Below are 205,043 nucleotides of genomic sequence, written 5' to 3'. Positions count from 1 at the left end.
AATTTACTGACTAATATTACAACTTACAGCACAGATTTAGGAGGGATCGGGGCATGATCATCAATTATTCACTTTTATCAACCTACTAGCATCTAGCACACGAAACGAATATCTTTCACTGGGGAATAATTAATCATCCGGAGAACGCCATTTAATCGCTTGGAATGTGCGAACGATTAACCCTCCATCAACGCGCCAGTAAATAAATGTATTCACTTGTTTTGACTAGATTGAACACACGTGTTTACCCAACCGGCAGCACGTTGGGGTGGCAAAGGAGCAATTGATAGCAACCGATGAAACCGATCAATTGAAACTAAACAATTCTGCTCAAAACTACATAACTACAAACGCAGATCACCGATCTCAACCAACCACTAACTTGATACGCCGTCAATCACCGAGATAACAACGCGAGTTCGCGAAAAACACTTCCGTCCAAGAGCGCATCCGAAACGACACTGAAAAGAAACGGCCAACAGATTCCACGCGGAGGGCCCGTTTATCTCGCTGGAACGCCAATTTTATATTTATTCATCATCAGAAGTAGAACCCGTATGCAGGACTTCACAATTGCTACCGAAACTCACTCGGTAGCATTAGATGGCAGCTTCAACGTAGTCACCATCAGTATCATTTCCATCGTCATCATCATCGCCATCATCGTCCTACCAACGCCGCCGTCAGCGCCGACAACAAAGCGAACGCTCCCAATGTTTACGTTCCGATAGTGACATTTTTCTCTCGGATTTCCTATATTTTTCTCATCAATGGCATATTTCCACTACGAAAACATACCGAAAGAAAGCCAATCTCTGGGCCAGCATCCGATCAAAGGCCCTGCCAGTGGAAAAATCTCTCATTGTTTACATTTTCACACCTTATCACGCGAGTGAGTTCCACCCCAATTCGGGAGAGAATAGAAGCCGACCGACCGGAGAGTACCAAACAATGCCGGTTGGAACCGAATTCGAGCGAACGGGGCCGAATGACGGATAGTTTTCGTGCGCGTGCTCAAAAATTTCTCCTCGTTTCTCTAAAGTTTTCCCCAAGAGAATATTTCTGCCTCCCACCAAACTGAAGCAGGCTGCTTGCTGTTGAACCACTGCACGGAACGCGCAGGTAAGGATTCTCTCGTTTTTTGTTTTCGAAAGAAAATCCCCTTCCAACATAACTCCACGCGGAATAGGCGGCTGTAACCAATCAGCGACAAGCTCAGCCAGCGCCTTATGCAGCAAGAAGTTTTCTTTTCTTTTTCCTGAAGCAGAGAAAAATGAAGCGAAACAATAATGCCGACCAGCTTTCTTACGCTCGAGCTCGTCTCCAGTCTTCAGGTATCAAACGAGCCTCCCCCGTTATGCCCTCGTAAACGGTTCGTTGTACATAAGACTTTTCAGCTGGGAAGCAAGGACAGAGCAGCGGTACTTTATCTCCATTCACTTCGTCTTCTACAAGATGAACCCTGGGAAAAATGGTAGACGCACCACAAGTTATTCTGTCTGGTCGGGCTGAAGGACACTCCCAAGGACCGTCCACCCATACACTGGCACGCATATAACGGGACAAAATTCCCATGCACTTTTACCCAATCTGCTGATTTAGATCTTGGGGGCCCAAGTCAGCTGTATCTGGCAGTAACATTGACCCCGGAACGTGCGGATTTGCTACGGTAAGTCTGCATTTGCATGCATACGGTTTTCGGTATGTACTGGAATACATTGGCCGTTGGCCTGTCGGCGGCAGCTGGGCCAAGCCGTAGCTCCAAATCGTTCGGATGGCGGCAATGCGGACAGCGTTCACCGGTGATGGCAAGGAGCGGTTAACAAAAGTGTGTCAACGGATATAAATATCAAGGAGTGCCGCTCACCAGCAGCGAAAGATAAAAATCATCTGACGTCATCAGGCGACGAAAGGCACTTCTAGCAGGTGGTGATAACATATTTCGAGCAAAGATTTACATAATAAGAGAATAGATCGATATTGATGATTCTTATGTTTTTGATGTTGATGTTTACGTTATTTTACATCACAAATGATAAATAAGAAAATACGTCGTAAATTGAAAATTATTCTACTTGATTTATAACAAAATTTTGCTAAAATAATTTAATCCGCTTACATTTCTAATTTTAAACCTTTCTCAATGACAAAGTCTAAATTGTTATTTGTTTACAACACAAAGTATTGAAAAGGGTTTTAGAGATTCAGGACTACAGTTAGTCCACAATCATGGGTCACACACAATTAAGGGTAATTTTTGCTTTTTCTGCTGATTAATGCGTGAATGTTATACGAAGTGATTGATAAAATTGTTACTCATAAGTGGCACTAATAATTTGATCAATCATTAGGTGATCATTAGGTGAAACGCTAATCAGCAGCTAAAGTTAAAAAGACCCACACCCACTTACGAAAATTTCAGACGCCTGGCAGAAATCGAACAGAACCAGTCTTTATTTTTCGCCCGATTCTCTTTATGTCAAATGTGACACTTTGAGGCAGGAGAAAAGCGGTTCATCAGTTTTGCAGTTCCGGGCAAAAGGTAAGAGAATAATATGGAACATGACAAAGCAGGTATAATTTAATTGTTAACCTGTTTATTGCACGCTTCGTGCTACTACAGTCCGCTGCAGCTACCCTCCAAAAAAGGAGGGAAAGCTGAATTGGTACAAAACCGGTTTTTATTCGAAACCTCTGGCAGAAATCGAACAGAAATCCGGCAGAAAAACCGAGGCGAAATTTCTGCCCGAATCGGATGTGTCATTTCTGCTAGTTTTCACGGGTGACGGCGGCCAGAAATCCAGCAGAATGTCTGGCAGAAAAAGTTTTTCGCTGCCAGATTTTTGTTCGATTTCTGCCGGACGCGCCTAAGTGGGCAATTGTGTGTGACCTATGATTGTGGACTGACTGTATAACCGGAGTAATTCGCGATAAGGGCGCAACTAGCAAAGTGTAAACAATGAGGAATATCACTGTGATAATTTGCCAGTACATTTTCAAGTCATAATTTAAATAAAAGTTACAAAAATCAAGTTTAAAGACATAAATTGGTGTAGAATAAATCAAACTTATAATTTCACAACAATACTGCATAAAATTTGTGCATTCAAGCTCAAAATCTAAGTTTTATAGTTGAACCCCTTGGAATGAGCCTCAATGCATTTTGACAATGAGATTCGCCCAGCCCTGTTTCGCCTTGTTTTAATTTATTTTATTTAGTTTCGCCTGTTTACAATGCGGGTATGAAATGGGGAAGGTAACTAGGAAAAAGCGCCCAACATAGCTCTAGCCATCCCAAGCCCCTACCTAGCGCCTCCACGTGGCCATACCTGGAAATACTTCAATTTGTATAATTGAGTAGCCAAGCTAGGAGGTACGGGGTCGTGCGGTTTTCAGTTCCTAACCTTACAAATGTAGTTTTAGAGAACCATTAAACCACACGACTTTATTTTCAAGTATTATATGATTTAAACTTATTTTGGCAAACTAATCTATTTTCAAAGAGGGAAATAAGGCGCTATATCCTTGGCCAATTGCAGCCTGCCTTCTGGTCTAAATGCCATTAGTTCATCCCTGAGGGTCCGGAGTATCACTTAACCTTTATTAGCAAAGATACTCCTAACGGCTGTAAATAAATCATTATCTATGTATATGGGAAGCGTTTGGTACGGGAGGTCCACGCTTTCTTCCTTCCCCTTGATTTCAAGGAGTTTAATGGAATTAGGTATTTTTTCTGGTTCCACTTGATTCCTTGGGATTCTCTCTGCGGTACATGCTGCGCAGTTGGCCTGGCCGTTGACAAGAAAAATGATTGATTGAAGTAATCTTCATTTTCCAGGATGCCTTCCAGAATTGGCTGCGTTAGTGTGAGATTAGATTAGATTAGATTAGATTAGTTTCGCCTGTTTACAATGCGCCTGTGTTTTGAAAACAACGCAGTTTCGCTCTTTACTATCGCCGGTTTATAAAACGATTTGATTTACTTCATAACAATGAAAGGGGCTAAACTGCAAATTGTCTTTTGTTTTGATTTAACACTTCTGTTGCCCATCACTAAAAACTTGTTTTAAATAATTCTAGTCTGCTAGTTTTGCTAGTTGAGCCCCAATCGTAAATCACTCCGAAATATCCTTTATTTATTTGCTATAAGTCTTCTGCCAAGGCAGTACAGACATATCTTAATTTTAAAATTTCATTCTTAAACCTAGTTTTACAAATGTTAAAATCAAACACGTCGTTTACTTCATTGAACAGCCGACAACACCAATCCAATGGATTATTCTGGCCATATTGAGTTCGATGAGCCGGAGTCCAGAGGAGAACTCGATTTCGGAGAATACGACGAGGTACATTGAAGTTAATTTCTTCCAATAGATTGCTACAGTCGATTACAGTCGATTTATTACTAAATATTTGGCGTAATGCTGCAACATGCGGATATTAAATGAGCATGACTTTTACCGAGCATGGGAGGGCTTACATTAATAAACACAATTGTGATAAAAAAATTAAAATTTGATATACGCTAAAGTCTGACAAAAAGTAAAACTGGACGCCACTCGTGCGTCACCAAAACGCCTCATGTGGTAGGAACTGGAACCATTTGACATAACTTTGTTTACATATTTATGAAAAACAATAGGTGCAAATTTCTTCAAAATATTCCACCACGTTGCGCAGCAGTACAGAAGGGAACTCGAAAATTCATAGTGGTCTGCAACAAAGTTGGTTAAAGTGCCAAAATCAAGTGTGCAATGTGCTGAAGGGATATAATAAGGATAACCTAGGTGTGGAAAGGCAGCAAAGAACTTTGAAGAAAACCTGACCGCGAGGTGAGGAAAATGATATTGAGGTGCGTTAGGGCCAATCCTGGCATCTCCATCCTGGATATGGCTAGAAGGTACGAAACCAACTATCAAACCACGCGGATTATCCAATCTCGAGAAGGCAATCGGGCTTGCAGTGCCAGGAAACTGGATTGGATTTCATGCAACTTTCCGGTTAAATATTTATTAGTTCAGGCAAGCATCATTACGCTGATAAATTCGCAAAGAAGGACATGAATTGGCAAGGAATACGTAGCTGTGAACTGAAGGCTGAGCCTCTCATTACTTTCTCGACAAAGGACATCAAGTGTATACATGGAAGAATGCTTGAAGAAATGGATTTTGCCATTCATTCGTAAACATTCGTTATATTCTAGCCTGATTCAGATAGCTGTCACTACTCTCAAGTGGTGCTAGGGCGATATGCAGCTAATAATGTCCATTTCATGCCAAAAGGAATAAACTCTCCAAATTATTCGGAGTTTCGACCCACTGAAAAATTTTAGGTAGTTGTCAAACAATGAATTGGACACCCCGTTTCGTCCAATTCATTGTTTGACAACAGTCAACAGTGCTCAGGAATGCGTTCAAAGTGGAAGAAACACGCAGATTCAGTCGCATCTTCAACTGTGCAGGGTATAATGAGCTCTATTAAGAACAAGTTCGAAATTTTATCATAACCAAAGAAATGCAATGATGTGATGTAATACTGTGAAACTCAAAGCTGAATACAAATACTGCAATCCAGTCATTTATGGTTTTTAGTCACATTTCAGTCCCGAATTATAGGTTGTTCTATGATTCCCGATTAACTTTTAGCCAGGCTTTACCTCCGAAAAATTTCTACTACTTACTTACTTTACCAGCCGAGAGCTCCAGCCTCTCCATTGTACTCGGTCGTGGGCTACTTGTCGATAACAGCGCTGCCACAAATACAGATATTCCGTGTGTCGACACACACAAGTCGGCTTCAACCTAGTCGAGCCATCTAGCACATTGGGCCCCTCTTTTTCTGGTGCCAGTGGAGTTCTTGAAGAGAATGGGTTTCACTGCACAGTCGTCCGGCATTCTTGTGACGTGGTCGGCCCACCGTAGTCTCCCAGCTTTCGTGGCTCATACGCCTACGCCATTCTCCACTATCCGTTTGTAATCCGCCAAAAATAGTTCGCAACACCTTTCGTTCAAATACGGCAAGTGCATTTTTACTAAAATCTATTGAAATTGCTGACAGCTACCGTACGCACACTATGCCGCGTATACGTAGAGGAAGACTGTCCAGAACGCACTGGGGGGTGGTAGAATGGCCCATGCTATTAACGGAAACTATTTGGTAAAATTATGAATGCGCATTTTATTTTGGTGTAAAACAAACTAATTCATAATTGTGTACCATGTAAAAGCATCAAACATACCCATATCCAATAAAATCAACCGATTGTCCGCGATCTCATTCCACATGTAAGAAATCGGCGTCAACTAGGCATGTTTTTCACATAAATTGCAAAAAAAACTTCAAAATACAAAACAGGGGTAGAATGCATCACAGCGGGATCGAACAGTTATAAAATATTTTAAATTTGCAGTTCATCTTTTGTTTCGGATTATTTCTTAAAAATGTAGCAATATTATGTATTGTATAGGACGTAGAATTTGCCTTAAATCTAATTGTACATTGTTTAACTTACAATATTTCATTACACATCAATTAGAGAAAAGTAGATGATTAAATTTTACTGCCAATTATGTTCAGATATGAATCCTTTATATTCCAGCAAACAAGCGTATGTAACAAACGCTATAACGAACGCTTCCGCCATTTCGGCAGCCTAGTTTTTTTCCAAAGTCTTCTAGAAGTTGAAAAACGTGGAACAAACTCTGCATGTGCTCTGCAAAATTATGTTTTGCTTAAGCGGTGCGTTCTGCACCACTTTACCCTATACGCTGCTGTTGTTGTTCAACAGCAAATTGTTCAAGTTTGGCAAGAAACTGGCCGTGACGGACAATTCCGGAGTGATTCGCGATTAGGGCGATTAGCGTTAAAAATGAAAGCCAATGGATGGTTTTCGTTACATTTTTTGTGAATCATCAGCGTCTTGCTTTACTTAGAACACAAAGTGAAAAAAATTGTGTTGATTGATTCATAATTGTGGGACATTACGTCCTACAATTTTGGAGCAAATATATTTCGCTTAAACTTTTATAACGGTAGGTTTTACAACTTATGGAGGGAACGGTAAAAGAAAGTAATGAAACACGGAGTCGAAAGGATATAACAGATTGAGAGTAGAAGTGAAGAGGAAAGAGTGGAAAATGCAGGGCGCTGAAATAGTCAAAATTTTACGGACTAAACAACCATGGATGGCAACAATTTTAAAGTAGCCTACATATCGAAAATAACAGCTAATATTAGTTAAATTATACCTTAAAGGCTGTGTTTAACTGCTTTCTGCTTAATTTCATTAGTTAAATAAAATGAATCAACCAGTAAGGAAGTACCAGAACCAAAGATACCAAAAAGGTACCAAAACCAATGAGTGGGACATGGGCAATGTATATTGAATGACAAGGGCAAGTATGACAGCCGAGCAATTCCAGCTCAAAACGCTAAGAAAAAGGCCATTTTTGACTCGACTATTTTTGATTGGAATGAAATTTTCCTGATGTGTTGGATACCACACAAGAATTAATTTTCCACTAGACTTGATTTTTTTCGTCAAGAGTAACTTTTCAAAAGGGTGTATTTAGAAATAACTAAATAAGATTACATTATTAGAACTTGTTGATTCTTTTCGGTGCAAATCAAAACTATTGATTTGGTGTGACGTTTCTGCCTACTGTTTTCCTTCGGTCATCATCAGACGTCTACAAAACAATTATAAAATTTATTTATTATTACATTTTACATACAACATAGAATTTTCAGTTAATTTTTTTTAATTACAGTACATATACTTTGTTTAATTTATCACTTACAATAACGCGTCAATTTTGCATCATCACTCACAACCAATTATGTAACCCCGTCGGTTCGTATTCGGGTTGAGCTCCTACGATTTGCTTCCCTTGTTTGTATGTGGCGGAGTTTGAACACTAACCCATCGTATGCCGTATTGAATTTTCCACATTCTCGCTGAAAATTCACCGTTTTTTCCTCACCCAGTACTTTGATGTGGAATAGTCTGGTCTCCTGGTCCTCTATCCGTGCAACTATTCGTGCATCATCAAAGTTGAACAGGTGTCCTTCTTGGATAGTGTGCTGCGATAGTCCAGTCCTAGCCTCCTTCTTCTTGGCGTCATTCTTGTGTTCCGCCAGCCTCACCGCCAGTTTCCTCCCTGTTTGACCAATGTAGACCTTCTCATCGTCCGTACCGCACGGAACTGAGTATATTGCGTTCGTCTGCTTGCCTGCTGGAATCGTTCAGTTTGCTGTAGATGTTGTTTACTAACTTATTTTTTGGCTTAAACGCAAGCGCAATGTTGTTTGCGCATGATTTTGTTAAGTTTTTCACTCAGTCCCGGGATGTATGTTGTCGCAGAATATTTTAGTTGTGGTTTTTGTGGTTCACTTAGGGTGTTGTAGTGTTTGTGAACTCGCTCTTTTGTTGTTTTATTGATAAACCATGTTGGATAGTTGTTTAACTCTAGCATATTTGTCGCAGTTTTTATTGCTTCCGAACGGTTTTCACCATCCGAAAGTTTAACAGCACGATCAATCAACGCAATAGCTGTATTGGATTTATGCATGAATGAAGATTCCGACGAAAAATCCAAATATCTTCCATCCACGTGTTTTGGCAACCATGATTTTTCCATCCTATCATTTTTTTTAGTAAGCATCATATCCAAGAATTTCAATTTTCCGTCTTTCTCATTTTCTAGAGTAAAACATAATCTATCATGAAACTCGTTAAACGTTTGCAGGACTTCTGCAACTTCATCACAGCGAGCAATACAGAAACAATCGTCAACATACTTACGATAGCATTTCATGTGTATGTGTTTAGCGTCCAATGCACAGTGGTCCAGCAGCGAAAATTAAGTGGAAAGGTTTTTGTGGTTCAAAATAGCTCCCCACAATGTTCAGTAAAGTTGTACAACTCTAAAAGATAATTAATGCGAAATCAACGACTAAGTTCCAGTTTGGCTTGTGAACACATAATCCATAATAACTTTTTATAAGAAAGAGATAGAAGGATAACTTCTTCGATAAAGTTGTAGCTAAAGATTATATAAGTAACTTTGCCAAAGACATAGTAGGCGTATTTTTAGGCGTTTCTAACTTACTTGGTGTTTTATAAAAAGACCTCTCAAAAATCACTTTTTCACTGATTTCTTCAAATGCAGTGGTTTTATTGCATCATAATGTTTTACAAAGTAGGTTATCTTATCAAAAGACATATTTTTGTAGAACATTGTATGTTGAAAACTCATTCGTATAACGAGTTCTAACGTTTTTCCTGTGTTTTTTAGTCTTTTTTGGAATAGAATATCTCAAAAAGGGGCAAACGAAAAAAAATCAAACTTGGCCGTTTCTGAAAGCTTGGAGTTTTATCTCAAGCATAAGCGAAAATAAAAAACTGGTTTTTTCTCTAACTCGAGTAATTTCAATTTAATTATTTCATGTTTGACCATTTTCTTTTATGCAGTATTTTCCAATATCTTCTTGAAGACGATTAAAGTCAACATGTCAATAGTAAAAAAGAAATTTGTCGTATCTTGACACAATTTCTTCTTTTTGTCACGTAAAATAGTCTTCGAACTCCGGATAAGTTAAGAGATCTAGTTTTTTGACCTTGTGCTAGTTTTCGAACCACTGCTGAAATATTCATCAAATAAGTTTTTATAACGGTAGTTTTTACAATTGTTTATTGTCAAGATATATGGACTTCGCCCGTCATCCAATCCATACATATAAATATAAATTATAATACCAAATACAAAATAATATAAAATGCAGTGGTACTAGTGCACATGTAATTGACCTCTCAGAAATAGTCAGAAAGTTTTTTCTTAATAGTATCAGTCGATTCTTGTTGTAAAACACCCTGTAAGTTAGAAACGCCTAAAAATACGTCTACTATGTCTTTGGCAAAGTTACTTATATAATCTTTAGCTACAACTTTATCGAAGAAATTATCCTTCTATCTCTTTCTTATAAAAAGCTATTATGGATTATGTGTTTACAAGCCAAACTGGAACTTAGTCGTTGATTTCGCATTAATTGTCTTTTAGAGTTGAACAACTTTGCTAAACATTATAGGGAGCTATTATAAAACGCTTAGCCGCAAAAGTAAGTTTCCACTTAACTTTCGTTTCTGGCCCACTGTGCAATGTAGCAATGCATGTTTGCTCTAGCTTTTCCATCACCAAGTCCGCAATTGCTGGCGAAATCGGCGATCCGATTGGCAACCCGAATGTTTGACTAAGAATTTCAGCTTTGTACGAGAAAAAAGTGGATTCTAACACAAGTTTGACCACTGCTAGAAAGCTATTTTTATCGATGGTTGTGTGTTTTGCTATTTCATTCCACCGTTCTTCTAAGCATATCATGGCGTAGGCAGAAACGTCACACCAAATCAATAGTTTTTGATTTTCACCGAAAAGAATCAACAAGTTCTAATAATATTAGTGTCACGGTGATCTAAATAAGCAAATAAATAAGATTACTCTTTTTCAAAATATCATATCTTGAAAACTACTTATTTGATCAAAATGACGCCAAAAGAAAATTTGCTGGAAATAGAGTGTATTTTCAGAAAAAATTACACTGAAAGAAAAAACTTTTCAGGATCATGATAAAAATCATGAAATGTCAATTATCTCAAAATCTTCCTCCCGGTTTGCCTAATTTTTTTAAAGATAGCTCAAATTATCCCCTAACAGCTGAACAGCTATCGATGACATTTTATGATTTTTATTATGGGTTTTCAAAAAAATTCTGAAAGAGTGTCTAACGATAGTTCTTCACCAGATTTTAGGGCATAATTTAAGCTACCTTTAAAAAAAATTGGCAAATCAGAGAGGATGGTTTAGAGATAATTGACATTTTAGGATTTTTATCATGGTTCTGAAAAGTTTTTTCTTTCAGTGTAACTTTTTTTCTGAAAATATACTTAATTTTCTGCAACTTTACCTTTGATGTCATTTTAATCAAATAAGTAGTTTTAAAGATATGATTTTTTTGAAAAAAGTAATCTCATTTCTAAATACGCCCTTTTGAAATGTTACTCTTGACGAAAAAAATCAAGTTTAGGGGAAAATCGGATGCCCAGAAGAAAATTGGGTCGGCATTTTCAAGCTTGAAATTACACAGCCAGCTACTTAGAGCACAGGACAATTTACGGGTCTGGTTGTATGATCCTCCTCGTCGTCATCAACAGCTTAGAGCCGGAATGATTCGTACTGTTCATATTTCCCAGACTTCTCTAGGGTCGCAGTTTTTTTTATTTAAAATTAAAAAAAATGTTTCTTTAGACCTGGACACAACGCTGGAACGATATGCACAGCGAGTTAGATGACCGCTCCGACAGCTCCCAGGTAGCAGGTCTCACAGTTAATGTAGCAAAAACTAAGTCTATGGTAGTGAACACTGACAATCCCACCAACTTTACAGTAACAGGACAACAAGTTAAGCATATGGACACCTTTCATTATCTTGGTAGCCAGATAACGCCTTGGTGGTACCAAGACTGATATACCCATACGGCTCGGCTTGGTTCGACCCATGCACCTTTCAGCATTGAACAAAAGGTAGAAGTCACAACGATTACTTGTTAAGCGTAACTACCAAGCCCTCACTCACCTTCCGCTCTTTCCCCACCATTCTAAAAAAAAATTCATTACTTTCCCCTACCATCCCTTCATCAATTGTAGAACCACTGTTTCAAAAAATATTACTTCAAAAAATATTAACTTTTAACTGACCGCAGCCCGCTTAGTTAGCTTCGGGGTACGATGCTGGTCTGACAAGTTAGTCGTCGTATATTCGAATCGAGGCTAGGCGCTGCTGCTATAGATCGTTGCACTAGCCCCGTAGTTGTTCCCTAATCTAATAACCAGCTGCGAAGTCTGCCGATAAAGAAGGGTCAAGTTTTACGGACGGTTCTACCCTTGGATCTGCTGTTATAGCTTTTAACTGAAAATAATTTTCCATTTCCCGATTAAATTTCTTAAGGTTTTTTTTTTTCCATGTGTGGACTCATTACTGCGACCAGTATAGTTGATCTATTGTAATATCGCCCGGGTGTTTGCTGTATGACCTGCACTGCATTTCTTTTTGCTATAATCGCTATTGAGTGAGCGAAATGCTTATTAAATTTTATGCGTGCTTGCGTGTATTGGAGTTTACCCTTTCTTCAAAGCTTAATCTACTTTACCCACTTATTCCTCGCTGCCAGCACTATCCCATGTTATAGCCGTCCCTGGCGAGGACTCATTCGTACCTCTGACCAGTACACTTAACTATAGGAGGGACATTTGCACTGTCAAGAGGCTTCAGAGGGTAAATATAGAATTCAGCACGAAGGAAGGGTGGAGGGGCCTGAGAATAAACCCATGCTAAAGTCACTTGACATCGAATGGCTTGATTCTACTAAGATTCGAACCCACGACCACTCGCTTGTCAAAGCAGACTCGGTAACCTTGCGGCTACGGAGCCCCCCTTCTTAAGGTTAGGCTGTGTCAGTTTTTTGTATGTAAAACCCTACACTCCCCGCAGAAAATATTTCTGGCTACGCCCGTGTTATAAACACTATTCGTATTACATTTTGTTCGGAAGTTAATAATTAGAAAAGCTCCTCTTTCACATGCAATCAATTTTGTTAAAATCGCTTAAGGAACATAACATAACTTTTGAGCTAGAAGTCCGATCAATAAGAAATTCAATAGCAGCCCACGTGGCAATCAGACCAATCATTTGATACTAAGATTATCAAAATCGGTCTAACCATCTGCGAGAAAAGTGAGCGAGGTTGCAAAGTATCGCATACGCACACACATACACACATACAGAAAATGCTCAGTTTGTGCAACTGAATCAAATGGCACCCGACACTCGGCCTACTGGGCCTTCTTTCGAAATTCAGGTTTGAGAGTGATTCCTATGGCTTTATACTATATTTTTATGTATTAGAAAGGCAAAAAGGTTTATAAAAATCATGCAACCAAGTGTTATATTGACAAAGAAGTTAAATTCGATGTTTATAAATGATTTATAAACGAAGTTTTACGATGAATGAGATGTAAAATTCATAAAAATGAACCTACAATTTTTTAAATATTTCTGAAATAGCTATCAAAGCAGCATGCAATCTCTATCAAACTTAGGTACTTATATTCGCACGAAATAAGCCTTCATAAAACAAAAGACAAATATTACACCGTCTCTACCAACAACTAAGAGCCAAGCTAAGAGCTTTCTTATGAACACGAAAGCTGTTTCTGCTTTCGTTGAATATCATCTGTTGTCTTACAACATAAAGGAGTGAACGAATAACTGGCAGCACTAAAATGTTGCGTAGTGTAGCAATGCAGGCGTTAATGAAACTCACCATTAATTTTTATGTAAAGCATAAATCATAAATACCGGTATTGGGAGCCACAGTCTCTAAGTGAGATTTTTATCAAAATTTCTTTAACTCTTGAATCGTTTCACACGCAAATACTTTCATACGTAAATAAAAAATTTTCTTGTTCGCTGTCACCGCAGGTAAAAACTGAAGTTAAGCATAGTGTTGATTTCATATTCGTTAAAATCCTTAGGATATTTCCCTACCGGCAAGGTGTTTGAAAATGAGAATTTTAGTTACTGTATATTTCAGTTTTGTTTATGCTCTATTTATAAACAAGCCATAACATAAAATAATTAACTGATTTGTCTTTGGGAAAAAATGGTGAAATTTTCAGCCGGGGAGTTCAATCCGCATCGACTCGCCCGTTTAATCGAAACGCTACCATAGCCTGTATAACTGCAATTGCAACGTTTATTTCAAACCGACAACATTGGGCTAACGTCACGCAAAAGAAAACTCGTGGAAACTTCGTTCGTCTTTTCTTCATTTTCGTAACACAAACAAAGAATTGCACATGCGTACCACGCCATCCGTTAATCAGCTGTTGCCTGTCAGTTTCCTTAATCAATTTCTTCATAGCTTCTCTTGCTGCTCCCATCCCACGTGTTGGCCGTACGCTTCGTTTCGTAGCAACACTTCTATCGGCCCCGTCCGTCGTAGGTGTGAAGCATAGAGCCTGAGCCAAAGGGAGCAGCTGGCTAGTAGGCAGCGGTGTGGTCGCTAAGAGAAGCAATATCAAAAGTCAAAACTTTTCCTTTATTGATTCAGGGCAGAAGTTTTCGTTAGCATTGCTGTTGTGATTTTACTTCAATTTAGCATACAAAGAAATAGGACAGCGTTGAATACGTTGAACGTGTGTTTTTTAAATTAGTCAGTGTTCGAATTCGCGGTAATAAATGAATTTGAAAAGCGTTTTAAGCTCTTTATTACGGGTCATGTTTTTACGACAATAAGCTGTGTACAGGTGAATGAAGACGGAAATCGCAACCATGGTGAATGGTGCTGAATCATTGGCAGTACAACAACTGCGAATGGTTTTCAGCGTAAGAAACCACTTCATGTCTACAACAGCAATGATCACAGGATCAGTGTAGTAAGAATTCGTCGTCGTACTCCACTGGTCGGCACAAGTAATGGGGAATTGCTTTAAAGGATGCCTTTCGGAAGAGAATCAATTGCGGTAAGGCTCTGCCCTGGTGAAGTAGTGTTGAACGCTGGCAATGCCTAGTGCCGAGAAAGAAGTGTAAAATCGATAATTTATTTACGTTGTGTTTTTTTCGCTTTTCTTGGTCGGCTTTGGCGATTTCTTCATGCACGCAAACCTTGTTGCGGGCATTCGGGTGTCACTGGATCGCCAACAGAAGTCGTACGCTAAACACCAGCGATAGCCAGTATGAGGTAATTAAGATTGAATTTAGCCACTTTATTGAGTCATCCGTGACAGGTTTCCCTCTAAAATGCATTAAACATCAGATCGAACGTGTGCAACGTTCACTGGTTACGATGATTGAAAAGCTGCAAACTACCTATTTATTGATGCTACTTTTTGGGTTCTTCATTTAAAAATCAATTAACCTTCAATACAGTAAATAATAAAAAATACCTAATACATATGGAACTGTGGAGTCCAAGTTAAAATTTTATGAAAGTGTTGATAATTGTCAACGATTAAAACCTGCTTTAATTTATAGAAGCTTCAAAAATTATATCTCGAAAACGTCTAGACGGATTTAGACACAATCATTATTAAAAGTATAGACTAACATCACGCCTTTTTCCAAAATATAGATTTTTTGTTCAACATTGTTTCGAGTACTAAACTCAATTAGCATAAAACAGGTTTTCCGCACTTTCAAACTTTCAAACCAAAGAACTAATAATATACATACTCGAAATTGAATATTTCAGAAAATGTATAAAAAGCTTATTAAATTTTAGAATTTTAATGGTATATTTATGCATAAATGTTACATCCATGTTATATGTCGGGAGAACAACGAGCCCACACATTATATTTTCGTAGATTTCAGGACAATATACGATATAGTCAAGCGTCAACAGTTATGGCAGATGATGCACGAGAACGTTTGTCGGACAAATTGATGTAGCTGATCAAAACTATCCTAGAGCAAGTGATGTTATTAGGTGCGTATTCCGAGGGTGGCAGGGGGATGAACTGCCTTGTACCAGTTATTTAACATCGCTATTGAAGGTGTTATCCGGCTAGCGGACATAGAAACGACAGGAACGTTCTTTGGGCTCTAACCTTCGTTGACTACCTTGACATCATTACTAGAAACCTTTGTACGGTGGAGGCAATCTACACTAGAAGGATTGGGTTACAAATCAATGCGTTAAAAATCAAATATATCGCAGGAAGAGGCTCCAAAGAAAACAGCGTTTGCCTCTCACGGACAGTGACTATTGACGGCGACGAACTGGAAGTGGTTGATGAGTTCGTATATTTGGGATCTCTGGTCACCGCCGACAATACTACGGGTAAGAAGATTCAATAACTCATTCAAGCTGAAAGTCGAGCTTACCTTTCCTTGCGCAAAACGCTTCGATTAAGGAGCAAACATCACAAAGCAGACGATGTACAACACGCTAATTAGACCGGAAGCCCCCTACGGACTTGGGACTATAACTTTGCTTACGGAAGATATACGTACGCTTGCCGTATTCGAACGAAACATGTTGCGAACTATTTGTGAAGGTGTACAAATGGAAACGTGACGCATGAGCCCCTAGCTGCAGTCTCTATTTGGAGAAATTCTCATTATACACCTGGTGAAATTCAGGAGGCTAACGTGAGCCGGCCACGTCGTTCTAAGGCTTCTAGTTCTAGTGTCGATTGGTACTAGTAAAGAAATAAGAAATTCGCCGCACAATGAAGTTGACATCTACAAAACATGAGCAGGACCAGTAGCCCGCACATGTTTTTGCATACCATTGACGGTGGAGCGCAGGTAAATGACGGAACATGGACATGGCGAACAATGTTAAAATTGCACCAGCTGCTGGGAAAACCACCCATCGCCAATACTGCGAGAATAGCCCGCATGAGGTTGGCCGGACTTCCGAGATGAATCGGAAGTGGAAGTCAACTTGCGTTAATCCTAGATAAACTGAGAAGCTGGCGATAAGCAGCCACGAGCTGAGTGCTCAACAACTTCTATATACAGGGCCTTTGCCTGCTTTACAAACAATAGAAGTTTCACCGATGTCCCACAGGCTTGTCAGCAAAACATAAAATGTTACAATTTTGAGCGCTCTATCACTACTTACTTTCTTTTTAGATAGCGGGCCGTTACCGAACCTACGCCCGGCTAAAAACGGAGTCTAGGAGGATAGGGTTGCAAATCAATGCATCGAAAACCAAATATGTGGTAGGATGGGGCTCCAGAGAAAGCAACGTTTGCCTCCCACGGACAGTGACTATTGACGGCGATGAACTGGAAGTGGTTGATGAGATCGTATATTTGGGATCTCTGGTTACCGCCGACGTTAATACGAGTAAGGAGATCCAACGACGCATTCAAGCTGGAAGTCGTGCCTACTTTTCCTTCCGCGAGACGCTTCCATTAAGGAGCATACGCCGCCGCACAACGCTGACGATGTACAAAACGCTAATCAGACCGGTAGTCCTATACGGACTTGAGACAGTAGCTTTGCTTACGGAAGACATACGTGCATTAGCCGTCTTCGAACGAAAGATGTTGCGAACTATTTTTGAAGGAGTACAAATGGAAAGCAGAGAGTGGTGCAACCTACCACGTTGTGTATAGCATTGGGAAAAATTTCGGAAAGTATCGATAATTGAATATCGATACTGAATCTGCAGCATCACTGATACCCTCGATATATCGCTCGTGAAGTATCGATATTAGCTTTACCGATACTATTTAAGGGGGCATTCTGGAAATGCTAAATAGAAAAAGGGAATTCACTGGCTTCAGCCCGTAGAGGACTACCGGTCTGATTAGCGACTTGTATATCTTTAGCTTTGTGCAGCAGCGTATGCTTCTTGATCGAAGCGTCTTGCGGAGGGAAAGTAGGCTCGACTTCCAGCTTCAATGCGTCATTGAATCTAATCACCCAGTTAGCTTCGAGGTACGATGCTGGTCTAACAAGTCAGTCGTCGCATGTTCAAATCTCGGCTAGGCGGTGCTGCTAGGTAGAATCAGTAGGATTTTGGCACCAGCCCCGTAGCTGTCCTGTACTCTACCAGCCGGCTGTGAAGGCTATTGATAAAGGATCAAGTGTTATAGACGTTTAAGCCCAAGGCTATGCTAGGCTAGGCGTCGTTGAATCTCCTTACTGCTGTTATAATCCGCGGTGACCAGAGATTCAAAATATACGAGCTCATGAATCACTTCCAGCTTGTCGCCGTCAATAGTCACTGACCGTGGAAGGCCTCCGTCTTGAGCCTGGCGTAAATTGCCTCCGCCATCTTAAGGTTTCTATTAATGATGTCGAGGTCGTCTGCGAAGGCTAGGAGTTGGCTATGCTTGCTGAAGATCGTTCCTCTCGTTTCGTTGCCCGCTCGCCGGATCACACCTTCAAAAGCGATGTTGAATAACATACAGCACAATCCAGCTCCTTACCGAAACTCTCTGTGCGATTCGAAAGGACTCGACAGTGTCCCAAAACACACACGTAACACATCACTCGTTCCAGGGTAGCTTTGTTTCAGCCACGTCAGTTTGTCCCGGAAACCCGTACTCGTCCATTATCTGCCATAGCAGATCACGCTCGACTGAATCGTATGCTGCCCTGCAATCCATGAATATATGATGCATGGGCACGTTATAATGCCGACATTTCTGGAGGATATATCAGAGAATAAAAGCTAGCCGATCGCCCTTTTGTAGTTGGGAAAAACCACTTCTTCCATCCACTCTTCCAGTAGTTTATCCTCTCAAATCCTTGAGATTAACCGGGAAAGTGCTGAGCCTACCGGTTCTTGGCCATTTTTGTAGAGTTCTGCCGGGATTCGGTTCATTCCGATTCTAACTCTTCACGATCTTTGTCCTCTTGCTGGCACTTTTTTCTCCTCAGGGTCGTGGTGAAATCATTCCGCGCTCATCGATACTTGGCCCAATTCATCTTCGCGGTAATGCTTAGATTGACGAAAACAGAGATGTCAGAAATGATAATATCGAAAATGAGTCAATTACAATAAATTAAATTTGAGAATCAAGCTTAGTACATACCAGAAAAAAAAGCAGCGCAAGAAAAAATCCTCAAAAATTGCTTTCTTGAGCATTTTTTTAGCATCATCAACGTGCACAACCCTCATCCCACAAGTAGCGATGATGACAGGGATGAATTTTACGCCCAGCAAGAGTGTGAATACGGCCATTGCCCAAAACATCAAGTTCATTATCGGGGATTTCGGCCAAGTGGAGCGATGCAAAGTAAACTGGTGATTGTAGGGTTTAGCGCACACCCGCTAACCAACGAAATGGACCTAAGACTTATCTGAAGTCTAACAACATGGCCGTACGTAGTATACCTTCTTCCAGTATAGATTCCTGCACAAGTATATCTAGAGGACACCAAAATAGACAGAAACCCAGATCGTTTTAATTGTCAAACATCATCCTTTCGAAGCGCTAACGTTGACTTAAAACACTATCTAGTGATGATTAAGACGCGTCCAGAGCTCTCCGTTGTGAAAAACATTTGCTACAGACACCACCTCGGTTAAATTGCGCGCAGCTGAAGCAACTAGACGTCGCCATAAAATACGCGCATTCACTCGAAGCTGCGCTGCCGGAAGAGGACCCTCTCGATGGCTGTTGGAATACCATCAAAACAGTGTAGTGGAGGGTTTCATCGGGCACGTGGCCCGGAATCAGTAGAACGACTGATATGACAATAAATTTAGGTGAGCGATGAATAAGGAGAACGCTGCGCAGGCAGCAAAGCGACGCAATGCCACACATCAGAAAGTGGAAAGACACAAACAGAAGAAGATGCAGCGAAACCAAATCTTCCGGGGGGATAAAAAAGCGCTACCTGGAAGAGCAGGAATATGCAGAGTTGGAACGGCTGTATCATTCTCAGGAAACGAGAAAGTTCTACCAGAGACTGAATGTATCTCTCAAAGGCTTTGTTACGTGACCCAAAATATGTCAGGATAAGAATGGGAGTATTTTGATGAACGATTGTGAGGTGACCGAAAGGCGGAAGAAACCTTCGATTCGATGCACATCGAATGGCGCCCAGGTAAAGAACCATGGCGGCGGGAAAAGTAACGAAGACAGTGCTACAAACGGGGACGAGGTGCTAGCCGCAACGACAGCCGAAGTTAGTGAGGCTATCAAGCAGCTAACGAACAGCATTTCTGCTTGGAAAGGTGGCATCGGAGCGAAGTTTATTATAAAATGGTTTATTAAAACCAGATAAGCTGACCACTTGTCTATATAGACTACTAGCTGACCCGACAAACTTCGTGATGCCACAAATTAAACTGTGTTATACATAAATCCTGAATCTCGGATGACCTTTATCACAATCTCGAGTTTTGCAAGTTTCTGAGGAGTTCATGGGTGTTTTAATATACAAATTTTCCTCACAGTAAAATAGAAAACAACTCCCGCGGAAAGCGGATAGCATTTAAATATTCGTCATCATTACAAACCATCTCGCCATTTTGCGGAACACCAATTGTCGGTTGACCATTACGCGGAATATAGAGTTTCACAGAATACCATTTCGCGAAAAACCTTACGCGGGATGTACCATTTCACGAAAAATCTTTTCGTAGACAGTACTATTTCGCAGAAGTGATCTAACTGAAGGAAAGTAATAGTGGTCAGTAGATCTAGGAAATTAAATAAACCTAGATAGAGGTGATTTCTACGGGGGGCTGCCCGCAGTGGCCGGTGCATCCAACAGCAGGTCGCCGGCAACACTCGCGGCCTGTGTTCGTCTCGCCCTGAATCATTTAATGTTACTATTGAAAGTTTCTGGTGGTCTTGTTATTGACTAATGTTCTATGAAAGAGTCTAAAATTTCTCGAGTTCGACTAGATTTTGAGGTGCGCAAAAGTTTCTGTTTTATTTGTATGAGAGTCCTTATCCCTCTACCACAGGCGTGAGGGGTCTCAAACCATCTTTAAAAAAAATCCTGCCTCCAAAACCCCCCACATGCCAAATTAGGTTCCATTTGCTTGATTAGTTCTCTAGTTATGAGGATATTTGTATTTCATTTGTATAGGTGCGGGGGGGAGGGCACTATTGAAGGAGGGAGGGGTCATAATTCCCCTCCTAAAGAAGGGAGGGGTCTCAATTCACCATAGAAAAAAAATTGCCTACAAAAACACCCACATGCTAAATTGTGTTCCATTTGCTTGATTAGTTTGCGAGTTATGCAGAAATTTGTGTTTCATTTGTATAGGAGTCCCCCTCTTAGGGGGGGGAGGGGTCTCTAACCATCATAAGAACCTTCCCTGGCCCCAAAAGCCTCTACACGCCGATTGGTTCTGTAGTTTTCTATAAGGAACATCCCGACAGATAGACAGAAATCCATTTTTATAAATATAGATTTGATAGAATTTGGTATTTAGAGCAGTTACCGGAGGAGTGGAGAGATGGGATTATTTGCGTAATCTAAAAGAAGAACAAATTGCACTGTGAGAACTACTATGCGATCATTGATCTCAATGCCGTCTACAAAGTTCTGACCTAAATCATGTTCCGCTGACTGTCACCAATTGTGAACAGATTTGTGGTAATTTAACAAACCGGCTTCCTTGAAGGACGGTCAACAACGGATCAAGTATTTATACTACAGCAGATCCTCCAAAACAGCCGTGAGTACAGAATTCCCACGCACTATTTGTTCATTGACTTCGAAGCTGCATATGATACCATCGACGAAAAAAGCTATGGAAAATCATGGACGAGAACCGATTCCACACCGATCAAACCAGAGCCGATCAAACTGTTTCAATCTGCGATAAATGGCATACAGCGCTGTGTTCAGATTTCGGGTTGATTGTCGAGTTCAAGCGAGAGTACTTCGTCAAGGTGATGGTCTCGCATGAGTGCTGTTCAACATACTACAAGGTGTTATGTACTGAGCGGATATCAACACGCGGGGAACGATCTTCAATAAAACTACCCAAGCAGCAATTAAATTTTTATAGGTTCCTCTAGTGGTTTTCATGACCAATTTCATTAAACTATGAGCTCCATTATAACCTTTAGATGACCGCTATAAAACTTCCTTCCGAATAAGAGGGCCACTCTTAAGAAGGTTTTTATTATTCTTGAAGTGTTAGGCCATAAGCTTAAGTAGGTTTAATATGCTCTGCTGAAAGCAGCAACCCCGATCTATTTGATTTACAGCGTCCATAATAAAATATACGATAGAATAAAGAGTAAATTTTTAGCAGTTTCCGCAGCTGCGCAGCATATGCGCATTAAATTTATCGTGCATGTTGGAATGATAAGTAACTAATTTAACACGCCATCACAATTTTGTTTGGCGACCAAAAAAAAAAACACTACAAAACGTGAATATGGCTTCGCATAAAAAAATAATTTCGGTGCTGAACTCCAAATACTTCAAAATAGTAATAATAATGTGTCGCAGCCAAGCAGTTTTATCGTGGTAATATAAGCAACTACAATCAATTTGCTTTATTAACTGTTTTATGACTGTTTTATAACTAGTTATAAGTAGTTTTTCACTTGCGTCATCCTTTAATTGCGCAACACCATGATGAAACCAGATGAATTATTATCATGCCGCAATTAAACCTTTATAAAATTCATATAAAACAAAGCGGCTTCAGATTTGTTACTTGGATATTATCGACAGAGCAAGATAAAACTATACTTCCTTCAACAATATTGTAGATAATGATCAACTCTCCAATTGCTCCATATATCACTTTTTGAAATTCTGTTCGGCTGAAGCACTGGATCGATCGTCTCAAAAATCAACTTGGTAGTAGCCAGCAAACAAGATTCAATGAGTTTTAATGATAGACACTAGAGAAACTTGCATGACGAATAGAATTATAAGCTACAAACTCTGTGCAGTTGTGCATTAATGCTAACTTTTTCCAGATGCTGGTCGAGGGAACTTTACAACGGGAGACGCAAAACAAACAGCAAACTGTTAAGGTAGTTGTTTTAATTCCAATTACTGATTTAAGTTTGAATGCTTTAAGTTTTAAGATACGCTTTTACCAAATTCAACTTTTTAAATATCCTACAGAAGCCCAAGCTTTTCGGAAAGTTCTGGAAACGAAAGGACGTGGAGTACTCAAGACTGAACAAATCAAACAATAATTTTGTAGACAGATGTAACAGTAGCAACAATCAGACATCAGGGTATGTATTTAACAACCAACCGTATCGTTTAAAATTTATTCTGTTAGTTGAAACTTTGAGTATTATCCTGGCGAATTGCAAACCTTGGTATGTTAAGTAGATCTATCTACTATCTAGTAGATAGTTAGTAGATAGTAGATAGTAGAGGAGAAGAACTACTTTACCATAGTTACAGCTAAAATTACATTGTTTTCAATCTGCAAGCTATGCGATTGAACATCTACCAAAATTTTCAAATCACAATTCGATGAAGATTTTAAATATGTTATCGTGTTCCCATTCATTTTCACGATGAATATCGTTTAAAAATAATTCTTTTTTTTTTTAACTAATTTAATTAAAATTTTTAGCAGATCTGAAATACAACTGCAGTGCCTCGACGCACACTCACTCCTGTTGGTGTCCAAGGATAGTAATGCTCGGAGAAATGGCTACCACGATCTTAACACTGACATGACGTCGACACCAGGTAGTTCGCTGGATCTAGAATGGGAGAACGATTATGGCTACCAGCACAATCCATGGTATACTGACCACTCTTCATTGTACAACTTTAATTCCTAGTTATTTTTTTTTACAGGGCTCTTCGGCCTAACGATGATCAACAGCAGTTGGCCTACCCAAATCGAACAGATTCCGTGTTCAAAGTGGAAGAGTGGTCCACCCTGAAGAAAAGTAAAGACCGAATAAACTCCATCAGACGACTGGACCGAAATGGGACCAATCGCTCCGGTCCGGACTTTCCGTTGGCCAGTGCTGCAGCCAACGATTCCGGTGCACTTGGGACGCCCTCGATCTGCGGTTCCTATGCCTCTTCGTCACACATATCAACGCCGGAGGATTCACTGGAATGGGACGTCGATCAGGACCGGCAACTCAAATCGGAAAATGAATCACTCGATTTGGAAACAAAGGAACTGCTACTCGAAATCGAACAACTTAAGAATCGGGTACTTAACGAGACTGGTGCTAATATACGAGATCTGAAGTTCGATGAATCGATAAGTTGATTCCGTTAATAGTTCGATTAGCTGACCAAAAATCAAACACGTATCTTTATATGATTGATAGAACAAATCTATTAGAACAGTATAGTGACGTTGAATCCCTTTTAGAGAACAAGCGAGTTCCATAGTGACAGATATAGCGAAATTCGATTGAACTCCACAGCGTTTGAATCGGAGAGAAACATTATACCAACAATATAATCTATACCACTTACATTCATTGTGACTTCTATCTATTACATAATTCATAGGAGATTTCTCAGCAAGATTTGAGCAAACACCTTAAGGACAAATGAGGAAAAACAAACTGTGAATGATCTAACAAAGAGAAAAAAAAAAACAGGAAGGCATTTATTTTTCAAGTGCTAGCAAATATAAACTATCGTAGGTGCGTAACATTGTAAAAACCCCAAAAAAAGAGCCGAATCAATAATAAAAGGCACTCCCGTTTCCCGTTGACCTTTGTTTAAAACAAGCTGGTTGTTGTTTAGTTTTCCTTTTTTCCGAAACAGTTATATTCAACGGATACAGGGTCTGGCATTTTTGCTACATGACCAGCACACTGTAATGTGCTGCCGTGTTTTATTTGTTTCACAATATTCGCATCTTAACGTGGCACATTCCAACGTTAAGGAACCTTTGGCGACCAATTTTACTATAGAAATGAGTTTCTATTTCGGCCAATTATAAGCATATAACTACAAAAAGCTGACTAAAGCTGACGAAAGGTTCAGAGATTTCTTGACGCAATATTGATGTTCAGCAGACATAGGATAGCAGGAGTATGGATTTCTACCTTCAATAGCTTGGCAGCGATAATAGCTCGAGAAACTTCTCTTCTTTTAAACAAGGTGTTGATGTTCAGCAGTTTACATCTGTTCTCATGCGGTGGATGATTTATTGGATCATTCTAGGGGAGGAATGCGTGCCTAATGAATCTCCGTTACACGGCTTCGGTTCTACTGAGAAGTAAACGGGGCGCTGACAGTACGGATCACGAAACTCCTTAGCTGAACGCATAATAAATTCCAAATTGCGATTTGCTTTTGAGATAATGTTGGAATGATGGTTGTAAATCAGCTTCGAATCCAGCTCCACTCCCAAATCTTTCTATCCAAATATCATGTTTCTCATAGGCCATATGGGGCCGATTCCAGGTCCCGGACAAGTTCCTCCGAAATCCGTTCCGTACTTGAATCAGAAAAGAACCCCTCCCCGGGCCCGGAACCGGTCATACGGCTTCTGAGAGACATGAGATGATCACCAATCGCTATTTTGTCGAATGCTGATGTTTTTTGATATGCGACACGACATACTTTACTGATGCTGAAATGTTCCTATATTGGAGCCGGTTCCGAATTTATAGTGTCCCCCCGGATCCGGATGGTGCGCGCCATGGCTCGTAACTGCGACAAAGTAACTGATATGTCCACAGTCTATGATATGTTTACAAAAATCTACAGATTTCATACAAATTCTAGATATTTGGCAACTTTGTCTAAAAAAGCCATGCCACGGTCCCCCAAGGAACCCCGGAATAACTCCGGGACCATTTGTCATTTGGCCATTATCTATAGATATTATGAAAATAGAAAATATTTTCGGCAAAACTCCTAAATTTGGTGAAAAAATATTGAAAGATAAAAAAGTTATGGCCATTTTAGTCGATTTTGCGATGCTAAAAATGATGTAGACCTTAGAGGGGTTAACATTAGGAAACGCTTATAGTCGGATTGTGCAGACTGCAGCTATCTGCAAATCGGTTAACTATAAGTTTTAGTCTAAAACTTGTGGCTCTTTGCAATCCTCAACTGAGCTTACAGTAAAGAAGATTTTCAAGTCGTGCACATACAATAACTTGCTTCCAGGTGATATCACAAAACAAACATCGATGAAGTATACGAGGAATAGTAATTGGCCCAAATTACTTCCTTCTGGAACGGCGGACTGGCTGTTGAATATGATTGGAGTTAGTGGACAAATTCGTTAGAAGCTCCAAGTCGATTCTGCTTATGTAACATTCTAAGCGAGGCTGGAGGCAATGTACGACAGCTGCTTGCCTCGGAACATCAAGATCGTCATCGGGGATATGAATGTTCTGATCGGTAGGGAGGAAATGTATAGACCGATGACAGGACCCCATAGCCTGCACACCGACACGAACAATAACGGCCAATGATGTATAAACTTTACAGCTTCCTGAGGCTTGGTGATCAGAAACACCTTTTTTCCACATAAAGATATCCACAAAGCCGCCTGGAGATCACCTGACCAGATTGACCACGTTCTCATAGATGGCCGGTTCTTCTCTAGCATCACGAACATACGTTCCCCATGAAGGGCGCATATTGACTCTGACTATCATCTAGTAGCAGTATATGTGCGCTCAAAACTGTTAACCGTAAACCAGACACGTCAAGGCCGTCGTTCTTGGCTGAACACCAGACAGCTAGATAACTCGCAATCTTCCGAGAACTGCGCGCGTATGGATGGATGAGGATCTAGTTTTTTCCGAGCAGTTAACCCCGTGTCACCGAGTTAATGGCACGCTAATGAAGGTGAACCAAACTCGTAAGGGCTACACACCAAAGCCTCACACGGAAATCATAAACGCGCGCGAGGTGGTTGACAAGTGGAAGCAGTTCTTCAATGATGAACGTCTCAATGGCGAAGTTGCAGAAGGAGGTAGAACGGAAGTAACCCTGGAAGGCTGAGAAGTAACCCAGTCTACGAAAAATAGTAATGTCTTATCAGGAAGTCAAACGAGTAATAGGGTTGCTGAAGACTAACAAAACCACTAGTAAGAACCAATTGACAGAGCTTTATAAACATGGTCAAGAGATGCTGGCAAGGGCTCTACACTGGGTTGTTTCCAAGATTTGCAAGGAGGAGAGGCTACCAGAGGAAAGGATGGACGGAGTGGTGCCACGAAATGCCACCTACAAGATACTCTCCCAGATCCTGTTACGCCGGCTGTCACCGATAGTACAAGGTTTTATAGAGCATTAACAGGCAGGCTTCATGAGGGTTCGCGCAACTGCGAACCAAATTTTTACCATTCGACAGATCTTGCCGAAATGTGGGGAGTACAGCGTACCCACTCATCACACCGTTCTTGATTTCATCGAGACCAGCTATGGCAGATAATACACGTACAGGGTTTCCAGACAAACTGATGCGACTGATTGGAGTTACAGTGCATCGAGTGATGTGTTTCGCGCGCATCTCGGAAACACTTTCGAGTCCCTTCGAGATGCGTCGAGGGTTGAGACAAAATGATGGCTTTTCTTGCATGCTAACATCGGTTTTGAGGGGGTGATGCGACGAGCGGGCCTCGAAACGAGAGGCACGATTTTTACCAAGGATAGCGAACTCTTAGGCTTTGCAGATGACTTTGATATCATAGCTAGAAGATTTGCGAAGACAGCGACGAACTAGATGTGGTAGATGAGGTCGTGTATTTGGGATCACTGGTGACCGCGGACAATTACAGTAGTAAGGAGATCCAGCGGCGCATTCAAGCAGGAAGTCGGGCCTACTTTGCTCTTCGCAAAAAGCTGCGATCAAGAAGCATACGCCGTCGTACGAAGCTGACAATGATACAAAACCCTTATTAGACCATTAGTTCGTTATAGACTTCGTTATAGGACGCAGCTCGCGGACTCTTGCAGTGTTCGGGCAGATGGTGCTGCGGACGACATTTGGTGAAGGACAAACTGAAAGCGGAGTGTGGAGGATGCTAAGAGCTCCGAGCTACAGGCACTGCTTGGAGAGATTCCCATCGTATATCTGGCGACAGTCGATAGGCTCCAGTAAGCCGGACACGTCGTATACAATTCTTTTTAATAACCCTACCGGTACCAGGAACAGAGGGGTTCAACGTGTCAGATAGCTCGACCAAGTCGAAAGTGATTTGCGACTTCTTAGACGACAGGGAAATTGGCGATCGAGTTGAATGGAGACGACTGTTCCCGAAAAAGTTCGTCCTATCAAGTGAAATACTGCTTTGGAGGCGTTTGCTGCTTTTCGTAGTTGAAGAATGCCGATCGGTAAGCTCTTAGCGTCCGTAAGTGTAGCATCCTATCCGATCGGATCTATTCTGAACAGGGGTGTGGAACGCAAACGATGAAGTTTATCATGCATACAAATCTTGCAGGCTAGTCTAGCGTCGCCGTCATTTCAGCAAGGACTATGATTGATACCTGATAAATCCCATGTAATGATAAATACTTTCACCGCCATAATGGACGATTCCGGATATGTTTAGCCTTCAAGCAAACGACTGAATCTAACAATACTTCCTTGACGGATGATTTTATTGTTCTTCCCTCTTATTTAGCACGGCCCAGTAATCTGTGTTACTGAGCTCTCGGGGAACTACTTTACTTATTTGGAGCGGTTTTGATTAGAAACCAACTAACACGTCTTGAAACAACATTCTCGTTTCATTTCTCTCTTTATAGCTTCCCGGAGGGTTAGCATGTCACATTACTTTATACATGATTCACTTGTGACAACGTGTGTGTGTTAACAAGAGTTTTAGATTATTTGTTGCAATATCTATCCCAGCGCTACTGTGGTTTTTTGAAGTCTATTGATTTTTTTTGTTTAATTTACGACTGCATTAGCAGTACTTGAAATTGTTAGTTTTTGACGTTTCCTGGAATACATAATTTTATTGGTTTTGCCAAATTTTAAAAGGAATCGCTTGCTTCGTATTCAAAATGTGAATTTTTATTTCAATATACCTAGTTAAATTAGTATTATGCATCAGTTAAACACTACATATCTTCCTTCCACTTCAGTGTGCGAAAAGCTCCCTCCGTTCAGGTATGCTTAATGTTCACTGTGTCCTCTACACCACATAGTTTACAGTCATAGTTACATACCGACGATTTACTTTCGCTAAAATTATTTAAACATACTTGCTAACTCGCTGGAATTGTCCCATTCGGTCAGACTACACCTGCTACATTTTTTAATCTTGTTTTTTTTCGACGGTCGAATTCGCGTGATGCGGGGTAAAAGGAATTCGAGCCAAACTGCTTGGACGCGTGACTCGTCAAACCAAAAATTGACTGAGATTTCGCTTTCTTCCACGATTAAACAATGGGAGAACCATTTTTGATCAACAAAAATACAAAGCGTAATACAACAAACAGGAAAACAATCTCGTATAAGCAATAAACAATAAAAACATGACTCGTGACGTGCGTATGAAGAATTAAAAAAAAAACATCAACTAACCAAAGCGTACTGAAAATGTGAGAGCGTAATGATCGTCAATTTTAGAGATAACAGATGGATCTATAAAACACTCAGGAGGTAAGCAGTGGCCGCGTTCTAGTAAAGCACGGTCATCTTTGACGATGAAGCGGAAGTTCGTCTAGATAGGAAGAAATGTAAAACGATGAGTCAATTGAATTTTCTGTGTAGTTAGCTTTGATAATTTTCCCTCTACTTGGCAAATCAGATATGATTAAAAGTTAAAGAAAACAAAATCAATTTTACGGTTAGACAGCTATGGAAGAACGTCATTTGCATGCTATCGCAGATTTTCGAAAAGAGTTAAAACCTAGAAACAGAGATTTTGTACATAATATATACAGAAGGTAGCAATATAGTTTTCGTTTTTTAGTCGTTTCTACAGCAAGACGAAGAGTTGAATTATTTGCTAGGGAAAGCGTGTTCGAAGATTGTTTTTTGCATGTTTTCGCAATAATGAAACATTTCATGAATTTTTGTATCAATAATATCTACTGTTGTATTGAAAATAAAAAAGACATATTGTCCTCAGTTTTCAGTGCTATCAGTTGATTTTAAACTTTTGACTGCGTGGTGTACTAAGAAGCGATTTCTCCTTAGAATGTTGTAACCGAAAGATAGAAGGCAGTAATAATACAGAAACTAATATATTAATCATAGCTAACAGTCGAAGAAGTTGGAAAATAAATATCTTCAAACATTTTCAAACAAAATATATACATTATCAGCATTCTCTGTCCTCGTTTGTTATGCCCTCTAACATGAATTGATTTGTTACCGCTATTGCTTGGTGGTACACTTGTTTACAAGATGTCTATCGAATGAGCTCAGCTCAGCTGATTGAAGTTTTTTTTTCGTAATTTTCGAATTTCCCTTTTTTCTTTAGATTCGAGAGGTGAAGTGAAATGGGAAGGGGCGCAATAACAACAGTTCATACTTTTTACCAAACACCGTTCGAATGCATAATTTATCGCTTCACTTTGGATTCTCTGCAAAAAAATTGAACAAAAACAAGAAAAACAAATGCCACATTGGAAAGGAGTACAACACAACAATTTTTGTTACAAAATATGTATGAAACTCAGCCTTCACCGAAAAGAAATAGTGTTAGCTAACTACAGTTTTACATTGATAGATAATGTTTAAAGTTTAGTGTCAAATATTATAATTATTTTAAGAAAATGTTAGAAAATAAATGTCCAGTTAATACCAGTGTATCTCTTAAATTATCCAAATTGAATATCGACGTCATCGAATATTCGACAAAAACGGATTCTAATACAATACAACGTTGTCTCGATATATCAATCAATGATATGGTACAAATCAGGCGAGGGTCAACATGCAGCGTGTCGTTGCACGGTTACTGTAAGTATTTTATTCAAGACGTGTGAAGGCACAATAAATTCAAAAAAAGAGCAAATTGACAAAGTATAGAGAGATAAATAGTAACTATCAGTAATAAAGCCGTGGAAATAGAAAAAGCATCAAATATGCGAAACGTATTCATTGCATCCAAGATTTTAAACAGTGCTCCTGGAAATGGTTTTTTGATAAAAGCTAAAATAATAATTTGATATATTTTACGAACGATCATTGATAAACATGAAGCAGGATGAAAGTGAATTCAAAGCAGTGAAATTTGGTTAGTTCCGTCCATTATTGCGGCATATCTCGAAGTGTACCACCTTGCCCAGACGTGCAAAAGATGGAATTTTATCGATCACGAAACGTTAGTAATAGGGACAGTAGGAACAAATATAGTAATAGTATCAAGAATAGTAAAAACAATAGAATTAATGTTAATAATTGTAAGCTAATAGCCTTCGTTCCCTTTTTCTCTAGCCTGCACCACGTAAGTGCATCGTCATCACCACCGCCAATAACAAACAACAAAAACAATATAATATTCATCGTTAACAACCGGATGAATCACTGCCATCACCGCTCTCATTTGCAATTAACCGAGCAGCACCTACCGCGTTACTTTGTCTATAAGCGTATTGATCCGGGTTTCGGAGAATCCGGGTACGAGTTTGTGAATAATTTCCTTTACAAACAGATCGTTCACCCCGGGGCATGTCAGCTCGGCCTTTTCAAACGCTAGCCGCAGGTCGCTAATCTCGACGTTACTCGAGCTGGAATAACTTCGCTGCATCTGAAAAGTATCAATCTGCTAGTATCATTCATAATGCCAAAAAAGAGGTGATCGTTACCTCTGAAAGTAAGGGGAATATTATCGACTTCAAACAACCGCTGTTCGTTCGACTCTTGGAGTTGTTGTTTACATTCGTAATACTGTTACTTCTGGGATTACCGTTACTGTGACTGGTTTCACGTTCTCGTTCTCGTCGCAAACTGCTGACCTTCTCCTCGCCGTCACCTCGATGGTTGGAAACCTAGAAGAAGAAATCATCTGTGACCTGCGATATTCCTACGAAAATATCTTTTATAGAGACGAACCTCCTTTGATCCTCTCCTTTCCTTATTCTCACGTTCCGATTCCTTCTCCCGTTCTCGTTCCCTCTCTCGTTCTCGTTCTCGTTCCCGTTCACGCTGCTCTATTCGGTCCCGTTCCCGTTCCTTTTCGCTGTCCCTCTGCCGCTCCAGGCTAGCCCGTTCGTTCGGATAGTGACTGATCTCCTTTTGGGGGGACACAGGCTCCCGGTCTGACGAACTCGTCTGCTGTTGCTGTTGCTTTCGGCTGTTACTGTTGGAATTGCTGTTGGAAGAAATCAGTGCCGACGAACTGGTCTGCGACTGATGTGATGGCGACGTTGGCGTTCGTGTCTGAAAAAGAAGAAACAAAATCGCTAAGTAATTCCCGCGATTAACAGTTTAAGTATTTTCCTAACAAACTAATAGAAGGTCTATTATACTATTTCAAAATTCTTGTCTTGTCGGTTCTTGAATTGTCGGTCTCTGAAGGGGAGTAGTGCTCTCCGAAAAAATGAACAACTGCAATGGTCTACCAAAGCTGCGCCAACACACGCTGAGGGAATTCGTTGGTTTGGCGTTCGCTACCGTTGAAGAAACCCGATGTTTCCGCAAGTCATGCGTTATCTCTCGGAGTTGCGTTGTCGGAAGAGGCTGCATGGAGCCCTTCTTGATGCATTCTAGAGCGCCGTCACTATGATTAGTACTTATTCCTAGCAATCTAACAATGAAACACCCTTACTATGGACACACTGTCAAGAACTGTCAAGCGCTGAGCGGACCGGCGAGCAATACAACGCCCGCAAGCACAGCGGGTCACGGAAGTCTTCGGAAATTTTGAATATTGTCTATTGGCTTTCGTCAGAATATCGTTCTAGTGAGGTTTGAATGTCAGCTCGCAGTCAAGTGTAACTACTGTTAAATTTCTAATCTGGTAAACCCGCTCAAGCATGTATCCAGAAATTGCAAACACGATCGGTTTCTGTCTGCGATCATTCCATTAGTGTTAACATTGCGTTAGTGATGCTAAGTGTCAAACATTACCGGGAGCACCAAGTTTGATCGTTCAGGCTTGGCATACACTTTTCGCTTCGATTTTGCTCTTTTGATTACTGCATCTCAGCCAAGCAAAATTTGAAAAAGTGATGTATGGGGCGTTTGTAGAATTTATTATTATCTACAATATTGCAGAAGTAAGCATTACTGTGCATTTTGTATTTATGGCGCTATAAGGCTGCTACCCTCTTGGTAGCAAAAAGAGCGCTCTTTTTGCTACCAACGGCATTGCTGCCCTACAGCGCCGTAAATACTAAAGATAAAACTTCACTTTCTTCAACAATATTATAGATAATTACTAGCTCTACAAATGCCCCATAGACCACTTTTTCAAATTCTGCTTGGCTGAGGAGCAGTAATCAAAAGAGCAAAATCAAAGCGAAAAGTGTATGCCAAGCCTGCATACGATGTATTATTTAGTTGCAAGTAATCTCAATCATTAGTACTATTGACGATGTTATATATTTTGACGTCGTCGGCGTAAAACAGGCGACATTGGGATGGCAGAATGAGAGAAAGCTCGTTGATAAATAGCGAAATAATAGGGGTCGGAATAGACCCACGCGACGAAAAAGGTCTATGGATTGGAAACTCGGGTCGTGAAACTGCCGGTCTCTTAACTTCCAAGGGAGCACTCGAGTGCTTTCCGACGTATTGAAAAGCCGCAAGTTCGACGTCGTAGCGCTGCAGGAGGTGTGCTGGAAGAGCTCGACGGTACGTACGTTCAGAGATGGACATACCGTCTACCAGAGTTGCGGCAACACGCACGAGCTGGGTACAGCTTTTATAGTGATAGGCGAGATGCGGAAACGGGTGATTGGGTGGTGGCCAATCAATCCTCGAATGTGCAGGTTGAGAATCAAGGGCCGATTCTTCAATATAAGCATCATGAACGTGCACAGCCCTTACCTCAGAAGTACCGATGACGACAAGGATGAATTCTACGCGCAGTTGGAGAATGAATACGACCGCTGCCCAAAACATGATATCAAGATCGTCATCGGGGATTTCAATGCTCAGGTCCGCCAGGAGGAGGAATACAAACCGGTGATTGGAAGGTTTAGTGCACACCAGCGGACTAATGAAATGGGCCTAAGACTTATCGACTTTGTCGCTTCCGAGAACATGGCCGTACGTAGTACCTTTTTCCAGCACAGAATCCATCACAAATACACCTGGAGGTCACCAAATCAGACAGAATCATAGATCGATCACGTTTTGAACGACAGTCGGCACTTCTCAGACATTATCGACGTCAGATCCTATCGAAGCGCTAACGTTGACGTTAAGTTAAGATGCGCCCAAGACTCTCCGTTGTGAACAACATTCGGTACTGACGCCAGCCTCGGTTAGATCTCGCGCGGCTGCTGGACGAGCTGGACGAAACCCCTCTCGAAGACTATTGGAACACTATCAAAACAGCCACCAGCAGTGTAGCGGAGAGCTCCATCGGGCATGTGGCCCGGAATTAGCGGAACGATTGGTTTAACGATGAATGTAGGAGGGTAATGGATGGGGAGAACGATGCGCGGGCGGCCAAGATGCGCAGTGCCACACGTCAGAACGTGGAAAGACACAAACAGAAGAAGATGCAGCGAAACCAAATCTTTCGGGAGAAAAGCGCTACCTGGAAGAGCAGAAATATGCAGAATTGGAGCCTGCAACGTTCTCAGGAAACGCGAAAGTTCTACCAGAAACTGAATGGATCCCGCAAAGGCTTTGTGCCGCGAGCCGAAATGTGTCGGGATAAGACTGGTAGCATTCTGACGGACGATCGTGAGGTGACCGATAGGTGGAAGCAGTACTTCGACGAACACCTGAATGGCACCCAGGCAGAGAACCATGGCGGCGGGGAAAGCGATTTCGACGGTGCAACAAACGGGGAAGAGGTGCCAGCCCCAACGATAGGCGAAGTTAAGGAGGCCATCATGCAGCTAAAGAACAACAATTCAGCTGGAAAAGATGGCATCGGAGCGGAGCTTATTAAAATGGGACCAGAAAAGCTGGCCGTTTGTATACATCGACTAATTGTTAGAATTTGGGATACGGAACAGCTACCGGAGGAGTGGAAAGATGGGGTTATCTGCCCGATCTATAAAAAGGGCGACAAGTTGGACTGTGAGAACTATCGAGCGATAACCGTTCTCAATGCCGCCTATAGAGTGCTGTCCCAAATCATTTTCCGCCGACTATCACCAATTGCGAACAGATTTTTGGGAACTTATCAAGCCGGCTTCGTCGAAGGTCGGTCTACAACGGATCAAATTTTTACACTGTGGCAAATCTTCCAAAAGGGCCGTGAATACAGAGTTCCCACGCATCATTTATTCGTTGACGTCAAAGCCGCATATGATACCATCGACCGGAAAGAGCTATGGAAAATCATCGACGAGAACAGCTTCCCCAGGAAGCTCATCAAACTGATTAAATCTACGATGGATGGTACACAGCGCTATGTTCGAACTTCGGGTGGATTGTCAAGTTCATTCGAATCACACAGAGGGCTTCGTCAAGGTGATGGTCTTTCATGCCTGCTGTTCAGCACAGTGCTACAAGGTGTTATGAACCGAGCGGATATCAACACGCGGGGCACGATTTTCAACAAATCTAGTCAATTCGTTTGCTTTGCCGATGACATGGATATTATCGGCAGAATATCTGTGGCGGTGGCTGAACAGTACACCAGACTAAAGCGCGAAACAGAAAAGATTGGGTCAGAGGTAAATTCTGCTAAAACAAAGTACATGCTGGCCAGCGGAACCAAGACCGAACGACACCGTTTGGGCAGTAGTATATTGATCGACGGCGATGAGTTTGAGGTAGTCGATGAATTTGTCTACCTTGGCTCACTGGTAACGGCGGGCAATGATACCAGCCGTGAGATTCGGAGACGTATTATCAGCGGAAGTCGTGCTTACTACGGGCTCCACTCTCCACAAGGAATTGCGGTCGAGCAGAGTAAGTCCCCGTACAAAGTGCACCCTGTACAAGACGCTTATTAGACCGGTTGTTCTCTACGGGCATGGAACATGGACAATGCTCGAGGAGGACCTGCGAGTGCTCAGAGTTTTCGAACGACGAGTACTAAGAACGATCTTCAGCGGCGTACAGGAGAACGGAGTATGGAGGCGGAGGATGAACTCGCACAGCTCTATGGCGAACCCAGTATCCAGAAGGTGGCTAAAGCTGGACGGATACGATGGGCAGGGCATGTTGCAAGAATGCCGGACAACTACCCTGCAAAGATGGTGTTCGCTTCAAATCCGGTAGGAACAATACGACCAGGAGCGCAGCGAGCAAGATGGTTAGACCAGGTGGAGCGTGATCTGGCGGAGAGTACTCGGCGTCCGAGGAATTGGAGAGCCCTCAACCGAGTTACATGGAGAAACTTTGTTCAACAGGCTTGGTCTTAGGATGGCAAGCCATCTAAGTAAGTAAGTAAGCTAATATGGATGAGCTGTAAATTCGGATGCAATGTCGCAAGGCACTTCGACAACGTGATGGTCTTTAACATTGTGCTGGAAGGTAGCAGTTTTAAAATCTGCTCCAGCTACAAAACGTTGTTTTTGCATCGAATTGTTACTGGGGACTAAAAATTAGTCTATTACTACAGTCCAAAACGCAACAAGCGTATGTGAAACCGGTCTAAGAAGGTACGTTGACGGCAAAGTCGAGTAAATACGCTTCGAAGGTACTGCTCTGAATTTGTTGGAATCAAAATAGCATTGAAACGTGCTTCCATTGTAAGCAAGGGGAAGCTGCAAGAACACTGGCTACAGTCTTAATGATTGCCTTTCGTAGCAACGCCACTATCATCCAAAAAGTTCGATTTTCTTAAAGGGACCAGGATACTGCCTTGAGGTACTCCAGAATAAATGCAAATTAAGCAAATTATAAGCTTATTTTTGTCAAATAAATTATCAATACTTGAACACAATACAAATTAACACCTATGTTGGATTGAGGAGCACAATATGGTTTTTTTACAGGATGAACTATAATGTGATTGAGACGAAGTAACGTTGAGCGCCTTAGTGGAAGAGGGAAGGGGAAGCTTTTCCTTTCAATTCTGTTATTTATTTTTAGTGTTTGTTTGAAACTTTTGTCAAAATAATCAATAAACAGTAACATTGTTGCCTAAAATATTCACCGCATTTGAATGTTGGCTTATTGCAATAGACGGTTTTTAGCGACATACCTACAACACAGATTTCAATACCACAGTACGGAGGATTCGAACTGCTCCTAACTTTAATTTATCTTAAACTATGTGTCTTTTGTTTTACACTTTGTCTATCTTTTAGATTAGCGTTTCCTAAATGCAAATTTGCCTAAAATTGAGTTTGCAGCAAAATAGCAATCGGAACTCCATCAAGTGGTATTAAAATTCTCTAATAACTTCTTGTCTCTTCGTAACAGGTTGAGTAGAGGTGCGACCACTTACCTGACTTGATTTCTGCTGATTGAGATTATAATCCCGATCTCGATCTCTCGCGTTACCCATGCTCATCATATTATTGCTGGTTCCGTTGTGCTTGACTGGTGATCCTAGCTGTTCCTCCATAGCGTTGCTTTTGTTGAAATTGTTGAAGTGCATCCCCTTGACTGTCATGATCCATGGTTCATCCAGATCACTGTCCGGTTTGGATTCCTCACTGAAACGCGATCAAATTGGTTACTATCTGTCACTTATGAATCTGTGGTTAATCTGTCACTTACGAATCTGAATTCTCTGACTCCGTTTCGCTTTCTTCACCTTTCTGCGATTTCCACTTCTTGTACCGATCTATCAAATCGATCAGGTATGCGTTCTTTTTCGCCTTTTTAATGAAAGGAAATTTCAACAGTTCCTTTGCCGTTGGTCTCTACAAAAGTTCAACATTGATTATCATTTAATTTTCCTTCACAGATAAAATACTTACGTTTTCAGGGTCTTTATTTAGGCACGCTTCAACAAAATCTTTGAATGGCTTGGTATAGCTACCAGTCAGCTGCGGGGGATTATTTTTCGGAATTAGAAACAGCACCCTCATCGGGTGCAGTTCCGAGTTGGGCGGTTCCCCTTTGGCTAGTTCGATTGCAGTTATCCCCAGGGACCAGATGTCTGCTTTGCTGTCGTACATGGACTGTTTGATGACCTCCGGTGCCATCCAGAAAGGCGTACCTACGAAAGTATTTCGCTTCGAGGTGGTATTAGTGAGCTGCCCTGCCACGCCGAAATCGGCCAGCTTTACGTCGCCGAGCTCGCTTAGAAGTACGTTGGCCGCTTTGATATCACGGTGCAGCTTTCGCTCCGAGTGCAAGTAGTCTAGACCTTTCAGGACTTCCCGCAGGATGATGGCAATGTGCATTTCCTCGAACAGGCCAGCCTTCATCAGGTCCAAGGCTGACCCACCGCCGAGGTATTCCATGATAATCCATAGCTTTGTACCCTGCATTGAAAGAGAAGGAAGAAAACACATCATCCATGAATAAATATGCACATTGTTTTTCTCTAAGTAGTAATGCACATTGAGTCAGCGACAATGAGATCATCGAAAGCAATCTAAATTCTGTTCGTCACTCAAGGGCGCAATATCGAAGAAAGGATGCACTTCTCTTCTTACATCCGGCTTGTGATGAAAACACTCTATTCAATATTCCTTGAGATAGCATAGAAGACACGATGAGTGGAAGGAAAAAAGAAGCAAATCATCATCCTTAGAGTGGCGTCATCGCATAGATGACAAACCCACCAGCATATCAATATGAGACGGAAGCCGACTAGGATGTTATATGGCTTGCTGGTTTACTTCTTCGTTGAAAATGGGCATACTGTGGCAAGCAAAATCTTAAAGAGTTCTTTGGGTCATTTTGATTTGCATTTAAAACAGGAAGTTTTGCGATTTGAAACAGGAAAATAAAATAAAGAACGACCAATATCAGCATTTAACTATTATTTTCCTGTTAAATTACCTTAAGACACAGGCTTCAGTGGGTATTTTGACATTTTTAAAGTGTAGCGATTGTCTTTACGATTATAAAAATATGGAAAGCTTACAAATGATAATTTACTGCCATTCATTTTCACTCTATAATTGCTCTTTGAGCTATATCCTTTACGCCAGCATTTTTGTCGTCTGTCATGGAATGGTACGCGAAGGTAAATTAAAATTAAGGTAATTGTTCGTAAAGTTGGTTTAATTGCTGCATACTGTATTGAATATGTCGTAACTCACAAAAAATGTGGTTGTTTGGTTATTAAGTTTACGACTCTGACTATTAAACTTGTATGCTACCGTAGTTACAAATAACTGCTTGATATATATGCAGAGTGTAATACATGTCGTAAGACCATTGACTCTTGGTTCATTAGACGTAAAAAGATTTACGTAATGATAGACTTACATTGGTAAGATCACCGGTTGTTTTAATTTTTATTACTCATATTAAAAATAGGTTTATTTAGATGAACACAAGGGGAATTTAAAACACAAGTCTTTGTGACATATTTGGTGACTTTTACTATCTTTAAAAAATAACTTACTCTTAACTTAATTTAGTTTTCACTTTTATTACAAGCAGAAAAGTAAGTTGTCAAATGACCTAGTTTTACCATCTACGCTAGTCCAAAACCTCAACTAAATTTCAGTGTCGTGAAAAAATATATGTGAAGTGGAAAGTTTGACATAACGTAACTGAATTTGAGTAACGGTCTACGTGGTATATTCACCCAATCAAGACACTTGACTAACTGTTTTTCTATTCTTTGGAACAGCGATTGAACTGCAGAACGAAAGCTGAAGGAAATGCGACAATAAAAACAATCGCTGCCGATTAGGGAATCAATAAAAATTTATTTACTCTTCCCGATTTGAATCAGCGCTTTGAAATAAACGGCTCAAATAAACTGCTTTCGAAACAAAACGGGAACTGGAACTGATTACCACCCAATCAGGTGGAGTGAGGTGAAAAGCAAACACTTCCACCGACCGGCGTGTACGGCGTTGTTGGGGCGGTTTTAAATGTAGAACCTGCGTGATAGTCGGTGCCATTCAATTGAAACAGTTGTGCTCGGGAGCTAAATAAACAACCCAAACTGGGTCAACTCAAAGCGGTGTGACTGTCTTTTTTTCCCTCCTATAACTGACTGTCGCCAGCAACGAACAATCCTCACAGTTAGTTGACAATTGTCGATCGTGGTGATGACGTTGCTGTGGTGTCAGTCATGCTGCACCCGCTTGAGAGGAAGAAAAATAAGGGGAAACCAACGGTTAGCTTCGTACCTAAATTATCGTGTACCATGTTTCATGTACCTTGCAAATTAAGACAGTATATTTCCATATATAAATGGTTAAAAGACTCAAAGAGCTTTGCAAGTCAAATTGCATTGCAAATTGCAAGTCAATCGCAAAGCGTTGCGTTGGTAAAAATTTCAATGTAAACATTCGAACTATGGTGAAGTATGTGTTTGATCAAAATAATTCTAAGGAGATTTATTCTAAATTTTGAGAATGAATAATACAAACATAGTAGAGATAGTTTTAGCCATAAAACCTTGAATAAGAAAACTTATTCACGTCTTTGTCCGATGTAAAACCAACATAGCGTGAAAATAAATATTTGTGACCCGTTCACCAGTTCCAGCTACCTGGCAATCCAAGTAACAATTTGGGTTTTATTATACTCTTATGATGCCATTTAAGACCAAAATTAGTCTTGAAGACCACCATAAGAGTACAATAAAACTCACATTGTTGCTTGGGAATCCATTATCAGCCTGAACCTGACTTCTTGTTACCGGGACGTAAGCAAAGCAATGGGTTCTTGAAAGTTCTTGAGAGCTTGACCATTCTTTATCGACAGACTTCGCAGCCGGTTATTAGAGCACAGGACAATTACGGGCTAGTGCAACGATTCTACCGACTATATAGAAGCACCGCCCAGCCGAGTTTCGAACATGCGACGACTGGCTTGTCAGGCCAGCATCGTACACCGATGCTAACTGGGGGAGGGCGCAACAATGTTGGCACCACGGAAACCGCGAGCCCTACCCCCCGTCTGCCACAGTCTTTACCCCTCGCGTTTCCCTTTATCCAAGGCAAATTCGATCAAACCTTGAGCCATTCTTACCCTGATTTATTTCATGGTTCTCGCAGCGTATAGCCTGAATAGCGGTGACGACATGTTGGCCCCATCGGCAGTTGCTGACATTGCGATGGAGGAATACTGCTACTGAGGACATACCAAAATCTGACTGCATTCGCTTATACTACCAGAATGTTAGAGGACTTCGCACTAAAGTCGGTTACTTCTTTATCTCAGTTAGCGGCGCTAACATTGACTTGGTTATTCGCAGTGAGGCCTGGCTCGAAGACTTCCTCATATAGATTCTTCGTTCACGATATCCGAGTAACTAGCATCATTAGACTTTCACGTGATATTTGGTGATTACCACTAAACAGGCCTTCGTTGGGATTGCTCTACCTCTGAAAAAGTTGTTCAAATCGGTCATAATAGCTCTTTAATCACTGCTGCAAACACTGCACTTGTGGATGGTATTGCATTACTTGACATGCAGCAGATAAATTCATTCACGAATAACCGGGACTTGGATTTGGTGTTTGCTAATGTCAATGCAGTCAATCAGTGCGATGTGATCCAATCACCTGGAGTTGTTATCAGAGTCGATGCGATACATCCTCAAGTAGTTGTCACTTTTAGTTGTCTACCTCTCGTCCGTTTGACTAAATGTGTCCCACATCAAATTGCACCAAGCAAGAAACGCTAAAGAAAATTACCCATTGGGTATTTTCTCTTGAAAAATTGGGTAGAAGGAGTTTAGAGTGTAGCCAAGGAACGAGAGAGACTGCATACGTACAAAGTGCAGAAGCGCAAGGAAACCGGACGTCCTACTCAAATGTCACTTGGTGATCAATTGCCAGCAATACCGAAGACATCTGTAATCTTTATTGACGACGGTCCATTATCAATACTGCGCCGAACGAATTACGGTTCTCCGGTACTGTCGATCTTAGGCTACCGGTTTCTATTCTTTTCAGACACCAGCTGAACGTGCATCGTCCTCGACAGCGCAAATCTATCGGGTGCGGGGTCTTACCCAAAGTCTACGACTTCTTTCTGGGTGTCTGCTGAAAATAGTTTTAACTATCCTTCCGTCGGGCATTCTGGTCACGTGTCCAGCCCACCGCAGGCAGCCACATTGCATATTTGCATATTCTATATGCATCTGCACCATACTCCATTTTCCAACCTATCTTTGCTATTAACTATTGATTGCAGATTTTTACGCTCAAAAACCCCATGCACTCGTCGTTCAGCGGCCATGATTCGTGTCCGTAACGGGTAACCGGGAGGATTAGTGTTTTTTTAAAGTGCCAGTTTTGTGTCAATTTGCAAACTACAAGACTTCAACCGGCTATATAATCCGTAGAAAGCCCGGTTCGCGGCTGCAATTCGTCGTTCTACTTCGTGGGTTGCATCGTTGTCACATGTCACGAGCGTAGCAAGGTATATGAGTCCCTCCGCTACTTCATATCGTTCTCCAGCCAGCTCCACCTCGGCACCAATACCATTTGGGCTCCCACGTTCTATGCAAGCAACCTTGAACTTCGTTCTGGTGGTGTCAATGGTAAGTAACAATCTCATTGCTTCCAGTTTAAAACTCTTCCACCGCTCTATGGTGCCGATGATATCGACAGGATCCGCAAAACAAAAAACCATGTGAGATTTCGTGATGATAGTTCCATTCTTTTCTACGTTTGCTCTTCGTATTGCTCCTTCCAAGGTAATGTTGAATAGCTGGTTAGAGAATGCATCCCTTTGCTTCAGTCCATCCAACGTCACGAAAGCGGCTGAGATCTCGCCTGCTATTCTGACGCGTAATTAGTTTTGTCGGAAAACCATGTTCTAGCATTATCTGTCACAGCTCATTTTGTTTGACTGAACCGTACGCCGCCTTAAGGTCCATAAACAGATCATGAGTCTGCAAGTTGTACTTCTGGAACTAGTCTAGTAACCGACGCAGGGTAAACATCTGATGCGTCGTGGAGCGACCTACGCGAAAACCTGCTTGGTACTCGCCCAAAAAGGACTCCGATAATGGTCCCAGTTTACAGCACAGGAAACGGGTAAGTACCTTCTAGGCAGAATTGAGCAATGTAATGACTCGATGGTTTTTACGCTCGTGTCGATGTCCGTTTTTGAAAAAAAGGAAAATGGGGCCATTCAACCACTCTTCCGGCATTTGTTCTTCCTCCCAGATCCTGAAAATGATCCGGTGGATTGCTTCGTACAGCCGCTCGTTCGCGGCTCTTAGAAGTTCAGCCGGGATACTATTCTTCCCAGCAGCCTTACCGTTTTTCAGCTCACTGATTGCCTTTTGACCCTTGCTGCGTAGGCGGTACACCAGCTTGGCCATCGCTCACAATTCTTATCCTGTTCCTACTGATCTTCGTATTTTCGTCTCCATTCAACAACATCTGGAAGTGCTCCTTCAACCTGGCTGCTACCCCCGTTTTGTCAGTAAGCAGGTTGCCAGCACCATCATCGCACACCATAGGCAAGGCAAAATTCCTGCACCTCACTTTTTTGTGAAAACTCTTACAAAACTCTGTTTGTTGTTGCTGGGGAATCTCTCCTCTACGCCGGCGAGCACGTGCTCCTCGTACTTACTTTTTTCGGCGACAATCCGCTTATCGAATCCATGCCGAATTCAGGAGCCGTCTCCACATTACTCGGTCTTGAGCTGCCACTCTCCAGTCACCCCTAACACCCGCTGTTCTAGCATCCTCGTCAACAGCGCTCATCCAACGGGTACGGGGTCTGCCACGAAGTCGCTGGCCTCTGTCGGGTTCTCTGCTAAATACTCTTTTCGCTAGTCTCTCATCCGGCATCCTTGCTACGTGGCCAGCCCACTGTAGCCTGCCGTATTTTAGTCGCTTTACAATATCCGCATCTTTGTACACTTCGTATATTTCATAATTCATGCGCCTGCGCCACACTCCTTCGTCTAATATGCCACCAAGAATTGATCGCAGGATCTTACGCTCGAAAACGCCAAGAGCCCGTCGGTCGCTCTCTTTCAACGTCCACGCTTCGAGGCCGTAGAGTACCACCGGGAGACTAAACGTCTTATAGAGCGCGAGTTTTGTACGGAGTTGTAGGCTACGGGACCTCAGCTGGCTGGATTTCGTAATGATGGTACCGCTTCTCTGCACGCCGACCCTTCGAATAGCAACTTCCAATGCAATGTTGAACAACAAGTTCGATAGTCCGTGACCTTGCTTCAAACCATCTAACTTCACAAACGAGTCCGATGTCACACCCGCTATCCTGACGCTTGATTTTGAACCATCGAGGGTAGCACGTATCAGCCTAATCAGTTTTGTTGGAAGTTCAAGCATAATCTGCCACAGCTCGTTTCGTTTAACTGAATCGTACGCCGCCGTATATAGACTTCAATATAAACAGATGATGAGTCTGCAAGTTGAATTCCGAGAATTTATCGAGGATCTGTCGCAAGGTGAACATTTGGTCCGTCGTGGAGCGTCCCTCTCGAAAACCGCACTGGTATTCACCAACAAATGTTTCCTGTAACGGCCTCAGTCTGAGAAGCACGATGCGGGAGAGAATTTTGTATGCAGAATTGAGGAGAGTAATACCTCGATAATTGCTGCATTCGAGTCGATGGCCCTTTTTTTAAATTGGGCATATGAGACCTTCCAACCAGTCCGTAGGTAATTCCTCCTCAGTCCATACTTTTAGTATAACCTGATGGATTGCACAATACAGCCGTTCGCTCCCGACTTTCAAAAGTTCGGTGAGGATGCCGTCCTTCCCAGCTCCTCGTACTCAAGTTTTTTAGACGGTGGGTTCTTTAGATGTTTTTTAAACCTTGGGTTCTTTTTTCCGCAGCTCTAATCTCGCTACACCTTTTTCTGTTCTGACGTGTAGCCGCACTGAGCACGCGACCAGGCCAGGTTCTTCTCATCTGTCACTCTTCTGCATTTGGCATCAAACCAACTGTTACACCGTCTTCCACGCGGTAGGCACGACGCAACCTCTCTCGCAATTATGTAAGATTCGCGCAAGGTTGTCGAACGCGTCTTCTCAGTGCGAGCTTTGGTCGCGTTCGACAACCTTGCGCGAATCGTGCACACGACGAGATACTCAGAGTCGATATTTTGTCACCGAAAAGACTGTTCATCGATGACATCCGAAATGTGTCGACCCCGTCAATCAATAGATGATCGATCTGAGACCTAAAGTCTCTATTTGGATGCCTCCAGATGTGTTTCCAAATATTTAGATGTTGAAAGTAGGTGCTACAGAATCTACAGATGGTTATTCCTCTGGCTACGGCGAAATTTATGATCCTCCGACCGTTATCATTGGTCGGCAGATGAAGGCTATATCTTCCAATGACCGAATAGTTCATCCCTCCCAAAAAATTGTACGTCTTCGTACGTTTCGAAACCTCTACAGTTTAACTATCATCCAATCGCTTCTTCAAGAAATATTTCATCAACGTTGTCACGTGCTCCGTAATCACCCAGGCAATAAGCATTACAATAGCAGTAAATCAGCTGCTTATTGGCATATCTGGCATTTTATACTGCACGTTGTTATTTATTAGCTTCTGGACAGCCTATTCGTATTAATTTGGCATCCACAAATCTTTTCAAATTTTCAAATCATCTGCAGTTCCTCGGTTCCTTGCTTTCTAGCAAAGATCAGTTTGAACGTGCCCTCGAGAATTATTCGCTCAACTGGCTTCCTTAGACTTTCGTATCATCGGGCAATATATGGTCAAAACGAACCTGTTACCGCTATGTGTGCAGTTTCAACTCTGTATTCTACGTGTTTGATTTTAATATTACCTGTGGAACGCTCAATTGTCGTTCACGCAAACGCCTAAATCATTTTAATTTGTTAATTCTTTTATGTTTCTATACAGAGATGCCAGAAGTGAAGACATGTCTTCATTTTGAAGACATTCTGGTTACAAAAAAGTGAAATGTCTTCGCTTGAAGACATGTGAAGACATGTCTTCACCATGCAATTTAAATGAGCGGAAAGCCGAAAGAAGACAAATGAAGACATTTTTCCTTGATTCGTGAAGACTTTTCAAAAAATCACCTGGCATCCCTGTTTCTATATCAAATGGTCAGATGATGCAAAGAAAATAAATATAAATATGAAATAAATATTTCTCTGTATTGTAAATATTATTATTACATGAATTGCTTCTCTTTATCAAAAATCGTATAAGCGCCACTGCTCAACACAATGAAGTTTACTAATTTGTATTACTCCGAAAATCAGTCATGGGATGACAAGTAGAACAGTGTTGTTTGAGATGTGCAAGCCTCCGGCCTATCTACAATCCATAACGCTACAAACGTGAAACAGACGGTGTTGATGGTACGAGACAAACAACTAACGTACAACGTACGTAGGCATGCCAACGCAGAAGTGTTGTTTCGGCCAAGAAGACACCGCACCGGGAAGGTGAAAGACAATGAGTGTTTAGAGTGACGACGTGATTTGAACGTGATTGATGGTGACATTCTCTTTATCGCTAAATTCCACAAAACGTAGGCGTTTACGTACAATACTAGCAAAGAATCAGCCGGTCGATGTACGGTGACGCCGCCGTACAACTCGGCAAACATGTTTTGCTTCTGTCCGCAGTTGGAAAATAATATATGACATTTGGAAACATTCGAGCACAGGTCACACATTTCATTCAACAGTTCACTCTAACTATCCTAAGATTTTTATGACAATTTGGCAGACAGTTTAGAAACAAAACTAGAACAGACTCGGAAGTTGGCTTACCTTAAGATATGATCCAAAGTATTTCGTGACAAAGGGGGAGTCACACTGTGATAGCACCATAATTTCCTGCTGTATGTCTTCGATTTCATCTTCTGCTTCCTCTAAGTCAATTATTTTGATTGCTACAACCTGCAAACGGAAAAGTCGAATGTCAAAAGAATTCAATCATAATTAAAGATAAAATCAAATTATTTTCAGTGGCTTCGTAAACCGTAACCTACGTTACGATCAAACTCTTGCTTATAGAAAACAACTATTAAAAATATCGTAGCTTTTCAGTGCATTAATCTTTCAATCTTCAATAATCGTATTCACTATTCCTATGACAAATATTTAAACTAGTATGGTTTGCATTACAGTCGTTAAAAGCAAAAAGTTACGATCAAACGTAGTTACGTATCTAACTATTATTTGTTTATGGCGTCTGAAATGTGTATGAAAAACTGCGAAAAAACGAATTTTATGACTGTCATACTGCACTTTGGAGCTTGTGTAATGTAATTGGAATATTTTACTACTTCAATTGAACAAATAAATCATTCGCGGATTGAATGCTCGATAAATGTTGGTTTTCTGCAATAAATTCTACAGAAACAGTTGTAACCCATCATTTACGGTGTAGGTAATCTTCCAACCGATACTTTGTGACTCTTTGCAACGATGTGGGTAAGAGGGCCGGATCAGGTATTATGTTCATTTCAAAGTAAACAAGAGAGCTGGTAGACATTTGAGAATATGTATACTTTAAATAAACAACGAAACGATGCATAGTAGGTATTTGATGCTACACGAAAAGAAAGTTTTGAGTACCAGAGCACGCACATGGATTTCAGTGAAATGCGTCTATTTTTACTTGTACAAAATAGGCCAAAAGGAATTAAAATCTGTAACTTTTTTTCGCGTACACTATATTAAACGACATAAAAATGGTCACAAATCTCGCTGTGAAACAATCATTGAATACATTTTACGATTTTCTTTGTAGACGTCTATTTGAAAAATTCACTGAGGTAAATAGTAGCAATGACAGAAATTTAATGAAAACAATTACAAAACTTCAATACTGCCATTAATCCAATTAACGTAATAACTTTCAACTATTAAAACAAAATTAATGGTTATATTTTATGTTTGTTGATTTTTAATGCCTGTTTACAATTACAACAGCTTATAGGTATTTTTGCGGTTATAGGATTTTTTGCATAGTGCAATCAAGCCCTAATCTAAGAGGAAAATAGTAATTACGCTGAAACTGTTACTCTTAGGTATGTATATAGTGGCTTCGATGTTATTGAAAAATGTTATTTCAACTTCTACACTTTTTAGAGTAATAGAGTAAGGAGGGATAAAAGTGCGAGGCGGGTAAAAGTGCGATTTAATGATTTATCGCTGCAGATTCCGAGTAAATTGACTACAATAGCATGGATGGGTGACTACTTTGACAGCTTGAATCTAACGTAAACTTTGGTTGTTTACGAAGCATATTTGCTGATTTATGTGCAAATGTTATTTTAGGGCGATTTTGATGTAATTTTTCGTTATACGGCAAATGTGATATCAACAGGAGGATATTACTTGTTGAAAATTTGTCGCAGCGTTTTACATCACTCACATATCTGTTTTGAAAATACGGTGAAAAGAATTTACAAAATATATTTCGCTTTTCCGCAATTTAATCTAACCCCGTCAAGCGCCTTGCGGGGTAAAAGTGCGATTCACGGACGGGGCAAAAATGTATAGCTAATTATACCAAACCTTTTGACCATAGTGCACCATAGTGCAGTTTAGGTGTGTACATTATTTTGTCACTAAACCAATGCATTTGGAGCTGTTAAAATTTGAACTTCCTTCCGTTGGTAATCAACGATTAGACAAGAAAACGTAACCATATTACCTTTGAAAAAGGCCAAAATCAAAGGCCGAAACGTCAGGCAATATAAAAAAGCCGTTTTCAATATAAAACTGACTAGAAAGCCGAAAATCTGAAATACAATTGTGAATAACTTTTTCCGAAAAATATTCTTTGAATTCCTGAGAAATTTTACTTTCAAACAAAAATATTTTCCGTGTGCCTTCGCTTCCCATTCCTACCCCACCTCCTTGTGGTGTGTCAGCTGGGATACAAGCAGCTTTAGATGACTGATCCCGGTGTAAATCATGAGAGTATGCTGACAGGGAACGGAGCAATCGAGCGACTGCTGAGCGTTTTGGCACCAAAAAAAGTCTTGCCAGCCCTTTATTAGGGCGGTTCTTGACAGTGATTTCACTGCAATGGAGGAACACCATATCCTCAACCTAGTTTGACTCTCCATGATAGGAGCAGCTCACGACAGCGTCTGACCTTGAAGAGGTGGTTGAATAAAGAAACGTTGTTTCAAATGGTAAAGCCAAGGAGGCAAACCCATCACGACACTAGGTAGCATGACCCTAGTAAGACAACCTACTTAAATACCATGACTATGGACAATCATGAAAATTCGAATTGGAGCATTCGCCATGGACCCATGTACCGAAATAAGGGCATCAAAAAGAAGCTTGTTAGGTGGAATTGCAGATCGTTAATTTTCGCCGGTGACCACAGTTCGGCATCGTGGGACTGCGGGAGATCTGTTGGAAAGTTAAGAAAGTGTAGAAGGTCTAGTGCAACAATACTTTATTTTACCACAATTGTGGCGCCTCCAAAAGCTGAGAACGAGCATTGCAATGTCAATACAATGCAATGAGATTATGCGGCATTGCATGTTGGACAAGAAGTCGATTAACGAAAGGACGGATGGAAAGTCCTTTCTTCAATTTCAGCGTCGACAACGTAACCTGCTTGCGTGAAGATGAGCTGGCGATGGCAAGAAGAAAGCATTCTACGCGGATATATAGCGTCCACAGCTGTTCACCATATGACATCAAGATCAGCATCGGAGATTTGAATGTCCAGGTCGGTAGGGTAGGCACGGATAGACCGCTAATAGGGCACCATTGCCTACACAGTGATACGAACGATAACTGTCAGCGGCAGGGATGGCACAATCACTTTGACTCAATTCACATTCATTTGACAGTACCGTCTCAGTCATGCAGAATTTGAAAATGTTAGATATGGGACGATTGAAGAACTAGTTATTATCTACAACTTTTCTGAATAAAATATTACTGTATATATTGTATTTACGGTGCTACAATGCTAGTGCCTCTTTAGTGACTTTAGTAATTTAGTCATTAACGTGTTACTAGCATTGTAGCGCCGTAACTACAAAAGATACAGCAAAACTGTATTCAGCAAAATTGTAGATAATAACTAGTACTACAAATGTCCCATATAAAATTTTGTCAAATTTTGCTTGGTTGACACGGTACTGTCAAATGAATGTGAATTGAGTCAAAGTGATCGTGCCATCCATGGTCAGCGGTACATCACCTCCGCGGCTTCCCAAGGCCTGGTGATCAGAAACACTTTTTCTCCGCATACAAGACCACTTGAAGATCACCTGACCAACGAACAATGAACTAAACGTTCTTGTCGACGGCCGGGTTTTCTCTAACATACGCTCCCTTGGGGCTGCGGATATTGACTCGGACTATTACTTGAGCAACACTATGTCACCATTCGATTCTCAACACACAATATGATTCGCGACAAAACTATCCTCCTCTTAGAAACACTCGGCGATCGAAGAACTCACTGTTGAGAGCTACGAGATGGCCACGATTCTGAGAACGAAAAAGCGTCAGGATGACGTGAATAGAAGATCGCGAAGAAATGGAACAACTATTCCGGGGTAATGACACGCACAAAATTTACAAGAAGGTGAACCAATCTCGTAAGGGCTAACGAAGCGAAATCTGACACATGTAGAAACGAGTAGTTAAACCTAACGAGCGCGAGGTAGTCGACGGGTTGAAGCAGTTCTTCGATGAGCATTGTGATGCTTATATATCAGAAGTAGGTGAAGCGAACGTTAACTTTGGAGGGCACACAAACGAAAATAGCGTACACATTCCCGTCCTCGAAGAGATTCGACAAGAACTCGGACAACTAAAGACTAAAGAACCAGTAAGCTGACTTTCGACAAAACTCTACAAAAATAATAAAATTAAAATAAATAAATTTGAGAGGAGGAGAAACTATCAAAACAGTTGATAGAAGGTATGGTTTGTCCCATTTACATTAAAGGCGTTTGTTGTAATTACTACGGCATTACGCTAGCCAACACCGTGTACAACATGATTTCCCAACTCTTGTTTTGTCGTCTACTGTCAAAAGAAAGAGATCTCGTAGACGGGTTTTTTCTCTATCCCACGCTACTATGGATCCAATTTTTACACTTAGATCAATTTTCTACAAATGTCGGGAGAACAATGTACCCACGCAACATATTTTCGTGGATTTCAAGGCAGTACATGATACAGTCGAACGGGAACATCTACGACAGATAATCAAAAGAACATTTTTCCGGACAAACCGACGAGGCTAATCATAGCTACCCTGGAGCGGCAGGGGATGGACTCTTCTGTATGTTATTTAGCATCACCAACGAAGGTGTGATCCGGCGAGCGGAACGCAAGAATAGCAAGCACCTAGCCTGTAGCCACAAGGTTACCGAATCGGCCATGACAAGTGGATTGGAATCATATTTCCTTCCAACTGAATTTTGTATTTCCTAATACAGGTCGGATTCGATTATCTGGGAGGAAAAAAAATTAAGTAGGGTTTTTGAAATTTGTTAACGTTCAAAACGAATTTAACATTATAAAAAAAATTTTCACCCGGATAATCGAGACCGACCTGTAATAAAACCTCTTACCAGAGCAAGTTATAAGAAAGATACTTGCTTCAGGCGCGTAATAAAACCTGTTCTGATGTCCATGGGTAAATTATACCTCCGCTTTTCCGCTCTCTGCAGATCGAGATTGGTTAAAAAACAGTAAAAACATAAAAACGTGAAAACACCAAAACATGAGCACGAATAATAAACAGCAGTTCGTTCACTCTATAGTAAAACTCTATAGTATACTCAAAAAGAACGAAGTGGGGAATACAACTCCTGGACGGTATCACAATAGATCAAAATACTGGTCGCAGTGATAATGTCTATACAAAAAAAATCCTAGCTTTCGCACTTTGACATCAGAAATCTGTACCAAACTAAAAATGGAGGCTAGGATGATTGAGCTGCAAATCAATACGTCAAAAATATAAGACACAGGGGTTAAAGAAAATGACCGGGAAAGACAAAATTTTGATGAAATTCAAACGATTAATTTCTTCTAAATAAAACATTTTTAGATGAAACCAACTGAATTTGAAAGGGGAAATTTTACTAGTTTTTCTAAAATATTTCAAGATTCGTAGAGGCAAAGCGTGTAGGGCGCTATATCTCTGCATATTAGCGTTGATAGGAGGAAATGCTTATCAACTTAGGAACTATATTGGCTTGTTTCATTATGCCTGATTTTTGTTTTCAGGTATAATAAATTCAAATTTGTCACGAGGTTTTCGAGTCACTTTAAATCTCGCATGTGCATAATATTTTTAGATATAAATTATTAAATTATGGTTGTATATGAGCACCAATGGCGTTATATTAAATTTATTAAAAGGTATTTTTTAAAGGTATCTTAATTTTCGTAATTACTGGCTTTACCAGAAAATTTTTGAATAGTCAGGTTAGTCTCATATAACTCCCCCCATCTACTAACAACAATTCCTTTCCCGAAATACTTGTGAAGATGCAGAGGATTCCCTGGTCTTTAGTAGCAACAAGTATTGGACTAACATTCCTTCCCATCCCACCAGGACCCGCATTCGGACGTGGCCGGCGTCGGTATTGATCAGCATGCAGGGACCTGATAAGGTTGCACAATGAGGAATAGCGTGCTGTCCCAAGTATGCTCTTTCCAGCCATCATTTTGGAATTTTCATCGGTCCTGGTCAATAACGGAGTAGCAGCACACGGGCGGTATCCTATGCTTATGCTTATGCTAATATTTCAAGATTCGTAGAGGCAAGTGGACACCGGAGATATTCCTGGTTCTCCGTGGTATGTCAGTAACTGATTTTTTCATCGCTTGTATCTGCTTGAAATCTGTCTGAGAAACAATCAAGTTACGACCATTTCCGTGAAATCAGTACTAGTAATATTTATTGTTCTGACCATTTCGGGACATGACATGATAAATCATATCAATATGAGCATCAAACTTTAAGGTCTTATGAACCACTGACACTAGAAGCATTTCCAAGTTTTGCATTTTGCCATGGCAACCCTGTAGAAGTTCTAGGTAGAGCGGCGTAAGTCGGGAATATCCGAAACCATATCAATATGGGTGTCAAGCTTCAGGATTTTCCACACTCGTAAATTCTTGAAGTTTGACATCCATATTGGTATGGTTTCGGTCATGTTTTAAAATGGCCATAAAAGTAAGACGTTACTGGTAACATTTCCAGAATTGATTTCACCGAAATGGCCATATCTCGGTTATTTCACGACGGATCTCCATTCTCTTATTACCAATCGACTGGAAATGAAATCTGGTTTTGTGATAAAATATGAATATTAATAAATTTCCATGACAGAAAAAGATTCAACCGATGAAAAAATCAGTTTTTGACTTACGCGCAGACAACCCGGAATATCTCCGGTTTCCACTGATTATAGTCGGTACAGTATACTGCAAATGTTGAAATATTATCGAAAAACTAGAAAAATTTCCGCGTCGAATGCAATTGGTTTCATCTAGAAATATCTTATTGAGTAGAAGTTACAGCCGTTTGAGTTTCATCAAAATTTTGCCTGTCCCGATCATTTAGTCTAACGTTTATATGTATATATGATGGAATAGGCTCTAGAGGAAGCAACGCTCGCCTCCCACGGACAGTTTTTATTGACGGCGATGAACTCTAGGTCATTTATGAATTTACTTACTTACTTTACTTTTTCGGCGACAATCCGCTTATCGAATCCATGCCGAATTCAGGAGCCGTCTCCACATTACTCGGTCTTGAGCTGCCACTCTTCAGTCGCCCCTAACACCCGCTGTTCTAGCATCCCCGTCAACAGCGCTCATCCAACGGGTACGGGGTCTGCCTCGAAGTCGTCGGTCTCTGTCGGGTTCTCTGCCAAATATTGTTTTCGCTGGTCTCTCATCCGGCATCCTGGCCAGCCCATTGTAGCCTGCCGTGTTTTAGTCGCTTCATAATATCCGCATCTTTGTGCACTTGGTATATTTCATGATTCATGCGCCTGCGCCACACTCTTTCGTCTAATATGCCACCAAGAATTGATCGCAGGACCTTACACTCGAAAACGCCAAGAGCTCGTCGGTCGCTCTCTTTCATTAGCCACGCTTCGTGGCCGTAGAGTACTTCCGGAAGAATTAGCGTCTTATAGAGCGCGAGTTTTGTACGGAGTTGTAGGCTACGGGACCTCAGCTGACTACGTAATCCGTAGAGGGCCCTGTAGGCAGCCGCTATCCGCCTTTTTACTTCACGGCTCACATCGTTGTCCTATGTCACTAACGTACCAAGGTAAACAAACTCGTCGACCACTTCAAAAGTATCTCCTATCACCACCGCAATCCCAACACCCGAGGGGCTACCACGCTCTCTACCAGCCACCATCTACTTTGTTTTGATAGAATTTATGATAAGCCCTATCCTCGCAGCTTCCTTCTTCAGATGCGCGTACGCTTCTTCCACAGCTCTACGGTTAACATCGTCCGCGAACCCTAGGAGCATATGAGATTTCGTGATGATGGTACCGCTTCTCTGCACGCCGGCGCTTCGAAAGGCACCTTCCAATGCAATGTTGAACAGCAAGTTCGATAGTCCGTCGCCTTGCTTCAAACCTTCTATCGTCACAAACGAGTCCGATGTCTCACCCGCTATCCTGACGCTTGATTTTGAACCATCAAGGGTAGCACGTATCAGTCTAATCAGTTTTGTTGGAAAACCATGTTCAAATCTGCCACAGTTCGTTTCGTTTAACTGAATCGTACGCCGCCTTGAAATCTATAAACAAATGATGAGTCTGCAAGTTGTACTCCCGGAATTTATCGAGGATCTGTCAAAAGGTGAACATTTGGTCCGTCGTGGAGCGTCCCTCTCGAAAACCGCACTGGTATTCGCCAACAAAGGTTTCCTGCAACGGCCTCAGTCTGAGAAGCAGGATGCGGGAGAGAATTTTGTATGCAGAATTGAGGAGAGTAATACCTCGATAATTGCTGCATTCGAGTCGATGGCCCTTTTTGTAAATTGGATATATTAGACCTTCCAACCAGTCCATAAGTAATTCCTCCTCAGTCCATACTTTTAGTATAACCTGATGATGGATTATGAATTTATAGATTCGTAATCTCTGACCACCGCCGACAATAATACGAGTAAGGAGATTCAACGACGCATTCAATGTGGAATTCAGGCCTAGTTTTCTCTCCGAAAGATCCAGGAATATACGAAGTTGCACAAAGCTGACAATGTGCAAAGTGCTAATAAGACTGAACTTGTCTATTACGGACACTAGCACTGAATTTGTAGTCGACACTAGCAGAGTACAAAATGAGAGCAATGACGGGCGTGGGCGTATGAACCACGAGCTGCAACCACTGTTTGGAGAAATTCCCATTGTACACCTGGTGAAAGTCAGGAAGCCTTTTTCACTCAACCGGCCATGTCGCAAAGATGCCAAACGAATTTTTCAAACGTACACCGCTGAATCGGTATTATAAAAAATTTCTAAAAAATATACCGATACAGCCTTATTTGCCTTATTTGCAAAACGGGAACGCATGGTTATTCAACTTTTACTTCAAAGCGCCAAAAACGTATAAAAATCATAAACTTTCATTTCTCTAAATTTGATCAAAACGACAAAGAAAAAATTTCCATTTATCCGCTAGTGTAATTTATCCTGTTTTAATATTCCAGCAACAGCCAGTCGTTATCCAACCCACTCACCTGCTGTGTCCTATTGTCAACGCCTTTGAATACTTCACCGAAAGATCCCTTGCCGATTCGTTCCTGTTTGGTGAAAATTAGTTCCGGGTCGACTTTCTGAAATGAGACGAGAGGCAAAATAAATAATGAGTGATGATGGTTTGCAAACGCTTTGGGTATAGGGTACTATAAAGTACACACACGGGCGGAAGATCATCCGACCGTCCGACATATCCAGCCAGCAGACAGACTCCGCAATAATTTAATTAAAAAGTTTTCAATTAAAATTTAATTCGTTTAGTAACATTGTGGAGCGATTCGTTCGTGAAAGGCAAACAAATGAGGAATGGTTTGGGCTGTGGAGCGCACACCACGAGGACGATGATTTCGTTTTTCACCACCAATTGCACCCGGGAGTGAAATCAAATGTTCGTGCTTATGGAAGCGTGTTGATTCGGTACCGACTGTGACATGCACAGATTGAAAGTAATTCTCAATCGTCGGTCGGTCCGAATTCTAATCCCATGTGGGTTGGGAACAATATCCCATTATCAATTCTCGATTGACAGGAGGTGTATGTGTGAAGCTGAAATGACTTTATAATTAAATTTTTCTTCTCATTGAACTTACTCTGCGACTATAAAGACGTACGATAATTGACGAGCGCTTGTCTAACGTGTTTAACCTCAAGGGGAACTTTCGCAGACTTGGAAAACGAGATGATTTTAAATTAAAGTCTAACCATAGTACATGACTAGTGAACACGCACATACAATGCTATGCAAGTAATAAGCTGCGAACGGCGGAGCCGACATAAAAATGAAAGTTAAATTATAGCGTTTACGATCCCAGGTCTGCGTGGCCGACCCGGTGTTATAATTTCTGTCCTATTGTAATCATGCAGAGCGTTTGCATTTGTTTTCAAAAAGACGGAATTCGCGGAACTGTCCTAGTTGTAGTTTAGCTTGAGCAACTTACCTGTGTTTAATGATACTGAACGTTTGAATGGAAAAATTGATCGTCAATTATAATACACATATAAAAAAGGACTTTTGAGAAAAGTACCATAAATGGAATAATTATTTAAACAGAATAAAACGCGATAAAACACATAAAAATTTTATTTACGCTATTCCACATTCAATTGCGAACCTCAAATAATGATTGAGGGTAGCCTACCCATTCACAATCGATTTCGTGCAGTTAAAGGTACAGTTTGCGCGATTTCTTAAATCACGCTCTGCGGCGCAGAAAGAATGCTCGTCATTATGGTTAGAATGGATCCAACCTTCACTTTCGCTCCACTTTAAAAATGTAAATGGAGTAGGTATCTGAAATGCTTAGCTGTCGTTCATGCTTCACTCTGTTCTGTCGCGTGCTGTTATTTAGGAAACCGCGGAACAAGAAACCTTGAAGTCGAAACTGACCGTCCGTCGGTCGCTACTATTGCGTGAACAATAGGTCAATGGAAACTATTTTATTGGTTTCCTGGTCTGCGCCAACTTACAGCAGAGCAACCACAAGCACAACGGTACCTCCAATGACCAGCACCGTAGTACAGCATGATGTAATGAAAAATAATGAACACAGCCGATTTTATCGCAGCCAACGCCTCACCAGGCCAGTATCGCCAAGAAGAATGACTTCGGGCATTGACAAGTAATTCCGAAAGTCACTGCAACCGCAATATTGTGCAGCGACTTGACCTCATTAGTCTAGAGTACTCAGTATTCTAGGGGGAGTGTGGTGTGTTGCATGCAATTGTTGTCGCCGAATTATGAGTCATTCCAAAACCACCACCTTGGCTCAGACCGGGGAGTGTTGCATTGCAACGGTTCCAAATCCTTCGTTTCGTTGGAACCAACAACGATAGCGAACACTCCCTCCTGGCTCGAATGCGGTTGCAGCTTCATATAATGTGCCATTGTTCTGCTGCAGGTAATGGCAGCAAACCGCTGCTGCATCCGTTAGCTGTATGTTTAACCCTCTAACGGGTAAATTTGTCTCTAGGCGGTTCTGATTTTTAGGGCCTCTGAGCTACTTATGATACTTTTTTGCTCAAGAATATTTAAAATACGTCAAAATAAAATGATTGACTTCACAATTTTACTGTAAGTAGTTTACATGCGTTGTTTGAAAAATATTCCAAAAAAGATGATGAAAAGATGATTAGCTTGATCCGATTATTTTTCAACTACCCATTAAAGGGATAGAATACTAATACAAGGCAGACTATAGAACTGTATATGAAATGATTCTGTTTATGACAACGACAAAGTGTTCTTATTCTATTAGGAATGTTTAAAACTGACGGTTTTAACGATAGTGAAAGCAAGATAGAAAAAGTTATGCTTATTCGACGTGTGTCATCATAAACGAGCTTGTTTTTTAAGATATTGTGTTTGAACATACGTATGACTATTTAACCTCCCTTATCATAAATATTTAAAATAGATTCAAGATAGATTTTAAAATAGAATAGATAATACACCAAAACCGACGTTAAACGCTGAAAAGTTTTGTTTGACTGATCGAGAAAAAGCTGAACGTTTATTGGACCTCCTCGAAATCGAACCAAGCTTTGGGAGATTGTCGATTTTAGGGCAAATATTAAAAATCCCAAGTTTTGTGGCGATATAATCTCCTCTCGATCAAAGGGACCATCCACATTTTTGTCAAATCTTCTTATTCTTATTTGCTTATATCTCTGTAAATATTGGGTTTAGAAATACAGTGGTTTACCGATTTTATCTACCCATCCGAAAATTTTTGGTAGATATATTTGGAAAGTAGACAAATTTGGGAAAAAATAAATTGCTCCAAAATAATTTAAATGAACAAAAAATATTGTTAATATTGATCATTTTCTTCAATTATGTATTATTCAGCGTAATTTTACGCATAGGGCTCATTTTATTCATTTCAACCATTAGTCATAATGCATGTCAACTCAGCAATATTATGAAAGAAGACATATCGAAATTCAAAATTGCTCCGATTTTAGTTTAAATTTATGTACTTATTCCTTTGCAGTAAATTTTAGATGCGTATTTTTATTTGGTCCTTAGGATTCTCTTTTCTGAGTCAGTGTGGTCCTAAAAGTTGCCATTTGTTCTATTTTTCTTTCTTTAAAAATTCATAACTTTTGATCCATTGAACCAATTTAAATGATGTTAAAATCAAATGGAAAGTATATTAATAAGCTTGCTTTTCAAAAAAAAATTGGACTGAAGCCCAAACTTTTTTTTATTATTACAAAAACATTGAAAACATTCTCTTTTTATGTTTCCATGGTGTGTAGACCAAAGAAATTTTTCATTAATTGTCGAGAAAACAATGGAGACGCATGGTTTTGGTTTTTACTTATAATAAAAGGGGATTTTGATAAAGAAATGCGTCTTTAAAAAATGTCATGCGCGTCAATTTTTTCCTTTTTCTTTGAAGAAAAGAATATCTCAAAAACAGAAAATGTCACATATCTATTTTTTGATATCGCATGTAAATAACTAGCCTTTTTTCTGAAAAGCTCATTAAAATACCTTTTGTTTGGTAAGAAAATTATTGAAATCGGAAAGATTGAAATGAAAGATTAGAATTTTTTAGGAAAGAAAGGTGATAACCGCAGTTCCTAGCGGAGACAGGGTGTCCCCGTTAGCGTTACGGTATAGAAAAATCTCACAAAGAATCATTATGACATGTTAAAAATATGCGTTACAAAGTAAATGAAAGTAACTTTGCGTATTTGACTTCAGCATTATTACCCATATCTGTGTCCCATTCTCTGTATAATTACATACCACAGATGCCACATAGTAAACTATAAAATACAAATAAATATTCTTTGTTATGCATGAATTCATGAAATCTTCCAAATTTTCATGTCGCATGGTTGAAATGACAATTTAAAGAGAGGTAGATAAAACCGGGTGCAAAAGGTAGACAAAATCGGGGGTACCTAAAATCGGGTGTAGATTAAACCAGGTGTAGATATAATCGGAATACCACTGTAAACTCTTTTTTACATTCTTGAACGAATGTTTTCAAGGAGTCAAAAAACATCTTTTGCGGCAATATTTTTTAAAGTTTCTCTGAAAATTTCGTGTAAAAATATAAAACAGAGTTGGTTTCGATTTTAATATTTCCTCAGATAAAAAGATAAATGGGGTTTTATTTTAATCATAATGAGGTGATCCCATTGATCGAGGGGAGTTCCAATCGGCGATAAAATTGTGATCTTTACTTTTTAACTTAATATGAAAAAAATTATTCAAATCCAAAAAGGTCCATTACACAGTGATTCAGATTTTGTGCATGGTTATGTCCAGGATGTCAGCGTTGAGCGATGAAGCGTTCAAATTAAGGGGTCACAACAGTGTTTTATCCTGAAAAGATGGTTTATCCAAGTTAAACTTAAATAGGAGAAAGGTTATAGAAGCATGTTCGAACTAACTTGAAAGTGTCCCAAGGCTCACAATTAGACTCTCTATCTATCTATCTATACCTATAAAAAAGGATTTCTGTCTGTCTGTCCCTATGTTCCTTTTAGAATCGAAAACTACTGAACCGATCGGCGTGAAAATTTGCATGTAGGGATTTTTGGGGCTAGGGAAGGTTCTCTCGATGGCAAAAGGCTCCTATACAAATCTATGCCTATAAAAATTGATTTCTGTCTGCTCTAAGTTCCTTATAGAATCGAAAACTACTAAACCGATCGGCGCGAAAACTTGCATATAGGGGTTTTTGGGGCCAGGGAAGTTTCTTATGATGGTTAGAGACCCCTCTCCCCACTAAGAGGGGGGGGGGCTCCCATACAAATGAAACACAAATTTACTCATAACTCGAGAATTAATCAAGCAAATGGAACGAAATTTTACATGTGGCTGTTTTTGGAGACAAGAATTTTTTCTATGGTGAATTGAGACCCCTCCCCACTTTAGGAGGGAGGGGGCTCCTATACAAATGAAATACAAATTTCCTCATAACTCGAAAACTAATTAATCAAATGGAACCATATTTGGCATGTGGGTGTTTTTGGAGGCATGAAATTTTTCTATGATGAATTGAGACCCCTTACCTTTTTAGGACGGGGGGGCTCTCATTGAAATGAAATACAAATTTCCTTATAACTCGAGAACTAATCAAGCAAATGGAACCAAATTTAGCATGCGGGTGTTTTTGTAAGCAATTTTTTTTTCTGTGGTGAGTTGAGACCCCTGCCCTCTTTAGGAGGGGCATAATGACCCCTTTTCCTTTTAAAAGGGGGGTTTCCATACACATGAAAAACAAATTTCCTCATAACCTGAGAACTAATCAAGCAAATGGAACAAAATTTGACATGTGGGTGTTTTTGGAGACAAGTATTTTTTCTATGGTGAATTGAAACCGCTCCCCACTTTAGGAGGGGGGCTCCTATACAAATGAAATACCAATTTCCTCATAACTCGAGAACTAATTAATCAAATGGAACCATCTTTGGCATGTAGGTGTTTTTGGAGGCATGAATTTTTTCTATGATGAATTGAGACCCCTTACCTTTCTAGGAGGGGGGGGGGGCTCCCATTCAAATGAAATACAAATTTCCTTATAACTCGAGAACTAATCAAGCAAATGGAACAAAATTTAACATGTGGGGGGTTTTGGAGGCAGGATTTTTTTTTAATGATGGTTTGAGACCCCTCCCCCCTGTGGTAGGGGGATAAAGACTATCATACAAATAAAATAGAAGATTTGGCGTAACCCAAAAACTAATCGAACTCGAGAAATTTTAGACTCTTTCATAAAACATTAATCAATAACAAGACCACCAAAAACTATCAATAGTAACATTAGATAATTTAGCGCGAGACGGCTACAGGCCGTGAGTGATGCCGGCGACCTGCCGTCGGAAGCGCCGGTCACTGCGGGGGGCAACCTCCGAAGAGTTCACCTCTATCTAGATTTATTTATTTGCCTAGATCTACTGACCTCTATTACTTTCCTTCAGTTGGATCACCCCTGCGAAATGGTACTTTGGAAAATTGGTGTTCCGCAAAATGGTATTCGGCGAAATAGTTTGTAATGATGGCGAATATTTAAATGCTATCCGCTTTATTTTATCAGGCTAAGCAATGGGGGGAGTTGTTTTCTTCTTTATTGTGAGCATAATTTGAATATTAAAACACCCATGAACTCCCCAGAAACTTGCAAAACTCGAAACAAAGGTCATCCGAGATTCACGACTTATGTACAACACAGTTTAATTTGTGTTGATTTGGGTCGAAACAGGAGGCGAGGGCCATAACTCCGACATGCCTGCACGGTTCTTCACCAAACTTGGCATACATGTTCCTAGATATAAGGAAATCAGCACTGAAGGGTTGACAAGAAGAGAAGGGGGGGGGGGGGGTTGATAGCAAGGGTGGGGGTTCATAACAGGGGGGAAACCATAACTGCGAAACACCTGGACGGTTCTTCATCAAACTTGGCAAACATGTTCCTTGGCATGAAGGAATCAGAACTCAGGGGGTTGACAAGAGAGAGGAGGGAGGGTCATAACAGAGGGGGGGGAGGGTTCATAACAGAGGGAGGCCATAACTCCGAAATACCTGGACAATTCTTCATCAAACTTGGTACAAATGTTCCTTGACAATAGGGAATCAGCACTGCAAAGTTGACAAAAGGGGGTAATCCCTAACAAAGGGTTGGAGAGATCTAAATAAGCAAAAGGGGTTGCATTTCTCTTGCATGTAAACCGATTGCAGTTGTGCAGCTAATTTTGAGAAATGAGCGGGGTTCCACCGAGGAGGAATATATGGTAAATAAAGCTTTGTTTCGTTTCCATAGCTCCGGAACTTCTGGACTGTTCTTCATCAAACGTCATTTGTCAGACACATGTTTTTTGGCATAAAAGAATCAGCACCGGGGGGTTGCCAAAAGCGGGAGACGGTCTCTTACCAGGGGAGAGAAAGGTTCAAATGGTTCAAGATGTGCGTTTCTCTTGCATTTGGAACGATAGCAGTTGTAAAAGTTGTTCTATTTCTGAAAAGGGGAATAGGATGGCCATTAAAAAGGGAGAGGTTAAAAAAAGTAAAAATGGTTTTATATCGATTTATAGGGATTACCGAGAAGAAGACAGATTTACAAGTGGTTGGGGGCAACGTGAGAGGAGCTGGCAAAGGGAGTAGACATATTCAAATGAAAGAAAGGGTTCTGTTTCTTGTATTATGAGAATTTTCGTTTGATTGAGTGACAAAGGGGCCCCGAGTGAGATCGGGCAATCAACTAGTAATTTATAAAGCAAAGCCAAGGACATAGGTTGGAAAACGCGCAAAATGAATATAGGTATATGGCGAGCATCGGCAAACAATTTTATCATGAGAATACACTGACGCGAGCGGTTCAATTCGCCTATAACAATCAGCCACATACATTCATGGTTCACAGTATTGCTGAATAAAGGAATATCGTGTGCAACGCAAAAGTGCAAAATAACACCTTCTGCTGGTTGTAAAGCCATTAACACTACTTTAAACTATTCCCTTTTTGTGGTAATATCATTTTGAATACTTTCCGGCATCCCCGGACATTCCATATCCGCTAAATCGAACACACTCAATGTTCAATATTCAATTTTTGAACGAATTCTGATGTTCACAATGAGGTCCTGTTCTTGATAAAACTCAAAGCTGAAGCGTGCATTATCGGTGAGCCAGACGAATAGTGTATGTTCATTAGGGATGTTCATCGATTCAAATAATCACTTTTTTGCGAATTCTCCAACCATTGCTATATGACGATTAGCATCCCCAAATGTTCTGTTATTAGTTTCTCCCGCAAAAAGCGGACATTGATTCATGTTGACTACATCGGCGGCCAGCATCTGAATCGTAGTAATGTTGCAACTGATCACGGCGTCGTGCTAGATGATCTATTAAATTTTTGACAGCATTATGATATATTTAACAAGGCTAATCACCAATTTAGACTTATCATACGAATTGGAAAAGAGTTTCGGGATCCATCGGGGTACATTTCGTACACTTTACTGCTCACTGGTACGATCAATACTTGAAACAAGCTGTGGTGTATGGAATCCGCAATTTGAGTTTTGATTCAGGCGGATTGGGAGGATCCAAAAATGCTTCGTCCGGAGTGTATGTCGCTCATTACCCCGAAGAAATTCGGACAATCTTCCACCTTCCCAAGCAGCACACATTAGGCACTTTTAGCTGCAGCAACTCATTTATGACTAAAATTAGTCACAAATCGGTTGCCACAACCAGTTTGTAACAACTGTGCTACTAGGGTTATGACTATGAGGACCTTTGATCGGTGTCACTTCGCTGGAACAACGACAAAAAGACATAAAATTCCAGTACGAGTGTATGACTGGCCAGCTATACTTTTTTCGCTTCAGCTGCATTGCCCTTTCCGACCTGAACGACTCCAAGAGCTTCTGCGAGACTGCGAGTAGGAACACGGCATTCAAATTATGAACTAAAGCTGCTTGGTTTTATTAAATCAGGTAATCTGGTTACCTGGCAGCAAACGACTATCGTCGATTCGCGATTGCAATCGTAGCGAATTGAAGTTTTCCCTATCAATTAAATTGAACATTCTAGGATGATTTGGCAGACAGAATCAAATATCTCTCCAAATAACTACTCGGGCAAAAAGTTAAAGGTTTAGGTGCATCAAGTTAACTTTCGTAAGTGCTTCGTCGAGTGGAAAGGTTGAAAAAAAAATTGAAAAATCAACGGCAAAAAAGTGAAAATATAATGGTGAATTTTAATTGTGAACAAATCTCAGAGCTTAGTGAAATTTATGACCCTAGCTTTACAACCGGTAGAATGCAAAGTTTAGTGCTTCGAGTTGCAACACCTCCTTACTGCTAGCAGGTTAGCGGAACCAATTTTTATTTTTCTGTGATGGTTTTCTGAGGCTATGGGAGTATGTTGGTAAGCGGAAAAAGGGAAGCGGATGGCGATACTGACGCCCATAAATGTACGCTGATGACCTTGTCGTTAAATTTTATTTCTTGCGCATAGTATAAATTTAAAAATTAACGAAGTAGACCTGCTTGCTGTTTTCGCTTTTTAGTGCAGCAGGTGTTCCTGTGGCTGGTAAACGGCTAGATAATGCGGAATATAGACCCCATAGTGGTCGTTAGCCTCTTATCCAGCAACTCCGATCCCGACCTCCTCGTGGTACCAGCCGGAATACGAGCAACCTTAGCGGAGATCGGGTAACCAACCCCGGTGGAAACTAAGGTCGTATACTAACCGGGAAGGAGGTAGTGAGTCTCGGCACTATAAGATGGCAGCCCCATCACGAGACTCGGTTGTGTTGCCCCAGTACGGCTACACACCTAAACAACACAAACTAACAACATTCAAGCATATTCGGAGCGGAATATTCGGCATCGACCTAGGCGACGAAATAAGGACGACGAATGGAGACTCGGGACTTGGAACTGCAGATCGCTAAATTTCGCAGGTTGCGAGCGGGTGCTGATTGAACAGCTGGAACCCCGCAAACTCGGCATCGTAGCTCTGCAGGAAATCTGTCGCAAAGGAGAAAAGGTATGGAAGATACGTGGCGGAAAGGCCCAGTTTTACCAGAGCGGTGGCGCTACCAACGAACTGGGAACGGGCTTTGTAGTGCTGGGCGGAATGCAGGATCGCGTGATAGATTGGAAGGCGATCAACGAGAGAATGTGTGTATTGAGGATAAAGGGCCGTTTCTTCAATTATAGCATCATTAACGTGCACTGCCCGCACGAAGGTAGACCCGACGATGAGAAAGAAGCGTTCTACGCGAGGCTGGAGGCTACGTACGACAGCTGCTCGACACGGGACATCAAGATCGTCATCGGGGATATGAACGCCCAGGTCGGTAGGGAAGAAATGTATAGACCGGTGATAGGACCCCATAGCCTGCACACCGACACAAACGATAACGGCCAACGATGTATAAACTTCGCAGCTTCCCGAGGCCTGGTGATCCGAAGTACCTTTTTCCCGCGCAAGGATATCCACAAAGCCACCTGGAGATCACCTGACCAACGTACAATGAACCAAATTGACCACGTTCTCATAGAGGGCCGGTTCTTCTCTAACATCACGAACGTACGCTCCCGTCGGGGTGCGGATATTGATGCTGACCATTACCTAGTAGCAGTACATGTGCGCTCAAAGCTGTCCACCGTATACCGGACACGTCAAAGCCGCCCTCCTCGGCTGAACATCAGGCAGCTAGATAACCCACAAGCTGCCGAGAACTACGCGCGAGTACTGAATGAGGCACTGCCTTCTTCCGAGGAGTTAGGTGCTTCAAACCTCGAAGACGGTTGGGGCAGAATACGCTCGGCCATCGGAGAGGCCGCAACCGCGGCACTAGGTATTGAGCCTCGGAGTACACAAAATGATTGGTTTGATGGGGAATGCCAACAAGCGGTGGAGGAGAAAAAAAACGCTTGGAAAGATTATCTAAGTATTGCCACTAGAGAGAACCTGGCCAAGTACCGACGAGCTAGGAACCAGTTGACCACGATCCTGAGGAGAAAAAAGCGCCAAAAGGAGGACAGAGATCGTGAAGAATTAGAACAACTATTCCGAGCTAATGACACGCGCAAGTTTTACGAGAAGGTGAACCAAACTCGGAAGGGCTACACACCGAAACCTGACATGTGTAGGGACGAGGGAGGGAATCTAATTACAAACGAGCGCGAGGTGGTCGACAGGTGGAAGCAGTTCTTCGATGAACACCTCAATGGCGAAGTCGCAGAAGGAGGCGGAACGGAAATTAACCTAGGAGCGCCCATGGAAGATAGTGATGTCCTAGCACCTGATCTCCAAGAAGTCAAACGAGAAATCAGGTTGCTGAAGACCAATAAAGCCGCTGGGAAGGACCGCCTACCGGCAGAGCTTTATAAACATGGCGGGGAAACGCTAGCAAAGGCTCTACACTGGGTTATTTCGAGGATTTGGGAGGAGGAAAAGCTACCGGAGGAATGGATGGAAGGAGTGGTTTGTCCCATCTACAAAAAGGGTGATCGGCTAGACTGCTGCAACTATCGTGGTATTACGTTGGTAAACGCCGCCTACAAGGTACTCTCCCAGATCCTGTTACGCCGGCTGTCACCGATAGCACAAGGTTTCGTAGGGAATTATCAGGCGGGTTTCATGGGGGCCCGCGCAACTACGGACCAAATGTTTACTATCCGACAGATCTTGCAGAAATGTCGGGAGTACAACGTGCCCACGCATCACATCTTTATCGATTTCAAAGCAGCATACGATACAGTCGATCGAGACAAGCTATGGCAGATAATGCACGAATACGGTTTTCCGGACAAACTGACGCGACTGATCAGAGCTACATTGGATCGAGTGATGTGTTTCGTACGCATCTCTGGGACACTCTCGAGTCCCTTCGAGACGCGACGAGGGTTGAGACAAGGTGACGGTCTATCCTGCATGCTGTTCAACATCGCTCTTGAGGGGGTGATCCGACGAGCGGGCATTGAAACGAGAGGCACGATTTTTACCAAGAGTAGCCAACTTCTAGGCTTTGCAGATGACTTCGATATCATAGCCAGGAACTTTGCGACGGCGGAGGCTATCTACGCCAGACTGAAAGCGGAGTCTAGGAGAATTGGGCTAAAAATAAATGCGTCGAAGACCAAATACATGAAAGGAAGAGGCTCAAAGGAAACAAATGCGCGCCTCCCACGGACGGTAACCGTTGACGGCGACGAACTAGAAGTGGTAGAAGAGTTCGTGTATTTGGGATCGCTGGTGACCGCGGACAACAACACTAGTAAGGAGATCCAGCGGCGCATCCAAGCGGGAAATCGGGCCTACTTTGCCCTTCGTAAAACGCTACGATCAGGAAGCATACGCCGCCGCACGAAGCTAACAATGTACAAAACCATTATTAGACCGGTAGTTCTTTATGGACTTGAAGCCGTGACGCTGCTTACGGAGGACATACGCGCCCTTGCCGTGTTTGAGCGGAAAGTGCTGCGGACGATATTTGGCGGAGTACAAACTGAAAGCGGAGAGTGGCGGAGGCGTATGAATCACGAGCTACAGGCACTGCTTGGGGAGATTCCCATCGTACATCTAGCGAAAGTTAGCAGGCTACGGTGGGCCGGACACGTCGTAAGGATGCCGGACGACAGTGCGACGAAAACGGTCCTCTTCAACAACCCCACCGGCACCAGGAACAGGGGGGCCCAACGTGCACGATGGCTCGACCAGGTCGAAAGCGATTTGCGACTTCTGAGACGACTAGGAAATTGGCGACGAGTGGCCCAAGACCGAGTTGAATGGAGACGAGTGCTTGAAACAGCACGAGCCACCCCGGCTCTATGCTGCTGAAGAAGAAGAAGAAGAAGGTTTCCTGTGAAGCTTTGTGGAATAGAACAAAAAAGCTTCACATATATATATCAGTCACAGGTAGGTCTAGCATAAAACTCGAATAAAATCTTTACTCTAAGGATGGTTAGTATATCAAGTTTGATTGGCTGCTTTAAAACTGTGCTATATTATTATAACGTGATATATGGTTCCCAGATGGTTGTTAAAAAAGCTTGATCGTCTTAATGAGTTTCAAAATTTGATTCTGAAGTCTACTTTATAATTAAAATAAAACTGAAATTGTCACTAGAGAAATCTTTAGAACATACCCAAAAAATTATTACCAAACTCAGGAAAACTCACATAGCAAACACCTGGTAATTTTGAAATTGTTACTTGTTCAACAACAGAATTTAACAGAATTCAAAATTGATTTTCACTCAGAGTAGGGTAACCAACGTATTTTGGACCCCATCAGCAGCTGTACATAATTTGGACACTTCCAGCAAAATCAAATGGAAGTGTCCAAATTATGTACAGTTGCTGAAAGGGTCCAAAATAGGTTGGTTACCCTAGCTTAGTGTTCTATGTAATAAGGTGGTTCATATGCGATGCATATTCAACTTAATCTTCTCATTTTCTTATAATAACTTTCGGTATATTAATATGACATTTGGAGTACCTCAGGGCTCCACATTGGGTCCATTACTATTTTCATTATATATCAACGATTTACTGGTTATGCAAAAATTTTGCTACAAAAGCTTTTTATGCAACGAAACCAGTAAAAAAATTTTTATGCAACGTAGCCAGTGAAAGAGAATGTCAAAAGAATCAGCATGCCGTTCTATCCCAAAGCCACCAACCCGATTAAAAACATTTTGAAACGACATGGCTATCGCGTGGTTTACAAAAGTAACACATCCATACGCGATGCACTTCGCAACGCGAAGGATAAGATTCCTACCAAAGATAGGTCAGGAATCTAGCAAATTAACTGCAAAGACTGCCTGTCAATATATACTGGCCAAACTCGCCGTAAAATCCAAGCCAGGATAAAGGAACATAAAAATGCAACAGAGAATAAACGCATAATCACCTCCAGTGTGGCGATGCTTGCCATCAGTCTTCAACATCAAATAGACTGGGACAGTGCAAAAATGTTGAAAAACGTGCGAAAGTCATCACATTTAAACGCCTGGGAGTCAGATGCAGATATCTACAGCTGAGCAACCGGTAATGAATGAGGACGATGCTCCAATAAAATAGCCGCTCTTCAGTTTGACTAAGTTAAGGATGTAAACGCCTTTGGACATCACCCCGTTGGTGGGAAACATATTTCCCGAAACCGGTCGGTTTAGAGGTAAACTATCCGTTTTGTAAAAACTATTAGTGTTGTGTCCCGTTCACTAAATATTGGGGTAAAATATTGGTTTAAAAATTACCGGTTTCGACTGTTTCAGTCAAGTATATATTAATATTCTCAACGTGAATTAGCTATTGAAGTTCAAATGGCTTTAAAACATACTAATACCATTTAAAACACCTAAGAAGCACAGTCCTGATCGAATTCTATTTGATCCATGGCTGGAATCTGCAGGAAAATAGAAGAAAAATCATCCAGTGCTGTAGTCCTCTTTTTAAACTATGGAATGAACTCCTCTATCAGAAAAAAGCGGTGTCTTTTATTTTTTATTAAAAAACTGTGAAAAATCTAATTTGTAAGCTTGTCGAATATGAGAAGGGTATGAAATAATCGATAGCAGCAGCCATTGAAACCAATTGTGCCACGCTTGATGACAACAACGTTCGCTCTTTGACTGAAACGAGAGCTGTAATATACAACTTACGGACGCCAGACGATCGTGATTTATGAAACACAGCATTTTGTCTAGATCAAAGCATTACGAATTCACGTAGCAATTCAACGCTCCATTTGTCTGCCGCTAGATGTGCCCGTTCCAGTTGCATTATATTCGGCAGAAGTTAATGATATTGTATAGTGAATGTTGGGGCACACCACGGTGGTCTTAGCATGTGTATAATTATGAATATTGAAACTATGAAGTTTGTAAATAATCACAAAGATTTTGTCCAAGTAATTACATGTATTTTCAGGCATAAAAAGGTCGCTTTTACATTCACTAAAATTTAACGAGCGAGTTTGTACCACAGTTAGTAAACAGCTGATACTTGAGACCTTGGCAAACTGGTAGTACTACGCGACGTGACAGTACAATTGATCGCTCTTGAAGCGAATAGCTAGAAAAAAGAAACACCAGTTGGCCTCCACCTCCTAGGGTTTATTGCAAAGCGGGGTGTGCGGAAAATTAGTTCAGCAGAAAATAACAACAATGAGACGGCAGTTTTTCGCCGGAATCGGTATTCAAAGATAGCTTTATATATAGCCTCTGCAGCTAGAATTAGGTTGTGCATAATTTTACTGCGAATTAATAATCTACTGCCTTAGCTGCGCTGCTGGTCTGTTGAATACATAGCTCGAGCAAGAAAGAGATCGTCTATAGTTCGTTGAGACTGCAAGCTTAGGCGAGAATTGACGTTTTTTGTTTACAAACAGATCCGCTTTCGAGGCAGCCAGCGAGCGGAACAGCTCGGGAAGATCGTATTTCACTGCAGAGGTCTTAGAACACGATAATTGACGCTGCGATTAGAACTGCGCGCGCATTCTTGCACCTTTGCATGTAGGAGTTGTTTGTCGGATGACTTCACTAACCACCAAACGAGAAACAGTTCATAATGCAGCAGAAAATCTTTCAACGTCGGTATATTTGCTAGCTGGTTTGATTATTGATATAATATAATTACTATCTTATCGGGGTAGCTCAGGCGATAAACTTTTGTTTAGAGAGTCCACTTGAAGGTCGACGAAAATCAGGTTTACAAACCTGAAACTACCTTCACTAGACATAACAAAAAGATAACGATGGAATGTGATGAAATTATCGCGTCCAATGAATTGATTTGCAGACCACCATCGATAATGACCTTACCTATAAGTGTTCGCAATCAGTGAACTGAGTAATGTTTTCAAATAAAGAAAATAGATTGCATGACAGCAGGCTTAAGTAGCAGGTCATGTCAACTCGTTCTCAACAACGTGAAAGTGTACGTCAACATATCCTGTTCGGAACAACAATTTTCACTAATTGATGACGATAAAATCTCAAAGTGAAAAACTTATGATCAATCTACGTTTGTTACAAGCATGTCTATCTTTTCCGGCAGTCAACTGAAGCCGGAACATTGGCTATTTTTATCACGCAAAAACTGCAGAACAACGGACTGTACATGACTTGGGAAATTGTTAGAAAAATGCAATGTAGCGGCGAAGGAAAATTTTCTACTTCTTGCACATAAAAAAAAGAAAAGAGCTTATCGATTTGACTGTCTGCTTTCCCGGCCATTGCACAGGTGCAGACCAGGTGGCGATACAGTCAGCTATCGTTTAAAGGGAGCATACACTTTTAAATCTGACTCGATACGTTGACTACCGGAAACCAATTTCCATAAGATTTCGACGAACGTTTCTGTGATTGGCCTGCATTGCTAGACTAGATTGGCCAGGTTTTTAAGGTAAAATAAAATCCAGAAATCAGAATTTGTTTTGAAACGAATATCGTCCAGTTCGGTAAGCACTGAGTAGAGTTACAATTGTTCATTTATAGCATTACAATTTCGTTAGCTCAGTTTAGAATTGTAACAAATCAATAAACGATTACTAAATTGAAATTGCTCAATCGGAAGCTTCGGCGATTGGAATTAGATTGAAATCGGAAGCTGACTGCAGCAGCGTGGGCATAACCGGGGAAACATTTGAATCAGCCAACGTACATAGTGCGAACAAGCAGGGGGCGAACGATACTCGTATTGCTGTATTGCTACATATTTATGTGTGCATACTGTATGAATGGAGCAATCTGCGAACACACCCAATCGATCAATCTCGAACTTTTTTAGCTTAATCTGCTTCCACACAGATGCTCTACTCTTGCTGCACGATAGCAGCTGGCATGTAACTAACAAACCCACTATCGGATGCGAATATTGACCTATGAAGAGGATTGGAATGGTTTGAAGTAATCGAAATATAATATTAAAGGCTCAAGTAAAGAATCACTACGTGCAAGTTTATCAATCGCGGCAGACTATTAAACTGAGAAAAATCGATATCAATTCGTAAAATGTGATGCGTTCATCTCCTAACCACTTAATTGTACTTAATATTCGTGCATTCCAAATAAAAGTGTTATTTTAATTCTTGAGGCTTTCTTCAGCTAGTGACACACTTATTAACTATAATCGAAAATCCTAAGCAACAAATCCAAAGCCGCTTGGTTCTATTTGAATTTTATAAAGGTTTTATTGTGGTTTTATTATGGTATTACGCATTATCAAGATGATACGAGTCAAAAATACTTATAGCTAGTTACAAAACCACTAAAACTGTTAATAAAGTACATTTATCGTGGTTACTTATATTACTACGAAAAAAATTTACCAGGGCGTAGCAATACAATATGACGTATCGTTACAAAATTAATTTTATTGCGGTTGCTTATCAGATCCCAATAAATCTAGTAGTTTTATAGTGCTGATAACATGCTATTATGAAAAATAATATAGTTTAACACCGAAAACAGTGATTAATGTTTTTTCGACCCGCTAAAATTCACCAAAGCAAGGTGTGAGTTGTAGAAAGTTGTTATAAATCGGTTTTCATGTCATAGGAACTATGCTTTGCATTTGCAATGATTGTACTACAAGTTAAGACTGGGTAATTGAATATATTTATTTTGTTTTGCTGGTTTTCGAAAATTGCAAAATTTTTATGGCGCGTTGATTTTCGTAACCCACTATTCCAATATGCCCGATAAAATTTAATGCGCATATGCTGCACAACTACGGAAACTGTTAAAAATTTATTATTTATTTTTTAGGATATTTTATTATGGTCGCTCTAAACCAAATCGATCAGGATGATCTGACTGTAAACCTTTTGCTTTTCTTCCCACGGTTACATATTTTCAAGTTAAGAAAGCTAGCCAACTGATTTATCTTTTTTACCATAGCAATCTTTATACTTTATAGCTTTGTAGAACAAAGCAAAGGGCTTTATTAACTTATAGCGGTTGCCGTTGCAGCAGTGAAAAACATTATCGGTTCAGCAGAGCTTGACAAGACTACTTAAACTTAAAATCTGCCTATTAAAACGTTTATAATAACCTTCTGAACAATACACTATGGGCTATAAGGTAAAATTTCGCGACAAGATTTGTAGTTAAACAAGATGTCTCATCCTCAATGTGGTCTTCGACAACTTTTTGAATGAAAAAATGATGCATCTTTTGAAGGGTTCGTTCAATGCTACCATGAGAACAATTCAACTAATATTTTTTGAGTAAATTTGTTTTCGGTTGCAAAACATTAAAGATAAGTCAGTTTCAAGTAACTTTGTTGAATATTTCTAATTTCTATCCCTTAATTTATGGACAGCAGATCTTAGTTTATGGACAACCCATTAAATCTTGTTTCTTCTCAAAGCACTTTTATCTCAACAGATAGCTCAATATGATATTCTAGAAAGTATTTTTCACATAAATGAAGAATATTTTTGCTGAAAACTGTTTTGTTTTATCTGTGTGAGTTAGTAAGAGATAACTGATTTTAGGTTAACCCATTATGACCCGGGTACAGCTAAATTTAGATCAAATGAAGAAAAACTTTGTATTTCATATGACACGAATGTGTCGGGAAACTCAAAATCTTGATTTGGAATGGTTTCAAGGTCAACTTATCTTATGTTTAGTATTTCACACGCTCGGATTCAAACAAACAAATTACAAAGTTGTTTACATATTTTTTGTCGGATTTTGTGATAGACTTTACATATTTCGGCACCAACTTTTAAAAACGGCCAATCTGCAAAATGTAAACAAACCGAGTGAGGGTTATTTTCTGCTGGACTAGCATCGGGAAAGAACCCCTCACTCGGTTTGTTTACATTTTGCAGATTGGTCCTTTTGAAAAGTTGGTGCCGATTTATACTACAATTTACACTTCAGGTAATGTTTCGTCACAAAATGCAAGACATTTTCATACATTTGAGAGATACATTGTTTTTCGACATTGTTTTTAACTTTTTTTCCATCATTTATCACAACTTTGCACTGTATAAAATACAGATGAAATGACAAAAACTGATAAATTATCTCACACACAAACATCAGATCTTATCTCTCTTGTAGTGATATCACAGACAAACAGACATAACTCTTGGAACAAAAATCAACAAAAATTATCGTACCTCACATTTAGCCTGAACACTAGACACCATCTATGATCGACATTTCCAAATATCAAATAGCAATATGGGTATCCCTCGAAGTAGCAAGTATTTTTTTATGGGGAATTCCCCTTCTTTCGTCAAAAAGCGCCACTTTGATCGAAACGGAGACATTCCCAACTAAGCAGAAATTTAAAATGACGGTTTAATCGGTACGAAGAATGGAAAACGAGTGTTATGTCTGTTTGTCTGTGGCACAGACAAACAGACATAACTCTTGAAAGAAAAATCAACAAAAATTATCGTACTTCACATTTAGCCTGAACACTAGCATCATTTATGATCGACATTCCCAAACATCAAATAGCAACATGGGTATCCCTCGAAGTAAACACGACACGACTTCGCTCACATTCGTTTAAATACACAGCCCTGCTTTCGGCGAAAAAGTGCTGTGTATTTAAACGAATGTGAGCGAAGTCGCGTCGCTGTCGCGTTTACTCTGGCGGTACCCTTAGCCTGAACACTAGCACCATCTATGATCGCCATTCCCAAATATCAAATAGCAACATAGGTATGCCTCGAAGTAGTAAGTATTTTTTATGGGTAATTTCCCTTCTTTCGTCAAAAAGCGCCAATTTGACCAAAACGGAGACATTCCCAACTAAGCACAAATTTGAAATGACGTTAATCGGTACCATGAATGGAAAACGAGTGTTATGTCTGTTTGTCTGTGGTGATATATTAATAATGCTTACTATTGAAATTCAGCAGTAAATATGTTTTGAAAACGGGGTAATATATTTCATACGCTAAGACATAATGGGTTAAAAACAGCCAGATGAAAAAACCGAATATTTCAGCCATTTGCAAGTATGCAGTTAGTTTGCACATCAATTAGTGAGGAATTGTTCAAGCTATCTACCCAAATGTTATGTGCATTTTAGAGAATACCTGGGAATACCATTACTTTTACCTACACACAGTAACAAAGTAGTATTTTTAACAGTAAATTATGAAAATAATCAATATTTACACTATTTTCATAATGTCATTATAGCAAAAGAAAGGTAAAAGTCCACTAACTACCCAAGTAGCACACTACAGATCCATTTAGTTGAAGCCACCCAATTACAACTGGAATTAGTCATATTTCGGTTTTCACAACAACTTTATAACAACCGTGCTGGTAGGGTATAATGGAATCAAGGTTAGATTCAATTGAAACTAAACAAATCAATTGAAACTTGATGGATGAATGTGAAAATGTGCTTAAAAATAGTAACACTACCAGATCAGATGGTACTAACAAAAATATTACAGAATTGTAGCTCCTGGTAATATTTCTCTCAAAGTGTGTTATAAACGTGATAGCAAAACTTGCGACAGAGGATATGTTTTACAAAGAATCTACCTCGTTCTACTACTTATAACACGGTTTGTTACATTTTGGTTATAAAGCAGAGCGGAATGCTGGTTTTTATAACTCATCTTGAAATAAACTTGATCAAATTATATCATAATTTGATATTATTGTGATATGCCTAGGTCGGATTTTGTTACAATTTACAATTACTAACGAGAACGAGGCCAAGTTTATAACAAAACGCAAAGCAGATTTTGTTGAAAAAAAAAACTTGTTAGGGTATGTTGCTGCTTCGTCGTAATTGCCTATTCCCGTCCTGTTCAGCACAAATTATTAAAAATATCAGCATTTTTATGACACACAATGCAAAACTAGTTATTTCCTAATATTTTAGTTTGTTGTCTATTATACGCGATCAATCAAAGTGAGCTGAGATCTATTTAAATGCTTTTTATCATTAAAGACGTCCTAATAGCCCAATTTCCTACGTTTTTTCGTACGACGAAGAAGACAATGTCGACTAATCGTTTTAATTTCCGTCATTCATAAATGAAAATAACTCACGCAAGGCATTGTCGTTATTCTACAGCCAGAAAAACTTGCCTGACCTGCAGAAATTTTGTAGAATAACATTTGTCATGCCGTCCTACACAAATACATGCGCGTTAGCTTCGTAAACATTGTTGTGATTTTTAGTTCGGACGATGAAAAATTTTGATAGACGGATTTTAAAACGGTACGACGAATTTAAGAAATAAGGTCAGTTACGTAATTTCAATAATATGCTTTAATAATCGGTGATTTCAAAGTTCACGGATCGGAAGGTCAGTGTGTTTTAGTCAAATCAGCACAAGAACTTTTGGAGTATTCATTAAATCCTTCCAACAAATGACGAAAATTAGAATGGCTTTATACTTACTACGACGGGAATTAGAAATAAACCCTATTTAGAAGTAATCCTGTTATATAAATTTGTTGTTTTCATTTGATCGGATAGGAATTTCTACATAAAACGCATATTAATGCATTTGCCCTGATAACTATAAATCTGGGGTGACATTGCGCATCTCGTTTCGAGCGATTTTGGTTCGTTTCGACTACGTTAAACAAATGGGCGTCTCGAACCAAAATCACTCGAAACGAGAATCGCAATGTCACCCCTGCTTAGTTATAACTAAAATGACCTCAGAAATTATTTTTAAGGATAGCACTTGAAAAACACCAACACATGAACCATTTGACTCCGTTATACACGTTGTTTCCCTGCCTTATAGACGCCGAAACTACTCAACCGATCAACGTGAAAATTTGTATGCAAGGGTTTTTGAAGCCGGGGAAGGTTCTTATGATGGTTTGAGACCCCCCTCTCTTGTCTGGAAGGAGGCTTCCATACAAATGAAACTCAAATTTCCGCATAACTCGAGAGCTAATCAAGCAAATGGAACCAAATTCGGGATGTGGAGGTTTTTGAAGGCAAAAAATTTTTCTAGAAGAGGGAGATCTCATATAAATAAAACACAAATATCAACCGAACATGGTTCCATTTAAATTTGGACAACCAAAGCAAAAATAACCCAACCCATTATGCTCATCTAAACTCTCCTTAGAATGAGGAAAACCTTCGTAATATTGATTGAGTTTAGTCAAACCATCAATCAGTTATCGTCCAAGGAGTGTCAAAACTCAGTAGGACCTAAAACACTGCCGATGCATCATTAGCAGTCCCAATCAATCATTGGTTCCACCCACCCAGCCACCTGGAAAGACGATACCATGGCATAAACTTACCAACTCTTCCGGTTGTTGACGCAAACTATTCACGTTCTGTTGCTGCTGCGACGCTTGTTGCTGCTGTTGTCTGGAGAACGGAGGAGGACCCGCCGTCGAGGGTCGTCCATTGGATCTGTTCTGATGTGGCACGAAATTGGGCGGCAGCGAATGCAACTGCTGCTGGCCAGGTGACCCATTTCCGATCTCGTACATCGACATGGGTCGCGGCTTGATGGGGTACGGCGAGCTTCCGTTATAGTTCCCACTTGAAATCTCTTGAAACGAAGGTGATTGCGATAGGGGTTTGATTTCGTAGTGCGGCTGATAGCGACTAGCACCGTTCTGGTGGTGGGCGGGGCTTTGCTGGCTCGGGTGAGGCAAGCTGTACGAGTTCCGGTAGCCAGGCTGGTTCCAATGCGAATTGTTAGCCGGCCCCGTGCCCGCTCCATTGCCATTGTAGTGTGGATGATGATGGTGCAGAGAGTTTGGACCGTGCTGCTGCTGCTGTTGCTGCATTGCAGCCACTCCGATATCTCTCCACATCTTACGAGCACGTTCCTCGTCTCGCTTCATGCAACTTTTGTTACACGTGAATCGTCGAGGGAAGCACTGGGTTCACTTTCCACTGGGCAACTAGTGTCGCATGATCCCCTTTGCTACGGCTCAGGTGAAACCAATGGAACCTTACTCACATCACTTCACACACAGCACACAGCGCTGTCTAATTTGGTATTTTACTTCGGTTGCTATTTTCACACAGCACCAGGCGAAGATATCGGAACAAACACACAATGGCACTTTGATAGCAAAAAAGCAAATATATATTTTCCTTTTTCTTTCGATGCAAGATTTATCAAACTCACTTCAACAATTGCAGCAACATTAACAACTTTTCTTTGACTTCGTGTCCGATGAAAACCCGGTAGCCGCTCTCTGCTCGCTGGCTGCCAATCGACGACGTTCGGTTGGACGGCGGTGAAAATGCCTAAATTTCACGCATCGTATCACACCTGATGATAGTGTACGCTAGTGGAAGAAAAAGTGACAATAACGTAAAAACTGGTCAACGCAAATGCAATGCTCGCTCGCGTTTTGCTCCAATATCATACACTGACAGCGAAGGTACGGCCGGGAGGTTGCTTCAACTAAATTTGGATTGTAAAGATAATAACGAATCGCGCGCCCATTTTGTCGGCACGATTGTAAACCTTAATTATAGGTTTTATCAGGTGCCGAACAACGCTGGCTCCGACTTAAGCTGCCGTCGCCAAGTATGGTAAAATGCGTTTTCCGTATTTCGGATCATCTGAGGTTTACTCAAGCGATAATCGGAAGTTATATGGACAAGTGAGTTAACCAGATATATCGGGCTAACAGCGTGTGACCAACCTCAAGGTTGAATGTTTCGAATAATTTGTGTAAGGTGAGCTGGAGAAACGCAAACAGAAGACTTGTTTATGTAGTAGTTTTAACACATCAAAATTTTTTTTTTGTGATTCGTTAGATTTTTTTAAAGAAATATTTTCTGTAAAGAACTACTAGAAATATACGTTTTCTAGTTATTCATTTTCTTACACGGTGAAAACAAAACCCTACGCGTTTCCATTACGTTATAGCATTTTTTTAAATTATTATTTCAAAGATAAAAACGGAATGTACATCTGATCTACAAATTTTTGAAATGTTATGGTAAAAAGATCAATTTTCAAGAAAAAACTATAACAAATATCGGGGTTTTCAATCCTTAAACTACGAAAATTCGAAAAAACGAATATGTTTGATGTTGCTTATAAATATTATAAAAAGATGGGCTTATGAAGCTAATATTTTTCCAAGCGCATTCAAATACCTTTCATATTATATTCATGTAGTTTAGAATGGTTTAATGGTTTGAAAGTTAGGATTTTTCAAAAGAGGTTCAAAGTGAAATATGGGAATCATTGGGACCACTATAGCTCAGAAAAGAGCACCCTAACCGCCAAAAAATGCGGTTCTAAAACTTTCTAAAAAAAAATATGAAGATCTGTACCTAGGGGCGTGAACGAAGAGCTCACGTAGGACTACGAACACAGGTAGAATTCAGCAAAGCTTGATATTTTGTCAATGTTTTTCACGCAAATTTTTAATTTGCTGTATTGTTATTGATGCTCTGAAACATTCCTATAAATTTCATACAAGAAGACATACAAATACAAATACATACAAATAAGGTCATTTCAAATCATTTTGAAAGTTTTTGTCACTCCCCCCCCTCCTTGGAAATTGGCTTGAAAAATCGGGGGGGCTGTGGGCTCTACAGCCTGAAAAACTTGAAAAATGAGTGTACGAGTTGAGTTAACGCTTCTAGCATGAAATAGAAATGGAAATTCACAGCGGAATTTCCGAAAATCGGCCAAAAAAATTATCTCTCGTTTTTGTCTTTTTTCGTAGATTTTTGCATGAAAATACACGTTGTTGTATCTTAAAAGCAAGAATAGATTTGGTTTTCACGTTTAAACTTAAAATAAAAATGCCTAAAATCTATATTTTTTTTGCTCGATTAAAAAATTCTCTTTGTTTTTTTTACCCCCCCTTCACTGGAGGGACAAAAACTTTAATTTTAATTTTAAAATAATTGCCTCTCAACTAACATACGAACAACGAGTTAAAATTCTGACAGTAAAAATCATCAATTAGCTGACGTCCTCTGCACATTATTTGTTCTCTATTTATCAGTTACTAGCTGACCCGACAAACTTCGAATTGCCACAAATTAAACTGTGTTGTCACAATCTTGAGTTTTGCAAGTTTCTGGGGAGTTCATGGGTGTTTTAATATACAAATTTTCCTCACAGTAAAGTAGAAAACAACTCCCCCCATTGCTTAGCCTGATAAAATAAAGAGGATAGCATTTAAATATTCGCCATCATTACAAACCATTTCGCCGAATACCATTTTGCGGAACACCAATTGTCGGTTGACCATAACGCGGAATATAGAGTTTCGCAGAATACCATTTCGCGAAAAGCCTTACGCGGGATGTACCATTTTACGGAAAATCTTTTCGTAGAAAGTACCAGTTCACAAGGGTGACCCAACTGAAGGAAAGTAATAGAGGTCAGTAGATCTAGGAAAATAAATAAACCTAGATAGAGGTGATCTCTACGGGGGGCAGTGGCCGGCGCTTTCGACGGCAGGTGCCCGCAGTGGCCGGCGCTTTCGGCGGTAGGTCGGCGGCAATACTCACGGCCTGTGGCCGTCTCGCGCTGAATTATCTAATGTTACTAATGATAGTTTTTGGTGGTCTTGTTATTGATTAATGTTTTATGAAAGAGTCTAAAATTTCTCGAGTTCGATTAGTTTTTGAGTTACGCAAAAATTTCTGTTTTATTTGTATGTGAGTCCTTATCCCCCTACCACAGGGGTGAGGGGTCTCAAACCATCATTAAAAAAAATCCTGTGTCCAAAACCCCCTACATGCCAAAATTGGTTCCATTGGCTTGATTAGTTCTCGAGTTATAAGGAAATTTGTATTTCATTTGTATGGGAGCCCCCCTCCTAAAGTGGGGATGGGTCTCAATTCACCATAGAAAAAATTTTTGTCTCCAAAAACACCCACATGTAAAATTTTGGTCAATTTGCTTGATTAGTTCTCGAGTTATGCAGAAATTTGTGTTTCATTTGTATGGGATCCACCCCTCTTAATGGGGGGAGCGGTCTCTAACCATCATAAGAACCTTCTCTGGCCCGAAAAACCGCTATATGCAAATTTTCACGCCGATCGGTTTAGTAGTTTTCGATTCTATTAGGAACATTCGGGCAGACAGACAGAAATCCATTTTTATAGGTATAGGTTTGTAGGGGAGGGATCTCTAACCATCATAAGAACCTTCCCTGGCACCAAAACCTCCTACATGCAAATTTTCACTCCGATCGGTTCAGTAATTTTCGATTCTACAAGGAACATAGGGCAGTCAGAAATCCATTTTTATAGGCATAGATTTTGTATGGGAGCCCCCCCCCCCCCCTCTTAGTGGGGGGAGGGGTCTTTTGCCATCGAGAGAACCTTCCCTGATCCCAAAAACCCCTACATGCAAATTTTCACGCCGATCGGTTCAGTAGTTTTCGATTCTATAAGGAACAAACGGACAGGCAGACAGACAGACAGAAATCCATTTTTATAGGTATAGATTTTACAGTCGACAGCAATACAATCGCATTCATACTTTCACAGGCAGGAACGACAGTTAAATACACCATTTGTTTACTGTGATTTCGATTACTTTATTATTAGAAAAAGTGACTAAACCCCTCGTCCCAACAGGTCGAAGATTCTTTATGACGTTCAGAATTATACTAATTTGATATCTGTGCTTGGGAGGCACGTCAGAAAAAGTGATAAAGTCCTCTCGTTCTAACAAAATTTCGTAGGACCGCGATAAACCTGGTCCAATTTGATATCCTGAAAGTGAACAGATATAAAAATATGAGCAACCAATCCTATCTTTCGCTCGATTGTATCCACATACCGCAAGAATTTATTTAGAACTGATGTCTAATATGAAAAAGGGTCTGTTAGTCCCTTTCTAAGCATGTGATGTAATGCAGCAAGTATGATATGAAGTAGTAGAGGAACTCATGTATCTTGGTATGTTCGTGAAATGTCATGGGACAATGATGTAAACCGCGAAGTGCGAATTTCTATGCATTACGTAGTCAGCTGAAGTCTCGTTGCTTGCAAATTCGCACAAACTGGCGCTTTACAGAACAATAATCCTCCCGGTGACCCTTTACGGACATGAATCATGGACGCTAAAGGGAGCTGATTGACGAGTACTTGGAGTTTTTGAGCGTAATATTCTGCGCTCTATACTTTGTGGCGAAATGCAAAATGCAGTGTGACACAGACGTATGAGCCACGAGCTGCATCAAGTACACATATATGCTGATACAAGTAGTACAATGTGGCAGGCTGCGGTGGGCTAGGCACGTGGCCAGAATGCCCAACGAAATAGTAGCCAAGGGGCAGATCCTACACCCGATGAAAATGCGCTGTCGAGGACGATGCACGTTCAGCTGGTGTTCGAGAGGATTGGAGAATGGCAGTCCAGGACCGACAGTAGGATCAATAACGGACCATCGCCACTAAAGTAAAAAATAAGTAATCAATGTTTTGTAAATATTGAGACAAAGCTATTGAACGTTTCAATTTTTTTGTTTTCTCGGTAGATATATTTCAGACCGTTTTTTAAAGATGGCTTTTTACAGTACAGAAACACGAAGTATAAAAATTTTATTAATTTTTTTTTATGCGCACGTAAGCAATGTTGATGACTTTTTTGGTTATTAAGAATATCGATACAGCTACGATTGCATTTTAACGACATGGTCTTTACTAAGCCATAAACAATCGTTACTAGAAACTTGTTTTTTCTCAATTGAAACGTTTGAACAATAAATTCATTATTCTGAAAACAGATCTTTACACCGAATCGAAGCATCACTTGTAGCGTAAGTCTAGTCGTTAGTTAATTGCTAATTTTGACCTGATCATCCGTAAAGTATACGACTTTTCTGTCGTCGTCAGAAAGCGTTCGAGAGCGTCCTCGTAACTCTGAACCGAACTACGTAAATTTCAATAAACTTTTGATAGGTTCCATTGATGGCAAAGACTGCTCGTAATAATAACTGAATGTCTTTATCAGAGCATGTTTAAATGGCTTTATTACGAAAGAAATCATTCATGCAGCCATAATGCTCTATTTTAAAACAACCATTGTCATTATCAGCGCATACTAAGCTGCAGCACAAAACATCCATTCTACCACGATGCCACACACCGGTCGGTGCATGGAGGTACGAAATGCCAACACAATCCAGGTCTGACATTTAGAAGCCGCAGCAGTATATTGCCTTTTCCATGGCTGCACCAGCAATAGCGTCGGCAATGATTCACAGACATGGCCGCTGAATGGAGAGGCGTTATTTAATGCTACCTCAAACCATCAGTTAGCAGTAGGAGCACAACAAAACACTGGGACAAAATGTTTTCTGATTTCACAAATGCTCAATTGACTGTTTGTATTTAGTACAGCCAAGACAGAAACCCTAAATTTTGTTTTCTCAAAAAACAATAACTACAGTATTTGAAAAACAGTTATTGTTTTGGTGCCTTTCGAAGAAAACAAAACAACTTTTGCGCACAGTTAAATTTATGTGACCCGGATAAGAAAAGCACAGATGCTATATAGCATACTGTTGAAAGCAAATGTCCTATTCATTTCCATATTTTATCAATTCAGAAAAGGGCACACCGCAAATTTGCAGAGGCAGTAGCATTAACAACAGAAGAAGATCCTGCTCTTTTGCTCTTTTGGCACCTTCTAGTGGTGCATGTCGACCACCAAAAGTGGCACTAGGAAATTGATTTGAAATTCTTGGATACTAAAATAACTGCTGACGACATAGCTATAGAAGTTTAGTTAATTCTTAGCATCACAAAGTGGGCGAGCCTTTAAACTTTTTTTTAACTTATAGCGATGCTTGGCTAATCCCACTTGACTGCGCATACATTGGAAATTTATTTAGGTTATACCACTTACGTCCGGGTACTGGTTTCTGTACTGGAGTTTCAAACCACTTTTTGTTGATGCAAAAATAATGAAATGTAGTTTTTGGAACCGTGACGTCGCCATAAAAGAAGCATAAGTGGTAGTGGTGATGTTAGAGTGATACCAGAATGGCTGAAGAAAATTTCGTTTGCTAGATTGGGAACTCAAACATTCTCCCCTTGCTTGACAAGCCTTTGATCCACAGCGCGAGTCAACTTGAAAACATTGCGATGTCTTTGATCATCTTTTCTATGTCTGGGCAGGCTTCTATTTAGCTATATACTAGTAACAAAACCGGGAAAATAATAATATACGGTTCACTGGAGCAGCTCGAAATGCGGGACAAGCTAAAACGAATACCACCCCATTCAGAATGAAGTGAATTTTTGCAACCATCGTTTTTTGTAGCATGTTTGTCTAAACAAACCCACCCGACTGTCCCCAACAGCTTAAAATTCACCATTAAGCACACCTGAAAGCTTCGTCTATTTTATGTCTGACACAAATTCAAACTCAATATTTTATTAGCACTCTTCGTTCCGCTCATTTTAAATTCAAATATTTCATTTATTATTGCGCTACACAATCCACCCGGGTGGCTTCGAGGTACCGGTACCGATTCAAGCATGGAACATTGGAATGAAAATCTTGTTAATGGAATTGAAATATTTCATTATTATGCATCGCCCCGGCAACACCCGTTCAAGTATGCACGATGATTTATCATAATAATAATCATTAAGCATTGCAATACAAGTACTCGGAGAGACTGTTCGACATTTGAATCCGAACGGTACGATGTTGCCAAGGCGTTCCACAAATGATAATAAAAACAAATTAAATTCGGCCTTTTTCGATTTGGTTAGAAATTTAACCTAAATTGTTAATTACGACCAAATATGTCATTTTATTTTTTCGGTGTTATTTGTTAACTGAAATAGAAGTATAAAAATTCACGAAAACCGTGTCAAATGTTTCGTAAAATTTTCTTTTGAACATTTTTAAGATTAATGTCAAAAAAAAAAAAATATAAATATAAATGAGCACTGCAAAAAAATTCTAGAGAATTAAAATTTCGGAATTTGAAAATAAATAAAATAATAGTAATAATGAGTAGTCAGACCGTGTACGATTGTATCGTTTGTGCTTGGAGATTGAGAAATCGTGGCGAAAAGGACTCCAGGTTTTAATTTTCAAAAGCAAGTTTTCTGAGCTGAGTTGCAACCAGAGCCTGGCATCGTCGAAACAAATAAATGAAGCTGACTTTCTTTTACCTTCGCATCATATATGAAGCGACTGGCTTCGTTTGTTGAACAGAACGATTCAAGCAAGCGTCACCTGAAATTGGTGACTGTTTCATTTGACGACAACCAGTGATGGTACGAACTCAAAATCTCAAAACTCATCAAAATCAAGTGTGAATCATGTCAGCTTGATCCTATGCAGAAAAAAATCACGCGTTGGTTTTTCTGTTTTCATAGCAAGAAGCACAAAACTCACACATATTTCTTCCCGCTTGATCACATTCTGCTTTGCTTCAACTTCTACCCGGAGCTATGCACATATACATGCATACAGGCTTGTCCTGCACTCAGTGAACTTATTTTGCTTTTTTAACTGTAACACCTCCGCCGAGTAAAATTCCAAAATATTATATTTGGGGCACTTATAGAGTAATTATTACTCTGGTGGGCAAAATGGCTCTTTTGTGTGAGCGGCTCCGAACCGTTCATTTGCTGCTGCGAACCGATTCAAATGAGCGGCTCATGGCTCACAGTTCGTTGTTCGGCAGGTTGACAGTTCGGTAAACTACGATTCCCAAACCAACCTTCGTGTCGCCTTCGGGTGCGTTTGAGGCACCGTGGTTCTTTTTCAAGAGACGTTCATTAGAACGTTCTTTTTTGTGAACCGGTTCATTTGAACGGCTCGTGAGCCGTTCGCCCATCTCTTACTCAGTAATATAGTAAAGTAAATGGATAATGCATGAGATTGTTGAACTAAGTATTGCTCTATCTTTAGTATTTACGGCGCACTCCCCGCACTCCATCCTCGTGATCACGAGCTCACCGGCGCTGAGGAGAGATTTGTCAGCAATGACGCTCAGAGTTTCTATAAAACTGTGAGAACTGCAATTTTGCCATGTAAGTGACGTACACTTCCACACGCGAATTGTGAGCGATTGCCAAGCTGTGAAACTCCCAGTTGGTCTCGAGGTACGATTGTGGTCTAACAAGCCATTCGTCGTATGTTCGAATGTCGACTGGGAGAGGTAGTCAGAGTCAATAGGACCGTAGCACTAGCCCTGTAATTATGCTCCACTCTAACAGCTGACTGCGAAGTCTGTTGTATAAAAACAGAAGGTCAAGTTTCGACACCGGAATGTAGCACCGAGGCTAGGCTTTGCTTTGATTTTTTTGGCCAAGCTGTGGAGCCATCAACACAGGAGGAGGTTAAGAAGGCAATCAGTGAGCTGAAAAACGGTAAGACTACTAGGAAGGACGGTATTCCGACTGACCTTTAAAAGCGGCGAGCGAGCGGCTGTACGGAGCAATGTACCGGATCATTGTCGGCATTTGGGATAAACTCGTATGTCCTATTTTTTAAAAAGGATATCGACTCGAGAGTAAAAACTATCAAGGCATTACATTGCTCAATTCTGTCTATAAGGTGCTCTCCCGTATCCCGCTCTGAAGGCAGAGACTGTTAGCGGAGTTCTTCGTCGGCGAGTACCAGGTACAAGTGTAGGCTCGCTCCAGGACGGACCAGATGCTTACCCCGCATAAGTTACTAGACAAGTTCCGGGAATACAATTTGCAGACTCATCATCTGTTTGGGGACTTTAGGGCGGCGTATGATTTAATTAAGCGAAAGGAGCTGTGACAGATAATGCAAGTTCATGGTTTCCCGGCGAAGCTAGTTACGCTGATTCGTGCGACACTGGATGGGTCAAAACCAAGCTTCAGTAGAGCGGATCTCAGTTGCTTTCGTGACGTTGAATGGACTGAAGCATGGGGATGCACTCTCTAACCTGCTATTCATCATTGCCTTGGAAGGTGCAATACGAAGAGTAAACGTGGAAAGGAACGAGACTATCATCACTAAACCTCACACCTAAACCTCGTATAATAAAAATTTATCTAGTCAATATTGATATAATATAATAATATAATATAATTCGACCTTCTGTTTTTTGTCCAACAGACTTCGCAGCAAGCTGTTCAACCCATACATTTTGTATCCAGCATGTCGAGAACGGACCCCAGGTGGACACTATTTACACCGATATTAAAACTGCGTTCGATCGTGTCAATCATTGTCTGCTTTTAACGCAATTAAAGCGACTGTTAGCTAACATCATTTCTCTCCAACCGCCTCCTTTCAGTAAAACAAGGAAACTGCATGTCTCAAGAGTTCCAGATTACGTCAGGCGTGCCGCAAAGCCGTAATTTAGGACCGCAATTATTTTCGCTTTACTTCAAAGACGTCTGCTTAGCGCTACCAACTGGTTGTCGGATTATGTATGCTGGCGATCTAAAAATCTTTCGCGTCGTACGGTCGAAGAAGGACTGCTGGTGGTGGTTTCAGCAGTTAAGCAATTTGTTTTTTAAATGGTTCTCGTGCAACCGACCTACAGTGTAGCAAATAGCATAGGAATTTCGGTTTGCAGAAAAAAATCCCCTTTAGACTACTGCTACACCATTAACTGCCAGCCAATTCAACGTGAAACAGTACTGAGAGATCTTTCTTTGTTGAAGTTTACAGTACTGAGAGTTTTGTTGAAAACCGAATTTATTTTCCAATGCGACTATAGCCACATCGTTGCCAAAACAAATAAAAGCTAAGGGTTCATCATGAGAATTGGAAAGGATTTTCATGACTCTTACTTATTGAAGTCTCTCTACTACTCGCTAGTTCGATCTATCCTTGAAACAGAAGCAGTAGTTTGGAGCAGGGCTTCGACAGATCCTTTTTTTCTACCGCAGTCACACCAACGCGCATTCAAGTTCACACCGTCCGTTTAGTGGTGGAATACGAACGCTATGCATAACACAACTGGCAATTTGCTCAGTCAAACGCCGATTGCACGCAGTAGAACGAATGCGTTCTAAAGCTTTTTAACATTTTCGTTTCGATCAAGTTGCCTTTACCGTTTGGAGCAGCGAATGACTGCAAAACAGTCAAATGATTAGCAGTCACCATACTAACGAAAAGCAACCGCACAATCGTATGATTCAATACTACAAAAAAAAACAGCCACTACATGTGCATGGAAGAAGTCGGTCGGAGTCCATCCAATACAAACGAATATTTTGCTTGCGTCGGACCGACGTCCGGGTGACAAACTATTACTGTGAGCAACCGATTTGGAGACAAAAAGAGGAACGAAAAAATACGTCACCGTATGCTTCCAGTCAGTTTGCAGTTTATATTCTCAAAGCGCAAAGCAAAACGGGAGATCGACTGTTTGCTTTTTCCGAGATGCCGCTTGAATTGTAAGAGGGCTCAAAAAACAGTCAAATGATCGTTCAAAAAGCGGAGTTTGAATGCGAAAAGTTCGCATGAAATCTTGGTTGAAGTAACGTAGCATTCTTAAGGGACCGCGATAAGGAGGAAGGTTCAGAGGGTCACGCCATGGCAAATAACGCAGGGTAACGCGAAGAAACCGTTTTTGTACTCTATCTATACGTATGTCCCATGTTATTTGATGAGGTAGCCATATAAGCGCTGCATTCTCCAAAATGGGACGAACCAATGAGCAATATAAAGCTTTAAGGCTGTAAGGATCGTTGAAATCTTTCGCTATTTTCGTAATGAAGCCTGACTGTCGGTTAGCTTTAGCGATGATACCTCCTCGATGATTGGCAAAGGAAAGTTTCTCATCCATCCGAACTCCAAGATCACTAATCTCTTCGACTCTGTTGAGCTTAATGCCTTCTATGTGATAGTCGAAAATAATTGGCTGTGCAATGCGATGAAATGTCATGACGGAGCATTTAGGGACGCTGACAATCAGTTTGTTGCGTTGACACCAATCAACAAAAGTATTTAGCAATCATTGTAAACGATAACAGTCGTCGATACATCTCACTACAGAGCATAGTTTTAAATCGTCACCATAAACCAGTTTACAGTCACCATCGAGCAAAGATGCAACATCGTTGCAAAATATCGTGAACAGCAAAGGCCCCAGGTTGCTCCCCTGAGGTACTCCACTCAAGTTACCAAACGGTGTCGAAATACATGTTCCATGTTCGTAGTGTTCTATGGCTAAGGTAAGAGCTAAGCCATTCGGTCAAATTATCTGAGGCTCCCAGATGACGCAGCTTATGCAAAAGTATGCGATGGTCAATTCTATCAACGGCTGCTTTGAGGTCAGTTTAAACCACGTCAACCTGAGCTTTGGATTCGATTTGTGTGAAACAAGTGAACGTCAAATCTACATTCTTAGTTCTACGTCAGTCCAGCTTTCGTACCCCCAGGGCACAGAACTTCATACTTTTTCTGTGACATCAATGCGACATGTGTTTACACAAGGCTTCAGATTTGATTAAACTCTATCAGTACCTGTAGCTTGAGCAGCACGTTCTTCTAATGGATAGGGAGGTTCGTGCCTAACAGCTGTTAAACTTTAACAGCATGTCGATACTTTTACATGTTTGTGCATGTTTTACTTTTAGAACATCCGTCTAGAACAGTTGGTCTAGATATAGAGACTTCGGTCGGCTAAATCTCACGGTTGTGGCATTGCGTTCGATTCCTAACCATGTCGAGAAATTTTTCGATCAGGATTTTTTACGACTACCACTGTGGCATGCTATGCCGTTGTGCTTATCTTATGAAATACAAAAAAAATGCTGCTATATTGAAACTCTTTCATCGCACGATATTATTATAGCCCAATATGTTGAGGCAAGGAGATGCTGTCACGGGTCTCTGAAACGGAAATAAACGAAATTGCATGAAGATAAGTGGTGTAGTTGTCGTTAAAAGTATTCAGTCCCAGTATAGGAAACAAAAATGCAATCCTACGACAAAAACCGGTGAGGTTGTACGAGCAATGTACTCCAACAAATTGATCCGATACCATAATTTTTAAGTACATTTGTTCGTTATTATCGCATAAACTATCGGGTATTAAAAAGTTCGGCTATTTTTATGTTTTATTTCCAAAGGAAAATAAGCATAATCAAAAGACGTACATTTAGACTGTAACGGGTGCTTCAAGCGCACATGACGGACGTGATTATTTTTTACTGCACGCTGATCGCGCGGTAGCAGTCCGCTTGGTTCCCCAGATATGGTCATTCGGAGCAGCACCCGTCTCCCTAAAGAGGTTGCAATTATTTGTGATCGGTGATTTACGATGAAAGCTGCCAGTTGTGGCTTGTCAGACTGTCGCAATCCGCGTGCCAACAAAACTACATATTGGAATGCGAACAAAAATTGCTACTGGCGTACAGAGCACTCGCGGCGAGTGCTTGAACTAATCCGCTACCGTTACAATACGTTGCTTTATGAACGATGATTAGTGATTTGTGCCTATTATGAAGTAAGTATTCTGTAAGTTAACCTTTGTTTACCTTCAACGGTCTAATGTCGCCATCGATGCAAACTTGTGGATAATTATCCTCCATTGATGGAAAACGGTTGGCAAAGAGATCATCATCAACGGTGCCTGCTGTGGCGTGGGTTTTTTTTAGATCCTACAGCTTATTTCAAGGTGGAGCAGCATAATTAAAGCCTTACATCAAATTGCATTTTGTGAAACCCAACTCTGAAGCCAATTTCACAGATCATTGGCTACCGACTGGCAAAGTCGTAAAGAAGCTTTTCACGGCTGCACTCAAATGATTGGTAATAGCTGCTGTATAGAAAGGAAATTTATTGATTTCTGGCAATCCCGTAAACTCCGTTCGTTGAATATCGCTCATTTCACCTCAGCGTAGGACCGCCTGTTTCAATGTGCAATCATTGGCCTAATGGACGAAGCACTTGTTACTTACACATCTGCGGTATGACGTCGGACTAACATTCACCTTCGCCGACAGTATGCATTGCCTTTAGCCGAAAGAATTTTTCTCTTTCCCAAGTGTCTTATGCAAGCAGCTGACGTCCGAAGCTAAGTATGCAGAGGCACAATATGAATACCATGCATGTTCGTTCGGTGCAGTAATAGAATCGATAATGCACCATCGCCTTCCACCACAGTCCCACATGTCATTGGAAATTGCACAGTGCTCGAAGGCTTCCATACCAATCCAGCAACCGACTGTTGCGATACAATACACGTGGCTCGCTTTGGAGTGCTCAAAATAGGAAAATAAAATCCAATATTGAACACGACACCAGCAACAACAATACATAGTTTGGTTCAAACGGGCTAGTCACGAAGAAACGACACACGAAAAAAAAATCAGCATACCAAAGGCAGAGTGGAGCTCGCACACTTTGTCCGCGTACAGAGCTACAGAGCTGAACAGCACTGCGGTCCAAGAGTTCCACATTCGTCAGTTCAAGGTGAGCAACCTTGAATATGTAGGACTGTCTGAGCATCACGGGGATCGCTGTCGCTGTGATGTAGGTATTCAGTTGTCCTGCCCACCCCGCGCTGTTATGCTGTGAGATGCAGACCGCCGGCCGTTGTTGATGGCTGTGCTGTGGCGTAGTTTTTTTTGGTACAGCTCTCCTAGGTGAAACTGCTCACAACAGGTCAGATGCAAACATTGGTAGATATCAGCAGATCAATTGGGTTTACGAGGTGCGATTTGTGTCAGTAGAGCCGAACTTGTTGAACACTTTGCGGCAAATTTTTGAAAATTTATGCTGAATAACCTTAATACATTCGATAATTTCCTTAGTTAGGTATCATGTAAATAACTAGAGCGTCTGGGAGTAATCGTTTGCAGTTAAACCTGTACTTTATTAGATACATAATTATAATTTTATCAATTTTCAAAGACTATTGCCTTTTCTAGTGTGAATATCACAATAAAAGTTGCACAACTATGCAAGACGATTCAATCTAAATTAAATGTTTAGCGGTTTCTAATAGTCACTTTATCTACAAACTTATCAGTGGCATATTAGAACCTCAACGCAAGTTTTTATGAATTCATAGACCCTGCTGTGAATGTTTGCTATCGAACCAGACAGACGGTGCGGCACGGCGAAATTCTTCGCGGTAACGCAAAAACTTACACCTTACTCGCTAGCTAGGCAAAACAACATTCGTGCCTATATGGAAAACCAGTTTAATGCACACGAATAAACCACTTTAGATAAATAGTTCGCACAGCAAAACAGGTAGCTGTGCCTGGCCAGTATATGGAACTGGAGTAATATTCAAAGCAGATTTTCGCTCTGCATGCGATTCGAGCACCGCGCGCCAAACGAGCTCCATTCAGTCAACCGAGCGGAACACCCCATACACCGAGACCCGTCCCCGTCCTAGGTAGGCAGGCAGGCAGGCAGCAGGGGAGCAAACACCACCTTTGACTGGCTGACTGACTGACTGACTTTCCCGGCAGGGCCGCACTGCTGCGTCACATTTTTCTACCCAGCAGCAGCGGCGGAGGCAAAAAAATAACAAAACAGGTTGCAATCGTTTACCGACTTTCATCTCCCACAACCCGCTGCGTGCTGTCATACTGCGAACCCCGGCAGAAGCACAGTACGGTAGGAATTTAACCTGTTGCTATCGGAACGCGAAACCGTCGAATGGGGGACGTGGAAATTGTTGTTTACGCGGTTGAAAAACAGCTCAGTGGCAAATTCATAATTCGTTTCCACAATTGGGATTTCGGTGAATCGTGTTTACGCTTTGCAGCGGTATATGTGAGCTTTTTAAGTAGGTACACAAACCGTGCGTAGGAAATTTTTCACCGATATTATTAACCGGCACGGGAATTGAAATTGCAGGTTTGACGTAAAGCAATTGCATGTTATGTGCGCTGCGCTGTGATTGGAGCAGTCGGGCATTCGTGCACCGATTGCGAATGAACGATTTCAGTATGCAAAAATATAAGTATGGTGCGATGCTTCAATTAGTCTCATTGAACATTGAGCTATTGTCGGTCAAATATTTTGACGAAAAAGGAAATGCAGGGGTGTTAAACCGTAAAGCCTCTACACTGCCTATTATAAAACAAGAAGAAGGAAGAAAATAAAATGCGGCGTCTGGAAAATACACACACTTGTAGTTTTGTAAACATTTTTTATGAGACAGACATGCATTCATCTTGGAAATACGAAAAATTGATAATGACAGCTTTCCCGCGATACGATTTTGGCACAGTATCAATCGGTCGAAAACAAGTGATCATACAAAAAAAACCATGGACTAAATACTAATCAGGAGTAGTGGTCCAAAACGGAAAATTAAGTGGAAAGTAGATATACGATAAACGGTTCCTACATCAACATCCTGCGGCAAAACCTAGAAGTTTCGCTGATCCAGAAGACGCATACTGCCAAAAAACAAGTCTTTCTTCCGGTCTTGTTGGATCAAATCACTGGATTGCCTCCGCAAATCCCGGATCTCAACCACTTGTGGGCAGTGTTGCTATTGATCGATAAAAGTAAAGCTTGCTTCATTTAGAATTGTAACAAACTTTTGCTCATATTGTGGCGGTCTTGCTGGACGGATTTGGAAGTTCTTGGCGCCCACGTGTCGGAAATTTTGTTAGTTTCACCTATGTATTTTTAATATTCCGCAAAACGATTGTATTTTGTAAACAAACAACATGGAAACCGAAAGAAGGGAAAAAATATGCACAGTTATTTAGAAAATCCATTGTGGTCTGCATCTAGGCTAGCTAAACAGCTGAGATTGCCCAGAAATACTGTATGGCGCGTTATCAAACGATATAAGGAAACATTGACGACAATTCGGAAGCCTCAAGCTAATCATCGGAGTGGAATTGTCCACCGGAAACTGCGTGGTAAGACTTTGAAGACCATCAAGAGGAATTCCAATCTGTTAGACCGTCATTTTACCAGAAAAGTAGGTGCAGCCCAGGAGAATTATATTCCGAGAAGGAATCAAGTCGCATCGAGCTAGTAAATAGCCAAACCGAACCACAAAACAGTATAGCGTGGCCAAAATCCGTGCTTGAAAGCTATACGACCGGGTGCTAAACAAGTTCGACTGGTGTCTGCTGATGGACGATGAAACCTATGTCAAGGCTGACTTCGGGCAAATGCCAGGTCAACAATTTTACTTGGCAACGGCTCGGGGGATGTTTCAAGCAAATTTAAATTTGTTTTTGCCGACAAATTTGCTCGAAAATTTATGATTTGGCAGGGTATTCGCTGCTGTGGCAGAAAAACGAAAGTTTTCGTTGCAAATAGGACAATGACGTCGGAACTGTACCAAAATGAGTGTCTCCAAAAGCGAGTTTTGACGTTCATTCGATACCACCACCATCCCGTGATGTTTTGGCCAAATTTGGCAAGCTGCTTTACAGCAAAGTCGTTCAAGAATGGTATGCAGAGAGAGGGGTCCAGTTTGTTCCGAAAGACCTTAACCCACCCAATTGCCCCCAGTTCCACCCTATTAAGAAATACTGGGCAATCATGAAGAGGAGACTCAAGGCAAAGGGAAAAGTTGTTAAAGACATCAATCAGATGAAGACCTGGTGGAATAAGATAACCAAAACGATGGACGAAGAAAGCGTGCGGTGTGCGCCGCCTAATGAGCCATATTACAGGAAAAGATCGAGAATTCCTTCGAAACCGCGACGAATAATTTTATCCGTATTTTTTCTTAAAAGTATGAAGAAAATGCTGCATTTGTGTAAGAAAAGATGTTGAATTGAATAATAAATAACTGAAATACCGTGAACGTACCATATTCTTCATATTCAGTTAAGACATTTTTATGATTCTTCCGCTATTCTAAGTATTCTAGATTTAAATTACCAACGTGGATAGCAGCAACGTGTAGTGCTTCGGTCTATAATATGTGGTAAAAAATATGCCTATCCACGGTGCCTAATTCTGCGCCCTTTCTTGGTCATGTTCCTAATTCTGCGCATGTTTGCTCTCAATTCTGCGCACCCAAAAAGTGAAAATAAATACTCCTGCCATGCTGTTTATACCTTTATACGCTGAAAGCACACCAAAAAATCCGGTATTAGCCATTACCATAATTATATCCATGATCCGGCCTTCTTGTGCTGTTCGGGTGGCAAGGAATATTGTTATCATTTTGATGGCCTTATTTTAAATATTTTATTCTCGATAACATGAAGAGTGAATTGATTCGGATTTTCTGCATACTGAACATTACACTTTAGACTAATACTAAAAATTGTGTTTTCATATAGAAACTACTTCCTTACTTTCTAACAACCACATGAGGTTGGACATTTAAAAAAAAATAGAAGACATGGTTTCATGAATTGGCGCTCGTAGGTAGGTCCCCGAGACACAGCACAGGATTCCAATCAATGCAAATTAAAGATTCTACTTGAATTTTCATGCGTCTATACCTCAGCCATTTGGGTTAGGTTGCATATTCTTTCGCGATTTCTTAGTAGGATACATTACTGCGCAGAATTTGGAACATGAATAAAAAATCTGTGACTAAATCTGCGCATTGTTGCATCGCATTTTTCTAAGGAAAGATATGCTTGCAATCACTCTTTTCGTCTAAAACATGACTAAAACTAATTATTCTTTCTAATTATACTGGGTAATTTGATCATTGCAAAGAATTTCGATCATAAATTTATTAATTTTCTAGAAGGACAATCTTAGAGTTGGTGCTAACGACGATGTATTCTGCAATATAAAATACTTTCAGTTTCACGTTAAATTATTTCGCTCTCAAATATTATGGCCCGTTTGTGAATAATGGCGAAATATTCCATAGACATCTATAAAAAAAATAACGCAATGATCATAGCGTTGCACAATGTTAAAAAATACTTATATAAAGAAAAATGCGCAGCATTAGGAGCGGTCACGGTACACGCAATTGTTTTTTTTTTTCAATACTATCGGAAGCAAGCTTTACTGATTCGGTTCAAAACACTGGTAACGGTGATCCCAAAACGTCAAGTTCGCTGGTAATTCTTTTCTAGCTGAGAATTCTTTTATGAATGTGAGAGAACAGTAAATTAAAACTGACGCTATTTCATGCATGAATTAACAATTTTGAGAAATATTTAACCAAATGCGCTAAGTTCATTACATAGAACCGTGAAAACTTGTAACTTGTAACACTTATGTTACTTTTTCAGTTCGATTGTTAAGCCTAGTACGCAGCAGAAAAGAAAATAGCTCAAGAAAAAAATCAGAGGGGTTGTGTACAAGACACGACCGCATATATAGGTGACGCAGGACTACGTAAGTCTCTTTGTAGTGATAGTAGCATGTATTCATGCTTGTAATCATTCGATTCTTCATGTATACATGCTATATGCAACATATAAATATGCTACATGCGTTGTATGTAACATTTATCAAAGTAGTAACATTGCATACGTTCAATTCTCAAAAGATTGTGCATTTGAAAACAATTTAACAAAATCAAGAACACAAACTATTGCTTTCCTGCTACCTTACTGAAATTAAAGATTGTTTTTATTACCCATGGTTCCCCACGTTGAAGGGATTTTACCAATTCAATTATTTTATCAACAGCACATCTTTTCACTACACTTCTAATGAAACGGCAAGCATGCGTATTCATACAGAGTCGTATTGTAACCGAACACTACAGCTGTAGCACATTTTTCCAACACAGATATCAAATTCGCCTAGGTTTAATCGTCTCGCAGTAAAGAATTTGCAATCTGTTGGGACCAGGGTTTAAAAAGGGATCGCAAGTTGAATGTGACTGCCGTGAATGCGAACTTTCCGCATTCAAACTCCGATTTTTGAACGATCATTTGACCGTTTTTTTAATCCAGTCAATATGCCGCTTGCGCTGCTGCCGTCGTACAATTCATGCGGCATCTCAGCAAAAGCAAACAGTCGATCTCCCGTTTTGCTTTGCGCTTTGAGAATATAAACTGCAAACTGACTGGAAGCATACGGTGACGTATTTTTTCGTTTCTCTTTTTGTCTCCAAATCGGCTGCTCACAGTAAAAGTTTGTCACCCAGACGTCGGTCCGACGCAAGCAAAATATTCGTTTGTATTGGACGGAGTCCGACCGACTTCTTCCATGCACATGTAGTGGTTGTTTTTTTTTGTAGTATTGAATCATACGATTGTGCGGTTGCTTTTCGTAGCGTGGTGATTGCCAGTCATTTGACTGTTTTGCAGTCATTCGCTGCTCCAAACGGTAAAGGCAACTTGATCGAAACGAAAATGTCAAAAAGTTTTAGAAGCCGTTCGTTCTGTAGCGTGCAGTCGGCGTTTGACTGAGCAAAATGCCAGTTGTGTTATGCATAGCATTCGTATTCCACCTCTAAACGGACGGCGTGAACTTGAATGCGCGTTGGTGTGACTGCGGTAGAAAAAAAGGATCGGTCGAAGCCCTGGTTGGGACAACGAACTTGTGTCATTTTTTCTGGCATACTTCCCTAACACAGACATCAAATTGGACTAGGTTTAATCGCGTTCGTAAGAAATCTGTTGGCACGAGGGGGCTTTAACACTCTTTCTGGCGTACTTCCCAAGCAAGGACATCAAAATGGTCTAGGTTTAACCGCGGTGATAAGAAATCTTGTTGAAATGAGGAAACTTCGTCACTTGTTTTGGCTTACTTCCCAAGCACAATTATCAAATTGGTATAGGTTTAGATCATCGTAAAGAATCTTCCAACCAATCACGAAGCGAGAATTCTGGTAAAACATAGGTTCATTATTTTCAATTTTTCAATAGTTCAATATCAAGAAACAATACTTTCTTCATTTGGGTCAATTCTTAGAAGATTTTTCGATCGATTGGTGTAAGAATATTGAAAATCGATCGGAAACCCGCTGAGCTATTAGCGCTCAAAACCTTTCATTTTTCGTGACGCTCGCATTTTTCGATTTTTTGGAATGACATCCTATCTCGAAACTTGCCGTAAGACGTAGTCCTACGTCAAAATCCTTTTGTTTACCAAAGAAATTTTGACAACTGCAAAGCAAGCAACTACCTATCATTAATTGCGTCGGATATTATTCCGTACAGAAAATTGACGTTTTAATTCATTTGCGTGTAAAACTGCGCCATCTGAACGTGAAAAAATATTACTTGTGAGGTGCGTACTGGCCTAGATTATTAAAGGAACTAGATACGCCAGTCTTTGATTTCCTCAAACAACAGTGAAAAGTATGCCATCAGCACTATCTACTGGCGGTAGGGTGAACTAGACTATCACAGTCTTTGCATCGCCTTCTCATTTTGCACAAGTGTTGGTGATAGATGATATAGTCAAACGTGTGCTTATGAAAACACTTTACGAATACTATGTACACCCTGTTACAGTCAGGAGCCACTTTACTGACCATTGAATCTGCGAAGAGTGGTTTATCTATGTTTTTAATAATCTAAGGTCATCATTAGAGAAATCGATTTCTTGAGCATTTCGTGTTCTAATTCTATCTTTTTACCGATTTCTTTTTAGCATCGTACCTCGCTTTAGCACCTGAACTACTTGAATTATGCATTCTTGAGGAATAATATATAAATCGCTTCACAACATCTAAATTCTTTTACATCCTGAAGAAAATTATGTTAAGATATAATTCATAATTTCAACCACATAATTATGGTATTGCACTAGGTTTGCATTTCATTGAAACTTAATCTTGAAATCATTTTGCTTGTCCATTGGCCGCTTGTAGTTACTGGTGGTGATTGGCGTTGCAATTTTATGTTGACAACTTCATAATTATCATATGTGGCTCGAATAACGTTTTATCTTTGATCGAGCAATGATTTTTTTTTGTATGTTTGCAAAAAAAGCTTGTTTACGTTTGATCGCAAAATACATTTTCGGTTTGATGACAATCGCTATGAGGTAGGCACACCGAGTGAGTATTTGCGAACGTGATCGACAAAGTAAATTGATATATACCAGGTATGTGACCATCGAGGGTTGCATTAGTGTGTGTAGAAAGAAGAAGAAATAATTCTGAAATATGGTGGAACTTGCATGAAAATTAAAACTAAATTAATTGTAATTAATGAATGCAGCTATATTATTCCAGAGAAATATTTGAACATTTACAATGAAATGTAAGGAATATATTTTAAAGTCATTTGCACTTGTAGCCTTCTTTAATATGCGTAAAAAATTTGAGAACATGGGTGACTAACTATTTCGATGTGCAATTGAAAAATGAATTAATGTTTTTAATACTTCACGATCAATACGGTATACGGTTGCTTAAATTAAAACACGTTCCATCCAACATTTTGCTTGCATGATGCTCTTGAATATCTGCCTTTGATGTCTTCTTTTAAAAAATAGTTTTATTCGAATAGATTTTTTCAGTTAATCGATTAGTTAACAATCGATTACTTTTAGGTAGCCAATAATCGACATCGATTAATCGGCGCTGCATAATCGATTAATCGAAATAATCGATTGGCTATAACCTTTACGTCCTGTAACGGGGCGGGATGGGTTTTGGGGCAGGGAGCAGTGACAACCTTTACTTAAGCGCCAGGCAAGGATTAACTTGCCGTGAAGGAGCGTATTTAGCGATACAATCCCGGTCCGGCTAGAATACCTCAGGGTAGGTCCATCAAACGCTCAACTATAAACTTACGAATGAAATGCCGACTAACCTAACATCGGTTGAATCCGTTCGGCCGACTCAAGAGGGAGACAAGAGCAACCATCGGCTAGTGCAGTGTCCCCTAGGCATCCTACACTAACCTACCGGAGGCTAACTCGCGAACCGGTCTGGGGGGGGGGTTTACATTCGGGGACTCACACTTTCCGCGGACACATATCGTAGCAAACACCATTTCGAGGGTTAACAGATCTTCATTTACACGTTTCGCTTAATCTAGTGGTTAGTTTTCTTCAGTTTTTCTTACGGCCTGCTGCTTCTTGTCGACGAAGGGTCTCTGATGTTCCGATGAACAGGTGACTGTGCTAGACAAGCGGTTTCGTAGACCGCTTACAGATAGCCCGTACCAAATACGTGGTGGATGGCAAATGGTGAATCGAATGTTTGTGAAGCCGGTACGAACGGTGATGAATCCACGGACAGTAACAATTGGTTATGTGGTGGGTATAGCATACGGTTGGCTCTTCGGCGATCGGTTCTTACGATCGATGGTGTATAGGGCCACGGATGGTAGCAACTGCCTGCTCGCTCGGTGTGTTACTCGGAGAATCGGATCACCCACTCATGTTCGACACGTGTTGAGGCCGACTGACGACGGTCGCGCTCTCAAAATCTAAGGGAAGACCTCCATTTGAAGGAGGGTGCTGGTGGTCTTTTGCATCGTTCGACTAGGTAATCTAACCTCGCTTTAGCGCCTATATTTTCTACCCGTGTTTTTTTCCACTTTACTTCTACTTATTGTATCTTTTCCGAATACTAATTTACTTCACTTTTCGTCTTCTCATGTATCACTTTGCGTCTTCTAACTTCTAGCCCTTTCCAATCTTGCGTGTCGTCTCTTAAGTGGTTATCTTTAAAATCGCTCATTCCCCAGACTGATTTGCCTGTCCTGTCAAGCACAGGACTTTACGACGGGACCGATGATTCCGCTTCGGCTAGTTCCGGGGTCCATCCGGTGAACATTAGCAGGGTTTGTTTACTGTCGCGGTACCCTAACCTTTTTTCGGGGATAACGGCAGGGAACGCGAACAGGCTTTTAGTGACGGTTGTGTGTGGGATTGGACAACAGGGTTTGTTGCCTTATTTATTTTGTAACCTCGTTACAATCCCCGACACCAAAAAATAGTTTTGCGTCCCGTAGAACTGTTCACGAGTGTTTCGGAATGTGCAGTCAGACTTAGGCTGGTTACATAGAAATCGAGGAGACCGCATTTTTTGGTTTTTGTATCGAAAAAGACGAAGGGTATTACCAAGTTTTCTAAAAATTCCTTACAAAATTCCGTGTCTGACAGACTGACAAATTTTCGAATTATCTTTTGACGGTGGCACAGTTAGTATCTAGATAAAGTTTAGTTTGGTTTTTAGGCTTCAGCGTGGTATTTAAACCGGCCTACTGCGTGCAAACTGGATGATTAAAAGCAAACCCTTGGGGTTAAACATCCTTTCTAAGATTTGACCCATCTTTATCTACAGACTTCACAGCCAGATATTAGAGTACAAGACAGTTATGGGGCTATTGCAACAATCCTACTGACTCTATCTAGGAGCACTGCCTAGCTGAGATTTGAACATACGACTACTGGTTTCTTAGATCAGCATCGTATCTCGAAACCAACGAACTGGCTGATTGCGTGTGGTTAATTTAGAAAGTAAGCGCCTGCCACTGTAATAATAAAATTTGTTAGAAATTGTCAAAGAATAAAATTTTAAATAATCCGGCATAATCGATCGGCCAGTTAATCGATTATCTAATAATCGGAACATAAGGCAATCGAATTAAAATTAATCGATTATTTTAGCGGATAATCGATTAGTTCGATTAATCGAGAAGTAATCGGACATCACTAGACGCAAACCTCAAAGGCAATGGAAATCGTTCATTCACCTCAAGGTATTGTTTTTTTTCTAGCTCATTTAGACAGACGTTTTCAAATACTGCGCAGATAAATTACTACGAATGTCCAGTATTACAATTAATTATGTAAAAGTATTTAATCATTCCTGCCTCGTTTCAGAATTTTAAAAATTTAATTTCAGAAAAACAAAAAACTAACAAAAAAAATTAGCGTATTGGCTACCACCAAATGTTTGATAACACGCATCTGTGTTTCAAAACAAAATTTCTTATATCTCATTTTGTGCAACTTTCAAAATACTACCAACTTTTCTATTTTGGAGTGCAATCTAATTCATTCGTTCGCATAAATATTCATCGCCGCATTAATGTGTGACAATCGCTTTCGTGGGCCGTTCGAAGCACGCGTTCGAAAAGCACCGAAACTTTACCAGCAGCGCAACGCAACGCAGCGTCGAACCGCGAGTGGAATTCAACTGATGACTGACTGCAGCAGCGCCGCGCCATAGTGGACTGGGCCGTGGTGTGGAGACGAAAAATAGATAACACCGGTGTAGAAAGAGAAAAGGCCCCTGCCCGGGTGGATACGAAATTTATAACCTACTTTCTCTCTCGCTCTGCGCTCGACGCTGGTTGGTGGTGGTGGTGGGTATATTAACCATTTTATGCAGCGGCAGAAGACCTTGGCTTTCGTCGAAGTCGAATTGTGAAGAAATCGGCACGCGATCAACGACTTTTGGCTTTTTTTTTCATTGAGGATGTTGTTAGTGAAGGGTTTGACGAAGAACAAGTTGTCTTATGAGCTAGTTATTCGATTTTCAGTTCTAATTGATGGCAATGATTGTTGGTAAACTTTTCGTTGATCTGTCTTAGCCGGCTAAACTAGACGATTCGAATTAAAATTGCATAATTAATAGCGTTGTTATCAAAAACAGGCCCGATCATCACTACAGAACAATGGGTATCTAAAATAAATTATAGGTCTCAATCGTCGTCAAACCGTAACCAGTTGTTGTGACATCTCCCTGAACTTTAAGGTCGGTACCAACTCTCAAACAGCAGTTAGTGCGGCAAACAGACTAGCAAGGTGCCACTGATCACCCTATGGCATTCAAAAATACTTGAAAGATAAGTTTCGAAAGATTGTTTCTATATCGATGCAATGGTGCTAGAGTAAGATTATGCAATACTTGGAGTCTTGCGAGTGATATCTTCAGCACTTGTAGCGACGTTTTGCTTCAAAGGTTTACACCGCGGCGCAACCTCGAGCAGTCGCACTTGTAGTGGCATGCTTGCTGCCATCTGAGTTCCAATATTAGACCTTCCAATGCATGGAACAAACTGTGTTTCTACATAGAGACTGGTTGACAAATTCCATTCGTTTGCACTTTGATTTTAAGTCAGATGTACGATGAGGTAAATTCTGATACGAATGTTAGATTCAGTTGTGAAACTAATGACTTCCGAATGGTGGGAGTTTTTAAAACGTAATGGTGGTACTCAAATATTTCAATTTAATTCAATTTTTAGTATATTTTTGTAGTTGTTATGACTAATTATGGTAAATATAACCGCTAGAAGTGCGTAATAAAACCCATGTTATTACTCAAGAAAGGCAAAAGTAACCCATGTGCTGTCGAGTTATTCAAAACATTTGTCCAAGGCAAGATTTTACTATGATTATTGGGAAAGTCGATTACCAATAAGTACTAATAAGTTTGAATCCCTGTCCAGTGAGAATTGTCAATCAGGTCAGCCATTGTTCGTTCGACTTAAGCAAAAGACTCGCTGGCATCATTCAGACGTCTGATGGACAATTTTTCTATTTAGAGTTGTCTACTCAAAATTCACAAGAAGCTTCTCCGTACACTAAACTGCAGACTGGTACCTTTTAAAGTTAGAAAATCAGTAAAAAAAAGTTTAACCTCTTCAGAGAGTTGGCGGAAAAATTTGCTCTGCAACTCAAGAACTTGCAGTAGATTTCCTTTTTTTAATAGTGGTCTCATAGTGATCAGTTTTGAAATCATAATTAAACTAACGGCGGATTAACACAGTCTAGATGTGACCGGCGTAGCTCTTGACCCTAAAATTTAATTGGAAACAGTTGAAGAATGCACAATGAGAAGGTCACGCTCGTCGTTAGCGGTGTTCAGTTGGTTCATCGCGTGATTTTCGTATGTCTGATTAGTAAGTTAATTCAACCAGGCGCAACTGTACTAATATACGTGCCATCATTATTTAGAAATTTGCGATGGTTATTAGCTTGTAATTTTTATAGCTTATATCATTTGGAAGTGGGGTATTTTCAAATGCGTGTATTTTCTACAACCATTCTGTTTCAATCGAAATACTTTCTAACGATGAAACAAAGGTAATAACATGATTATATATTTATATTTCATCGTTATTTCGTTCATAACTTCTCTCACTTTACCGTTTTATCTGTGTTTATTAATAAATCTTTTGTTCTCCAAGGAAGTAACATGGGACCTTTATTCTTCATACTATTTTTCAACACTGACTATCTCAAATTGTGTCCTAACGTGCGCTCTATTGAGGATTGTTATCGGCGGTAAGATTTTGCTAGATGTTTTTGTGAACTGGTGTAAGTTAAGCTACTTGAGTGTGAGTATAGCATTCAAAACCCGATTATGTTTGATTGCCACCTTGACGGAAATAAGAGCAACGGTCCTAGATTGTTGCCCTGTGGAATGCCGGAAAGATTCGAAAAACATTAGAGGCCATTCAATGTGGAAAATTTTTTGCAATGTAACGGAGAGAATGACGTTTACTAAAGTGTTTCGAATTTGGCGGAGACAAATCGTTCAAGTGCTTTATATAAATTGAAATTCTAAAATCGTTAAATTGAAAACTCAGTTTAAAACTTAACTCAGGTTTATCATCCGTATCAATAACTAAACATACACGGATACTTGTATGAATAGATGCAAAATCGACGCAAAAAGTATGTCACAAGCTTAATAATCATACACTTCTTAAATATTATCGATTTGATATCATCCTCCGTTTGGGGGCTTGCTCAACTCGTAGTTAACTCCCCAGAAAAAAAAACTAAATGAAGACGTGAATCTGCAGTCAACCAACAGTTCAGTTCGCCTAAAAAAGATTTTTGCATTTCGGTTGTTTACCCAACTCCTTACGATCTCTCTCGAAAACATGTCTCGGCGCTCAATAAACTCTCCAGCTGGCAACGGTGCTTAAACCTGCCAGGGCCACCTCAAAATACGTAAATTCTTTACCGATGAGGTAATGCTCGATAGAAAAATAAAAAGTCCCGTATAATCGCCGAATTTAACCATCAATAATGAAGTAAAAATAAAAATTTTTACGCAGATGTACCTGTCGGGTTCATTCAAACCGTAAATCGTGCCTTCATAAATCAGGCACAATTTACAGGTGGTCTCGCGCGTTTGCAGTTTCATTGGGCAATTCAGAATATGACTCCATAAAACATATCGGAAGAGTGCTTGAAATTTGAGGTACCCACTCGGCGTCGAACCCAAGCGCACAAACTGCCATATCGAGGTTCGTTTTTAATCGCACGGAAAATGCGATGACAAATCGCTAAATTTCTCACCTTCACCCGGCGCGTTTACCGCGGGCTTCATTATGAATAAAGTAAACACCACCGACTAGACCAGACCGGTGCGGTGGTAGATGTTGAGACGCAATTTACACAAAGACCTTGATATCGGAGACCATATGTATGAAGGTAGGTACGTACGTACGCTACGGTGGCAATAAAAATAACCTTGCCCGAAAATCTGGAAGGAAAGCAAGGTTTGAAATCGACGCGATTATAAATTGATGCGGAATGTTATTTAACGTGAGCCGAACCGGATACTGGCGCAATAAACTGTGATCGATTTTTCGAACTGACAGTAGTGTGATGAAAATTATTGGCTGGTAGACTGCACTATTCTATAATATAATTACCAGCACAACGGAGGAGGAATATTGATGTGGCACAATTTAATGACAGCAATTCGGATGAATAATTGAAATGGAATTTATGTTTCTTAGGGTAGTTCTCAAATAGTAATAGTTGAGAATTAAAAGTAGAATAGACAACACACGTTGCATAGCAGACAAAGCAAGTTTCAACACCAAATACATAGTTGATTGTCAGTAGACCCGTAATTGCACTATCCTCGTAATTGTCCTGTACTCTAACAACCGGCTTTGAAGCCTGTCGATAAAGAAGTGTTAAGTCTTCGTTGGTTCAAACCCAAAACTTTGCTTTTTTGCATAGGTGATAGAATTATGCATCTTTCATCTCAACTAAACGGTTATGTGACTAAAAATTTGAAAGAAGTGGAACCTTTAAAATCAATTCGTTTACATTGAGCGCGCATAATTTTTAAGGAGGGTTCGTAGTCGAACCTCCTTAAAGAAATTAATGACTCAGATACTGCCTCAACATACTTCTTCATGTACTTTGATTCCAGTATTATAACGATCTTACCTCGGGAGGTTAAGAACTGCTAGAATTGATCAAAATCCAAACACAAACGCAAAGGTATATCGACGAGGTCATTAGAATTAGTAAAACGAGAAAAACCTCCCGAAAACAGAAAACCATTCCGTCAATTGCAGCTCAACATTCGCTTCTCGCTTCAGCTGTTACACTTCCCCAAATCGACATTTGCACATTGCACAGAAATAGAGAAAGAAAAAAACAAACACCTGTCGGCTGGCCGGTCGGATGATGATCCACGATGGCCGAAAGCACAGTTACTCAATAGCGTAAGCGATTCGAGCCGAAGCAGCTCATTTCTCTTTCCTTTGGGGAATATAATTGTTCTGCAATTATTGCGCGCCGAAATTAGAAAATCACAGACACCACACCGCCAACCCCCTCATGCTTCCTGGCTGCGGCTGACTTTTCTGCACTGCACTTCGTGATGCTGTGGATTGGAAAAAGTTGGAAATTTTTTCACCCCGCGCAATGAAAACCATGCGCCGCGAGGAAATGGTAGAAATGCAAAATTATAGGCATTTCGAAGACTATGGACGGATCCGTCGAACGGTGCAAGCACTGTGGCGAACATTTCATTTCAGCACCTTTTCACGCATAATGCAATGCGAACGCATGAAAGCTTTTCGGAGGTTTTATAATGAAATAGTTTTTTTTTTCTGCAAAGCAATTTTTGTTTCGATCAAGGTGACTGCTCGCAGATGCTGCGAAATTTTTAAGACCCAATTATTCCACCTCAGATTGTAACATTTCGACACTCTTGCTTTCGTAAGGTAGCGCTTAGTAGCAGCGTTTAAATGTGAATATAATTTGATCAATCAGAGAGCAATAGAGTCTATACAGTACAGTTTTAGCAGCAACCGTGAAAATTACTGGTGTCAAAATCAGCCCTGCCACAAAATCAATATTTATGGTTAGAACCAGCCCATATCAACATTATGGACCAACACTACGATTCTTTTTCTGTATGCAAAACTGTGTCAACCTGATATACCACCAAACCCACGGGATTGTTCGATAATACGATAATTGTGAATTTTTTTTAGAAAGTCGGTAAAATTTTGCTTGGAGTTTTTTTTTTTGAAAACACAGAAAACCTCTAAATTTTTTAATGTTGTTTTTGTTCAAAAGTCCTTAAACTATTTCCGGGTGTAAAAACCTGCCATCAACGAATTCGCAAAAGCTTGTAATATTTTTTATGTAACCTTAGATCATTAAGACCATATGCCATTAAGACCATAGTTGGATGATTTTTTACACAATAAACATGTTCAGGGATGGTTCGATCACTTTGACTCAATTTTGATTCATTTGACAGTACCGTATCAGCCGTTCACTAAGCAACTAATGAGCTACTAGTATTGTAGCACTGTGACTACAAAAGATACAGCGAAACTTTATTTAGCAAAATTGTAGATAATAACTAGATCTACTAATGTCCCATATATAACTTTGTCAAATTTTGCTCGGTTAAGACGGTAGTGTGAAATGAATCAAAATTGAGGCAAAGTGATTGAGCCATCCCTGATCATGTTTATTGTGTAAAAAATTATCCAACTATGGTCTTAATGGCATATGGTTATAATGATCTAAGGTTACATGAAAAATATTACAAGCTTTTGCGAATTCTTTGATGGCAGGTTTTTGTGGGCACGGTAAAATCGAACAAGTGATACGCCTCTTAGAATCATCCATTCACAATCATAATAGGGTCATTATTGCCGTTAACAGTGTTTCTATTAACATGAGGTTATCGTAACCATTACTGTCAATCTCTGATCGTAAAACTCTTGCACTGAAAACAACTTGTACGGCATTCCGTCGATCTTCGATGTTTCGTTGCCAATCAATGTATCAATGCCAATCATTGGCAAACCTATGCTGTACTGATTCGATTCGGGAAATCCATATCACTTGATAGAACGACCATGCAATTGACCCAAATTTGAGAAAAGAATATACTAATGCACAGTATAATGCGCGAAGACACAGTGGATCAATGAGGTTAGCAGCAATTTTCGAAAGGAAGCCAAGTTAGCGGTTAACCTTATCTACAACAGATGAGCAGTGCGTTTTAAAGATCACGTTTTACGTCGATGGAGTAGTTAAACAGAATAGGATTGTTCAGATGCCGATGAGAAATCACTCAGCACTTCACATTGATGATTCAGCCGGCTCGACCTGGTAAAGCTGTCGAGCATGAGCATATCCTATAGATGGAAACAATCATCTAACTTGATGAGATAAATTTTCAAAACATCCGTATAGATCAACACACAGCTGTTCGGTAGAATCGAGGAAATATCATTAAAGAAAAGAACGAATAGAAGTGGCCCTAAATTACTTCCTTGAGGAACCCCGCGCTGCGAACTAAATGTTGTTAATTCAACCAATCCTATTTTTAGGAGGTCAAGACGTTATGAGATTTCTAAGCTAAGTGTCAAAAGCAGTTTTGATATCCGGTTCGAAAATTTTGTCCCAATTAAGTACAACAGGAACATTCAGGTTGGTTCAATTTACTACTTAACAACTGACTTCGAATAAAGCATACAAAGCTGCTTATATGGAGGGAGTTCATTGTTATTCCAAGTTTTTTTGAAAATATGAAACCAACCTCACAAGCAAACCTCACAAACTTTTTCTGACTGCCTTCCATCTAATTCATTTCATAGAAATACTGTGGCGTTCAAACAGTATTTCCAAAATCCAGTTTGGATCGGACTAAGCCAGTGTAAATAGCCAGAAAAGGGCCCTAAATAGCCAGAGGATCGTTTAGTTCGCGGCAAAATCTAACGCGGCAAACATTCGTTAGCCAGATTGTTGATATGGCAGTTGAATGAAAGTGTTTGGTGGAATGTACTCTTAAGTCCCGTTGCGAGATTTACTGACAATCCACAGACAACACAGAATCTAGAAGTTCTTTAGATGTTGTTGCAAAGCATAACACTATTTGATCTGTTTATTCCTTTATTTGATCTGTAGATCAGATAAACAAACAAACTTCATCACTAGTACGAAAACTAACGGACCTAGTTGACTTCCTTGTGGTACACATAAACATAAAAATGGTTGTGACAAAACTAGGGAAAGACAACAGTGCCCTGCTTCAAACTTCAGCGCGGAGTAAATGACGACTTAAGCCATTAATTAGTCAAGACAGAGGTTTTTTATTGAACATTCATAAAAAAAGTCGCACAAAACCTCGAAACTTCGCACACATGGCCACTCTTTTTTAGATTCCGATTAACAATTACCCAATATGTCTCTATGGGACGCAATTGGAACCAAAATAGAGCCAAAATTAGGCGGGTTGAGGTCTTTTGATTTGACTACATCCACCCATTGTCACGCCACCACTAAAGCGTTACTTGCCCAGTACACCACAAATCGTATATCAATCTATGAAAATCATCTTAAATCACTAAAACAAAATCAAAGTCGTACACAAAGCTTATTAAATCGCACCCTAGATTACTTTTAATCGTACAAAATGATGATAACTGATTCATATACGATTTTCATCACAGAGTTGTATAGCAATATGAAACTAATCATGTTGAGTCGGATCTCATGGCATACAAGTGCTTATGAATGTGAATTGTTTACACATAATCTGCAGTACGTATATCGCTTCCAAAATAGTACGCATATGCTGGTGTCGTGCAACTAACGTGAATTTTCTAGATATATAACAGAGCATATTTCTCATTTGTTACTTTATACGAAAATGTTAGCTGGGTGGTTATTGTGGTCTGGCCAAAACTTTACAGGGCTTATGTGTGCTATATCAGAAAATCAGTGCAATAGGCGGAATGCCTCTTTTCATGCACTCCTCCTTATATATTTTTTCGAGTTTATAGTTTGATTGATTTGTAACAAAAATATTGGTTTTCTGGCCGCAGCTGCAAGATTTCCTAGCAAATTTATCAACAAAAAAAAGCTAAATTTGCGCGGAGCATTTCCTCGAGCCGTAACCGCAGAGAACTTTTGCCCAAGAAGTTGCCCAAAATGCGTCTTTACATACGTTTCGTCGTCCATAGGGAACCTCGACACAAACTCGTTCTACAATTTCCTAGCGCGACTTTTAGTCACTATGTTCTGATTCAGTGTTCGGTTCGGTTGCAGCGATGCCAGATCAGCGGTTATCTCGCTAGATTTAACGGGATTTCTGGTACTCAAAAACCAAACAGCGGCTAGCGGCAATTTAGCGGTTTTCTTAAATAACTCAGTGTGATCTCGATTTAGCTGTATTTGGTAGGCGAGAAAAGTCCTGAAAGAGAGGTTGACAGCAAAACACTTGACAGTTGTCAGATGGTTCAGTATATTTTGTTGATTAGAAACTCAGTTCAGTTTTGCTCAATTTTGCCGTGGTTTTTTGCCAAGAATGGGATGAGTTCTGACAAATGATCGTTAGAACCTACTGAAAAAGAAGACCAAACCAGGCCGTTTTGCGTATTCCTAATTTTCCCATAAACTAATTCGCTGGCATTGGCAAAATACAACTGATTCATGAATTGGACACAAAACAACACTTGTCTACCCAGCTAGCACCAACTCGTATATCAATGTACGAAAACTATCGTACATATCTCATAACAAAATCGATATCGTAACTAAAGCTGGATAAAGTGGGATCAAGTTGATTTTTCGTCGTATATAATGATAATGACTGACATACATACGATTTTCAGCACAAAATCGTAGAGTAGTACGGAGCAACTCGCGCTTAATCGGATATTATCGTATATAAATACGTATATAGTCGTAACGCTCAAAATTATTCGTAATCACGTATATCGCCTCCAAAATAGTACGGATATGCCAATTTTGCGCATGAAATACGATTTATTTAGCATGTATATCTGTACGTAATGCTGATTTTTACCTTTTTTATACATATGAAAATGCTAGCTGGGTATATAGCTTGCTGTATACTGCAGCATTTATATGATAACAAAACCAAAATATATCTATACATTTTCGCTAGAACAAAATATCAGGGAGGAAAAAGGGCAGATGTGCTTTACAGATGTTTTTGAATTTTGTGTATCTTATAAATATTGGAAACATTTCTTCTTTTGTCACCAAAAACCACCACATCATATAATCAATTGCATTTGTCAGCGTTGCTGAAGTTTTCGTGGATTATACATAGCTATACACAAAAAAAATTTTTGCTGAAGGCTTCTTTTGAAATTTTCGCACGTTTTCCTAGACTCCAAAAACTTCAACGTGAATGCAGCAAATTTGCATAATGTTCATTTAGTTGCAAGTCGCAACCTCTCAATTTCAGCAGATCATCCTAATTTCAAATGTAAGCCTTACTGGGATGAATAATTTTTATTTTTCGTTCTGCTTCAGAAACGAAAGAATGCTATGACTTTTCATTCAGCGGGATATCTGACGAGAAACAGACTCTATAGACAGCGGCATTTCAGCGAGAAATCAACCTCTGGACAGTGGGAAAATGGTTTATCGACCAGGTAACACAGCTTGCTTGCTGACACGAAATAAACGATAACGCGAACCAATTTTCCGGATGACACCCTAGTAGGAATTGTTTTTTATGGCAATATCGTCATCCGAGAGTCCTGGATTTGTTACAACAGAATTCAATATCTCCAAACGCAGCTATCGAACGTAAGTTCCTCTGTGGCGTTCATTGGAGACTTGAACAAATCCAACGATTTTGTAATTTTTGGACCAAAGAATGTTGGATTTTTAACGTGGGTTTCCAAAATTCAGTTTTATCTTTGGGCTTCCATCAAACACAACTTTTTCTTTAAACTAATGAATTGTAGCCACTTTCACCACTGAAAAAGGAGACCTTTCCAAACAAACTTCTGTCAAAAGATTGCAAATCCGACCACTAGGAGCACTGAAGTAAAATGACTAAGGCGTCCAGATATTACATAAATCGAGCTTTACCTAAAAATCTGCACTTTTATTTTAGCCTAACTCAAAATGTGGTATTTGCAAAAACGTAAACTATTCTATTATAAGATATTGAGTAACAAATATCTCAAGATCTTTTGCCAGCCGATTTGGTTTAAAGAATGGCTCAGAAACACCTTTGCTGTGTGGAGCATAAACTTCGGCTCAATATTTATGTGTTTATGTAATAATGGTCTAATAACCAGTCGTCGAATGGTCGAATCTCGACTGAAAGTCGGAGCCAAACAAAAACATTCGCATTGTGGTAGCTCAACAAATTCTAATTTCGGCGGATTCCAAACTCATGTCGTATTGTTCCGAGAATAATTTTGAATAATAACATTTTAAAACAACATTCACAGAAGCCGAATCCGCGAAATGATGTGTTGTCTGGTTTTATGATAATTAAAGATTCATAAGCGAAAGAAATTTGGGAACTAGTGTAATTCAGTGTAGAGCAATATTTTTAAGACCACAGAATCCGGAATAATACTGTATTTAAAACAATAGATTGCAGGGTAGTGACAAAATGATAGCAGTGACTTTGAAACAATCATGAGGAAATCAATAGTAGAATGTGAGCTTCATCAGATATAGAACGATTTCTAAAGTTTTGTAAACCAAATTTCAAATTTTCCATTATAAACTGCTAGCCAAAACCATTCCTTGATTACGGCTTTCCAGCCAAAACAAACGAAACATGTTTAATATCCTTACGGGCGAACAACTGTGGCAGGCTCTTCGGTAGCAGCCAGGTTTCACAGTCTGCTTTTAATATGCATGCGAGGGCACATGCAAGCTTCGCCGTTGCCTTCTATCGCTTATCGTAGGAAATTTATCTTTGAGTGAAAAAACAATGAAACATTACAGCATGACCGAACACATATCCATAGAGAGCAACCTCCCGGCATATAAGCGTGATATTCAGAGCACATATTAACCGTACCTACAGAGAGTATCTTTCATGGCGAGACGAGCATAAAACAAAACTTTTCTCCTGTATAGTATTTACATACATTTTGCCTGCTAGGTGGTGTTTTCTGTTTTTGCTGCGGTGGCTGATGGGCTGTACTATCGCCGCTACTGGTCTGTGGTTGGTTGGTACACTATTTTATGTCAGAAAATTCACTATCAAACTACGACTTTGCTATCGGCTCGTATATTTTTCATTTTCCCGCCGTGCACTACTGTCGAACTCCCGGTGAAACTAGCTCCAACTTTGAAAGCGGCTTATTGTTTTTGGCTTGATGGCGGCGACTACCGAGAACAATGAATATCGCTGTTTTCCACAGAGGATCTTCACTCTAATAGCCGAACAAACTGGCGAAGATCCGCTAGGTCTACACTTCGCATATGGCATAAATCTTTCCCACAATTACAGAGCGATGCCCGGCCTTTTCTCGAGAGCCACAAGGTGTATCCACATTGATTCACTCGGCAATTTTGTACACTATCTGCTGCTTTGATCGATAGAATATTCTTCCACACTTTCAATAAAAAAAACCTCCAACCCTGCTGTGAATTTCCCACCTCCGCGCTCAGACAGTATTCGACATCAAATGTCAACTCGAGAACCGTTCAGAATTTTAATAGAATCGCACACACCGCTTAAGCCGTCGAATTCAATGGAAATGACAAACGCGAGGCTCGAAGCCTCAAAAAAACTGTTATTGTTAAATTTTGAGAGTCGCTCGCGCACACTCGCGTCACACACGTTCCCGTACTGCTGCACGTTCGGCTCGGAACTGAATCGACAGCGCCGGCCGAACGAATACATATTTTTTCATTAATTTTACAAAATACACTTTATAATTGGTTTGTCTCTTTCCAGCGGATCCGTAGTTGCGCGTAACTCGTAGATCGCCGCTTTTCGGCTGCTGCTTCTCACTCGCTCGCTCACTTAAGCTAGCAGGCAGCAAGCAAACGGTTGAGCGGCGCGCATACCTTCGCTCCAATCCAAGGTAGAGCAGTGCTCGTGCAACGAAGGCAACGCAGGAGGGGGAAGGGGGGGGGGGGGGTTATACCTGGCTTCACCACTAACCGCCAACCACCCGCATCATTTGCCCATTCGGTACCGACCCGAGGATGGTTGGCTTTTCATCATCGTATCGACGATTCGCGCACGTTTTCTGTTTGATACTACGTGTGCTGTTGTGGGCCTTTGCGGCTTGGGGATGGTCAGGTTTTATAAATGCTGTTCAGTCATTAAGTCCGGTTAGGTTAGAGTAGTATCTTTTCTAATTCTAATAATTTCAAAATAGTTTAAATCTTCTTGTAAACTGTGTTTTGCGAAAAATAATGTGAATTTTTATAGAGTGGTTTTAACCCAAAGCGTCATTCATCAATAATGTGAATTTTTGATACCTCTTTCACTACTTTGACATTCTTTTGTTGAAAATTTAAGTCTAAAACTCATTTAAACAGTAAGCATTTCATTTCTGTAAATCAGTTACTTATTTTCATGACACAGGTGTCAATTTTTTTAGTTAAAATTAATGCCACTGATCTTTATTAGAAACAACGAAAAATAAATTTTGATTATTTGAGCCTTCTCTCATATTAGCTTCTACACGCCTTAACCAGACCCTTAACAAAAATATACCTAATACGTTTAAATTTTATTGGTCGCCTATATTTTATTCCAGAAAAATATGGAACAGATGTGATTGATCATCTATGAATGAATATATGAATAAATGGTACTACCACCTGCCTTAGCAGAACATCCGTTCATAGCAATGAGCCTATCATGTCAAAAAGAGTTGAATATATTCAACGATTGGTCATGCTTCCCAACTCTTGTATGAAGGGCCAAAAGGGAATTGGTCGATAAGCAACATCACTTACACGTACCAGGGATTTAGAGAATCTCCTTCCAAGGGCTAAGTCACATGAGTCAATCGTTGAATAAACCGTCTTAATGCAGAATGACTCCAGCAGGTGGGGAGAAGAGCCCGCTCATTATCCACGATGTGTTGTTAATCGGGCCAAGATTGGCCCTAGAAAGTTGACTGTTTCACTCTCCCTAGGCCCACCGCTTCAAACAAGTGCTCTGATGGTCCCTCCCTCTTCCCCATTCTAGTTTATTTATGAAATGTGGTATATATGGGTAAAAAGAACAGATATGATTGATCTATGTACCCAAAATTATTACTAAAATATCTCAAAAAATCTTGAATAACTCTAGCGTTAATGTTACCAATTCTTACCGTTGTAATGAGACATAAAGTTTTTTTTTACTTCTTTATATTTTTTATGATGGAGAAAAATCGTTAAAAATTGTAGTAGGTACTAACCGACTATTTAATTTCATTAATTCGATAGATTGCTTAATCGACGAAGCACTCAGTTCAACAGATTCATTACATTATGGAACGAAGATATAATCACGGAACTTTACCGCAATTGCTCACCAATGCTATTGTAGGTTATGAACTGCAAACTTTATCAATGCTTAAGTATTTTGGAGTATTGAGAAAATTCTGCTGCATTTATAGTTATAGTAGGTATTTAAAGTGATAATTAGAGCTTTAATACGCTCTAAATGCAATTTTTATGTTCATCTGTGATCTTTATCAGTCCATATTATCTGCAGAACAACACGGTTTCATTAAAAACCGTTCGACCACTACAGACTTGCTAAGCTATGTATGTAGCTATGGATAAAATCGAAAAAACGACAACAAATCGACGCCGTGTATGTTGATTTTGCCAAGGCTTTTGACAAGGTTCCATACACTCTGGCGGTTGAGAAGTTTAGGAGAATGGATCTACCTGAGTGGCTGACAGAATGGATTCTGTCGTATCTGACGGGGCGTAGCTCAACGGTGTACCAGTCAGTTGGCGGGGCGTGCTCTACTCCGTTCCAGATTCAGTTCGGAGTTCCTCAAGGCAGTGTCTTGGGACCTTTGTTGTTCGTTCTTTTCATCAACGATCTTTGCGGAAAATTGAATTCCGCGAAACTATAATACGCTGACGACCTCAAATTTTACCGTGTAATCACAACACTAACAGACTGCTGTGCGCTTCAAATGGACATTGTCGTGCTCATTGAATGGTGCAGACAGAGACAACAAGCTTAGAACGTAAAGGCGTCGTGAAGGACTTGAGGATTCTCATCGACAGCAAACTGAAATTTGTGGAACATATCTCGGCCGTTACGGCTAAGAAAAAGACGACAAAAACGGTAAAAAACTGCTGAAAAAGCGCCGATATATGCAAAAAATGGCGAATACATGACGAAAATGTGATTTAAAGATGGCGAAAAGATCATGAAAAGACACAAAAATATGATCGTAAAAGAGAAGTGGCAAAAAGACGGTGAAAACGTGTCGAAAAATAAACAAAAAGATATCGCAAAAACGAAATAAGAACGACGAAAAGACAACAAATAAACGACAAAAAGACGATGAGAATGCAACGAAAAGATAACGAACAGATGACGGAATCAAAAGACGAAAGATGACAAAAATATGATGAAAAGACGCCGAACAAACACCGAAAGAGTGACAAGAGAGAGAAGAAAAAAACGTCGAAACGATTTAAAAAAAATAGATGCAGAAAAAGCGATAAATAGACAGCAAAAAAGCGAATAGAAATGATAAAACAGACTACAAATGAGGACAAAAAGACGTCATAAATAGCTACCAAAAACGCAAAAAAGACAATAAAAAATAGTAATCGCTGGAAAGTGGCTAAAAGATTATGTAAAAATGCAAGAAATGTAGTAGTTAAAAGGAACGAATCATCACCGAACCGAAAACCCACAGAGAGAAAATGAAAGCTGAAAAAACCTAGATGAAAGGCGAGATTAAGCGTCCATAAGACACATCCCAGATGTACATGAATTCAAAAACCTACTAATTTCACAGTCAAGGATGATACCTATAAAGCAAATGAGATAAAGAGTGATCACACATTTATACGGAAAGAGGCGGAGTTCAGCCGTGTTATAAAAAACTCTAGATTAGGCTCTAGACTAGCAGTACCCGATCAGGAGAATTTAACAAAATTATAACAGATCTTGTTATTTTGTTATCAATTTTTCTAACAACAGTTGTTATTAATTTGATATATTTGATCATATTATAACAACCGTTGATATAAATTAGCTTCCATAAGTGGTTAAAATATCAAAATTTATAACTAAACTTCCTCTGATTAATACCTGATTCATAACAAACCATGTAATGATTTTATCTTAATTGTAACACATTGTGTTAAAGGTTAATTGTCAACATTTCAAGATATTCCAAAAATAACACAGCTAATAAAGATATATTAGCAAGTATTAGTAACTCTGAAGTGACGTATTAATATACTTTTAAAATGAAGATGGTAATTAAAATAAGTTTTGCAAGTAACATATTTTGTTATAAAAGTATTTTGCAAGTAACATATTTTGTTATAAAAGCAAAATATGTCATTCTTAGTGGTGGAATCTATATAGCTCATTCATAACTCAATGTGCTACTTGTATCTGAATCTGCTACAAACTTGAATTTGCTTCCTAATTAGTTTATTTTCTATTTGTATGTTATAATATGTTAAAAATATCAAAATGTGTTATAAAACAGATATAATCTTGTTATGGCCTCCTGATCGGGTACACATTGAAATTAATTTACACTTTTCAGCAAAACGAACAAACAATACCAGTAAACAACTGCAAATAAAGCACAATTTATTCAAGCTAAAATTTGATTTATAATTTGATTGAATTTCGCTTCTTGATTAATTTGGAAACGAAAGTGTAACCCTTCGCTGATAAAACTATGGAGATAAACAAAACATGACAGGCAAACACGACCCCGGAAGCTGTGCACGACGATGCTGACGAAGTTCGACTGCGAAGTTTGACTCTAAGGCAAGCTTCAAACTAGAGGTGTGCGCCGCCGCGCCGCGCCGCCGCCGCCGACACTTTTGCACGCGCCGCCGCCGCCAATGATTTAGAACCGGCGCGCCGCCTAGGTCCTTTTTCCCATGCCGCCGAAACCATTTACCCACGCCGACGATATAGCCCAACATTGACAAAAATGCGGGTCAAAATGTTGACAGCACATAGTGAACCCGTTTTGTGAATTCATTCTTATAATGTACCTTTAATTTAGATTCAATTAATCTGCCGTGTTGCTGTACCCTGAGTGTTACCCATGCGTCCAACTGAGAGCGAATCGAAAAGACTTAACGTAAACGAACTTTAGCATGACGTTTTCTGTCAAACTTCTGTCTTGCTTCCAGGTGTTCATTTATTTTTAAGAAGACATAAGCGACCAAAATTTTTGAAAAAGTCAAATTTTCATTTCAGATTTTGATTCTGCAGTCTTTTTCGTTACTAATTACGTCATATTTTCGTTACGTGATACTAATTTTGTAATAATCCGACCACAGGAAGTGACCGAAAAACGATCGAACACATCAGCAGGTTGTGCGCTCGCTAGTAAGTAGGTAGCAGGATGTATGCACGCAGCATCGGTGGTTGCTTATCGTACGTTTGCGTCAGTTGCATAAGCGCTGGATACTGCTTATACTCGCTCGCATCAGACTGGGTGTACTTTAGTTCTTGCTCGATTTGCAACATTGCCGATTTCACCCGCCAAATTTTAGGCGACGTCTATTATAAACGGCTGGGAGAGGCTATTAGTCAATAGGACTGGGTGACCTGACGAGAGCCATAAATACGATAGCCATACGGACGGTTGCCATACGTACGAATGCCATATAGACGAATGCCATAATGTATGTATGCCATAATGGACGGGAGCCATACAGACGGATGCCATAATATATGTTTGCCATAATGGACGGAAACCATAATCCATATATTCAACGTTTCCTAGATGATTCATGGCGAGCGGGCCGCAGGCAATGGCGAGTGTTCGCCGGTGACCCGCCGCCGGAAGTGCCAGCCACTGCGGGGGGACAGACTCCCCCCCCCCGCAGAAATCACATCTATCTAGGTCTATTCGTTTTCCTAGGTTTACCGTCCTCTAGTTAGTTTTCCCCAGTTCTCGCATCGAGATACTCTTTATAAAATGAAAAGCGGCAAATATGAATTATAGCAAACGTACATGATGGCATTCGCCGGTATGGCTCCCGTCTTTTATGGCAAACATACATTATGGCATTATGGCAAAGGTATATATGGCTGATGGGGTGTCGTCATTAGCACCCAGGCTTTGCTTTGCTTTACTATTTACGCAATGCATGTAATATCCCTTAATTTAAAATAACTACAAGGTATACAGCCGCAAGGGTTGAACGAAAGGGTGACGTAGGACTATATCAGATCATTAGATCAAAGACTAATGTCATAATGTGTGTAGTTTATTTCTGACATATGTATGTTTATAAGAATCTATCAGTACTATTGTTTAAGTGAATGTTTAAAAGAGAAAAGCGAAATATTCAGATTCAATTCTTCATTGAATGCATTGGTGGTTCATGAGTACAGAGCCTGCAACCATTTTGAGACATAGAGATCAGTTGTATGATGCACATAGGTTGAAATAGTAATGAATGATCAGCCCACAGATTATTGTATTAAATATGATTATGTGTAGCTTGACATGTTTCAATAATCTTGCTTTAAATCGCCCTTGGCCTTTAAAAGGGCCATTGGGGCATTAAAGTTAAAGCACGTTCATCGCAAATATGACGTGACATTCGATTGTGCTTCTCTTTTGACATGAATGGCGATAGGCACGTAAGTTAACGGCATCGATTCACTGTCTTGCTTCAAGAAGGTTTTACTAGTTTACTTTCATAGCTTGACCAAACTAGTGTTTTAGTCTTTGACCTTGAAATGCGGTCAGGCATTAATATTAATATTTTTTTGAAACGATGGTTTGTACAATTGATGGAGGGACGGTAGGGGAAAGTAATGATTTTTTTGGGAAAGGAGGGGAAAGAGCGGAAAGGAAGGGGGGGGGGGTAATAGGTAGCTACGCTTAATAAGTTGTCGTTGTGACTCCTATCTTTTGTCCAATGCTGGAAGGTGCATGGGTCGAACCAAGCTATAATGATTATGATTATAGCTTGGTTCGACCCATGCACCTTCCAGCATTGGACAAAAGATAGGAGTCACAACGTATTAAGCGTAGGTACCTATTACCCCCCCCCCTTCCTTTCCGCTCTTTCCCTTCCGGGAGGAGACGGGTTTTAATTCACCATAGAAAAAAACTTGCCTCCAAAAACCCCCACATACCAAATTTGGTTCCATTTACTTGACTAGTTCGAGACCGTCTGGTAATCTCGCATGGTTAAAGGCACGAGAAACTGGGAATTGCTTGTTTCAAAACGCTATATCTCGAGATCGGCTAAGAATACCTCGGGATGATGAGTATTTCTTAAGTAAAAAAGTCCGAGGAATACGATGGTGTTGAAATTTTCGAGATCAAATTGTCTTCATTGAAATAAAAATGCAAATTTAGTTTTCAAATCGAAAATAACAATATTTGGCAGCGCTGTCGCTAAAAACTGATATCTTTTTCGGATTCCTTGGATAATTTTCCTTGAAAAGGCAGAAGAAAGTTTGTTTCTAAACTTAATATCTACGGAGATATAAGCAAAAATATTTAGCAAAAATGGGTCTATTCATTAAAAAGAGGGGGGCTCCCATTAATCGAGGGGGGGTTCAATCGGTACCAAACTTGGAATTTGTGCTTTTTCACCCAAAACGAACAATCTGACCAAATTTGGTTGAAATCCGTGAAGGTCGATTACAGGTGACTCGGACACTTCGCGTGGAATGACCCATATGTATGGGAGCCCCCCCTCGTAGAAGGGTAAGGGGTCTTAGTACACCATAGAAAAAAATTATACCTCCAAAACCCCCACATGCCAAATTTGGTTCCATTTGCTTGATTAATTCTCGAGTTATGAGGAAATTTGTATATTATTTGTATGGGAGCCCCCCCTCATAGAGAGGCGACAGGTCTCAATTCACCATAGAAAAAACCCTACCTGCTGAAACCCCCACATGCCAAATTTGGTTCTATTTGCTTGATTAGTTCTCGAATTCTGAGGAAATTTGTGTTTCATTTGTATAGGAGCCCCCCCCCCACCTCTTACGCCCTCCTTAAAATTGCTGTCTTATCCCCTCCATAAAATTGCTGGTCATTTTATCTATCCAATGACATATAAATTGTTCAGTTTCGTTCAGTAGTTTAGTAGTTATTAGCATTTGAAATCTTTCATTCAAACGTTACACTTCTATTTTCGTTTTCACAAAGTGCTACCCAGTCCCAGTATAGTAAACAAAGACGTAGTCCTACGTCAAAAAACACATTAGCAGAAAACTGAAATTTGGTGCGTATCCCAATCTTCCCTGCCTTTTACGTACTAGTGTCTACCATATCGCGTATTCGCAAACATACAAATAAAAAATAATTCAAGGACTTAAGGGTCATTAAAAATCATTCACAAAAGAAGCATTATTAAGATTTGTTTTATTCGTCAATTTTAGTACGATTTTTAAAAAGATTTTGCTTAAACTTATATGAAATGCGGTGTAAAATACTCCCACGCCGATGCACGCCGCCGCCGCCGCCGCCGATTGTAACGAACGGCGTCACGCCGGCGACGCCGCCGCCGCCGAATAAAAATGATTCTTGCGCCGCCGCCGCCGATAATCTGACCGGCGCACACCTCTACTTCAAACAGCTTTCTGGGCAGGAGTTTTATACGACAACCAGAGGAGATAAGGCAGCAGACATTTTCAAACATATGAAACCGTCGAAGTTCACTAAGAAAGATCTTTCCGTGCTGTTTTGGTCACATTTTGGCACTCTTCCAAACAGGAAAAAACACTATGAAACGATGAGGTGATAGGGACTGAAAAGCAACCAAGAAACTGTTGGAAGCATTAAGAAATTTATACCGTTTTACGGTGAATAAAGGACGAGTTGGCTGTACAGAATCTGATGGCAGGAACTAAACAAAAGGTCCGATTCGGTTTCAAGCACTCTGGAAAACTTAGCTGAATATTTTTTTGTGTTTTTTATACCAATTGACCTTAAAAAGAAAAAGAATTGGATTTTTGGAATAGGAAATTGTTTTTTGACCAAATTTTAATCGTAACACATTTTAATCTTAATCTGGTAACGATAATTGTTACAGTAACAGATTGAATACGTCATGTGAGCGGATATTACCTATTAAATATTAGCAGACGGGTGTTCTTGCTTCTTTTTTGCTAACGATTTGATCCCGATTTAGAACTTCTTCAAGGTTTTAAGTGTTTATTATCGTTGTGTAGATTAACACCTCGTGCCTTGGATAATATCCAAATACAATGAAGCAATTGTAAATTAACTACATATAACAATTAGTTTATATTAAAAGATGTGGCTTTTCGGTCTCGAGTTTCTTACGAAAACTTTATTTTACGTTCAGCTGACGTTTCGAAGAACTATGCCTTCATCTTCGGAGCAACTATTGTTATAAAACATTACAATTATTTAAACAATCTTCATCATTAAACATAATTACTTACAACGTTGATAATTGTTTTCTTAGTCAAGTGTTTGAACATGAAAGTGTTATTTTTGTTTAACCCTCTATACTGAAGGCATAACAAAATGGACGGAAACGGATTTTTTACAAACTAACTATTGTATTGGCTAACTTAAAATTCCAACTTACACTATAACCGTCTACGCACATCACAACCAGATCGATTATTCCAATATGAACTTTCTAATATGCTGCTGTAAACGAAGCTTCTGTATTTAATTTGAGAGACGGAGAGAAAGAGAGTAAAAAATTAGACGATTACTGAGCAAGTGAATGCAAAATACCCGAATATGCCACATTTAAATTATTCGTATCAGTTCTAAAATTTATTGTAAGTTGGTCCGTAAATATATGGCACATTTCAAGTATTTGCAGTGCTTGAACTCGATTGTCTTGATTTAAAATCGTTACTTTAGACAGATCAAAATTATGATCATTATCTATCATGTGTACCATCAGCGCCGTCTTTTTGAACTCATCTTTTTTGTTACTCTCCGCACTGCCCGACGCATTAAACTCTTGATATCGTTTCATAAGTGAACGATGACCAGACAAACGTTGTTTGAGTTGTTGTGTTGTTAACCCAATGTATGCACTGTCGCAGTCTATGCAAGGTATGCGATAGATTACATTGCGCTTAAAAAGTTTTGGAGTCGGATCTTTTAATTTTGAAAATAAAACTGAATTTGTTTTCGCGCACTTAAAACCCAATTTAACGTTTTTAAAGTTTCTGCGTATTATTCTTGCAAGTGCGGGAGTTAGAGACTCAACGTGATGAAGAGATCGATAAACTTGTGGTGTATTCTCAGTAGCAGCACCACTATTTTCATTTCCATTTGCCACTCTGTTCATCAAGCGGTTGACGAGAGCGATCGGGTAATTGTTTTTAGCCAAATACTCACGCACCGTTTTCTTCTTCTCTGCTAGCGGTTTGCATGTTGATAAGCGAAAAACTCGACTTATGAAACCGCTGGCCGTATTAAGCTTCTGTGTTAGTGGATGTAACGAAAGATAATTTAAAATTCGTCCCGAAGAGACGGATTTCATGTACCAGTCGGTGACGATTTTTTGTTCCTCGGTTCTTATTAGAATCATATCTAAATAGGGCAAACGGTTTTCGTTTTCAACTTCGCACGTGAACTGAATGTGCGAGTTGTACGCGTTGAGAGCGTTCTTAACATGTTCGATTTTGTTTAGGGGAACAGCGGCTATCAAATCGTCCACATATTTTTTAACAAATGGAATGGGAATATCGATCATCTTCAGCACATTGTCTAGTAGCGTTTCCATTACGAGGTCAGCAAGTGCCGGGGAGAGAGGATTCCCCATTGCAGTGCCTGCCAATTGCCGAAAGTACATGCCACGGAAGACGAAATAACTGGAGGAGAGATTAAATTCGATCAGTTTTATAAACAAGTCTATGTTTTTGATCGTTGTATTTTTCTCAATTGAACTCCAATTATTTCGCACCGCTTCAATTACCAAGTGTCTTGGTATACACGTAAACAAGCTAACGACATCGAATGACACCAGTACATATTCTGGTGGTAAGCTTACATTGTTTATGAATGAGCAAAATTCATATGAATTTCGAACATTGTATTTGTTCTGATCTATCGATTGTCGTAGTATGTTCGCCAGATATTTAGAGAGATCATAAGTTGGGCAATTAATGCATGATAGTATGACTCTGAGAGGGCTACCCGGCTTGTGTATTTTGGGTAGACCATAAATTCTGGGACAAGTAGCGTGATACGTGATCAACCTAGACTTGGTTTGTTGGTCGATCATTTTCTGATCGTACAGAGCATTCACCAGCTGGTTGTTTTTCGTTTGAATTTTGCTCGTGAGATCTGTATCGATCCGTTCGTATGTATTAGCGTCGTCAACAAGGGATTGCATTTTAGACTCATATTCGTTTCTATTCATTATAACTGTTTTGTTTCCCTTGTCGGCCGGTAAAATACATACGTCCGGATTGTCGCGTACGAACCTGCTGCTAATGTGATATGCTTCTGTCAGAAAACGATTGACTTGATCGGAATACGGGTTGATTAAACCGTTTTTTCTTTTGTATATATAATTTTGCATGACATTGGCAAGTTGGTTACGGTATGCTGCCTGTAACGTTTCGTCAGGTTCAAGTTTAATAATCGATTCCAAGTCGGCAATAATTTTGAAATAAGGAATTTCGCGATTATTCTCAAAGGGTAGAGCGAATTTTGAACCATAACCTAACAAAATCATCGTTTCGTTTGGAAGCGCTACATCCGTATTATTGCATATAAAAGCTTCGTTTACAGTGAAATTAATCCTCTCTCCCCGGCACTTGCTGACCTCGTAATGGAAACGCTACTAGACAATGTGCTGAAGATGATCGATATTCCCATTCCATTTGTAAAAAAATATGTGGACGATTTGATAGCCGCTGTTCCCCTAAACAAAATCGAACATGTTAAGAACGCTCTCAACGCGTACAACTCGCACATTCAGTTCACGTGCGAAGTTGAAAACGAAAACCGTTTGCCCTATTTAGATATGATTCTAATAAGAACCGAGGAACAAAAAATCGTCACCGACTGGTACATGAAATCCGTCTCTTCGGGACGAATTTTAAATTATCTTTCGTTACATCCACTAACACAGAAGCTTAACACGGCCAGCGGTTTCATAAGTCGAGTTTTTCGCTTATCAACATGCAAACCGCTAGCAGAGAAGAAGAAAACGGTGCGTGAGTATTTGGCTAAAAACAATTACCCGATCGCTCTCGTCAACCGCTTGATGAACAGAGTGGCAAATGGAAATGAAAATAGTGGTGCTGCTACTGAGAATACACCACAAGTTTATCGATCTCTTCATCACGTTGAGTCTCTAACTCCCGCACTTGCAAGAATAATACGCAGAAACTTTAAAAACGTTAAATTGGGTTTTAAGTGCGCGAAAACAAATTCAGTTTTATTTTCAAAATTAAAAGATCCGACTCCAAAACTTTTTAAGCGCAATGTAATCTATCGCATACCTTGCATAGACTGCGACAGTGCATACATTGGGTTAACAACACAACAACTCAAACAACGTTTGTCTGGTCATCGTTCACTTATGAAACGATATCAAGAGTTTAATGCGTCGGGCAGTGCGGAGAGTAACAAAAAAGATGAGTTCAAAAAGACGGCGCTGATGGTACACATGATAGATAATGATCATAATTTTGATCTGTCTAAAGTAACGATTTTAAATCAAGACAATCGAGTTCAAGCACTGCAAATACTTGAAATGTGCCATATATTTACGGACCAACTTACAATAAATTTTAGAACTGATACGAATAATTTAAATGTGGCATATTCGGGTATTTTGCATTCACTTGCTCAGTAATCGTCTAATTTTTTACTCTCTTTCTCTCCGTCTCTCAAATTAAATACAGAAGCTTCGTTTACAGCAGCATATTAGAAAGTTCATATTGGAATAATCGATCTGGTTGTGATGTGCGTAGACGGTTATAGTGTAAGTTGGAATTTTAAGTTAGCCAATACAATAGTTAGTTTGTAAAAAATCCGTTTCCGTCCATTTTGTTATGCCTTCAGTATAGAGGGTTAAACAAAAATAACACTTTCATGTTCAAACACTTGACTAAGAAAACAATTATCAACGTTGTAAGTAATTATGTTTAATGATGAAGATTGTTTAAATAATTGTAATGTTTTATAACAATAGTTGCTCCGAAGATGAAGGCATAGTTCTTCGAAACGTCAGCTGAACGTAAAATAAAGTTTTCGTAAGAAACTCGAGACCGAAAAGCCACATCTTTTAATAAAAATTCAACGGTCTATTATAATTATCAATTAGTTTATAGTTTGTGGAGTATATAATTCATATGACAAATTGACTTTTTTATTGCGAATGTTTTTCTTTTTCCACTTTAATTCAGAACAATTTTCAAGCAAAAATCTGGTATTAGAAGTGATAAATACAGATTAAAATGCGATTATTTTTCCAAGACCAATTCACAGTACATGAATTTACTCGAGATTGGTATATTGAACATCCCCACACAAGCTTGGGACCTCCAAAGCGAGATACAACTTAACGCGCATCATAGCACAGTATACTATGCCGATTACACAAATATTTCCCTGTGGTTGGTTCGGAGAGCGCAAGGCACTACACACAACCGAAGCCATGCGCTGTTCGACCAACCATAGTGAACCGTATGGTGTATGGTATAGACACAATAGTCCCGCACCGAAAGATCATGACCAATCAGAGAAACGACGTACATAGTTGTATAGACAGACGGAATACGTGCCCGAATGGAGCTTCGATCGCACGCGAAAGCTCGTGAGCCCCAAAGCTGAGAGGTTGTTGCTTTTGTGGGCTCTTAAATGTAGTCGGCGTGGACCAGCGAACCTAGACGGTATAGCACAGAGCTAGGTCTAGTATGGCTACTACTCATACTTTGTTAAATTATTAATTATATTTAAGTTGAGTGTAAACGATGACTCAACATTGTAGCATGTACTTGATCAAATATGTGCGATAATGTTTTGTAAATTATTATATGATGATTGTAATATACTGGTATCGTGCTGAAAATTCTGTTACATCTGTAGGTCAGTAACACTATGCTAATTATTATTATTATCGAACCCAATATAGGTTACGCAATTTATGCATAAGGAAAACTAATTCAAATAAAATTCTTTGAAATAGAAATGATTAAATTAAATCAAACTAACCAATTGCCAATCGTCTAAATATTCAAGGCACCAACTTTAATGTCTTTTCCTAATGTCAATGTTCAGCAAAATTCTAGCCGAACAACGCGACTGAATGTTTCGCATTTGGCCATGAGCTCAATTATTCATTAGCATTTTCAAACCATTGCTCCCCTTGATGCAAGTCGCGTTCGGGCTCGGGAAGGATTGGCTCATCGCGCGAGGGTATGCGATTGTTTCTTCACAATCGAGTACGCGCCCTCGTTGACATTCTAATTGAAGCAGCTACCTACTGCCATCATCGCTGCAGTTGGTGAAAGAGCAGAGCTATCACGTCTTCAAATCAGACCCCAGCCACAACGGTTGACAACACCATGATCGGGCGGAACGGGACCGGGAGGAAACCGCAATAGGAAGCGCAACAAGCAACAAGCAACAACAGATGCACATGACGAGGAAAGCGCGCAAGGAATGACGAATAAGACAGTCAACGCTATTCAATGCGGTATGCAAATCACGCACTCTGTCGTACTCTATGAAAGCTATCGGTATCTAGTTTTGATTCGTTGAAAGCGACGACAGGAGCCAGTTTGAGTTTGGAATATAAAATAAAGAAATACGATTGGTTGAGCTGATTGGAAGCAAGGAAATTTAACCAAGAAATCGGGCAGCGCTCGTAGGAATGTATCTCTTATTCAGACGATTGATGAAAATGGAAATGAATAAAAGTTGATTACAAAGATGGAAAATGCTGTCACCGCACAGCTGCACAAAGTTCATTGAAAATTGGTCGACTTTCTATTTAGAATTTACATAATAACTGTGATTAAACGCAACATTCTAGGACATATAGAAAAAAATATGTAAGATCTACTCTACAGTCTCTTTTAATATGTTGTAACGGAATAACCTATCATCTCCTATTCATCTTCTACTGAACAATTTTCACTCACTGTGCGCAACCAAACCCTCATCAGCTAATTTTTGATCGGGGCTTAACAACAGTCTTTTCCAGCTACCAGTCAGTGGCCATGTACGTTGTATAGAAAATAGCATCTCTCGCTCATTGGACCGTCAAAACCAAGTGAAATTAAATAAGTTTGGATGCGGAATGCCGATCGTTAAAAATCAATTATTTTCCGATTTAATTAGAAAGATTTGCCATCCTTTTTCCTTCCGGATGAAGCGTGCGCTACGTCGGTACACGATGTGTGTATTGTATATGCGACCACACGGGCTAAGAGTGTAGCAACCACCAGTCAGTGCACTGCTGCAGTGCAGTCGGTTTGATTGGCATTACAAATTCGTGGTGGCCGCAAAGGTAAGTATACGACCAAAAACGCTAACGCTTTGGTAGGCTGGCAGGCGGCAAGCTGATGATGACTAATTGGCCGCAAAGCCCGGCTCTTGTCTTACCCCGCGTGCTGCAGAACTTACCACCGCATAGACTGGAAGCGATTTTGCTTCATTAGATGTGATCGAATCATTTATTCGAATTCTACACGTACTTGAGCACAGTCGTAACCGTCCCGCGCTACGGCAGTGAAGGGCTCGGCGGAAACTCGAAGGTTCCAGCAGACGATGGTCCAAACGGATTGCTTGTTATACGTCCATAGACGATGGAGCGGCACTTACCTGAAATTGGAAAACGGAAAATAAATCGACGGAAGTTAGTAAATGGTTTGTGAAAGTGAACTTTTGCAGTGTGTGACGAAATAAAATACTCCGCCTTATGTAAGATATATGGCATGCAATCAGCAAATAGCTTCGGTAAATGTATTATTAATCCTAACTTTGCAGTTGAGAAATACTAGAGTCGGCGGTTTGCATGACACAAAATTCTTATTGACCATCGACGAGGGTTTGTGGTTTTGCTTTTCAGATTACTTTAGATGAAGTTTTATCCATTCAACAGCACAGACGACTTCGAAATTATCAGCAAGAATAAAGTCAATTGATGTTTTGTTCAGATGCTAAAAAGTACTGAAAATTGGTAGCTATGAACCGTCAAATTTGGCCATAATGAATATGGAAATTTACAACCGATTCGGAGAAAGTCGTTCCGAAGCTGCTCACAGACTCACAGAGGTAACCGAGCACAACTAAAAGATTAATACTGACAAATATATTTATTCATTCGTTAGATAAAAAGTCGAAATGTGACGGTTCACCGAGTTCAAACCAGTTCGCTATGACGAAGGAGAAAGTGCGAATTTTGGCAGTCAATGATCCAACGCGTAGGTCACCCTATGAATATCGGTTTCAGTAATCTGGAATACATAAATGTCAACGTATTTAAAAATTATTTTAATGCCTTCCTTTAAAGCTCGATAACATTGACAAAATTCTGTTTCATCAATATTTTAGGGTTTGTGGTACTTTTTATTACTTTATTTTGATGCACATCTATACCTATAAAAAAGGATTTCTGTCTGTCTGTCCGTATGTTCCTTATAGAATCGAAAACTACTGAACCGATCGGCGTGAAAATTTGCATGTAGGGGTTTTTGGGGCTACGGAAGGTTCTCTCGATGGCAAAAGACCCCTCCTCCCACTAAGAGGGGGGGGGGGCTCCCATACAAATCTTTGCCTATAAAAATGGATTTCTGTCTGCTCTATGTTCCTTATAGAATCGAAAACTCTTGAACCGATCGGAGTGAAAATTTGCATGTAGGGGTTTTTGGTGCCGGGAAGGTTCTTATTAGGTTAGGTTAGAGATCCCTTCCCCCACTAAGAGGGGGGGCTCCCACACAAATCTAAACCTATAAAAATGGATTTCTGTCTGTCTGCTCGAATGTTCCTTATAGAATCGAAAACTACTGAACCGATCGGCGTGAAAATATGCATATAGGGTTTTTTGGGGCCAGGGAAGGTTCTTATGATGGTTAGAGACCCCTCCTCCCACTAAGAGGGGGGCTCCCATACAAATGAAACACAAATTTCTGCATAACTCGAGAATTAAGCAAATGGAATAAAATTTTACATGTGGGTGTTTTTGGAGACAAGAATTTTTTCTATGGTGAATTGAGACCCCTCCCCACTTTAGGAGGGGGCTCCTATACAAATGAAATACAAATTTCCTCATAACTCTAAAACTAATTAATCAAATGCAACCATATTTGGCATGTGGGTGTTTTTGGAGGCTTGAATTTTTTCTATGATGACTCGAGACCCGTTACCTTTTTAGGAGGGGGGCTCCCATACAAATGAAATACAAATTTCCTCATAACTCGAGAACTAATCAAGCAAATGGAACAAAATTTGACGTGTGGGTGTTTTTGGAGACAAGAATTTTTTCTATGGTGAATTGAAACCTCTCCCCACTTTAGGAAGGGGGGCTCCTATACAAATTAAATACAAATTTCCTCATAACTCTAAAACTATTTAATCAAATGGAACCATGTTTGGCATGTGGGTGTTTTTGGAGGCATGATTTGATGTCTGAGACCCCTTACCTTTTTAAGAGGGGGGCTCCCATCCAAATGAAATACAAATTTCCTCATAACTCGAGAACTAATTAGTCAAATGGAACCATATTTGGTATGTGGGTGTTTTTGGAGGCATGAATATTTTCTATGATGAATTAGGACCCGTCTCCCTTTTTAAGAGGGGGCGCTTCCATACAAATGAATTACAAATTTCCTCATAACTCGAGAAGTAATCAAGCAAATGGAACCAAATTTGGTATTTGGGGGGTTTTGAAGGCAGGAATTTTTTTAATGATGATTTGAGACCCCTCACCCCTGTGGTAGGGGGATAAGGACTCTCATACAAATAAAACAGAAATTTTTGCGTAACTCAAAAACTAATCGAACTCGAGAATTTTTAGACTCTTTCATAAAACATCAATCAATAACCAGATCACCGAAAACTATCAATAGTAACATTAGATAATTCAGCGCGAGACGGCCACAGGCCGCAAGTGTTGCCGGCGACCTGCCGTCGGAAGCGCCGGCCACTGCAGGGGGCAGCCCCCGTAAAGATCACTTCTATGTAGGTTTATTTATTTTCCTAGATCTACTGACCTCTATTACTTTCCTTCAGTTGGGTCACCCCTGCGAAATGGTACTTTCTACGAAAAGATTTTCCGTGAAATGGTACATCCCGCGTAAGGTTTTTCGCGAAATGGTATTCTGCGAAACTCTATATTCCGTGTTATAGTCAACCGAGAATTGGTGTTCCGCAAAATGGTATTCGGCGAAATGGTTTGTGATGGCGGCGAAATGATGGCGAATCTTTAAATGCTATCCGCTTTATTTTATCAGGCTAAGCAATGGGGGGAGTTGTTTTCTACTTTATTGTGAGCAAAATTTGTATATTAATAAACCCATGAACTCCCCAGAAACTTGCAAAACTCGAGACAAAGCTCATCCGAGATTCACGATTTATGTACAACACAGTTTAATTTGTGGCAATACGAAGTTTGTCGGGTCAGCTAGTTTTACATAAACCCAGACCAGATAGAATAAGAGCCAATCACTCTTACCTCACAACCAGTGACACCGGCTATTTCTTTCTGTAGCATAGTTTTCCAATGGTTTATGATGCATATGCAAGCTATGCTTAACTTCAGTTTAACTTTTTCAAGTTGAACAAAATAAAAAAACAACTTGCAACTTAGAACTTGTGGAATCGCTCTGCTGGCGAGAGTTTCATAGAGTGATATACATGTGACGCGACGCGAAACTTTCTTGCTAATACTACATCTGGAAAAGACAGTATTAAAAAAATCAACACTCTTCAACATATTTTAACGGTTGATTAAAAAGGACAAACGGTAGTTTATAGTTAGTTGTTGATTAGGGGAAAGTCGGTTCAAAATTATGACGAATGATTACGGAGACGACTTCGAAACAAAAAAAAGTACGTAACGGGTGACAACTAAAATTTTGGAATTTTTTCGAGGCCCCTATACTCAACCAACAAACGAGTTCAGGGAGAAATGAGAGTGCGTATGTGTTCCCAGCAAACACCAACTCGTATATCGATGTACGAAAATTATCGTTATTGACTTTTAATAAATTCAAATCGTAAATATAGCCTAATAAAATGCACACAAACTCATATTCTGTCGTATTTGACGATAACAAGTGATTGACCTACGACTTTCAGTACAAAATTGTATAGCATTATAAAACTAATCGGGTTGAGTCGGATCTTATCGCATACAAAGACTTATAAAGTTGAATTGTTAATGTATATTTTGTAGTACGTATATGGCCTCAAAATTAGTACGCATATGCTAGTTTTGTGCATCAGATACGATTTTTCAGGGTATATATAAGCACATATAACTCATTTGTTACTCTGATATGCATATGAAAATGTTTACTGGGTTAGCACTTTCTATCCTCTTTCTGTCAGTATTTTTTGTTTTGCTTATGCTTGCCAAGTTTTGCTTAAAACGGCATCAAAGCAAGAAGCATTCCGCGAGCGCGTTGTACACTTCTACGAACTTTTACAGAAATCTCGGGAAAAAGTTTACAGTTCAACATTTAAAAAGCGAATATGTTGCGGCTTCGATTGTTTACCATATCCTAAGATGCCCAACAACTATTCGCAAGCAAGGTAGTGGAAGACCAGCCAAAATTATGGACGCAGAAGGACAGCGTTCTCTTTCTCGTTTCTTCAACAACAAGCCCTCTGATTTGGCTATCAATTAAGATGCACCAGACGAATATTTGTACAAAATTTTGATCCCGTTTCTACACAAACATTATGCACATGGACAATACGTATTTTGGCCGGATAGAGCATCATCGCATTACGCCAAAAAAACACAATCGTTCCTGAATACCCATTCGATCCCATTTTTACCCAAAAACTACGCCCCGACAAATCTGTCTCAGTGCGCCCAATCTAAGATTTCTTCGGGATTTTGAGTTTCTTGGTGTACAAAAATAACTGGAGAGCCACGAATTGCAAACAGTTGATTGATAGAATCAAGAGATGCATTCGCAAAGTTGACATGACGGCCATACAACGCTCCTGTTTCGATATCAAACGGAAGCTTCGCCGAACAGCCGATTACGGACCATTTTCAAATGTACACTAATTTCTTTTCAACAATGGATAATGTATGTTTAATTTCGGTAAATCAGATCTTCTTCATTTATCTTTGTCTTTTTTTGACAGCTTGAGAAAAAAAATCCAAAATTTTAGTTGTCACCCGTTAGAAAATGTTGGCTACTCACTTATCGATGGAACTTGGTGAACTGTTCGAAATCGCATATTCAGCTTACCCGGTGTGGTCAAGCCATTCTGGAAGCAACAGATAGCAATAGCAAGATAGCACAACAATGATAAGCGGCAGGAAACGCGACACGGAAGTTCGGAAAACGGTTGGTATTGAACCAAGCCAAGCATCGATCTAACATTTCGATTGGCGATGTGGCAAGCGATTGAATTTGTTTTATGCAAAAAAAAACTAAGGATACAAAGGAAGGCACCGAACCGAATCAACAAACAGAACACGAACGGTTAAATTTTTTTCAAAGAAGCTGTATCTACAGAAAGAAGTCCACAAAATCGATATGCATTGTCATGCATCGTAATGCGATCTGTATCAAGACCGACACCTACCAAATGCCGGGAGAGGAGCGCTACGTAGTCACCTTTAAGGAAGGATAAGAATTTTTCAATTTTTTCATTGATGCTTGATACATTTTGAAAATAGAAGTCATTGCAATAAAGTCGAGAAATTGACAAAACTATATCTAGGGTTTATTTCTTATTCCCGTCGTAGTAAGTAAAGCCATTCTAATTTTCATCACTTTTTGGGTGGATTTAATGAATACTCCAAAAGTTCTTGGGCTGATTGGACTAAAACAAACTTACCTTCCAAACCGTGAGCTTTGAAATGACTGAAAAGCGATCATTAAAGCATATTATTGAAATTACGCAACTGACTTTATTTCTTAAATTCGTCGTACCGTTTTAAAATCCGTCCATCAAAATTTTTCATCATCCGAACTAAAAATCACAACAATGTTTACGAAGCTAGCGCGCATGTATTTGTGTAGGACGGCATGCCAAATGTTATTCTGCATAATTTCTCCAGGTCAGGTAAGTTTTCCTGGCTATAGAATAACAACAATGTCTTCCGTGAGTTATTTTCATTTATGAATGACGGAAATTAAAACGATTAGTCGACATTTTCTTCTTCGTCGCACGAAAAAACGTAGGGAATTTGCCTGGTAGGACTTCTTTAATGATAAAAAGCATTTAACTAGATCTCAGCTCACTTTGATTGATCGCGTATGACAGACAACAAACTAAAATATTAGGGAATATTTTAGTTTTGCATTGTGTGTCATAAAAATGCTGATCTTTTTAATAATTTGTGTTGGACGGGAATAGGCAATTACGATGAAGCAGCAACATACCCTATATGTACCGAGTGCATAAAACGAATAAATACTCTAATCACGGTTGTCATTAAATTGTGCGTTCAAAGTCGGTACCACAATTATCCAGCTGGAGGAAGAACAGCTCAAGCTTAATTTTATTTTTTATTTCAAAACCTATAAAATTATTTGCTGTTTGGTTCATTGTTGTCAATATTATAATATTCGAATTTTATTATAAGAGGTGAAAGATATTATTCTTCACGTAGAACTACGCCTTTTTCCTGTATGGACTCTGTATCACTGTGACCAGTATCGTTGATCTACTATGATATCGCCCAGGTGTTTGCTGTATACTTTGAACTACATGCTAAAATCGCTATTAACCCCTCTAAGGTCTACATCGTTTTTAGCACCGAAAAATTCACTAAAATGGCCATAAGTTTTCTATCTTTCAATATTTTTTCACCAAATTTTGGAATTTTGCATAAAATATTTTCTATTTTCATAATATCTGTAGATAATTGCCATATGTCATATGATCCCGGATTTATTCCGGCGTTCATTGGGGGACCGAGACATGGCTTTTTTAGATAAAGTTGCCAAATATTTCAAATTTGTAAGAAATCTGTTGATTTTTGTAAACATATCATCGACTGTGGACATATCAGTTACTTTGCCGCAGTTATGAGCCATGGTGCGGGCCATCCAGATCCGAGGGAACATTATAAATCCGGAACCGGTTCCCATAAAGGGACATTTCAGCATCAGTAAAGTATGTCATGTCGCATATCAAAAAACATGAGCATTCGACAAAATAGCGATTGGTGATCATCTCATGTCTCTCAGAGGCCGTGCCACCGGTTCCGGACCCGGGGAGGATTTCTTTTCTGATTCAAACAGGGAACGGATTTCGGAGGAACTTGTCCGGGACCTGGAATCGGCTATTTGGCCTCTGCGAGACATGAGATGATCGCCAATCGCTATTTTGTCGAGTGCTGATGTTTTTTGATATGCGACATGACATATTTTACTGATGCTGAAATGTCCCTTTATGAGAACCGGTTCCGGATTTATAGTGTCCCCCCGGATTTATAGTGTCCCCCGGAAAACCAACAGATTTCAAACAAATTTTAAATATTTGGCAACTTTATCTAAAAAATCCATGTCCCGGTCCCCCAAGGAACTTCGGAATAATTCCGGGACCAGATGACATATGGCCATTATCTACATCTATTATGAAAATAGAAAATATTTTCGACAAAATTCCCAAATTTGGTGAAAAAATATGAAAAGATAAAAAAGTTATGGGTATTTTAGTGAATTTTTCGGTGCTAAAAATGATGTAGACCTTAGAGGGGTTAAGTAAGTGATAGCAAAGAAAAGCCTAGATGGTACATTCCGTTTTCGAAACTTAACCTTCCGTTAAGTGTGAAGTTCTGTTGCCAGCTGTTAGAGTACAGCACAATTGCAGGGTCAGTGCAATGACCCTATTGACTCTAGCAGCCTCTCCTAGGCTGAGATTTGAACATACGACAACTGGCTTGTTAGACCAGCATCGTATCCCGAAGCTAAATGAGCGGTTGCAAATTCATAAAGGATTTCGATAGCCCGTCACCTTGCTTCAAACCATCTAACGTCACAAACGAATCAGATGGCTCTCCCGCAATTTTGACGCTTAATTATGAACCATCAAGGATAGCACGTATTAGTCTGGTCAGTTTTGTTGGGAAACCAAGTTTACTGTTAATTATTTTTTAATTTAATTTAATTTACTCGCCACAGCTCATTTCGTTTAACTGAATCGTACGCCGCCTTGAAGTCTATAAACAAATGGTGAGTCTGCAAGTTGAATTCTCAGAATTTACCAAGGATTTGTCGCAAGGTGCGCATTTAGTTCGTTGAAGCGTGTCTCTCGAAAACCGCACTGGTATTCGCAAACAAAGGTTTTCTGCAACGGCCTCAGTCTATGAATTTTGTATGCAGAATTGAGGAGAGTTATGACCCGATCGGTGGCCCATACCGTTGGTATAGCAGTATAGATTCATTCTAGATTTTCAAAAGTTCGGCTTGAATGCCGTCCTTTTCAGTAGCTGCTAGCTGCTTTTTTACCCTCGCCCAAGGTTCATGGATCCACATCATCCTCAATCGTTGTTCTGTTTCTGTTGATAGCTCCATATTGTTTACCGTTCAGCAGTACATCGAGATGTTGTTTCTAACACTTATTCACGAAAATATTATTGTTATGTTTATTTACGGATAAAAAATTATTATAGAATTTTGGTCAGTTTTACTTTTGAAGAAAACAGGCATCTAGCATGAAATGATTCACTTGTGATGAGTTCTGATAAATTTACATGCTTCATTTGAATTTTGTGATAAATCTGTTTAAAAAATAAATCTGGTCGCCAAAAGTTACACGTTATCTCTAGAAACCGCGCAGCCGGATGAGCGTGAATTGGATGAAGCCCCTCTTTAGGACTGTTGAAATGCCGTGAAAACAGCCATTAACAGCCATTAACAGCGCACCGGAAAACGTCTTAGACAATGTTGCAAATCGCGCGTGAAGCCAACGTTGTCTAAAGGTCTACTCTCACGCGAATGATTATCAAAAGCATAGCATTCAACGCTTACGTCGCACACGTAGGATAAAAAAACAACCACCGTTGCTGTGAGCACACATTCTGCTACCTACACTCTCGCGCACGCACATCTTCACATCGTTTTCCTGTCTAGCTTATTCACGAGTCAAATAAATAACTCCTGAGCAATCAGCTGCCCGTGAGATATAATGGCGCACTGGGATACAGGTTTTGTAATACTTTTTCTGTTCTTCTTCATTCTCGTTCTCGATCTACTCACGGGCGGGTGTGCAACTCCTCGCGAGTAATCGGTTTCAACAGCTCAGGCTGCAACGTAGAGCGACGACCGGAGCTGTTAGCTAAATACACACTTGTAAAACTTACGGCAATGTCCGAAAGGGATGACTATGCCGGCACATTCGTTAGAATGAGTACGCGTGTGTGAGACAATTAGACCACACGAGTGTGGGCTTCGCAACACTGGTCTTAGGATGTGTGACACCAAATCGACGTAACGATTTCATGAGGAGTGCCAGCAGATATTGGATGAGAAGAACACAGCGCGGGTGCAAACGCTGCGTAGAACCACCCGTCAGAATGTAGAGCGATACAAACAGAAGTGAAGAAGCGCCACCAGAGGGAGAAGTTTTGTACCGCGGACCAAAATGTGCAGACATCAAGATGGAATTATTTTGTTTCGCGATCGTGCGGTGATCGAAAATTGGAAGCAGCATTACGATGAACATCTGAATGGCGTGCAGGCGGAAAGCCATGATAGTGAAAAAAGTGTCTTCGTTGGTGCAGCAAACAATGGAGACTCCCATCGATAAGCGTAATTGAAGAAGTCAACCAGCCACTGAAGATAAACGAAAGGATGCCATTGGAGCGGAACTTATTAAAATGGGTCCAGACGAGTTGGCCAGCTGTTTGCATCAATTGATTGTCAAGATTTGGGATACGGAATGACCACCGAAGGAGTGGAAAGACGGAGTTATTTGCTCTATCTACTAGGAAGGCAATAAGCTGGATTACGAGAATTACCGAGCGATCACTACCCTGAATGTCGCCTACAAAGTGCTTTCCCATTTCCCCTTTCCCGCGACTATCGCTAATGGCCAATAGATTCGTGGAAAGTTATCAGACCGGCTTCTTGGAGGGTTGGTCTACAACGGACCAAATCTTCACTTTGCGGCAGATCCTCCCGAAGTGCCGCGAATTTCGAGTCCCCACGCATCACCTGTTCATTGATTTCAAAACCGCATATGATAGTGTAAACCGACAAGAGCTATGCAAAATTCTGGATAAAAACGGCTCTTCGGGTAAATGTATTAGACTTGTCATGGCTATGGACGATGGATCGGATCCAGTGCTGTTTGAGAATCTCAGGTGGATTGTCTACAAGGAGATGGTCTTTCCTGCCTGCTATTCAACATTGCCCTTCAATAAGACGAGCGGCGATCGAAATGCGGGGCACGATTTTTAATAAATCCTGTCAATGTATTTGCTTTGCTGATGCCGTAGACTGTCGGTAGAGCCCCTGAGGCGGTGGAAGATCAGAACACCACACTAAAACGCGAAGCAGAGATGATTGGGTTGAAGATAAATGCGTCTAAAACGAAGTATATGCTGGCGGGCGGAACTGAGCGCGACAGGGCCCGCTTGGGCAATACCGTGGTAATCGACGGGGATGAGTTTAAGGTAGTCGATGAGTTCGTATATCTTGGCTCACTGGCAACAAAGGACAACAATACCAGCCGTGAGATTAAAAGGCGTATTATCAGCGGAACTCGGACCTACTAGGGACTCCGCAAACGCTTGCGGTCGAACAATTTGAGTCCCCGCATAAAGTGCACACTGTACAAAACGCTAATTAGACCGGTTGTCCTCTACGGGCATGAAACGTGAACACTGCTAGAAGAGGACTCTTGGAGTTTTTTAACAGCGGGTACTAAGAATCATCTTTGGCGGCGTGTAAGAGAACGGAGTATGGAGGTGAAGAATGAATCACGAGCTCGTGCGTTTCTACGGCGAACCCAGTATTCAGAAAGTGGTTAAAGCTGGACGGATACGTTGGGCAGGACATGTTGCTAGAATGGCGGACAACTATCCTGCAAAAATGGTTTTCGCGTCGAATCCGGTAAGAACAAGAAGAAGAAAAGCACAGCGAGCGAGGTGGCAAGACCAGATAGATCGAGAACTAGCGAGCACTGGGTGCCCGCAGAACTGGAGACCAGCAGCCATGGACCGAAATAGATAGATAAATTATGCTACACAGGCCTTGTCATAAGACGTAAGGCCAATTACGAAGAAGATAAGTCTGGTTTGAAAAAATAACTGGGTAGAGCGTTGGATATGAAAAACGAATATTTTTTAAGGTATTTCTTACGAAATTCCCAAGCACGGATGACAAAATTTTGTTTATGGTGACTACTATAAATAGACTTTCGTGCTTCAATGGCTGGAGCTGAAGAAACAGAACAAAACATGTTCGGACCGAACGGAACAGCAAGCAGTTTGCTTTTTTAAGCTAGTACAGTTGCAGACAACCGTGTGCTTGATGAAGAGTAAAATAGTTTTACTCTCGCGCTTGAAAATTTAGTTGAAATTTTCGTTGCAGTTATTTGCTCCACAATATATATTTTCTCAATTTGGATGACACAACGGTCACAGTTTACGCATTATTTTGTGCCTTGGCGGTTGCAGCTCAGGAAACTTTCCAATCACAGACATACAGCTGTACGCAGTCTAACTACTTTATTATTATCAATATAATATGAATCGTCTATTGAAAATATAGCGCCGACAGCGCTATCTGTCGATAAAGAAGGGTTAAGTCTTAGAAAGACGTTTAACCCCAAGGCTTTACTTGCTTCCGATTTTAATTTGCAGTGAAATGCTATAGGCGATTTATTACGTCGTCGTTTACTTTTCGGCGATAAATAAAAGTGATCTCGAGTTACTGCCTTGAGGCACACCATATTTATTTGTGAACTGGAACGAAAACTTAGACATATTTAAAAAAATTAAGATTTGCTCAAGCAGTTCGACTCGGTTTAAACACAATATTTTATTATAGATAAGAGATAACACAGCTATTGTATTATATTCAAGGTAGATTGCCTTGCACTAAAGATACTCAACAACTACATATGAATTGCCAACAATTCTTCCTTAATACCAATGCGACTACCATGTCTTCCAGTGTTTATTACGTCTTTTTTCGATAACGCAGTTAGGCGTAGCAGCAAAACTTGGGAGCACATGAAAACAAGTTTGACATTATTTAGAGAACAAACAGAACCTGTAAAAATCGGGTGGTACCAGCACTGCAATCCGCAACTAAAAATATTTATTTGAATTCGAAACTAGGCACTGTATGATTTTTTAGTGTTTTGTATTATGAATTTACGCTTCCCAAACGTTGATACAACCGATTTTGTCACGGATGGTTTTTCATTGTATTTTTTGTTTCTTTTCAGTTGAAATCTCGTACAACCCTATCATTCCACTTCGAGCCGCTAAGAATTTATGAGAGCACGAGCCGGAAATTAACAGTGTGGGAATGCCATTTTTCTGCTTGAAGTGCTCAGTAAATCTTTGCGGTAGGTAAGCATGTTAATTTAGTGAGTAATTTGATCCAGTGAACCCTTGAGCAATTAAACTTTTATTATGACGGGCATCCTAAACAAAGGTAGGACAGCGAAAAACCACTTTTAGTTATAATTAAAACATGTTGCAGTGGTTGAAAGCACCTTTGATTCATTTATAAAATTGGATTTAAAAAACGAAAGTCTGCGTTTTCAATTTTATTTTCGTAATGAAAAAGCTTCGTTACATTCAGGACACAATCGTATGAGAAACTAACTCCCAACAGAAACATCTTTTCATGCTTGCGACGAACGTTTAACATAAGCACGGACATATCTATTTCGAGTTTGCGGTCAAAACACGATGCGGTACACGAACTTCCATAACGCTACCAAACACGGATACCTACATACGGTGACCATCCCCCGACGAAACGCCGCAACGCGGGACGGCTAAGCGATTTCTCTGTTGCAATAAATTTTATAAACTGGTAAATAAATATTAAACGCCGTGCAAGAACGACACGGCCGAACAAGGCGCAGGATTTATGTGGTTTTGTCGAGCTCGGTCGGCACCGTAGAACGACGATACTGGCGGGCCGCGAACGAACTACCGGACTTTGGTTCGCTATACATTACTACGTGTGTTGTACCTGTAACCGTTCTCGGCTCAGATCAAGGTTTTCCTGATTTCAAAGCATATCCCTTCCCACAAAGGAGTAATACGAAAACGCAGCAACAGAGCTGGCACGAGGCCTCGAGGTTCGAGGGTGCTGTGTGCTCCGCTATTCTTCCGAATTAAGGCTGTTAAACGCCAAGGACTTCCTTGATATGTCTTTGTCTATACGTGAACGTGAACACAATTCAACGAGTGCTTAATGGATTTATGGGTATGGTTCAACGTGCGTTTAAGACTATAAATGCCTGAATTTTAGACTATTGGACTAACTAGGTATTGGGGATAAAAAAAAAGATTCAATATGCAGGGAAAACATTTATCAATTGTTCTAAATTTTATGTTCAATTTGATTATATAATGCGTAAAAATGCATTAGTTCCGAGGTTTAATTTTATATACATTTTTTGGTTTGAAATCGGAATCATCGAAATTATTGAAGAAAAAAAACAATGCAATTCGTATACTTAACAATGAAGCAACTTTAAGCGCCAGCATACTTTTTATGGTTTACGCTTTAGAGTAAGTGGACTCTCTACCTTGTGCAACAAATCAAATCAACATTGTGTGATATTATTGTATATCAACTGCAATACAAAATTGCATTAACGTTGCAGAACAATTTGTAGAAAATAAGCTTGCAATTTGTGTGGAAAATTGGCATTCGGCAATTTCAGAAGCACAACCAACATAGTTATTGTTCGAATTCATTTCAAAAGACATTAGGATAGTGCTGCTTGGGATGTTCCAAAACAGCCCAAATCTGAAATCTGCATGCATTCGTTAAATATCCCATCATATTTCTCATCCTGTTTAAAATCCGGATCAGGTATGATTACGAAGGCAAAATTGAAACTGTCACTGGGTGAATCCTTCGTCTAAACTGTCGCCGGCTTTTCCACTACATCAAACATTTCACGGTGTACTTCCTGCATCCTGCGGACAACAGGTTCGGTCGGGAACCGAACTGTACTCGAGCATCACGTAATGCCTTAGCACAGCTTTCAAGGCACAACCCTCGCATGCAAGGTGCTGAAAAGGGCGAGAGAGTGAGCCTTGCATGCCCGTCACACCGTGCTAAAATGTGCAAATAACCAAAAGGATTTACCGTCCACCGGCAACGTCGTCATCTGGGCTATAGTTGGAACACATTAGTTGGGTGCGGCACACAGGTAGAGGAAGCTTTTGAGTTCAATATTATAACACGGAATGACGTGCGAACTATCAGTGTTGGGATTCCGTCGCAACATGGGGTACCAAGGCACGAGCTTTAGCACCGATGATTAAAAATAGCTAAAACATAATCGATTAAACAGCCTTTCCTCGAGTTTTCCGCTCTACTAGTACCGTTTGGAAAATAGTGGACAATGCTTTTTGCCTGCTTGCCAAAAATTGTCTAAAAGAGGATAATGCTAGACTAACTGTGCGCATACACATGCCGTTATCTAAAAGGACATTTTCGTGTCAAAGCCCCTATAAGCAGGCAGACAACCGGATCCAAATAGAATAGTAACGTTTGTACGGCAAGCGGCAACAATCAAAAGATTCAGCCAGAATCGAAATTGACCAGCCAGCCGGAAACCAGCGCCAGGATAATATCTTATATTGCTGTCTGCAATTTAACAGTGGTCAATATTTTTATTGAAGTTAAATCAATGCAATCAGCCGCTTTAACGATATGTAATCTACACACGAAATAAGCCATTTGATCTTGCTTATAGAAATTGTTCGACGTTAAAATTGTTATACTCTTCTTATTGTTTTCATTCAAAGTTTTAAAAATCAATTTCTAGAAACTTACAACGATTACAGATCCAATTCGAAAGTATCACTCACCTGAAAAGATATAGAAAAGTAATCATTAGATAAACTGCCACACGTATTAGTAATTTGAATGAACTAGTAAATATTATGCGATATATGGAAGATAATTGACAGGACAGGAAGAACTTGAACCCACAACTCTGGGTCAGTACACCACTGGTCAGTTTACCATCCAGTTTTCTTTCCACTTTTCTAATACGTTCTTTCTTCGCATATTCACCGATAAAAAATGGAAAAGTTGAAAATTCGATTAATAGAGGCAAGCCCCAGGCTTTGCTCTCTTTTTGGAAGACTTGCAGGCCATCAATTATCTATCTGCTAAAAAAATCATCAATTTGTGAGATGGACTATTTTAGAAAATCGATTTTTAGTTTGCAAAATGCTTTTACTTCAATGTAGAAATTAATTTGCATTGTTTTGAGTATTTTTTTCATGAAAATTCAGAATAATTTCTAAAAATCACCCAAAGATCTTTTTGTTTAGTAGGTTAGGACCGAGTTATCAATACCTATAAAAATAAATTTCTGCCTGTCTGTCTGTATGTTCCTTATAAACTCGGAAACTACTGAACCGATCGGCATGGTAAATTTGTATGCAGGCGTTTAGGGGGCTGAGGAAGTTTCTTATGATGGTTTGCGACCCCTCCCCCTCTAAAAGGGGCGTCCTAGCTCCCATACAAATGAAACACAAATTACTGCATAACTCGAGAACTAATCAAGCAAATGGAACCATATTTGGCATGTGCGGGTTTTTGGAGGCAGGATTTTTTTTCTATGGTGAATAAAGACTCCTCCTCTAAGAGGGGGAGATCCCCTACAAATGAAACACAAATTTCCTCATAGCTCGATAACTAATCAAGCGAATGGACCAGTACAGTTGGTGAAAAATGAAAAAATTGAGTAACCATTTTCTTTCTGTATGCACTCATGACTGCAACTCATGACTGCAATCATTGATCTATTGTCATAACATGTATGGCAATGTCTTTATGCTATAATCACTATTGAGAGAGCTTTATGGCTATTAAATTTTATGCGTGCTTGTGTGTATTGGTCCAGCTTGCATTTTTATATGTATGTCAAAGTAAAAAAGTAGCATTAAAATAAGTAAAATTGGCATTTCCGTACTCTTTTGAAAGCAATATACGTAATCAGGAATAATTAAACGCATTTTATCTATATAAGTATGTATATACGATACAACATATATACGATATAGCGCGGCTCGCTCTATACTGCTATACAATTCTGTGCTTAAAATCGTATGTGTGTCAGTTATTATCACTATATACGACTGAAAATCAACTTAGGCGCACTTAAGAGATAGGTATTTACGAAAATGTTCGTACATTGATGTACGATTTTGTGCTAGCTGGGGTGGCTTGTCCTTCCTTTAAAGCTTGCTCTACTCTACACAGTCATTTCTCACTACCAGTACTATCCCATGTTATAGCTGTCTCTGGCGAGGACTCATTGTGTTCCTCTGACCAGTACACTTAAACTATAAAAGTGACTTTTGCACTGTCAAAAGGCTTCATCGATATCACTCAGGATCGATCGGATATAACTCAGGAAAAGTTTTCTTTCAAGAAAAAGTGTTAACCGAATTCAATTCGACCACACGTGATTCTGCCGGAACTGATCAAATTCCCTTGCATGTTCTAAAAAGGACACTTTGTGTCCCGGTGCCTTTTATTACCGACCTGTTCAATTGTATATTAACTACGTCATGTTTCCCTTGTGACTGGAAAATTGCTCGCGTGGGTCCTATTGCGAAAAAGGAGAATCCTTCCACCGAGGCTGATTATCGTCCAATCAGCATTCTTCCCGCCCTCTCAAAAATCTTTGAAAGTATAATAGCAAAACAACTGAATAACTATTTAGTGCAAAATAGTCCGCTGTGCGCTCTTCAGTCAGGATATCGTAAGCACTACGGCACAACCACAGCGCTCATCAAAATCGAAAATGATATTCGATGCGCGTTGGATCGAAAGTTTGCTACAGTTATGGTGCTCCTTGATTTTAACAAAGCTTTTGACTCAATCAACCAACAGTTTAAGCGTTCATTCTCACTTCAAGACTGTGCCAAAAAGCTCCTTCATTCATATCGTCTGGCCAATCACAATATGTTGAGCTCAACAGCATTAAATCAGATTTGGCTAGCGTAACAGACGGAGTCCCGCAAGGATCATCAAAAACGGTCCTCTGTTCTCGATGTTCTCGATCTTCTTGAGCAACTGCTATAATGTAAATAATATAGACATAAAGAAAATTATGAATTGGAGTAACACGAATGGTATAAGAATAAATGCTGGAAAAACTCAAGCAACCATTTTCAGAACGAAGATGGTTTTTGATGCAGTTGCTTAAATTATGGTTGGAAACGGGATTATTCCCTATTCAGCAGTTGTCAAAAACTTGGGCATACTCATGGATATCTATATGAAATAGGAGGACGCTTAAGTAGCAGCCGTGTGCAAGAAAGTTTACGGATCTATGCAATTATTAGTTGCACTATGTCATAACACTTCTCAAGCTATACGATTTGGCTGGTAAACGGCTGGATAATGCGTACCATCGGTGCCTTGCACACTGGACCTAAAATAGACCCCACAGTGGTCCATAGCCTCTTACCCAGCAACTCCTACCCCTACCTCCTCATGGTACCAGCCGGGATACGAGCAACCTCGGTGGAGTCCGGGTAACCAACCCCGGTGGAAACCAAGGTCGTATGCTGACAGGAGAGGAGGGCTTCTTCGAGCTACGTTGGCCGCTACATCCCGCGCTACTGTGGGGTTGGTTGCGGACTTTGCAAGCCTAAACCACTAAAAAAACCAAAGCAATGGACTCCGTAGGTAATAATAACTCTAATAATAAGCTATACGATTACAACTAGCTAAAAATCTTATAATTCCTTTGTTCGAATTCCTTTGTTCGAAAGGACACTACCATTACTGTATGCAAATGTATCAAACGAAGATTTTGAAAAACTCAAGTTGGCTTTTAATTCCGTCACTCGTTACGTCCATAATATTCGCCGTTTTGATCATATTTTAAGTTTTTAAAACTCATTGGTTGGGTGTACATTTAAAAAAAAATTCAACTTCCGAATATGCACTCAAGCATACAAAAATATTGTTTAATGGGCTTATTTTTCAAACTTCTATTCATTCTCTCAATCAAATAGAACAAACAATCTTTTGCTAACCAGTTGCATAACTGATGTTGGCAGAATAGCCTTTCGTCACCGTAGTATCTGTCTCTGGAACCATCTGCCGAGCGTGTGCAAAAGTGCTAGAAGCTGTATGCCGCCTTCAAAATATCTTGTAAAACATTCTTCTCAGCAGAAAAGTGATTAGCAGAAATCACATTGTACGCATATTTTGAAAACCATTATAGGGTTACTTGTGTTACATGGATATGTAGTTAAATCTATACCTATAAAGAAGGATTTCTGTCTGTCTGTCTGTATGTTCCTGATAGAATCGAAAACTACAGAACCTATCGGCATGAAAATATGCATGTAGAGGTTTTTTGGGGCCAGGAAAGGTTTTAGTGATGGTTAGAAACCCCTCCCCCCACTAAGAGGGGGGCTCCCATACAAATGAAACACAAATTTCTGCATAACTCGACAACTAATCAAGCAAATAGAACAAAATTTGGCATGTGGGTGTTTTCGGTGACAAGAATTTATTCTATGGTAAATTGAGACCCCTCCCCTCTTTATATGGGGAATTATAACTCCTCTCCTCTTTAAAAGGGGGGGGCTTCCATACAAATTTCCTCATAACTCGAGAACTAATCAAGCAAAGGGAACCAAATTTGGCATGTGGGTGTTTTTGGAGACAAAATTTTTTCTATGATGAATTGGGACCCCTCCCCGTTTTAGGAGGGGGTGATCCTATACACATGAAATACAAATTTCCTCATAACTGAAGAACTAATCAAGCAAATGGAACAAAATTTGGCATGTGAAAGTTTTCGAGGGCAAGAATATTTTCTATGGTAAATAAGGACCCCTTCCCACTTTAAGAGGGGGGATTCCTATACAAACGAAATACAAATTTCCTCATAACTCGAGAACTAATCAAGCAAATGGAACAAAATTTGGCACGTGGGTGTTTTTGGAGACAAATTTTTTTTTTAAGATGAATTGGGACCCCTCCCCACTTTAGGAAAGGGGGCTCCTATACAAATGAAATGCAAATTTCCTCATAACTCGAGAATTAATCAAGCGAATGGAACCAAATTTGGCATGTGAAAGTTTTCTAGGGTATGAATATTTTCTATGGTGAATTAGAACCCCTCCCCACTTTAAGAGGGGGGCTCCTATACAAACGAAATACAAATTTCCTCATAACTCGAGAACTAAACAAGCAAATGGAACCAAATTTGGAACGTGGGTGTTTTTGGAGACAAAAATTTTTTCTATGATGAATTGGGACCCCTACTCACTTTAGGAGGGGGGGCTCCTATACAAATGAAATTCAAATTTCCTCATAACTCGAGAACTAATCAAGCAAATAGAACCAAATTTGGCATGTGGAGGTTTCTGGAGGCAAAAATATTTTCTATGGTGAATTAGGACCCCTCCCAACTTTAAGAGGGGGTGCTTCTACACAAATGAAATACAAATTTCCTCATAATTCGAGAACTAATCAAGCAAATGGAACCATATTTGGCATGTGGGTGTTTTTGGAGGCAACCATTTTTTCTATGATGAATTAGGACCCCTTACCTTTTTAAGAGGGAGGGCTCTCATACAAACGAAATACAAATTTCCTCATAACTCTAGAACTAATCAAGCAAATGGAACCAAATTTATCATTTGGGTGTTTTTGTAGGCAAGAATATTTTCTACGGTATATTTTCTATGGATTTCCCCAATTTAAGAGGGGGAGCTCCTATACAAATGAAAAACAAATTTCCTCCTAACTCGAGAACTAATCTATCAAATGGAACCAAATTTGACATGTAAGTGATTTTGGACGCAAGATTTTTTTCTATGGTGAATTGAGACCCCTCTCTTCTTTAGAAAGCGAGTTATGGCCCATCTCCCCTTTAAGAGGGTGGGCTTCCATACAAATGAAATGCAAATTTCCTCTTATCTCGAGAACTAATCAATCAAATGGAACCAAATTTGGCATGTGGGAGTTTTAGATAGCAGAAATTTTTTCTATGGTGAATTACGACTCCTTCCCCTTTTAAGAGGGGAGCTCCCATACAAATGAAATTCAAATTTCCTTATAACTTGAGAACTAATCAAGCAAATGGAACCAAATTTGGCATGTGGGAGATTTTGGAGTCTTGAATTTATTTTACGATAGTTAGAGACCTCCCACCCCTGTGGTAGGGGGATGGACTCTCATACAAATAAAACAGAAATTTTTGCGAAACTCAAAAACTAATCGAACTCGAGAAATTCGAGACTCTTCCATAAAACATTAGTCAATACAAGACCACAAAAACTATCTATAGTAACACTAGATCATTCAGGACGAGACGGTCGCGAGTGTTGCCGGTGACCCGCCGTCGAAAGCGCCGTCCACTGGGGGGCTTGCAAAACTCGAGATTGTGACAAAGATCATCCGAGATTCATGATTATGTACAACACAGGTTAATTTGTGGCAATACGAAGTTTGTCGGGTCAGCTAGTAAATAAATAAATAAAAATAAATAAATTAATGAAATACCCGTCAAACCAAGGAGTATCAATCGTACACCTTTGATATTTCCTTCTCAATAAACTTTAATTATCCTATTAATATATTTTTTGCTGCAATAATAGAATATTAAAAAGCAAAAAGGAATTACAGATATGCTAATATTTGCTTTTCTTGGCTGCCAAGCGGCGTTTAAAGTTCTTAAATCGTTTAAAAGTTTCTCAACTGTATTTGCTTCTTTAGTTCTTCATTTATTCGTCCGAATCCATTCTGTGGCATTACTGATTGAGTGCTGCACAGCGAATTGAAACAATTGGAAAGCCGAAAAGCTATGTCCAATTACAATCAAAAAACCCTATTTAATCCACCTAATGGTGAAAGGACCCTTGTTATACCATCTTATTTGTCATATAGTATGGGCATTTCCAGCTCAAATATTATTTTATATTGGAATGAAATTTTGTTGTTATGTTGGATACCACGCAAGGATAACATAATTTAAACATAATAAATTTACATAATATAAACATAATTTTTTCGCCAAGAATAATTTTTCAAAAGGATGTATTTAGAAATGAGATAACTTTTTGAAATTATGTCTTAAAATGATTTATTTGCTCAAAACGGCGTCAAATAAAAAGTTCAGAAAAAGTACACTATTTTCAGAAAAAGTACACTGAAAGATAAAGCTTCGCAAAATTATGATAATTATCATAAAATGTTAATTTTCTCAAAATATCCTCTCCTATTTACCATATTTTAAAGTTAGCTTAAATTATGCCCTAAAATCTGCTGAAGAGCTATTGATGGACACTCTTTCTGATATTTTCTGAAAATCCCTCCAAATTTGTATATTTTGTAAAACTAACAAAATCAAATTCTATTTGCATCATTTTGAACTAAATTCGTATATAAACTGATTCTTAGGCCCAGTCGTTCTCAAGTTATAGCAAATGTGGAATCAGAAAATTATAAATCAGAGTCAATTCATCCAAAGTATACGATAACCGTGTACTCGACCTTCACGTGTTTGAATCAAAATTTGTGAGATTGTTCGTTTTACGTCAGAAAGCAAAAATCCTAAATTTGGTGCCGGTTGGTCCTCCCCACGATTAATGGTAGTAGGTATCTACTTTTTTAAAGGAAAGACCCGTTTGGTTTTATTTTTTTTGCTTTTAGATTAATATGGGCATATTAGGTTTAGAAAGAAACTATTTTCACATTTTCACGTTCCAATTCCAATCAAAAATAGTCCAGTAAAAATGGCTTCTTTTAGCGTTTTGAGCTGGAAATGCTCGTATAGAAATCGATACGTCTTCGGGACTTAATTCAACTGTTTCTCAATGCTGTGTTAGTTATGATCCAAATGCATACTAGCGATAAATAATCTTCAGAGTGTATTTAACCCTCTAACGGGTAAGGCCGTCTGTAGACGGCCTTCGCTTTTGGAGCTCCAGAGCCGCATACGAAATTTGTTTTCAATTGACAACATGCAGAATGTGTTCAGAACAAATTTCTTGACATTTTGATATTAATATCACAACATTCTGACTATGCATTCAAAAGTTATCATTTTTCAAGAACAAAAAAAATTTCGTAAATAATTAATGCGCGAATATTTCCTTTTTTACTTTTGATGAAATAGCACATCTAGAACAAAATGATTGGCCTTAAGATGTTTCTACGAGTAAATTTCACGCTTTATATTAATTTTGTAATGTATTTGAATTGAAAAAATATCTGGGTAGGGTGTTAGACATGAAAAACGAAAAAGAGAAATTGGACTTTTTCTAACCTGGCGCTCGTCCAGATAATTATTTTTGCATGAAAATCAGAACTTAAGGTTCTTTTGAGTGTACTTTCATGATAAAACAGTCATTAGCTTGATCGCATCGTTTTTACGATGTTGCCCGTTAGAGGGTTAAACCTACTGAATAACTTTGTAGAACATTTCAAAGCAATAAAAGAAAATCGCGTCCATAGTTTTTGAGCAGAATTGATTTCAAATTCAAAGTGTTTTTTTAATCATTATTTTCGCAACCAGTAAGAGATAGATAGTTACTATATGCTGCAAAGTTGCTTATTTTAGTGTGTTCTACACTTTTTGTTAAAACGCTATTTTTTTGGACGCGTTTAAAAACCAAAAATACGTGTCACCCTATTAGGCAGATTCACGGCCACCCTAAAAGTGTTAGAAAATGTGCTATATTTTATTAATTGACTGCTCCAAAGAAACACCCGTTGAAAATTTACACATTTTTACTATATTATTCTGTTTTTGAGGTTTGGTCCCATTAAAGGTTTGGTCATTAAAGTTTGCTTGAATAAATTTCATCAATCATTTTTAAATATCTTTTGACCAGTAGAACCAGTCCTTATGGAATTTGACAAATACATTTGCAGTGTTAAGACCTCTCGTTTAATACTAAAATAATTGAAACTAGATAAGTTATCTTGGTTAAAATCGTTATAAAGTATTGTAAATTTCAACGTGTAACTTCAATGGCTCATAACTTTCAAACTAAATGTCCAATTAAAAAACAATTCAATAGTGATCTATCCGGGTATCTTACCTTTCAAATGAGACTAATAACGTACAAATCGGTTCGGCCATCTCTGAGACACAGGCGATAATTGTTACCTGGTCAAAACACATTTTAAGCATAACTTTTAAACTACGTGTTTGTTTTCAATAAAACTTTCCGAAAATTTTTATAATAGCAAGAGCTTTCATTTGGCACTAATATCATTGAAATCGGTTGTGTGGTTCCGGAGAAAATCATGTCACGTTGTTTTCACATTTTTGCTTATAACCTTTAAACGAAACATCGGACCACGAAACAATTCAATATTAATATGCTAGGTAATAATACCTTTCAAATGAGACTACTTCAATGGCGCATAAATCGGTTATAGAATACCCATACACACACACACACACACACACACACACACACACACACACACACACACACACACATACACACACACACACATACACACACACACACATACACACACATACACACACATACACACACATACACATACACACATACACACACATACACATACACACATACACACACACACACACGCCGCTTCCGGAAACGTTCCTAGGCTCTCTGTCCACGCACTGACGTTTGTTAACTTCGCTGATAACTTGCTTACATCGGCTGGAAAAACATTAAAATCATTCATGGTATAGGGCCCTGACGGAATCGACGTCAGTCGTTATGTCAGTCAGTTTGGTTTGGCGTTCCACAAGGAAGCCAGCTTGGGCTGTTTTTATTCTCACTGTATATTCAAATTGCCTGAATCTTTCGCACGCTAACGATTTGAAGTTATACAACAAGATGAAGCAACCACAAGATAGTTTTTCTGGAAAAACGGCTGGAAGCTTTCGCTAAATGAAGATCCAATCAACCGTATGTCCATAGAGCATACGCTCAGTCAAGCAAAATTTGAGAAAGCTATACATAGAACATTTGTAGAGCTAACTCTCAAGTATCGATAGACTTATCTCATACCCATCAGTCTTTCCACTTGTACATACTGAATATTTTATAAACACTCATTTTAGACTTTGCCTGACAGCTGATAGTTTAAAACAAACTACATTTCTCAGACCAAACGTGTTTTTTTAGTCTTGACCTTGAAATGAAAAAAACTTAAAATTTCAAAAAATTCAAAAAATAATCAATTTCAGAATTCAGATTTTTTGTGTCATTAATTTTGAAATGGTTAATAAACCCTTCTTCAGATCCATTATTACTATATTCTAGACTTTTGAATTTTTTATAAACGAGATTTTGCAGACAATTTCCGCATTTTTTATCTAGGAAACAAACTAAATTGTCCAATCCATGTTACAAAACAAAAAGGATCGAAATACCTATAAACCAAAATGAACTCACTGTTGGCTTCTTTCTGACCGTAAACTTTATAATTACGAACCATAAAAGCGGTTTCAAGAAAGGATCAACATACAAAAATAGCAGTTCATTTCACAAAATGTCATTAGGACTTAATTAACTTACTGCAGTAACTGTAATACCTTTCGAAATTCTCTTACAGTTTCAGTATTTTCCTCGAGTAAAAAGTAAGTAAGAGTATGTTTCCTATGTATTCGAGAATAATAAGAGTACTAAGAAAATCATGTACCATACAACAGAGGCTTGATACTGATTCTAAAAATTCGATAAAAGTTTGGTAAATGGTAGTGGCAAGAAACATTCACATATGTGAATAAACTATCAAATGACCCATCAGTTTTTCATTCGGAAACGTACCCCTTCAGCATATGAGCACACAGTAAATACATGAACGTTCCACACATACCATCATGTCATATCCGGACACCGGTAACTCGTTGTTGTTTTTATTGATGTCCTGTCTGCAAGACAGTACTGTTCTGGTTGAACTTTGTTTCGTCGATGAGTCACGCTTTGCATCGCTAGTGCCTCCGCCAGCAGCAATGATGTGATTCCGGTTACAATCCATTGACGATGACGGTGACATAGAGGACGACATTGGTCCACAGCCGAAATCGGTCGCTTCAGAGGCATTTTGGAGCACCATCCCAAATCCGGCTGCTGGCGATGGTGTCTCCTCAGCCTTGTGGACCGTTTTCCAGCGACGAAATATGGTCAACGAGAGGATGTACTTGAAGAAATTTATTTTCCTTTTCTTCTTCGTCGAGCGTTTTTCAATTTTTGCCGTTATTTTAACGACACGGATTGAAAAGCTCCTTTTTCAATTAAAAATAAAAATTAGTAAATCTCGGCACTAAACGAATACTACGAAACCAACTACACTGAAAACTGCATGACAAAAGGCGACAACGAACACATCAACAACTATATAGTCTCGACACAGAACGTTAAGCCCTGTTGACTGTCCGCGTCCCGGAGGCTTACAAACTCGGAATGTGGTAGGGAAACGACTGCCAACAGTTTGCGTAGATTCCAACATATCGGCCAGGATTGAGCGCACTGCCACCGTCGCCGACAAGGACGAAGAGAATCCCGACCGCCATGAGAGAGGACGAGAGAACAACCGGTGGGAACCACCCGCTCTCCCGCTTGCTGCACTTCACATGCAAGGATAAAAACATGAATGGGATTCGGTTATTGCGCTATGTGGACTCTACTGAGAAGACGAGCCCCCCCCGCTCGTTGTTAGTACGTGAGTGGGAATTATACCAAATAAGGATATGCACCGGTGGTAGGCCGCGTTGCCGGTCGATCCGTTAAGGAATTCCATGTTAGTATCGATATGAAACGTGTAAAAATGTTATTCCTCTTTACTGGACAATTAGGCAGACCAACGCCGTATGCCATGGAATGCCATGGCATTTTACGTTCGCCTTGTAAAATTCGAATGGAAATGTGCAAAGACGTTGGAAACGTCTAAGTGGAAAAGTTATATATCTCTAAAATTAGTAGATGAAAAAAAAACTCTCGAGTGAAAAAGTCAGTAAATTACTGCGAAACATTAACACAAATAGTTCTCTGACTTCACAACTTGTCCATAATATGTCTTACGTAAATAAGTAACGTACTAAATACAAACAGTCAGCAAGTTGTAGTAATAGTTTTCCATTTCATGATAGTACAACATTACACGAACCAATTATCAACCACTGCGTACGTTTGGAAGAACCGCTCCTTCTATTGCAAAATCATTAAGTGCAAGTCCTATAAAGACAAACTTGTTTTTGTGCGATGTTTAATTTTTGTTCATTTTTTTCATGTGTTTATTTTTGTGGGTTAGGGGAAGACAGCACAAAAGTTGATTTATCTAAGTATGCTGAACCTTAACAAATTTTTTATAACGTTTATTTGAATAGATCATTAACAGCCATTTTTACAGCACGTACATACGTTTCGTCAGATTTGAAAGGTGTTTTCAGGCTTCATTTAATGTTTTGACTTAATTTGTACTCTTTTAACTATAGAGCCTCAACGAAAGAGAATTCGAAAATATTGTGTATAGGGCAATGGCAGAGTTAATTATTATCTACCAATATTGTCGAACAAAGTTTAGTTTTATCTTTTGTGTTTGTGGCGCTACTTTCATCAACAATCTTGTAGAAAATAATTAAATCTACAATTTCCCTATACTCCACTTCATCCAATTCTGTTACGTTGAGGCGTAGTCAAAAGAACAAAAAAAACTGAGCAAAAGCAGCAAATGAAGCCTGGATATTATAGACGGATTTCGCGTCAACTCGTCTATGGGGTTGGCAGTATCCTCTCAGAACCAACAATGGAGCAACTTTATTTTCCAACAACACTTTACTTTCTTTATTGCAAGCTTCACACAGGGCAAAATCATTGATTTACAAAATTTTAAAAAAATTTGGTATACTAAGTCAATACCACTAAAATATATATTAATTAAATAGTGTATACAAATTTGCCAATTTCATGCAATACTAAACTTAATCCACCAATATTCAAAGCCTAAAATTGTAATTCGATAATACGTACGCTAAACGAAGTAGGGGTGTACGTGCTATCGAGGTATACCTGTAAATCTATTTGAAGAAACCTGAGGAATTGCGATGAGAAAACAGTGCCACCCAAGGGCCTATTCGGTGGATTCCTGTACTGCAACAGCAGACCAAAAGGGTCAGGTGGTTTATGTGTTGGTGTTTTTCAAGTGCTGCCTACATACCGGCAATATAATGGATCATTGAAGAGAACCCCGACAACAGCTTGCTTCTGGCGCTAGTGTACATTAAATCGTGAATATACAGTAGCGCCAGAAGCAAGTGATTGTCACTAAAAAACTAGCTATCTTCAATGATCCACTAATTTAATATAGATTTTCACTCAATATACTAGAAGTGTTCTGGGCGCCTCTGCCTCGCACATTTGTAGTAGTGTAAAAGATATTTAGGCTTAAATTAACTGTATTAACAGCTGTTTATTTTCTAGAATACGTAAACGTGAACATAATATTGTGTTTTCCAAACCATCATCAAGAGCGGATACAAAAGAAGCGATTGCTTCTTTTTCTTCGGCCTAATTACGTGCCAGTGGAGAAACAGCGGTTTTGATGTTTATTGAATAAAAATGGACAAATTACTTAATTTTTTATGGAAATAATTATTACACATCTAAGCCTTTGAGTACTATATTCGTTATATAGCTACAAAGTTTTTATTTGGGAAAACGCAGCAAATAAAAAGGAATGTAAAAGTTGAATTTAGTAGCATGCTGAAAATACCCTCCGGTACCCTAGTTTTTCATTAAAAATGAGCCCTTTTTGTAAGTTAGTATATACCAATTACAAAAAAACTAAATATGCCCAGTTTCTTAAAATTTTTACAGCCACCAAGTGTCATGTTCATCACTGGTCGAGTTGGCGCGAATTAATAAAAAAAACTTAAAACAAATAAAGCTCAAATTTTACAGAAGCTTCTAAGTACAGCTTTCTAGTTGGCCTCGAGATGTTGGCAAGCTCGTTGTTTTGATGTTATTGAATCTTGTTCTATGCATCTGAACGTGTTATGTCTTGTCTGCTTCCATATTCCTAACCTGCTGCAACCGATAAAACTCGAAAACTGATTCATAGTAGCCAATCTTTCAAAATAGCCCAAAAATTCTTTCAGAATAAATTCCAAGCAGACTTTCAAGAAAATTCCAACCATTTTTCATTAGGCGAACATTTGACCGCACTGAAAACGTTTGTAAAAACACAGCTCACAGTTTTGAAGCTTTCCAATCCTGTTCCGTCTCATCCGAGCGTATTCTCTTTTGTTTGTTACTTTTTTACCCCCGAGCTACAACGTCGACCGTAAAGGCACCATGTCAAAAGAAGAATGACGAGTTATGTTTTTTTGCTTTTATTCATATCATTCCAAGTATGAGGTAGCACAGCAAACCAATGCTCATCGATATTTGGATGTTATCGAGCCCAGTTCCATCGTGTTCTGTATTGTCAGCTTCCTTGTCCTAAAATCGCCTACCATGTCGAAAAATGATCGACGCATTATATTTTTTACATTAGAGTATATTATAGTCTCTCAGAGCTTATTACGTCGCCTATCCCCTATCGCAAAAGATTTCGTAGGGTAGTTTCAGGTGGGCTTTATGGAGGTGCTACTACGGATCCAATTTTCACACTACAACAAATCCTCTAGAAATGACGGGAGCACAAGGTGCCTACGCATCATATTTTTGTGGATTTCAGGGCGGCATACGATACAATCGAGCACAAACAGCTATGGTAGATAATGTACGTTTTTCGGACAAACCGACGCGGCTCGTTAAAGCTACGTGCGTATTTCGGGGGCACTCTCGAATCCCTTCGAATCGCGCAGATGGTTAACGGTAATCCTGTATATTATTTAACTTCGCTATTGAAGGTGCGATCCGATGAGCGGCCATCGAAACGACAGGAACGATCTTCAGCAAAAGTAGTCAAACTCTAGCTTTCGCTGACGACCTTAACATCCCTTTGGAATTTGTGCTAACGTAAGAACTACTAATTTATCTTCATAGACTGGACAACCAATCCGCGACATAGCCCCGATGATGGATAACGTCTACCCAAAATCGGTCGACAAATAAGGTAAATTATTTTGACGGTAGAGACCAATTTATTTTGGTTATGTCTTCTTTGGATTCATCTGACAATAAGGTCAACATGAAATAAAATAATAAAAACTACTAACAAATTAAAATGATCCACGATTACGTAAACGACACTTGAACGTTTCACAGCTAATATTAAAATCAAACAAGTAGAATACAGAGTTAAAAACTGCACACATAGCGGTAACAGATTCATTTTGACCATATAATGTCCGATGAAATGGAATTCTGAGGAAGTCAGTAGAGCGAAGAACTCTCGAGGGCACGTTCATACTGATCTTTGCCAGAATCTAAGGGGCACCAATTCTTCCACATAATATCTTTCCAACAAATACAGCACGCATATCAGCCCTTCTCTTTTCCAATGTGTCCATGTCCAGCAGCTTACATCTGTGTTCGTATGGAAGTAGTTCGACTGGATCCGTCCAAGGCAGATCCCAAAGCGCGTATCTGAACGCGAACCTTTTTGGTGCAAATTCGAGAGGTTTCGAAAGAAACGATGCGCAATTTTTCAGTATAATTGAAGGTATTCCATCCGGCCCGGGAAACGCGGATGATTTCAATTGCTTCAAGGTAGCTTCAACTTCATTTTGCGTGAAAATAGTTATGTTTATAATGCACACGTTTGCAGGAACGAACTTCCGCGCTTCCTAGACGTCAAGGGCTGAAGCACTGCAACTGGCGAATACACTAGAGAACTGCTGAGCAAAAAGATTACATATGTCTTCAGTATTGCTTGCAAATAGATCACCAAGTAACATTAATGAATTAACTCTCTTACGTTTCAAACGACGAAGCCATGAATTTGACCAGGGTGGTTTCCGCTTAGGCCTGGGTCGAGGGACGAAGTCACGAAAGAATGATAAGAGCTGTTGGTTAAAAAGATATACAGCCATATTCACATCAACCCCACCCAGGAACGACCAATCCGTTGAATGCAAAGCTTCGTTCAAGCCAGAAAAATCGAGCTCTCGTTCGTCGGGTACCTCTTCGTATCGAATGAGAGGCGGACAGCTTAGAGTGACAAGTACTGGAGGATGTAACGGATCAACTTTGAGAACGGCTTCAGGTGGTTGGGTCACATCGAACTGATTGGCTGCATTGACATTAGCAAACACCAAGTCCAAGGCTCGGTCACGGTTATTCGTGAATGGATTTATCTGCTGCATGTCGAGTAATGCCATACCATCCACGAGCGCACTGTTTGTAGCAGTGAATACTGAGTTAGTCTGATCGATTCGATCTTTTCCAGGAGTTGGGCAATTCCAACGAAAGCTGGGTTGGTTATAATCAGCAAACAGTAGGTGAAAGTCTAATAATCCTTCTTCTTCTTCTTCATCAGCATAGAGCGGGGTGGCTCCTGCTCTTTCAAACACACGTCTCTAATATTTTTGGAAACGATGGTTCTACAATTGATAAAGGGACGGTAGGGAAAGAAATGAAAATTTTTGGTGAAGGTGGGGAAGAGAGGAAAGGAAGGGGGGGGGGGGAGGAATTGGTAGCTATGCTTGACAAGTAGTCATTTTGACTCCTACCTTTTGTCCAATACTGGAAGGTGCATGAGTCGAACCAAGCTGTAATCTGAGATTACAACCGGTTCGAATCCGGTTGTAATCTCAGATTACAGCTTGGTTCGACTCATGCACCTTCCAGTATTGGACAAAAGGTAGGAGTCAAAATGACTACTTGTCAAACATAGCTACCAATACCCCCCCTTCCTTTCCGCTCTTCCCCACCTTCACCAAAAATTTTCATTTCTTTCCCTACCGTCCCTTCATCAATTGTAGAACCATCGTTTCAAAAAATATTAATATATATGTATGACCGCATTTTCAAGGTCAAGACTAAAAACTTGAGATTAGTCTACACGTCTCTATTCAACTCGGTCTTGGGCCATTCGCCGCCAATGTCCTAATCGTCTCAGAAGTCGCAAATCGCTTTCGACCTGGTCGAGCCATCGTGCACGTAGGGCCTCCTTGTTACTGGTGCCGGTGGGGTTGTTGAAGAGGACTATTTTCGTCGCACCGTCGTCCGGCATCCTTATGACGTGTCCGGACTACCGTAGCCTGCTAACTTTCGCTAGATATACAATGGGAGTCTCCCAAGTAGTGCCTGTAGCTCCTGATTCATACGCCTCCGCCACTCTCCGCTTTCAGTTTGTACTCCGCCAAATAGCGTGCGCAGCACTTTCCGCTCGAACACGGCAAGGGCGCGTATGTCCTCCGAGGGCAGCGTCACGGCTTCAAGTCCACAAAGAACTACTGGTCTAATAAGAGTTTTATACATTGTTAGCTTCGTGCGGCGACGTACGCTTCCTGATCATAGCGTTTTACGAAGGGCATATTAGGCCCGATTTCCCGCTTGGATGCGCCGCTGGATCTCCTTACTAGTGTTGTTGCCCGCGGTCACCAGCGATCCCAAATACACGAGCTCCTCTACCACTTCTAGTCCTCGTCGTCAACGGTTACTGTCCGTGGGAGACGCGCGTTTGTTTCCTTTGGGCCTCTTCCTTTTATGTATTTGGTTTTCGACGCATTTATTTTTAGCCCAATTCTCCTAGACTCCGCTTTCAGTCTGGCGTAGATTGCCTCCGCCGTCGCAAAGTTCCTGGCTATGATATCGAAGTCATCTGCAAAGCCTAGAAGTTGGCTACCCTTGGTAAAAATCGTGCCTCTCGTTTCGATGCCCGCTCGTTGGATCACCCCCTCAAGAGCGATGTTGAACAGTATGCAGGATAAACCGTCACCTTGTCTCAACCCTCGCCGCGTCTCGAAGGGACTCGAGAGTGTCCCAGAGATGCGTACGAAACACATCACTCGATTCAATGTAGCTCTGATCAGTCGCGTCAGTTTGTCCGGAAAACCGTGTTCGTGCATTATCTACCATAGCTTGTCTCGATCGACTGTATCGTATGCTGCTTTGAAATCAATAAAGATGCGATGCGTGGGCACGTTGTACTCCCTACATTTCTGCAAGATCTGTCGGATAGTAAAAATTTAGTCCGTAGTTGGCTTTTCCTCCTCCCAAATCCTCGAAATAACCCAGTGTAGAGCCTTTGTTAACGTTTCTACGCAATGTTTATAAAGCTCTGCCGGTAGGCGGTTCTTCCCAGCGGCTTTATTGGTCTTCAGCAGCCCGATTTCTCGTTTGACTTCTTGGAGATCAGGTGCTAGGACATTACTATACTTCCATGGGCGCTCCCAGGTTAATTCCCGTTCCGCCTCCTTCTGCGACTTCGCTATTGACAGGGTGGCCACTCAATTCCAAATTTCAAATTTCCGGTTTTTTCCCGACTTTTTCCCGGTTTATGTATGATTTTCCCGACCGAAAAATTTTTCAACTGGTCGGATTATAAAATTATATATATATATATATTCGGTGAAAAAACCGAAAAAATCAACAAAATTGATATATAAAATTCACGGTGACGAACTCCAACAATAGGATTATAAAATTGTTTGACCGTTTGAGAAACCGTTTTGAGTTCTTGATAAAGATAATTGTTCAATTTAAATAAATTAAGTTTAGATCGTTTAGAAATGGGGCAATTCATATTGGCGATAGCGGTGCTCTCAGTCGGATACGCAACTTTTTGACTGCGTTATTTTACTTGTAAACAGTTCTGCTTGGATTATATTTTTTGTAGTCTAAAACTAATGTGGTTCCGAAATATTTATCATGCAAGAGGAGAAAATAAAAATGATTGACACAGTCAACTCTAAAATCCATTGGCGTCAACTCGGGAGCAAGCAAAACTGCTGGATTATCCCAAAGGTATAGATATCAAAAACTTTTTAACAAAATGTGTTAGAAAATTCTCTCGACTGCCCGCAAAATGCAAACCAAACCTCGGAGTGAAACCCTTGATCGTCAACTGCGGGTAAAGATCATTCGGAAAGTTAAGGCTAATCCCAACATCTCAGTTTGATTTGGAGAAAAAACTGAAGATGGCTGATACACTGTGCGGCGAATTTGGAAGGCTACAGGTGGTACCGAGCGAATGGCCAGAATTCAGGCATGTAAGTACGACTAGGTGCTGTTGAAGCGCGATGGATCATGGATGTGAAACTTATGCGAAAGTCGATTACAACCAATTATCGGTGGTCAAGTTCTTCAAAGCTCCTACTCGCGGGATGGTTCCTAGCGGATGCAAGTTTATTTTGGCGGATAAGGTCGTGAAAAATTGTATGATTTGGCTAGGGATCAGTGCCTGTGGCAAGAAAACCTAAATTGTTGTGACGTGTAATATCATGAACTACATACGAAATTTGTTTTGAAATTGATGTGTTGATGTTTTTGAAAAACAAGAATTCAGGTAAATTGCGAAAAAAATATTCCGCGAATTTTTCCTTTCTTACTTTTGAAGAAAAAGGTCATCTAGAGCAAAATGATTGACCTTAATTTCTTTCTATGTGTGATTTAAATGATTTGAATGATTGTAATATATCTGAATTACTGCCTCCCAGTTGGCTCCGAGGTATGACGCTGGCCTAATAAGCCAGTCGTCGTATGTTCTAATCTCGACTGGGAGAGGCTGTTAGAGTCAATAGGATCGTAGCAACTGGCCCTGCAATTGTCCTAGGGTTTGCTATTATATCTGAATTGAAAAAAATAGCTGGGTTGAGCGTTAGATACGAAAAATGAAAAAGAGAAGTTAGACTATTCGTTTTCTGGCACTGCTCTGGATAAATAATTTTGTATGAAAATCAAACTTTGAGTTAAATTTCATGAAAAAATAGTCATTAGCGTGATCACATTGTTTTTTATATGTTGCTCGTTAAAAGGTCAATTACTGGCGTGTCCAGGTTCCACCTCACACTGGGGTGGGACACGTACCATATGAATAAAAGAGCTAGAGCAAACTCTCCTATAAGATTTACACGGGAAAAGCAAAGCAAACGGTCTTATTCATACGGCCTATTAATTCCAATTTAAGTCCAAATGGTTTATAACAAATCGTCCAATGTTTATTACGTGAGACAGGATAGAACTACCCAAGTAACAATTTCAATTTTAAGGTGCACTTGAAGAGGTTTCCAGCATTTGCTGCTTAAAACCGATCTCAAAACTTATAATTCTACAAAACTGCGATAAAACAGCCATAAAACCCTTATAAGGCGAGGGAGGCCCACACTAAAGAAGGTTCTCAAGAAAATTTCCAAAGATTCTTTTAAAACTTGTAATTCTTATCGATATCTATTTATAATGACTTCCAAGAGTCGCTTGAAACAAAAAGAAAACCGCCACAAGTGTTGATGATTTTATGGTTGCCTCTTCAAAGAACACTTGCAAGACATCATACACTTTTCATAGCCTTAAATGTTTTAAATTGACCAAGAGCTATAAGCTATAAGCATTCACAGATATTGCTATTTCGAAATGGGTATAAATGAAAATTGAAAATAAAAATAGTGATAAAAGCAGCTGCTTTGTTGCTCATAAATGAGAAATTTTTCATGCCACGCTCGGTTTGTCGATGTTTTGTGACATGAAAGTTAGAAAATTTTAACGCACCAGTTATTTTTGCTAGATTATTGAAAAATTAAATTAATAAAAAAAATTAATGATTTCATGAAGAAGTTGATAGCTACCAAATTTTTAACTAATTGTGGCAAAAAGGCTTTTATATGTCTAAACATTTATTTAAAAAGATAAGATCACTAATGGTATTGCATAATACCATGTTTATAAGCGCCCATATGCAATTACCTACAATTTCAAAAGTAATCAAAATAGCCCTGTCCGCCATTTTTTCAATGGTTTTATCCAAATCAACTCGAAAGCGCTTATTAGACTAACATTTCTTGCACAAAACAAAGAAAATTTTTCCAAGAGCGCGATAAGTTCATCAATACTTATTGTATTCTTGAAGAAGACAAGTTGCGCTTGAATAAGAATTGTTTGAATTACTTGAGGGTACCAAGTTTTTGCAAGATAACCATTCTAGTATAAACAAAGAAAACATCAACGAAGTATCAACGTAACGTGTTGTTTGTGCTGTTTGGACTGCACGTTAGTTCCAAGCGTTTAATTTACAATCGGTACACCTGTTTTTAAAAATTATGCTTCAACTGCTTTAGTGCCTTCAAACATTTTCCATACAAAGACATCTGACTTATGAAAAAAATACGAAAAGCTCTAGAGGAAACCCGCACCGCCTCTGGCAAATGCATCATTACCGGCACTGTCCTTCCCCAGTTCAGTTAGTCCTGAGATCTTTATTGTTTTGTAACTTCGCTATCTGTTCATATGAAAGAGTTTTCAAAATATTACACAGATTTTCGCTGAATTTTCGTTTAAAAGATCTGTATTCTTCAATTTTCTTTGACAGCCCATTTTGACAGTTTAGTTGTTTACGTTAGAATGTTCTTATCCAAGCGTATAATTTCTCTTTCAAGAATATACGATTTTAAGAGAGTTTTATGGCAGGATTGTTAAGATAAACGAATCTTGCAGAAGAATGTCATAAGTTTTTGTCAAAACTATTGTTAAGTTTTAAGGAGCGTCGTTTTTAAGCAAAAATGAAGTATCCTTTAGAGCCCCTTATAAGGTAAATTACACTTATTGATAATTCAGTTTTCTGGGTGATTCTTCAAGTCTCCTTCAGTCATACTTCAGAAATGTTAATCAAATAAGATAAAATTCACTTGAGGAAAAGCATTATAAAACCTAACAGACTTTGAAATGCTCTGATAAAACTACTATAAGAAATGAATAAGACCAATTTGCTATTAGATTGTTACTTGGGTAGTTTGTTCCCTCAATAGGATTAATTTAATTAGGAGTCTATAGCACAATTTTATATCACTGTCAGTTTGGTTCTCGCATTATCCAATATTTGAATATATTTTCCCATTGTTATTGCCCGTTTCAAATGCCAAGATACATCATGTCAAATAGATGGAATGTTAACAAAATGCGTATTAGAAACTCATGCTTTAAAGATTATATTTTATCTGAAAATTGTAGAAAGAATTGATCTGAAAATTGTAGAAAGAATTTGAACAACCGTAACATTCACCATTTTTACTGTCTGAAATAATTCTTGAATCAAAATTGCAATAACTGGATGTTTGAAATCTTGAGCATAAATTTAGAAAAGAGTTGTATATAGGGGGATTATATTTATATTATATTAGTCCCCCAGCGCCGGACACTTCTGACTTTCATAGTTCAAATGGTGCAGCTTAGCAGCTAATACGATATAATCAATAAAAAAGACAAAAACTTAGCATATGTGATTTTATTTGTCAGAATCATCCATGAACACAGAGATTTGTTTGTTTTTATCTACCGCCGATCGAACTGTTTTGTTTCGGCTAATTTTCGACAACACAGATTTCTGTTAAGTGTCTGGAACTGGGAGACACAATTTTTAAATAATAATTTTTATCGATTTCTCATTTGGCTTCTAAAATGGTTCATTAGTGATTCAAGTACGTGTAACCTATTTTTAATGGAAAATAGTTTTTTATATTACTCTTCCAGTGAAAAAAAAAACAGTTATGCAAAGTGTTGTTTTTATATATGTCAAAATCCTTAAGTGTCCGGTACTGGGTGACTTGCCCCTAATAATGCCTCACGAGTCTCCATAAGATTTTAGAATATTTTGTTTTCCGCTCGGTGAACGACTAGTGAATGTGCCATTTGTTAGTTTGGTGTCGATCTAACTCGTAAGTAAACCAAGTAAGTATTTATTGACCAGCCGAACTAATGCAACTTCGGTCAATTGGACTCTGTTAATCGGACCAAGAAGATAGTGGAGGGGGATTCGGGTTCAAATCACAATCCCGTAGAAGTCACGAATGAACTGAGCTGAAGTCAAACTGAAGTGGCGAGATAATAAAAACCTGGAAGATTTTGATTGAAAAAATGCAGCTATTGAAAAAAAACTTCTCAGGTGTGTATTTCCCGGTTTATTTGTGAAATTCCCGGCTTTTTCCCGGTTTTTTCCCGACTGTTAGTGATTCCCGACTTTTTCCCGGTTTTCCCGATTTTCCCGACTGAGTGGCCACCCTGTATTGAGGTTTTCATCGTAGAACTGCTTCCATCTGTCGACCACCTCGCGCTCGTTTGTAATTAGATTCCCTCCCTCGTCCCTACACATGTCGGGTTTCGGTGTGTAGCCCTTCCGAATTTGGTTCACCTTCTCATAAAACTTGCGCGTGTCATTAGCTTAGAATAGTTGCTCTAATTCTTCACGATCTCTGTCCTCCTTTTGGCGCTTTTTCCTCCTCAAGATCGTGGTCAACTGCTTCCTAGCTCGTCGATATTTGGCCAGGTTCTCTCTAGTGGCAATACTTAGATAATTTTTCCAAGCAGTTTTTCCTCCTCCACCGCTTGTTGGCATTCCCCATCAAACCAATCATTTTGAGTACTCCGAGGCTCATTACCTAGTGCCGAACGGAAAGCACAGAGTGGCGGAAGCGTATGAATCACAGATACAGAAAATACAAATTTAAACAGAACATACCACCCCGGCTCTAAACTGCTAGAGCAGCAGAAGGATTTTAAGTCTCACTTTTATTTCTAATGCATATAACTTAGGTTCCATATCATGATATACATGTAAATCGTATCGAATCCATCCAACAACAATTTTTTTCAAGTATGAACACTTAGTTTCACGTCTTTACCGTTACTATCTTATGAAGAACGATGTTCAATAATCAGTTAAAAAACGACGAGATTTTGCAATGATAGCTTTTCGAAAACAGGCACTGATGAATCCTGTCGTAGGCGAAATGTGTATCTGCCGTAAATAAAATTAATGGTGGAATGTAATCTTGAAAAAGTTTTTCTTTCATTTTATTTTCGTATTACACTGAAACGCTGACAAAAACTTTAGTCATTAGTGGTTGAATTAATTTAATCTCATGTGTTGTCGGGTAATTCGAAAAACTGGAAAAAACTTCCGGTTTCTAAGTTCATGATGCCACAATGCACCAGTTGATCAGCATTTCAGTTTATCTATAGAACGATTCGAGCTATGCCATTGCATTGCATTAATGTAGAACGTATCCTTCGTACGACAAACAAATGAAACTTTCTTAATAAAATCTTCGATCGCTACCGACAGTCCTCATTGCTGGACACTGGTCTTAAGTTGCCTTCCATGCAGTTTGACATCCCATCAAATGAAGAGCAAATTCCGAAAGCATCATCGAACCACTGAGTAAAAGTCTCCCACGAGTTCGGATACAATGTATTCACAACCTACGCTAGCTATGCTTTTCGACGGGGGCAATAAAGTTTCTTTCACCGAGTCATTACTCTACTTTTCATCTTCTATTCATTCTACCCGGTTAAAGGTGGAAGACGGAAAACTTCAATTCATCCAACAAATGGAACATTTGCCACTGACTGAATTTTAGCAAAGCTACTGTTTGTTGTAGCTGAATACTAAACAATAGTACGGCTTCTTATTAATAAAGTTAATATGCTTTCATTCATTTTTTTTTTTTTGAAGTGGTAATGACGCAAGACAGGTCAAATGGGAATTCATGAAACGAATGACCATTCGAGATTTTCGTTCATGTCAGATAATAATTGAACAAATAAAAAAATCGATAGTTATATCCATGATACATTGGAAGACACCCGCAGCACTCCGGAAAGTGATTAATCTAATGCCTCAAAGACCGCTCCCGAGGGTGACTATCACGATTTGACACCACGGGTTGGTCTCATGACTGACTGGTAAATTTGCCGCAACTGGTGCACCTATGTACCCCCTATTTGGGTTGGCATGCGACTGATAACGTGCAAGTGCATATACTAAATATAAATATCAAAACACATCAGCAGGCCGCCATTGTGCCGAATCCAGTAGGGGTAAACAGTGCCTCATCCGCTTTTTTTCTCTATCTTCAACAGCTATCTATTTTTGATAAGCGAAATGAATTCCAGGTGTCTCGCGACTTGAAGTGAGATTGTAGTATGTGGACAGGTAGACAAATGCAGTTTATTTTGTACATAACTGAATAATTTCAAAAATATTTCTATCAACTGAAATACTTATACTTTTTTGTAGAATTAAGCTTGTAGTTTAATTTTGGCTACTTTCACTAAATTTTCAACACAGTTTAATGAGCAAGTCAATTTTTAAGTTGCGAAACTTCACAAGACATCAACAGTATCGAAAAATGAGTTTTTTTTTTGTCTTCACATACCATCCGTATATCCACACTACTCTCAATTTGCACTTAAATTGAGTGAGAAATTTTAAAACTTCGCTCACACTCTGGTAGTATATGAAATGCGAACCAAATCAAAATACAGATTAACTTTGGGTGAGCCTCGCTCGTAATTCCGGCAAGGCGGCCAAAACAACTGTATTAACAAAGAAAGTTGGCATTAGTGCGACAGTTTTGCGAAGGCAGGTTGCAAGCAGCTTAATCGTAAAACCTGTTCTACGATCACCAACAATTCCAGTTTGGAAACAAACGTCGTTTTACGATGGAGAATAACATGCGGGTCGCCGTTTTTTCTCACCACAAATCAAATCTTTGTAGGCTTTCGCGTAGATGAAGCAAAAAAGATATAAACAGTGATATTCAAAGTAATCTATCCAAATGTTATTAATGCCACTCATTCAAAAAGTGGCATCTTGAGATGTATTCGTTTATGAATGAATGCATTTTCTAAATTATCTTTTTTCCAAATGCATTAATAAGTTTAAATTTGGTGTGCAAAAAGCTGAACCTCTGCTTAAACAACCCTCGAAACGAAATCAATTCACTATACAAGACTAACCTGTTCCTCCGTCAACTCGTCGACATTCGGAGCAGCCTTGCTACCGCTACCATAACGACCCCCTTCCGGACCGCCACTGCCCCATACCGGTGCAGGAGGCGGTGAAGGATCACTGAAATGACCCTGACTAATCTGCCAATCACTGACAACGGTTTCGTCAACGATTGTTAGCGAACGGGACGTCATACCGGAATCATACTCGCTACCATGCAACATTGCGGTAGTGAAATTTTCCCGACTGGAGTAGACCATGGTGTTCTTCTATTTCATCTACACGTACTGCCCCAGAGCCGTTTTCTGTCACTTGTTTCAATAGATTGACATTACGGTATGCACTCACGAATTCGATCGATACATATCACCTTACATGGCCACACACTGGAATTGATTGTGTTATCGCAAAGAGCACTTGAACTTGAATTCACCAAACAACTGCTTCACACGGCTCGGCACTTTTAGTATGACTAATCACCGGAACACAAAGGCCTCGATTGGGCTCCGTGGAATTTCCAAAAAAGCACAGTTAGGACTTTCGATACGCGGAGAGCAGCAAAAAAAAACAGCATACACTTTCCAAAGCAAATCGCAACCCGCGAGATCGCAGCTTCCACCAACTCGACGCTGACCAAGGTAAAATCGGTACTAAGTAGCTTATTCCTGAAATAAGCGCACTTTCCAGCGCAACACAGTCCAAGAGAAATTTACACCGGCATCATCATCAGCACCGTCATCACCATATCGGCAGCCAGCAAGTGGCAGACTCTACGACCGAGGCAAATCTCGCCTGTGTCGTCAGCGTCGTTGGGCGGCAACGCCACTCGTCCGGTTTGGGATCCAGGCCCAGCAGAGACCGTTCCGTTTGGCCCCCTTTGCTGTGCAGTGCGGTTCTGCAAGATTAAGTCCATCGACTAACCGAATGCGGCAGCCTGCCAGCAACGGGGTGTTCCTTAGTTTGGAAATTTTAGCTTACCACAAATGGTGCGCTTATAACATTTTGTGTAAAATTGAATTTTATTGCAAGGATGGTGGAATTATTCGACAGGTTTTTGAGTGGCCTGTGAGAGCTGCTTTTATTGATTGAAAATATGCTCAATTATAAGTGAGCTCTATTTTAACAAATTTACAAACTAGAACCATATTCAGAATACATGACAAAACTGTTATATTTGTAATACAATACATCCAATAGTTCATGAATTATTTCGATTATTCTTATTTATTCGTAATAATATACAAAGATCAGAACAGTTATATGAAATGGTTGACGAAGAACTACGTTTGGCAGGCTTAAACAGCCTTAAATAAAAAACTTTTGTATCACCTGTTCTTAGGAAGTTGAGAAATTACGGAAAAAATGCTTTCAAAGATTTCACCAAAATTTTCAAAAGCGAGAAAATTAATATACTAGCCCTGGCCCTAGCCCTAGCCCTAGCCCTAGCCCTAGCCCTAGCCCTAGCCCTAGCCCTAGCCCTAGCCCTAGCCCTAGCCCTAGCCCTAGCCCTAGCCCTAGCCCTAGCCCTAGCCCTAGCCCTAGCCCTAGCCCTAGCCCTAGCCCTAGCCCTAACCCTAGCCCTAGCCCTAGCCCTAGCCCTAGCCCTAGCCCTAGCCCTAGCCCTAGCCCTAGCCCTAGCCCTAGCCCTAGCCCTAGCCCTAGCCCTAGCCCTAGCCCTAGCCCTAGCCCTAGCCCTAGCCCTAGCCCTAGCCCTAGCCCTAGCCCTAGCCCTAGCCCTAGCCCTAGCCCTAGCCCTAGCCCTAGCCCTAGCCCTAGCCCTAGCCCTAGCCCTAGCCCTAGCCCTAGCCCTAGCCCCAGCCCCAGCCCCAGCCCTAGCCCTCGAAGTACGGCATTGGCCTGACAAGACAGTTGTAGTGTTCGAATCTCGACCGAATGTTTCCAATTGCATAAACTAGAGATCTAATATCAAATGTTCTTTTGCAAGTCAACAAAAAAATTCATACAAATATGTACATCCAATCTAGGGCTGTCGGTATTGGGTGCTTTTGGTGAAAACCGGTATTTCGGTATTGGCGTATAAAATACCGGTAGTACCGGTAAAATACCGGTAGTACCGGTAAAATACCGGTATTGGCAGATTATTCGGAATCAATAGTAATGTCGATGTTTTTCAGTAAATGTCTCTATTTTCATACTTTAGTTTCAGTATTGTTCCTTAGCAAAGTAGAATTTAAGCAGATATAATACCCTTAGTTAGCCGCCCAGTTGGCTTCGAGGTACGATGCTGGTCTAACAAACCAGTCGTCGTATGTTCGAATCTCGGCTAGGCGGTGCTGCTAGGTAGAGTCAGTAGAATTGTTGCACTAGCCCCATAACTGTCCTGTACTCTAACAGCCGGCTGCGAAGTCTGTCGATAAGGAAGGGTAATGTCTAACGATGGTTTATGCCCAAGGAAAAAAAATACCCTTAGTGATTTATTTCTCTTGCAAGATTTTATTGCCAGCGCTACCAAAGATTGAAAAAACTTTTGCTTTCATCAAAATCTGACAAACGGCTCTAAGCCCATCAGGAATTTTTCTTTCATTTTTTCAGATTTATAGTAGGGAAACCCGCTTTTAACTATTTTTAATTGTCCCGGTATTGTAGCTTCCAGCATATTAAATGCCCCGGTCTCCTATTGTCTCTTCTCGAATTTTTCTGCATCCCCAAAGCAGAACCCTTGCATAGCGTCATCTTCTTCATCATCGTTCATAGATATCTCCTCTTTTCTATTATCAATCCCACTAATCGCAGAGCTTGGAAATTTTATGTGCTTGTTTGATCAATGTATCACTCGAAATACTTGAAAAATATTCCAAAGTCTTTCTTGGCAGATCCTTTAATAGCCCAAAAAGCGTAAATATTCCCGTATTCTGACTAGGGCTCGGCATCCTCGAAACAAATAAATGAAGCTGACTTTCTCTTATCGTTTTTTACATGAAGCGATTTATTTCATTTGATGAACAGAACGTTTTAGGCAACCTTCAACTGAAGTTAGTGACTATTTCAAATGACGATGATTGACAGTCAGGCACGATTTGTCGATGTTGAGGAGGTTAATTATAATATGCGCTAAATTGTAGGAAATGTTACTTAAATTTAATTCAATTGCATCCTAAGTTGCTGGCTTTCTACTGAATATTTGGTAGACATTTGACAACTGAAACTTTAAAATCGGTCGACACGATGAAGTGAAAACCGTTTTATTCAGGTTGATTGAAGCCAGTTTTAAAACGAAGCGACGTTGCTTCAGTTGACACTAAAGCTTCATTACTTCATTGTTGAGTAATGATTTACTTATAAGTGACGTTGCTGGGCCCTGATCTAGTTTCCTAAATTCGTTATTTGAGAACTTCAAATAATTTGGTGGCTATTAAATATCAAGTTGTTCAAAAATAAATTGAAACGCGACGTCTAGTTCTTACAATGAATCTTTTTTACGGCAAAGATGCTCTACTGTGCCTTAAACGGGCTCTACTAGAGCTATAATTATTTGACCCACAATTTCACCTTCTTCATTGTTAGTAGTCGCAGAATCTCGTGAGCATTAACACCAAGTTGTTTTTCTATGAGTTTTACAATCTTCCATCAAACTTAGTTCTTCTTCGAATAAGGAGTTTGAAAAAATTATAAAATTAGAAAATACCGGAAATACCGGTTTTTTGCTTTGCCAAAACCGGTATTTCGGTATCCAAAAATTGGTCGGTATTACCGGTTTCGGTACTACCGGTACTACCGGTTAGACAACCCTAATCCAATCGCAAAAGTGCGTATATTAAGGAAAAGCTTTGGGCTTAAACGTCATCTTAAGACTTGACCCTTCCTTATCGAAAAATTTCGCAACCGGCTATTAACTGCATAGGACAATTGCGGGGCTAGTGCAATGGTCCTACTGACTCTATCTAGCAAGCACCGCCTAATCGAGAATCGAACATTCGACCACTGGCTTGCTAGACCAGCATCTTACCTCGAAACTAACTAATAAGCACGATACTAGATAAATCCTTCAAATATGTGAAATGTTGAGATTACTCTATTAAAAAGAAGACATTCAAGCGACTTCTAGCATCATTATCTGTTATCTGCTACCTCCTAGTTGGTCTCGAGGTAATATGCTGGCCTTATAAGTCAGTCGTCGTATGTTCGAATGTCCACTGGGAGAGACTGTTAGAGTCAATAGGATCGTAGCAACTCGCCCTGCAATTGCCCTGTACTCTAACAGTTGGCTGCGAAGTCTGTCGTATTAAAACAGAAGAAAGATTTGAAAGATTTTTGAAAGATCGATCTAAACATTCTAAACATTGCATTTTGTACTAATATTTACAATTTTGTTTTCATATGTGAACCCCTTCCACTCTCCCCTACGGCTCTTTGAAGATGATCATTCGAAAAAAAACATGATTTGCGGTACCATGGATTGACGCTTGGGGACTTATTCGAAATAAAAAATTCCAAAACGACGTGAAAGTATATTAAATTAGCTTAGACTCTTGCACAAGATATCAGCCAAAACACACCACTTAAACTACCTACAATAAAATTAGTTTGGCTACTCCAACTTTGGATACTGTCAAAATATTGTGCTCGCTAGTAAGCAATGCAAATGTATTGATGTACCCGGACGCTTATTATTGTGTATGTGAATTCCAAACGCCTAACCGATCGTTATAGTTTAGCACAATATCACCTCGTAAAGGTCGGAAAGTGCAAATTTCAGAAAAAAAATTATTTTCGTAATCAAAAGCCGTCCAGCGCATAAGAACCTTTCAATATATTGTAAGGCGGTAACTTTTTAACGTGTGGGGGAAAATTTATGAAATTTTGACTAAAACTAGCTAATAGTATAATGTTTACGTTAGCAGAATTTCATCACAATCTGTTAGGTGATCTGTTAATGAACTCAGCATTACCAACCTGAAACCAACGATTCGAGCGAATCACTTGCGTTCGAGTTCATGTTGTTCTCTACATTGTGAATACAATAAAATGTGAATCATTCATTCGTTTTGAACTATCGACAATGGCAAACGAAATCACAATAAACGTATACATGGCTCAGACGTTTTAATTTATTTGCTTCAGTCAGGTTTTGGTTGAATTTAAAAAGCAAGCACTTTAAAACACTAACTTTTGAGATCTAAAATATCAGTCAAAAGCAAGAAAATTGACTGACAGGTTAGTCGAGCAATCATTCAGCACTGCAATTCACGAATCAATTGTTTTGAAGGGTAGAAGATTGAAAAACACAAACACTGTCAGCAGTTCGGTAGTTATGTCCATGGGCTGACAGGGGGGCCATGTAACCGTAAGGTTACCGAGTCTGCCTTGACAAGCGAGTGGTCGTGGGTTCGAATCTTAGTAGAATCAGGCCAGTCGATGTTAAGCGACTTTAGCATGGGTTTATTCCCAGGCTCATCCTTCCTTCTGCATTCTGCATTTACTAACAATGGAAGCCTCTTACCAGGGCAAGTTATAAGAGTGGTACTTGCTTGAGGTGCGAATGAAGCCTCTTGTTCAAGGGCAAATTATAGCTTGTTCCGCTTCCTGTTTCTAGGAACGAGATTGGTAAGGCACACATACATACACACATACACACCCTCACTCTGTGCTGAACCCTGCTTTACCGACCATGAAGCCTTTAGCCGGGACTGGTTATAAGAATGATACTCGAGGTGCGAATGAAGCCTCTTGTCCAAGGACAAATTGTAACTAGTCTCCGCAGTCCGCACTTTCTGGCTCTAGAGCTAGATTGGTTGAAAAGTAGTAAGAAGCATAGTGGGAAAAAGGGGTGAAAACACACCAACACTTTAAGCACGGATAATAAGCAGTTCGCTCACTCTATAGCGATACTGCAATAACAACGAAGTGCGGAACAACACCTGGATAAGATCACAATAGATCAAAATGCTGGTCGTAGTGATAATATCCACAAAAAAATGAAAGGGCTGACAGATAAAAGAATACTACCAGGGGTAAAACTGTATGCGCTGAATGCATTTTTTCGAGCACTGATCCTGACGGCATCGGAGTAAAAGCAGATCCACCAGAAAATCATGGATAGGGAAACACCTGGGAATCCATTATTCGACGATGTCCCTAATGGTGAAGTAATTCAACCCAGATCCAGACGGCCCAGTAGCTTTCGGTTTACGACAGAAAACCGAAGAGAGCTGAGTGAAGGCTAGAAAGTTTTTGAATGTGTCCAAGCGTCGGCCAAATCTTCCAATTCGTGATGTAGCAAAGAAAACGGATATTTCCATCTGGTTTGCCCAAAAATGATATCCGCGTCCACAGCCTTCTGTCGTGCTCTGCAAAATATCTGAATTCTCGGCTTTTTACTGGCACATCACAGAAGATGAATCGATTTGCTCTCTCTCAGTCGAATGTTACCTTCTCCGACGCGACGAGTTTTGTTTTGCTTTTGTAGTACTTTGCTGCTTTGCTCTGCTGGCGAGTGAGCATCAGTTTGGTTTCATCTTTCTTTTTCTGCCGGAGCGCTATCGAATGCATGCTCTCAAGGTCACGGAGCAAATCGTTCCAGTCCATATAATTGCCTATCGCATATTCTCTTTGGGACACGGAGCGAATAGTCTCGTGTCCCCAGTGTGCGAAGAAAATATTAATTCTGCTTTCCGTTGTGCTCGTTCTGCGCAAGATGAGTGGTCGTAAGAGAAAACAGTATTCAGGCATCTTTCAGAGGGAGAGGAAAAGGTTGAACAGAAAACGAAAGCAACTTGATCGTTGTGAGAAGCAGATTGCTCTGTCTCTGTATGCATAAGATGAGCAAAATGAAGCCTGCACGTCTAACGTGCCGGTGTCTACGTCTTCAAGGTCTGGAAGGCACCGAACCGGAACGACAAACAAAGCATGATGGCCAAAACCAGGGCCAGGCTCTTTCCCCTTCATGCCTTGTCCCGCCCTGGAGATACAACTGAAGTGTACTGCTACACTGAAAAAACAACAACAATTCAGGTTTTTATCGTAAAAATGTTACTTTATTTCAACACTTTTCACGTGACAAATAAACAAACAAAGTTATCAAATAAACAACTATATTTTCTTCACGAGCGCCTCGCTGGTCAGACAAGAACAACTCATACATGCACCACACGATTTAACTATGAATCAAGTGGTGTAGGTTAGACTGGTCAGACGTCCAGGATTTTGATAATTTATTACGGATCATCAAGTGTCTTGGAAAGTGTCCTACATTGATTGATTCTATTGTCGTGCCAGTTGAATGTTGAAACGCTCAGAAAAATATTACAGGTAAGACGAAGTAAACTGCGAAGAGTTTTTCAAGAAGAATTCCGCTAACGAAGAGTTGTTAAAACAATACAGAACGAAAAAATGAAACGTAAATAACCTAAACCGTTTTTAATGATATATTTTTACATCAAGCCAAACGTAATAAATAAACCTTTAAGTGAAATAACACGTAATTTTATACCATTTGCGATGTTCCATTTATGTGCATGTCAGAAGTCGTAAAATTACATGATTTTTTCGAAGTACATTCAGCTTAAAATACATGTAATTTAGTACATATTTATGTGCCTCTAAATAAAGAGTGTTGTACTTTTTAAAGATAGGAATGGATCGAAGTGAGCTACGGCCGTAAACGGATGTAAAAATTTTTTCACGTCCAAATTTTTGACATATTCTTCTATTAAAAACGATTGAAAATTAGTGATCAAAACCTAAACTAATCGTGGACATGAATACGAATTATGTATAGTTTTGAGATTGAAATTATGAAGAACGGTTTTAGTGCTGAAATATTCGGTTCCATTCACGAAAATAGTACTTGCTCACAAACGAAAAACAACTCCATGATGGGAATGAATATGGTGACCAAGTTCGTGCCCGTTTGATTGGCAAAACGAAGCCTGAGGATTTCGAAAACTTGTGCTAGTTGCATCAGTGTTCGGTTTTTGTGGGTACAAAGATGAAATTATCAGTAAAATGTTGGATTTAAGATGGACCTGCCTTCTAACCAGTCATTCTGGGGTTAGAATATACAGAAATATAATATGTCGTGCATTGTGTGAGATTCCTAGTCATGTGTCGAAGGGTAGCAAGGAAGAAGTCTGCATGTTGCATTCTGGATTGTAAAGAATTCAAAAATTAGACGCTTTTGGAAGAGCCAAAGCATGTACTATTTGCTATATTGTTTCGTTGCTCATTGGAACAGAAGAAAACAAATAGAAAATGCCGGTGAGATTGTTCTTTATTTTATCATTATACCCATTCACACCTGGGCGATTTGAAATTATTGTAGAATTAATTTCTTTTACATTTGTCTGGTTTTTAATTTTATTATATTCTAATAATGTTATAAATTTTAGTAACTTGAAATAAGAATTGGTTTGTTTGCTTGCTCGTTTGTTTTGTCTCTTTTCAGAGAGCGAACTAAGGCGCTATAACCTGGCTTTTGGTCGAAATGCCATAAGTTCATCCCCGAGGGTCCGGAGTATTATTTAATCTTTACTAGTTGAATACTCCCAACGAGCATTAAAACTAAACAATAGTAATTGAACAGAAACGGTTGGTACGAGACGTCCCCTGTTGGTTCAGAAATGTACTTATGTATGAATAAATTATTCACACAAGATTCATTTCACAGAATCGTCTTTGCGGCAATACCTCATAGTTGGCCTGGCCGATTTGATTTTTGTGATATATCTGGGATATTTTACAAATGTCAATACTGACAAGAAAATAGTTTGAAATATTTCTATGTTAAGAAATAATTTAAATTATTTCCAGGAATCCTTTATTGTGGCTGTGACAGTATTAATGAGTAACGAGTAATGAGTATTTATGTGCCTCTAAATAAATTGTTCATGCACTAGAAAATCTGTTTTCTTTTTTATTGCCATCAAATATGTATTCGTCTAGCAATAATTCGCTATGGACAAACAACTTGCAGGCTTTATTTAATGTCGAAAATTTCTTCGTAGAAGGTAGAAACATTTTATGAAAATAGAATCGGGTCGTTTTCGATAGAGGTCATAAGGGCAACAAATGCGTTAAATATAAGTCTCAGATGTTTAAGTTAAAAGTACTTACTATTTTGACTGAGAAGCCAGCGAAATTCTAATTCAACTTTATGCTTCGAAAAATAATTGAAAGCTAGTTTTCACGACCAAAAAGTAGTTTTGAGAAAACTCAAAAACAGTCAGTCCCGATTTATGATCAGGTTACTTATTGAACTGTATTTCTATCCTACGGTATGAAGTTGATAACATTTCAAGCACCGGAGTCGTTTTTAAAGGTTACCATTTTACCCTAATGTACATTATACATTTAGTCATTTATTGCATCTTATAAGGTTATGGATTGTTCACTACCACTGTTACCTTAATTACATGCTCGAGTTTCATGTGGGTCAATAAAACATTTTCTTCGCAGCAAAAATAGAGCGCGAGATATTTTCTGCTTTTTTGTGTGTGGATCCATCACCGCGACCAGTACTTAGATCTATTATGATTTTCTGCTCAAATGTTTTGCAAACCCACAAAAAACAATTTGCTACGCGAAACAGGTGTGCAGACCACTACTGGCAAAAAATTGCAATAGATTTCAACAGAATATAGAAAAGAGGGTGTAGCTCTTTCGAAATTACAAAACTCATTATGTACTTTGTAGGTCGTCACGAGAATGCTTTACCAGCGTTTTCTGCCCAAAGCTTTAACCTACACTATTTTGCTTGAAAGATTGTATTTTCGATATGATACTTAAAGGGTTATATCTTCAATCATATTAGCTTTCGCGTTTAGTATGGGTAGTACACTTTTCGTATACCACATAATTCACACAATTTAATGAATACATATTGATCCTAGGTGAAAGAGAGCACTTCATTTCGTACAAACGAAACGAAAGTCTAAACGTGTGTAAAAAATTTCAAAAATAAGGAACACCCATTCCGATGCGCAGCGCCGGTCGACGGGAACGAGATCCGGAGAACCAAAGCGGCAGATCCAGTCAGACTTCTTTCTTCACTTTGCTGCTCTCTTTTTTGCCCCCGTTCATACCGGACTTTTTCACCTAGTTGGCACTTGTTGATGATGATGGCGATGATCGACCTAAGATTGTACTACTGTCGGCGGCACTCACCAAAAGGTGCGGTGAATATTTTGCTGTGTTTTCTTCTTCGTCTTCTTGCTTTCCTTTATTGCTTCGTAGTTCAAACGAGTTTCGCATAGAACCGTTGCAACGTTACGATTAGACCAGCCTACGCTAGCATAAAGGTCTTGTAAAATACCGTTCACTTCACCTTAGAACATCCCGGATGAATGCAGAGAAAACTATTTCTAATCGGTAATAATAATATTCTTCCTAACCACCCGACACCTGAATGAACACTGACCGAATAGCGGCGCAAAAGTACTGACACTGGCAGCAGCAAAGCGTCAGCCACAATCATTGGCAGGCATGGCATATTTACGAGTTTATCTCAAGAGCCTTTCAGTTGTTGGTTAGCGGCATTTACCTCGATTAGGTTACTATTTAACCATTGGGTATATCCCAGCCAAACCAAACCAATACACCACATCTCGGCTAACTCGTGCTCTGTTTCGGCCGATGACTCTTGACGGGCTGTTGGTATTGGCTAATGTACACATGTAGTAAGTAAGGAATAAAACTGTGATAAGAGCTTTTGTACTATGAAAAAGATACACTGTTAATAGAAATTAAATGAAACTGTCAGAATGATGAAGCTTGATAAAAATAGTATAAAAAATTCCATTGAATGGCAAAGTGTTTCTAGAAAGTTTGTTAGTATTCAAAAGTAATACACCCTTCGTTATGGATCGCCCTAAAAACTTTTGCGGTTTACTGGCCATGTCTGCATTTTTCTCTCACATTCTACAGACTTGATACACACGAGCGTGAAAACCGTGAGTCTGATAATTAGCACACCAAATTTTGACGAAAGTTTAGCAAACAATTTGTAACATTAGCACCAATGACTAAAGTCGAACGCTAAACTACGCAAAGTGTAATGGATTGTGGTAACGTAACTTATTCTTAATTGATTTGTGCTTAGTTCGCTCGGTCGATTCTTTTACTTGTCGCTAGTAAAATCCAACGGACTAACAAGATGACTGTTTCCTGAAGCCACCACCAAACATAGCAGCGCTGCGAACGCATATTGATTTGCAAGAACCATTCATACTGTAAAGGTAAACTGTGAGATGAGCTATGTATAGCAACTTTCTCCAAACATATTCTGTTCCTGCTCAATTACACAGGTCTGCATCAAAAAAACTGCATAGGATTGTACAACTGATTCTTATAGATTTTTGTCCACTGAATTCAGAAAAAATAATAAAAATTGTCCAACACGTCACGTTTTCATGCAATACTTGTTGAATAATTTTGAAAGTTGGTTTTAGACATAAAGCAGCAGAAATATCCCGGATGTAGTTCACACTAAAAAATTAATTTTTACATCAGAATTGTATTTATTAATGTAAACCTTCCCATGTTTTGGAAGAAAACCATATATGATGGAGAAACTATGGAGAATATTATTTTAAAGCAGATTTGGTGCACTCAAATACACTCACTAGCGCTCAATCGACTGTATTGCCTTATAGAAACAAATTCAGTTAAATACATATCGTATGAAACATTCCAAGAGCTGAATGCAATCTACAATCTTTCTGAACTGAGTAATCCATAATTTTTTGTATTTACGCAGTAATGTGTTGCAACTTTATCCTTAGCACAAACAAACGTTCTGTTTAAATAGCATGGTCTAAAGGCTGTTTCTATTAAAAATGGAAAAAATAATACACTGCTCTATTCAACAAAATTGTAGATTACATTCAGCTCTACAAATGCGGCATACATTTTTTACAGATTTCGCTTATGTGAGGCACTAAAGTTGAATGTGCGTAAGTGAGCGCAGCTGATTACAGTAACCCTGTTTTGAAGAGGAAACAAATAGTGAAGATAAAATATTTCGGTCCAATCGCATTTTTCCTGTATTTATTAACTAAAAATTAACAAAAATAATAAAGATAGTTCTTATTTAGGTGTTTTATTATGAATCTGTGATATTATTTTTTCCATCTAATTTGTGACTTTTCCATATAAGAAGCATAATTTGCAAAAAATCTGTACGTGATGGAGAAAAACGGAAATCAGTTTTGGATTCAGCACCTCAAGAAACATATAATTCACCCAAAATATCTCATGCATCTGAAAAAATTTTTTTTTTGCAGACCTGTGTATTTATCCGCTCAATACAGTTCGGTCTCGATTATATACAGACTCGATTATATACGATTCGATTATATATAATTTTAGACTCGACTAAAAGTAAAGAAAAATTGTTTCGATTGTGTTCAAACTCGCTCTACTGTATATTTCCTAAAAATAATTAAACTCTTAATTTTCTATTTAGCCCCTGGAGTGGCTCTTTCTGAATTAGAGTAGTTCCAAAGAATGTGATTATTACCTATCTTCTTTCATAGCTTTTGAAACACTGGACCGATTTGAAGCATTGACGCAGCAAATGAAAGGTATGTTTATGGGTTTTCTAAAAAAAACTTTGAGGTAGGAAGGTACGTGAAAATCTTATTTTTTGGGACCACCCTAACTCAGAAATCCTAGGCGCCAAATAAAAAATTACGAGTCTAATTATTTTCAAAAAGGAAAAATTACAGCGAGTTTGAAGAAAATCAAGCCGGTTTTTTTTCGATAGCACCCTTCTGCGGAATTGTATATTCATTTTCATTTTTATGTAAGAAAGATATTTTCTGTCTCTAGAGTGAGAATCAAAAATAATTTCTTTTACATTAAAAAAACACAAAATTATGTATACAAAACAATGAAAAAAAAATCTTTTTTTTTAAATTTATAGTCACTTTAACAGCTTGGGTCATTTGTGACTTAGGGCACTTAGGAAAAACTAGTTGAGCCCGAATCTTACGATCCGGAAAATATAAATGTCTGTACAGAATTCAGAAAACTGCGGATACATTCCAGTGTTAGCGAAGATGTTTAATTATTGTATTAGTTCTTTGAGTTCTTATGTTGCATAATATAGCTCTAAGATGTTGTACATAAATGAGTCATAGCAAGAAACTGAAACAAATAGTTTTTATGGTCGTATTGGATTTTATTTAACTGAATAAAAACTTCTGGCTGTTTGCAACATTTATGTAGCCTGATTAGGATGGTAAATGGTTGAATAATGCGCTCCAGAACTACCACGAAGTTCCACAGTCTCTTATTTAGCAACCCCTATCTCTACCTCCTCGAGGTACCATCCGGGATACGTTCCTTAGTGGAAATCGGACAACCGGCGGAAACTAGGGTCGTATGCGGACAGAGAAGGGGGCACTCATGCGAAGGCTGAGTGTAAACTCTCCGTCTGCAAATGACGGATGTCGGTAGAAGCATGTTCGATGAACCTGAAAATACTGAGAACCTGAGCAGAGGGTCCAAAGCCCTTAAAGGAGGATGGTTGAATAGCTGTTATCCATGGCTAAAAGAAAAAAGGTGAATGGATAAACCCCTAATCCAAGGTGTCACACGACCCGTGCCGAGGGATGCATGGTGGGGGGGGGGGTTCTATAAATACTCAGCCTCAAACGGAGCTAGTGGAGTGCCAGAGCGCCCTCCACAGTAATCAGCCCTTACCGTATCATGAGGGGCTCTGATGCGGCGGACTCAAAATCAAAAAAATTTAACTTCAGTGAGCGCGGACGGATCCAGCGATCTCCGCCGGTGGGGACGAGTAGAAGTGCCAGCGTAAGCGGAAAGGGAAGCGACACACCTGTCGCTTCAACTGCATCTACGCCGGACGCAGCGATGAATGGCCCGTCGCTAATAAAAGCAGTGGAAGGAAAGAGCTACCAAGAGTGGTAGCGGTGTCTCATCAGCTCGATGCCATTATCGAGTTCGTGGCAGGCCGCAGCACCCTAGCGAAGGACCTGAAACAAAGTCTGCTCATGCTTCGGGGCACCATGCGTGCTGCGACGAAGGAACACAGTGAACTCAAAGCACAAGTAAAAGTGGTAGAGAAGGCGTTTGTATCGGGATCTGTACAAACGGATGCCTGCCTGTCAACGACTGACCACACCGTGGCCCTTGCGACTACGGAGCAGTCCAGTGACAACAAGGTATCCACCAAACGTGCAAGGCAGTCCCCAGGGGAAGAAACCCCCACGGGCCCGAAGAAGCGCTTGATCGCTGAGGGTCGTAAGAAAACTGAAGAACCCACCGAGGGTAACAGGACGCAGTTAGCGCCCAACAATCAGTGGGAAACAGTGAAAAAGAAGAAGGCCAGCAAGAAAGAGGAGGATCGAACTCCACCGAAAGTGGTCAGAAAAAAGAAGAGCAAAGGCCAAAGGTTTTGAAGGCCATGAGAGAGGACGAGCAGCTGAAGGGTCTTGGCGCGGATGTGCGGAGCATCCGCCGCTCCCGCACCGGCGACATGATCCTTGAGCTCAAAAAGTACCTCATAAGTACCTTTAGTAGGAATGGTGCAGAGTCTATCATCGACGTGACATTCGGCAGTCCTGGTCTGATAGGAGACTGGAGGGTAGACAATGGCTACACTCACAGTGACCAGTCAGATAACGAGGCGGCAGGCGGCGGGTAGAGCCAACACTCCAATCACCCGTGGATGGAAGACATCATACTTCGATCCCGAAGTATTTGTGGAAGCGATCCGAAGAGAGTGCAGTGATCGCGATATGCCCGATCCGAACGCTGATCATTTGGTTGAGGTGCTGTCGCGAGCGTGTGACGCCACCGTGCCTAGGAAACGCCGACCTAGGTATGGTAGGTCACCGGTTTACTGGTGGATAGAAGAAATTGCGGAACTCCGCGGAGCCTGCTTTCGTGCAACGAGAACTATGCAAAGAGCTCGTTCGGACGAGGGCAGAGCAGAATGTCGAGTAGCAGTAGTTGCTGCACTCGCGGCGTTTAAGAGTGGGATAATAGCTAGCAAGCGAGCCTGCTTTGAGAGGTTATGTGCCAGTGTCAATGCGAACCCGTGGGGTGATGCCTACAGGGTCGTTGTGGAAAAGACCAAGGGCGCAATGGCGCCCGCAGAGCGATCGCCAGAGATGCTGGAGCGGATCATCGAGGGCCTCTTTCCGCGCCACGAGCCAAGGCCCTGGCCTCAGGCCGCTGAGTCGTTCCACGGCCGACGTTCCAGTATCTCAGACCATAGCGTAGGATGATCGGCCTCCGTGCCGAACATCCAAAGTAACGTGGGCGACGGCGGTTTAGAGGTCGGAGGGGAAGTAACGGTTACGAACGAGGAACTCATTGAGATCGCTAAATCCCTAAAGGTGAGCAAGGCACCGGGGCAAGACGGAATCCCGAATACGGCCATTAAAGCGGCTATTCTGGAGGCTCCCGAATTATTCGGGGCAGTAATGAGTAGATGCCTGGAAGCTGGCCACTTCCCGGACAGACGGAAGCGACAGAACCTGGTCCTATTGCCGAAGCCGGGAAAACCTCCGGGTGTCCCCTCGTCCACTATGGGCCATAAATTGAAATTTCGGGACAAATATATTTGCGGTTAAACGGCGAGTCTCAGTTCAATGTAGTCTTCGGCAACTTTTTGAATGAAAAAATGATGCATCTTTTGAAGGGGTCGTCCAATATTTACGTGTTACTTTAACAACAATTTAAGTAATAACTTTTTGAGTAAATTTTTTTTCACCTTTTTGGTTTCAAAATATTAAAGATAAACCAATTTCAAGTATTTTTTCTGAAGATATCAAACTTCTACCTTTTACCCATTTTCAGCAATAGACCTTTGTTTATAAACGACCTCTCAAATCACACTTCTTCTTGTAACAAGTTTATTTCAACAGACAGCTCAATGTGATGCTCTAGACAATATTTTGCATATAAAAGAGGAATATTTTTGCTGAAGACTGTTCTGCGTTTTCTGCATTAATTAATAAGATATCACTGTTTTTAGGCTAAAAACCGTTTGATAAAAAATGTGTATTTTTTCAAGGGTGGTGTCTTCGGAGAAGTAAAATAATAAAATATAGCGCATCTTCCTGCACTATTAGGGTGACCATGAATTCACCTATTAGGGTGATACAAACTTTTGTTTTCTTAAATAATTTAAAAAAGTTTTTTTCTCCAAAAGTTGCAGAAAATACTAAAATAAGCAACTTTGCTGAATAAAGTAACTATCTATCTCTTACCGGTTGCGAAATATAATTATGTGTTAAAAAAGAGCATTTAAAAATCAATTACACTCAATAACTTTGAACACGATTATTTTATTATTTACAAATGTTCTACAAAGTTATTTAGTATGTTGAAATACATATTTTCTGTGAAGACTGTTTGAGGCTAGGGCGCATATTTATTAAATTATAAAATGTATAAAAAAAATCCGCGCTATTTCCAGGTATTCCCAGCCATGGTATTCCCAGGTATTCTCTGAAATACACATTTGGGCAGATAGCTTTAATAATTCCCTACAAACTGGTATGCAAACTAATTGCAGATACTTGCAGATGGCTAAGATATTCAGATTTTTCATCAGACGGTTTTTACCCTAACATCAGTTATATCATATTAATTAATACATATAAAGCAAAACAGTCTTCAGCAATAATATTCCTCTTTTACGTGCAAAATATTTTCTAGAACATCACATTGAGCTGTCTGTTGAAATAAACATGTTACAAGAAGAAATGTGATTTGAGGGGTCGTTTATAAACAAAGATCTATTGCTGAAAATGGGTAAAAGGTAGAAGTTTGATATCTTCACAAAAATTACTTGAAATTGGTTTATCTTTAATATTTTGAAACCAACAAGGTAAAAAAAAGTTTACTCAAAAAGTTATTACTTAAATTGTTGTTTAAGTAACGCTTAAATATTGGACGACCCCTTCAAAATATGCATCAATTTTTTATTCAAAAAGTTGCCGAAGACTACATTGAGCTGAGACATGCTGTTTAACCGCAAATATTTTTGTTCCGAAATTTTAATTTGTGGCCCATAGTGTCGTCATATAGGCCGATCTGTCTGCTCGATACTGCCGGCAAGGTACTGGAAAGGGTTATCCTTAACAGACTCGTACAATACACTGAGGGTACAAACGGTCTGTCAAGGAATCAATTCGGCTTCTGAAAAGGCAAATCTACGGTGGATGCCATCTTGTCTGTCACTAAGACAACCGAGGTGGCGATCCAGCGCAAGAGGACAGGTATTCGCTATTGCGCAGTTGTCATGCTCGACGTGAGAAATGCGTTTAATAGCGCTAGCTGGGAATCCATAGCCAACTCGCTTCGGAACTTATTTCCAGAATCGTGTGCTATGCTACAACACCGTGGAGGATCAGAAGTGCGTTCCAATTACCGCAGGGGTTCCGCAAGGTTCCATACTGGCCCCGATGTTGTGGAACGTCATGTATCACGAGGTGTTGAAGCTAATGTTCCCGGTAGGGGTGGTGATTGTCAGCTTTGCGGATGACATCACCTTGGAAGTCTACGGTGAATCTATCAGAGAGGTCGAGTTGACGGCTGCCCACTCTATAAGCATTGTTGAAGATTGGATGCGATCCAGGAAACTGGAGCTAGCACATCATAAAACGGAGGTTATCGCGGTGAACAACCGCAAGTCGGTGCAGCAAGCAAATATCAGCGTCGGGGATTGCAATATTTCGTCAACGCGGTCCTTAAAACTCCTGGGAGTCCTGGTCGACGACAAGCTCAAGTTCGGGAGCCACGTCGACTATGCCTGAAGAAGGCTTCCACAGCTATTTCGACATTCTCTCGTATGATGTCTAATAGCTCTGCGGTATGCAGCTGGCAGCAAGCGAAGGCTATTAGCCAACGTGGTCTAGTCCATAGTCAGGTATGGTGGTCCGGTGTGGTCATCGGCTTTAGGTACCAAAAGCTATCTAGCCAAGCTGGAAAGTACCTATCGTCTCATGTGCTTAAGAGTGGAGAGTGCGTAACGCAATCTGCGTCTTAGCGGGTATGATGCCTATTGGTATCATCATCAGCGAGGACATAGAGTGTTTCAACCAACGTGGATCTAGAGGCATACGGAGTACCACAAGATCGGCCTCGATGACCACATGGCAGCGGGCATGTTCTAATTCCACAAAAGGTCGGTGGACACATCAACTTATCCCGGAACTATCCGGGTGGGTCAACAGGCGCCACGGCGAAGTCAACTTCCACCTGACACAGATTTTGTCAGGGCATTCAGACAGAGTTGTTTCAGACAGTATCTGCACAAGTTTAGGCATGTGGAGTCCCCCGCGTATCCCAAATGCGTGGACGTTGAGGAAACTGCAGAACATGCTTTCTTCATATGCCCTCGTTTCGCAGGCGCGAGAAGCAACATGATGGCAGTGAGCGAAAAGGACACTACTCCGGATAACTTAGTCCAAAGAATGTGTTCCAACTCGGACGTCTGGGGTGCGGTCAATGCGGCTGCTACCCAGATTGTACTTGAGCTACAAAACCGCTAGAAAGCCGATCAACGGTGAATAAACAGCCTTACTACCATAGTCCAGTAGTTATCTAAGAGTGTGCGTTAAGCACAATAGCCCCTCCCTGAAGTAATACCGATAAGGTGGTGCCAGGGAGGATTGAGGCTGGAGACTCGAGTAGGGTTTTAGTGGGTCTGGATCCTCATGCCCCAGTAGGGGGGTCGGGATACCAAACCCCACTGAGTTGTCTTCTCAGGTGGCTGATAGCAGATTTCCCTACTCGTTGAAAAAAAATGTAGTCTGATTAGAGTAAAATGTCGCTTAGAAAATTCTTGATCGTTTGCATCTTGCGCATTTTCTAAAATTTTGCGACTTCCAATCGAGTCAAGCAGTTGGGTCGAGCAGTCGAATCAAGCAATCGAGTCAAGCAGTTGAATCGAGTTGTCGAATCGAGCAGTTTAATCGAGCAGTCCAGTCGCGCAGCTTAATCGAGCAGTTAAGTCGAGTAATCCAGTCGAGCAGTTGAATCGAGTAGTCTAGTCGAGCAACATGTAACGCACACTCTGCGTGTTTGAGTTGACGTTGACGGTCGTCGGTGTCAGTGCGATGAATAAACAAATTGTCATTGAGGGATGACAGTGTTCCTGAGTATGTAAGTTTAATACCCACAAGTCAACAATGCTATTCTTAAAATTTATTACAATTAAAATATCCTTAAATGATCATCAGAATTAGCAACTTCTAACAACTACATCTCATCAGACCAGCGTGGCAATAGTCATATCTAACAAACTGTAGGCTGAGTGTGAAGATCGGTTTAGAGTTTTCCAACGCATTCTGCAAGATATCTGGCATGCCACAAGGGAGCAACCTTGAACTCTTGCACTTTTCTCTATTTGTAAATGAGTTGCCCGCTGTCCTGCTACCTGGCAAATTGTATTTTTATTCTGCTTGAAAAGTGCCAACGCTGCCAACGTGAAAACGCTCAAGCTACGTTCGCATCTCGTAAAGATTTTAGGAGACATTGACTATCCGGCTATCCTGCTCCCAAACGAAATCTCAGAGCTAAGAATTTCCTGCATCTTTCCGACCACGGACTATGTGACCAGTGAGGTTGAACGAAGTACATATACGAATAGTTCGATTACAGCTAGCAGACTATTTTCAACGAGGACTCTCGCAAAGATTATACATTTCCCAAGCAACCAAAAGTTCGAATGTTACTTAAGGAACGAACTTGGAAGTTCATATTTGGTTCAAATTCAGTTCTGCAGAACTTTCTTGCTGGACAACCAGACACTACATTTATAAGCCGAATTTCATTCTCAATAAAGTACCATTAATATTTGTAGCAAATTGAAAGTTAAGCATGCAACTTGAAAGTAATAAGGGGTTCGGATAATGGTGTCTAAGGAAAGTTAACAAGCTTTATGCCTATGGACCTATAGCTTCCTAAGCAGCTTTACCTGTAATTAACCGAACTTGAAAGTTATCTAGAGCTCGCTGCATAGAGCGCTAAGCAGCTTCTAAAGCAACTCTGTCAAAAATTTATAAAATAGCACTTTAAGTTCTATTTTTATACTTTTCTATTTTCTACTTCCGCCTCCTACCAGCTTCTGTAAAGTCGGTTTATTTATTTGTTTATTTATTTATTTATTATTATTGCTTCATCTGACTTGAGTCTACATGAATGGTTTCTATAAAACATTGGTGCTTCTTAACCTTTATACAAATTTATACGATCGCTCGTCGAAATTAAACAATTCTTCCACTTCAGAGAATGTTCTAACACATGCAGTAATGGGTTCATTACCTCCAAAGACGGTACGGTGGAATGGAGTTTGCAGTAAGCCGGTGGAACGTAGAGTCCGTTGCGAAGCACGAAAGTCTAATAGAGATAAAAGTCTGGGGGAATCGGTTTCACCATTGATGACATTGGCCACGAATACAGCCTGGTGCGTTTTTCGTCGATAATCTAGCGAGTCTAGATCAAGTAGCCGGCAGCAACCAGAATACGGTGGGAGAATTTTGGGATGACGCCATGATAGATGTCGCAGGGCAAGCCGAACGAATTTCCGAATGAAATACTACAGTTTTCAAGCAGTGGCCGAACCAGAGCACAATACAAGGATTTGAGGCAATGCGGATCATTGAAATTTCGTCCAATTTTAGAAATGAATGCCAGTTGACGCATTGCCTTCGAAATAATCGATTCACGGTGTAGGTCCAATGTTAGCTTAGTATCAAGTAACACACCAAGGTCGCTAACGTGGTCTACTCTGCGCGACTAAGACCCCTCAATCTGATAGTTGAATAGAATCGGACTTTTAATACGGTAAAAACTTATCACCTCACATTTTGCCACACTTAGTGTGAGCCAGTTTCGTTTACACCAATCAACAAATGTATCGGGTAATTCTTGCAGGCGGCGACAATCATCAGTTTTTCCAATAGGTAGAAACAATTTCAAGTCATCAGCGTATACAAGTCTGCATCCGATGTCCAATAGCAACGTGACGTCGTTGAAAAACAGTGAAAAAAGTAGTGGTCCCATTTTACTACCTTGCGGAACGCCCGAGGTATTAGTAAATTGCGCAGAAATACACGTGCCAAGCTTCACGCGCAATACCCTGTCACGCAAGTACGAGCTGAGCCATTGCACTAGTTGTTGGGATGCATCGAGTCGAAAAAGTTTACGCAATAATATTGAATGGTCGATCCGATCAAAAGCTGCCTTCAAGTCCGTGTAGATTGCGTCCACTTGCTTCTTATTCTCTATTTGCGAGATACAAATTCGTACAAACGGAAACATGCGATTAAGATAGGCCATACAAAAAACCCTAACTAACACCTTCCGCTGCTGGATTTGAACGCGAGCGTTCTGCGTTGCAAGTCAATCCTGATGTATTGCGCCATCTCTGACACCGCTGGTGATATGAATTTCGCCGATGAGTTGTTTGTTCTTGAGTGTAAGTTCGTTTCGGGGCTGTAGTAGATGAGAAATGAGCACATCAAGTAAAATCGATCCAAATCGCATATTCCAGCAGCGGAGCAGTGGTATGCATTTAAGTCCCCGAAAGGGAGTACTCGAGTTCAAATCCCCGAGATTTGGTTGGTGGTGTGTGGTAAGTTACAATAAATTAATATTTATAATAAAAACAGTCGATTATATTCTTCTGATGATCTTTTATTAAATAAAATAATTTATATTGGTTATCACTATAAACCGAAATTAAATGCCTTAGTTTAAATGTGGGAAATGTCATGAATCTACAAAACATGAAGAAGTGGGAAAATTGTCCCAATCTTTTTTATTTTTAAGATTATTGGAGTTTCTTTTTGAGCTGAACAGTGTTCAATATAGCGACTTAAGTGAATTTTTTGCGAACTTTCTAGTTCTGTTAGAAGTTGGAATAACCCTTCAAAGTTTAATCATTAAAAACGAACTTAAAGGTATGGTTAATTACCTAAAAATTTGGCTGAATAAAGTTCTATTCATGGCCATTTCGTTGGTTGATTAAGCCAAAAAATCTCCTTTTATCGGAACTTTTGGTTACTTGCGTTGTGTTTGTAATGTTGTATGTATTAACTGTTGCATCTTGCATGTATATTTTGTTTCTTTTCATAAAGTCTCTAGGAGTCTGATGATTTTATAAGTAAATAAAACTGAAATCATTTCATATCCTACAACAACGGTTGTTGACAATCGGGGACTCCCAGATGTACAAATTACAAGAGACCAGTTTTCGTCACAGTCGCCCAAATAATGTGTTGGAAAAGAAAAAAATTGAGCATAAAAGATTCATACAATCGATTTCAGCTAGCTTCACCTAAAATTATTTACGAGTGCACTGAATCGATGAATTTCATCTAGCGATCGTGTTTCGAAGAACTATGAAGAGTTTCTTGCTGCTCTTCAAAGTCATCATCATCTTCAACACGATCATCATCCGTCATGATCGGCTCCAGCAGACATCGCACAGCCGCACCGGATTGCAAACTCTGACTGTAGCAGAAAGGGTATGCATAATAGGCAACGTACTCAAACAGAGCATCACGTAAATCTGATCTTTGCGGATGTCTGGGTTTGGCTGTATATTTATCCGCACATTGTTGTTGCTGTTGTTGTTGTTTCGAAGAGGCAAATATACCGCAAAACTGGTAGTTATTTAAGTACCCGAGGCTCGGTAACTATCGAGTTTGGTGAAATAGCAATGAACCATAATTCAAACGTTAACAAAAACACAAACCATTCTCGAGTACATAGCTGCTAGCAAACTAACTCAGCTAATAAATGTCCGGTTTTAATGGTCCTGTGCCAAAATGCGCTGCTCGGCATGGTTGTACGTAACTTTCAATTCTCTACGAACAAAGTGAAACCCCAGCCTATCTCAGACACCCGGACTAGAGTTGGGTTTGGACCGTCAAAACGATACAAATGCACATGACCTTACGCAGTAATTGGAGACTTTTAAACCGGATTTAAATAATTCAAGTTATTTTCGTACACAAAAGGTCAGACAGTATATAACTGTTGCCGTATTCCTTCGTATAAGGAGTTCTGACAGAAGTAGTGCTTGTCAATTTGTGTGTTACTGTTTCTTTCAACTAATATTTGAAGACAACAATTGAGCAACAACTTGCGGATGACCTGCTTTCCTTGCTCAGGTAGAAGCGAGCAGAGATCCAAAATCAAATAAATAAATCAAATTGACACTCATTACCTATTACTCTTTTTACTTTTGTTAGTGTTACAACTTGCGATGGCTATTTTGCAAATTGCCTTCATAGAGGAAAGTACCTATTGTTGATCTTTATCTGAAAACTGGAACCGTACCTAACTAGGGCCTAACATTAAACGTGTGTATTAAATATTTATAATTTTCTACTCTGGTAACTTTTTCTCAACCAGAAGCAACCTACTGTTCCGTTTGTTCAATTCAAAGCTTTCAGTCAAGTGAAACCGACAGTCTTAAAATATTCTTTCCAAGTAGTCAGAAGCATTGCAGCATGTTTAAGAAACAAAAGTACTTAATCGTCCACTGCTACGTTAAAAATTAAAACATGGTTAGTGTGTGCTTGTGTATTTGTGTCGAAGATGCATTTATGACACAGTACAAGCAGCAAGACATTGGATGTTCTTCTGTTTTTGTTCCTCATAAAAATCCATTGTTGTTACAAGATAATAATATGCCATCAATGGTACTTAACATATTTATGCTAGATGACCACTTATTATTTTTCACTGTACGGTGGTGGATGATACATGTTTGTAATGAATCGAGCGGCCGTTGGAAGTAGCATGGCATGGTGTCCGTCCAGCAGTACAATAAAATATTTTTGAACTATCTTTTCTTTTTGGACCAAGCGCTTCACTTTACAGATATTTTTGTTTGTAGACTTTATAAGCAAGCTGAGTTTCAAGCAAATTTTATAATAACCCAAACGATTTATAGCTAATGGTTTAATCTATTCAAATCTATCTTGTTTTTTATAGAGCAAATAATTATTTAGTTAAATTCATCGTGGTAGAAAAATCGTGGAATAGTGGTCGTTGGTTCCCTATGAAAAGTTATGTTATAGTAACCCTTAGCCCAATTCTTACTGTATTTTACAAACAATAAACCCATTCATAGTTAAATTTCTGTGTTTTTTACAGCTACAGTGAAAGCCATTTCACACTGAATGATAAACCCAAACACGAAACGTCTTCTTCCGCAGCTTTTCCCCCCATTTCAACTAGGTATTCATCGCATAACGGACCAGCGGTCTAAATTAGTGCAATTTGGCAATCATCACAAACAAACAAACCAATCACGCATACCAAATTTGAGAGAATCACGACGAACATAGATGCGAAATCAGGCAGACGATCATCGTCGTTTATTTACCATCGGATGAAACATCAGCAGCAGAGGATGATGATGATGATGATGGCGTATCTGCCTGCTATGTGCTATGCCTGCAAGATGACTTTCATCGGTCGCAGAGGGACGGCATGGCACAGAGGCACGCAGTGAAATATCCGGTCAAGGTCATTACGGATTTATCATCTCTGCAGTGGTGCACCACAGCAGGACCGCTCACCACAGTACCTAAGTGAAACGTAGTGAATTGCTTTAAAGCATAAAGGGTCAAAGACACTTACCTCGTTGAACGCCATCCTGAGTGCTGCAAAATGTCCTGCGTATTTAGCTTACGAGGCCAGTCCGTTTTCGTTTCGACAATTCAGTCGGAAAGGTTTACGTTTGTTTCGAATCGAAAACGCTTATATTGTTTGTAAATACGAGCAGTAATTCGATGCTCGTTGCAACGGGTGACGTAAGCTAAAAAAGTGCTGTCAAAGACCTACACTGGCTGCGGTATTGAGAGCCCCCGTTTTACAACTCGTTCACTTTTCTTTCACTTCTGTATTCTTCCGGTTAGACGCTCATAATGGACAGAAGCGATCCGAATCCAATTAGTAATCTTGGCTGAATTACGTAACGCTCGACTAGGTTCTCATTCCGGTATCGGAATTCCGTCGTTGCTAAGAATCATCACCCCCACGCCCAACCGCGCACAATTTTCCGCACACTTGGCAAGATTTTCAGTAAACACGAAAAATAACACCATCAACCAACCATGGCAAGGTAAAAAATCTGACACGAAGAAAATGCAAAATAAAGATGGAGACTAGAGCACGGCCGTTTAGATTTGCCGTTCTCTAGCGTTTACACGGTCCGATTCAGCTGGTCGTACAATGCACTTACAGCCTCCGCCTCCAACGGGAGACCTACGCAATCGATCCGAAAACACGTACCCTGCCCACAGCGGACATAAAACCTTCGAAATTGCCGTACTGCAATAACATTCGCGAAAACGTAAAATTTAATCTCGAAAGATATCCAGAACCGCACAATAACCTACTGGTCAAACGAGTCACCACTTCTTTCCGTTTTAGCGAAAAGCAACAAACAACTTTTGGCAGTCAATTTGAAATAAAAAATTTCTTAACACAATTTCACACAATAGCACGAAAAACAGCGAAAAAGTTGTTTTATTTTTCAACCAAGAACGCACTTGACGGCGAAGCAAAACCTGCGGTAATCGCTGTCCTAGTCATCATTACAGCACGGTCATGCAGGGCAACCGGCGGCGAGAACGAGATAGAGCATCACTGTTGTTAAAATGTCAAAAAGACGTCAACCTCAGCAAATGAAATGTCAAATATTATGGTAACTTTCAGGGGGTTTCCAACAGCTATGGTTACAGTTACAGCACACTTTCGAAAAAAATTACTTTTGATTGCTTTACAGATTACGTTGATTACCTTTGCCATTGTGATATCGAATAATTCCCGGGTAATTTTTCAAATAGGCCTATGTGACAATGAGAGATTCTCTTCGTATCTCCTCTCTTCAATTTTTACGCCGATACTAATCCATTTTAACACTTCAGCTTTGCATGAATCGGTTGCTGGAAGCACCTAGTTAGCTAAATGTTTTGAAAATTTTCTTTTCTATGCATTTATGTAGATGCGAAAAGCGAAGAGAGAAGACGCGAAGACAATCTCTCATTGTCACGTAGGTCTATTTGAAAAACTACCCGAGAATTGTATAATAATAAAAAAGTTGCTTTTCATATAGTTTTTATGTCTCACACATAGATTTTGGCAATATGTCCAATAAATGATGTTTATGTGCATATCTTCTATATGTGTACGCACGAAATTCGCACATATCGCCCTTGTTACATGTATAGTTTTCATGTCTACTTCTGAGCCGATTTTGTTTATATGTGACTTATAAAAATAAAGTGGAATTTCATTTTGCTTTCTATCATTAATTCTCTGCAGAATATTTCAAATGAACGTAATTAAAACGCAAAATATTAAAAAGTAAAATCTGATTACTACCTAGACGCTTCTGTACCTTACTAGAACCCCTTGGTAATTTTATAGCAAGTTTTGAAAAAACTGCAACTAAGGGGTTTCCAATAGCAGTAATTACAACGCCCCGGAACAATGCAAGGGGTTTCTTTCACGGTGGATTACTTGCCAACCGTTTCATTGATTACCGAAATTATTGCTCAATTAATATTGTCAATTGCAAGGAAAATTGTACTATCAAAAGTGCGATATCGCTCATAAAAATGTTATTTTGCATTAAATCGTTTCGGTTTCTTCGGCGCACTTATTGCTTGGAATATAACGAAAAAGCACAGAGAACAGATTGACAGGCTCGAAGAAAGTAATCGATTTTTTGTGTGTAAAATCTGTCGGTAGCGCCCTCCAGAAATAGTTTGCCAAACGCATCAAAAAATATCCATGTACCTTTATCAATATTTCTTTGTGCTGGAGTTACATAGCAGCGATGGCAGCGACATCAAGATTTAATTTGCCACTTAGTGGTCGAGGGGTGCTCTATTGAAGGATTACTCGTAGATTACATAAAAACCTTTTACACACTTTTTGTCAATTACCTGGTAGTCTGTTCTCTGTGGAAAAAGTGCGCCGAAGATACCGAAACGATTTAATGCAAAATAGCACTTTTATGAGCGATATCGCACTTTGGATGGTACAATTTTCCTTGCAATCAGCAATATTATTGTTGCAGTTGAAAACTGTAGTAATCGACGTGCGACATTCGGTTTTATTATTGTTCTGGTGTGCCGCAAGTACGTCGGAGCAGGAGTATGAAATTGTTAAAATTTTGCAGATCCATGATGGATGGATGGCGACAGTTTTGAAGTAACTAACATCACAGAGAATAGACTACCAGGTAATTGACGAGAAGTGTGTAAAAATTTTTCATGTAATCAACGAGTAATCCTACGCTGGAGCACCCCTTGAGCTGTAAGTGGCAAACTAAAACCACAGAGAACAGATTAACAGGTTCGAAGAAAGTAATCGATTTTTTGTGTGTAAAATCTCCCGGTGGCGCCCTCTAGAAAAAGTTTGCCAAACGCATAAAAAAATATGCATGCACCTTTAGCAATATTACTTTGTGCTGGAGTTACATAGTAGCGATGCACAGTGGTCAAATTTTGAAAAAAGCGGACATTAGCAATTGGGTAAAATATGCGTAATTTTTCAAGGGTGGTGTCTTCGGAAAAGTTTAATAATAAAATATAGCGCATCTTTCTGCACTATTAGGGTGACCGTGAATTCACCTATTAGGGCGATACGAACTTTTGTTCTTTTAAATATAATTTAAAAAAAAAATCTTTTTTCTTCAAAAAGTTGCAGAACATACTAAAATAAGCAATTTTGCTGAACATAATAACTATCTATCTCCCAGTAAACCATTTGGTTTGTATAGAGTAAGAACCCCACTATTCACCCCCACCCCAGAATTCGCCCTCCCACTGGTATTCCCGTGATTTAACTCTATATATCGTTGTTAATTCAATTTATATTCAATTTAACTCAGTTTTCAGTTATTTGAATAGAATTCGTTACGTTGTTTTATGTATTTTAATTATTTAATGTGGTTTGAAAAATAGGTATTGTATTTAAGACGCGATTTTTCCATTCTCAAGAACAAGCACGAAAAATAAAATTGTGGAAAAGTAATGGAAAATCGTATCTCCTTGCACTTTTTTCGCATCAATTTGGTTCTATCTGATTCAAATTTCATAATTGTGCTTTTATTTTAATATTTTATCGCAATTCTGCTGAAAATAGAACATAAATGCACTGAGCGAAAACTGGGTATTGTAAATCACAAGAGTTCCAAAATTCGCCCGGGTCGAAACTATATATACTTAACCGAACTTACTGCGTGAACCAGTTTTCGCCTTCATCTATCAAACATATACAAATATGCCACACATAAGCAAAAGCAAGTCACAATCGATTACCGTGTACCCCCGTTGGTATGACCTTCTTTAATCTGAACATTTTTAATCTGTACCCCGGTGGTATGAATGCGTTCACATTAAAAACCGATCAAGCGTCACACACAATTGACGTTAAAGTTGACCGGTAAATTAAAAAAAGCAAAAAATCTTAATGCGTTTCCTCTTGCTCAGGAGCTTTGGCAGTATAGCTCATATGCAGCTTACCTCTATCCAACACTCAAAATAGACCATTTTAGTCGAAACTGCGAGCCAATTTCGTCTTCTATAAACCGAATGTTTCGAATTCGCGCATGTTTGAAATGTTTTCAAAACGTTTGTTTTCGTCAAATCAAAACAACAAGTGCATAGGGTGTGCGTCTTGCGCGTATGTGAAAATGAATAGAGTTACCAAATATTCAGATTAAAAATGAACTCGCCCAATCTGAACGAGCTGTTTTTCATATTAGCGGGGGTTGAGTGTAGTTTGTTTGCTGATTTATGTTTATCAAAATGGTGAGTAAAAGTATCGAATAAATAATATTTTGAAGCAGAAAGCACATCATATCTTCATTTGAATTCATCTAACAAAAGAATTACCTGCTAAACATGGGCTAATGGGGCTTCTACCAAACGAAATGTTGAATTAGCAATAATCGACATCGAAATTGATAATAAGAATAAAACTGCCCGAATTAGTAAGCCGCGCATAATATTCTCAAAAATCACAATTTTTCTTATCATGAGAATAAATCTGACTAATGGAAAACCACGCGAAAAATCCGTCTACTATTTTAAAGCATCTAAGCGCAATAAAATTGTTGTCATGGAGAAAACTTTGAAAAGTATTCAAAGTGCAATGCAAACAACAAAGGAATAATCGTGGTGATAAAATAGATTATTTCGATAATATCATGAAAACTCAAATATCTTAGCATTACAAACCCGGTCTAACCAAAAATGCTAGTTAAGAATTCCAATATGTCAAAAAATATCCTGGTTGAGTAGGTAAGATGGGTATGCTTACCAGTTACCAGGAATATTTAATACAGCAAACCGGCATACCCATTTACAGACAGTAATTTACTAAACAATTTTTTCTTCATCTTTTTATTGACTACATAGCAGTTAAGCTTAGTTATTTCTTGGGGAAAAGGTTAGGTTGTGGACTCGAGTCTCACCTTCGATTAGTCAATATATATAGCCGAATATCAAGATTTTCCAGTTCATCTAATTTTTTATTGTTCACAGTAAACATATACTCTTTCCCAAAAAATTACTAAACAATGACATAAGTAATCATTATATAAGGTTATTTAAACTACTAAAATAAACATTGTACCATTTCGTATGCACTGAATTGTATTTATTCGCCCACATATCAATAGTGAAAATGAATTCAACAAATGACCAGAAAAAGAACCAACAGGACCATTCATTTTAAATATCTTTGACGAGTGTCAAAAGCCTTATTTTACTGCAATGAAAATAAACATTTAGTAAAAACCCACCTTCTCTGTGTTTTTTAGTTTTACTGAATCAGGTATCAGGAGGTGATCATGATCAGTTTATTTCAATTTAGATTTACATTTAACGAATTCCTGATACAAATTGATTGCCATATTAAGCACTGAATAGACATAATCTTAACGTTAAATAATAGTAACAACAATTCTAACAAAATAATTGAGGTTATTTGGGAAATTTGCAACAAATAACAAGTGGGCGAAATTTGGGTCACATGGGGGACGAATTTTGGATCGCTATGGGAGAAATGTGGTACTAGAGGTTCCTGTTCAAAATTGAGTCTTTTACTATCAAATTTCAATTTTCGCTATTCCGAATAGCCAAAATAGATAGAATATTAATAAATAGTCATACTTGTCTGAGTTCAGGGCTGATTTTATAATAATATGGTGATTTATATATTTTGCAGCATAAAAACCAGATAAAAGGGGCGAATTCTGGGGTCGTTACCCTATCTCGATTGCAACTGAGATATACAAAATCATATCTGAACGAAAAAGTTATATTTCACGCCATATAAGAACATATATGTACCAAAGTGGAGGCGATATACGTGCGAAAATTTTGACAATTATTTGTAATTCTATTTTGCGTGGTTTTTATAACACGCAACTAAATACTCCAGCATATATGATTGAGATATAATCAAATATTGCAATCGTCTATACTGCTTTATAATTCACAGTCATGAATTGTATATGAAGACACGCACGACTGCAAAACAACTTATTGTTCACTTCGATTTGACATACTCTAATCATTATACAATTCCAACATTGACATGAAAACGATTTAATGTGAACTTTCTATTACGATTTTGTGTTATCTGGGCTCTTACCGGTTACGAAATATAATGATGTGTTAAAAATGAGCGCTTAAAAATCAATTATGCTCAATAACTTTGCACACGAATTTTTTACTGCTTTCGAGTGTTTATCAAAAAATAACACATTTTTCAATTGATTTTTCTGAGATTCCTTTGGAGTGCTCCTGATGGAAATATTTGTTTTTTTATAGATAAAATATAACATTTTAGACTAATGGTTGTCTGGTTTGTCCGAAGCTGCCCGAAATTGAAATTTTTTTGAAGATTGCAAATTTTTTTTTTTCATTTATTTTATAACCTATTAATATGCGTCCTGGCGACAAACAGTGTTCAGTGAAAATGTGTATTTTAGCATACTGAATAACTTTGTAGAACACTCGAAAGCAGTAAAAAAATCTTATGCAAAGTTATTGAGCATAATTGATTTTTAAGCGCTAATTTTTAACACATTATTATATTTCGCAACCGGTAAGAGATAGATAGTCAATGTATTCAGCAAAGTTGCTTATTTTAGTATGTTCTGCAACTTTTTGAAATAGAATTTTTTTTTTTTGAAATTCATTTAAGAAAACACAAGTTTGTATCACCCTAATAGGTGAAGTCTCGGTCATCCTAATAGCACAGAGAACAGACTACCAGGCAATTGACAAAAAGTGTATAAAAGGTTTTTATGTAATCTACGAGTAATCCTATAGAGCACTCCTTGAGCAGTAAGTGGCAAACTAAATCTTGATGTCGCTGCCATCGCTGCTATGTAACTCCAGCACAAAGAAATATTGATAAAGGTACATGGATATTTTTTATGCGTTTGGCAAACTATTTATGGAGGGCGCTACCGACAGATTTTACACACAAAAAATCGATTACTTCCTTCGAGCCTGTTAATCTGTTCTCTGTTGTGACACAGCCCAAGTAACCGCAAGCATTATCGCATAACCCCATATTGGCTGTAGCTCGACATCGCTAATACCAGACAGCGGTATATCAGCAATTCGCATCGTTAAAACTCTTGTATAAACATCGCTAATCCATATAAGCATTATCGTAAACACTATTTGCGTACCGTCATCCGGGGCGAGATTGTGCCAAAACAGCATATGTTTTTGTTCTTTAGCTCAGTATACACGCAATTTAGGAACTAAGTTGATTTCAAACCTATCAATATATACTAAATTGTTCAATTAACAACTACCGTAGAGATGGTTTAGTTACAATGAAACCTAATTTTACTGGAAGTGCATGAACTTTGGCACAATCTCACCCCTTCTAGGGGGTGACATTGTGCCAAAAACATAAACTTCAGCTAAAAACCTAAACAGTGAACATTAGCATGTTTATAAACAATACACATAAATATCAGTATAAAGTAGTTCATATGAGGCTGTCCATGAACTTAGTGGATTATTAGGGGCAGGGGGTCGGCCAAAAACAACGCATCATACAAAAGTATGAACGAAAATAACCCGGGGAGGTCTGAAATAACTAAAAATGAGTCCGTACTCAATGGACTGCATTTATATAGCCAGTAGCGTTGCTAGGGTTAACAAGGGGGAGATGTATGAAGGGGTGTATCCTAAGGGGGCATACCTATTTGATCATTTAACAAAAGTAACCACTACTTCGTTCGAGAACCCGCGGCCGCAGAACATGTGGCCTATGTCACCCCCTCCCCCATCCTTAAAACTGGCAGTTTATACACGGTATAATATATTCGTCTTATATTAGAGTGTTTATTCAAAGCATCTGAAATTCCAAAGCAAAAGTAAAAATTAGTTTAAATTATTTAGCAGACCTATGATGCTATTTGCTCCAAAATGGATGATGCAATCTAATCTGTCAAAATATTGTGCTCAATAGTAAAGAATGTGAGTGTACAGGTGTATACTGACGTATTTTTGTATGTGAAATCCACAAATTGGATCGATCATTATGGCTTGGCACAATCTCACCCCCGTGAAGCACGAAAAGTACAAAGTTTTGAAAAATATTATTTTCGTAATCAAAACTTATCCAACGCATAATAACCATTCAATACATTGTAAATGATTAGTTTATATACCTTTAAAATAGCAAGTTAATGGGATTTCTTGTTTGGGTTGGTTTATGCGGGACATTGTTTACAAGCGTTATTTCCGAGTATTTTTGATCGCGAACTTTGAAACCCTGTTTAGGCTAAATAGTGTGCTAATATTATCTGTGTTCCATTCTAAGTTATGAATAAATATGTTATGTTCATCATCATTTTGAATTTAGGTCACCAGTTTCTATAGATATAATAAATTTTCACAAATTAACATTTTTGGTTTTTGGCACAATCTCACCCCCGTGGCACGATTTCACCCCGGATGGCGGTATATAATGTTACAATATGTTGCTTACAAACTTTTGGACAAATCTTTAAACAAATCTTTAAACAGTTTCGAACAAATTCTTGCAGTACCTATATGGATACAATCTGGCAAAAGGAAAGGATGACCGCTCACTTTTCGATGACGCCTCACCTTCAGGACATCAATTGGAACTAATTTCAAGCTTAAATCACAGACTAACAGACGTAACACTGGAGCATAGTTTCATCGCCAACAGAAACGACCATTTCAAATTTCCACTCTAGCCAAGACTCAAACAACAGACGATGCGCGAGAACGTCGTTTGCTTGCGCTGGCGTTGCTATCCGATAAAATACGCGTGAATTTATGGCATGACTAAATTTATAGCAAGCCGTTTTACGCAGCGCAAAGACTGAACCAGATGATGTTAGCACAGACTAACAGACGTAACACTGAAGCCTCATTCCATCGCCAATAGAAACGATCATTTCAAATTTTCACTTAAACCATGACTCAAACAACAGTCGCTGCGCGAGAACGCCGCTCGCTTGCGCTGGCGCTATTGTCAGATAATATAGTAATTTTATAGCATTGCTAAATTTATAGCAACTTACTCTGGCGTAGCGCGAAGACTGCACCAGGTGATGCTAGTGTTTTTTTTCCAAGTTTTAGGGGTGTCCATAAAACGATGTTTTGTTAGAAAATATGTTCGAAATGTTACGTCTGTTAGTCTGTGATGTTAGTGTTTTTTAGCGAGATTTATAATAATCATTTGATCGACGTTTTGCTAAAAAATTTGTTCGAAGTGTTACGTCTGTTAGTCTGGGCTTAAATGTTCAAGGCACTTGAAGAAAAGGGGTGGTTTTTTACTTTAAAAAAATTGTTTACCTTCAGGACATCACATTGGACTAGGTTTAATACCGAAACGATAACATCGTTTGAAGAAGATGGGTGGTTTTGCACTCTGAGGTACTTTCCAAGCACAGATATCAAATTAGTATAGGTTTAAGCGCCGTAAAGAATCTTCGGCCTATTGGGACGAAGAGTTTCTATCACTTTTTTGCAAAAAAACACGTGCAAACCATGATGATGTCTTTTCTTCGACCAATCACAATGCGTGAATTTCTAGTTGGACAATGCTTCATTATTTTCAGTTTTTCAATAATGTACACTACACACAGACAAACACACATAACACTGAAGCCTCATTCCCTCGCCAATAAAAACGATCATTTCAAATGTTCACTTAACCTAAGACGCATACAACAGTCGCTGCGCGAGAACGCCGCTCGTTTTCACTGGCGCTGTTGTCAGATAATATAGAAGTAAATTTATAGCATTGCTAAATTTATAACGAGCTGCTCTACGTAGCGCGAAGACTGATGATGATGATGATGATGATGATGATGATGATGATGATGATGATGATGATGATGATGATGATGATGATGATGATGATGATGATGATGATGATGATGATGATGACGATGATGATGATGATGATGATGATGATGATGATGATGATGATGATGATGATGATGATGATGATGATGATGATGATGATGATGATGATGATGATGATGATGATGATGATGATGATGATGATGATGATGATGATGATGATGATGATGATGATGATGATGATGATGATGATGATGATGATGATGATGATGATGATGATGATGATGATGATGATGATGATGATGATGATGATGATGATGATGATGATGATGATGATGATGATGATGATGATGATGATGATGATGATGATGATGATGATGATGATGATGATGATGATGATGATGATGATGATGATGATGATGATGATGATGATGATGATGATGATGATGATGATGATGATGATGATGATGATGATGATGATGATGATGATGATGATGATGATGATGATGATGATGATGATGATGATGATGATGATGATGATGATGATGATGATGATGATGATGATGATGATGATGATGATGATGATGATGATGATGATGATGATGATGATGATGATGATGATGATGATGATGATGATGATGATGATGATGATGATGATGATGATGATGATGATGATGATGATGATGATGATGATGATGATGATGATGATGATGATGATGATGATGATGATGATGATGATGATGATGATGATGATGATGATGATGATGATGATGATGATGATGATGATGATGATGATGATGATGATGATGATGATGATGATGATGATGATGATGATGATGATGATGATGATGATGATGATGATGATGATGATGATGATGATGATGATGATGATGATGATGATGATGATGATGATGATGATGATGATGATGATGATGATGATGATGATGATGATGATGATGATGATGATGATGATGATGATGATGATGATGATGATGATGATGATGATGATGATGATGATGATGATGATGATGATGATGATGATGATGATGATGATGATGATGATGATGATGATGATGATGATGATGATGATGATGATGATGATGATGATGATGATGATGATGATGATGATGATGATGATGATGATGATGATGATGATGATGATGATGATGATGATGATGATGATGATGATGATGATGATGATGATGATGATGATGATGATGATGATGATGATGATGATGATGATGATGATGATGATGATGATGATGATGATGATGATGATGATGATGATGATGATGATGATGATGATGATGATGATGATGATGATGATGATGATGATGATGATGATGATGATGATGATGATGATGATGATGATGATGATGATGATGATGATGATGATGATGATGACGATGATGATGATGATGATGATGATGATGATGATGATGATGATGATGATGATGGTATTAATTAATGTATGAATAAATATTCTTGTTTTTATATAGTCGAAGAATGGTGTCTTCTTTCCAGGACAGTGAATTGTGTTAAGTCTAGGTAGGTACACCTTTTGGATTTGAAGACCAATGTCTGGGTTGGATTAAATGCGATTTTCATTTTTATACTTTTGACCAATTATTTAGCCCAACTTTTGGATAGATTTTTTTTACCATCGTACCCATATTGAGACGTATCAGAGAATACTTCTCTTTATATTGCTTTTATTTTAGCAGCTTCCGGTCGGATGAACTGGAAGATGTCCTATATGGCGTTGCCACCGACGTTGTCTTTTTTGTGCCAATCTGGACATTGTTGCTTGCACCTTGTTTTATCATTGCAAATGTTTATTCATAACCGCGGGATAAACCTTGAGTGACTTTGACCCTGTTGAAATGCATTAATTTTTGTTTAATAGAATCTTTCACAAGTCTCTTTAAATACATTTCGATTTGAATTTAGAAATTTATAGAAAATAAACTAGTTAGGTTAGATTTTAAAATGTCCTTTGATTGTTAAATGACTGAAACTAGTCGTCATCGGTTTCGTAAATTTCAAAAGCAGGTTTTTTGTTTAAAACAAAAATTCTGTTCATGAAAATATATTCGCTGTATTCAGATTTGCAAGAAGAATGCATCCTATAAACAGAACCCCGCTTTTGGACCAAAAAACTGCATCCGAAATTGCAAATTGGGCTCTCCGACGAAAAGTTAATGACTACTAGTTTCCCGTTAAACAGCTTTGATAAATAGGAAACTAGATTCACCTTACATTTGGACTAATTCAAAATAGCTGCCAAGCTAAGGCTTTACAAAAGAAAACATCCCTTAACTGATAATAAATCATAATTACCGGTAAATCACTTCCGTGTTTATAGTGCCAGCGGCTCTATCCTACCACACTCAGATTTCAAACTGAGCATTCCACCTACTGAACGCTCCCGAAAAGATAGTCACAGGATCAAACATAGCCTGATTCGATCCAACACCGGCGATGGCAGCTCAACAATCGTTTGGAATCTATAAAATCAAGCCCTCGGCTCGGGAGCGGCCAGTATTAGATCAGCCGCGGAACAGTTCGGAGGTACAAAGCGAAGACGGAAGTGAAAGCACAGACTGAAAGTGAGTGAAAGGATACCGTGTGGGGCCGTTGAAACGGGTTGCAGAGCGGGAGAGTGGTGTTAGTGAATCCTTCCGGTGGGCGTTACGAGTGATTTGGGTGATGTTTAACCGAGCGTAGTGGGAGGTGGTAGGTGCTTA

At 39.7% G+C, this 205,043-nt stretch overlaps 2 protein-coding genes across 3 annotated transcripts; one reads left to right on the top strand and one right to left on the bottom strand.

Annotated features, from left to right (window-relative positions):
• Positions 1 to 14,371: 14,371 nt before the first annotated feature.
• Positions 14,372 to 23,882, top strand: LOC128743797 (uncharacterized). The gene is made up of 6 exons (XM_053840465.1): positions 14,372 to 14,576; positions 14,758 to 14,794; positions 22,483 to 22,539; positions 22,634 to 22,749; positions 23,103 to 23,273; positions 23,330 to 23,882. The coding sequence occupies exons 1-6, from the start codon at positions 14,530 to 14,532 to the stop codon at positions 23,757 to 23,759; spliced, it is 858 nt and encodes a 285-aa protein (XP_053696440.1). The 5' UTR covers positions 14,372 to 14,529; the 3' UTR covers positions 23,760 to 23,882.
• Positions 23,883 to 28,066: 4,184 nt separating this feature from the next.
• Positions 28,067 to 193,471, bottom strand: LOC128744712 (serine/threonine-protein kinase 26). Of its 2 annotated transcripts, XM_053841896.1 has the most exons (11): positions 112,701 to 113,399; positions 77,084 to 78,091; positions 55,306 to 55,401; positions 46,356 to 46,484; positions 37,436 to 37,945; positions 37,233 to 37,378; positions 36,958 to 37,168; positions 31,485 to 31,811; positions 31,238 to 31,420; positions 31,001 to 31,179; positions 28,067 to 30,010 (listed from the first exon to the last, which is right to left on the bottom strand). In XM_053841896.1, exons 2-11 carry the CDS (start codon positions 77,636 to 77,638, stop codon positions 29,989 to 29,991), a joined length of 2,358 nt encoding a protein of 785 aa, XP_053697871.1. In that variant the 5' UTR covers positions 77,639 to 78,091; positions 112,701 to 113,399; the 3' UTR covers positions 28,067 to 29,988. The 2 variants fall into 2 exon arrangements, with proteins under 2 accessions (XP_053697871.1, XP_053697873.1); XM_053841898.1 differs by lacking the exons at positions 77,084 to 78,091; positions 112,701 to 113,399 and adding an exon at positions 192,542 to 193,471.
• Between the last annotated feature and the right edge of the window lie 11,572 nt (positions 193,472 to 205,043).

The sequence above is a fragment of the Sabethes cyaneus genome, chromosome 3, assembly GCF_943734655.1.
Source record: "Sabethes cyaneus chromosome 3, idSabCyanKW18_F2, whole genome shotgun sequence".
In the NCBI taxonomy this organism is placed as follows: domain Eukaryota; kingdom Metazoa; phylum Arthropoda; class Insecta; order Diptera; family Culicidae; genus Sabethes; species Sabethes cyaneus.
Note: the sequence above shows the minus strand (reverse complement) of the source record. Positions and strands in the feature narration are given on the sequence as shown.

Bases quoted from the DNA above. Each gene is read 5' to 3' on its own strand.
- LOC128743797 (XM_053840465.1), top strand. From the start codon at position 14,530: ATGGGGAATTGCTTTAAAGGATGCCTTTCGGAAGAGAATCAATTGCG. The intron at 22,750-23,102 runs GTATGTATTTAA...AATTTTTAGCAG, and splicing joins AGCAACAATCAGACATCAGG to ATCTGAAATACAACTGCAGT. The intron at 23,274-23,329 runs GTATACTGACCA...TTTTTTTTACAG, and splicing joins GGCTACCAGCACAATCCATG to GGCTCTTCGGCCTAACGATG.
- LOC128744712 (XM_053841896.1), bottom strand. From the start codon at position 77,638: ATGAAGCGAGACGAGGAACGTGCTCGTAAGATGTGGAGAGATATCGGA. The intron at 46,485-55,305 runs GTGAGTGGGTTG...TTCCGTTTGCAG, and splicing joins TTGACAATAGGACACAGCAG to GTTGTAGCAATCAAAATAAT. The intron at 31,421-31,484 runs GTTCGTCTCTAT...TTCTTCTTCTAG, and splicing joins AAAGGAGAGGATCAAAGGAG to GTTTCCAACCATCGAGGTGA.